A 288,358-nucleotide genomic window follows, 5' to 3' on the forward strand; every position below is an offset into this window, starting at 1 on the left:
CAGTGAGAGGCCCGCGTACCGCCAAAAAAAAAAAAAAAAAAAAGACACACCTTGGAATTTCAAGTTTCATAATAACACAGCCAAAAATTTTGAGGAATGGTACCAGAGAAGGTGAAACTGCTAAGAAGAGGATATCACAAGTCTGTGTATGGGTTCATCACAGATCCTTGGCTTCATGCTGGGCTGGGCACTCAAAGGGAAACTGCATGGGGCCACATCAAAAATCGCTGTTGTGTGGCTGGAAGATGAACAGAGCTCTCAGAATTCAACAGGTCTGGGAAGTGTTGGTGTTCTGGCTCAAAGAGAATGCAGAGACTTCCCTGAGCACTTCAGATATTCAAATGAGACCTGATAACAGCCACACTTTAGGTGAAAGAAGCATGATTAGGAAAAAATCCAAAATAGCCCTTATAAATAATAAACCAAGAAAAAGTATCAAAGCAATCTGCCAGTAATTTAGCTGCTTGCCAAAACAAAGGTTAACATAATTTTATAAAAGATAACATAATCCAGACTCCCTGTGAACTATCATCTACAATGTCTAGCATATTTTTAAAAAGCATTAGACTTACAGAGAAGCAAGAAGTGTGGGCTATAATAAAGAGAAAAATCTGTCATAGAGACCACTAAACTACGCTGATCTTGAGTTAGTAGGAAAAGACTAAAAATAGCTATTAAAAATATAATCAAGGACTTAATTGAAAAGATAGACATAATCAGTGAACAAAAGGGAGAGAGTAAAAAAAGTATATAAAATATGTGGAATAATAAAATTCATTTGATAAATGTATCAGCATATTTACTACTACAGAAAAGTCTTAGTATATTTAAAGACAAAATATAGATAGCAACTAATCTGAAGAACAAAGATGAAAAGTAAGAATATAGCCTCATCAACCTCTAAGACGATTTCAAGTAGTTAAACAGACATATGATTTGAGCCTCAGACAGAAAGGGGAGAGAATGAGACAGAAATAAAGTATTTGAAGAAATAATGGCTGACAATTGTCTCAGTTCATTGAACAACTGAAATCTACAAATCAAGCATTTAAGCAAACCCCAGGCAGGATAGATGAATGAAAACTACAGCTCCACACATGTGATCAAGCTAATGAAATGAGTCAATCAAGAAAAAAAAAAATGCATCACATACAAGCTAGTAGTAATGTGACTTGTTTCTCATCAGAAAAAATAGGGAATGAAAATTAACCTGAGAAAATGGAATGGCCCTATTAATATCAGGTAATGTAGCCTTCAATTCAGTAAATAGCATCATAAATGAAGAGGGGCATATTATAAAGATAAACAGGCAAATTCATTAAAAGATAGTAAATTCCTAAATGTATATATGTACACATGTATTAGATGATTCAATATGCTTAATATGTCATTTCTTCCCAAAATTAATCTTTAAATTGATGGCAAGTCAAATTGAATCTTCAGAAGGGTTTTTTTTCTTGTACTTTTTCTTCACCCATCTTCTAACACTTATATGGAAATGAAACAAATTTCATATATATGTATATATATATCTAAAGTTTTTGTTGAGAAGAAACATAGGATTTTTGAACATGGTTGTTTGCATGAGGTTGCCCATTTTACTACATAACCGTGTTAACAGTAAAAATTCTGACTATATATATATTTATATATATATATATATATATATATATATAAAAGGGAAGATGGAATAAGAAGAATGTATACCCAGGGTTAAATCTAGGTATCATCAATATGAATGGGGCTGAGGGACAAGAGAAGACCAAGACCTTGAGAGAAGGCTCTGTTAGGTACTGTTAGCATTAATTATTAGACCTTTATCTCAGCTTCTCTTCCACTGAATATTTGTGGTTACATTTGAAAGAGTACTCTTAGTATTGTAAATAATAACATTTAATATTCAATACCATAATTCTTATTTATGAATATGCTTTCCGATTCAGGATTGATACAACATAAGATGCTCAGTATTTGTTAAAATAGTGCAAATTATGTCTTTAATTTTTTTCTCTAAATTAAAAAAAACACAGTCATAAAACACCAACAATATGAAAGTAAATAGATCAGACATGTAGGGCAGCCAGGGCCAGCTTTATGGGCATGTGACCTGTGCAGTTACACAGGGCCCTGCCCTCAGAAGGGACCCTTGCTTGGTTTCATGCTCTTTGTCTTGAAATTCTTAATAATTTTTGAAAAAGAAGCTCTGCAAATTATTTAGCTGATCTTGTGGATATCAAAGTCCTCCAACTCAGAGAACTGGTCAGTTTTTACTATTAATACGGTTATGTAGCAAAATGGGAAGCCTCATGCAGACAACCATGTTCAAATATCCCATGTTCCTTCTCAACAAAAATTTGATTATAATTGAATGTTACATACCTAATTTTTACCTAAGAAAATATGATGACATTTCAATGTTAGTTGATAGTCTTATACTAAATAATTTTAGATAAGTATTTGCTATTTTATTATATAGATGTAGTAGTATCTATTTTAATGAGTATTCTATCATGCAACATATACTTTACAATGTTTTGCAATTAGAAACAACTCTGGAGGCGGAGACTCTCTTTTTCCTATAAATTGAATTGTTAGGTTAAATAGTAAAGAAAATTTATATATTATCAATATAACCTCCTTTTCCTGTAACTTTAATATTGTTAAATTTCTTTCAGTGATGAATGTTCAAAATATATGTGAAAAAGTTGTGTTTGTTGAAAAGGCATTTAACTGATAATTATTTCTTAAAAATAAGTATTTAGCTCATACAAAAGTAAAATTTGCAAAATAAAAAAAAGTGTGTGATTGTATGCATTTTGTTTCAGAAGGCGAAATAAATTTAATTAGTTTAATTAACCTTGGACTTAGCATCTTGAATTAACTGCTCCCAAAGGATCTGTTTTCCATTATGCTCGGTTTTTTTTGTTTTTTGTTTTTTTTTTTTGCGGTACGCGGGCCTCTCACTGTTGTGGCCTCTCCCGTTGCGGAGCACAGGCTCCGGACGCGCAGGCCCAGCAGCCATGGCCCAGGGGCCCAGCCGCTCCGCGGCATGTGGGATCCTCCCGGACCAGGGCACGAACCCGTGTCCCCTGCATCGGCAGGCAGACTCTCAACCACTGCGCCACCAGGGAAGCCCTATGCTCGTTTTTTTTTTCCTGTGCTTCATCTATAGGTAAACATTCACATCTCTTATTTGTAAGCACAGCTAGAAGAATTATGCTACTCTTTTATTCTTGAAAATTTAATTTTACCTATGGTTTATCTCTTATTGTTTCACTTTGTAAAGACTGGTAAGTGACTCTCTTGAACATTTCCTAGGAATATATTATTGAGAGTAAGAAATAGAGCTCATTAGATTAAACGTTCTGAATTTTTATGGTTCTTCAACTTTGTTGCTGCACAAAATTTTAAGTAAATTGAAACATTTGATGCACCAATGTTGTCTAAGTGTATCAACATCACTATAAGATATTTTCACTTTATTCTTTTCTAAATAACCATATGCAAAGCAACTACTCAAAGGTATTTTAATTTGCAAAACAGTTAAATTGAACTCTTTGCCAAAATGTTGTGATGCATTCTATCACTTTTATGAAATATTTATCATTTTCTATTTACCCACGTTTTGATAATTTTTGTAGTGATTTTCTTTAATGAGAAACAAAGAGATCCTGATCTAAGGCATTAAAAATTAACTTGGAGGGGATTGATGTCTATTAAAGAGGACTTTGGGCGGTTAAATCAATGCAATTTATTGACATGTTGAACGTGAGGTGGAGAAGAAGGAAAGGTCTTGTGTGTTGTATGTTTATATGACTGGATGAATGACCTCACATAAAAGAGCAATGACAATAAATACTTGTTTTGAGCATGTTAAATTGAACAAGCCTGGTGGATATTCATGTTACAAATACTCTAGAATATAAAAGACTACCACTCAATGAAAATGTCAAGAAAAAGAAATTTATATTTTTTGTGAGCCACCAGATTAACCATGGAATATGGTTGTACCTAGGGAAAAGCGTGTAGTATGAAAATATAAAAAAAGATGAAATAAACTACCCTAAAATGCACATAGATTGAACAGGAATTCCTTAACTTTTAATTTCACCATAGTTATAAATTCTTTTTTTCAAAACTCTTTTTCAAAGATTAGAGAATATTAAGCATAAGTTTAAAAATTCACCATGTTGGTCTTCCTAAAACTATATTTATCTATGACTTGGATTTAAAAAAAAATGTTGGCAACTGTAACATTGAATGTCTTCAAGTTGAAATTTCTCTTCTTTGCAAAAGACCCTATTAGCAATTTGTACCTTCAAATTTTCTGCTTTATGTTATGCCATATAAATTTACCAAAGTTTAAAACACCAGGCATATGATTTGTTCTTCAGAGTCATGCCAGGATGAATAGGTACACAGGGCAGTATTTGTCAAATGTTTTTGTTATGGGGATCATTTGGCACCTCTGGTTGGTTAAGCTACCCCTCCTTTTCTCATTGCTGCCATGTTTTCCCCTAATTATCTATGTGTTGAAAAATAGACTTCACCTAGATCAAGAGCACACAGATAAGAGTTGTTACCTTTCTGGAGTCTCAAGTCATCCTTTAAGTAGCTATTTCCATTCCAAAAAATTTGTCTTCTTGTATTTACAGTTCATAAAATAAATATTCTTCTGTAACCGTGTTAATTCTAACACTTTCAAAGAGACAGTTAAATGACTTGTGTAAACTAGGTTGTAAAACTGACTGGTGTCAGGATGAAATGTCTTGTCCATGAGCAAGAGAAAACTTAATACCTCCAAATTCAGGTTTCCCTTCTTTCACTTCTCTTGTTTCATAATATTTTGGAATCAATATTTGGTTTTAAAATATTTTAATAACAAAAAAATTATAAGATATCTAGGACCATTATAATTACAAGAGATGTCATGATTTCTAAACCATTCACTTGTTCAATTTTAATACAGTAGAATGACAAGCTCATGATAAAAGTAAATATTTTTTGACAGGAGAAGAAATATAACCTGAGGGTGTCCTTGGTGGAATAAATATCGTAAAGGACTTCCATCACGGCCATTAAATGTGAAATGGCATTTTTAGCTACAGTGCTCAATAAAGGTTTTGTAAACCCTATAGTTTAAAAGCAAACCAAGTATCACCTAGTTCCATTTTTTTTCATATGTTTGAAGCTGACGTTTTATTACTAAAACAGAAACTTGACAATCTTTTTTTAAGTTATAATCCCTAATGATAGGGAGAATTTTTTATTAAAATAGTATTATCATTGAACATTTTCTCAATAGAAATTATAGTACCTTCGGTTAAATTCAATTTTATGGTAATATGATCAAAGTTTTAGTGAGTGAAAATTATATTACTATCTCTCATTTTGTGTTTAATTTCAACACTTGACTTTTGGTTAAATTCTAAACATGCTTATATTTCTTTATTTATTAATTAATTTGATAAATATTTTGAGCAATCATTATTTATAGATTACTTTATAGCCACCAATTATTTGTGAATTATACATAACTATAGCACCACAATATTTGTGTTGTAGCATATGTACTTGTAATGAAAATATTTTCTTGTTTTTTGGGAAAGTGATAAGTAAAATTTTTAATTTCTGTAACAGCCTTGAAATTGAACTTAATAAAAAGATGGTGTTGTTCTTGTAAACTGACTTCTGACAAAAATATAGACTTTGCAAGTTGCAATTTAAAAATAAATAAAATATATGTAATTTAAGCTTCGTGCTTGTCTAAGATTCTCAGGAAAATATGTGGGTTTTTGAATTTAAACACCTCCACCCACATTTTTATTTTTGTTTTAAGTTTTGTTTTTTCCATACTCAGGGTTGAGTTTCCCCTACAGAATTGTTCTCTCTCTTTTCTTTGCTATTTTGCACCTTTCAAACAAATAAAATATATGTAATTTAAGCTTCGTGCTTGTCTAAGATTCTCAGGAAAATATGTGGGTTTTTGAATTTAAACACCTCCATCCACATTTTTATTTTTGTTTTAAGTTTTGTTTTTTCCATACTCAAGGTTGAGTTTCCCCTACAGAATTGTTCTCTCTTTTCTTTGCTACTTTGCACTTTTCCCCTTGACTGTGTTATTCAACTTCAATTCTATCTATGCGTGCATGAACCCTATATCCATAACTACAACTATAGCTTCTTATCCTCAAAGGAGTCATTTTACAGAGGCACCGTAGTCTCCCCTTACTGCATTCCAAATACCCCAGTGATCCCTGAAACCTTGGATAGTACCACATCCCATTTATACTATGGTTTTTCTTATACATACATACCTATGATAAAGTTTAATTTATAAATTGGGCAGGGTAAAAGAATATACAAATTGCCAGCATCACTACCCTTGTGCTTTGGGGCCATTAATAAGAAAATAAAGATTACTTATTTTAAAACAAGCACTGTGATAGGACAACTGTTGGTCTGATAACCCAGATGGCTACTAAGTGACTAATGGGCAGAATACAAAGGACAAAGGGATGAGTCACATCTGGGGGGGTCAGAGTGCAGAGGCATGAGATTTCATCATGCTACTTAGAATGGTATGCAATTTAAAATTTAGGAATTTTTTATTTCTGGAATTTTCCATTTAATATTTTCAGACCATAGTTGACCACAGGTAACTGAAAGGGTGGAAATTGAAACTGTGGATAAGAGGGGACTACTGTATACTCAAAGTTTCCACTTGGAGGCCTCAAATTCATACAAAATTGAACTCATTTTCTTTTCTGAAACTGCTCTTTCTGCTCGTTTCTTTTTTGATGGCGTTAATATCCTCCCAATCATCCAAGATTGAAGTTTTTAAAATAACTCCATTTCTTTTGTTCCCCATGCTTATCCCTAGTCTACCTCTCCAGTGGTATTCGGCCTATTCCTTCTTCTTGATTCTATATCTATTCAAATATAACAAGCACCCTCAGACTGTTGTGATATCACTTCACCGTTTTCCCAGCCTTCAAACTTTCCCAGTGACTCTAACACCCAGATGCAAAATAATCTCTATACAACACAGCTTGAATTCTGTTTTCTTTCCAATACGCATTTGATGACTTTTATTTTAAATAGTGTGAAAACTCTATCTAGGTGTTTCATACTCTCAACCAAATATCTTTCTAGCTTTATTCCTTACTTCATCCAATCAAAATAAACTTGTGTCCCTCACAGATGACTCAAGATTATGTGTGTGCTCTCACAGTAACCTTCAAAGCCTTCCCAAATCCTCTGCACAGTTCAAAGCATGGGTCAAATACTGACTCACCTAAAAAGCCTACCCTAAAAATATGAAAGTAACACTATTCTCTCCTGAGCCCTCATAACTCTTCTTCTGTTAACCCCTTATGACACATTACTTTTTCAACTCATAGTTACCCTATGAATTTCCCTTCAAAATGGTCTATTTGTTTTCATATGCTCTTCCTACCACAACTAATACAACACACATTAAATATACGTACAATAAATCTTTTTTGAATAAATTATAAATATTTACATTAAAAACTTAAATGATTAAATTACTTTATCAAAATTCACAAAGAACACTGTGCTTATTTAAAAAATAAAAATTAGGGCTTGCCTGGTGGAGCAGTGGTTGAGAGTCCGCCTGCCGATGCAGGGGACACGGGTTCGTGCCCCGGTCCGGGAAGATCCCACATGCCGCGGAGTGGCTGGGCCTGTGAGCCATGGCCGCTGAGCCTGCGCGTCCGGAGCCTGTGCTCCGCAATGGGAGAGGCCACAACAGTGAGAGGCCCGCGTACCGAAAAAAAAAAAAAAAATTAAAAAGGAAAATAGCATAATTATCAAGGGATATATTTTGGCCGTGCATTGACAAGTTGTAAATTTCATTTTTACAGATCAGAAAAAGTCAAGGGTAGGGAATATTTTCCAAAAGAGACCAATGCATCTATCCTCAAAAGAAGAGGAAAAAAGGAAATAATCACTCAATTTTTACTCACACTGAAGAAAAAAATGAGCTTAGCCAAAAAATATCTAATTTTTAAAACAAATCTGTATTATTGTTAGGAGCTTAACATTCTTTTTTTAACAAGAGCTTTATTTCTCTCTCTCTCTTTTTTTTTAATCTGCACAGGAAATGTTAGATCTTCCTCCACAGGATCACTGTTTCATTCTATACATACATGAAAACACTTTTTAAGAGCCCTGGATGTGATTAAAGCATGCTGCTCCTGGGACTCCTTGCAGCATTGTCTAACGTCAGTGTTCAGAAGTTAGTTAGATAATTTGGAAGTCACCTGTGGAAATTCTATCATTTTTGCAGTTTTTCAGTAGAGAGGTCTCAATCACACATGGAACCACTTCCAAAGAGTCAGGTTCCATGGGAACTTACCAATCTGATCTGTGAAAGTCACACAAACTACAGTTACACATCATGCAAGATATTAGCCCATTAATTAGATTTGGCTAATATCAATTGCTGTAATCAGTAGTGGCATGTAATCAATGAGAATTTATTTTTTAGATACTCTAATTATATCAAAGATAAATGGTAGTGAGTAAATATTAAAGGACCATTTTATTAGTGAACGCTGGTTCACAGAGATGAAATAGCTGTATCACATGGTTCAGCAACCATATTGATTGGTCTCATTTATGATTATAAAATGCAAAGGGATCCTTAATCCTGTCCAGGAATTATATTGTATTTCTCCAGTTAAATTACTCTCTTTTTTTCTGTGTAACAACTCAACAGCTCGTCACCCTTCCTAACTCTTAGCTGAGTCCTTTTTTCCTCATTTCAAGGAGAAAATAGAAACTTCTACAAGCTCTCACAACCACACTCACCCATCTTTCAGCATATGAATCCCTCTACTCTGCTTTCCTGCCTCTTACAAGACAAACAGTGCAGAGACTGTCTATACTTCTGCTAAGGCCAACCTTTTTCTCAAATTTAATATATCTCCTCTTCTATTTTTCTATGCAAGATAATACTCAGGTCAGCTTCTTTTCTCTTTTCTACATCATATTTCTAGTGGATATTTGCCATTAGTATACAAAGGTGTCTTTGTCCTCTGTTCCTCTGACCAGAATAATCCTGCCACCCTGTCCCTAAATCCAGTCTATTTTTCTCTTGCAGTTTAGTACTAGGTCCAGGAGTGCCTAATTTTCTGTTTTTTTTAAAAAAGATTCTGTAACTTCTTAATTATTGGGATACTGACAACTAATTCAAAAGTGTTTATTTTGAAATAGGCTTTGAGATTATTCTCACATGTCAACATTTTTGCTACATATATTGCAAGTGGGAGATTGCCTGGGTTTTGAGTAAAAAAAAAAATACCCATTTAAGAAAACTATTAGCTACAAATGTCAAGGATACATTCACTTGCTTCAAGTATTTGTGGAGATGGTTGTCCATAGATAGTGACTGACACAGAGCACAGTCACTACTGGTTAAAAAGATAAAGGATTAGTGGGGCAGAGAAGGACAGCATCTCTACATAAAGGGATATCATGCCATAATTGCCATGCATTTTGCTTTTCCGGTCTTGCCAGTTTGGAAAGAGCCAATAACCAATCTGGCTCTTATCTGTACTCTGATTGAAGAATTGAATTTGTTGTATACTGTTTAAATATTTTAAAGAGCAACTCTACCATATCTGGGAAAACCTAATTCCTAAATCAATAGTTGTCAGGAAATGCAATGATGGTTCAAATATGTCCCTATATGACAGAACCCCCATATTTCTAAAAACAAATGCACTTTTAAAGTAAATACTGCTTAAATATATTTAATACTAAGAACACTAGTGGCAAAGGAATAGTATCTAGTAAGGAGAGCATGTCAACTCGCATGTTAGCCATTGGAAAATTTGACTAATGCTAGTTATTTATGTTTCTTCTTCTTTCCCCTCCAGATGAATTATAACACAAAAGAGAGTTAACATGAACTTTTTGGCAGATGCCTTAAAATAGAAATCAGATACAAAAGTATATTGTGAGAAAGACCATTTTGCAAAAAGTAAATGGCCAAGGATCAGTTTTACACATTTAAATGCCTCACTCACATCGTGTCTAAAACAATGGGGAGTACAGATTGAGATGAGAAAACATTGAGTAGATTTCTTTGAAGAAAGCTGCTGTTGTGCTGTGACTCCGTGTAAAAATTTGAAGAGATCATGCATCAAAGTTCTACCAAAAAATGAATAACAAGCTGACAGTAGAAAAGCAGGCCAAGAAACTGACCACATTCCCCTTCAAGTAGTTCAGACATTTCTCTGGACCTCGTGGTAGCAGGGGAGAAGAAGATATATGTAACTTTGAAAGAAATTAGAAGCTTGGACATTACAAAACCTAGATATTCTAAGTGTAGATTAGTAATCATGTTTGCAATTTAAGAGACTATAAGATTATGGATTATTAGTTAACAGAGGATCATGGGGTTGATAGTTTCCATTCATTCAGAGGAAGAACAGTGGGAGACAAAATAGTTTACTTTTATTATAAAATGTTTGGCGTATTGTGAACATTAAGTATCAGTTGTTGTTGCTAAGTTTTATATGTTTTTCCTCATTTAATTTGTGTACAAACAGTATAAAGTTGGAGGAATTTTATCTCCCTTTTACTGATGAGAAAAAGGAGCTGCAAAAAATCCGAATATCCTAACTAAAATCCTATTTAGTTGCAGGATTCAAAACAGACAATCTGACTCCAAAGCCCTCATACACTATAGAACATAACATTCTACATACTAACCAACACAGGAATTTAAACAAAAAAGTTAAAGAAGAATTAAATTCCTACTTTTTTCATTGAATTAGACACATTTCTTTTAATAACTTATCACTAATTGACCATCTCCAGTTGTGCCTAATGTGTATGCTTTGTATACTTTTATTTCTACAGATTTTATTCTCCTAGTTTTCCATTTTCATTCTCTTCAAATATTGGTATCAAATGATGCTTCCTTATATAAAACACTGTTGTCATCAGGGCAAGGCTTGGCTTATAGCAAACGTCCATTGAAGGCAAATCATTTTCTTCTTAAATGAGAGCTATGCTGCCACATATTTTAATTGTTGCATCTTTTTGCTCTAACTAGATTATGTTTAGATAATTCTCCCCAATTTGATGTGACAGATTTCTAAATTGGTTTCCACTCAGACCTGAAACTCTGCCAAGAAATTATGAAGTGCAAAGAATAACTGACAACACATAGAGCCAAATACTACTGGTTTCAGCAAAACAGTATTTGCAAAAAAATTATCAGATATGTTTGTACTGCCGTTCTGTGATCCCCATTAATAATTTCCCTTAAACAATACATACATTGAATTTACAAAAAAACATTTCCTCCAAGGTGTCCTGTAGAAATGTGTTCCAAATGGCATTCAGTCCCAGGTGTCAAGAATGAATCCACACTGGGCTCTATGTGCAGACAGTAAATCATCTGCTAATGAGCTATCACATTTTTTACTACCTAAGTATTTCAGCAAATAGTACTTAACTAGCAAAAAACATGAAAGAAAAGCTAGTTTACTGTAAGATCAAAGGTTAAATATATGTATCATCACAGAAATTAACAGAGAATTAGTGTTTTCACTTTTGGAATCCACTTTATATGTTTGTGTTGTTTCTAGCCAAGAAGAAGGAATTTTTTTCTTTCATATATTGTTTTAAATGTATATCTATAATCACATGATCTTATTTATTCAAAGATGTCCATCTGGAAGGCACCAAACTGAGGAATCAAATACATATACTTATGCATGTGACTGGGTGTGTACTTATATACACGTGCATGTAAACAAACTTATGTTTGTAAAGAGGGATATATAATAGATTTATAGGATATATATGTGTATTTATATATGATGTTTGGCTAAATTTATATATAAATATCAAAAGACATTTATGTATATACATACAGGTATATCTGTGAGTATATGTGTCTGTGTGTGTCTCTGTGTGTATTATTTTAGTATTTGGATATTTTGAAATTTTTAGATAATTTTTAGATAATTGTTAAGTTAGATAGGCCCTTAATCCACATTCCATTAAGAGAATGAAAGGAACAAACTGATGTGCTATTTCAAATTTTATAGCACAAGGAGGAAGAGGTTATTTCTACTACTCCAAAAACAAGATACTATCTTTCAAGTTGCCACATTCAACAAATGAACTGCAAAATGCTTGAGGATTTAAATCTGTAAGTATCTTGCTGATTTTTCTTTCTCTATTAATAGTATTAAGATTAAATTAAAGGTAGACTAAAATATAGTATAATTAAGGTAAAATATTTAGCTTCTTTTTCTTTCATGCTATTCGTCTTTAATCTTTACCATTTAACTGAAGGATAATTATTTTTAGAGAGGGTCTGAATTGTAAAAAATGATGTCGCTCTAAAAAATCTGTGGAACAATTTTCAAAAAGTTTGTAAGTATTGGAACAATGGTTGTTACTATATGAAATGAATTGTCAACATTTTCTTTCTCCATGTAAGACAGAGTGAATTTAAATATAATTTTAAAGGGAAAGCAACACAATGAAGAAATCATGAAGAAATATTTACAAATGACAATGAAATTTAATGGCCTATCAGACTACTAGCTGATAGGATTGTTTTCTTTTTCTGAGAAACATGTAAAAATATTAACCAAAATACTTTGAATTTGGGGGAGTTCTAGTTCAAAACAGAGTTTGTGATGTTTTCTGATATAACTTAGAGTTTTGTATCTCCTTAATAAGGAATTGCACGATTGAGAGACCTTCAAGATGATGGAGCAGTAATCTTGATGGACCACCTTCCACCCCACAAATACATCAGAAATATATCTACATGTGGAACAACTCTTACAGAACACCTACTGAACACTGGGAGAAGACCTCAGACTTCCCAAAAGGCAAGAAACCCCCCACGTACCTGGGTAGGGCAAAAGAAAAAAGAAAAAACAGAGACAAAAGAATAGGGATGGGCACTGCACCTCTGGGAGGGAGCTGTGAAGGAGGAAAAGTCTCCACACACTAGGAAGGCCCTTCACTGGTAGAGATGGGGGGTGTGTGTGGGGGGAAGTTTTGGAGCCACCGAGGAGAGTGCAGGTACAGGGGTGTGGAGGGCAAAGCAGGGAGATTCCTGTACAGAGGATTGGTGGCAACCAGCACTCACCAGCCCGAGAGGCCTGTCTGCTCACCTGCTGGGGTGGGCAGGGGCTGGGAGCTGAGGCTCGGGCTTTGGAGGTCAGATCCCAGGGAGAGGATGGGGGTTGGTGGTGTGAACACAGCCTGAAGGGGTTAGTGCGCCACAGCTAGCCGGGAGGGGGTCTGGGAAAAAGTCTGGACCTGCCTAAGAGGCAAGAGACCATTGTTTCAGGGTGCGCAAGGGGAGGGAATCAGAGCACCACCTAAACAAGCTCCAGAGACGGGTGTGAGCCATGACTAGCGGGGTGGACCCTAGAGATGGGCATGAGACACTAAGGCTGCTGCTGCAGCCACCAAGAAGCCTGTGTGCAAGCACAGGTCACTCTCCACACCTCCCCTCCCAGGAGCCTGTGCAGCCTGCCACTGCCAGGGTCCCGTGATCCAGGGACAAATTCCCCCGGAGAACACACGGTGCACCTCAGGCTGTTGCAACGTCATGCCGGCCTCTGCCACCACAGGCTTGCCCCGCATTCCGTACCCCTCCCTCCCCCCAGCCTGAGTGAGTCAGAGCCCCCAAATCAGCTGCTACTTTAACCCCGGCCTGTCTGAGCCAAGAACAGATGCCCTCAGGCAACCTACATGAAGAGGCAGGGCTTAATCCAAAGCTGAACCCCAGGAGCTGTGTGAACAAAGAAGAGAGGAAATTTCTCCCAGCAGCCTCAGGAGCAGTGGATTAAATCCCCACAATCAACTGGATATACCCTGCACCTGTGGAATACCTGAATAGAGAGCAAATAATCCCAAAATTCAGGGGGTGGACGTTGCGAGCAACTGTAGACCTGGGGTTTGCTTTCTGTATCTAATTTATTCCTCATTTTATGTTTATCTTAGTTTAGTATTTAGAGCTTATTATCATTGGTAGATTTGTTTATTTGGTTGTGCTCTTCCTTTTTTTTAACATATATATATATATATATATATTTTTTTTTTCCTTTTTCTCTTTTTGTGAATCTGTATGTGTATGCTTCATTGTGTGATTTTGTCTGTATAGCTTTGCTTTTACCATTTGTTCTAGGGGTCTGTCTACCCAATTTTTTTTAGCGCTTGTTATCATTGGTAGATTTGCTTTTTAGTTTGGTTGCTCTCTTCTTTCTTTCTTTCTCTTTTCTTTTATTACTTTTTAATTTTTTAAATTTTTTTTTATTTTTTATTTTAATAATTTTATTTAATTTTATTTTTTTCTTTGTTTCTTTCTTTTTTTTTTCCTCATTTTTCCTCTGAGCCACGTGGCTGACAGGGTACTGGTGCTCTGGCCGGGTGTCAGGTATGAGCCTCTGAGGTGGGAGAGCCAAGTTCAGAACACTGGTCCACAAGAGACCTCCTGGTTTCAAGTAATAGCAAACAGCAGGAGCTTTGTCAGAGATATTCATTTCAATGCTAAGACCCAGCTCCACTCAATGACCAGCAAGCTAAAGTGCTGGACACCCTATCCAAACAACCAGCAAGACAGAAACACCACCCCACCCATTAGCAGAGAGACTGCCTAAAATCATAATAAGGTCACAGACACACCAAAACACACCACCGGACATGGTCTGGCCCACCAGAAAGACAAGATCCAGCCTCATCCACCAGAACACAGGCACCAGGCCCCTCCACCAGAAAGCCTACACAACCCACTGAACAAACCTTACCCACTGGGGGTAGACAGCAAAAACAATGGGAAACATGAACCTACAGTCTGCAAAAAGGAGACCCCAAACACAATAAGTTAAGCAAAATGAAAAGACAAAGGAATACACAGCAGATGAAAGAGCAAGGTAAAAACCCACCAGACCAAACAAATGAAGAGGAAATAGGCAGTCTACCTGAAAAAGAATTCAGAGTAATGATAATAAAGATGGTCCAAGATCTTGGAAATAGAATGGAGAAAATACAAGAAATGTTTAAAAAGGACCTAGAAGAACTAAAGAGCAAAGAAACAATGATGAACAACACAATAAATGAAATTAAAAATTCTCTAGACGGAATCAATAGCAGAATAACTGAGGCAGAAGAATGGATAAGTGACCTGGAGGATAAAATAGTGAAAATAACTACTGCAGAGCAGAATGAAGAAAAAAGAATGAAAAGAATTGAAGACAGTCTCAGAGAACTCTGGGACCACATTAAAGGCACCAACATTCGAATTATAAGGGTCCCAGAAGAAGAGAAAAAGAAAGGGACTGAGAAAATATTTGAAGAGATTATAGTGGAAAAATTTCCCTAATATGGGAAAGGATATAAGTCCAGCAAGCACAGAGAGTCCCATACAGGTTAAATCCAAAGAGAAACATTCCAAGACACATTTTAATCAAACTATCAAAAATTAAATACAGAGGAAAAATATTAAAAGCAGCAAGGGAAAAACAACAAACAACGTACAAGGGAATCCCCATAAGGTTAACGGCTGAACTTTCAGCAGAAACTCTGCAAGCCAGAAGGGAGTGGCAAGACATATTTAAAGTGATGGAAGGGAAAAACCTACAACCAACAAGACTACTCTACCCAGCAAGGATCTCATTCAGATTAGACAGAGAAATTAAAAACTTTACTAACAAGCAAAAACTAAGAGAATTCAGCACCACCAAAGGAGCATTACATCAAATGGCAAAAGAACTTCTCTAGGCAGGAAACAGAAGAGAAGCAAAAGACCTACAATAACAAACCCAAAACAATTAAGAAAATGGTAATAGGAACATATATTTCAATAACTACGTTAAATGTAAATGAATTAAATACTCCAACCAAAAGACATAGACTGTCTGGATGGATGCAAAAACAAGACCCGTATATATGCTGCTACAAGAGACCCACTTCAGACCTAGGGACACATACAGACTGAAAGTGAGGGGATGGAAAAAGATATTCCATGCAAATGGAAATCAAGAGAAAGCTGGAGTATCAATTCTCATATCAGACAAAATAGACTTTAAAATAAAGACTATTACAAGAGACAAAGAAGGACACTATAGAGCTTCCCTGGTGGCACAATGGTTAAGACTCCGCCTGCCAATGCAGGGGACATGGGTTCGAGCCCTGGTCCGGGAAGATCTCACATGCCACAGAGCAACTAAGCCCCCGCGCCACAACTTTTGAAGCCCGCATGTACCCTAGAGCCTGTGCCCCGCAACAAGAGAAGCCACCGCAATTAGAAGCCCGTGCACCGCAACGAAGAGCAGCCCCCGCTCGCCACAACTAGAGAAAGCCCACGCACAGCAATGAAGACCCAACACAGCCAAAAATAAATAAATAAATTAATTAAGAAAAAAAAGGACACTATATAATGAGCAAGAGATCAATCCAAGAAGAAGATATAACAATTGTAAATATTTATGCACCCAAAATAGGAGCACTTCAATACATAAGGCAAATGCTAATAGTCATAAAAGGGGAAATCAACAGTAACACAATCATAGTAGGGGATTTTAACACCCCACTTTCACCAATGGACAGATTGTCCAAAATGAAAATAAATAAAGAAACACAAGCTTTAAATGATACATTAAATAAGATGGACTTAATTGATATTTATTGGACACTCCATCCAAAAACAACAGAATACACTTTCTTCTCAAGTGCTCATGGAATATTCTCCAGGATAGATCATATCTTGGGTCACAAATCAAGCCTAGGTAAATTTAGAGAATATTGAAATCGTATCAAGTGTCTTTTCTGACCACAACGCTATGAGACTAGATATCAATTACTGGAAAAAAATCTGTAAAAAACACAAAGACATGGAGGCTAAACAATACACTACTAAATAACAAACAGATTACTGAAGAAATCAAAGGGGAAATCAAAAAATAATTAGAATCAAATGACAATGAAAACACGACGACCCAAATCTATGGGATGCAGACACAGCAGTTCTAATAGGGAAGTATATAGCAATACAATCCTACCTCAAGAAACAAGAAACATCTCAAATAAACAACCTAACCTTACACCTAAAGCAATTAGAGAAAGAAGAACAAAAAAACTCCAAAGTTAGCAGAAGGAAAGAAATCATAAAGATCAGATCAGAAAGATATGAAAAAGAAATGAAGGAAACGATAGCAAAGATCAATAAACTAAAAGCTGTTCTTTAAGAAGATAAAAAAAAATTGATAAACCATTAGCCAGATGCATCAAGAAAAAAAGGGAGAAGACTCAAATCAATAGAATTTGAAATGAAAAAGGAAAAGTAACAACTGACACTTCAGAAATACAAAGGATTATGAGAGATTACTCCAAGCAACTTTATGCCAATAAAATAGACAACCTGGAAGAAATGGACAAATTCTTAGAAAAGCACAATCATCCAAGACTGAACCAGGAAGAAATAGAAAAGATGAACAGACCAATTACAAGCACTGAAGTTGAGACTGTGATTAAAAATCTTCCAACAAACAAAAGCCCTGGACCAGATGGCTTCACAGGCGAATTCTATCAAACATTTAGAGAAGAGCTAACACCTATCCTTCTCAAGCTCTTCCAAAATACAGTAGAGGGAGGAACACTCCCAATCTCATTTTACGAGGCCACCATCACCCTGATACCAAAACCAGACAAAGATGTCCCAGAGAAGAAAACAAGAGGCCAGTATCACTGATGAACATAGATGCAAAAATCCTCAACAAAATACTAGCAAAGAGAATCCAACTGCACATTAAAAGGATCATACACCATGATCAAATGGGGTTTATCCCTGGAATGCAAGGATTCTTCAATATACACAAATCAATGTGATAAACCCTGTTAACAAATTGAAGGAGAAAAATCATAGGATCATCTCAGTAGATGCAGAAAATGCTTTGGACAAAATCTAACACCCATTTATGATAAAAAACCTACAGAAAGTAGGCATAGAGGGAACTTAGCTCAACATAATAGAGGACCTATATGACAAACCCACAGCCAACATTGTTCTCAATGGTGAAAAACTGGAACTGTTTCCACTAAGATCAGGAAAAACACAAGGTAGCCCACTCTTGCCACTCTTATTCAACATAGTTTTGGAAGTTTTAGCCACAGCCATCAAAGAAGAAAAAGAAATAAGAAGAATCCAAATTGGAAAAGAAGAAGTAAAACTGTCACTCTTTGCAGATGACAGGACACTATACATAGAGAATCCTAAAGATGCTACCAGAAAACTACTAGAGCTAATCAATGAATTTGGTAAAGTAGCAGGATACAAAATTAATACACAGAAATCTCTAGCATTACTATACACTAATGATGAAAAATCTGAAAGAGAAATTAAGGAAACACTCCCATTTACCATTGCAACAAAAAGAATAAAATACCTAGGAATAAAGCTACCTAAGGAGACAAAAGACCTGTATGCTTAAAACTATAAGACACTGATGAAAGAAATGAAAGATGATACAAATAGATGGAGAGATTTACCATGTTCTTGGATTGGAAGAATCAACATTGTGATAATGACTATACTACCCAAAGCAATCTGCAGATTCAGTGCAATCCCTATCAAACTACCAATGACATTTTTCACAGAACTAAAACAAAAATTTTCACAACTTGTATGGAAACACAAAAGACCCTGAATAGCCAAAGTAATCTTGAAACAGAAAAATGGAGCTGTAGGAGTCAGGCTGTCTGTCTTCAGACTATACTACAAACTTACAGTAATCAAGACAGTATGGTACTGGCATAAAAACAGAAATATAGATCAATGGAACAGGATAGAAAGCCCAGAAATAAACCCATGCACATATGGTCACCTTACTTTTGATAAAGGAGGCAAGAATATACAATGCAGAAAAGACAGCCTCTTCAATAAGTGGTGCTGGGAAAACTGGACAGCTACATGTAAAAGAATGAAATAAGAACACTCCTTAACACCATACACAAAAATAAACTCAAAATGGGTTAAAGACCTAAATGTAAGGCCAGACACTATAAAACTCTTAGAGGAAAACATAGGAAGAACACTCTTTGACGTAAATCACAGCAAGATCCTTTGTGACCCATCTCCTAGAGAAATGGAAATAAAAACAAAAATAAACAAATGGGACCTAATGAAACTTGAAAGCTCTTGCACAGCAATGGAAACCATAAACAAGATGAAAAGGCAACCATCAGAATGGAAGAAAATATTTGTAAACAAAGCAACTGACAAAGAAGTATTCTCCAAAATTTACAAGCAACTCATGTTGCTCAATACCAAAAAAACAAACAACCCAATCCAAAAATGGGCAGAAGAGCTACATAGACATTTCTCCAAAGAAGATATACAGATGGCCAACAAACACATGAAAGGCTGCTCAACATCATTAATCATTAGAGAAATGCAAATCAAAACTACAATGAGATATTATCTCACACCAGTCAGAATGGCCATCATCAAAAAATCTACAAACAATAAATGCTGAAGAGGGTGTGGAGAAAAGGTAACCCTCTTGCACTGTTGGTTGGAACGTAAACTGATACAGCCACTATGGAGAACAATATGGAGTTTCCTTAAAAAACTAAAACTAGATCTACCATATGACCAGGCAATCCCACTACTGGGCATATACCCTGAGAAAACCATAATTCAAAAAGAGTCATGTCCCACAGTGTTCATTGCAGCTCTCTTTACAATAGCCAGGACATGGAAGCAACCTAAGCGTCCAACAACAGATGAATGGATAAAGAAGGTGTGGCACATATATACAATTGAATATTACTCAGCCATAAAAGGAAACGAAATTGAGTTATTTGTAGTGAGCTGGATGGACTTAGAGACTGTCATACAGAGTGAAGTAAGTCAGAAAGAGAAAAACAAATACCGTATGCTAACATATATATATGGAATCTAAAAAAAAAAAATTGTCATGAAGAACCTAGGGGCAAGACGGGAACAGAGACACAGACCTACTAGAGAATGGACTTGAGGATATGGGGAGGGGGAAGGGTAAGCTGGGACAAAGTGAGAGAGTGGCATGGACTTATGTACACTACCAAATGTAAAATAAATACCTAGTGGGGAGCAGTAGCATAGCACAGGGAGATCAGCTTGGTGCTTTGTGTCCATCTTGAGGGGTGGAATAGGGAGGGTGGGAGGGAGATGCAAGAGGGAGGGGATATGGGGATATATGTATACATAAAGCTGATTCACTTTGTTATAAAGCAGAAGCTAACACACCATTGTAAAGCATTTATACTCCAATACAGATGTCAAAAAATAACCAATTACACAGTTTTAATTTTGGCTTTATTTGAGTATGCAAATTTTAATTATGAAGAACAAAAGCACAAATTACTTTTAAGATATTTTTCCAGTCGTCAACAACTTTTTGAAATTACAAAGCTGTTTAATTTGTAAGGTATTAATAAATCTATGTAAGAAGGAGAATAATTATTATTCAGTCATTAGTAACTCAGTTACTTGTATGAAAAAAATAATGGAAGTTGTAAGTATCAGCTATTAAATATTACTTAGCACTTCTAAATATTTAGCTGTTCCATATAGACTCATTAAGCAGTTTAACTGCAAATATACAACTCAAGCAACCATACCTACTCTATTATAGTAAATGATTTAAAATAAGAAGGATTTTTAAAAATAGGTATTAAGTCACAATTAGGTGACTGTATTTTGCTTCATTTTTGCTTGGTTAGTTGGTTGGTTGTCTCTGAGATGGTAAGAGAGTGTTACTGAACATATATATATACACATTATATTATATACATGTATTATTATATATATATTACATATCATATTTAATGTTAATGAAATGTTCTCGGTTATGAGAAGCATACTTCTTAACAAATTCCTCAATTAATTAGAAAATTTACTGAGAATTACTATATACTTTGATATTTAAAGTATATTACTAAAGCCTTCTAAATATCTGTAACATCATGAATAAGATATAACTTCTTCTTGTTAAACTAAGAATAAAATGAAGCTTTTTATATTGACTTTTTAAAAGTGGTTTAAAATATGACTAGGAAAGTAATTGGGGAATTTCATAGTAACACATCTTCTAGGAAAAAAAAGCAACAGAGGTTTAAAATAATTTGGTATGAGATGCAGTGGCTCAGATAGTAAGATCAGAAATGTAAAATCTTAAACTTTTCCAACAGGCTAAAATAAAGTACTATTGCAAATATGTCAACATTTTATTCAAGGACCTTTATATTCTTTTGAACAATTTAATCTTTTCATGTTTTTTGCAATCTGCCCAAGGTCATGTAACAAAGTGTAGAGAATATAACAAAAAACAACAAACTTCCTCTGAAGTTTGGGTTTAGCCAAATGGAGTAATCAGAAAAGGGTGAAATGGGACAATAATTATCCACTATTACTCTTTTCAAACCAATCTGCCTTTGGAAAGTCTGCATGTAATGAGAAAAATTAGGTTGAAGTAGGTGGAATTGACTGGTAGTGAAGATTTAAGAGTGCTATAATTAATTTTGAGGTAATTAATATTGAGAATTTGAAATATCCAATTTTTGAAATTTTGTGAAATGCAAAAACTATTTTAAAATATAATCTTAAAGTAAATATATATTTATGGTAGAAAATTATAAAATAAAGAATAAAAAATACTATCCAAAATCCAACCTCTTGTGCATACTGATTATTAAGATTTTGTGTAATTATATACTCTCAAAATATTTCTATACATCACCATGTACATTTCTAAATATTTCTAAATATTCTATTTTTTTTACCAAAACAAAATAATGTATAAGTTATTTAGTAATGTTATTGAATGGATATATAATAATGTGTTTGAAAGAGTTACATGTTGCCATTGCCATTATAAACATACCTGTTTATATGCCATACAAATATGAATTTAAATAGCTTTTGGTAATGAGGGTAGATTAAATTTTTTCAAAGTTTCTCCAATTTTTTAATATTTAGATTTAATTTTAGATCTCACTACTGATATTTTGTAGTAAGGGTTTTGTGAAGAGACTTTAGTAGCTGATAGATGGAAATACTAGTTACGACTTCAGCAAATTTTATACAAGTATAATTATAAAATATCAGCTAAAAATAGATGAGAAGGAAATAAAATTCAATAGACACTTATCCATTAAAACATGCTCTTTATAGGTTCTAAAATAGAGAGAAATTAATGCAAAACACATGGTTATTTGGTTATACTTGATACATGATTATTTGTTTACATTTTTAACAGATGGTTCCCAAAATTGGATATTTATTATAATCATGTTTGAAGCTTTAAAAATTACTGGTGCCTGAGTGTCAATCTAGAAATTCTATTTTAATTCATCTGGAATATAGCCTGGATATCTGGATTTCTTAAATGTTTCCTAGTGTTTTTAATGTAAAGCCAGAGTTAAGAACCACTGATTTGCATCTCTAGGAGCATAAAGAAAATGAATTTTGGGGTCTAACATAAATGTAAGGAAATACCCCTCATGCGTCAGGCATTAGAGTAAAAAGTATAGTTTCCTTATAAATTCTTCCCTGTTTTCACTAGAATTTTTCAATTGGTAGACATTTAAAATCTTATTTCTACTCTTCAGGTGAAATGTTTATTACAGGCTCTTTTCGGAACTCTCATATGTAATGGAGTGCAAGTGTCTAAATTCCAATTTAACTTAAAATAATTATGGCTTTAAACAGCAATTAGGATTTTAAATCCTAAATTTGGTTTCTCTTCAAAGGTGCAAAAGGTCAGTGGGGAAGTTAAAGATACTTTCAGGTTAGAAGAAGAAGCATCTGGCAACAGAAATTTCTCCATGTAACATACACAAGTTGATCTATATTGGATCTCTTTGACAGAGATGATTTCAGATTTTGATTTAGTAAATTTGGAACATTGTAACACCATCTAGCATATAGAAAATCTGTTATACATACCCAGACACATATGTATACATACTCACTCACATACAGGCATATGTGTGTAAAAGACATTAGCAGAAAATACACCTTCACATTAACTAGGCAAATGTATGTCTAGAATTATTTTATTTGTATCAGCAAGATAGTTTTTATTCAAATAATACATTAACACAAAACTGATACTTTTGTGCAGAATTTTTTTCAATTATGGAAGGAATGATTTTCTCATAAACACTGAATGAAATAATCATATTCAAGAGGACTGAATTTAAAATTATTGCACCATATGTATAACTACCTCTAAAACCAGATAATTTAAGTATCCAGTATTCAGATAAGCTAAAAATGATAGCTCAGTTGATAGCTCAGCTATCAAATTACTCTGTTTTAGTATTTCTAATAAAAATAAAATACATGTTTTCTGTGCATAAAAGTATAGTAAAGCCCAAAGGATTTTATTCTCACTCTAAAACATACACTACAAGAGGGCCTTAAATATCATAAATAATAATAAGTTCTGTTTGTTGGCATATGTTTGGCAAAGAACAGTAGTAAAAGACTTTGAAGTTAGAATGTACGTTTTCAGAGAGCCTCTTTCACAGGTGTTGAAGCTGTATGGGCCTCAGATGTTCTTAAAGATCTGAGACAACAGAATTTCTCTCCAAACCATTAAAGTTTGAAGAGGAACTGAACAGATGTTCATTCTTTCATTTAATATTTCAGACATCTGCATAACGGCACTGTGTTGTTTTTTCACTTCTTTTTTTAAAATAATATTTAAAAACTAAACTTGGTTTAAGGTCACTTCTGATGACAGTTTGAACTGGTCTGACAGCTGTTTAAATGTTTTTGACATCTGCTTGGGAGGATGGAATTTCTATCTTTCTTCTGCCTGAATTGATGCTACATTAAAAAAACCAAAAAAAAAAAAACCCCAAAAAACTTTGTTCTTTAACAAAATCAGTAAAAATGAAATAATTTATTGAAAGGTGGTACATCTGGGGTGTGCATACCTGTGTATATTCCTTGCCTCTATAATTTGTCACCCCTAAGCAAGAGATGCATAATTCTTCCAGAACTGGTATAGTATAAATGTCTCATGTGTGATTAAAATTAAAAGGGTTTATTTCATTCGTACTTTATGAGCTTAAAACATTATTGCTTATAAAACAGAATTCCCAAATGTTCAATGTCACTTCCCCAAGAGATATAGCAGATGGTGAACACAGGTATATTAAATGTAATCTGTGCAATAACCTTAAATACGCGTGCAATTATTACAGATTAGTCTGAATACCTGCATGGAAGACCTATGGGATGCCCATGTCTGGTCTGGCTGGACTCTGCTTTTCCTCATGGCTTATGGGTTTTATTTAGGGAACTGAAAGGTCTCTGGAAATGCTTTCAAGTCCTCTGCCTACCTGAGTTGGGAAATTGCCTCTGGGACACGTTTTACAGACAGGAAAGAAAACCTCTGAATGTTCGAGGTTTTAACCTGATCTCAGGGAGTATTGGCGTTTTGTTTTGTCTCAGAGTAAGCAAAAATGAACTGTGGAAAAGCTAAATATGACAAAATGTGGTGTAGCTAAGAAATGCTTCTAGGTGTTTCTCTGGAGAGCTTGAGCTACTTTCTGAAAGTTCTGTGCATGGTTTAAATACAGAGCTTGAAAGGAGGATGGCCATAAGCAGCCTAGTATTCACGCTGGTGAGGGCAAAAGTAAATCACCTGGCTCCTAGGAGGCCAAGAACTGTATGGATAAATCTTAAGAGAAACTGGGCATCATTAGATACTACCAGTGGGGAGCTATCATAGGTGGAAAGCATGGGCTTATGTCACATTAAAATAGTTACTGGGATCTATTCTCATGCACAATAAAATAATTGCACAAATTAGCAGGTAAGGATAATGTAGGAAAGCTAACACTGTTTTTTTTTGTTTGTTTTTTTTTTTGCGGTACGCGGGCCTCTCACTGTTGTGGCCTCTCCCGTTGCGGAGCACAGGCTCCGGACGCGCAGGCTCAGCAGTCATGGCTCACGGGCCCAGCCGCTCCGCGGCATGTAGGGATCTTCCCAGACCGGGGCATGAACCCGTGTCCCCTGTATCGGCAGGCGGACTCTTAACCACTGCGCCACCAGGGAAGCCCCACTAACACTGTTTTATTATAACTATAGGCAACACAGTTTATGTCTCATTGTCTCCATAATGGAGTATATAAATTCTCAAAATTCTTAATAAACTTATCTAAGATCTCATAGCTAGTAAGAAGCAAACAGGGGATTCAAGATCATATTTAGTTAATTCTAAAGATTATTTTCTTTCTACTGTATCATATTAATTTTGTCAATAACAATAACTCATTATTCAGCAGTCATTGCACTAATTGTTTTAATATTTAGGTCTTATAATAGGTTATTCATTGAATGAAATCTACTTGCCAGGTACTGTAAATAAAAAGTATCAAACCTTTTACATGCTTAGAATTGTAAAGAACCGTAAAAATAATTTAGTCCAAATCACTTATTTTGTGGATGAACAAACTGAGGCTAAAGTCACCTATATAATTAGTTATAACTGGAGGGAAAATGTTAGTGTTTAGGGATAATGACCTTTTCTTCAAAATGACAAACTGGTGGAATGTTCGAGAGCATAATAAAACTCCAAAATAAGTCACTCAGATAGCGACTTTAAAAGACTATGTTGAAGCTCTCAGTGTTTAGCAGGTTAGTGTTATTCCAGCAGCCTCCTACTGACAGGTGGTCACAGTGGTGACTGTATTAAGTTCTCTAGTTCTTATTTTAAATGGAATTTCTTTTAAATAACAGTGCCTTTTTGGTTTTATTTTTAAGGAAAATACACCATGATAGGATAATTAAAAATTTTTAAAGCTTTATTTTATTTATTCAACAATCATTTATTTAAGCACCTAAAATATGCCAGTTCCCATGCTTAGAGTCAGGGGTAAAAAAAGGAAGGAGAAAAAATAAGAAAAAAGTCCCATTCTTAAGGTACATTCACGAATGTCACATGGGACAAAATTTTAAGGAAACAAAATTAAGTGAGCTTGTTAACATTGGGTCAAATCAAAATTGATTTTTTCAAAACTCTGGTAATTTTTAGGTCGTTTTAACAAGCATCATCAATTTTCAATAAAAGGATAGATAATCAGGCTGGGCATGTGTGTGTTAAATATTGAGTCCAAACATAGTTTATCTTTTTTTTCCTGCTACGATTTTTAAACTTGACTTTTATATATGCATTATGAATCTCCAAGAAAGGGATAGTCCCTATAGCATTTATATGCAAGTTAGAAAGAAGTGCCCTGGCAGCTTGATCTTGCAGGAGGGACATTTCCGACCCCTGGTTGCAGAGGCTGTGGCTTTGCAAATGCTTGCACCCGAGCTCTAACCACTCCCACATGTCAGAAATTTGGTCTGTCATTTACGCCATTAGTAGTAGAAACAATCCAAATCTTCCCCACCCTAAATTGAAGGGAAATTATTGGATTTGATGTTAGCCAAGGATAAGAATCAAGAAGTAGATTGGAAAAGAAAATGACCTTGGGACATAGTACACCTGATGCATGGTCAGGATAGATGTATTTGTCTGTTCCATTGAAAAAGTGCTTTCATGTATTATTAGGTGAGTTCATGGCCTTGTGAGAACGTGTGCGTTTATGTGAAGGGGGAGTCTCTCCTCTGCTGCGCTAAGATCTCTCCAAGGAATCTCTCACCTGCCCCTGCCCTTTAATCTATCATTATGTATCTATGACGTGAATTGCTTCTTTTTTTTTTAACATCTTTATTGGAATATAATTGCTTTACAATGGTGTGTTAGTTTCTGCTGTATAACAAAGTGAATTACCTATACATCTGCATATCCCCATATCTCCTCCCTCTTGCGTCTCCCTCCCACCCCTCTAGGTGGTCTCAAAGCACCGAGCTGATCTCCCTGTGCTATGCGGCTGCTTCCCACTAGCTATCTATTTTACATTTAGTAGTGTATATATGAATTGTCACTTTTAAATGGGAACATTTTGCATTGGACAACCTGTCCTGTATACCTATACTATGCTGCTCTGAATATAGCAGAGTATTTCATAAATTTATTTGATGATAAAATTGTCCAATACATACAGAGAACAGATCGGTCATTTTCAGAGGAAGAGAATAAGGGGTGGGTGAAATGGGTGAAGATGGTCAAAAAGTACAAACTTCCAGTTATGAAATAAATGTCATAGGGATATAACATACAACAAGGTGACTATAGTTAATACTGTATTGTATATTTGAACGTTGCTAGGAGAGTAGGTCTTAAAAATTGTCATACAGAGAAAAAAAGTTGTAGCTATGTATGGTGATGGATGTTAACTAAACTTATTGCTGTAATCATTTTGCAATACATATAAATATCAAATCATTATGTTGTACACCTGAAAATAATATAACATTCCATGTCAATTATATCTCAATTAAAAAATATTGTCCTCCTTCCAGGAGTATTTTGGAAGACTTTTCTGTAGAGATCAGCAAATATTGGTAATATTTAATTATATTAAACAAGTATAACATTAAATTCAGTGAATTTTAAAAGCACTTGAATTAATCTTAAAATGCTAATTAAATTAGCACAAATTATATCTTTAAAAGCCCACTAAAAGATACAAACATAAGAAATAAACAAAATCATTACATAATACTCTGCAGACAACTGGAGTTACTATTAATATAATGTACAACTTACTATTGCAGAATTTAGTAGATATTTAGGTTAGAGAGAGAAGTGACAGTAGAATGATTTCTTTTCAGTTAGAACACAGTACACTTTTATATTACTTGGAGTACAAGAGAATTCTATATACACCAATAAAACTGACAACTTTCATATATCAGCAATGTATCTCTACATATTTCATGTTTCAATATTGACATATCTCATTCTGTTGGTAATTTTTGAAGTATTAATGTCATAAGAGATACTTGTAATTTTAGGAAAGAAAATTGTAACAAATATCATGGTATAAATGGATATAGTTCCTTTATTTCTTAATGAAAATGTTTTTAAAAAGAGAAGGCATAAATTACCAACATCAGGAAAAAAGAGGACATATCACCACTGCCTCCACAGATATTAAAGGGTGAGGAAGTACTACAAAGAGTTATATGCACATAATAGAAAAAAACAGATAAAATGAACTCATTTCTCAAAGACAGAAATTACCAAGCTCATACAGGAAAAATTATTTAACCTGAATAGCCATATATGTATTTTAAAATATTACATTTACAGTTAAAAAACTTCCAAAAAGAAAACACCACTTCTACAGGGCTGCACTGTTGAAATCTACCAAACACTTAAGGGAGAAGTAACACTCACTCTTCAAATATTCTTGCAGAAAATAGAAGAGCAAAACTTCTTTTAAGAAGCAAACTCATGTATTACAATAAATATATTAGGATAAAACAAAAGTATGGAACAATATTTATCCTGAATATAGACACAAAGTTCTTCAAAAAAAATTAGCAAAGTAAATCCAGCAATCTATACCTGGATCTACATCTATATCTGTCTCTGTCTCTGTATCTATATTTATATCTATATACATCATGAGCAAGCAATTTCTTTTTAAGTCAACATCCATTAATGATAAAAAGTAACCTAGGAAAACAAAAGAGCTTCCTTAATTTGATAAAGATTATGTCTAAAATGCAAAGAGCTAACAACATACTTAATGAGAATGACCCAATATTCTCTCTCTAAAATGGGAAATTAGCCAATAAATCTTTAACTATAGACAGTATTATGTGTTTAGTCTTGTTATATCTGTTATCATGGTGAATTACATTATTTTATTTTTTTATGTTGTTCAAATATTGCATTCCTGGAAAAACCTACTTGGTCATGGGTTGTGTGTGTGTGTGTGTGTGTGTGTGTGTGTGTGTGATGGATCTGATTTGCTAATACTTTATTGAGGATTTGTGCCTGTGTTCAGGAGGGGTATTGGTTTTGTTTGTAGTTTTATTCTCTCACCACTCCTGTTGAATATTTTCTTGGAAGTCTTAGCAATTTCACTAGGATAAGAAAATGAGATAAAATGTATTCAGATTAGAGAGGGAGAAATTAATCTATCTTCATTCACAGATGACATAATTGTGTACATAGAAAATCCCAAGGAATCTACAAAATAGCTCATAGAAATTATGTGACATTAGCAAGTTTAGAAGATATAAGATCAAATATATAAAACTTAAATTTCTAATATAATAGGAATAAACATCAGCTAAAATTTTAAGAAGCAATATCATCTACAATAGCTCCCACAAATGTGAAATGCTTAGGTATAAATCTTATACAAGATGTGCACAGTCTGTATGCTGAAAACTAACAAATTATGAAAGAGATCAAAGAAGACATGAGTAAATAGGACGACATGTTGTGTTCATATTTAGGAGACTCAGTATAGTTAAGGAATTTACTTTTCTTCAAATAGATTTATAATTTAATGCAATCCTCATGAAAAATCCCAACAGGATATTTTGTAAATATTGACAAGTTGATTCTAAAACTTTTATGGAAAGTTAAAGGAACTTGAATATCCGAACAATTTTGAAAAAAAAAAAAAAGTTGGTGAACTCGCTTTTTCAGGCTTTAAGAAATCATATAATTCTATAGCAGCCCAGACAGTATGATATTGATGAAAGGTAAGGCTGAACAAATAGAACAGAATAGAAGATCCAGAAATAAATAAACACATATATTTGTAATTGATTTATTGACCAATGTACGATGGTGATTCAATGGACAGAGTACTTGTCAACAAATGAACCTGTAAGAACTTGGCAGCCATAGGCAAGAAGAAAACAAAACAAAACAAACCTACAACTTACAACTTGTATAAAAATTAACTCAAAATACATTATTGGCCTTAAGATAAAACATACAGTTACAAATCTCTTAGAAGAAAGCATTGGAAAATATCTTTATAACTGTTGATTAGGCAGATTTCATAGATTTGACATCCAAAGCACAATCTATACAAGAAAAGTCAGTAAATAAGACTTAATCAAAATCAAAACCTCTCTCTGTGAAGGCCACTGTTAAGAGGATAAAAAGGCAGGCTATATAGACTGAGGTGAAATATTTGCAAAATAAATCTCAGTCAAATAACTCTCAAAACACAATAACAAGAAAACCAGCAACCAGTGTAAAAATGGGCAAAAGATTTGAACAGGCACTTCACCAAAGAAGATAAATAAGATGTAAATAAGCAAATGAAAAAAATGCTTATCATTATTAGCCATTTAATCATTAAGGAAATGCAAATTAATAAACACAAAACAATATACCATTATGCACCTATTAGAATGGCTAAATATTTTTAAAAAACAAGGATGCAGAACAAGAGAAGCACTCAGACATTGATGGTGACAGTGCAAACTGATAGGGCTTCCCTGAAATATAGTGTTGTAGTTTCTTTTAAACTTAAAAATACTTACTGGATCACCTGGGATTTGCATTTATTCTAGGTATTTATGCTAAGGAAATGAAAACTGTGTTCATATAAAAACCTAAACATAAATGTTTTAAAGCAGCATTATTGATAGTTACCAAAACCTGGAAATAATCTCAATGTCCATTAATAAATAAATGGATAAACAAACTGTGTTACAACACTCAGCGAAGTATTCCCCAACCACAACATGAAAAATTCTCAAAGGCGATATGCTAAGTGGAAGAATCCAGACTCAAAAGGTGACATCCTCTATGATTCTATTTATTTGACATTCTAGAAAAGGCAAAAATGTAGGTACAGCATACAGAATTCTTTGGGGTGTTTGAAATATGTGTTAATTGCCTGTGGTTGTGGTTATTAGAAACCTTGCATGTATAAAATGTAAATAACTGTATATCAAAAGGGTGATTTTCATAGTATATAAGTTAATAATAATAGTAACCAGTAATATTTTATAATACACTGAGATGAAGCTAAAATAATATCAGTGGAGATTATTTTTAATAATTACATATACTTCCTTGTTAAATACCTTTTATAAAACAAATTTTTCAGTATAGTTTATACAGTAATTATTCTGCTATAAGAGGATGTCAACCTAGATAAGTACTTAGTCTTTTTAAAATGTAACTACAAACTAAGAATACATTTCTCACCCTATCGTGTTCTGAAATTCTTTCTGTCAAGTTTTATGATTCTTCAGAGAATAAAATTATTTGCCTCTGATATTGTAGAAAATATTTTGAAAACTGATGGTAATGGGTGAGACAGCAGATAATAGAAATCTTCTTCATCTAATGGTGGCCAAATCAATACCAAGTTGAGGTCACCACAGTCAGTAATAAAAGCTGATTCAGAAAGACAGCTACTTACCACCATAGATAGAATTCAGACAGTTGTGTTATGATTCTAGAGAAGGCTGAGCCATTTATAGCAGTTATATTCACGCCTTTAAATGAGAAAAGTGAACTCCACAACCTGAGATTTAGAGCATTATGTGGGGGGTGGGGGAAATGGCAGCACAGCCACTCTTGATTTAAAACTAAAAGGAAAACAGGGAAAACAACAGCATATATTTTAAATACATCTTTCCAACTTACCTAAACCTGTTATAGGTAAGAAGAACAAATTTATGTTCAAATTAGTATGTTTATACTATATTTATTCACAGAAAGCTGCTTTAAATTAATTTACTACTACATTGAAAAGACATAATTAAACAATTGTTTCTTTTATATTCATACATTCAAGTTCCATGAATTTAAATAATGGTAACATTTTTAATAATGTAAATTGTTTAATTAAAAAATAGCACAATTTCCCAAACTGCTAAATTACCCTAGGAGGAGTTTGGGATTAACATACACACACTACTATATATAAAATAGGTAACTAATAAGGACCTACTGTATAGCAAAGGGAACTATACTCAAATTCTTGTAATAACCTATAATGGAAAAGAATCTGAAAAAGAATATATATACATATATATATATATACACACACACACACAACCGAATCACTTTGCTGTACACTTGAAACTAACAGAACATTCTAAATTAACACCTCAATTAACCCCTCCCCCCAAAAAACCTGAGATTAAAAAAATAGGAAGAAGTTTTCTAATTTTGCCCTTGAAAAGCTTTGGTTACAAGTAATTAATTTGCAATTAGCTATGATTTTTCAATAATTATCATTTATATTGGGAACATTTGTGACATGAGGAGAATCTAATCTACTTATTGTTTCCATATGTAATGACTTATTAATGAATACTAAGTTTGACAACATTAAACTTGGTAGTGATTTAAAAAAAAATGGCACAACTTTATTTTCTTCCCTTCCAGCTTGAGAGTCTTCTGGAGCTTTGGTTACTTTTAGGGCACTAGTGTTATCTCATCATCTTCTCCATTTGAATGATATCATTTTTCATCAAATTGTGACAGAATACTTTTTTTTTTTTTTTTGCGGTACACAGGCCTCTCACTTTTGTGGCCTCTCCCATTGCAGAGCACAGGCTCCGACACACGCTCCAGCACAGGCTCCGGACGTACAGGCTCCGGACGCGCAGGCTCAGCGACCATGGCTCACGGGCCCAGCCGCTCCGCGGCATGTGGGATCTTCCTGGACAGGGGCACGAACCCGCGTCCCCTGCATCAGCAGGCGGACTCTCAACCACTGCGCCACCAGGGAAGCCGCAGAATACTTTTTAAGAATTACTCCTCTCCATCCCCATCAAATTTGTATTAGATATGTAGTATTTGGATTTGAAAGTATTCTTCTGTATTTTATGAAATTCAAAATGCATAGGAGGATTGCTTAGGGGTTTTGTGTATCTAAATAATTTCCAAAGAAAGGATATTAAGATGTATTATCTATCATTTTGCGATCTGAGTCCAAAACCATTCACTAAAATCAGAAATGAAAAGAATTGGTTCTTAAACTCCTGATCTTTTTTTTTTTTTTTTTTTTTTTTTTTGTGGTACGCGGGCCTCTCACTGTTGTGGCCTCTCCCTTTGCAGAGCACAGGCTCCGGATGCGCAGGCTCAGCGGCCATGGCTCACGGGCCCAGCCGCTCCGCGGCATATGGGATCTTCCCGGACCGGGGCACGAACCCGTGTCCCCTGCATCGGCAGGCGGACCCCCAACCACTGCGCCAGCAAGGAAGCCCCTTCTCTTCTTCTTTTAATTCAATTTTAACCCTGGGATTTGCATATGGTCTACATATTTTTTAATTGTCTGCACTTTTAAAGTTTATAATTGATTTTATTTATTGAAGTATAGTTAGTGTACAATACTATACAAGTTACAGGTGTATAACATAGTGATCCACAATTTTCGAAGGTTATACCCCATTTGTATATTTTATAAAATATTGGCTATATTCCTTGTGTTGTACAATAATAGTTTGTACCTCTTAATCCCTTACCCCTATATGGCTTCTTCCCTCCTTACCTCTCCCCTCTAGTAACCACTAATTGTTCTCTATATCTGTGAGTCTTCTTCTTTTTTTGTTATGTTCACTAGTTTGTTGTATTTTTTAGATTCCACATATAAGTGATATCATACAGTATTTGTCTTTCTCCTCTGACTTATTTTATTAAGCGTAAGACCTTTCAAGTCCATCCATGTTGTTGCAAATGGCAAAATTTTATTCTTTTTATAGCTGAGTAGTATTCCATTTTACTTATATGTATCCCATAACATTCATCTGTTGATGGACATTTAGGTGGCTTCCATATCTTGGTTATCGTAAATAATGCTGCTATGAACACTGGGGTACATATATTTTTGTAACCTACCTTCACTGACCAAGGTCAAGCTTGAGTTAATTGTTCTTGCAAACTGCATACCAACCAAGCTTCATGTAGCTTAGACAATATATCACAAGATTCCTTCAATCGCCCCCCTATAAATATAACACTTCTGAGGTATGGGTTGCTGTAGTAATGGTTGCCTAAGTTGTTTTCAGGAACTTGGAGCTAGTTCTTGCCCAGCTGAAACTGGTCAAGACCACCAAACATTCCACTGGGCCTCCCTGAGTGCCGGGTGGATGGATGGATGGATGACATTTTGACATCAGACAGCCAAAAACTCCACCCTCGGATCATGCTAACACTGCCATTTTCTGAAGCTGAGTCCCATGAAGAAGCATGTGACTCAGATAAGCCTGAGAAGAGAAACGATCCCCCGGCCTTTTGCCTGCCTTCAATCACCTTCCCCTGCACCTCTGACCACCCTATATGCACCCATAAATATCCCAAGCTCCTAGTCTTTGGGGAGGTGGATTTGAGATTTGTTCTTCCATCTCTTCTCTTGGCTACCTCCTGAATAAACCCTTTCTCTGTTACAAACCTCGGCATCTCAGCGTTTGGCTTGCTGCCAAACAAACCTGCTTCAGTAATATTAGTAGGTGCTTATCATTTAACATTTAAAAAAATGATTATCTCTATTTCTTCTTGAGACAACTTCCTAGGAAGCGCCAGGACAATCAAAGGTGAGCTGTACTGTCTCTCCTCCTCTCCAAAACTCTTCAGTGATCGAGGAGCTGCTGTTTCTCCTGGACTCAGGAGGATCTCAAGAGAACTGGGGAAGTGGCAGGAACTCTAGCCACCTCTCTCTTCTCTTCAAAGGTAGTCTATGCCTCATTTCTCCAATGTGAATGGTCCATCCAAGCTCATTGATAGGGCAGACTCAGACAAGGGAGGAAGGGTAGAGCCTGTGTGCAGGTGCCTTTTGGAGAAATCAACTCCCTTCCCATTCCTCCAGTAACAGGAACCTAAGTGCCCTCTTGGAGATTTGACACACCTCTTTGCTCCCACTTCTTGTAGTGTTATAGATAGGAGTGTCAGACCCCACTCTCAATTACACTGTTCCTCTCCTTAGATTCCAAAAGGAGATCCCTAAAGGAAGGGCTGTGTTTGCCCCAGACATTTATTGCTGCATCCTAAGGTCCCAAGCCCAAGATAGTAAGTTCAAGCTAAGAAAGAGGCTCAAATGCTAGCCCTGCCCAGGGATGCTTCAGACCCCTGAAAGGGAAGAGGATTTGTGTGGGGGCGGAGGGGTATCTAAACATCCCTCAGGACAGCAGAGCTGACATCCAGCAGAGCCAGGATTGTTTCCTATGTAAATCCCTCCCATCAACACGAATATTTGTGTTCCCCTCGCCCAGCTCCCAAACATGGGCCCAAGCACTGTCGATTGGGTGGGCATTGCAGAGACCTTGCATTCTCCCTCTTCTGCACTGAAAGGAATTCAGAGTAGAAAATAAGATGTTTCCAGTTCTCCTAAATTTGTAGAGAAACAAGTGTCATGATACGAGGACATGCCTCGCTCTTGTTTGCTTTTGGAGCAACTGTCAGAAGTTTGCATAAATATCTATAGCTAATTCAGTTTTATTTAATGAAGTATGTAAATAGTTTAATACTTCTTTATTTAATGAGAACATATATATCAAAACCAAGAAATAATCTTTATTAGTTGTTACTGATCCAAAATTGGAACAGGAAAACTTTAGTAGGCTGCTACAGATAACTTTAGAAATTACTGAAAGTAGTAAAAATACAATTGTACAAAAAGTTCAATTTCACAAAATTATGTTAATATGTGTCACCAGGTGCAAAAGTGGCCTCAATTTCTTTTTTTAAATGTTAAAAGGTACTTAATTAGTAAAGCAAATGTCTGAATTCAGAATTATATAAGGAGGTGCTGAGGGTGAAATTCATGAATTGAAATGATAATCAACACTTTGGGTGAAAATGGTTATTTTTATTGTTCTAATCTGTAAAATCATTATACTTCTACATGATAGTGACTTTTTCAATATTCATAATCATTTTTCCCTAGAAGATAGTACTAAAATATTAAACAAGTGAATCGTTTCTGTAAACTTTTTGAATATCAATAGATGAAGAAATAGGAGATTCAAGTTTTCAAACTTCTAGAGCTGAATAAGAGATTCCATAAGAAGCAAACTAGTTTTACAGTGATTTTTTTTAATAAAATAAAATTGTGCTCTGGCTGGCATCTGATTTTTAAATGTTTAATAATAGTACTTATTCATTTAAAAAATAAATAATAATACAAATTAATATTAAAATGACCTATTATGCCTGATAATCACTCTGAATATTAAAAATAAGCATAGATTTAACGCATACCAAAGGTAAGAGTAATCAACCAATCCATTAAGGTATGAAATAAAAATGAATGTCACCCCATAGCTTTTTAACCTCACTAATATTGAATACTTCTCCCCAAATATATTATTGAAAGAATTTTCTTGCTTATCCTTCCAGAAAAATATTTTTAGCTACTGATATTATTTTTATAATATAGTTCCCATGCCTGCACTAAATTTGTACAACCTCATTATTTTTAACATTTCCAGAGCAGTTTGTTGTATGTAACAAAATTTAATAATCAGTCCTCTATTAATTAACATTTGTTGGTTTTAACCCACACCCCTACCTCAATACACATAGTATAAACAATAAATATTCTCTTACATATTTATTGATGTACTTTTTCAAGTATACTGGTGGCTTAGTGTTTAGCAGTGAAATTGTTGGGTAGAGGCTATGTGTATTTTCCCTAAAAATGTGAACAATTTGGATTTCCAGTGGGAGTTCCTATTTTCTCAGAATGTGATTGAAAATTCATGTTAACAGGTTTCTATACATCTGCTTCTTATATTATTAGAACTTATTTAGCCTTAACTTATTTATTAATAGATCAGTCTATTAATACACTGAGAAGACTAACAAATATAAAAGATTTTTAAAATACATAACATTAACTAACTGGTATTGGAAAATTAAAGCAACCTGAATATTTTGTGGAATCTATGTGATCAACTTCTTGGTAGCTAGAGTTTTTCACAGGAATAAAAACTATATACTGTTTGGTGTGATCTAGGTCCTGTAAAAAATGACATTGTTGATGAAATCCTATGTTAGAATATATGGAAATTTAATCCAAAATATGGAAAATACATTAACAGCATTGTATTGTATAATCATTTTGTAGTATAGCATTCTGAGTTTGCTGACTCACGTCTCCCTTTGAATTTTACTGATAGCTCCTTATTCTATCCTTATTTTTAGCCAAATGACTTAAATGCTTAGAGATGTTATATCCCTGAAATGTGGAATTTCATAAAAATATATTTTACTTACATTAAAGAATAAATTTTAAATATATATATACTACTGTTTACAAGGCTATATTTGTCTTGTATTTTTCTGTTCTTTTCGATATATTACATTGCCATTATTATATGCGTACTACTTACCTTGCATAGAAACAGCCTTCTCTTTTTAAGTATAAATGTACGAACACGATGGCATCTTAAAATCAACCACACTGGCCCTAGGTACTACATAACATATTACCCCAGTCATATATCATCAAAAGTTTCACAATTCTATTGCTTCAAAAGATAAAACAGTATTTGCTTTTAGAGCACTATTCTGATTTTTATAAACTCTGAGTATTTGTAATATTATAACAGGAATTTTAAACATCAAAATAGCATCCTAAATATTTAAATACGCATATGGACTTTATTGGATATTCTCTTTAAATGTGGGGTACCAGAAGGGCTGCTGTAACAGAGAGTTAGACACAAGAGCTTACTGATGGATCTGACTGTGCCGATTCTGCATAAGATTGGGCCCGCTGAGCAGCTCTTATGCCTCACAAACACAGCCCAGCCGAGCTTCTAAATGATCACATCACCGTGCATGTGGTGAGCTCTGTGGATGCTTGGATACATCTGAACACTGTTACTCTGCGCTTGAAGAAGTAATTTTAAATGGATATTTTTGCTAAATTCCCATCCCATGAACCATTAAATAAGTGTTTGAAACAGGCTGCACTTACTTCAAATGTATGTATAATAAAGTATTTAAATCTGCTTTAAAATTCCCAAGTGATAAGCAAGTAAAAATTATTTTTAAAAAGATGAATAACATGACTATATGAAATGGGATTGATAAAATTATGTGTGGCAGAAATGAATACCTTTGAAACATACTTATCAATGAAGATGTAATTAAATATATGGACTGTTTTGTTTGGGAATACATATGTGTGTGTGTGTACACATATGTACAGAGGCATATCCATTTATAAGCTGTTTTTAAAAATTATTTAATCTCTAAATTTTTAATCCCCATCTTTAGCTAACCTCGTCTTAGTCATCATTAGTTTCCCGCTGTTGCCGATAACAACAGGCAAAAAGACTCAGAGATTATAAACACTAAAAAGTCATATCATTAACATCAATTCCTCTAATGAGCAATTGAATCAAAAAATGAAATATAAGTGATATTGCTTTTAGGACTAAAAACTAGGCAGCTTCTAGTTTTGCTTTCACAGTAGCATAGTTTTAAGACTTTTTAAAAACAAGATCAACAGAGCTAACAGATTTGAATTACAGCGTTCCAGTACTCTGATCTTCTCTTCATAGGCTGCAAGCATTCACTTGGTTCATCACACAAACATGATCAGTTTAGATGTCCAGTCATGTGGTATGGTGAACATAAACTTGAACAACTTTCTAAGAAGTCAAAAGCTATTTATGAATATATATTAAATCATATTTTACATTTTATAAACAGCACAGAGCATTTTCTTTCACTTATTTTTTACAATAATTGTACTAAGTAAGCAAGGATTTAAGTGTATAGAAATTGAGACTAGGCAGAAGGGAACTAAAATTTACTGACAACTTTTTCTAAGTCGTTTTACTTATACTTTTCTAAGCGAACCTAAATTTGCTTATACCTTTTTTCACCTTTTTAGAATTGGTTAAGTGGTTTGCTCACAGACTTAGAGTTACAAAAAAAAAATAGAAAGATACTATTTCTAAATAAAAGGTGAAGTCACATGAAAACCAAACCCACCATCACCTTAATACTGGTGAGAAATTAGTCTCTTTACATAATTTAAAAACTAGAACTAATATTAGAGATTTGGTATAACAATAATAATTATAACAATAACAACATTTAAAAGCTTTAATTTATTGAGTCTTTTCTATATTCCAAACATTTACCTTCCAGTCTTTTGTTTCAGAAAATGTAAACATCTTAGAAGATTGTCCGAAGGGTAGTGAAACGTGGGGTATTTGGGGGTGTGGGATAGGAAGGTAGGGGCTGAGTTTTCAATGTAGATATGTTAGAAAGGTAAAGAAGGGAAAGTTTTCCTTACATGAGGAAGGAGACTGTTGGTTCTGTTTTGTGTACTAGCTTTCCTTCAATCATTCAGGTGAGGTGAGAAATGACTTTGTGGTACACTCTGGAAGTTTGGACTCCATACCATAACACTACTCTTTTCAAAAGGGTGCCTGGCTCTTCCATGATAATTCTTAACATAGAAACAATAGAACTGCAGTAACCACTATGGGTGGAAGATCAAAGGGGCTTTCTCTAACTGTGCCATGAAGACCTTTATACTAACCAGTGGGGTGGGAAAATCCAAGGAGCTCCCCAAATAGCAGATTAACTTCCTGTTAGGTAAATGGTATGGAAGATGGGGGACAGATTTATTCCGATATCAATTAACATAGCAGTGCTTCTCACTTTTTCAGAGTAATATTAATTACTGATACATATGTATAAAGCAATTTAAAAATAAGAAAGCTATATATTGTGTATTTTATCTCCTTCAATATCACAAAAATCAATATCTCTTGATGAAGGGAGGATATGACTTCCACTCCTCTGTTTACAACTAAATACACTGATACTTGGTGATGTGAAATAATACAAAGTCATCTTCTGCCTTTCTCTGATTTTATGGTGTGAAAAAGTGACAGAACCTCACTGATCCTTTGTACTGAAAGAATAAGAGTATTTTTGTTTGTGCATGTGGTTTATTTTCAATGAATTTTGGTACTGATGTCAGTGTCTTGCATCTCTTATGTACTATTTCTACACAATAAACACTGAGCACTTTTATATGATCTAGACTAAGCATTACAGACACAAAGATGAATAATTCGTTATCTTATCTTCACTGTGTATACTTTCAAACTTGACCTTTGTATTTCATTAAATTTCAGTTAGATTTGTAATTATAAGTAAGTTTGCTCTCATCAAAGTGGAAAGCACATATATTAACAGAAACATAGGGTAAGTAAAACACTAATTAATGGAATCATGTAAAGGTGGTAATAAGGATTAGAAGAACACTAGCTTCACCTCAAAGGAAGGCAATAACATGAATATAATAAAAAATCTTGGGCTTCCCTGGTGGCGCAGTGGTTGAGAGTCCGCCTGCCGAGGCAGGGGACACGGGTTCGTGCCCCGGTCCGGGAAGATCCCACATGCCGCAGAGCGGCTGGGCCCGTGAGCCATGGCCGCTGAGCCTGCGCGTCCGGAGCCTGTGCTCCGCAATGGGAGAGGCCACAACAGTTAAGAGGCCCGTGGACCGCAAAAAAAAAAAAAAAAAAAAAAAAAGTCTTGATGCTAGGCATAAGAACTTAGTATAACTTCAAAACTGCATCGTCTTTCAGAAAAAAAAAAAGTTTTTAAAGGAATGTAAAGCAAAGGAAGATAATATTGGGAATGTCTTTTCAATTGAATGAGGCGCATTTGATCCAAGTGTTTGAAAAATCCAAAATTTAAGTTAAATAAATAAAACCCCACAGTATTAAAGGAAAATAGATAAAAGTCAAGATTTATACATTTATAATTATATTTATAGTATCATTTTTGTTTTATATTTGAAAAGGAGACTATTACGATAGTCTATTTAGATAGTTAAGAGGGACCGCTACAGCTGATCAGGGCTTTCAGGAGGAAAAGAAGAGCAGATTAAATTAAGTAAAAATAAGACATGTAATCTATGTACCACAAAATAGTTTTAATTAATTCAGTATGAGAAGGGTTGGCTTTTGTGTTAATACCAGCAAGAAATTAGTCTTCTTACATATTTTAAATATTAAACCTAATATTGGAGATTTGCAATAACAACGATAATAACAATAACAACAATTTTAAAAAGCTTTTATTTATTGATCTTTTCTATATTCCAAACACTTACCTTCCTCTCTTTAGTTTCAGAAAACAAAACTTAAACATCTTAGAAGACTGTCCTAAGGGTAGCGAGAAGTTGGGTATTTCGTGTTGTGGAATATGAAGGTGTGGGCTGACTTTTCAATGCAGTGTGTTATAAAAATGAGCCTGGCTAAACTAAAAGCACATTCAGAAATATATAGGCTTGTCCTCCATATTTTGGATCCAAGTGTGAATACCAAAATAACATGCTTTACACAAGAGCCTGTTGAATTTACACTTCCAAACTCTCAAGTCTGATTTACTCAAAGCTGCAGTTGGGATTCTGATCTCTCGGTAGGTGGACCATATATTTATGCCAATTTCTCTGACTCATTCCTCTTTCTTAACCTGCTTTGACCAGGCTCATTTTTCACACAAGTGCCAGGCCGTCTCATATCTCATTAATCAAAACTATTTTCCAGTATATAGATTACACATCTTATTTTTGCTGTTATTTAATCTCTTACTTCTCTTAGTAGCAAGAAACTTTTTACCAACTATCACCTTTGTTCTAAGATTGTTTTTTCAGTACACACTGACAGCCTTAGCTGTTTAAGACATTCATTATCAACTCTGGCTGCAGTTAACAGCCAGGGGCAACTAGAACTCAAGATTATGATCCACTAGCCCTGTGGGGATGTTTGGGAATCTGCATTTCTTTTTTAATCTTCATTGCGATTCCAGTGCACAGTTAGGTTAAGGAAGTACTAGTTATTAATATTCCACAAGTAGCAACTTGGCAGCAATGTTCATTTGCAATTCAGTGGGATTTAACGTGTTCATTACTTTGTCACTTTCACAAGAGACAAGAATGCTGTACCAAAGTGAAGTTAATTAACTTATTAGAGGTTATAAAATGCTATACTAGGTTTTATCATTGGCCAATCTAGTCCAGGCCTCTGACAGTGCAGTGGGCAATACAAATCATCACTGAGGAATTTTTGTTTAACTTAAAGCAGTTAATGATTCTTTCCTTTTCCCCTCTGGCCCAGTAGTTTGTGCTTTTTTCACAAAGACTATGGGAAAGAGGGAGGACCTGCTGGGTCTATGACCACCGTTCTGGTGCTTCTCCTGGGTAGGGGTGGGGTCTTTCCCTGGGGAGGCCCTGCAGGGTCCTGCTTGGTTTCATTTCTAAACATAGGGTAGTGGTTACCTAATGGATGTTTTCGCTGAAAAAGATATAGTCAGATCAAAATATACCAAAAGGCAGTTGCAAGATATGTGTTACAGAGAATTCAGAGCCAGAACAAATAAACTATAATATATGAGCATGTGTACATTTTTAAGTGAAGTTCAAAATGTCTAACAAATATATAAAACTTGCCTCTGTATATAATTTCATTATTAAATTTTTACTTTTTAAAAATCATATTTAAAACTGTATTTGTCCTTAGAAGAAAAAAACTGTGTTCAATATGGTTGTTTATATAATAATGTTAGTTTGATTTTGAAAGCATCATCTTTTAGCTGGATTTAATGTGTTCTGTTGTAAAGAGAGTCTTGTTTGTTTCAATCTAACAGAATGCGAGTCACTGGCCTCCTCCTATAGCACTCAGTTTTCTGATGAATGATAAATCTTTGTTTTTTCTTATTGTCAAAATAAGACTCCTTCTTTCCCCCTTTCTCTTCTCCTTTCTATAACTAAATACTGAGCCAAAAGACAAATTCATCTTCACCACTGAGATTTCCTGCATTCTCAGAAGGTGTAGAATATGGATGGGACACACCCGGCAGCCAGCTTACCCACCTGCAAACACATATTAACTTCTTACTGTTGTTTTCAGTAAGTTAAATGAACAGTTCTGGGTACCATACAAATAAAATTTATGGAAGCTCAATCAACCTTATTGAAAGGTATGTCTCATAATATTAGGATCTATTTAATTTTGGAAAAATACTCTTAAAAAGATCAGAGTAGCTTTCTGTAAGAAGTGTGTGTGTTCTCTCTGGGGTGATGAACGATAGAGTTTTGGTCACCTGATCTGAAAGTTCTTATTGTAGATATGTTTTTGTCATAATCAAATTTGAAATGTTGAAACATTTTATGATTTAATTAAACTAACCTGCTTAAGGTTATGTTGAAAACAACAACACAGTGGTGTAGCTTTTAGATACGATACTACACTAAGAAAGAGTTTACAGCAGTGTTTAAAACTTTTTAATGGTTCTAGCCTGCATGAAATGCTCAATTCAATTAGATTTTTATACTCTCTGTTTTCCTTTGGAGCAATGATCTTCTCTATAGAAGTCCTTGATCTATACTACTTTATTCTTGAATGCCAGGAGAAATTCCCTGGGGACTCAAATGAGATGCTGTCCTTGCCCTGAAAGCCTACTCTGAGGTAAACAAGTAATTGGAATCAGGATGGTAGGTCTAATAATAGGACTATGAACAAGTCATTGAAGGGCAGCTGCTGGGGTTGCCATCTTTGGATCAACATATTAAGAAGCTGCTGGGAAGAACAAAATCCCAAATTAAGCTTAGTAGAGATACAGGAAAATTGGAAAATAGAGTCAAAGAAAATCTAGGTCTATTTACCAACATAGGGGTACCATGTATGTGCAAGAGGGGAGCCCCTTTCTGCCTCGTTTTACCCCTTTGTCTCTCTGGTCAGGCCTTCAAATTTCCGGTGTCCCTGAAAAGGTCCCAAAAAGCTAGTAAGAGGAAGGTGAAACATCTCTGTCTTCACTGTTTATTCTGCAGCTTTAGGAGAACAAGTAATGATTTAGTCTGTTGCAGAATAGAGATTCTGAGTCTTTTCAGTGCAATCTCCCACCCCTAACCCCATCTCCAATGCTTGCACCAACCTTTGGAAGAAGAGAAAGGCACAGATAAACTCTTGTTAATAGGCAAGGTCCAACTAGGGAGCATCCTGGCTTTAGTCCTTCCCCCCTCCTGATATCTAGACTCACCCCCTCAGAAGTGGGGACAGAATGGAAGATCCTGCACCAAACATTTATTTTAGAATGTTATAAGCAAAATTAATTTAATATAGGGCCTTTACATCATGGTAATAAATAATACTAAAAAAGAAGAGATACAAAGATGATTGACTAATGCACACAAAATATTTCATGTCCAATTTTGTCTTTATATTCTGAAATGATCATGGGACATTAATCATTTTAATAATATTCATTTTGATTGAGTACACTGCAAATTATAGCATTATTTTGCTAAGGATAAAAGTAAGCTTAGAATGAAAGAAAGCATTTAAATAATAAAATAGTAGATAGTAATTATAATGTTAAAGGAATTAGATTAATTTGTCAATGTTGATTGATTTTGCAAAAGGAAAAATATATTTTCTGTTCATTCATAACTTTTTATTTAAATAACAGGTTTTGTTTTCTACCCTGCTACTTTCTTTTCTTCTCTTTATTTTGCATGGTATTTATTGGGTCCTGCAAAACAATATATATTTTACAGTCATTTAATAAAATAACTGTTCATTCTCCTAATACCCTTTTTCAATTAGGTTAATTGTTAACATGTTAACAACTTCCTCCCTCAAAAAAATGTAATCAGTTGGATTCATGTGGACATGTGTTGAAAGCTGAAGTATGGGCTGATGGAATGGTAGAAGCTGACTGATTCCTATTTTAAAGATCATATTAAGGAATATATATTTTTTAATTACCTGTGATATTTACTCAAAGATTCAACCTTTTTGTTATAGTCTTCTTTTCCATGTCCAATGTGAATTCATGTACTAATTTTATGATTGGTGATGAAGATTATGGATGAGTTTACCACTTGAAGTATGAACTGGGGGTGAGGGGAGGGATAAATTGGGAGATTGGGACTGACATATACACACTACTATATATAAAATAGATAACTAATAAGAACCTGCTGTGTAGCACAGGGAATTCTACTCAATACTCTGTAATGGACCATATGGGAAAAAAATCTTAAAGAAAAAAGAGTGGATATATGTATATGTATAAGTGATTCACTTTGCTTTACAGCAGAAACCAACACAACATTGTAAATTAACTGTACTCCAATAAAAATTTAAAAACAAAAGAATAAACCAGGTGTTAAATGTCTAATGTTTTCTTGTTTGCTTTTATGAGTTTTTTTCAGGTAAGCATCCTGTAAATAGTTTGTCATAGTCTGTGGAACACTTACATGTTTTCTTATTAGTGTCTTTTTTACTTGAATTTTTGTCTGAGATAATTATAGAATTACATGCAGTTGAAAGAAATAATACAGAGAGATCCTATTGAAACCTTTACTAAGTTTACCCCAATGGTAAACTGTTGCAAATATAGTTCAATGTTACAACCACATTGATATAGTCATTACACAGAACATTTTCATCACTAAAAAGACCTCTCATTATATTGGAGTGATGTGTAAATTGTATTGTGTTTTCTTTTTTGTTTTTAACCCCCTTCATCTAACTCTTCTACTCCTCATCCCCACCTCTGGCAACCACCAATCTCTTCTCTGTAGCTACGAGTTTGTTTTTTGATTTTTTTAAGATCACACATATAAGAAAGATTCTCTGCCTGACTTATTTAACTTAGCATAATTAACAAGTTAAAGTTATGGACTTAGCCCTTGAAGTCCATCCACACTGTCAAAAATAGCAAGATTTCATTCTTTTATATGGCTGAGTAATATTCCACTTTATATATATTACAATTTCCTTATCCATTCATCCAGAGATGGACACAGGTTTATCCATATTTCCATATAATACCTAGAAGTAGTATTGGTGGACCATATGGTAGTTCTATTTTTATTTTTTAAGGAAACTCTACTGTTTTCCATAGTGGCTGCACCAATTTACATTCCCACCAGCAGACCACAAGTGTTTTCTTTGCTCTAAATTCTCACCAACATGTGATTTTTATTTATTTTTTATTTTTTTTTATAATAGCCATTCTAACAGGTGTGAGGTGATATGTCACTATGGTTTTGATCAGCATTTCCCTGATTATTAAAGATGTTGAATATCTTTCTCATACCTTTTGGCCATATGTATGCCTTCTTTGAAAAATGTTTATGCAGATGTTTTAAAAATCACATTTTTAGATCACAGTTTTGGGGATATTTTTGCTATTGAGTTGTATGAGTTCTTTATATATTTTGGATATTAGTACCTTATAATATATATGATATACAAATATTTTCTCCCATTCAGTAAGTTGCCTTTTCATTTTGTTGATGTTTTCCTTTGCTGTGCAGAAGCTTTTAAATTTGATGTAGTTTCACTTGCTTACTTTTGCTTTTGTTGCTTTCTCTTATGAAGTCAAATTAAAAAAATTATAACCAAGACCTATGTCAAGGAACTTACCACTTATGTTTTCTTCTAGAAGTTTCATGGTTTCAGGGGTTATGTTCAAGTCTCTATTTTGAGTAATTTTTGTGTACAGTGTAAGATAGTGGTCATGTTTCTTTCTTTTGTATGTGGCTGTTGAATTTTCCCCACACCATTTATTGAAGAGACTGTCATTTCACAATTGCATATTTTTGGCTCCTTTTTCATAAATTAATTGACAAAATATATGTTGTTTTTATTTGCATTTCCCTGATGATATATGATGTGGAGCATCTTTCTATATGTTTATTTGCCATCAGTATGTCTTTTTGGTGAGGTGTCTGCTATGGTTTCTAGCCCATTTTTTAATTGGTTTGTTTTCCTATTGTTGAATTTTAGAATTCCTTTTCTAAAGGAATTATATATATATATATAATTATATATATTAATTAATTATATATATAATTAATTAATATATATAATATATATATATAATTATATATATTATATATATTTTGGATAACAGTCCACTATTAGATATGTTTTTTGAAAATATTTTCTCCTGGGTTGTGGCTTTTCATTCTCTTGACAGCATCTTTCACAAAGCAAAATTTTTTATTTTAATGAAGTTCAGCTTATTAATTCTTCCTTTCATGAGTCATACCTTTAGTTTCAAATCTAAAAAGCCATCACCAAACCCAAAGTCATCTAAATTTTCTCCTACGTTATCTTCTAAAAGTCTTATATTTTTGGATTTTTCAATGAGATCTCAGAACCATTTTAAATTAATTTCAAATGTGAAGGGTGTAAAGTTTGTGTCTAGATTCACTATTTTTGCATGTGGTTGTCCATGCATTTTAACACTGTTTGTTGAGAAGACTATCTTTCATTCATTTTAGTGTCTTTGCTCCTTGGTCAAGATCAGCTGACTATATTTATGTGGGCATATTTTTGTGCTGTATGTTCTATTCCATTGATCTATTTGTCTTTTTTTTTTTTTTTTTTTTTTGCTAATACCACACTTTCTTGATTACTTTAGCTTTACACTATGTCTTGAAGTCAGGTACGGTCAGTGTTCCAACTTTGTTTTCGTTCAATATTGTGTTACTATTCTGAGTCTTTTGTCTCTCCATATCTTTGTCTGGTCTTCACATTATAGTAATGCTGATCCTATAGAATGAGTTAGGAAGTATTTACACTGTCTAGTTTTATATTGGAAGTCACGTTAATACTATGGAACATGCATTTTTGTTTACTCTATTTTGACCATTTAATGGAAGCAAAGTGATTGTGGATATATTTTATAATTTAGTACCAACAAAGACTTTACAATGTTGATGTATTATTAACACTTCAGATAATTGGAAAGAAAGTGGTGAGAATAAAAATATATTTTTGTTATTAAAATCTTAAGTACAGACGCAAAAATGTATAACGGAACAAGACTCATCTAAGCCAATATAACCTGTGAAAAGGTCATGAACAATGCTATGTAACATTTCTCTTTTTCTTGAATAACAAAAATCACTAAAGACCACGGATAAAAAGCAAAAAAATAAAATAAAATACAATGGAGAAAAGACAGTTTCTTTAAAAAGTGATACTGGGAAAATTGGACACCTTCATGTAAAAGAATGAAATTATAACATTTTCTTACACTATATACAAAAATAAACTCAAAGTGGAGTAAAGACCTAACTGTAAGACCAAAACCCATGAAGCTTCTGGAGGAAAACATAACAGAACACTCTTTGACATAAATTCTAGCAATTTTTTTGGATCTGTCTCAAGGCAAAGGAAACAAAAGCAAAAATAAACAAATGAGACCTAATGAACCTTAAAAGTTTTTGCACAGCAAAAGAAAGCATGGACAAAATGAAAAGACAACCTACTGAATGGGAGAAAAAATATATATATATTTTTTTCTGGTACGTGGTCCTGTCACTGTTGTGGCCTCTCCCGTTGCGGAGCACAGGCTCCGGACACGCAGGCTCAGCAGCCATGGCTCACGGGCCCAGCCGCTCCGCGGCACGTGGGATCTTCCCAGACCAGGGCAGGAACCCGTGTCCCCTGCATCGGCAGGCGGACTCTCAACCACTGCACCACCAGGGAAGCCCGGGAGAAAATATTTTAAATGATATAAACTACAAGGGGTTAGTATGCAAAATGTATAAACAGCTCATACAAGTCAATTAAAAAATAAAACCTGATTAAAAGATGGGCAGAAGACCTGAATAGATATTTATCCAAAGAAGACATACAGAGAGCCAACAGACACCTGAAAAGATGAGCAACACTGCTAATCATCAGAAAAATGCATATCAAAACTGTAATGAGATATTACCTCATTCTTGTCAGAATGGCTATCAACAAAAAGACCGCAATTAACAAATGTTGGTGAAGATGTGAAGCAAAGGGAACCCTAGTGTAGTGTCAGTGAGAATACAAATTGATGAACCCGCTATGGAAAACTGTATGGAATTTCCTCAGAAAAGGAAAAAATAGAACTAAGTACAATATGATCCAACAATTCCATTCCTGAGTATATATCTGAAGAAAACAAAAACACTAATTCGAAAAGACACATGCACCCCAGTGTTCATAGCAGCATTATTTACAATAGCCAAAATGTGGAAAAAAACTGTGTCCATCAACAGATGAATTAATTAAAGAAGATGTGATACACACACACACACAAACACACACACACACATACACAATGGAATATTACTCAGCCATAAAATAATGAAATTCTCCTGTTTGCAGCGACATGGTTGGACCTAGACAGTATTATGCCTAGTGAAATAAGTCAGACAGAGAAAGACTAATAGTGTATGTTATCACTTGTATGTGGAATATAAAAAATAAAACAAATAAATAAATATAAGAAAACAGAAGCAGAATCATAGGTATAGAGAAGAAACTAATGGTTACCAGGCTGGAGAGTGAAGGGGAGGAAGGAGCAACATAGGGGTAGGGGATTGAATGGTTCAAACAATTATGTATAAAATAGATAAGCTACATATATATCGTACAGCATAGGGAGATATAGCCATTACTTTAAAAAACTTTAAATGAAATATAATCTATAAAAATATTGAATCACTGTGTTGTTCACCTGAAGCTAGTATAATATTGTAAATCAACTATATGTCAATACAAATAAATAAAATCATAATTGTTTCATTTGAAAGTCTTTATTAAATAATATCATTTAATCATTAATGCTGATAAAATTACATATTTTTCTTTATTCACTTAGATATATATAACATATTTTAAATTGTAGCCTATACATATATGATATTGTATTTTTGAGGACTTAATTCATTTATAAATTAGACAAGATTTCAAATATGTTAAAATTAGTAATCTTTGATATTCTTTATCAATAAGATCATATATAAAATCTGCTTATATTATGTGTCCCCTCAAATTTCCCTATATGTGCATATACTATATAATGTTTATGATAACTGTACTATATATGTGATACTCAGGGTTTATTTGCATTTGAATCAAAATGGAACTTTTATAAAAGAATTATTAGGTGTAAGAATTAACTATACTAGAATGAGATTAAATCATACATTGATGTAAACACTAAAAAGAATAAGTAAAATTTATGCAGATGTTTCTAAACTCCTGTTTTTTGTGATTATACAAAATAACTTGAGTACTGTTTAAAATTAATGTAATTCCATACACTAGACTTAGACTGTTTTGAGCATATTGCTATCATTTTTCATGGTGTATAATTTGCAGATACACGTCAATAAAAATGATTTAATAGTTGTTAAATGCACATTATGCAATGTTCATTTAAAGACAAGCTTTTACTAAACTTGTCTTGATTTTCAAACAAAATTTTACTTCACAGTACATTAATTTCTATTATGTATTTTTGCACTTTGTCATTAACATACTTTCATTATTTTAATAAACAAAACTAAATATGGTATTAGATGTTTGGCTCTGTGCTTCAGTAACTTCACCAAATAGCTAGGAGACAAATGAATGTAGATGGCTATTGTTTTAATTATATTTATTTATTATAGTGTGTTTAAATTCTTATTTATTTTTGAATGATAGTGTATTTATATCTATAAATTGATTAATGAATTGTAATCGTAACCATGAAATAGTAGAATCTATAGCTGGCTAAATAATGTGTTTTCTTACAAATTACTTAAAAGTCCAGATTCCAGGAGAATTGGAGAATTGGTTTGCCAAGGAGTCTTTCTATCATTAGCTGTTCTCAGTACTGGTATAGATGTTGGAAATGTAGCTAGCTATTTCAAATTAGCTGCACCACAAAATACGATTTCCAAATATACAGAATGTCTGCAAAACTGTTCCAAGCTTGAGGTGATATATACACTCTGATATTACTTCGAAAAAGTTAACTTCCATTGATACTTAACTGTTTGCCTAATGTTCACTCTGTTTTTTTAATTTATTTATTTTATTTATTTATTTGTACTCTGTTTTTGACTAATAGAAATTTCCTACATTGGATAGCAATTAAAATACTATGTTAACTCTAGGATTTTAAAGTGTGAAGTTATGCAAGTTATAACATCATTTGATAATGGATATTGAAAAAATATATATAACTAAAAATCATCTGTTCTTTTCTATTGTCATTTCATACTGCATAAAATTTAAATATTACTTAAGAAATTATCTTTATGGTCTCATTTTTGTTAAAAATATAAACAGATATATTTAAGTTCTGATTTGCTTTGTTTTTATAATCCAGCAACTTATTTCTCTTGCAGTAAGTTATAGGAATGAATGGAAGATAAGTAGCTTTCATTCATATATGTATATACATATATATATATATATATATATATATATATATATATATATATACACGGTCTTATTCTGGCAGTGGGGGAAAGTAATACAGCTATTAATTGATTTATTAGTTAGAATGAAAATCTATTTATAATCTTATCATAATTTCTAATTGCTTTCTCATAGATTTCATAGAGTATTAGTAACATGTGAACTTTCTCATGTAGAAATTGAGATGTTAGTTGACTGTATACACAGATATAAAGAAGAGTGAGCCTTTCATCCTTAGAGATCAATTTGGAAAAAAAGAAAGTGAGTCTGATGCTACTCAAAATGTTTAAAAGTTATTCAAAAGGCAGTAAATGAGTCACCAATAAGTAGTAATTGGCAGTGAAAAAATAACTACGAAAGTTAGACTCTACTATTTTTTTTTCATTTCAAAGACAAGATGATTTTGATCATGTTACAATGAAGGGTCACATGATTAGAAGAGAGTCCTTAGAAGCATGCATTACTTAAGTAATCTTGGTGTCAGCCATGCTGGATTGCCTCAATACGTGTTCTGATAATGTTTAAATGACAATTTTACTCATAAAAAAGCACACATCATATCACTTAACTTATTCATCCATGCATTTTTAATGGAGATATAATGGACATATGACATTGTATTAGTGTAAGGTGTGCCACATAATGATTTGATATATGTATATATTATGAAATGATTACCACAATAAGTTTAGTTAACATCCATCACCTCACATAGTTACAATTTTTACTTGTGATGAGAACTTTCTAGATATACTGTCTTAACAACTTTCGAATATAAAATATAGTACAGTTAGTTATAGTAACCATGCTGTACATTATATCCCCAGGATTTATTTTATCTTATAACTGTAATTTTATACTCTTTGATAAGCTTCACCTATTTTTCTCATCTCTGATCCCTTGCCTCTGACAACCACCAATCTGTTCTCTATATTTATGATTTTTTTTTTAGATTTTACATATGAGATCATACACAATGGGTCTTTACCTTTTTGACTTATTTCATTTAGCATAATGCCCTCAAGATACATCCTTGTTGTAATGAACTATCATGCATTTATATATATATATATACACATATATATATGTTGATATTTGAACAAACTAAATTACAGCTAAATTTTTTAGTTTTTTGAAATATAGCCAATTAACAATACTTTGATACAAAAATCATGGTTGATCCCATGATCTATGTATAGATAACTTTAAAGATTTTTCTGTTATCTGCTAGTTTTGGAAACACCCTTGCTCCTGTAGTATCATCAGACTCTTTGTCAATGGGTTTCTTTGTTCCCCCCAGCTTTATTGAGATATAATGGACATAAAATCTTGTGTAAGTGTATGGTGTGCAAAGTGTTTGATTTGATACCTTTACATATTGTGTAATAATTACTACCATGGTGTTAGCTAATACCTGCATCCTCTCATATAATTTCCTTTCTTTTTCTGGTGTGGACATTTAAGATGTACTCTCCTAGCAGCATTTAAGTATATAATACAGTATTATTAGCTATAATCACCATGCTATACATTAGTTTCCCAGAACTTGCTTATCTTATAACTGGAAGCTTATACTCTTTGACTAAATCTCCCATTTCCCCTACCCACAAGCCCCTGGAAACCACTATTCTAGTCTCTGTTTCTATGAGTTTGGATTCTACACATATTCCTGATATCATATGGTATTTGTCTTTGTCTGATCTATTTCACTGAGCATAATGCCTTCAAGGACCATGTATACTGTCAGAAATAGCAAAATGACCTTATTTTTCATGGCCAAATAATATTCCATTGTGTGTGTGTGTGTGTGTGTGTGTGTGTGTGTGTGTGTGTGTACTTTGTCCATATATGGCACCTATATACCACTTATTGTTTATCCATTCATCCTTTGGAGGACAGAAGCTTAGGTGTTTTTATAATGCTACAGTGGACACAGAAATGCAGATATCTCTTCAAGATACTGTTTCCATTTCCTTTGGATTCATACCCAGAAGTAGGATTGCTGGACCATATGGTAGTTCTATTTTTATTTTTTGAGGAACTTCCATACTATTTTCCATAGTGGCTGCACTAATTTACATTCCCACTAACAGAGCACATCCTCACCAACACTTGTTATCTCTTGTCTTCTTGATGATAGCAATTCTAAAAGGTGTGAGGTGATATCTCGTTGTAGTTTTGATTTGCATTTCCCTGATGTTTAGTGATGTTGAGCATCTTTTCATGTACCTGTTGGCCATCTGTATATCTTCACTGGAAGAATGTCAATTCTGTTCCTCTATCCAATTTTAATTAGATGGGTTTTTTTTCTTATATTGAAGTATATGATTTCTTTATAAACTTTGGATATTAAACCCTTATTAGATAGATGATTTGCAAATATTTTCTACCATTTTGCAGGTTGCCTTATCATTATCTTGGTGGTTTCATTTGCTGCACAACCTTCACGAGTTTCTAATTCCCAGTCTTACCTTTGTTCTGTTCTCACGCCAGTTCTTACACTTTTTTTCTTTGAATAGAGTGCTAAATGACTTTGCTCTGAGTAATTCCTTCAATGTTTTTAATGTTCCTCCAGTTTCAGAACAACAATAAATTCACTACAATAATTGAATACTCACCAAGAAGAAGTTGGATCATAGGGAGAAAAAAGATTTAATTTAGATTTTAATTTAGATAAAATATTGATAATTTTCCCAGGCTCTGGGTTACATGAACATTATTTTGAGAGGAAAGAAATCCTTCATTAATTTCCAAAGAGATAAACAAACATCACAGATATTCAAACTGCTTTCAAAAAAAATTAGGTGCTCTTCTTTTCTAAAAATACTCCAGCTGAAAAATGCATTAACTCTGTACAATGTACAAAGCATAGAAATACAAGACCAGAACAAATGAAAATGTTTTTTGCAAATTTGCATACACCAGATTAGGTAATATAGAATACAATAAAGATCAAATATCAGATAATTTAATTGTATGGGAGGTAGTTGTAGCGATAAATAGGAAAAGAAAGAGACGCCCTTTAACTTAAAATCTTCAGTCAGGAAATCAAATAAGGAAGAGCATTCTTCCTCCTTTTCTTCCTTTCTACCTTTCCCTCTTCTCTCTCTCTCTCTCCCTGTCTTTCCACAGGACTGTAAATTTTCTTCCTTTTTCTCCCACCCAAATTTATGTTACAGATGAAAAGTCGATTTGAAAAAATTTGTAGACAGTTATAAAGATTAGCATCTACTGAGTTTCCAATCTTCTCAGGGCCTTCCCCTCCTTAGAATTATTTTAAGATATCCTCTATATTATTTTCATTTTCCTTCCCCATCATATCTCCCAAATTATAAACATATCAAAATCTAAGTCGATAATTAGAATAGAAATGTATTAAATGTAGGAAGCTTGATATTACACAATTTGATGAATGTCTTGAGGAAAAATATATTAAAGGAAAAATTAATGCCTATATATTAGTATTTCATAGAGTAATATTTCAATATGCATTTGTTTACTATTGTATTTTAGTGCACTTATATATGGATATTAGATTTAAGAATGGGGAAATTACAAGTTGTCCTAGATTTAATTGATCTAATAAATACACTTGAAGTTCAAAGGCAGTTACAAGAATTAAGTTATCCAGTATTTAATTAGAGGACAACTAGACAAACTGTGTGAACTGTTATAAATATTTATGGCTATTAAAATTACCACATTAATAAAACATTAATAAAATTTAACATACTATTTAGGGATACCACAAAAATAGTAATTATCTTTTTCATGTCAAAAAATGTTTCTAGAACAGCATTAATTCTGTGGGACACAAGGAGTTATACCAGAAATCTATGACAAAAGACCTATAATAGCAGATATATATAACAATGGATATAGCTGCTTAAACTAACACTATTGTACTCACTATAAAAGAGAAATTGGTGAGAATAAAGTTTATCTGAAAAAATGTTCATAGCAGACAATATTTTAAATATTTGATTGGAGTCATTGTAATATGTCTCATTAAGACTAACTGGTATCTCTAATTTGGTCACTATTTAGTTTCCCTGTATAGCCTCTGTGAATATTCCTTATCCAATACACCTAAACCTGGAAAACAGAAGCCTAACTAAAAAGGACTTAAATTATTAAAAAAGATAGTAGGAATTCATATGAGAAAACATTCAAATGAATAAGGAGCATCAAATAAGTTTCTTCCTGTCCCTTTCACTTTCAGTTTAGAAGAGAAATTAGCCATATGAAATAACATTTTCATAGGTTCTGGGGTTTAAGGCATGGACATATTTGTGGAGAGGCATTATTCTGACTACTGTGCATGGTATTCAGAATGTGTCACAATAACTTAGCGTAATTTCTGGACTTTGTTTTCCTCCTTTGTATAATTTACTTCGCTGTCTAAACTTCTCAACAGTCTGGGAATTCTCTCATGACTTCTAATATCCTCTATTCTCTGAATTGACTGAAAATTTTTGATAGTGCAACTCCCCTTTAAATCAAGGCCCAGTAGATGTCAGCTCTAAAACGACGTTAAATTATCTGTGGGCTCTACTTTAACTTGTGGCTTTAGTTCTAACCACCTACAAATTCCTAAAATTCCAGAGGAGATAGCTTAGAAAACAAACAATAATCATATGTAAAAGTTTTAAATGTATAAAAATTTCAATATGAAGTTTCAATACAACATTAGAGGGATAAAAGAAGTAAAACATGCCTTTGGCTCCAAATAAAAGTTAGAAAATGAATCGGAAGACTGATAGAACTTTGTTTATATTTTTTAGTTATTTTATAGTTTAATCTGACAAAAGAAAGCCAGGATTATTTCTATTTAACTTGCTCTTTTTGTCAAAATTCTTAGTATTATGCACAGGTATATGATCAAAAATATCTCATACCAAGAAAAGAAATAAAATTTTAAATGCAAAAAGGCTTCTACATTTGAAATTAAAATTAAGAGAATTATTACCTCTTCATTTTTCTTTCTAGTGACAACAAAAAGAAGGCAAAGGAGTTGATGATGTTCAAAGAAAAGTAAAATGAAATTCAATAGAATATAAATAATAGTAGTAAATCTCTCTTATATTAACAACCCTTTGACTTCTGCCCAAAGTACTCAGACTGTTTATTCATAGATGAAAATGTTTTATAACGTGTTTAGTGCGGAGATTGCTCTCATCTGACTAAAAACAAGAGCTGTAAACATCTCTTTCTTCTATGAACTGACTACTCTGCAGGAAGTAATGTTATGCACTTGTAAACTATTTTTTAAAACTGTTTGTTACTTCTAGGGTTTGAAAATAGGATTATTCTGTTTTTTTTTTTTTTTTTTTTTTTTTTTTTTTTGCTGTATGCGGGCCTCTCACTGCTGTGGCCTCTCCCGTTGCGGAGCACAGGCTCCGGACGCGCGGGCTCAGCGGCCATGGCTCACGGGCCCAGCCGCTCCGCGGCACGTGGGATCTTCCCAGACCGGGGCACGAACCCGTGTCCCCTGAATCGACAAGCGGACTCTCAACCTCTGCGCCACCAGGGAAGCCCTGAAAATAGGATTACTCTTGTCTTTCTTTTATATAATAGGGCTTCACATCTGCTTTTCCATCATATAAAATCTAGATTTCTGCGTACCAAGATACATTCTTACTTATACTCTTTCCTATGGTGTATTAAATACTGTGTTCCCACAATTGAGTTTAAGCTTTAAAATCCTGATTTCTCAATACCAACAGGATAGAGTCATTAAATTTAATCCCACTACCCCATCACAAGCACCAAACCCTATCTCCATTTTTATCACCCTTTCAAGTTTCTAAACTCAAACCATAAATAACTTTTCACCTCTCTCTGATCATTTGGAAATTTTCAGAATTGTGTGCCCTTCTCCATAATATTTATTCCGCCCTAAGTTACTTTTCTTCTAGCTTCCTATGTGAAATTTTTTTAATATAATATTCTTTTAACAGCCTTCCTAACCATGATTTCACATTATTCAAGGAAGTATGGAATAGTAGAAAAATGATGGGTTGGTTTCAGATTCAACTGAATTAGTTTGAGATCTAGTTTGAGCCTGCTGCTCTGTAGCTATACGACTTTGGGAAGGTTATAAAACATACCCTAGGAATCATATCTTTTCATTATTATTATAATAAATTATAAAGAGTTTTTATAAGTTTTTCTCAAGTAAGATATACAACACTTGGCTCTTTGTTTGACTTGATAACAAAGAAATATCTTCTTTTTGTACTTTGTAGGAGTGGTTTTGGGAATATAAAGAGATAAAACTTTGGACATCCTGGAACAGATAATGCTCGTAAAGGTTAGCTGCTTTTTTGCCTTAACATTACATAAATAGAAATCGGAGTTATTTTTTTCACAGCTCATTACAAATTTGTCTAGACTGCAATTTTCTATAATCAACATTCCTCTTCCCCTACTTAATGTCCTAGCAACAAGACCAACACCACCACCTGCTCTTCTGTTCACTCAGACACCCTTCTTCATATGATTTAACAAACATCACACTAAGCCATAGATACATATTCTATGTAAAATTGTAGGGAATAAAAAGGAGATGAAAATAAATTGTTAGAGGTGATGAAAGAGAAAAGGATAATAATTCCAATGATGATGACGTGCAAGAGAAACAGAACAGAGAGTGAGAGTACACTAGAGAGAGGATGTACTTGACAGAGAGATATCAAAATATAGAAAGCTACTTAAGACATAAATTGATCATGAATTCATGAGCGTTTACAATTTTCTTCTTCCATTTTTTCTGCACCCATTTAAATTCCCTCAAAACCTCAAATATTAGGTGTTATTTGTCTTTCTTGTGGGATAATCCAAAACTTTATCTTGAGTGGTCTGAACTTTGTTGGTCTTGTCTGTATAGGATTACAATCATTTGACCATTTTTGCTGTGTCCCAGAGTACTACCAGGGCTCCATATATACTCTTTACTTTCCCAATCTGGGCAACATTATTTCATCTTAATATTAATACTAAAACTAATAGTAAGCATCATGTATCATATATTATGTACCAGGTACTTTTCAAAAAGCTTGGCAAATTTAACTATCAATATCTCACCAATTTTACAGGCGAGAAAATTAAGACCCAGATGCTGAGTAACTTTGCCCATGGTTATTTATCTGAAATTTGAGCCAATGCAATTTGACTCCAGAATTCATGCTGTTAACTACATCGTTTTATTCTGCTTTGTCACCTGAGACTCGAACACAGTAGGCAACATTTTAACTCTTTGTTTTGCCTACTGGTTCACTCCTATGTCCAAAATGGACAGATCTATTGTATCACCTTTTAGAAATATTTCCCCCAGAGAATAGTAACACTTTTTAGAGAGAAGATCTCAAAGTCACTGGGATGAAGAACAAACTATTTTGTAAGAAAATCACTTTTACATACTTGTCCTTGGATCCTTAGATCTTGACTATGGAAGAAATAATACCTTATAAATGTCACTGCTTCAGAATATACTGCATCATAAAGGCCCATCTTCCAGTATCCCAAGGAGGTTGTCCCAGCCAACATGGAAAATGTCTTCAATAAACCATTTTGTCATTCTACTGGGCTAGCTGCTTAGAAGATGGACAGTAGATGTATCATTACTATTATGTACCAGGCACACGTGTCAATGTAATTGAAGCCTGTGAATAAGAAGCAAAATATATGGGATAGCTTTAGTGTTAATATAAAACTTGGTAAAAACTTTTCTGGGGGCTGATCAAAGTATGTTGTCTAAGGAAATGATACTAGTACCCCAAAATGGTGTTATTCCAGTGACGGCAAATTGCTATCCCTTGCCATGATGAACACAGTTTGGAAAAATCCACCTTTCTCCTGGTGACTGGTTTTTCTTGGGTACAGCACCATATTGGGAGCTCAGTGTTGGTTTCCACTGCTGGCAGATTGGGTAATTTTATGTATCAATTTATTTGTGTCTTTTGATTAAAAGGCATCCGTAGTTTTGAGATCATGATAACCTTCATCATTGCCATTATGGCCACATCGTTTCAGAGGTGGTTGACAAGCACTTGGATTGCTCATTGATATCCATTAAATAAGTCATATTGTTTACTTGATGATGGAGAGCCTTACCAGCAGTGGGTGTCCTCAGTAAACATGACACAGGACACAAACTGTCTCAGATTCTCGGTCCACTTTGAGAATCCATTCTTACACTTTCCCTGTAACCAGTATTGTTTCCTGATAAATTCATAACCTGAAAAAATGTTCAGCAAGGCTCTAACCTATTTCTTATCTTTATCAGGGAAAACAGCTATCCTGGTGAACATACTCAGAGTATTTACTAGTAGAAAGATAACAGGGAGTTCTTATCTACTGGATGCATTTGGCAGAATATGCTTAATCTGTCTAGGAAACTTATAAATAAACCTGAAATTTATGGATGTGGACAATATTACTTGCTGGAGACTATCAGGTAGGTTTTCTAACGGGGGATATGATTGAATTGTGCCACAACAGAAATTTTCTTTCTCTTTAAGCTATATTCCACATTCACTGCTTAAAGATTATATGTAAATCCAAACTAAAATACGTCCCAAGCAAGAGAGAAGATACATGCAGTTGAATTGATGTTTTTGGACCTCTTCAAAAGATGAATGTTTGGTTTATGTTCTGCTCTTGCCTGTATTCTTTGAATTACTAGTAATATATATATATATATATATATATATATATATATATATATATATATAAAATTTAAAAGAAAATATGTCCAGTTCTTTCCCTCTGTGAGTGTGAAGAAATAAGTGAAGATTTTTAACATGTCTTAGATAGAAAAAGAATGGAAAATATATATTTCACAGACACCAATAGCTAGAGTATCTGAGTTATTATCTAGTTCCACTTTGCTCTTTTCACAGATGATAAAACATAGTCTCGGGGCTTCCCTGGTGGCACAGTGGTTGGGAGTCTGCCTGCCAATGCAGGGGACACGGGTTTGAGCCCTGGTCTGGGAAGATCCCACATGCCGCGGAGCAACTAGTTGTGCCGTGAGGCACAACTACTGAGCCTGCGTGTCTGGAGCCTGTGCTCCGCAAAAAGAGAGGCCGCGATAGTGAGAGGCCCGCGCACCGCGATGAAGAGTGGTCCCCGCTTGCCGCAACTAGAGAAAGCCCTCGCACAGAAACGAAGATGCAACACAGCAAAAATTAATTAATTAATTAATAAACTCCTACCCCCCCAACATCTAATAATAATAATAATAATAAAGAAATAAAAAAAATAGTTGGGTGGGAAGATATCACTCTTCATTTAAAAAAAAAATACATAGTCTCAATAACTTATCTTGCCTCAAGTCACCCTACTAGTTAGTTGTTGATTTTAGATCAATACGCTGCTCAACTCTCAAGCCAGTGATCATTTTCCCATATGGCTTATTTTAATGTAATTTTTTCTGAAAGAGGTCATAATAAGTAGACATCAAATGGAATGACATCTGGGGTGTAAAACAATCAGTATAGTTTGGAATCCAGATGTTCTTTAGAAAACAAAGCAAGTAAAAGTTTGTGACTCCAGAGTGTATGTTGCCTTGCTGTATTGTCATATCTTGGAATTAGGCTATTTTATACTTTATAATTTTTTTCACACTCAAAAAAAATGTTATCAGACAAACTTTATGGAAAAGATGATCCAGTGAAAACAGATAGAATGACACTTGTTGCTTTTCCTCAAAGTAGACCAAAATCCCTGGAAAATAATAAAATATTGAAATGTAATCACTGATGTAGTGGAGACAAAATTATGTGTTTGTAAACAACATAAACTACAACATATTTTTGGATTGATTAGAACACATCTCAAGAGTTTCTGTGGGTGATTAAAAAGGGCATTGGAATCTCTATAAATATGCAGCCCCCAGTTGTGTGGAATTTATTTCTGTTTCTTTCAGTTTAGAAATAGTTTATTAAAATGTGTAATGCATAAATAGATTTTTTCCCCCTTAGTTCCACGTAAAAGGTTTTAGAGTTATCTGGTTCAGTTTATCTTTTACATACTTTTTTTCAAGATTAATTTCACATTAATTAAGATTATAATATATGTTTTTCAATCTGCATCTGCATCTCGATTGCATTTCTTAAGCAGAGTCTGGAATGACTGTGTTACTGAGTCCATTGAGATATGGAGGTTGGTGGTTCAATTTTAAATAACGTAAAAGCTCATTTCACATATATAGGATTATTATTTAATAAGAACAATTCATGTCAGTGTTCATTTTTCCCATTCATTACAAATAATTAACAGTTGGCTGTCTTGATTTATTATTACAATCCAAAATCATGCTTTCAAAATCCACATGGATAGACTAATGCATGCTTCAACACAGTAGATATTAATGTGCAATTCCTTCTCGTATATTTGCACCGTAAATATTTCATGAAAGCACTTAAAGGAAGATAGGAACAATCCTTCTGTGTCCAGGGCAAGATTACTCTTCTCAGATAATACTACTACATACAGTATTTATTGGCTTTTATACAGATCAGGAAGGTTGCTGACAAAATGTTGTTATTCTGACTGAATAACCTCAACTGCAACTGAATATATAATGACTGCTTGAGCACGTGTGACAACATTCTTTGGAAAACACAATGTTGAAAGCATTAGGAGAATTTCATTTTTAAGGGGAAATGCCTATCTCGTTTTGCTTATATTTTCAGGTAATATACAAATATTGAAAGTTAGTGTATGGCTTATATTAAAAGTGTACCTACCAGAATCTAAAGGATTCTATTTGTATAGATTTATATTGAAGTATTATATTTTTTACATAAGACTTTCTTTTCATCTGATTAACTTTATTTCATTCTTATACTATATTAAGTATATTTACACTAGATATTTTAATAGAATTTATTTTCAGAGCAGTTTTAGGTTCACAGAAAAACTGAGTGAAAGCAGGGACTTCTGCATGTAGCTCCTGCCCTCATATACGTAGAGCCTTCCCCACAATTAACATCCCCACCAGAGTGGTACATTTGTGGCAGGTAATGACTCTACATTGATAAACCATTATCACCCAAAGTGCATAGTTTAACATTAGGGTTTACACTTAGTATGATATATCCCATGGGTTTGGACAAATATTTATACAGTTTTCATCATAAGAATCAACACTGTGACTATATACGTATGCCTAAGTGAATGCCTTACACGTAGTAGCAATGCATGATGATTATAATCTTTAATAGAGTAGTATTTCACACTGGCAACGATTTGTTCAAATTTGCTAAGTGAAACATTTTGACTCTGTATTTTTATTAAACAATGTGGAAATAGAGATAAATCCAATGACCATATAAAAATTGCCTATATTTCTCATATAATATAAAGGGTAACTTTTAAATAATTGAGTTTATCGAGCTATTTCCATTTTTGTCATAATTAAGTTAACTAATCTTATTCTTTAACATTTTTCAAAGCACTTTTTTGTTTTGTCCAAGAAAATGGACTGAGTTCTGGAAAAATTACATGAAGTCTTATACATAAAGAAAAACTTAATGAAGATTTTGAAGGCAAAATAATCATACTCTTTTAGAGTATATTGCAACCATGAGTTGTAAAATGTTTTTTATTATCTCAATGGTGATAATTTTCCCCAGAGTCTCTCACATATACTAAAGATATTTCAAATTGAAGAAAATATCCCTGAATGTATATTGTTGTGATATAATAAACATAAGTTTAAAAATTATAGGTTAAATAATCCACTTTGTAAAAGCTGTGATAGAAATGCTTTTGAAATGTACAATAATCAAATTGTTTGGGTTTCACATATTATTGAAAGAAAATCTCTTATAAAAACTTAATTGCAGTTTTCTATAAAAACTTCAAAGATGAAATTTAGAAAAGAACTTTGGAAAGCAAAGTAACAGTACTATAATTAGCGATCCCGGTGCATTAAAAAAACACCATTTTAGTCCCTTTTAAATTAAAAATTAAAAGGAGATTTACATTAAGCATAATATTAGCAAAAAGTTATTCACCTTGATGAAGGAAAATGTAAAGAATATAATAGTCAAAAGAACATTGCCCTGCTGAATTAAATTTAGTGAGAATCAGGTGCCACCTCCCTCTCTGCAGGGCTTGCCTCTCCCAACTGGAATAAGAAGAGGCGTGGAAGGGGGAGGTGGCCTCTTGGCGAGTATTGTGTAGAGAAGCTCTCTCCTCACCTGCCCGTGTGTTGCGGGGTGTGGCTAGGAGGCATGTGTCTCTTTCCTGAATCCCAAGGAAGGGGTTCCAGGGTGCCTGAACTCTCTGCCCTACACTACATTTTGAGCTCAGGAACTTCTCTTCTGAGAGTTGCTGATGCTCTGAGATGTTGGAGAAAGGGGCAGGAGAACAAAGACAGCTCCAAGGAACACCAGGAAAGTCACCTGAATCTCCTTTACCTGGCGTGGCAAAGCTGTGTACTTTTTCTGTCTTTTAGGTGATGGGGACATTTCTTGGACAGTCTTATTTAAAGATTTGAATTGAAATTTGGTACATTCACTGTTGATCTTTCAGCTTTCATCATTGACATCATTGACAGAATTTTTTTTTATAATAGTGTAGCACATCCTGCATAGATATCCTAACTCTCACAATAAGATATCAAGGATATCATAATAGGATATCAAGTACTTGGCCCTATTTAATTGTTCTCAAACTTAGAAACATTCGCAAAATTCTAGCAAAAAGCTGATAACACACATGTAACATCTTATTACAAAGTTCTAAATGCAACTTTTCTCCAAAATTACTATGATGACAGCATCGATTAAAGGAATCACTGAAATGAATAGACTGCACTACATACGTGAAAAACCATATTTAATAAATGTGTCTAATAAAACATATATCTTCCATTTAGTTTACCTAACACTAAGAATTTTTAAATGTAAATTCTATTAATGTTTATGACCTGTAGTCAGGCTGCATTACTTAATCATTTTAAATTCCTTATGTAAATTTTTAACCTATATAAAATTTTCCATATGACATCAATCTAAGCAGTTTCCCTTTTTGAAATGTACTCTTCAAAATGATTTTTTAATTAATTTAAAGATATCACAACACTCTCATGACATCAGATTCAGTAACTGAATTTTAAAATATTTTCTTCCCTGAACAGCCCTATTTTTTGGAGAAAGTGATTGCTAAAAAGCCTGTAAAAACAATTCTAATTAACAAGTATAAGTATTTATTTTGAGAAAATGAGTGCCTAATATTAGCCATTTTAGAGGTAGTTATCATGTGGTCCCATCATTTTTATACTGTATAATTTTTGATGAATGAGCAGAAAATGACATTGTGGTAACACTTTTGTGAAAGTAGGCTTTTTAAAATAATGATTTGTGGGAACTGTGCTCTCCAAAGAATTTGAGGAATAATTCAAAGTAATCAAAAATATTCTATGTATAAATTTCTTTTAATTTTTAAAATTTTCTCAAATTTAAAAACTAGAAATTCAAAATAGTTCTGTAATTTCACTCATTCTTTAAAAATTAAACATCAAAATTTAGATAATGAAATATTTGGGCAATCAATGTAGCAAGAGTGTAAATCTAAACCCCAAGTAATGTAAAGAAGTAAACAGTTTATATAAGCCATTTTAAATTTTATTTCATATTCTGTCACATTTTTAACACAGAAAATTATATATATACACTTACTTGTATGTGTATATATATATAAACATATATTTATATTTTATGATTGCTAAAGCCTTATTAATAACCAAAGAAAAAATATATTTCTTTAAATATTTCATGAATTAATGAAATTATAAACATCAAATCTAATCAAGGTTTATTCACTTCACAGTCTGCTGCATTTCTACACTCCTTTTTGAAGAAAGATAAAAATAATGAGTTTCATAGTGAAATGGGTATTCAATGGGGGACTAACCTAGTCTGTCACTATTAGAAAAAGGGATTATATTTTGCAAATATATTGATTTTCACAACTGTTATCTCATGATAGGTATATGTAATCAGTCAACTCATGTTAACTGAGTCACTAGAGCATAAATTAAACATGAATTTAAACTTTGAGTTTAAAATAATAACTGGGAAATATTTAAAATACATATTATCGTATCTTATTTTCTTCAGTAATAAAATTATACAAAAAAACTAGTTTGGGTAAGAACACAAACAAAAATAATAATATAGACATAATCAATGATTTTAGTGAGGACATTCTATGCAAAGGTAAGGATTATGTTACAGTCATCTGGTTGATTATAAACCAGTCTTAACATTTAATATTAAATATTGATACGTCTAAAAATTGAGACTGATAACATTTCCTGAGAAGCAAATTATTGTCATAGCAGTTCTTAAAATTATATAAAAATCTTGTCACATAAAGTTTAGTATTGCTATTGATGCCACGTTCCAATGAATTTTATTCAACCACTGTTTTTACAGTGCCACTTTTTTCAGTTCACACTTGAGTTCTTTCAGTTTTGGTCATTTGTCCCTCAGGAGACAGAGTGTTAGAAGTTTAGAAGTTGGTCTTCATTTTATTCTTTCCCTAAAATATTTTGGCTCTAGAAAGATTTTCCCAGTGGTCTTTGTTGAATAAGATGTATTTTTAAAGTTCATTAACAGTCCTTAATGTTTACTGTGATAAACATTTCATAATTGACAACAGCATGGTTAAATTAATAGGTCTCATATATCTATTTATTGACCTCTTTCTATACTTCATTTTTAAATTTCTTTTCCCTATAACATATATTCCCAGTTTATTCTCTTAACCATTGTTTTCTATCTTCAAAGTGGATTTTTTTTCCTCTTCATAGTGATCTATGAATTAGACATACTTTTTTCTAGTAGATTCTGATAAATATATTTAGAACAAAGCTGAATATTTGCTGACCTCTGGTGATTTCTTTGATCCACAAGATGAACTAATTATTCAATGCCTTGCCCTTAGGCACAAAACTTAAAAAGTTAATTCATACTTTCAACAGATATTTAACAATGATATTCTCCATACCAGGTTTGTGGAGCTATAATGAAAAAAGTCTTATTTGTCTTCAAGGAATAAAAAAAATTGGAAGATGAATTTTAATATATATATATCTGAGGTTATCAAATTATATGTGTATGGTTTGCCCTTGTGATTAAATTTATTATTACTAGTAAGTTAATTAATAATTGAAATATATATATATATATTCAACAGGTTAATTCATTGGTCAATTAGTCTCCTCTTTTTTTTTTTTTTTGCGGTACGCGGGCCTCTCACTGTTGTGGCCTCTCCCATTGCGGAGCACAGGCTCCAGACGCACAGGCTCAGCGACCATGGCTCACGGGCCCAGCTGCTCCGTGGCTTGTGGGATCTTCCCGGATCGGGGCACGAACCCGTGTCCCCTGCATTGGCAGGTGGACTCTCAACCACTGCGCCACCAGGGAAGCCCTAGTCTCCTCTTTTTACTGTTGATAGTATTTCAAATTTTAAAATATTCATGCTTTGTTACTCAGAATCAGTTATTTATTTTTCTTTAAATGTAGTTAAGATTAAACCTTTTCAAATGTTTCTTCTAAAACTAAAGGCTTTAATTGTACAATTTTCTTATTCACTATTCCCTCACTTTTCCTGTGAAAAAAATAGAATAATTGGTGTAAAAAAAGTAGTATTCTGGGACTGTAAAATATACAAGTAAGTTTTCTGAATCCTTATGTTTAATCATAGGCAAAGCAATTACTTCTCACCCCATGAGTAACATCTTATGCTAATAGCTAATAACAGTTTATGCCTAATAGCTACCATACTCTTCATAGGTGGAAGAAAAGTCACTATGGCTCTCTACTGCAGAATTAAAGAAACAAGTAAAGAAATAAACTTATTTTTGCCAATTTATTAATGACTGATAGTTCTGATGTATTAGAAACACTAAAGAGCATTTTTTTACAAATTAAATTATTTGAAATTTTTAAAAATTATTGGAAAATCATAAAATCTTTGGATTTGATATATTTGGACAAGATATATATAGAAATAAAATAACTTCATTTTTCTTAAAAATATCTTCATAGATTCATGAAGTTGTGGAATTGGGGAAGACTAAATGGTTATCATCTCCTGGTTTCAAAAAAGTAAGTTTTGGAATACTCTCATACATAATGTTGTCCATGTTCTCTTCCTCCCCTTACCCCTGCTTCAATTCAGAAAAAAAAAAAAAGAAAATCCTCCCTTGGTAGACACATTAAACATTTATCACCTTGACAATAAAATTAAATAGTTTCTCTCTTTTTTTTTTGGTTTGTTCTTAAGTGGACAAGGGGAGAAAACTCAGTATTTTTCTTCAGTAATTTGCTGAGTAGAAAATATGTAAATAGTACCGATATATTTTACTTTTAAAATCCATGTACAGATATAAAATGGACAGAAATATATACATGTGCATAAATAATGTGCCTGCATCTGTTCCAAATAATGTATTTGGCATTTTAAGCTTTATTATTTCAATATATAAGAGCCCAGGTAAGATAAGTCAAGGTCATGGCTTGAGCTGTGAGCTAACAAAGTAGTTTCCCTTAGTTTATTAGCCAGGAACTACTCTGTAGATGTCACTGGGTTCACAACACAAATAAGAAGAATACTTATTTCAGCATCCAAATTCAAGGTGCATGTGTTTAATGTTAATGATAATAAACGAATAATCTTACAATCATGGATTAAAATGTCAAGAAATTCTGATATATAATGGTGCCCTGAATTAGTTAGTTCTTTCTTATTTTAAATAGGTATTGAGGCTAACTTTACTGTCTCACTGTCACCATTTTCTCACCTAAAGAATGAGATAGGCCCTTTGGCTGCTATCAAATGCAACTAAACAGAATTTGTTCTGCTTTGCATGAAACATAGTGATATTCCCTTAAATATTACAAAGGAGTACAGATGGTGAAACCTTAAAGGAGGCATCATGTTGAACTCTGGACACATCTTCAGAGCATTTTCCCCTAATTTACTTTCAGTTTATAGTAGGACAAACATGTATTTTGTGAATAAACATTTTTCTTATGGACTGAAAGAAAACCTATTTAATTAATAATATATTTAAATATTAATAGAAATTTAATATACACGATCCTCCTAGACTGCAGACTCCTTTCAGATATTCAGAGGCTCACAATAGTCTATTATAAAATAATTTGCTTAAATACACCTGTTATTGGAAAGATTTTGTTTAGTGTTTTAATTTTTAAATCACCCAGTAGAAGTGAATTGAGGTCATAACCCTGAAGCCTTTTCTTGAAGAACTTTTAAATATTATTACCGCGATATTAATTTGTCAGACTGAAAGATGGGTAAAATATTTTTGGGTGAGTACAATTCATGAACTTTCAGATTGCTTTCCTTAGGGTCAGACCTTAATTGAACAATTATACAACTTTACCAACTGGCTTTAAAACAATGAGTGATAGTATGATAACTCAGAGAGTCTGTGAGAAAGTAAAGCAGTTTATTCATCTATAATGCTAAAATTATAATAAAGTGATTTTCTTTTTTTTTTTGCGGTACGCGGGCCTCTCACTGTTGTGGCCTCTCCCGTTGCGGAGCACAGGCCCCGGACGCGCAGACTCAGCGGCCACGGCTCACGGGCCCAGCCGCTCCGCGGCACGTGGGATCCTCCAGGACCGGGGCACGAACCCGTGTCCCCTGCATCAAGCAGGCGGACTCTCAACCACTGCGCCACCAGGGAAGCCCTAAAGTGATTTTCTTAACCTGAATGAATTTCTTTGAAATGATTATAATTTTAAATATTTGGAAACCTCTGAATTTTGAGCCTTCCTTTTTAGTATTCTTCTAAATGTCAGGTCTTAATAAATCACTGTAACTGGGTATAGATAAACCTCTTGTTCTACAATTTTTCTTTAATTTTGTCTTATAATGAGGACACTTTTAAAAAATTTATAGTATGTGTAAGAATTTTTGAAGTTTATAGTCAAATAATAATCTCAGAAATATCTAAATAAACTAAATGTTTTATTCAAATATAGACTATATTAATTCTTACAAGAAGATAGCCTAATATTATATTGTTATGGAATGAGGTTCGTTTGCCAAACGCTGAGACACCAAGGTTTGCAGCAGAGAAAGGGTTTATTCAGGAGGCAGCCAAACTAGGAGACAAGGAAACAAGTCTCAAACCTGCCTCCTAAAGGCCCAGGGCTCGGGGTATTTATGGGATAAAGCTGACCTGTGGAGAGGTTGGGGAAAGGTGACTGGAGACAAGAAAAATGTGAGGTAATGTTCTGCACAGAGGCAAATAATCTACCCGTAAGTCTTCATCATGGGACTCATGCTCAGAAAATATCAGTGTTAGCATGATCTGAGGGTGGAGTCTGGGGCCCTCTGAGGTCAAAAAGTCACCAAGTGGACGCTTGCACTTGCCCAGATGGAGGGTCAATGGTCTTAACCAGTTTTAACTAGCTCGAGCTCACGCTAGATACAGCTGACTTCAAGTTCCCAAAAAGCAGCTCAAGCAAACATCTTATTCTTTAGGCTACATGATGCTTAGAAGACATGCAAGTCTTTTGTAGCAGCAAAGTTAGCTTGAGGTAATGGGTCTAGCTGATGATTACCTTTGGTTTCAATATCACAAAAATTTCCTTTGCACATTTAGCTAAATTTCAATAAGAGAACTAAGCACAGGGCTGGATGGACCCAAACTTGGTCCCTTTCAATTAGGAGTCATTTTCAACCCCACTAGATTCTCATCCTTTCTTAGTCTGTATCAAATATGTGCAGACTTTGAAGTGCAATGGTATGCAATCAATATTCTTGGGTGCCTAGGTTTTAAAGTATTTTTATTGGGTCATTGGCAGATGAACCAGTGCTTTCTGATATTTTGGTTAGGTGTTAACTTTCTGAACACATTTTTTTATATGAAAAAATAATCCTTGTGACAACAAACTTCCTCCTTCTTTTATGATAATACTTCCGATGCTGCTCTACTTACTTTGTCACCTTATGGTCTTTTCACAAATTATATGTAGGAAGAGCTTTTTGGTAACCTATTCAATTATCATGCTAGTCACCGGGGCTCTACTAGGACCTTACACTTTTGATCTCATTCACAAGAAAAGATCCTTTGAATTCATCCTTCTAGGGTCTACCACATGCAGTTTTACATAGGACATGATGTAGGGTCAATGTACTATTCTTGTTTGTTTTAAATAAAACAACAGAATAATATCAACACAATGAGAAAGTGAGTAATAAAGCAGAGGCAAGGAGAGAGAATCAGTGATAAAAAGGCCATAGCCAGACAGTAGCTGATGACTAAAAAATGGAAAAGAGATATCTGTTAAAAATGTCAAAGCCTGTGCTCTTGTAAATACATAAGTAATAATAAGATTACATAATCAGTAACTTCCCAGGAATACACTCATCAGCACTTACCTAAACCAAGTCCTACTTGCACTCCCTTACTTGGAAGAAATACAACAGGAAAATAAGTTAATTTTCTCTTGATCAATCTTGTCTGGCTCTGTTCAAAACTATTCATTTTATGCCACTTCTCAAATATTTTTTATTTTATTTTATTTTTTGACTGCGTTGGGTCTTCATTGCTGCGTGCGGGCTTTCTCTAGTTGCGGCCAGTGGGGCTACTCTTTGTTGCAGTGCATAGGCTTCTCATTGCGGTGGCTTCTCTTGTTGCTGAGCACCGGCTTTAGGTGCGTGGGCTTCAGTAGCTGCAGCACGCGGGCTCAGTAATTGTGGCTTGTGGGCTCTAGAGCGCAGGCTCAGTAGTTGTGGTGCACGGGCCCAGCTGCTCTGCAGCATGTGGGATCTTCCCAGACAAGGGATCAAACCCATGTCCCCTGCACTGGCAGGCGGATTCTTAACCACTGTGCCACCAGGGAAGTCCCTCAAATATTTTAACGAAAAATTTCCTTTAACTATTAATCCTTAAATAACATACAATAGTAACAATATTTAGTTTATAAAACTATATACTACCTAAAAATATTTTAAAATTATTATTTGTAGTTAATTTTTTCAAGGGATGTAAAAAAGAAAGTTTGTCACCGGCGGTTTGAGGTTCAATGAGAAGTTTTATCAGAAAATCCTATAAGGATATATTTCTCCCCATCTTAGTGGTGTCCAGATGAGAAGTTATGTCAATGACAGTCATTTGTTATGTGCTCATTCTGTGCTGAATAAGAATAAAGAGATGAGATAGCATGAAAGGGAAGTATATTAAATACATAGACTCTAACTTCAGAGCACTTATGATCTGTTTGGAACATTAAATGGACACACAGAATCCCTTAAACTTAAATATTTTGATGAAAAAATTAATGAAAACATTATTTGTCATAGAAAATCACTTTTTTCAAAGGAAAAGCCATTAAATATCAATTTTAAGGTTATAGTCTTTAGTTATAAAACAACTAAGGCCCTATGTATCAACATTAAAATCCTTATCAGGAGATTTATTTTTAAGTTTATTAGAGTACTATTCCAATAAAATGAATGGATCAAAACCATGTATATAAATCTTTAATATTTTCTCATCCATATTAGGAGACAATAAATTTTACAAATATTTGCACAAATATTAGGAATAACACATATGAATACAATATTATTTTTTTCCTTATGGAAAGTCAGTATGCTTGTCATGTGACCTAGGAGATATCTGCTCTACTAAGTGATGGCAATGTCAATGCACAATCCCCTCGATCCAGGAAGCTGTGCAAGAAAATGCATGTCATGTTCACCATAGAATTTCCAAGTTACTGGTGAAAGAGTTCAGAATGGGTCTCCCACAAATGTGCCACTTTTGAATGAGGATTATTTTGAACTAAAAGCATTTGATGTCCTGCAGCCTCAAAAGAAACTCTTGCCCCTCCTTCAACTATCTAGAAAAATTTAAATTGGGGGCTTTCCCAGAATGAGAGTTATTACCAGAGATAATTTTTATCTGAGTGGCACATGTATGACAGAGCAAATATCTAATAACAAAGCATCTGCTTTTCTTCTTACTTTTCTGGAAATAAGGCTCCTGTCCTTGGAAATCCTAGACACTTATTCTATTTTTTAGCTCAGGATGATGTATGTACCTCATTTTTACCCTTCTGTCTTTGAACCTTTCATGTATGTCGGGGGTTCCTGAATGTGTGAAATTAAATTTGATTTTCTGCCGTTAATCTGTGTCATGTCAATTTAATTCTTAGACCATCCAGAAGAACCTGGAAGGGTAGAGAAAAATTATTTTTCTCCCCAACACTGGATAGGGCACAAAATGTTTCTTTCCTTACAGATGACATCATTCTTAGCATATTAGCTTAACAAGTCACCGGGAATATATACTATGTTTCAAGTGTCAGGGAAGTTCTGCTTACATATGAAGAAAGCTCTAACATTATAAAGCAAGTCTATTAAATACTCATTTTTTGAACAAGTTCTTTTAAAACATTTTTCCCTTAATAAATTAAAATTTAATTTATTTCCCAAACATTTAAATAGCAGCTGCCTATATACCAGGTGTAGGCTAAGTACTGTAGATACACATACACAAAGCATAAATATATTATAACGTCAACTCCCTTCAAAGAGCAGTCTGTTGAGAGAAATAAGTATAAAGAGATGAGTAGAAAAAATTAAAATTTCAAAACACTTATAAACAGTGTTTTATAAGAGCACCTAAACCCAGACTTTTGCAAAATATAAAGGAGTATTGTTTGAAAGAGATCAGGAAATAGTTTTAGGAATCATGTTTTCCCTATCGTTAGGTGCAAACTTGTATGTGGATGAAATTACCATTCACAGAGACAGAGGATAGCAGACATGTAAAATCCTGGGCTTTGGTGAGAGGCAAGCATTGATTCAAATCTTCTCGTCAATCCATTCTGCTCATAGAAAGCCCTAAGGTTTTCTCTACCACATGGCTCTTTCACGTACTCACAGTGGCTTATCAGGAGTGACCTGCCAGGCGATCCATAGGGTGGCAAGTGACTTACTTGGTGCTGTGCTGTAAGATACTTGCCCAAGAAGGACAGTGGAAACTTAAATGAGAAGAAAGAGATCTGTCTGAGTCTCTTCCCAAGTGTCAACATGAAATTCAAAGGGAAAGTGAGTTGCTCTTGTTGTAGTTGCTGTTATGTTTTGATGTGGAGTGGGGCATGGAAATATAGAGAGAAAGTTTCATAAACATAAGGTCCCTAGTAGAAATCCATGAATTATTATTTGTTGTGACTGTTATAGTTTATTATGATTATTATTCTTAATACTTTTATGTTGAGTAGGGAAGTATGCAGTTAAAATAATAACCTACTCCATAAAGCTGCTTTGAATCATGAATAAATTTTCAGTTCCAATCTCCATGCGACCCAGTATATCCCAGTGCCTCCTCTTCCAGGTAGGTGTGTTTCGTGGCTATTTTTAACAGTTAGTGAAGTTTAGTCTTGTCAAAGAAATTCTTTTTTCCATTTTTCAATGTGTATCAGTAAAATAAATGTCCCCTCATCCTTCATTAGTTGAGCAACCAAAAATGCCTAGTGAACATAGGAAAGGGCTTGATGAATAGAATGAGGATTAGAAATGATTATTGAGACAATATAGAAGACATACATAAATTGAGGAGATACAAATAAATTATTAGATAGTGTTATTTTAGTCTATGAATTTCTAGAAGTTCTAGAAAATTTGTTCTTAGTTATTGAATGAAATTGTGATTTTGCTTATTTAATAGTAATTTGTATATATCTTTACAATCTCTAACAAAACTATAAATTTCATCAGAAGTGGAATCATGACTTGATCCCCTTCCTGTGTTAATGATATTCAATGTGAGGTCTTTCACAGTGTTTCAATGATTTTTTGGTGTTATTGTTTAAATTTAAGTCTCTGGAAAATTAAGTTATATGAAAATGAGTGAAGTCACTGCTTATTTACAGAATACAGAATCAAACTGAAATGTGATTCTCATTCAGGATATAACCAAAGCAAAATTTTCTGGATTTTTAAAACTAAAAGAGTAGGAACAAGAAACCTTTTATTAAGTATACATCACAAATGTAATGTCGAAGTGAGGTTAAGTCATATGAATTTAACATATATTTATGAAAAGTGTACAATATCTCAGACACCATTGTAGGCCATTACAATTGTAGTAACACTATTGTATTGTCCACTGGTTTGTCAGTCTTCAAATAACAAAAATAAAATTCATGCAATAAATGGAGGTTCTCCAGCTGCAGGTGCTGATGTGCTGATGCTCTAATAACATTCAGAATATTTAAATAATCTAGATTCATAGTTTTACATGAACATGTGGTTTTCATGTTTAAACACTAACCTTAAGTGATGGTTTTTCTTTGTTATGTTTATTCCCCTAAAAAAATAAAATAAAATCTGATTCTCTGAGTTTGCTTCATTGATTAGTTTTAGGAAAAAACACGTTTTCTGGTTTTAGGGCAAAGCAGAAGACTCATTTGTTAAATTAAGCATTTGCCTAATGGATATAGAAGGGTCAGCAAGATTAAGGTCGTGGATCTTTTCTTGTCGTCACATAATGTGTTAAATAAAATCACAGGGATGATAAACAAGGGTAATTGCAGAGAAAAGCATTCCCTTAGGGTTCAATCCAAAAATCTTCTAAAATGTAAATTTTCAGAGTAAACACTCAAAATATTCTTTAAGGTAGATAATAAGGGCAAATAAGAGAATTGTTTTCAGGGAATTAAAATATCCTATTTAGCATTTTTAAGAAAATGATAAATATTATTTATGTTAGATTTCTGATCAATGAATACATTTAGAGGTGATTAGGAAAGTTATTTGTGGCAAAAGCCAATGTATTTTTATGACAGAGAAAGTAATATCAGTCTTATTAAGACAAATCAAAATAGCATATTAGATGCAGATATAAAAAAAGCCCAAATTAAGAGAACTTAATAAATTTAGAAAGGTGGAAGAAGAATTAAATTACTTCAATCAGATGGAAAACAAATTTGAATTATTTTGTCTTTAAAAACACATAGCATAAGCATAGAAAGGAATCCTTAAAATCCTTGCATAAGAAACAGAAAAGATGATGAAGAGTAGGAACAAATAATGTTACAAAAAAATTGTTTTATTTAGAGAAAATGAAATCATTTTGATGGTAGCAGTAAATCAGAACATACAATGTTTTCTGGAAAACAATCATTTGACTAAGAAATTCTAGGTTCAAAATCTAAAATTAAAACCATAAACAATAAATGAAGATACACTAAGTTTGAAAAGAACAAATGAATATCTGAATTCTTATGCCTACTCATATTTGAATACTGATGATGAAGTAAACCATTATTGAGAACACAAACATTTCTTAATTTTATCAATTGAAAAAATTATATTAAAGTTGAATGGACATTTTATGAAGACTGGAGGAAAGGTATGCATCTGAGTTTTGTTATATAGTTTCTGTTTCTAATCCTGAGGGAAAAGAGGCAAATAGTTACTGAATTAAGCTATATACCTAAAGGAGAGAGAAGGATTCAGAAAGCATTTGGTATTTACCATTTTTCAGAATGGTAAAAAGTCCCACAATGGACAGTGATAGTGGCAGCAATATTAAGTATAGAAATTTTTACATTCTATGAAAATATATTGATGTAAAAACCAGAATTTTGCAACTAAAACTGGTGTAATAATTTCTTTTAGCATTCTTTAAGTTTTGTGTAGTGAATAAATATACATCATTCACAGAGTGTTAGTAACCAACTATGCAAAAGAGTTTATACAAGAAAAAGCAAAGCGGAAGCTTGTATGGTGACCTTACAAATTCTGAACTATTAAGCAAAGAATTTTTCAGAGCTGTTAAATACAAATATATAAGTCAATTGCTATGCTATGGTCACGGTATTTCTTTACAAACTTTTTTTTAATGAAGTTTTATTATTAATTACATTTTTTTTTTTAATGTGCCTCGAGGCTTACAATATCTTAGTTCCCTGACTAGGGACTGAACCCATGGTCCCTGCAGTGGAAACATGGAGTCCTAACCACTGGACCACCAGGGGAGTCCCAGAAACTTCTTTACAAAGAAGTGAACTTCTTTACAAAAAAGTAAACTTCCTTACAATTTTTTTAAAATTTAGAATTAAATTCTGTTCTTTCATTTCATCTTAAAATTTAAAAATCTCCATTGACTTCTAAGATTTAAGTAATTTTGTTGATTGAATACAAAAGTATATGTAAAATTTTAATATACATGTAATTTTTTTTACCACTTTAAAATTTATAGCTAAATCCAAAGGGCAACACTTTGTTAGTTTTCCTATGGAAACAAGTTTCTTCATCAGTTTATTTAGTTTTTAATAAAGGCTGATTTTTTAAATGCATATCTTGTCCACATTTGGAATACATAACTCTGTGTTAAAATAATGACATTTTTATACAATACAATAGATATTTTAAATTTAAATTTTAGTGAACTAAAGAGATTAAATATCTGGGCACAAGTGGATAAGATTTTCCTCATAAAACTTTATAAAAAGATACATTGTAAGAACATTTGCAGTATATCATCTGCCCTATATTTTGTTATGATTTTTAAAATACTCATTTTTAAGATAAAATATTGTTTAATATAAAAGTTATTTATTATATAACATTATTTTGTTTCTTAATGCTTATATATCATAGAATGAATTAGGGGAAAATATGAGGGGAAAACACACTTTTGTATGTTTTTTCCAAATTACCATTAGAGTGTGTTTTTTTCCCTAATCTATTTTTTTAAATTACATCTGAATGTCCTTGGGTTCTTGAAGATCTTTAGCAATCACAGTTCATCATGGTGACAGCTTTTATCTTGTATCGATCATCAGATAATCTTGGCTGTGATGGCATATTGGCCTTCAGTAATGTTTACCCAATCATTTTTATAAATATTTAAAAAACAGAAAATTCATATATTCTGGACTTGCATTGAAGAGGTTGACATTATTTCTTTAATATTCTTATTCTCTTAAAAACCCAAGACCATTACATTAAATGTGTTCGTATCCAAATATATCTTTTTCACTCTAAGTTTTTTCCTTCAAGTGAATGAATTAAATGTTAAACTAATCTTGGGTGTCAGAACTTTATTTAGTAATAAAGTGATCAGAAATCCCATTCACTTGTCAGTTTTCTTCATAACTAAATTAAGAACTTCCAAAATTGTAATTATCTACATTTTTAGTCCCTAAATTAGAGAAGTTTCTCTCCTAGAGCTACCAACTAATTTCTCATCCATTTACTTTCTCTGGCAGCTAAAGTGGTCTTATATTTGAAAAGTATTGCATTATAGGAAAAGAAGCTAAATAGTAATAATTTCCTACCACGTTAAAAAGATAAGAACATCAAGAGTTCTATGTAGATCCAGTTTCCAAATAATAAGCAAGTGAAATGAATGATTACAGAATCCTTGATTTCTTTTATAATTTAATTCTTATCAATGAAAAAATTGGTTTCTGGTGACTTTTATTTATCATGAAGTGAAATAAAAAATAAAATTCTGTCTTTTTTTGTAGTTTTAGGAGACCATAGAGAGTTAATTTCTTTTTCTTTTTCTTTTTTTTTTTTTGCATTACGCGGGCCTCTTACTGTTGTGGCTTCTCCCATTGTGGAGCACAGGCTCTGGATGCACAGGCTCGGCGGCCATGGCTCACAGGCCCAGCCGCTCCGCGGCATGTGGGATCTTCCCGGACTGGGGCACGAACCCATGTCGCCTGCATCGGCAGGCGGACTCTCAACCACTGCGCCACCAGGGAAGCCCTGGATAGTTAATTTCTTAATGTAAATTTTAAAAATGAGAAGAGGGTCTTGAAAAGTTAATTAGTATTGGATAGAGAAGGCTTTCTATGCATGTTGTTCAGTACTTGCTTAATGGATACGTTAGTACATAATTAGTACAATCATTGAGCTAATATGTATTTTTTTAGTTAATGCACCCAATAACAGTAATGGTCTATATTATAAACTCACCCTTTTTATTAAAAGAGTTTAAAGAACACAACTCGTAAATGGCACACCTGAGGTTTCTACAAGCATTTGTCTGATTTTAAAAATCACAAAATCACAGTGTTATCCCACTACACCATACTGCCTTTGGAAATGAATTTTCCACTTGAATACTGGTAGGCAACAAATTTGAATAGTCTCATTGGGTCGTTTTCTTTCTCTGGCAGCTGAGTAGAGAGTTGATTCAGAAGGTCCAAGTTAGCTAAACAGAAAAATAAGGTGACACCAGCCATTGGGCTCCAGAGGCTCCCCTTCTCCGGCAAATCACTCCACTACAAGGCGTTTTCATCATTACATGATCACAGAGGTATTTCTGTCCCCTAACCTTATAGATAAGATGTACAGAGCATTGCTGGGGGTGGGAAGGGGGATCTCTACCAAATTATTTACCATTTATGCCTAACCTAGAATAATAAGCCTGGCTCATTTTTGAGCTAGCTCAATTTATGCCTAGCTGGAAATAATGAGATAATGACTTGTCTCTACTATTTCTCTGCTTGTAAGTTTTTCCCCAATCAGATGCTTCATCTTGTGGCATTAGAGATATATGTTTTGGACTCATTTTACTATCAAAATTTTAGGCACATGTCTCAAATATGTTTCAAATACAATGTATGATAACGTTCAATAAGAATGATAAAACTATAGGAACATATTTGCTTATATAGGTATCATACTCATAATTTATTATCTCATTTATTTTCCACATTTTTATGGCAGACTTCCTATGGCAATATAACTGTAAAATGCATCATTTCTGTCTTCACAAGTTTTGCAATCTAGTAAACATATAATGTGCACAAATAAGTAAAATAAATTAATCAACATAGTGGAGATAGAAGAAAATAGAAGTTGGTATCATTGAAGGTTCATCTTGGGCAGGCTATTCTTCCTCCAAGATTTCTGGTTTTCAGATTGGCTAGGTAATAGAGAGTCCCTGAGATAAAGGATCGTGAGGGAGAGAGCAAGATTGGAATAGACTAGAGATGGGACGGGTGACAAATTAATATTTTACATAACTTGAAGTGACTCTGGGCCACTTGAAAATGACTGGCATGACTCAATTGTACAGTTGCATAGGTAATAGAGTTGTCTGGAGTTATTAGGGTATCAGTAGTATTTGAAGCCATGTTTATACAGGAAATTGTCCTGGTAGAGAAAAAGCACATGAATATTTCAGAGATAAACTAAGGAAAGTATTAAAAGAACTAACAAGTATGACCTGACTAGCTCCTGGCTATGAAAAGGGGAAAGTTTCAATAAGTAAAGAGTGGTTAGATATGTCAAGTTCCCCAAGGAGGTCAATCAAGAGACAAACTGAAAAATGCACATGTTTTTAATCATATGCTTTTTATATTCCACTTCTGTCATGTTTTTGGTGTTGTTTTTGTTTTTGCTTTTCATTAGGGTTTATAAGGCTATCAGACCTAGTCAGGTGGTATTCGATGGACTGGAGAAGTGTGGGGTACCTATCGCCTCTTCTCATAGCTCATGGAGAGAATGAGCATGTATCAGAAACCACGAGATGAGAGTAAACCAATATTAAGTCTGGGGAGAACAGCCAAATATGAGGGTGCCACGACAAGATTCTGATCTCCAAGTTAATATGATTCAGGCATATGTATGAAACCCTAGTAAGATTTTTTTAAAAAACTGATAAATCAACAAATAATAAGCATAAAAAGAAGCAAAGCCTCTTTTAAAATTCATGGGGTGACAGGAATCATAGCAGTTTTTTAATGAAATATTCACATCAGTTTGTGTCTGTGTATTGGGTGAATGGGTAAGAAGTGTGATTCACTGAAAGAGAAAGAGAGGGAGAGAGGGAGCGATAAGGCTGAGGATGGGGGTTGTGTAGAGAGAGAGATTGATTTTAACCAATTGGCTCATGCAGTATTGGGGGCTGGTAAGTATATAGGGCAGGCCAGGAAGCTGGACACTCAGGCATAATTTCTGTTACAGTCTTGAGGCAGAATTTCTTCTTCTTTGTGAAAACTCAGTTTTTGTTTTTAAGGCTGACTGAATGAAATCCAGCCACTTGTTTGATGGTAATCTCCTTTAATTAAGTCAACTGATTCCAAATATTAATCACATCTATGAAATACCTTCACAGTATCATCTAGTGTTTGACCAAACAATTGGGGACCGTAGCCCAGCCAAGCTGACACATGAGACTAACAATCACACTGGGTTTTTTGTTTTGCTGTTTCATAAATGAAGATCTTGGGAAAGATATGAGGATGTCTATGTGTTAATTATGTCATCAATAAAATAAATATGGAACGGTATCTTCCTCATGGGGGTACCTTAATTGTCTATATACATAAGGACTTAAATACTTAGGCCAGTGTAAACAATCAATGTTATCTATTATTCACCTTTTACTGTTATATGATACAAATGAAACCATGTTTCCTAAACTAGAACACTGCCCCAAGAGGTGTCATTGTACATACCTCATTGAAACTGGCTAGGGCCAGAGGGGTAACTAGTCGTAGTATAGTTTTTAAATACTTTTAATATTAATCAAGAAAAAAATAAGAATAACCATTTAATTCATGAAGTATGAAAATTTATAACAACACAAAACAAAGGAAAGCAGAAAAAACAAGTAAATATGAACAAAAGCAGGAATTAATGGGTTTGAAAAGAATAAATAAGAACTGATAAATCTAGGAGCTGCCTTTTCAAAAAACAAAGGAATAAAATTGTAATGCATTCATTGTTATTAATGATAAAAAAATGGAAAATAGGAATACACAAAAATAAAAATGAGAATGCTGTTGAAAATACAGAAGAGAGTGATAAAAACATTAACCGAAGTCATGCATAACTGTATGGTAATAAAATATTCTAATATAATGAAATGGATGTTTTTCAAACAATACCTAATTTATCATAATTGTCAAAAAAAGAGGAAGAAAACAGAAACTGTCCAATAACCATAAGAGAAACTAAAACACATTCAACATAAAATAAATTAGTATCAAAAATATGCTGAATTTATGGTACTATCTCTTTAAAAGACTACTCATAACTCCATTAAAATGTGATCCTTTATTTCCTTAATGATGAAAGAGATGTGTCTCACATGTAATCAATAAGTTAGCTGGCCCTGAGAACCAATGTGATTATGAATTTAAGTCAACAGAAAAAGGTTAAAGGTCTTGATGAGCAGAAGTGTTGTTTGATTTGTTTGCTTTACTTTCTATTGATTTGTGTCCCCAATATGCCATGTAGTTGAAAGTCATACGCATTTTTTTAGATGTTTACAGATATTACTCCATTTTGGTAATTGACAAGTGCTCTCAATAACTTTGTGGTTTGTTTAGTCATGAACTTCAATACACTGCTTTTTAGACCAAATTACTCTAATAGAGATTTTAGTAGCTCAACCATTACTTTTAATGCCCATTAAGGTTTGGAATTATGTCAACAAAGTTATCAAGTGTACTCAAGAATAATATATAGTCAATAAATTCAAGTAGATATCTGGTAAGCCTTTTCTTTATAAAGTATAAATTTTTATAACATTATATAGGAAGCATCTCTAAATTTCTCTAGTTAAAATATATCTAAATGTTTGAATTTCATTTATTATTAACAAATATAATTCAATAAATTTTTAAATTTCTATAAAATGTGGTCTTTAGAACTTTTACAGAAAGGATGCATAAGGCAGTTAAAAGCTACTTCCTGTAAGAAGTGGTGTTTGCCCACATATAGGAAATTATAGAAACTTTATAGATACTCATGTCAAACTCAGCCCACCTTATTATAATAAAAAATACATTTTATCAAGTGGATTTTAAATCAGCAAATCTAATAGAATCTACAAAAATGTTCTATATCTTGGAAATTTATTTTACAATGACTAGTCAACAATCTTCATTCTAACTGAAGCACATGTAAACAGCTTGTATTTTTACACTTTGGACTTTTGTTATACAATGCCCAAATTGAAACCACTTTTTTTTTTTTTTTTTTTTTTTTTTTTGCGGTACGCGGGCCTCGCACTCAATGTTGTGGCCTCTCCCATTGCGGAGCACAGGCTCCGGACGCGCAGGCTCAGCGGCCATGGCTCACGGGCCCAGCCGCTCCACGGCATGTGGGATCTTCCCGGACCGGGGCACGAACCCATGTCCCCTGCATCGGCAGGCAGACTCTCAACCACTGCGCCACCGGGGAAGCCCTGAAACCACTTTTTTAACCTTTGAATTTGCCTGTATCCATTGTATAAAGTTAAACAGGACATTGTAGTTGATCACTCAAGAGCCCTTAGAAGGAACCAGTCATGCTAATATTGATTTTAGACTTCAAACCTCCAAAACTGTGAGATAATAAATTTATCTTGTTTCTTAAGCCACCAGTTAGTGGTACTTTTATTACAACAGCCCTAAGAAACTAATAACAGTTACTAAAGATGCTAATTTTGATTGGTTCATGTGAAGAGATTATGGGGAGGTGTGGTATGCACCATCTTCTCAAGAATATCTCCTTTACACACTCTTAGGTTAAAATAATTTTCTTTAAGGGAAAATTTCCCCCACCACTTTTGGTCTCATATCCTTGAAAACTCAGAAGCCACCCTGAACTATATGTTAGTTGCTCAAATTTTTTTATTAGACGAATCCTTGTTTAAGAATACATCAAAACATATAATGTATATAAAAGTTAACTGAGATAACTCTTGGTTTCATAAGAACTTCTGGGAACCCTGATTAAATATAAATATGTGATGAACACATATGTATTTACACACATATGTCTAGTTTAAATCTTCTAAATTATTAAGAAATTATGTCAAAAGAATTACTAAAATTATTGGAGAATTCTAGAATTTAATAACCACAAATTCTCTGATTGAGCTGAAATAATGTGATTATGTTCTTTGAATCTATGTAATACAGTCATGCTTCAAAATAGAGTTCATTTAATCTGTTTAGTTCATATGTTTATAGGGTCCATGTGTTGTTTCCTTATATTTATCAATGACTGGAGAAGTTTCTCTTCATCAGATACTTATGCATAAATTATTCATGGATTTTATTACTTCCTTTCATTATTAATTTGTGCTTATATTTTTAGCTGAAACACTAAATTATGCAAATATTACCATTCCTGTGATTCAGCATATAAATTAATATGGAAAGTGATTCAATGGAACTTTCTGCTTGATTATTTTTCTATGTTTATTGAATCTACTATTCTAAGGACTGTATTTGTAATTCAGTTTTTTGTTTGGGTAGATACAAGATGTGACTATGTCTAGTCTCAATACTGGGATGTTTCTTTCTGTGACTTTGCAGAGATATGCAACAGCATGTCAATATCCTGCCATATCATGGAAAACTACAGCCAAGTCAGCAAAGTGCTGTATTAGTTCAAGATAAATCCAGAGTATTAGGGGCAATTCAGGTCAATGTGCCTCTCTGGCAACAACTGGAGTTTTCTGTCCAATGTGTCTATACTTGGGTATAGATATCCAAGCAACAGGGTGCGTTTTGAAATCTATGGCTCCATCACATTAAAAGCACTTCTAAATGAGGTAGTCCTGCCTTTCCAGTGTTCTAGCTTCTTCTTGACCCTCCAAATTAGGGAGTTGCAGTTTCTTGATTGTATTTCTGTATTAGTTCTTTAATATATCACAACTTCCTTCTCAATGTGTACATCTTCAGTATGTCTAACAGGAATTTTTCAGATTTTGTGGTACCATATTCAGGCTTCTTCTGATGGATATCCTCAATATTGTTTTTTATATCCCTTTGGTCATTTTTATTTATTTGTGTGTGTGTGTGAGTGTGTGTGTGTACTTTTGTTTTCGAGATAAGTGGTGTTAAACACCTGTGTACAGATCACTCTCTTTTCAAATTATTTAATTGGAATTTTCATCTCTGCATCTGAATAAACTCTTTGGGACTATGAAAAATACAGCCATGTCCAAGCATGGAGAAATATCTTTGACATAAATTAAAATTTGAAAGCCTATAAATTGTATTTACAAGTACAATAGCAGAGGGAAAAAATAGAAGCATATATTAACAGTGCTGCTAGAATAACAAAATATTTTTTCATTTCTTTCCAAACTTTCTGGATATTATTTGTTGATTTTTCCACAAAAACTGAAGAGTGTAAAAAGTAAAATATGTTGTTGCTACTGTCCAATAATATTTACTAAGTAATATATTAGGCATTTTATCTAAATTTTGAAAATTAAGCATATAAACAATTCATCAAGGTAGACGTGACCTACTTTTCTTTAGATGAGGTCACTGAGATTTAGGGATATTAAGTGATACCTGAAATTTATGTAGCTGTTAATTGACAAAACCAGTATTCAAATTCAGAATTCTAGGACTTTATGATTCTTTACCATTCCATAAAACAACAGTGCCACTCAAAAAGCCCAAGTCTCTACCTCCCATCAAGATATATGTGCAGATACAAGTGAAAAGAACTTGTTTTAAAGATACAACACAGTAATGTATTTTTGCTTGGTTTTTTAATGATATTACTTCTTGGTGACATGTGAAATTAGAAATATTTGGGATTTTTTAGTGACAAAACACACAGGAGCCAAAATATCAAGGTAATGCTGTTCTAATATTGATATTTACATAATATTGTTTTATTCTTATCCTTTTATCAAGTTGAAATTAATAAAATTGATGTAATGAAAATACATAACTGCTAATAGTTACTTGTATTTCAAGCACTTCAATAATAAATATTCTTTACCTAGAAAACAGAAACCAGAGAATACTTCCAAATTAAGTGAAAGTTACTAGCAATATGTGAAATAAATGTATTAAATATAATAATTATTAAAAAATAAAAGAATTGTATAATTCTAAACAAAGTTAAGAAAGCCAGTCTGAACACATACTTATAAAACATGCTTTTCATCTACTGAGCATTAAAGTAAAATCTAGGTAACTCTATAATAAGACCATGTACATTTGCTTTTGAATTACTATCTGATCAACTTGGTATTTTTGATGCTAATTAGTTTGCACCAACATTTACCCGATCCGGCCTTAAACAAAACAGAAGGCTCATGAGGATGAAATACAAATTTTGCAAATGTTAGAGGAATAAAGCATCTGCAAGACATTTTACATAAGCATCATAGAATATATCCCAAAAGGCATTGTTTTAAACTACAAAAAGGCTTGTTATTCATATCAAAATGAATAGCATACGGTACATTTGGGGGATCAAACCATATTGCATTCTAATTCCTCTCATATGTCCTAGATTTTCATATGAAATGGAAATATAGCTTTCATAGGTCAGTTGCTATTTTGGATCCCACATAATATTTCTATTTATAACATGATATATTTACTTCACATATCAAAGAGTTTAATTATTTTATGAAAGTTAATACCAGGACAAAGTCCCTTTCATTAAATTATACCTTCTCCTTTCTAAACAGAGGCTACTCCATATAGGTATAAAGATAACCGTCTCCCAAAACTGTTGTGAACTTGTAACTGGTTAACTGTAAATACACTAATTCCAAGCAAAAATTATTTTATTTCATTTTGTTATTTTATTAAAGTGTAGCTCAGGCTCTATAACTCTCAAACTAAAAAAAAAAAAAAGTCATTTTTATTAGCCAGAAAAAATCTTTTTGCTTGTATACACATAAGACACCTCAAGATAGGATGACTTCTGTTACTAATATTTTTATTATTTTAACACAATGATACAATACTAATATGGCATTTTAATATTTATTTCTAGTTAGAAAATAGAGCTCACAAGAGCTATCATTTAATGGGTACATCTACAATCATATAAATAGCTATTATATAACTATGTTAATAAAAATGGGGTTAAAGATATTTTAAACAGAAGAAATCTAAATGAGTTGGGATTCACCTTAATGTTTTTGATTCTGAAACCACTAGGAGTTACTGTCTTGATTCCCAGGCACCTGGCTGGGAAGCAACAGCCAAATACAACAGTGAAGTCCTGCCCTATACAACTGGTCCATACTCTCTTTGAAGATAAATGTCATTCTTCAAGGGCCCTGCTGCTATACGCTCAAAACTGAACCTTTCAAATTTCTCAATGCACTTTGATTTTACAGGTCACTATAGCAAGTCAGTCCTAAGATCATTGACTCCCTCACTCAGGGACCTAGTTATAAACTCCAGAAAGGGAACCCTACTTTTGTTAGGTTTCTATTCTCAACCCTATGTCTGTTCAAAGGAAGGGAAGGGTGAGGTCTTCTTTAATAAACATACCAGCTTAGGTTCCTCCTGAGAGCTCTAGGACTCTGATGTACCAGATTTTCTTAGAAGGGTCATGGGTGGAGCAAATTCTCTCAGAAGGGAGAAAAATCTTGTATCATAATTATATTTATGTACTCTGAAGTTTCACCAAAAATTTTTGCACAAACAAAAACATTTCACTGAGAAAGATATTTCAAGGCATAAAAAATATGGAGTGGGTAAAAGGGTGGGGGCCATATTTGTTCAGATTTAATAACCACTATGAGCAATGACTGAGGATTTCAGTGACAATTACATGGGCTATTAAGGCAAAAACTCCATTAACACTTGCATACATCTAAGGAGAGGAATAAGCATTAAGCCTCCACTTTAAATTAGCACTTTCTTTATTTACAATTTAGGTAATTGGGCATTGCTTCAACTTTATTATATTTATTCATAAAGCTAGAGGTCACAGATGTGTGAATTACTATATAGTTTAAAAAAAGATTGCCTTTAAGCACTTTATGAAAACTGCTGACTTTAAGAAAAACAAAACTAATTAACATGTTTCATTTGTGGATATGCTTTATACAGTGAATGATGAAACTTTGAACACTTGTTGGATTCATTGTATTTACCTCCAATATGTTTTTTGAAATCTGAATTCTAATGTATTAGTTATTTTCTTTCCCTCATACCTTAAGTTTCACTTTTTAAAATTTCATAGAGTGATGATCAAAATTGCCCATTTTTCATACCAAAATCTTCTGAACATGTTTTCCTTAGCATTCACTGATAGGCTAAATAGGGGTTTTTTAAATACTATAGAAGCAAAAATTGTTTACAGTTTGCAACAGCAAAAAATAATTAGCATGAGAATAATAAAGTAAGTAAATTGTTCATGATTAATCTCAATTGTTTGTAATTATGAAACCTATTACAGTTAAAAACAATGTTGTTGACTTGCAAAAATAATATCATGCTTAGAAATGTATAAGTTCACTTAGAGGTTTTACATTTATTTCTCAATTCTTTTTTTAAATTAATTTTTACTGAACTATAGTTGCTTTACAATTTTGTGTTAGTTTCTACTGTACAGCAAAGTGAATCAGCTATACGTACACATATATCCCCTCTTTTTTGGATTTCCTTCCTATTTAGGTCACCACACAGCATTGAGTAGATTTCTAATTAAAAAGGCAGTAACATGAATGTTATGTTCCTAATTTTTTGTTAATGAGTCATGTATTTCCTTCTATATAAATAGATTATTTTTATTCAAGAAGTAATAAAAACATATGGGAAATAATTTTCAAATAAATGCATTCTGAGCATTTAAAATATCCTTCCATTCAACAACTATTTAGTGAACACCATGTGTATGTGAGTACAGAAGTGAATAAAGCATATTTCTGACCTCATTCAGGTTACTTTATAAATACATAATATAAATAACTAGGCAAATACATAGTATGTAATTCAGATGGTAGATATGAATATGGATATGGATAAAACTATATCTATTTGCTACAGATAAAAACAAGACAATGAAAAGGGAAAGAAAGTGCCAAGAAATGAACTAAAACTTAAAAAGGATGTTAGCTAAAGAATCATTGAGAAGGTGACATTTAAGCAAAGACCTAATGGAGGGTATGAGAAATGCAACTAATTGAAGGAATACAGTTCTAGAAAGAGGAAAGGACCAAGAACTTTGGACAGTAGAATATCCAGTATGGTCAAGAAACAGTAAGGAATAGGCTAGAGAGGCATGGCTTGAGAAGATCTGGGTCACAATAAATGAAAATGGAGTCAGATAGATCATAGTGGTGTTATGATAAGATTTGTAAGCCTATTTTATAATTATTTATTAAACTTTATTTATTGAATAACATTATTATTGAATAAAATAATATTTATTGAATGAAATGGGAATCCATTGGAGGATTCTGAGCAGAAGAGTGAAAAGATCTATCTTATGCTTAGAGGGAATTATTCCAATTGTTATATTAGCAATTAGCTGTAGGGGAGCAAAGACAGAGAGAGGGATATTACTGTTTTAAAAAGGGTTCCCTTTTCTCATCATTCTTGCCAACATTTGTTATCCCTTGTCTTTTGATGATAACCACTATGACAGGCATAAGGTGATATCTCACAGAAGAGGAAAAAAAAGACAAAAGTAGTACAAACAACTTATGCCAGTTAGAGTCAGTATTAAGTGTTTAGTCAATGAAGATTAATATACTTACTCTAAGAATGATCTGACTCAAATTGAAAAAGAGGTGAGGTTAAAAGGTAACGGCAAGCAATTAGAGAAAGAAGAACAAAAATAAGCCAAAGTTAGCAGAAGGAAAGAAATCATAAACATCAGAACAGAAACAAATGGCAAAGAAATGAAGGAAAAGATAGCAAAGATTAATAAAACTAAAAGCTGGTTCTTTGAGAAGATAAAAAAAAATGATACACCATTAGCCAGACTCATCAAGAAAAAACGGGAGAAGACTCAAATCAATAGAATTAGAAATGAAAAAGGAGAAGTAACAACTGACACTGCAGAAATACAAAGGATCATGAGAGATTACTGCAAGCAATTATATGCCAATAAAATGGACAACCTGGAGGAAGTGGACAAATTCTTAGAAATGCACAACCTTCCGAGACTGAACCAGGAAGAAATAGAAAATATGAATAGACCAATCACAAGCACTGAAATTGAAAGTGTGATTAAAAATCTTCCAGCAAACAAAAGCCCAGGATCAGATGGCTTCACGGGCAAATTCTATCAAACATTTAGAGAAGAGATAACACCTATCCTTCTCAAACTCTTCCAAAATATAGCAGAAGAAGGAGCACTCCCAAACTCATTCTATGAGGCCACCATCACCCTGATACCAAAACCAGACAAAGATTTCACAAAGAAAGAAAACTACAGGCCAATATCACTGATAAAAATAGATGCAAAAATCCTCAACAAAATACTAACAAACAGAATCCAGAAGCACATTAAAAGGATCATATACCATGATCAAGTGAGGTTTATCCCAGGAATGCAAGGATTCTTCAATATATGCAAATCAATCAATGTGATACACCATATTAACAAATTGAAGGATAAAAACCATATGATCATCTCAATAGATGCAGAAAAAGCTTTCGACAAAATTCAACACCCATTTATGATAAAAAAAACCCTCCAGAAAGTAGGCATAGAGGGAAATTTCCTCAACATAATAAAGGCTATATATGACAAACCCACAGCCAACATCGTCCTCAATGGTGAAAAGTTGACACCATTTCCACTAAGAACAGGAACAAGACAAGGTTGCTCACTCTCACCACTATTATTCAACATAGTTTTGGAAGTTTTAGCCACAGCAATCAGAGAAGAAAAAGAAATAAAAGGAATCCATATCGCAAAAGAAGAAGTAAAGCTGTCACTGTTTGCAGATGACATGATATTATACATAGAGGATCCTAAACATGCTACCAGAAAACTACTGCACATAATCAATGAATTTGGTAAAGTAGCAGGATACAAAATTAATATACAGAAATCTCTTGCATTCCTATACACTAATGATGAAAAATCTGAAAGTGAAATCAAGAAAACACTCCCATTTACCATTGCAACAAAAAGAATAAAATATCTAGGAATAAACCTACCTAAGAAGACAAAAGACCTGTATGCAGAAAATTATAAGACATTGATGAAAGAAATTAAAGATGATACAAATAGATGGAGAGATATACCATGTTCTTGGATTGGAAGAATCAACATTGTGAAAATGACTCTACTACCCAAAGCAATCTACAGATTCAATGCAATCCCTATCAAACTACCACTGGCATTTTTCACAGAACTAGAACAAAAACTTCCACAATTTGTATGGAAACACAAAAGACCCCAAATAGCCAAAGCAATCTTGAGAATGAAAAATGGAGCTGGAGGAATCAGGCTCCCTGACTTCAGACTATACTACAAAGCTACAGTAATTAAGACAGTATGGTACTGGCACAAAAACAGAAATATAGATCCATGGAACAGGATAGAAAGCCTAGAGATAAACCCACACACATATGGTCACCTTATCTTCGATAAAGGAGGCAAGAATATACAATGCAAAAAAGACAGCCTCTTCAATAAATGGTGCTGGGAATACTGGACAGCTACATGTAAAAGAATGAAATTAGAACACTCCTTAACACCATACACAAAAATAAACTCAAAATGGATTAAAGACCTAAATGTAAGGCCAGACACCATCAAACTCTTAGAGGAAAACATAGGCAGAACGCTCTATGACATAAATCACAGCAAGATCTTTTTTGACCCATCTCCTAGAGAAATGGAAGTAAAAACAAAAATAAACAAATGGGACTAATGAAACCTAAAAGCTTTTGCACAGCAAAGGAAACCATAAACAAGACGAAAAGACAACCCTCAGAATGGAAGAATATATTTGCAAATGAAGCAACTGACAAAGGACTAATCTCCAAAATTTGCAAACAGCTCATGAAACTCAATATCAAAAAAACAAACAACCCAATCCAAAAATGGGCAGAAGACCTAAACTGACATTTCTCCAAAGAAGATGTACAGTTTGCCAACAAACACGTGAAAGAATGTTCAACATCATTAATCATTAGAGAAATGCAAATCAAAACTACAATGAGATATCATGTCATACCGGTCAGAATGGCCATCATCAAAAAATCTAGAAACAATAAATGCTGGAGAGAGTGTGGAGAAAAGGGAACCCTCTTGCAATGTTGGTGAGAATGTTAATTGATACAGCCAGTATGGAGAACAGTATGGAGGTTCCTTAAAAAACTAAAAATAGAACTACCATATGACCCAGCAACGCTACTACTGGGCATATACCCTGAGAAAACCATAATTCAAAAAGAGTCGTACCACAATATTCATTGCAGCTCTATTTACAGTAGCCAGGACATGGAAGCAACCTAAGTGTCTATCAACACATGAATGGATAAAGAAGATATGGCACATTTATACAATGGAATATTACTCAACCATAAAAAGAAACAAAATTGAGTTATTTGTAGTGAGGTGGGTGGACATAGAGTGTGTCATACAGAGTGAAGTAAGTCAGAAAGAGAAAAACAAATACCGTATGTTAACATATACATATGTGGAATCTAAAAAAAAAAAGGTCATGAAGAAGCTAGGGGCAAGACGGGAATAAAGACACAGACCTACTAGAGAATGGACTTGAGGATACGGGGAGGAGGAAGTGTAAGCTGGGACAAGGTGAGAGAATGGCATGGACATATATACACTACGAAACATAAAATAGATAGCTAGTGGGAAGCAGCCGCATAGCACAGGGAGATCAGCTCAGTGCTTTGTGACCACCTAGCTGGGTGGGATAGGGAGGGTGGGAGGGAGGGAGATGCAAGCAGGAAGAGATATGGGGACATATATATATGTATAACTGATGCACTTTGTTATAAAGCAGAAACTAACACACCATTGTAAACAATTATACTCCAATAAAGATGTTTATTTAAAAAAAGTTAGCTGCAAGAAAGAAAAGGAGCTGAGAGGGAAAGAAAGTGAGAAGGATCTTGTTTTGTTAAGAGCAGAATTTCCCACAGTGAAATACCATCTTGGAGAAAGCTGGAGCAGAGAGCAATGCAAAATTCTTTACAATTTTCCTGTCCTATTAATAGAAGAGATAAGACAAATAGCTAGAAATGATACCTCTCAATCTCTGACAGTGCAGTAATGGGTACAGAAAGAAATTGAAAAACCCCTTTTATGCTCTTTTTTAAAACGTGTTGCATGTTCCTGTTCAATTCTTGTGTTGATGAAAGAAGTAAAAATCTGTGTGTGTATTTACCAAAGAGGAGAGTGCTAAGTAAGTGATCAGAGTGTGTTGGGTTGAACAGTGGCCCTTTAAAAAAGGCACATTCACACCCTAATCCCCGGAATCTGTGACTGTTACTTTATTTGGAAAAACAGTCTTTGCAGATATAGTTAAATTAAGAGTCTTGAGATGAAGAGAGCATCCTGGATTACCCAGGTGGGCCCTATATTCAATGACAAGTTTCTTGTAACAGACCCACAGAAAAAGACAGAAGAGCAAGAGGCAGAGATTGGAGCAATGTAAACACAAGAGAAGGAATGCTGGCAGCCACCAGAAGCTGTAAGAGGTAAAAAACAGATTCTCCCTAGACCATCTGGAGAGAACGCAGCCCTGCCAAAACCTTGGTTTCAGGCTTCTGGCTCAAGAACTATGAAAGAATAAAATTCTGTGTTTTAAGAACCAAGCTTTTGGTAATTCGTTATGACAGCCCTGGGAAACTAACTTACAGGACCAAAGGTAGGATTTATTAACACTGACCTGAATGAGTTTAGCCTATATTCTGGGCAAGATGACACTGGCTGTGGAGGCAAGGGTGCATGTGGCCTCAAAAATGGGCTCTGTAAAACCAGTAAGGATTGTATGGAAGAAATGGGAACATTTAAAATGTGATATTTTCACCATTAATAAGCCGTCTCATGCCTACTGTGTGTTAAATTGTTTTCTGTTTATTAAACTGATTTCATTCAAAAACCATGTATTGATTTGCTGTTAATGGTTCTAATGGTACTAGTGGTACTAACAGGTAAAGGAAAAAATAGAAGACCAAGTAGTTTCCCTACAGATTTGTTGAAAGGGATGGATTCAAGCAAAGCAATATTACTAATAAATTGAGTGGTATAAAAAAGTTATTCAGAGATGATGTCATACCACAGAGAAAATTTATATTTTGGGAAAACAAAGAATGAAATAGATTGAAGGATGTACAGGAGATGACCAGATATATAAAATGAGAAAAAAGGAGTGTTGATTGTTCAAAAGAAAGGTTGCTGTTCAACATACTATTAACAACATCTGTATTTAACACTTCCTAAGTCAAAGATATACCAAATGAAATTTTTAAAAATTGTGCAGCTCTAATGTGATAAGTAGGGTCATAAACCATTTACATCAACTGTAAGGTAGGTATTTTTGATTACCTATATTTTGTTAATCACTATAAATTATGGAGGATTTAGCAGAAGAAATGACAAAGTAAGCACAGGAGTTAAAATATTATGAGTGCCTCAAGATTTTGTAATTTTGTAATTAAGTTAAGGTAAAACTACTATGAAAAACTATAGTGAGAATACTTAAAGGTATACCCACACCACTCCACATAGAGGTACATACACATATCAAACCTCACATACTAATTTTAAATGCTATTAATGTTAAGAGGAACATTAATGCTATTAATGTTTAAGGAAACTAAGGCAGGCTGCACATTCCTGGTGTGATTTCAAGTAGCAAATGGGATCTGAGCTAGACATTAGACATCTCAAGGGCATTGAAAGAAAATGGGGAGAAGAAAAATAGCAGGAATATAATAGTAAAAAATATCCCACAGCTGAATGGCATAGGAATTAAAATAGAAAAGTTTATAATGTCTAAACAGAATCAATGAAAAATTGTTCACCTTTAAAGAAATATTTTAAATATGTCAAAATATATATTGGTATGCCATTTAAAAAGATGCAAATCTAAATATTCCAAAGACTTAAAAAGAAAGAGAACAAAAATACATAATATTTGAATCTAACGGAATGAGAATCACACTGTTAAAAAATTTCTTCAGCTAGTTATTAAAAGATGATGGGGAAACTGCTTCAGAATTTAAGGGAAATGACTTTGAACTGATAATTCTATTTCCACTTACCTCCTTTTGATTTTAACTTCAGATTCTGCACACCCAGTGGGACTAAGGAAGAAAACAAGGACAAATACCTAAGGAAAAGGCAGTCCAACTTAAGACAGTAATAAATGGGAGTCCCATGAAATTATATAAGTTGCAAATCTAGAGAAGTATGCATTATAATGAAGTAACTGAATGGAATTCACCAGGAAGGAGATCTCAAAGGAAAAAAATAAAATCCCTAACTAAGTTCTGGGAACATTCCTTGCGTGGCACTGGGATTGTGACATTAGACCCATGCACGAGAGAAATCCAATGTTAACACAGTATTTTTCTCAAAAGTGGTGTACTCACATAGCCATAGAATTCTAAAATTTAATAATTACTTCCAATGTGGAGAATCAATTTAAATCCTATAATTGAAATCGCAAAAGATTGAACTAGTGCTACAAAGAGAATAAAAAGTGCTATCATCATGGAAGACATAAAAGACACAACTGGTAAGTCTGGGAACTGAAATTTGAGAAGAAAGGTAAATGGAAGGTAGGGAAGTCTAATATCTTTAACGTATGAAATAGGAATAGAAATATTGTTGTGGGTAATGGAATATGAAATAGAAATACAAATGTACTTTTTGAAATGTAGAGTTAACCCTTAAAGTGGTAGGAAGGGATGAAAAATTATGTCAATTGTGTCCTTATCTATTAAAGGAGGAAGTGAAGAGAATATAGCTCAAGTTGATAAAAAAAGAAAAAAAAATCTGTTTAAGCATAATACTTCGAGGAGCATCTATGTATTAGTAAGAATACATGCCAAGATGCCATAAACATTTATAGTGGTTCAGATGAAATAGAGATTAATTTTTCTCTTATAAGGTGAAAGGTAAGAAGTTCAAAACTAGGTAAGACATTTTATTCCGCAAAGTCTCCCAAGGACCCAGGTTCCTGGTCTTTTTTCTCATTCATCATGGGATGATATCCAATCTATTTGATTAGAGCTGACTGGACAACATCACCCCTTCACACACTAACACATGGGTGGAGAAAGAGAGACTGTGGAAGGCAGGCAACTTCCTTTTTAAATAACATGACCTGAGAATTTAACTCACTCCGGTAGATGGAAAATTAATCTCACCGTCGTACCTGGCTGTGGGAGAGACTGCACAATCTAGTTTCCATCTGGGTGGCTGTATACCTGCTAAAATATGAGTGTTTCTATTACCATAAAAGCAAAGGAAAATGGATATTGGGAACAATTAGTGTTATCCTCCACAATTCACCCTCCTGCCACTGACTGTCTAAATGCAGTCTCACATTTTACTTTAACTGCACCATACTCACCCCTTCAACAGGAGAAACTACAAGAGTTTTCTCTACTTACTTCATTTATCTCAAAGTTCAGGATCTCTTGCTTAGGTCATCACACAGGCAACATTTACCAAATGTTTTGCTACAGTTCACTACCTGGCTGTTTAACCAATTCAGGTTCATTTTTTTTTTTTTTTTTTTTTTTAACAGCAATATCCCTCTTGTGATGCCAGCTGCCACAGTGTAAGACCAGGAAGCTGGAGAAAGGTAGGAAAAGCCACAGCTCTAAATACTTCCCTTAGTTTTATGCAGATTTAATCAGCAAGTTTATAATTTGAAAACAATACAACCCTTAGTCTCTCTGTATTTAAGGTGTCTGAGAAGTTTTGAGATCTTTAATTATTTCTAAGTCTTTAATGGTTTTCTCCTATGACAGACTTCTAAATTTTCCCCATTACCTATTCTTCCCTAATTCCACTTAGGGATAGGACTCTATGCAAAGCTAGAAACCTTCCTTCCCAGGCTGTCTTACTGCCAGATGTGGCCATGTGACTAAATTCAAGCCAATGATATAGGAACAGCTTCTGGTCACAAATTTTAAAAATTAAAATGACGGTCTTCTATTTGCTTTCTTTCTTCATTCTCAAAGGAAATAAGTGTGGTGCTAGTGAACCAGCTTCTGTCAAGCAGGTGAGTAAGACACCCTGGAGGAAAGCAGAGAAATAAGAATGAAGACACCTGGGTGCCTGGGTAAATTCATGGAGTATAACCAGTTATGTTACCTGACTGTCCAACTACAGTTGGCCGTTCTGGGGGAGAGAAATAAAACTTCTTAAGTACAATTTAAGTGTCTGAAATGTGAGGTTTACATATAATTTTAAAAAATTAACCTATATCATTTTTAATGCAGAAAATGGCATTTCAGTTTTTTAATTTTTTTTTTTTTTTTGCGGTATGCGGGCCTCTCACTGTTGTGGCCTCTCCCGTTGCGGAGCACAGACTCCGGACGCGCAGGCTCAGCGGCCATGGCTCACGGGCCCAGCCGCTCCACAGTATGCAGGATCTTCCGGGACCGGGGCACGAACCCGTGTCCCCTGCATCGGCAGGCGGACTCTCAACCACTGCGCCACCAGGGAAGCCCCATTTTTTAAAATTTTAAGGCATTTTATTTAGGTAGAGATATAAGATCGTTAAAAAACTATTATATAGTATATAAAAAACAAAACTAACCTAACATTGTTTTACTCTGACAGCCAAGGATCAATGGTTTTAGCCATTAATTAATTCAGAGTTTTTACTAGAAGCAATAAAATATTAGGGAGAGGATGGATGACGGCAGGAACTCTTGATTTTCATGATTGAACTGTACTGTAATTATTAGACATTTTTAAAGAATTATGTTGCATGTAGTACTTTGATTATATTGTAAAAATTAATCCACAAAACAATATATAACATTGAGAATGGTGAGGGAAAAATCGAAGGAGAGTGAGCAAAGACATAGCATCGGGATAAAAAAATGTAGTTCAGAAATAGTGTGGTAGGTGTTCCTGACACAAAAATTAACATTGAAAACTTTGGATGGTGTTTATAAGAAGAAATGTAGAGATTCCTAACCTTCCTGAGGTTAGTAAAACAGAAGTGCTCCCTTTTCTCCAGCACCCACAGCATGGCTCCTTAACATTGTAAAATCTTGAAGAACTATAAGAGAAAGAACAAGAAGAAATGGAAGCAAAATAAATCAAAGGAAAATAACTTCCGGCTTTTATGCTTTAGAGTTCTTAGTCACAAAGGAAAATTGACAGCACACTATAGGCTGAGAACTGTGTGTTACATGGAGGCACACGTTTATGTGCCTGGGGGTGTGTGATGTGTGTGTGTGCACACATGGTCGGAGAAGGAGGGGCATGGAAGCTTTTTCAAATGATATAAGCCCATGTTTGTTGGTTTTTTTCAGATAAGTTACTATTAACTAAATTCCTCTTATTTGTGTTAGACACAGTGTCTAGTTCTAGTCTTTAAGTAGTAACACAAAATTTCAAAATAGAATGACACACTAGGCAAAATATATATGTTTTTGGCCTCATATTTCTCAGTTCTAATACAGCATGACATTCACAGACACAAATAATTACAGAAGTACAGAACTAGGAGAGTATGCAGGGTCTGTCTACTTCATATATTCCTACGCCATTGATTTAAGGATGAGAAAACTGAAACTCAAACTACATATCTTACTCAAGATCATTGGACTAATTTTTGTTGGATCTGTAAGTAATACCCACAAGTCTAACTACTGGCAAGAATCATGAGAAGCAGGTGATGGAATTTTGATCACATACGGATAGGCCATCCAACCGTCACACAAATGCAGACTCAATGAAAAGAGCTTTAAAAACTTACTCATGAAAAACATTAGTTTAAAAATGATGACTGGGACTTCCCTGGTGGCGCAGTGGTTAAGAATCTGCCTCACAATGCAGGGGACACGGGTTCGAGCCCTGGTCTAGGGAGATCCCACAAGCCGCAGAGCAACTAAGCCCGTGAGCCACAACTACTGAGCCCATGCACCACAACTATGGAAGCCCTCGTGCTTAGAGCCCGTGCTCCGCAACAAGAGAAGCCACCATGATGGGAAGCCCACGCACGGCAACAAAGAGTAGCCCCCGCTTGCCGCAGCTAGAGAAAGCCCGCGCGCAGCAACGAAGACCCAACACAGCCAAAAATAAATAAATAAATAAATTTATAAAAAAAAAAAAGATGACTATGTCATTCAAAATAGAAAGACATCTCAAGAAATGTCATATTCTTACTCCAACATGTGTGTTTACATTATGTAATTACTTTAAATGTACACTCCAAATTTAATATCTATTTTTATTGCTGAAATAAATCTCTTCAAAAATCTGTCATGGTGGCACTTACATTGAAATAAAGCAGTTTCTTGAGGCTGTAATGTTAACAGTTATAAATATTTTAATATATAATGTGAGCATGATATTGTATTTAATAACTTTTTTTAAAGTTAAGACATAAGTAGCATGTAAGAACTGTTTTTTTAACCACAGAAGTATGTTATGTATGGTGAAAATAAATTCACAAATACATTTAAAATGATATACATACACTTGATTAAATTTTATTCCTATTATTAAAATGATTTATCATTTTATCTTCTATACAATACTCTCCTTCATTTTGAAGATGTCTCTGGAAATGTATTCCTCATGTATCTTCTGTAATACCATGATATTGCTTAATTTACTCATTAGAAAGACCTGAAACCTGAATTTCAAACATATTTCTAGAAGTATGCATGATCACTTACGTTTCATCGTTAACCATGAAGATAGTAACCATTAGTTCTTCACTCTCCTAAAACGATCATTAAAGTCATCATTATGCAGCTTCTCTGTTGTCTCCTGATTATAAAACTGGCCATGCACCAAAGAGAACTGTGCCCTGGAATTAGTGATAAAGGCCATGTGCACCCAGCAATGCTTCTACTTATGCAGCTGTTGCTGCTCTGCCACCCAGCAAAAACCTTATGAAATTCTATGTTAGCTGCTTCACTGCCTTTTGATATCTGAGAAGCCATTCTTCCTTTAAGCCTATTATAAACAAGTGGGATAAAGAAAAAAACTATATATGAAATGCTGGTGGAGTGAAAGAAAAATTTTATTCCCCACTGTGCCATATAATCACTGTGCATAGTTTTCTGGATGTGGAGGGAATTGTTATTAAAAGTAAGGAAATGTGGAATTCTTACAAATTAGAATGAATTCCCCTCAGCAAAGCTTAACATCTTGACTAACTTTTATTTTATTTTTTAGGAATGAGAAGTGTGTCAGATAAATTTTTATTAATACAAAAGACTTTATATAATATAGCTGAAAATGTGAAATGAAACTTGATTCCATGGATTTTAAAATACATAAATTTTAAAACGTCAGTTTGTTTTTATTATCTGCTTCGAGAAGGAAACCTAACTGTTCACCTCTGGCAGCATGATAAATCATAGTTTTTGAAAACACTAAGCTAAAGTATTTTGACATTTTAGGACATGGCAAATATTTTATGAACCAAAAAGGACCAATTCAATTTATTGTATGGGCTAATCCTAAGCAATTATTTTTTTTCAGTGGAAATAAAGTACTCTGAAAAGAAAACTAAAAGAATATTGAAAGACATGATTAAAGTATATACACAGTGACCGTGACATTTAGGACACTTACTTGGCCTATGTAAATGTCCTTAGACATTTACAAGATTTAGTGTTTGTAAAAGTAGCTGTGAAATTCTTACTACTGACTCAGCTAGATGTAATTGATAGAAAAGGAGGAGTTTTACTGCATCCTTGTGAGGAAATTACTTGATGGTGTTAATAAGTCAATAATGAACTGCATCATTCTCTTTATACCTGACAAATGTCAGACTTCATACTAACAGAATCTAGAAAAGACATAACTGCATTCCATGAAAAAGTTAAATTATAAAAACAGCAATTTAAAAATACCACTTCCTATTCCTCTTGAAGACCACTTCTCAGAGAATCAGTGACAATGGCCTGACCCTCTATCATAATTACATAATAGAAACTACATGTAATTTACTGTAATACTGCCTCTATACTCATATAAGAGATCTAATTATAAGCACTTTATGTTCACAGTAAGTAAACAGATACATTTAAAAATAATTATTCATTATATTTTGAGCTATTGGCACAATTTTATCAACTTTTGTTTTCTTATAGAAATGGATGAAATGATTAGGAAGTGAATTCAATTAAGAACGCATACATTTGGAGAAGACACCGTTTGATGGGTACCCCCATCAGGGACTGTACTTTGACTCAATCCTCCTCTCATATCAGATTCTAAACCATACAAGTTAGAAAATAAAATGAGCCCCTCTATATTAACTTATTCACATAATTTTTCATTCCTAAACACATGCCTTAGACAGTCAATGCCCTACATATATGTTTATCAGGAAATGGGGCATGCAAGTCTAGAGTTGCCCATACTGATGTCTCTGTAGAACATCATGGAAAAAAAAATGTGAGAACTTGTGCCATTTTCTCAACTTTGTCTATTTTCTACATAAAAGTGCTTGCATGTTCAACCCCTCATTGAATTGATCTGAGTGCGTTTTTATTCCTTCAGTATTGCTATATATTTATGTAAAAATGGTTTCAGACAAAATAGTATACAAAAGAAAGCTAATTTTATTATCTTCATTTAATATTTATTCCATCCCCAGTGTACTTAATTCCTTGCTATAAATTCTTTTTTTTCTGGTATCATATTCTTTTAGTCTGAATTTTTTCTTTAATATTTCTTCATTGTCATTCTGCTGGTGGCGAATTCTCCCATTTTTGGTTTATCTGAGAAACCCGAGGACAGAATTCTGGATGGACATCATTTTGTTTCTGTTTTTCCTGCAGCACTTTAAAGACGTTGCTTGCATGGTTTCTTGCTGGCAAGAACGTGTACTCCTATAATTCTTATCTTTTTATCCCCTGCATCTGTCTTTTATTTCTTTTGTCACCTTTAGGATTTTTCTCTTTATTTTGTGTTCACCAGTCTGAATATAATATGTCTGAGTGTTTGCTGTTCTGGTTTGTATGTATTCTGTTCGATGTTCTTGAGCTTCCTGATTTTTTTTTTTTTTTTCGGTACGCGGGCCTCTCGCTGTTGTGGCCTCTCCCGTTGCGGAGCACAGGCTCCGGACGCGCAGGCTCAGCGGCCATGGTTCACGGGCCCAGCCGCTCCGTGGCATGTGGAATCCTCCCGAACCGGGGCACGAACCCGCGTCCCCTGCATCGGCAGGCAGACTCTCAATCACTGCGCCACCAGGGAAGCCCCCGAGCTTCCTGATTTTTAAGTTTAATGTCTGTGATTAATTTTGGGAAATTCTCAAACATTATTTCTTCACATATTTTCTTCTGCCCCGTTCTCTCTTCTGATATTCCAAATACACAAGATATATATCTACCATATACCATTTGATACTGTCCCACAGGTCTTAGATGCCTTTTTTTGTTTGTTTTTTAGTCTTCTTTTTTCTTGGCTGTTTAGTATGTGTAATTGCTATAGACGTATCTTCAAGGTCGCTGTTTCTTCAGCTGTCAGGTCTACCAGTGAGCTCGTTGAAGGCATTATTCATCTCTGTTACAGTGTTTTACATTTGGAGCGTTTCCATTTTATTCTTTCTCACATTTTCTATCTCTGTTGAAATAACCAACCTGCTATTGCACATTGTTCACCTTCTCTAGTTGAGCCTTTAACATATTACTCACAGTTACTCAAATCCCATGCCAGAGAGTTCCAACCTCTCTGTCACTTTGGTTGGGATTTTTTTTCCCCTTTTTTAGAAAACACTCTGTAATATTTTGCTGAAACAAGGTATCTTGTGTAGAACGGTAGAGACTGATATAATTTTTTTTCCTGTTTGAAGATGGTCATGCCTTTCTGCCTGTTTGTCACGAGGTTGGGCTTTATGTTAATCTAGTCGAGTCAGGCTGGTTTTAAAATATGTTGTGCAATGGTTACCCACAATTTACCACAAGCTTCCAACTGCTCTAACTACCTCATGATTAGTGTGAAGGTTGGTTATGAGAGGTTACTCGATGACTGCCCCCTCACCATCCTTGTTTTGGGTTGTACTGTGCCTCAGAAGGATTCTGTGTGATGATTAATTTTATGTACCAACTTAGAAGTTAAGGGATGCCCAGATAGCTGGGAAAACATTATTTCTGGGTATGTCTGGGAGGGGGTTTCCAGAAGTGATTAGCATTTCAATCAGTAGACTGATCAAAGAAGATCACCCTCACCAACAGAGTGGGCCTCATGCCATCCATTGAGGGCCTGAATAGAACTAAAAAATAGAGAAAGGGTGAATTTGCTGTTTTTGCTTGAGCTAGGACATCCCCGTTCCCTTGTCCTTGGACATCGGCACTCCCGGTTCTTGGGTCTTCAGACTTCCAACAGGACTTACCCCGTCCGCACCCCTCCCCAGCCCCCAAGCCCCAATTCTCAGGCCTTTGGAGTTGGACTGAATTATATCATTCCCGGTTCTCAGTTTTGCAGATGGCCTATCATGGGACTTTTCAGCCTCCATAACTGTGTGAACCAATTTCTGTAATAAATCTCTTATTATAGCTCTCTGTATATCCTATTTGTTCTGTTTCTCCAGAGAGCCCTGAGTAATACAGTTTGTCTACCAAATCTCACAGCAGCATCCCATGTTACTATTATCCTGTACTTGGTAGCCTAGGGTTGAGGGACAGGGGAGTGATAGTCTCAGCTGCTCTGATTAACCCTCTCTTAAATCACTGTGTCCCTAGATGTCGGGGGTGTCTTCTGAGTTTGTTCTGTTCCCCTACCAGCTGTAGTTCAGCTCCCAGAAGGTATTCTTGAGCCTCCCTCAGGGGTAGAAGGCCCCTCCTTTTCCCATATACAATGGTTGTTCCCAGTGCCTCACTGATGGCGGTTTGTGTTACTCTTCTCACAGATTAAAGCTGTTTTTTTTTCCCCTCCACGTAGTTGATGCTGGAAAATGAGTCTTATGCAGTGTTTTGCTCTTCCCACAACAGCTTCTGCCCTTTACCCCAGGCCATTTTTAGAAGGCAAATTTTCTCAGGACTCACCCCCCTTTTCTGTGCACTTCTGTTGGGGTTCATGGAAAAAAGGCCATCAAGAAGCTGGAATTCCAGCAAGAGCTAGGGACATCAGCCCTTGGGCACTGGGAGCTGGTGGGTAGTGCAGGGTGGGACGGGGGAGCACGGTCATGGCTAAGATGCTTCTTCACCAGTGCTGGGTTATCCCCAAGGCACCTATGCCAGCACAAGTATCAGTGGTGCCACTGGCCTCAGCGTCTCTGCTTCGTGCTCAGGCCCCCGGACTCCTTCCTGGAGGGAGTGGCAAGAACAGGACGGTACATGCTTACAGAAGCCTCCAATTTAAAAACAAGAAAGAAAAAAAGAAAAAGAAAGAAAAAAAGAAGGTGCAATTCCTCCCTATACCTGTGGTCATTCAGGGCTTCATGCTCTTCTGCCAATCTGTTCTTGGCCATCGCCAATTCATCAACTATTCTAGCTGATTCTTCTTACCCAGCATCCTGTATCCTTTGCCCTTCTAATATAGTGTTTGCTTCCTATACCTCCTGACAGGAGTCTATGTCTCTTTAGATTTTGGATTATTTGGTTGCTCTGAAATGTCAGGTTCTGATGGGTTCAAGTAAAGTCATGGACCTGACTGGAATTTTGTCTGGATTTTTTTCTTTTTGTGAGTGTGGAGTGATGCCCTTTCCAACTCTGTGTATTCCTGAGATGAAGCCAAAGTGAACGCAAACCGTTTAAGGTCATTCTGCCTTTTAAAATATTTACAATTGTTCAAACATTTAAAATTGTTCTATTTTCACAAAAGCACTCTATGAATGCATATCTACATACTAAAAATAAGTATCAGCACTAAAGAAAAAAATTTCAAAAATGAGACATTGGGAGTTGTAATATTGCATCAGGTTCTTTAATGCCTTGGTCAGATATGAAATAATTATATTCCATCATACTTAAAGAAAGTAAAGGACTTCCCTGGTGGCACAGTGGTTGAGAGTCCTCCTGCCGATGCAGGGGACACGGGTTCATGCCCCGGTCCAGGAGGATCCCACATGCTGCGGAGCGGCTGGGCCCATGAGCCATGGCTGCTGAGCCTGCGCGTCTGGAGCCTGTGCTCTGCAACGCGAGAGGCCATAGCAGTGAGAGGCCTGCGTACCGCAAAACAGAAAAAAAAAAAAAAAAAGAAAGTAAAAACTTTCCAACTTTAAGAAGTTGACCTATTTGGCATAGTGCCAAGAGCACAACCTTTACATAGTATGTGAGGCTGGATATGCCGTGAAGAAATAGATCTTATGATATAGGTATACATACTAATATAGCCCAGAGATGATTGTTGTTAATACTCTGCATAAATCTCTGAAAGCCCCTTAAGATAGTGTAGATTATCCTATTAAATTTTAATAATGGGGTACAGAGAGGAATCTGGATAAGTAGGATCAAAAGAAATAAGAGAAAAATCATAAGCAGTGCACCCTATATTCGAATACAGCATTCTAAATATCCAAACAAATATGGGAAAGGAAATAGTTAATCAAGTCCAGGAAGCACAGAGAGTCCCATACAGGATAAATCCAAGGAGAAATACGCCAAGACACATATTAATCAAACTGTCAAAAATTAAATACAAAGAAAACATGTTAAAAGCAGCAAGGGAAAAACAACAAATAACACACAAGGGAATCCCCATAAGGTTAACAGCTGATCTTTCAGCAGAAACTCTGCAAGCCAGAAGGGAGTGGCAGGACATATTGAAAGTGTTGAAGGAGAAAAACCTGCAACCAAGATTACTCTACCCAGCAAGGATCTCATTCAGATTTGATGGAGAAATTAAAACCTTTACAGACAAGCAAAAGCTGAGAGAGTTCAGCACCACCAAACCAGCTCTACAACAAATGCTAAAGGAACTTCTCTAGGCAAGAAACACAAGAGAAGGAAAAGACCTACAATAACGAACCCAAAACAATTAAGAAAATGGGAATAGGAACCCACATATCGATAATTACCTTAAATGTAAATGGACTAAATGCTCCCACCAAAAGACACAGATTGCCTGAATGGATACAAAAACAAGACCCATATATTTGCTGTCTACAAGAGACCCACTTCAGACCTAGAGACACATACAGACTGAAAGTAAGGGGATGGAAAAAGGTATTTCATGCAAATGGAAACCAAAAGAAAGCTGGAGTAGCAATTCTCATATCAGACAAAATAGACTTTAAAACAAAGACTATTAGAAGAGACAAAGAAGGACACTACATAATGATCAAGGGATCGATCCAAGAGGAAGATATAACAATTGTAAATATTTATGCACCCAACATAGGTGCACCTCAATACATAAGGCAAATACTGACAACCATAAAAGGGGAAATCGACAGTAACACATTCATAGTAGGGGACTTTAACACCCCACTTTCACCAATGGACAGATCATCCAAAATGAAAATAAATAGGGAAACACAAGCTTTAAATGATACATTAAACGAGATGGAGCTAATTGATATTTATAGGACATTCCATCCAAAAACAACAGAATACACATTTTTCTCAAGTGCTCATGGAACATTCTCCAGGATAGATCATATCTTGGGTCACAAATCAAGCCTTGGTAAAGTTAAGAAAATTGAAATTGTATCAAGTATCTTTTCTGACCACAATGCCATGAGACTAGATATCAATTACAGGAAAAGATCTGTAAAAAATACAAACACATGGAGGCTAAACAATACACTACTTAATAATGAAGTGATCACTGAAGAAATCAAAGAGGAAATCAAAAAATACCTAGAAACAAATGACAATGGAGACACAACGACCCAAAACCTATGGGATGCAGCAAAAGCAGTTCTAAGGGGGAAGTTTATAGCAATACAAGCCCACCTTAAGAAGCAGGAAACATCTCGAATAAACAACCTAACCTTGCACCTCAAGCAATTAGAGAAAGAAGAACAAAAAAACCCCAAAGCTAGCAGAAGGAAAGAAATCATAAAAATCAGATCAGAAATAAATGAAAAAGAAATGAAGGAAACAATAGCAAAGATCAATAAAACTAAAAGCTGGTTCTTTGAGAAGATAAACAAAATAGATAAACCACTAGCCAGACTCATCAAGAAAAAAAGGGAGAAGACTCAAATCAATAGAATTAGAAATGAAAAAGGAGAGGTAACAACTGACACTGCAGAAATAAAAGAGATCATAAGAGATTACTACAAGCAACTCTATGCCAATAAAATGGACAATCTGGAAGAAATGGACAAATTCTTAGAAATGCACAACCTGCCAAGACTGAATCAGGAAGAAATAGAAAATATGAACAGACCAATCACAAGCACTGAAATTGAAACTGTGATTAAAAATCTTCCAACAAAGAAAAGCCCAGGACCAGATGGCTTCACAGGCGAATTCTATCAAACATTTAGAGAAGAGCTAACACCTGTCCTTCTCAAACTCTTCCAAAATATAGCAGAGGGAGGAACACTCCCAAACTCCTTCTACGAGGCCACCATCACCTTGATACCAAAACCAGACAAGGATTTCACAAAGAAAGAAAACTACAGGCCAATATCACTGATGAACATAGATGCAAAAATCCTCAACAAAATACTAGCAAACAGAATCCAACAGCACATTAAAAGGATCATACACCATGATCAAGTGGGGTTTATTCCAGGAATGCAAGGATTCTTCAATATACGCAAATCTATCAATGTGATAAACCATATTAACAAATTGAAGGAGAAAAACCATATGATCATCTCAATAGATGCAGAGAAAGCTTTTGACAAAATTCAACACCCATTTATGATAAAAACCCTGCAGAAAGTAGGCATAGAGGGAACTTTCCTCAACATAATAAAGGCCATATATGACAAGCCCACAGCAAACATCATCCTCAATGGTGAAAAACTGAAAGCATTTCCACTAAGATCAGGAACAAGACAAGGTTGCCCACTCTCACCACTCTTATTCAACATAGTTTTGGAAGTTTTAGCCACAGCAATCAGAGAAGAAAAGGAAATAAAAGGAATCCAAATCGGAAAAGAAGAAGTAAAGCTGTCCCTGTTTGCAGATGACATGATCCTATACATAGAGAACCCTAAAGATGCTACCAGAAAACTACCAGAGCTAATCAATGAATTTGGTAAAGTGGCAGGATACAAAATTAATGCACAGAAATCTCTGGCATTCCTATATACTAATGATGAAAAATCTGAAAGTGAAATTAAGAAAACACTCCCATTTACCATTGCAACAAAAAGAATAAAATATCTAGGAATAAACCTACCTAAGGAGACAAAAGATCTGTATGCAGAAAATTATAAGACATTGATGAAAGAAATTAAAGATGATACAAATAGATGGAGAGATATACCATGTTCTTGGATTGGAAGAATTAACATTGTGAAAATGACTCTACTACCCAAAGCAATCTATAGATTCAATGCAATCCCTATCAAACTACCACTGGCATTTTTCACAGAACTAGAACAAAAAATTTTGCAATTTGTATGGAAACACAAAAGACCCCGAATAGCCAAAGCAATCTTGAGAACGAAAGAAGGAACTGGAGGAATCAGGCTCCCAGACTTCAGACTATACTACAAAGCTACAGTTATCAAGACGGTATGGTACTGGCACAAAAACAGAAAGATAGATCAATGGAACAGGATAGAAAGCCCAGAGATAAACCCACGCACATATGGTCACCTTATCTTTGACAAAGGAGGCAGAAATGTACAGTGGAGAAAGGACAGCCTATTCAATAAGTGGTGCTGGGAAAACTGGACAGCTACATGTAAAAGTATGAGATTAGATCACTCCCTAACACCATACACAAAAATAAGCTCAAAATGGATTAAAGACCTAAATGTAAGGCCAGAAACTATCAAACTCTTAGAGGAAAACATAGGCAGAACACTCTACGACATAAATCACAGCAAGGTCCTTTTTGACCCACCTCCTAGAGAAATGGAAATAAAAACAAGAGTAAACAAATGGGACCTAATGAAACTTAAAAGCTTTTGCGCAGCAAAGGAAACCATAAACAAGACCAAAAGACAACCCTCAGAATGGGAGAAAATATTTGCAAATGAAGCAACCGACAAAGGATTAATCTCCAAAATTTATAAGCAGCTCATGCAGCTTAATAACAAAAAAACAAACAACCCAATCCAAAAATGGGCAGAAGACCTAAATAGACATTTCTCCAAAGAAGATATACAGAGTGCCAACAAACACATGAAAGAATGCTCAACATCACTAATCATGAGAGAAATGCAAATCAAAACTACAATGAGATATCATCTCACACCAGTCAGAATGGCCATCATCAAAAAATCTAGAAACAATAAATGCTGGAGAGGGTGTGGAGAAAAGGGAACCCTCTTACACTGTTGGTGGGAATGTAAATTGATACAGCCACTGTGGAGAACAGTATGGAGGTTCCTTAAAAAGCTACAAATAGAACCACCATATGACCCAGCAATCCCACTACTGGGCATATACCCTGAGAAAACCATAATCCAAAAAGAGTCATGTACCAAAATGTTCATTGCAGCTCTATTTACAATAGCCCAGAGATGGAAACAACCTAAGTGTCCATCATCGGATGAATGGATAAAGAAGATGTGGCACATATATACAATGGAATATTACTCAGCCATAAAAAGAGATGAAATTGAGCTATTTGTAATGAGGTGGATAGACCTAGAGTCTGTCATACAGAGTGAAGTAAGTCAGAAAGAGAGAGACAAATACCGTATGCTAACACATATATATGGAATTAAAAAAAAAAAATGTCATGAAAAACCTAGGGGTGAAACAGGAATAAAGACACAGACTTACTAGAGAATGGACTTGAGGCTATGGGGAGGGGGAAGGGTAAACGGTGACAAAGCGATAAAGAGGCATGGACATATATACACTACCAAACGTAAGGTAGATAGCTAGTGGGAAGCAGCCGCATAGCACAGGGAGATCAGCTCGGGGCTTTGTGACCGCCTGGAGGGGTGGGATAGGGAGGGTGGGAGGGAGGGAGACGCAAGCGGGAAGAGATATGGGAATATATGTATATATATAACTGATTCATTTTGTTGTGAAGCTGAAACTAACATACCATTGTAAAGCAATTATACTCCAATAAAGATGTTAAAATAAATAAATAAATAAATAAATAAATAAATAAATATCCAAACAGTATTTTCTCTACAGAATATTGATTTCCCTTTCCATCTACCCTTTGGGGGGGGTATCTTGTGCATAGAGGCAATTATCATTTAGATTGTTTTTAGTCTTTTGAGACCCAGGAGAAATATCTTAATGCAGAAATTTACACTTTATTTGCTCATAAATTGGTTTGCTTTACAGCCTTATCTTTCATTTTGACTCATTATATACATAAGTTTAAGTACATACTTCAATATTTTCCCCAGATCCTTTAATTCAAATTCCTAGAGGTGGTATATATTTCAAAGACTGACCTATTCTCAAGAAAAATACCTTTCTTTTAGAAAAATTTGCTAATTTGTTGATTAGAGTGCCATGTTTTCTTTAAATGTTATATCTTTAGGTTTTAGCACAGGTAAGCACATCTATATATTTTGATTTGATAAGCTTATTATTTTTAAAATTTATAATTATATAATTTTAACAAATGGAAAAATATATAAGAATTTAACTAACATACTAAATAAATGTAAGTGCATACTAAATAAATTTACAATTAGATATGATATAAAAATCCAATGCTTATATACAGGTTTTAATGTCTTAGTTAACATATTACATATTTATATGCATACTATATTATTTAATTTTTAAAATAATCCAATAAGATTAGTCAGTTAATGTCATCCCCATTTTACAGATGATGAAATTAAGGCATAGAAGATTCAAGGCCACCTAATTAACAAATGTTAGGGTCATGATTTGATTCCAGTCCATTTATCTCCACTGTCTATCTCGTTAATGACAAAGCTGTAAGGATTTTATGGCTTTTTGTTAAAAAAAAAAAAGGAAAGAAAAAAAGAAAAAACTAGAATAATGCATATTAATGCATGTAGAATTTACACACACACACAGAGAAGTTCACAAATAAGAGTCACACTAAAAATCAATTCTTAGTGAAGTTAGAGGAAACTTCAAGTTTAATACCTCAGTTTAAATGTTCTTAACAATATCCCTTTTGAAGTCTCCACTTGCCACGTACACTCTCAGCTTTATTATTTAAATCAGTGTTGGGGTGTGATAAAGATGTACTGTATTGATTAATGTCTTTTAAAAGTTAGTCTTCAGTAAAATTCATCTATCTTCAAGGACTCTTGAATCCTGTAGAGATCCAGGTATTTAGCCATTGACACCTCATTTAGTTTGCCTTTAGATAAATAAATAGACATATACATTTCTACACAATAGCATTCAATTTTGACTTCACTAGATTTTATTTTAGAAGTAAAAATTTAAATTTCTTATTATCACTTGAAACACGTTCACTCAAAATAATAATTAACCATCATCTAAGTGAAGATTTCTAGGCTCAGTGAAGAACCTCATAACGCATAAGTCATTCATAGTCATTAGATATGATATAAAAATCCGATGCTTATATACAGGTATATAGTATATATATATATACTTCAAGAATATTAAGTATAAAAGGAACAGATCATTGCATTAGCAAATAAAATAGAATATAAAACAATGGTAGAAGAAATACAATAGGAGCATATATCTGAAGTATCTAACATATTTTTGAAAGGAAGGAATGTCCATCATTCTAGAAGAACGCTTGATGCAGCACCAAATCGTAAAAACATAGTACAAAATACATAAATAAAAAACAAATATGAAAATGACAATTATATATACATATGTTAAAATTAAAATTAGGGAGTGATTAAATACATAAGGATTCTCCAGTGATTTAGGTCAACTGAACACATTTATTATCTAAAAAGTTTCCTTTACCTCTTTCTAACCATTTCCCCTTTCACTCCAGACCTTAGAACCTACAACCTGATATCTGTCCCTGTAGTTTAAAAAATCATATGCCTGTAATCAGAGTATGTAGTCTTTACTTAGCATAATGTTTGGAATCATCTGTATCATCGCAGGTATAAGTAGTATGTTCCTTTTTGTTACTGTATTGTATGTTAAACATATGTACCCCATTTGTTTATCCATTCTCGCGATGTGGATATTTGGGTCATTTCTAGTTTTGCTGTTATGAATAAAGCTCTTTTACAAATATACAGATCTGGGTATGTTTTACCCAGATCTCTCTTAGGTGAAGCACTTAGGCTGGAATAACTGGGTCATATGGTACTTAATTTTATAAAAAACTGCTTAATTATTTTCCTCAGTGATGGTATCATTTAAAATTCTCATCAGCAGTGTAGGAGAGTTCTACTTTCTTTCCTTCCATAATTTGGTACTTTGAGCATTTTTGATCGTTTTAAGTTCAGTCACTCTAATATGTCTATAGTGGTACCCCATTGTGATTTAGATTTTAATTTTCCAAGTGACTTATGATGTTAAGAATCTTTTCATCAGCTTATTTGCTGCCTTTATATCGTTTAAGGTAAATTGTCTCTTTAACTTTTTTGTTGTATGTTTTCTAATTATGTACTGCATTTTGAGAGTCCTTTATATTCTCTAGATACTAGACATTTATCATTTATGTGTTTTACAAATATTCCTTCCAGCCTGTTGCTTGTCTTTTCCTTGTTTTAATAGGCTGTTTTTCATACAGCACATTTTTAATTTCAATGAAGTCTAATGTGTCAATCATTTTATCTAATGGATTACACATTTGATGTCTTATCTATGAAACCTTTGTATCTTTGTCACAAAAATTTTCTCCTGTTCTCTCTCATAGAAAATGTTACAGTTTCACTTTTACATTTTGGTCTCTAATTCATTTTGAGTTATTTTTTATATATTTTGAGAGGTTGGGTTGAAGGTTATTGTTTTATATATTGATACCCAATTTTTTCTCCACCCTATTTATTGCAAAGAGTCTGCTTTTAACATTGAATGGCCTTGGCAACTATGTAAAAAAAACGACCATTTATGTGTGCATCTATATTTGAACTCTCTATTCTGTTTCATTGATCTATATGTCTATCTTTATGCCAACACCACAGCAATGTGTTTACTGCAGCATTTAGATGGACTGTGGCTTTGTTCAGCAATCCTAAATCAGGTAGTGCAAGCCTTCCAAATATGTTCTTTTTCAAAATTGTTTGGCTACTCAAGGTCCTTTGCCCTTATGTAAATTTTAGAACCACTTTGTTAATTTCTATCACCACAAATAACAAAAGAAGCGCATTCTGATTTTATTATGCTGTATGTCTAGATGAATTTGGGAAAAATGACACCTTACAAATTGATTTTTTAAGTCCACTAACGTTGAATATGACTCAAAGTTAGCATCTACGCTGGTTAGCATTCTCTGAGTTAATCTATGGTTTGATTTTTTTAAAAAAACTAATTTTGGAATATTTCGATCTTCAAGTATTTTCTCAGTATTATTCTTTCTTCTTCTTTTGGATTTGAAATCCATGTGTTTTACACAGCTTTTGGATGCTGTGTTCTATTTTTTTTATTTTTCACTCTCTCTTCTCATTTTTAAAAATCTGAATACTTTATACTGGCCTATCTTGAAGTTCCTTCTTCAGCTGTGCCATTGATCCTTTCTTATATTTTCCATGTCTCTGCAGAATTATGTACCTCTTTATGTATGCCACCCCCTACGTTCACTATGTCCTTTAACATGTTAATTATTTTAAAGACACTTTCTGATAGTTCCAACATCTACATTATTTCCATGTCTTGTTTGCGTAACTGCTTTATCCTTTGACAAAGTTTATTTTCTTGTTTTCTTGGTGTATTTGATACTTTTTTGCTTAAATGATGAACATCATTTGTAGGACAGTAGTAATTGAGACAAGCCGCTATTTAATCCTAGACATGCTTCCTCTGTTTAGCACAGACTTCAAATTTTCATAGCGGTGAGCTAAAGCTGCCGCATACTGAGGGTTTGGGATAAGGTCACAAAAGGTGTTTTCCTCAGTGACTACTCCACACTCTCAGTTTTCAACCAACATCACATCACTGCATTCCAGTTGGGGCAATCACCACGCTCTTCACACTCCCTCCCTGTGGCCAACTTCTCTATATTACTACTGGCCAACTACTCTATATTACTACTCCCTCTAGGCTTGTGTTAAGCATGCGTGATATGGTCTCAGGTGATGTGGTCTTAGCTGGCCAGTTTCTGCCGAAATGTTAGGCATCCCTCTGCTTCTGAACCTCAGGGGAGTGCAGTTTCTCAGTGCTCTAAACATTATCTTGTGTCTGAGATTGCATTTGGAGGGGTGTTTTCTGCCTCTCTCCCATCAGTAGCTGAACTCAGGTTGGTATTAATATAGGATCCAATGCCAATGAAGTTTCCTGGCTCTCTCCCAGTGATAGTTTCTTCTTCTATCCTTCCTCAACAAGCTTTTGCCTATGGTTTAGAATATTCTCTGTCTTCCCTCAGGAGCTTAAGGATTTGATTTGAAGGAGAGGAAGAGAGCTAGCAAACTAAGACTTACCAGTTTGCCTGGTGACGGGTTCCTCTTCCTCCTATGCTCTTTAATAAGGAAAATAGTTTGTATGTTCTGTTTCTTCTTCTTCATGGGACTTGTTTTTCTTTGGAATTCATGTTACTTGGTTTTCTTGTCCTCTTCTGGTTTCAGAAATTCAGGTTACTTGGTTGTTCTCTGGTCTCTAATGGACACATGTGAAGTTATAATTTTGTAATTTACTCAGTTTATTCCTAAGATTTGAGTGATCTTTGTGGCATTCTGCATCCATAGTGAAAGCAAGAAACTAGAGATCATTCTTGACATTTTTTTTTTGATTCTAGATTTTTTTTTTTTTTTTTTTTTTTTGCGGTACACAGGCCTCTCACTGTTGTGGCCTCTCCCGTTGCGGAGCACAGGCTCCGGACGTGCAGGCTCAGCGGCCATGGCTCACGGGCCCAGCCGCTCCGCAGCATGTGGGATCTTCCCGGACCGGGGCATGAACCCGTGTCCCCTGCATCGGCAGGCGGACTCTCAACCACTGCGCCACCAGGGAAGCCCTGATTCTAGTTTTTGATTCCTTTGCCAAGTCTTTTGAATGGGTGATGCCACTGGGAATGTTGTAGATCTCAAAATCCCAGGATCTTCTGGACAATTATGCAGAATTCTTTTTCCCAGTACTGTAGGTAATGTTCTATAACGATTCTATATTAGCACTTGGTCATAATCTGTTAACACACCCTCATTTTTCAATGGATTTTTTTTTCTAGAAAAAGAGCAACTGGGGACCATCTGTAATATGAGCACATTATAGAAGTTTTAATCTTGGCAAACATGAGTTCAGTATATTAGTAAATTTAATGTTAATTTAATAGTATTCAATTTGTCTTCTAGATAATCAAGCTTCACTCATGAAGATAATCTCATAGCAAAACAGCATAAACCCAAAAATGTTTCTAGAAAAGGAAGACAGAAGTACTTTAAACACAGTTGTACTCTTGCATGCTTCTAAATCTTTAAAACATGTTCAAAATTGTTTTGTATACATTAATTTAAAGGTATGGAGTATTTCCTTAAATGATTAAAATAGGATAGCCTAAATTGCTATAGAATAGTATATTCTCTCAAACATTTTTGGTAATGTATGCATTAAAACTGACAGCTTTATAAAAAATGATTACTTCATTTTAATTTATCCTAAGCTGCATTGTTTCGTAAATATATCCTGAAAGAATATGTATCTCACTTTTCTAAGAGTATTTTTGACCTTACTGTCCACTCAGAGCATATCTGGAAAATAGCCTGATAGCCCAGGGTCTATAATTCCTGTAAACCCTTCTAAATGGATTCAGGAGAGCTTGCTTGCTTTGACATGGGAATTTAGCAACAATCTTAACACTGGGACATCTTGACGTATTTGGGATACAGAAGAAAAAGAAATACTCAAGTTTATGCATCCTTTTTTTGAAAAGTGTGACTTCTTTGCCTCTTTGAGACAATGCTCAATTCAATTAAACAAAATTATTTTATTTCTAATTAAATATTTTTAATCATAAAGGGCAGTCAGTGATGTTGATTTAATCATTTCTGTATTCTATGTAGAAAATGTGCATATCTTGTTTTATCTACTGCTTAATAAAGTACAACTGTAGTTTATTTGCCTCATTACTTTACAGAGGTAGAAAGCAAATTTCTTAAAATCTACATTTTCTTTTGCATAAATTGGTCAGAACTAGGACTCTGATAGTAAAATTACTTTGTGTTCCATTTATGAAATCTGGAGAAACTTGTTCACAGAAAGTTAAAATATGAATCAAAATTTACTTTGACTAAAAAACACATTCAATACAGTTATTTGCTTTCTTTATGTTGTTCCTCTCTGCATCATTTTTACATGTTTATAAATCAAACTTTTTTCTCTTTTATTTTTATACCAAATCAAAATCTCAAGAAAGGCTATTTTTATGTTTACGGGGCCATATTATTAAATCACTTTTAAATTTTATAAATCTAAAGCATTGAAGACTTATGTTGTTTTTTGTTGTATTCGAACATTTACTAAATCTCTTGAGTTAAAAAGAATTGGAATTTATACTTAGTGAGAATAATGAGTCCTTTCTCATGATGAAATATAATTTTAACAACTCTAAACCTCATTTAGTCTAGATGTTATAAAAATAGAGCAATTATAGAGGAAATCCCAAGGCAAAAAATAGTAAAATAATAAAATATACATTGGACTACAGCAACATTAACATCTTGTTCAAAACCTTCTTGTTATCCCAAGACTAGTAATCAAATTCTTCACCATGTTCTACTTCTCTAATGTAATTGCCCTCCTTTGTCTTATTCACTTTTGCCCTCTTACTCTTCCTTGAATAGTTCAAGCTCCTTCACGACTATCACCCTTACTCATTCTGTTCCCTCTTCCTGAAATTTTACTACCCCAGATTCTAATTGATTCATCTCCTAAAGTACATTCTCATTCCCATCTCAATGTCTACCTTCTTACCTGCGTTTTTAATTCATTCATTGCAATTGACATAATCTTAGATTGTAATAAAACATTATTGATTGTTTCCTTCACTAGTTTGTAACTCCACAAGTGTAAGGACATTACTTCTTTAGTTCTATGCCTAGAATAGAGCCCATTACAGAGTAAGTGCTCAATAAATACTTTATTTATCACCTTATCATCCTCTTATAACTATACTGAGGTGGGTAGAAAATACCTACCTTTCCCGCTTTCCCACACTCCGCCAAAGATGTCCATGTCTTAATCTCTAGAACGCGACAGTATTTTATATTACATTGCAAAAGGGACTTTCAGATTTTCCAAAATTTTCTTGAATTATCAGGGTGGGCTCAATATAATCTCATGGGTCCTTAAAAATGGAAGAGAGAGGCAGAAGTATCAGGCAGAGAGATACACAGAAGAAGACCAGGAGATATTTTAAAGGTGAGAGGGGCTTGCTCCCTATTGCTTACATTGAAAATGAAGACAGCCAAGAGCCAGGAATGCACACTGTCTCTAGAAACTGAGACTAACCCTCAGCCAAAAGCCCTCGAGCAAACGAAGACCTCAGTGCTCCCAACTGAATTCCACCAACAGCTTGAATGAGTCTGGAAGTGAATTGCAACACTGCTGATAATTTCATTTCAAACTCATGAAACCTGAAGCAGAGATACCAGCCAAACCCACCAAATTTCTGACCTACAGAACTCTAAGATAATAAATTTGTGTTATATTAAGCCACTAACTTTGTGGCAAATTGTTATGGTCGCAGTAAACAACAAATACATCTGTGAAAATCATTACCATTCCCTTGTTCTTGGCTATTGTCATTATCATTTTTAAATTGTTACTATCTTATTTCTATTTAATATTTTAAAGTACATATTAAAATTCCTTACATCTTTTCCTTACAGAAAATTCCTTACATCTTTCCATTTTATTTATTAACATTTTTAACTAAACTTTTAACACATGTATAACACTTTTCCTGTCTGTTGTAAATTACTTCTATCTTTGGTAAAGTTAATATAGTAACTATTTGTTTAAGATCTTATAATTTTGATCTACCTTCCTAAATATTATAAGAACATATTTTGAAAGAGATCAGATGTAAGGATGAATATTAAATGAATGAAGGGGTGGAAGATTGTCAGTTGGTAAGTGGGAGATAACAGTATATTCCATTTTGGATATAGACAGATAGGAGGAATACATAATAAGTGATAAAAACAGGAAGCCTACCCTAAAATTTTATTGGCTTCAGTAACAGAAACCATGGAAAAGAGAACATTTATTGAAAGGCATATCAAATTAAATCCTTTTTTTTTTTTTAAATTTGCTCTTTTAATTTTAGTAGTAGAGAGAATTTTGAAATGGGAGTTCAGAGCCAGGATTTCAATGCCACGTTATTCAGGTGTAAGTTTTAGGTCATTTTGTTTCATAGGAAAAAGGCTATTCATACCTTTAACAAATCTGTTATTATTTTTTGCCTGAGGGTCTTCACATGTTAAAGCACGTTGTGTGCCAAATTAACACTTACTCTTAGCAAGGAAATTTTTATGTAGTAACTGAGAATAAGAAAATAGAAGTGTTGCTCTATTCATGCATATGTCTCATTGGGAAAACAATGTGTGATCAAGGAAAAGTTTCTGTTCTTGTTTTGTTTTGTTTTGTTTACTTGCTTGTTTTTGCCTTTATATGAGATAACTGGTATGTCTAAAACTTAGTCCAACCAGGATAATTACTCTTGTTTCATTATGTGATGGTATTTTGACATTACTTTTATATTGTGGGATTATGAATATATTCAGGAATTGTAATTCTTTTTCCATACAAATATTCTGGGTTATCAAGTATGCTTTCTAATGCCAATTTAAGTAATATCAATAATAACTATAATAATTAAAGTAAACATAATAATGATTTATAAAAAATAAACTCTATATACCACACATTATTCTAAATATTGTAATATGTATTGATCTGTTAATTCTCTCCCCAGCTGAGAAATATCATTATAATTCTTATCTTAATGATAAAGAAAATGAGATTTAGTGAGGTTGGGTAGCTTATTTAAACTCAAAGTTAAGTAGGAATAGAGTCTGAATTGGAAACCAAGCACTCTACTTATTGGGTAAGTTATTACACAGTGAGCAAACTAGTCTTGAGTGCTACACATTAAACCCTTTTCTTACATTTTCTTTTAGTTCAAGCTATCTGGCCATTTATCCACTCCAGTGGGCTAGAATAAAGGCTATTACCCAGAGGGGAAAAATCTGATATTCTGAACAAACACCAGGGAATTTCTTTTACTATTTCAAAGAGTGGTTCTTCAACTTGATTGATCATCAGATTTAGCAAGGATCAAGAAGCTTGCTAAAAATAAGAGGCTAAATTAATTAATTAATTTTAAAATAAGAAGTTCTGGCACTACTATGAAGTTCCAGAAGCAAATTTCAACCCTGCAGAAACAAGCTATCCATATTTTTAACAGATATTTTAGGAGTAAATAGCAGAGATAAAATCTGCCAGTAGATGTCTTTATAATTCCCATGAAGACTCTATCCTAAATGAACATCTGTTGTGCAATCTCATGAAATTAGCATAGAAATTAGAATTTTCCTCAATGAAATTATATCATTTCCATACTGATTTAAATGTTGCACCACTGGACGTTTTACCAATATTTCTTCGTATGATTATGTAGGGAATTATCTTGTAGATCTAAAGTATCATGTTCCATTATTCTAACAAATAAAATTACAGTATTTGGCCTTGAAACTGAAGCTTACTAAATGCTAGTGGAAGATATATCATCAATATAAGAAAGAAATATATCTATATTTCTTGCATCTACAGAAAAAACAGATAAAATTGTAGATATAATTCTACATAATTTAAACATCCTTGCAGATGCTATTTCTAATAAAAGAGTTTTGTAGGATACAGGACTTTCAATATCATAAAATGGTATTTAATCTCTAAAATCTCTGATTTTTTAAATGATTTATTTTAAATTATGTATGACCTGTAATAATACATAAACTAATAGCTCTGCTTTCTCTAGTATGTGTATATTTTAGTGTTTTAGTATTGAATCATAAGAACTTTATTGTCATTCTTTCTTTTATGACATGCGTGAAGATAATAAGCCTATTCTAGATTTCTTATTTAAACAAAATCTTGAAGGTGTTAGCTCTTATAAACAAACATTCTCAATAACTTTATATTAGAGATTATACTTTTGAAATGTCCATTGACATACCGTAATGGAAGAATTTCTTATTTAACCTATCTTAGTAAACTAATAAATTATCCTGGCTACATCTTTTAAAACCTGCAAATTATCTGTATTTCAGGACCTGCTCTTGAAAAAATAAAACAGAACAAAACACAAAAACAAAAAGGATGGGCTTACTTGTGTGTCTATAGTAGTTTTATCAAACATTTCATGTCTGCACAATTTTTGACATTAAAAAGGCAAGAATAACTGGGGTTTGCACCTTTGTGAATGTGAGACCATGAAATGATTATTTCTGACAGGAGCTCCAGCTAGGGAAAGACAGTTTGACAGATACATAGAGATTTAACTATAGCACTGAGCAAGTTCCAACAAATAACTGATACCATTTTTGGTTCTGTGTTAAAAAGGGGTACTACGGAAACTGAATTACCTATAATGAGCTAAATTCTATTAAGCAAAATGTTAAACAACCTTTTAAAATTAGTATATGTTTTAAATATTTTTTTCAGTATGGATTTTACAAGGCTATGAAATTGCTGTTTCTTAACCATATGTTTTAAAATTAATCAAAACACAGGATCTCTACCTGTCCTAACCTTTACTTAATTTATATTTCTAATAATAATGTTAGATGAAACATCCCAGCTCACCCCAGGCTAAAGAAATTAGAAATTAACATAGGGTAGGTCAATATAAAAGTATGAATACGTATGTTATTGTCATTCCTGATAATATACTCTTCATTTTGTACTGAATTTTGCTCATAGCTTTGAAAATGACAAGTGACAGAAAAAAATCTGTCATAATAAATATTTTATTGAAAAATATGTTTTATAAGTAAATATATCTTTACTGATTTTCCACAAGGTATCGACTACTGGCTTCTGTGTGTGTGCATGTAACAATAATTCTTGAACTTATTCTTCAATAAGTCGGTCTTATCTAAACAAGGTGAGAGAGTTCTCCAAACCACATCACATTTCTTAGCAAACATACACATCTCCACAAACATGAAACCAGAAGAAACCAATCTGGAGAAGCCAAATATTTTACAGAGAAAGAAAAAGTGTAAAAGCCTGGTCAGTTTATTAGTTTTGACATTGGAAAGTTTAGACAGAAAACAAAGAGTTACTCTTTAAAGGCTTCATTAATGAGAAAATGTCCTCTTTAATCACATCACTACCAGTAACTCACCAGCCAGAAACTTCAGCACCATAGTTGGTTCCTTTTATCTCTCCAGTTCTGCCAATAAACCAAGAAATTCTATCAATTTAACATATTAAACCCTATGAAATCATTGATATTCAACTCTACTTTACCTAGCACACAGCAACTTCAAGGGTTCAAATCTCTCCAATCTTCATCCCATTTCTGATGTACTGGTGATTTGTATCAAAATCCATTCTCCCTTGTATTATTGAAATAGCATCCATCCTGATGGTCTCAATACAACTTCTCTGGTATTACAATACAGATTAGTATAATACATTCTCTCTTGGTTATGATCTGTATTGCACTCAGGTAGTCCCTTCAAGGGTAAAGATCAAACTCGCTGTCATGACCTACAAGATTATTAAAACAACCTAGTCCCTGATTGTTTCAGCCTCATGTCCCTTGCTCTTTCCCTCCACGTTAACTTCATCCACCAGAACCTTAGCTAATTACTATTCAGCAGTGACCCTTAGCTAATTACTATTCATTTTCCAAGTCTTAGTTTAGAAGAGATTTCCTCTAGGAAATCCCTTAACTCTGGCTTAGGTACACTATCCACCTTGTGATCTCTAGTTCTTATTGCAGCAGGTACCACATTTGTGCTTAATGACTGTTAAGTTTATCAGTATCTCCCCAGTGATTATAATTTTATGAGGTGGCTAAGAAAAAAAGCATTCACTGTTACAACACATCACACATTGTTGACACATAATAGGCAGTCAGTAAACAGTAATCTTGTAATTATGCTTTCATTTCCAAGACAATCTTTTAAGAAAAGTCTAAAAATGTCTACACAAAGTAAATCCAAATATTTTGAAAGCCCCCAAGGAATCCAATATATATTGCTATATGTACTGTAATTTCATCTTTAAGCAAACTTTTATTTATCAGTTTCTATGTTACAGGCTCTTTTCTCTACACTTGGGAGACAGAGTTGAATCTGACTGTGTTCTTCCCTCAAAGAATTTATATTTCAGTGGGGTGGAATGGGGAGAGGGAGTCGAAGAAACATTTTGGATCTGGGCTCTACAGTATCTTTATGCTAGTACATACGTTTATATGATATTAAGTTTGACAATACTGATTCTATATTCACACTCCTACCTAGTTATAGAGACTTTCCATTGAAAGACAGAGTGGAGGAAGGGATTGGGAAGGTATACAGTGAGAGAAGAGACAGATAAAATTATCGTAGTTCCCTGGCTTATGTTTCTAGGATGTTCTAGGGTTTTCTTGTAGTGAACTTCTAATAATTTGAATCTCTAATCTTAGTTTTTCCTGATCTGATGTTACCTATAGACAAAGAGCTTGGTCCTTCACTTACATAAATCACATGCCAAGAATTTTGTGATCCCAAGTCAGTCCTACTGTTCATTACACAATCACTAAGAAGATCAGAGATTCTATTAGAATTTCAATTTTCTCCTCTGAATACAAAAGTGTCTGCTTGTAAATGATTTGGGGAGTAAAAATATGGGTACATATTCATTAAAATGTTACTCCTCAAAGGAAAAATATAGTTGGTATGCTCTTTTTTTTTAATCTATAAAGGTTGGAAAATAAGCAATGTAAATAAATTTCAGGATACAATTAACGTTTTACCCATCACATGGAAATGGTAAGAGGTAAAGTGTCACAAATTGTCAGCCTGCTATATAAAGGCAGCTCACAAATTGATGTGTTTGTTGTCCATGTTGATGCCCATCAGTGTGTAAAAAAAGTGATTGCCTAGATTTAAAAGGTAAGAGACTTTAAATTTAGAAATGTCTATTTTCATCATCCTTTGAAAAATAAGATCTGGCAACCCTAAGATCAATGTCTTATTGGCAACCATCAGCTGGCAACGCATTATTCTCTGTTGACGGAGCATTTTCTCTCACCAGTTTTCCCCAATCTCCACAAATGCCCAGTTTTATTATATTCAGTCTATTTAACTTATATAATCACTCTATGTTTAATAAGCAGTTATAATTGGCCCCATGTTCTACCCTTTAATGGCATTTACTACAATTATTCTTTTTCAAAGAACAAACTGCAAAAAATCACGCTAACAATCATTTTTAAGGGAATTAACCTGAAATTTATATTTGACTCAAAATCCCTGGGGTATTTAATGTGCAGATTTTCTGGTATATTCTCAGAAAGAGAGATTAACTTGGTATGATTACATCCCAGGAAATTGGTAATTTTTCAGCTTCACTCATATAAGTCCCTTTAAGCTAATACATTTGGTCAGATTTCTAGACTTAGTAAAATAATGATAATATCAAGGAGTTTTTCAAAATAATCTAAAATATTGAAATATAGAAAATACTAAAAATGAGACAATTTCTTCTTTCATATACTTAAAATTACTATATGGGAGTAAATTTAACTTATGACAAATTAGTGCTGAAGCATTCATTGATTATTAATATTGTGAGAAATTGTTGCAGGATAATTCCTTATTTGTAGTAAGTTTATATATTCATGGACTGAGCTTGATTTGTAACTAAAGCAAGAAAACATAAACAAGATTAAAATGCAGCTGATTTTTAGTCACTTGAGAAAGGCATCAATTTCATTAATCAGATGTGATGCCTTAAATACTTTGGGGAGTCAGTTTTTACAGTGAAATATATAATTTCTTTCCTTAGTAAATATGGCTTTCCTTAAGTTGGATTTAAATTAGTGGGAAATTAGAGAAGATGCTTTAGTGATGAGAATCTTTAACATAACTATCTTATAAGTTCCACTGTTTTAACTTGTGATTGTTGTCCTACATTTGTGTATACCTGGGACCTCACTTCATCATCATACTGGTAAATCCTTCACATCTTTGTTTTTGTAGGATCTCCTGTTTTCTGGCTCACATATTTTTTGTTGTTCCTGGCCTCCTCTCTCCTTTTGGTGGCTATATCCCCTATTAGTTTATTTTAAATGTTTCATATGAGATAATTTTTTGTCATTGTTAACCATTTCTATAACTTATGTACAAATTCTGCCCTCGTATTTTGTTGATAGGTATAGAAGTTTAGTTTAGAAACTATTTCTCTTCAGAACTGTGATGATATGTTTTGAGTTTCTGATGTTTCTTTTGTGAATTTCAATGCTGGTGTTATTAATCCTCTGCGTACCACTTGTATTTTCTCTGAAATTTTGCAGTGGCTTTGTTTCCACAGTTACAACATTTCACAGCAATGAAACTTGGGCATATTTTTTGTAGGTTGTGCTGGGTATTAACTGAACTCTTTCAGCTTGTAAAGTCAATATCCTTCAGTTTTAAAAAGTTTTCTTCAATTATTTCAATGATGATATCTTTTTTTTGAACATCTTTATTGGAGTATAATTGGTTTACAACGATGTGTTAGTTTCTGCTTTATAACAAAGTGAATCAGTTATACATATACATATGTTCCCATATCTCTTCCCTCTTGCGTCTCCCTCCCTCCCACCCTCCCTATCCCACCCCTCTAGGTGGTCACAAAGCACCGAGTTGATCTCCTTGTGCTATGTGGCTGCTTCCCACTAGCTATCTATTTTACGTTTGGTAGTGTATATTTTAATCAAGACTCTTTTTTTTCTAGAACTCATAGCTAGCTGCACGCTGTATCTTCTAGAAAATATTTCTGACTGTTGTTTTTTCCCACTGTTCTCCAGTTATTGTCTTTTAATTGAATGTTTGATGAGACATTTATCTTTATTTTCCACTTCTTTTGATTTTTTTGTCATTTCTGTTACATATTTGTGTTTTCTGAGAATACTCATTTGTTAATTTGATCCTCCTTTTTGTAGTATTCTGTTATTTCCTCATGGATGCATTGCCTTCTCTCTGGAAATATTATCCCTCAGAAAATATCATCATCATTTTCTACAAGATTCCAGTAGACACTTTCAATGTTTTATATGTTTAAAAGATTAATTTCAAATATAAGAATAAAGGGATAGTAAACAATGATAAGTTTTTTTAAAAGGATAAAATAAAAGGATAATCAGGAAGGGATAGTAAATTTTTAAAGAAATTTTAATAATAACTTAAACATTTAAATCTTTTCATGTCAATAAATTTTGGTATGCAAACATTATAAAAGATAAAAAAAACTACTGTTAACATTCTTTCAGAAAACTAGCTTAGACTAAGCTTTTGGCCCAAAACATTGTATCATCAAGTTCTTCCTTTTGAATTACTAACTGCATGAGAATACATTTTTCTTTTTTGTCTTTAGAAATATATTGTTCTCTTATTAATTTGTGAGGTTGGGAAAATGAAGTAAGATATCAAGTGACTAAGAGTCTGAGATTTCACTTTTATGATCTGTTTTATCATCATAATCAAAGTCTATTTAGTCTCATTGAATTCATCTTCTGATTTATCTAATAATTGTGAAATATAATCCTCTGTCAATTTTCTTCTCTTTTCTATCATAGGCCAAACATGAAAAATCTTACTTCTCTGTTTTATTTAAAGAAATCTAAAAGCACACTGCAGAGATGGATTCCCTACTTTTCTCTTATACTTTGTGAGAAATGATGCAATACCTTGTACAATGCCAAAACAAAACAAAACAAACAAACAAACAAAAAACACTAAAGGAGAATAATTTATTTCACTGTTGCATCTTTGTTCTATGTGATTCCAACATTCTTTTCTTTTTTAAAAAAATAATTTGAACCCTTATTTGGGTGTAATAGATGACTAATGAATAATTCACAGATTAATGAAATAGTGAAATATTTTGTTATAAGAAAATGATTACTAAGGTTCTGTAATGTATCTTAGATTTATAAAAGTGTCAAATGGACCTATATGGTAATTGAAAGATAGAATGAGTTTTAAAAAATAATTTATTTGTCTCCCTTTCTTGGAAGACCACTAAGAGAGAATTAAAAGTTCTAATATATTAATTGTTCCATATAATAAGAAATACTGGGCTTCCCTGGTGACGCAGCAGTTGAGAATCTGCCTGCCAATGCAGGGGACACGGGTTCGAGCCCTGGTCTGGGAAGATCCCACATGCTGCAGAGCAACTAGGCAGGTGAGCCACAACTACTGAGCCTGCGCGTCTGGAGCCTGTGCTCTGCAACAACAGAGGCTGTGGACAGTGAGATGTCCGTACACTGCAATGAAGAGTGGCCCCTGCTCACCGCAAGCCCTTGCACAGAAACGAAGACCCAACACAGCCAAAAATAAATAAATAAATTTATTTTTTTAAAAAAAGAAATACTCAAAGCATTAATTTTTCCAAATAGAACTGCCCAAACATAAAATTAAATTAAATTGATCCAAATTGTATGCAAAGGTATTTGATATTTCCTTTGCCACAAATAGTCACTGTATCCTCCAAGTTAAAATTTTCTCTTTATTACTTTTTTTCTCTTTCAAATTAGAGGGTTTTCATAGATAATCTTTGGTTGACTGATCATAATTAAGAGTTACTGAATAAAAAGCTGCTTGGAAGCTCCATTAGAAGGTATGGCTTACCAAATGTAGGATATGTTCCATATTATCTAGATGGGTAGTTTCTTTGGAGAATATGTGTTGATAACATCTCTTTTCCAATCTTATGAGAATGGTTGGATTTTCCAAGAAAATACTCCCCCCATTTTACCTGGAAGTCAACGTCCTATAATCCAGAATGCTGGGATCTGAATAGTAGAAGAGGGCTGCCGTGGTCAGCATGTAGGTCATTAAGTATGTTTTAAGCTCCAAAAATAAACTTTACCTTTGCAATTTTGTGCTGCAATGGGAGATGATTTTTTTTTTTTTTGCCTATAGAATATTAGAAAGCACACCTAGAGAATCTCTTTGCTTTAAAAAATAAATCTTATTTTAGTGACACTCCATTGATCCCTTACTTCTAGAGGTAATTCAACTCAAAATTGTTAAGAGTTGAAGGATTCTAAGAGGTAAGTTTCATGAGACTATTGTCTGATTAGAATTCATCATTCTCTTGTCTGCTACTCAGTTGCCATTTATCAATTTACTTTAAGCCCTCCAAAATTTAGTTGCTGGGTTTTTGTTTTTTTTTCTATCTCTTTTGTTTGCCTCACCTTTATGGGCTTGTGATCTAAAAATTTAGTCAATGCTCTTTATTGTTTCAGAAGGAAGCAAAAATATATGTTTAATATGTCCTTTTTACCCAGATTTTCCCATTTTATTTTTGATATTGTCTAAGCTGAAAAATTAAAAATATATACATTTGAGGGTGCATGTATTATAGGGTTTGTAATTGCCTATAAACTATCATTTAAGAAAAGGTGAACATGCACCTTTCCAATACTTCTCTAATTTTTGTAAACTTATGGTTATAATAGGAATATAATACCACAAATACATGAATATTGATTATAGTTATATTGAAGTGACACTAAGAGGGAATTCAGGTTCATTTCCACTTCATTTATATTCTTCAAGGCCTAAAGAATGTGATCAATAATTTAAAAATATATGTTATGAGAATTGACATGACATTTTGATTTTAAACTTCTGCTGCCATTATTTTATGTAAAGTCAACATACAAAACTATATTTCAAGACAGTATAAAATCATAGAATTAATGTTTCTTTATAGCTCCAAAAGTCACACTTCTCTGAATTTTGCATTAATTTGCCTTTATTAAAATATAAAATTATTTTACTACCTAATTCAAGATTTTCTAGAAAAGTAGGTAAAAAATAGAAGTGTCCCAACCCAATCAACATACTTTTCCTCTAGAAAGTAATGTCTCCTCTGGTTTGTATACGTGTTCTACTTCAATGGCTATTCAAACACTAAAGTGGTTGAATTTGAGTTTTAAGACAAGGGGATTAATCTCCAAGTATTTAAAGTTTGAGAGTTTTTTTACTTTTTAATTTTTTTAAGTTGAATGGATTTTAGTATTGTAAAGGAATTAAATGGTTTTGAGAGTGATTTTTATATCAACATGCTTCAAAGCTTTTGTAGGTTTTAGGCAACAATTTTAAACATATTTTGTTCAAATAATGGATTTGTTTTATTCTCAGATAAGTCACCAGTAATCCCTTGCTTTGCAGCTTATAGCTGCTGTAGCCAAAGTTAATTAATTAGAAATATTAAAGCTTGGATTAACACTTGGACCTGATTCACAAATCATTTGCTTGAAAATATTTAAGTTGCCCAGTAATTTTTTTTTTAAACTTAAAGCCACGCTAGAGAAAAGCAAAATTTTTAAAGTTTTTGTAGTGTACTAGGTAAGCTATAAAAAAAAAAAAAAAGAGTTTTCTATCTGGCTTCCCACCAACCAAACTGTCTTAAGCCGTACTCACTTGCAACTATTTCTGGAAATTATTATCAAGGCGTTTTTCTACATATGCCTTTTTTTTTTTAGAATATAAAAAAATCAAATCATTTTCTAAATAACTGAAGAGCAAATGTACATGTTCAAATAGATGTGGCATTTTATACTGAAAAGTGACATATAGAACTCCTAAAGTATTTTAAAAGAGTTGTTATATAACCATGGAGAGTGAGATAAATACAGGCTAAGACTCTAAGAGATTCAATGAGCTGAAGTTGGCATGTTAACACAATTTTTGAAGATAACTTTTCCTACAAATTAGAAACTCTGGATTTTTTAAAGGTGAGCCATAAGGGATGCTATATACACAATGGGAATATCCAAAACCTCATTGCCTATGTATAACCAAAGACAATCAAAATGCAGATATACCTTCTAAGTTTATGCAGGTAGGAAAAAATCAATATGAGTGCTTCTTCAGAAAACTTTGTAAAATAAAGTTTTTATTTTTTTATGCTAAAAAGGAAAATCAAGTTTCAAAATGTAATCCATCTTGTTTTGGGACAAAAAATAAAATCAAGAGTCCAGTAAAGTATTAGTCAACATTTTCTGTGTGGACCAGAGAGTAAATCTTTTAGGCTTTCAGGTCATACTCAATTCTGACATTGTAGTGTAAAAGAAGCCACAGAAAAGTGTGTGAACAAATGTGTGGCTCCATTCCAATAAGACTTTTTTATGGTTACTGAAATTTGAATTTTATGCAATATTCACATGTCAAGATTCTTCTTGTTATGTTCTCAAACATATAAAAATGTTGAAAGAAGGCTTAGCTCACATCCAATTAATGCAAGAGTTGGCAGACTAACTGTGGTTCAAGTGGGCAGACTATCTGTCCACGTCTCCTCTAGTAGTATGTAGTAGTCTGCTTAATTCTGAATTAAAGAAGCACAGGGCTAATGAACGTTGCACAAAGTTTAGCTCAATGCACTTGCCCAATAAATATTTGCTAAAAGAATTCATGATTTAAATAGCACATTTCTGAAGGCCTATTTCTTCAATAGGCATTATTTACAGAGAAAAGAAATGATATTAAAATATATAGCTGCCTAATATCTAATCTATTTTATGACATTTATGCTGGAAAGTATAAATATAAAAATTTTTACAATTCTAGAGTTGAAGCTTTTATGTTTAGAAGAATGCACTTACATTTCATTTTCCAGGGATGGAAAGATATTTTAGCTAATTAACCTTCAAAGAAGAAATAAAAAGTTAATCTCTCTCTTCCTCCCCCTCTCTAATGATACAGACGTCAATAAATTTATTTACTGAAATTGAAAAGTTACCAAGGTACCAATATCTTGAGGAAACAAAATCCTAAAAAAAAGAGGAGGCAGGAAAGTTTGTATGACATTCAGTACTACTTTCTCTTTAAATCATGTACTGATTCAAAAAAAAAAAAAAGACAGGAAGGAAGGAGGAAACTTCTTCTGAGAGATTGAGGGTTGAACAGAATTTATGTCAGTATTTTAGGCTTGAGTGTGTAAATATTGGAGTTCTAAACTCACCAAGGGGTGGGGACACTGATACATACTAGATATCTACTTAGGACACCAGAGAAGTTGCTAGTATGGAAATAAGGGTGAACCGGGAAAATATAGCTGTCATTAAATTCAATGCCTGGTTTTGAATATGTTAACAGTCTAATGTGATCTCTCCTCCCTCTAGCTCTCTTCCCAGAAGCAAATCAAAATCCTATCTGAGAAAAAAATAACATTACTAATAGCCCCAAATTCTCTCTAATTTTTTCTATACACAGTAGCTTGTATTTTAGTACAAAACTGAACAAAATAATCAGACATACTGATTGATGAATTGACATGACTGGAAACCAAGAAAAAAGAGTAAGTAATAGAAACAGCTGAAGATAGATTATGCTAGAACCACACATTAGAGTTTTCAGAGTAAAGATTTTTAAATAATTGTTATAAGTAATATATTAAAATGAGATGAGATAAAGATTTTCAGAAGATAAATGAAGAATTTTTTAAAAAATCAAATAAAATTTTCTTATCTGACAAATAGAACTGAAATTATGAGCTCAAAATATTTGTTTAACAATAGATCAACAAAACTGAAAAGAGGTGTAAAAATATTCTACAAGTAAGTATAGAGATGGAAACACATAGAAACCACATAGAAGAGAATTATACACATGACATATGACAGCTCACAATTCTGAGGACAGACATCCTAAATCAGTATCACTGACTGAAATGAAGGTGTTAGCAGGGCAGGGAGGTATTACAGCCTCCCTCCAGAGGCCCTAGGAGATCATCTGTGTCTTGCTTTCTCCAGCTTCTGGTAACTGCCAGCATTTGTTCATTTGTGGCCCCATCACTCTGCCTCTGTGGTCACATTGAAAGTGAATGTGCAATCTTATAAAGTATTATTTCAGTATATGTTAAAATAGGACATCCCTAATGAATTAACTGTACTTAGGTATTTACTGACAAATTGTGAAACATTCTATTATCCAGAGATCTCAGCCAGGTTAACAACTCAGATGGAATTTATGTGAATAATATAGGAAGAAATAAACTATGACATTATGTGCATAACATCTATGCATTCAAAGTTTCATCAGGTCAACTTCAAGACATTTCCTTTGACTCAAAACTTCCCATGAAATTTAGATAATATACAGAAAACTAGGTAGAAAATAAGAGAAACAACACAGCTTCAAGAATAACCAGCCCAGAGATAAACCCACGAACCTATTGTCACCTAATCTATGACAAAGGAAGCAAGAATATACAATGGAAAATAGAGTCTCTTCAATAAGTGGTGCTGGGAAAACAGGACAGTTACATGTAAAAGGATGAAATTAGAACACTCCCTAACACCATACACAAAAATAAACTCAAAATGGATTAAAGACCTAAATGTAAGGCTGAACACTATAAAGCTCTTAGAGGAAAACACAGGCAGGACACTCTTTGTCAGATCTTTTTGATCCACCTCCTAGAGTAATGGAAATAAAAACAAAAATAAACAAATGGGACCTAATTAACTTAAAAGCTTTTGCACAGCAAAAGAAATCATAAACAAAACAAAAAGACAACCCTCAGTATGGGAGAAAATATTTGCAAATGAAGCAACTGAAAATAAATTAATTTCCAAAATATACAAACAGCTCATGCAGCTCAATATCAAAAAAACCCAATCAAAAACTGTGCAGAAGATCTAAATAGACATTTCTCCAAAGACATGCAGATGGCCAAAAAGCATATGAAAAAATGCTCAACATCACTAATTGTTAGAGGAATGCAAATCAAAACTACAATGAGGTATCACCTCACACCAGTCAGAATGGCCATCATCAAAAATTCTACAAACAATAAATGCTGGAGAGGGTGTGGAGAAAAGGGAACCCTCCTACACTGTTGGTGGGAATGTAAATTGGTGCAGCCACTATGGAGAACAGTACAGAGGTTCCTGAAAAAACTAAAAATAAAACTACCATTTAACCCAACAATCCCACTTCTGGGCATATACCTGGAGAAAACCATAATTTGAAAGGATACATGCATCCCAATGTTTATTGCAACGCTATTTACAATAGCTAGGACATGGAAGCAACCTAAATGTCCATCAACAGAGGAATGGATAAAGAAGATGTGGTACAAATATACAAAGGAATATTACTCAGCCATAAAAAAGAACAAAATAATGCCATTTGCAGCAACATGGATGGACCTAGAGATTGTCATATTGAGTGAAGTAAGTCAGAGAAAAACTAATATCATATGATATCGCTTATATGTGGAATCTAAAAAATGGGTACAAATGAACTTATTTACAAAACAGAAGTAGTGTCATGGATGTTGGAAGACAGGCTTATGGTTACCAGGGGATAAGGCGGGGGGAGGGATAAATTGGGAGATTGGGATTGACATATACACACTACTATATATAAAATAGATAACAAATAAAAACCTACTGTATAGCACAGGGAACTCTACTCAATACTCTGTAATGGCCTATATGGGAAAAGAATCTAAAAAAAAAAAGTGTGGATATATGTATATGTATAACTGATTCACTTTGCTGTACACCTGAGGCTACAACAACACTGTAAATCAACTATACGCCAATAAATTTAAAAAAATTGATAGCTGGCATTATCAAACATTAATTCATAGCTGGATGACACTAAAGTAGGAAAGAAGAAATTCAAAAAGTGAAATCTGTTTATATATTGATAGTAGAGAGAGAATACCAAATATTTCAATAGTTTCTGACATTATCACTACACCAGTATTATAATGGTGATTATTGCTTGATAGAGTGTAGTTGTGATGAGTCCAGAGTCCAAACTCAAATTTGCTTCTAAGGCACATTTTCTTTTTACTTCCAAAAAGGTACTACTACCTCTGATTCCTTATCTGTAAAGCGAGGATTATGTTGGTACGTACCTCAAACGGTTGCCTAAATTATATAAAATGTTAAATGTGAGTGCTCCTAAAGTGATCTCTGTGCACATGACAAAAGTTACAATTTTTATTACTGTAGTAATATCTCAAAGAGTGATGCTGTGTATCACATAAGAATCAGCATAATATACTTCCCTTTCAATAAAGTGAATAATATAGTAGGAAATATCTATATATGTAATAGAAATTTAGATATTTTTATCTTTTAAGAGTTAAATTTCGGGCTTCCCTGGTGGCGCAGTGGTTGAGAGTCCGCCTGCCGATGCAGGGGACACGGGTTCGTGACCCGGTCTGGGAAGATCCCACATGTCGCGGAGCGGCTGGGCCCATGAGCCATGGCCGCTGAGCCTGCGCGTCCGGAGCCTGTGCTCCGCAACGGGAGAGGCCACAACAGTGAGAGGCCCGCGTACGGCAAAAAAAAAAAAAAAAAAAGAGTTAAATTTCAATTATTCACAGATATCCCATGTCCAGAAAGCTTCATGCCTCAATAGATGTCAATAAAATATGTGTCTTAAAAATATTTTTTGCACTATAGTTACCAAAGAGCTTTGATTCAAGAGCCACCTTCCTTTCCTTAAACAGAAGAAAAAGTATCATTCAATAATGTAAAACCAGTTATATGAATTGCATGCAGAACCAACATGGATTTTAAATTTGAAATACTACAATATACCTTGATCTTCAAGAAGGAAGTTTACATTTTCAATAATAAATAGATATTTCCATCTCATTTAGGTACAATTTGGATTTGAGCTCAACCAATTTGGAACTCATGGGCTATCATCTTAATCTTTAAATAAAAATATTATGATTCAGCTGACTATAGAACTGATAATTACAAATTTTTAGTGGAGTAAAAATTTCAACATATAAAGTATTTTTTAAAATAAAATATAAAACAACATAAAACATGCTTTCTACTTTGTTTTACTTTTTTATTTTTTATGCTAAAAATGTATAAATAACATCTTTTAAATTACAAATGTTATCAATCTAATAAATCTAATCTAATATTTAATCCAATCACCTAGTATATGAATCTAATATTTACATGTTCATATATCAGGCCTTGAGGTAAAATGCACGAATTAATGTAAGAAAACGCCTTACTTTGGGATTATACTCTAGACAAACAGCGTAAAATTAAAAGTGTTCATTTCTTAGTATTACAATAACCATGAAATTATCAATTTTGCCTTATTTTATGTGTTAGGTTTATATCTCCTCATAGCATAAATATTTTGGAGGTTTTTACCTCCCTTGAGCTTTCACTTGCTTTATCTGTAATTCCAGCCAGAATGCTGCTGCCTTCTCTTTTGTACTGAAGATCAGATTAAATGAATCAAAACTTAGAAGAAGTAAAAGAGGGACTCATTGTTTCTGAATAAATGCTTGTTCACAACGTGAGGGATGGAAAAGAGTAAGAGTTTTTTAGAGTTGCTGTGGTGTTGGAGCTCATCAAGAGCGGTGAAAAGACTAACTGATTTGTCATGATCTATTCTGAGAGATGGCAGTAGTTTGTAATAAAGTTGATAAACACATTATCAGTTGAGGAAGTCCCAGAATTGCAAAGGTTCCAAAAGCAACAAAAAGGATCCAGTAGTGTTTTGAATCATAGACTGTGCAAATAAAAGCAAAAGCAATGGCAAGATTTCACTGAATCCTCTTTGATCAATGCAAGAATCTTTTGTCAATAGGTATGTTTAGACAGTGACTCAATTGTAGATTTGGTTATCAACTATAATTTTTAAACTATGAATAGAAAAATAAAACATACAACTATACATGTACATATATATACATACATGTGCATGTATATATATATATATAGATAGATAGATAGATAGATAGATAGATACTTCTTATGGTTAAAACCAGGCTATGCAGCTTCCCTTCTTTTATATGGAGAAAGAGACTATTTTCTCTGTATCCCAGAGATAGGTATTAAAAGATTTGTGGAATAGTAAAAGATGCAGAAAATGGAATGGTGATTTAGTTAACACTTTCTATAACTTTCAGTGGTATTCTTATGATTAGGGCCTGTATTGAGCTACTTAAATAGTCCCTAATAGAAATGCCCACATAGTTAGAAACATAGGAAAAAGGGAAACCATCATCAAACCTAAAAGTGTGAACTAGCTTTCCTCCTAATAAGAAGTATAATCTTTATCTAGCAGATATAACTTCTGCTACTAATAATTAACAGACTATAAACATAGTCTTCAATAGTTTTCATAAAATTTCTCTGTAAAGAGTGTGTACCTCACTATGTCTCATTATCATACAACTGAGCATTGCAGGTTGCAGCTTTGCTTATCAGAAATAATATATTTTCTCTTTTGTATGCCATGGTAAAAATAGACAATTTTAATTAAAATATTTGGATATATGATAAAATCCATATTCCTTTTTCCTGTCATTAGTAATTCTTAATTTAATAGATTAATCTTTATAATTTTTTGCATCTTTTCATAAAGAAGAACAATTGTTCTGGTTTTAAATTGTCAGGAACAGAGAATAAAATTACTCATATAACCCTTACTCAACACTGGTTGAGAGTCAAGGGTGGACGTGGAAAGAATAAAATTCATAAGCATCCCTCGTGAGCCGTTCACTCTTGAGACTCTTCAGGGATGGAATCATTAATTCAGGATTGCCTCTTTCAATTTCTGTTTCCATCAGGAGGACATAAGGTTATATTCTCTCATAAAGCGATTTACATAATCATTCAAACTAAAGTTTCCAGGCTAAATTTTGGGGCACCCAGATAATCAGAAAAAAGTTCTAAAGAGATTAAGCAGGTGTCTGAATAGCTAAGTTGCTGATGACATCAGGAAATTAAAAATTATAATAAGGAAACAACTTCTTACCCTGTCTATCCTCCCACTTCCATTCAAATTTTAAAATCCACACTTACTCCAAGAAGAAAATTAACTTTTTAATGCTGCATCCTGTTAAAAGTGATGTGAAGTTTCAAAAGCCATTTACCTAAATTAGTAAGTGTAAGAATGAACTGTTCATTTAGAACTTAGTTAAATTCTAACAACACAGTAGGTTTCCAATATATTTGTTCAATGAATAAACTATTTCACATTGGATATCAGCCAATATAAAACAAAATTTACTTTGATTGTAGTACTAGAAGCATCATGTCAGACTCTTCAAAATATTAAGTGCATTCACTAATGTCAAGTTTGAATGTATTCAACATTTATTTTAAGTAATAGCATGTTTCACTTGATTGTTCGTATTATGGTTGTTAACTTTTGGTAACTACCAACTGTTCAGAATTTAAGTACATACCCTATGGTTTTCAGTTCTTGACCATGTTGTCTTAATCTTTGTTTATATTTCCTAAACCTGTTCAAGACATTGTTTTAAAGTCCATGTCTGAAAACTCCATTAATGGGATCACTTTGGGGTCTCTTTCTGTTATCTAGTGAGCATATCTAGTTCTCAGACTTTGGTTTCTAATACCATTCCCCAGGAAAAAGAATGAAGACCTCTTGGAGAAATGATTGCTTCTGGAACTGGAGCAAGACATATACAAGTTGAGGCTGGAGTATCTTGTAGTGCCAGAAAGCAAAGAAGTACTTGAAACCAACCAGCCAATGAAAAAATTTACATGAGAGTATGTCAACGTGGCAGAGGAGCCAAAGGCCAAAGGTGAAACAATTTAAGTACGAAAATACATAAATAACTATTGGATTGTAACCCAAAGTATAAAGTATTGTATTGGCCAAAAAGTTCGTTCAAGCTTTCTGTAAGATGGTACAGACAAACCCGAACGAACTTTTTGGCCAACCCAATAAATATTCTTAGTGCATGCTGACATAAATAAATCATTGAATGAATCAATAAATAAGGAAGAGGTGACAAATATCTTTTACAGAAGAATTTCAAACTATGTAGACCCCATCCTAAATGCAGGAGAGGATAATATCTCACTTCTATAGTGTGCCTTGAACACAGTGACTTAACTTCCAAGGAATACAGTCCAGAAAAGGGAAAAATAATATATACTAACCAGAAGGGCCAATATCATTCCATTTGGATGTATTATTATACAAACTAAGTTCAAAGCAAGAAATACACTATTTTACTGGAGATACAGGATAGGACGTGCAATCATGAATTTGAAAATCTCAGTGGCAGAATGTTTTTTTGACAGTTTTTGCTTTATACACTGTGACTGGCATAATCTTTACTGACTTAAATTTGTTTGTATTAAAAAATCAAATGATAATTATTTGAAGTAAGTCATAAAAACTCATGTCTTATTTCAGAACATGCCAGAAGCTAAAATAATTCAAAATTCACAAAGCCTCTCCACAATCATAAAAGGGCACTAATAACTTGGAAGAAGAATTGAGAAATAGGAAAAGGCCCTGCAAGAATTAGATTTTTTGCATCTTAAATAAAAGTTGAAAGTCTCAATAATTAAAATTCTGATTGGAAACCATGTGTCGTTGACATGATGCCTTCCTCAAGCAAACTTTGGTCATGTTCCCCTGAGGGACCTTCTCAACTAAGCCTCTACGTTTGAACTTCTGTGTTCATCCTTGCATCCCCCAATTTTAATAAAAATCCTGCTAAGTCAACTTAGCAAGAATCCCCACTCTCGATATCTGATCATATTTATCATTCTCTAGCATTGGTATCAGCTCACCTTGTTCTGCCTTCAGCATAAATCCTGTCAAGTCAGTGGGAACAGAATCCCCTCTTACCCCAGATGCTTCCTCTTAGTAATTTTCCATTCACTGACCCCTACCCTGCTCCTTGGTTATAAATCCCATTTGGCCTTGCTGTATTTGAAAATGGCTGCAGTTCTAGGCGGATGTCTCTTTTCCCTGTAGCAATAGTCCTGAATAAATAGTACCATTTTTACTGTTTTAATTACTGTCTGGATATGTATTTTTCTTTGATACTACCAACAAAGAGAAAATTGATGTATGTGTGACTAAAAAAAATAATAATACAAATCCAATAATTATACCTGGAATAGATAACCCAAAGCTACAGACAATCTGAGAACGCAAAGAAACATCATATGGCTTGTCTTTTTTTTGTTGTTGTATTTTCAAACATATATACAGACCGAAGAACTCGCTTCACGGAAGCAAAATATGAGTCTTGAAAATAAAATCTAGGTAAAAGCAGTTATATACCAAACTTGAAGACACACCTTGTAAGAGGTCACTGAAGCCAAAGAAAAAGCAAGTAATTCTTCTAGAAGAGTTTCTCAATGAATGGACATAGACATCTGAATCTCCTGTTTCAGTCACTTAAAAGAAGCATTTCTGAACTACATGCTAGTCAACTGATTCAGAATTACTGAGGGCATTTCATTTGTACCTGGGTTAAGAACTACTTTTCAAGGGCCACCAAATTGTTAAGTTAAAAAAAAATACTCCACTAATGCAGTAACTGCTATTATAACACAGAGGTGGCCTTGAAATAGAGATTTTTGTAAAGAATAATAGCATGTTTGACTGAATATATTGATTAAATTCAGACACCAATTATTCATCTTTTTATTAGAAATTTTCTGTATAAGTACAAAATTTAAGTGGAAATTTCCTGCAAGTCTGATAGAATGATCTATCCTTTATTTTAATACTTCATTTCTCTTTTTGTATCCTTTTTTCCCCCCATATTAACTATCTAGTCATACTTCCATGCACTAATAATAGCAATTGAAGGCATTTAGGTTTTGAAGCCATAGCTGTAATTATATTACTTTTCCCATAAATAACATAGGGATTGATGGTTTTATGATGAAAATGAACCCAAGTGATTGAATATTTATGAATTGGAATCTTCTTGGAAGAGAATATGACAGCATTGAAAACATGCAATTACCAGAAATACCTACAGTGATTAAAATGTTAATTAATGACAGTTTCTTTTATTAGCATAAACAAAATCATACCACATATAGGAAAAATGAAATTCTCTTATAGTTTTTAAAACTCAAATTTATTCAATCATTGAATAAAATTTACGTTCAAATCAAATATGTCAAGGGAGTGAAAAAATCTTTTTAATTTACTTCCAGACATCAAGTACATAAAACTCATATCTAATACTCATATATCAGATCTACCTAAATACACACAAATTAATATAAAACATTTTAAATTTCCTGAAAACTTGACTCTTGCTACTCCTCAATATAAAAGCCAAAATACTTTGGAATAATTCAACAGCAACGTGTGACACCAACACTAAATTTATTCTAAGAATTTGCATGAAAATCAATCTTCTAGACTAGAAAATATTTTTGTTCCAATTAATTCAATATACTAACTCAATACAATTTCCTATTTATTTTCATTGTTCCTTGAGTAATGTTTTTCTTTCTCTTTCTGTTTATTCAATCACAACTGAAGGCTTTAATCTATCAACGACTCAAATGTTTCTTTAATGTATCTCAAAAATTAGGGGTTTTTATAGTTGAGAGTATAGGTTCCATTATTCTAATATTTTATTATATGGTTGTTTCTCTTTAGGTGAAAATATCTCTGATATAGTGAGACATTATTTTAACATTATAAACCCAAACTGTTATGGGCACGTCTGGTACAAAACATTTATTATTTCACCCCAATGTTCATAACAGCACTATTTACAATTACCAAGATATGGAAACAACCTAAGTGTCCATCAACAGATTAATGGATAAAGGAGATGTGGTATATATATACAATGAAATACTAGTCAGCCATAAAAAATAACAAAATTTTGCCATTTGCAGCAACAAAAATGGATGTGGAGGGCATTATGCTAAGTGAAACAAGTCAGACAGAGAAAGACAAATACTGTATGATATCACTAGATGTGGAATCTAAAAAATAAAAGAAACTAGTGGATATAACAGAAAAGAAGCAGACTCACAGATATAGAGAACAAACTAGTGGTCCCCAGTGGGGAGGGGGGAAGGGCAATAAAGGGCTTGGAGAATGGGAGGTACAAACTATTGGTTATAAGATAGGCTCAAGGATGTATTGTACAACATGGGGAATATAGCCAATATTTTGTAATAACTGTAAATAGAAAGTAACCTTTCAAAATTGTATAAAACATTTTTTAAAATTCATGGTTCAATACTGACATATATTTAATGATACTAAATTTCTACTATTTGCTTTGTAGAAGAGATTTTTTGATACTTTCCCTCTGGAATCTCTTCTTATTACAATGTAGTCATTTCATGGATTGAGGATCATTATATGTATGTCTACATATCATTATAGTTCATACTGAATTGTCATATTCTGATATATAATTAGTCTATTTCAAAATCTAACATGCCCTTACTTTTCTTTTTTTTTCCAGTTTATATACCAGGGTCCATCAGGTATGTTAATTCCTGACACACATCCTCAAACTCTTCACTTTCCCCTAAAGCCCTACCAGAATTTTTACCTATAGTTCTCAAACTCTCTCTTCTCTTCTTTTTTCACTTCACTGCAGCAATAATAGTCTCATTGCTGTAACTTAAATAAGCCAAAGACCTTTACAAATAATGTGTTTGTCCTTGATCTTCCTACTGCCTGGAAACCTGTTTCCTGGTTTGTTCACCCATTTCCTTCAGATCTCTGATCACATGTCACTTTTAAAAGTGAGGTCTTCTGTGGTGATATTATTTAAAAATAATAACCCCATTCAAGCATTCTCTGTCTCCCCTATCCACCTTATTTTTCTCCAGAGAAAAATTTACCATCTGGCTTACTATTTATTCTTAATGTTATATGTTTATTATTTGTCCTCTTCTATGTGAATGTAAGTAGCTAGAAGCAAAGTAGGTTGTAGATTTACTTATTTTTGCTACTTGAACTATAACATATTGTTTGCACTCAAGAAAAAAAAATTTGTCCAATGGATTAACCAAGATTTCCATTCCATTCATTAGCAGTTTTCTCTCACAGGGAGCAGGAATACAAGATTACTAAAATGTTGTTTTAGGCCAAAAAATAGTTTATTGAATTCCTCTGGTTTTCAATGACTACACTACCCTTGTATTTCAATAATAAAAATATTTGAAATGTTATCTGAAACCACAGATGTATTATTTAGCTTCTTTGAGTCTGAGTCTTCTTATTCATACAATAAAAGATAGAACTAGACATTCTTTCAATTTACATCCATCTTAAATATTGCTAAACAGTATTATATTTTAAAATCTGGTACATTCCTTTGTAGAGCATATTTTATGAGTGACATGGATGAAAATCTTAATATTGAATAATATTAGCTTAGATTCCCCTTCTTCCAATGATTATTCCTTAATTTTCACAGCTTTGTTTTCTGTGACAATATTACATATCCTCTAAACCATTTTCTATTTACTTATTTCATTTTAGAATATCAGTATTTTTTAGAGCAATAGACATCAATTGTGTTAGTTGTTTTATCACTAGTACCTTTCACAGAGCACAAAACATAGCAGAAAATCAATAAGTATGTATTAGTAACAGCTAACATTTATTAAGCCTTTTCTGTAATTCAGGTACTGTTCTGTTTCATATATATGAATTCATTTAATATTCATAAAATCCTGCAGGTTTATTGCTGAATTAATGACAAAAAAAGGTTTGACAAGGGGTTTGATAAACTTTTCAATTTACAAAATTCACTGTTAAAACAAGGAATCTAACCTAAAGAAAAAAATAAGAATATAGGATAAGAAGATTTTGTTTGTTTCAGTTTGTATGAGGATATAGAAGTGGCTAAGGAAAAAAGCAGTTTCCTCATGGAAGAGAACTGTAATAGAGAACTTTAGGACAGTTGTAATGGTTCAGACAATTAAATACACATATAGAAAGTCTTAATTATTGCTCTAGAGTTAAATAAATCAAATTTGAGCTATTTAACAATTGTTATACATTATCACAAGAGTAAAACTCCTGGTAATTTAGTACAGTAAGTTCCCTATATATGAACTTTCAAGTTGCAAACTTCCAAAGGTGTGAACGTGCCCAGAGAAAGGACGAAGAGAGACAAGAGGAAGAAGAAATAACTGAAGGACCGAAGAGATTCACGATGCAGGAAATGGCAAGGGGATATTCTTTATTTGAAAACCGTTAGTTTTTGAGGCACAGGACCTGAACGTAGAACGGTAACACAAAGGTTGCAGCAGCCGTTCAGAATGCAATCCAGAGTTACCGTATCACCTATGACGAGAAAAAAGGAGCTACTACCCAGACACCACTGGATCATTGTTTCAAGAGGGTAGATAGAATTGAATCCAGCAAGGAACCAGAACCTGTGCCATCCACGTCAGGCATGACTGAAATTACAGCTTGCCCTCCGTCTCCTATAGCTGAAGATTCTTCAGCTCTGCCATCTCCCACCTCCTCTCCCTCCTCCAATCAGTAACTCTTCTTGCCTGTTCACTCGATGCCAGCCCCTGTATGCCACCTGTTGTACTTTACCACTGTATTTTCCAAGGTCCTGTACTATAAGATTAAAAATGTTTTCTTTATTTTTGTTATGTTTTTATGTATTATTTGTGTGAAAAGTATTATAAACCTATTACGGTACAGTACTATATAGACGATTGTGTGAGCTGGGTACCTAAGCTAACTTTATTGGACTTACGAACGCGATCTCAGAACGGAACTCGTTTGTATGCAGGAGGCTTACTGTAATCATTTGGATGTCATCATGAGCAGTAAGAACTTGTAACTAAAATCTGTTGCAAAAGTGGCGGGTATCTTGCTAACCGTTTGTATAATCTTCATAGCAGCTGCCCGGAGAGGTAACATTTACTTACTGAGGTCGCATGATTTTACCCAGATGGGATTTGAAATCTTACCCATGTGATTTCAAATTCTGTACTCTATTAACTATGTTTGTTCTTTTCAATTTTTAAGCAACAAATCACTTATTTATTTTGTTTGCACAAAATCTTGAAGGGAAACAAACAAGTAAAAGAGATAAACCTCATTTGCTCCTTTTGGAGCACCTCAATAGCACCTCTGTTCCATGGAGACTGCTTAATAACTACTCTCTTAGCTATACTTCTTTTTAAAAGAACTCATCTTCCTAGGGCTTCCCTGTTGGCAAATGGTTAAGAATCTGCCTGCCAATGCATGGGACACAGGTTCGAGCCCTCGTCCAGGAAGATCCCACATGCCGACGAGCAACTAAGCCCGTGTGCCACAACTACTGAGCCCACGAGCCACAACTACTGAGCCCGCGCCTGGACGCTGTGCTCCGCAACAAGAGAAGCCACCGCAGTGAGAAACCTGCAGACCCCAATGAAGAGGAGCCCCATTCACTGCAACTAGGGATAGCCCACGCCCAGCAACGAAAACACAACGCAGCCAAAAATAAATAATAATAAAATTTTAAAAAAGACTTCCTAAAAGACTCAAAAACATCCTCTTAGAAACTGAAAAGTTTTATGTGAACATAAGTAAAAATGATTACTTTAAAGGATAAAAGGAGATACAATATTAAGTAAACAAAGACTTGATATGCATTAAGCTAAATATATTACATGTACAGCATAGACAGAGTCAACTACACAATTGCTTCACTACTCCTGGCCCTGAATTCTGATCCTTTCCAGAAAGGCATTCTCTGAAAATCAGTCTAATGAATGTGCCTTGAGCTGGCTCCTGACCACTGCTCACAAGAAGCACTGTGCACATTTCTTTTGGTCCTCCATTCAGTGGCATCACATTGGTAGAAAGAAATCAGTCACCCTGGGAGAAAGTACATTATGAAATTAGCAAATCCTACAAACCAGTGCTGTTTTTCCCAGAGAGCCAGTTAACATTTGCCAATGCACTCTGGTATGTTCTAAAAAAGAAAAAAAAAAGAAAAAAAAGAGGTTGAGAGACAGTGGCATAAAATGGTTGAAAGTGTTATATTTCTTCATCTTGCTTTATTTCTTTTATAGATTTCTTTATTTATTTTTGGCTGCATTGGGTCTTTCTTGCTGTGCGCAGTCTTTCTCTAGTTGCGGCGAGCAGGTGCTACTCTTCATTGCAGGCTTCTCATTGTGGTGGCTTCTCTTGTTGAGGAGCACGGGCTCTAGGTGAACGGGCTTCAGTAGTTGTGGCTCGCAGGCTCAGTATTTGTGGCTCTCGGGATTTGGAGTGCAGGCTCGGTAGTTGTGGTGCATGTGGGATCTTCCCGGACCAGGGCTCAAACCCGCGTCCCTGCATTGGCAGAGGATTCTTAACCACTGCACCAACAGGGAAGTCCCTCTTCATCTTGTTTTAGAATATCTCTCTTTAGAAACACCTCCTCATTGACATGTGAAAGGAACCCTGATGTTAGAAATTATCATTGCATAGATTTGTGAAAATGGACTAACTGGATTCGGTTTATTTATATAAATCCAAAAGTTTTTGGTTGTAAGAGCATACTGTACTTTATAAACTGAAATGAAATGAGTGTTATATTTCATTTTCACTAACTTTTCAATATGATTGATGTAGACCCAATGTTGTTAATTTTACAGAATGAATTCATATCTAAATAGATATGCTTGTTAAGAAAGTGAAACAGTATCAAGGCAACTTAAATGAATGCCTGAAATAACACTGGACAGCCTGAGTTATTGGTCTGCATAATGTTTGATTCTTTTATAGATTTGTTTAAAAGTTCAAATATTCAAGAGAAAAAATAGCCAACTACAATTTAAAGAGCAACTGATAAAAATAGGTATATGTGTGTGAGTATGAGTCATGGAATATGAACCTGTATATTTAAACTTCACTTTCTTTTATTTCAGTCAGCACCATTCAAATTTGAAGCTATTAAACTTTCAGCAATACAATAAATTAATTCCTTATATTTAAATCTTGAATTCAGTAAATCTTGCAGATATGTCAGCCTTCTATTCATACTTTGAGGCTAAGATTTAGGTGGCAGGGTTAGAATTTAATATAATTATTATCTCATTGTCTCCACTCAACTCAGTAAAGTATCAATAAATTTTTACTTTCAATAAAAGCTAACAGAGTTTTTAGTACATGCCAAGTAGTCTTTTAAGTGTTGTTCATATACCATGACATTTAATACAAAAACCAAGTAAAGCAAAATAGTTTCTCAGTTTTAAAGACAGAGAGTTAACATAACACGTCCCTTTACATTTCTAGTAGCTGAGAGAACTAAGGTTTGAACCAAAGTAATAAGATTATAATGCACTTTGTTTTAACACTACTCTATACTGCTATCAATGGAAATAATCAATACATATCAATAATTGAAATAGAAGAGAGTTTTATTCGAGCCAAACTGAGGACTATAGCTGGGGAGACAGATTCAAGAAACACCTGAATTGTGTTCAGTCAAACTACAAAATGGGAGAGGTTTGTATAGTCAAAAACCGCAAGGTTACAGTTAGTTATATGCGTTATTTTCCAAGAATTATAATTGGAGCTGGCAAGAAATAAGGGTGCTTGTTAAGCAAGGATTGGTTGAGGTCCAAAATGATTACACAGTTATAAGGGGAGAACTTGAGACTGTAAGGTTGCACTTGGCAGCTGCTAGCAGATACTGTTTTGAGAAAAGCTGGTCGTATCCTTGAGTTTGATACAGTTCAGAAAATTCAAGTTCTCAGTGATGCAGGAACTTACCTGAAATCATATCCACATTGGCCACCCAGCTCCGTTTTGGATGCCTGAACCACAGTTACTTCATTTTTATTTTTAAATGCAAATTTTTCTTTAATGGTTAAAGCAGATGTACAATGCATGTTTAGCAGGCCATAAGAAAGTCTGTTCTAGTTAGCATAAAGTTCAAGCCAAGTCATGTATAAGCCAGAATGACTTCCCCATACCTCAAAATGTGAAAATTTCTTCCATCACTGCTTATTAAATCATGTGGTAATTCAGATATTTAAAAGAAGATATGACAATTTAATAGCATATAGATAGATGATGTAAAGCTATTCATTTACTATTAAATTAAATAAGAATAAATAAAAACTCTGATAGTTAACATTAAATAATTTATTAGGAATAAATTTAAATTTGGCCATTAACATTAAATAATATATTTTTATGTGATTTTGAATTTTCTTTCTTATTTGCAATTTTTTTTAAATTTGGCTTTTTGGAACAGAACGTACACATGGGGATCCCAAAATGTATGAAAAATTTCTTACTCTGAAGAACACTGTTTAGACTTGGGAAAGAGAATAGCATATTACTCAGAAGTATTATACCTGGAGCTGCTTACAGTACTGCCTGGATGGGACTTTAGATTTTTCACATGTTGGGCAGTATGTAAGTGAGCTTCATATAGAACTAGATGTATTGAAACTTCTTATTTGAAAGGGAGAATGTAAATCAATGGCTTATTGCCCAAAGGATTTAAGGTAGCATCATTGTTTCTACAGCATCCATTGTATCCTTCCTTTTTTGTTTGGAGGTATGTGTGTGACTGGTATGTTGTTATCACAATTCAGAATGTTTATGTTTTTGCCCACATTCAACCAGGTCTTGTAGCTTGGAATTTTCCTCTCTGATTGCTTCTGTATGCCATGCATACAGTCTTCCAGACATCCAGGGAAGGATGTAATTTTATTTTTAAACGTGGTTTCTTAGAAGTTGCCTCTGGATCAGTATAGCTTATTGTTCAGCTGGTGTTTGGTCAGATGTTTTGCTTAAGACCCTAGCGCCAGTGAGGTCTGTTTGTTGCTTTATGGTGCTAGATATGTGTGCAGCTTGGGGAATGCTTTCAACCGGCCCCTGTCTTTCTCTAGCTGTTCTTGAGCAGGTTCAGTCTAGTGCATACAGAGAATTCCCCAACTCAAGGTTGAATGTAATCCCTGGAGTGTGCTCCACGGCTGTGTCTTCCCTGGTTGTCTCTGTCAGACTTCCAGTTGCTCTGTTATCCTGCTTGTTGCTCTCAGTTTCATGGAGCCTCCAGTACCCTCTTAACTGCTCTCCACTAATGTCTTCATTCTTTTCAATAATGCTCTTAGGTGTGACATTCTTCAAGCTGTGTTCCATGTCAAGTCAATCTCCTCAAGTAGAGCAGTGGAACTTCTCGTCCTTATGGCCTACTCTTCCCCATTGGGTAGATTCTCTGCACTATGGACAGACTAGGACTTCTCCCAGAATGACACATATCCATGGTCTACCAGCAAGCTCTGGGCCAGGTGATAGCTCCAGGTCTCCTCAGCTTGCCCCTCTTTGTATTGAAGCTCTGCTCCATGACTGGGCTGGAGTTGGAACAGGGGCAGGAGAAATCACTGCCCAGTACCTCAGCCTGCTGCAGGGCTTCTTCTCTAGGTGTGCAGGTTTGGGTTGCGAAAGGGAGCCAGGTCTTTTCAGCTGTACATGTGTGGAATAGAGCTTCTCCAACATGGGCCTTGTTTGTGATGAGAAAACTTCCACCTGCTCTTACTGAAGTAAAACTGTAGCCTTAGACTGAGGTTTGGGGAGGAGGGGAAAGGAAGTCTTGGTCTTCTTGATCAGACTCACCTGGAGTAGAACACAGGAGTGGTTTCCAAAACATGGAACTGTATGTGTGGGGGAAGGGAGCATTTAATCTTTGGCTTCACACTTACATGGGGATCGAGAAACACTAGATTTAAACTTTGATGACCTAAGTCTCTGGTCTCACTGTGATCAGGACATATAATTTAATCTCTCCAGGCTTCAATTTTTTGATTGGGAAAAAGAGAAAATTGGATATGATTAATTTCTAATGTCACAGATATAACTGTAAGTTCTTTTATTTTTAGTTACTAATTAAATATAATTCATAATCTTAAAAAATAGTTTTGTTTTATTTCAGATTTACTCATTCATTTATTTATGCATTTATTTAGCAAACAGATTTTGATTGAGTTTTTGCTGTGGTCATAGCACAGGCTACAAACACATTTCAACAACTATTATAGGAAATTATCTTTGGTTTCTGGATTATAATTTTAGATGTATACACTTAAACTGAAATTATACTACTTAAATTGGTCAAATAGACCTTCAAAATAAAGAACAACAGCAGAATGATTTGGAATTGTCGGGGAGAAAGAATCAAACAGTTTGAATACTAAGAGTTATAGACATTTCACTGGAACCCTGAAAACTGAACATGTTAATTTATCAATTATTTATTCATTTGATTGAACTGCTAAATTATGTTAAACTATAATTTACATACTTAAAGTCTTTTCACAGTAAGAAATACTTGGGGATTTAGAAAGCCATTATTATGCATAAATGCATATTGAGAAGATTTCAATTACACTGAAACTGACCCTCAATTCAAAGTATTGTAATGATATTTTGCAAATTGAATCCCCATATAAAACTCAGTAGTTTGTTGATATCTGAGTTTGAACATACAGCTTTAGACACATCATATGTTCATTCTACTCTCCCATTGTATTTTGTTGCTGAATACTAAAAATACTTTTAACTAAAGGGGCAGATCTTACATACCTGCCTTTATTTTCAAAGGTTCAAAAGAATATTTTTTAAGATTAATTCATATTTACATTTTATTTTAGAAAAACATTTCATACTTTAAATATCTTATTTACCTATGGTTAGAAGAGTAAATGGTTCATGATTAAAGAATAAACTGAAAAATTATAAACTTCTACAATAGAGTCAACTAATACATATTCTAGATACTATAGACATTAAATTAAGATACTATAGACATTAAATTAAGATACTGTCTGCTTCCATATGATGCTTTCAATGTAGAAGTCAGTAATATAAACATAAATATATAAGTGCCCAACTGGAAATTTAAATTTTAAAAAGTTTTGAAAAAAATAATTCTGTCTGGTCATTAGTTATTTATTCATCAACAAATAGATACCAAGAGCCCATTTCATGCCAGTCACATTACCCAGGAGTCGAAGATGCCCTTAAAATCGCGAACTTTTGTGAAAGAGAAAAAAAATTTAAACTATATTAAACAGTAATGTTTGATGATGCAGTGATATAAAAGGTGCTCACGCAACTTAGAAGATGTAACATTTGAACTCTATTTTAAAGGGTGACTTGGAAGATTCACCAACAGTAGACAAATTGAGATGTGTATTCAAAGCAAAGGAACAGTGTTAACATTAGCAAAGGGCTGCATAAGCTATTTGGATGCTATTAAAAGAAAATTTGGCTTTATTCTGTAGAAAATTATGGATAATTTTCAGTAATTATCAAATGAATCATTTAAATTGGATAATAAAAACTTCAGACAAGTTTTTTTTCTTTAATAGCAAGCAAAAAAGGATTGTAAATTTTAGTCATTGACATAGCAATCTGTTGTATGCAATTTGCTTTGCTTTATTTGGCAAAGTCAACATGCAATGTCACTTTAATAACTCTTTAGAATAATAAAAAATGGTCTGTTTTATTATCCATTTATTAACAGAATAAAGAAAAACACATGTTATACTCTCAATTAATGTACAAAAAGTGTTTGACAAAATTCAACTCCCTTTCATGGTAAAAATACTCAATAAACTAGGAATAGAAGGAAATTACTTCAATATAATAAAGGTCATATATGAAAAACCACATATATTCAATGGTGAAAGCTAAATAGTTTTCTCTAAGGTCAGGAATAAGACAAGTATTTTCACTTTCACCACCTCTATTTAACATAGTACTAGAAGTCCTAAACAGAGCAATTAGGTAAGCAAAAGAAATAAAAGCCATCAAAATTGGAAAGGAAGCAATCTGTTCACAGACAACATGGTCTTATATGTAGAAAATCTAAAAGAGTCCACACAAGTGCATGAATGCACACACACACATACCCGTTAGAATTAATAAATTCAGCAAAGTTGCAGGATACAAAATTAGCACTCAAAAAATATTTGTGTTTCTATACACTAACATTGAATAATCCAAAAAGAAAATTAAACAATTCCACTTATAATAACATCAAATGTAAGGTAAAATACTTAGGAATACACACACACACACACACACACACACACACACACACACACACACACATAGAGAGAGAGAGAGAATAGAATGGATGGACAGATAGGCAAAATGTGGTGCGTAAATACAATGGAATATCATTCGGTGTTAAAAAAAAGACGGAAATTCTGACACTTGCTACAACATGGATGAAACTTGAAGATATTATGCTAAGTGAAATAAGCCAGTCACAAAAGGACAAATACTGCATGATTCCACTTATGTGAGGTACCTAGATTAGTCAAATTTGTATGGTCAAAAACTAGAATGGTGGTTGTTAGCAACTGGGGGAAGGAAGGTATGGGGAATTAGTGTTTTATGAGTACAGAGTTTCAGTTTAGGACAAAGAAAAAGTTCTGGAGATGGATGGTGGTGATGTTTGCCAGACAATGTGAATATGCTTATTTCCACAGTACTGCACAATTAAAAAGTATTAATATGGCAACTTTTATGTAATATTTTATAAATATTATTACTACACTATAAAAAAATTAACCATTAGTCTATGTACTTCTCTATATGTTCCAACAGATATATACATCTAGTTTACCAGCCAATCTCCATGACTACGTTCAATTTACAAAGGTCACATTTTATAGTACCCAATTTCTAAGTAATAAAGAGCTCTTGGATTTAATTGAATTTGTAGCAAACAGATGAAAATAAAACCTCAATATTTTGTTCAAGATTCTATTCCAGGTAGTATTACCTCTAAGCTGGAACTTGACTAGTTATGAGTGTTCATCTTTATACAACTGTTACCTGGAAGCAAATCACACAGGCCAGAAAAGGAACTGTATTTATCATTAATCCCTCTTTCCCAATACAAAAATATCATATTATGAAAACTTAAAGGCTCCTAAATATTTTGAGATTATATAAATATTCCCCTTGTCTGAATTCTAAGTAGAAATATATTATCCTAGGTTTTGTGTTGAGGAGTTCATTTAGGTGCAAATAAATAAAACTAATAAAGAGTGGCTATTCTTTTACCACTCAAATATGGAACACATTGTGCCAGAAAAGTATCCCAAAGGAGTGATTATAATATGATAACCGTATCCTCTCTTCTGTCTTACTGTTAATTAAATTAATTAATTAAGTGGCCTTTCCCCACGTGGACTTGATTTAACACGCCGCATGTAATTAGGAACTCAGGAAATGGAGATGAGATGATTTCGTTCATGGTTACACAAAGCCATGATCCAATGAACTTTGTAATAATGTAAATGGAGAGAGAGATTTTGATTTTTTTAAAATATAAAAATGTTCTTTGTTGGAAAAAGATAACACAGGAAGAGAATATTTTTGGCTGAAGCCTACTAAACAGATATAATTCGTATTTGTATTAAAGCTGTTTAAAGCAATAGAAGCTATCTGTGAATATAAAATGGCATTCATACATTAATATTAATGGAATACATTTTACCCATTGATTGGTAATATAACTTGATGGCTGAGAGTACGAACTCTGGGACCATGCCACACGTCCTCGATTTCAGCTCTGCCACATACTGGTTGGATGAACTTTGGAAACGTACATTGTTTACACAAGACTAAGTTTCTGCAAATGTGGATAATAATGCCTACATAATGGGGCTGTTGTGAAAGATTAGATTAGTTAAGATATGTAAAGCAGTAAGAACAGTACCTGGCACATACTAGCTATTAATGATTTTTATTATAATTAGTTATGATATTATCCTATTTATACCATTCTAGTTATTTACTGAATTGCACATATGCATGTAGAAAATAAGTCATGGCATTTACATCAAACTGTTGATTCATAACAAAAAAGGTGCACAGGGAAACAGCAGAAAATAGAAAAAAAAAATCACCATGTGGTATCTCTCATTTTCTAGAGAAAAATAAACAGTACTTATCTAGTTTCTATTAGACATCTTAAAAATTATTCCTTCTTTAAAATGGTCAGCATATGCCTAAAAGCAAATGTGATTTTTCTCATTATGCACATTAACTAAATTTGAACATGTGCAAACAAAACAAGAACAAATCAATATTGCAAATAAAGTAAAACTAATATTAGTATTACTCTCTAATAAACTCATTTAACTTTATAACATAACCGTTTGTTTTAGAAAACCCTTAAAGTTAATTTAGATTAAATGTTTCAATTTATTTTCCTCTCTTTGCTCATAGATGGGTTTTCTTAACACAGATACATAATAATCTCAATGTATTCTCAAATGCAACTCTATTTCTGCCTTTTGCACATCCCTCTTAATATTTTAAGTGAAATTGTTCACTAATATCTTCTTACAGATTTCATCTTATCTGCACTATCCCTCTTTATTTCTAGCATTAGCACACTCTACCATCTCCATTTCTTATCAGATTACCTTCGCATATGTTCCTTTGTCATTCTTGTTTCTTCTTCACCTTTTCTAACTCCACTTCTAGATTGTGGAAATTCTATCTGCTAGTCATCCTATTAACTCATCTATACCCATTCTCATCTATCCTAATGTTATCCTTGCTTCACATATCTGGAAATTTTATTTATTGCTGCATTGTTTATTGTATTGTACTTTGTATTTATGAATTATTGTGTTTTGCCTATTGTGTATATTTTCTTCAATGGCCTGAATTTATTTTATGCTTGTTTTTTAACTTTCTATATGTTTAAATGTTTTACTTGCCTAAACGGTAAAATCACTAAATGCATAAACAAGTAGAAAATTTAGAAAAGTGTAAGAAGATGAGAAGATGAGGCTAACACCTATTTCCAGCATCTCATCCAAAGATAATTTTTATTCATGTTGGTGTATGTAAATATACACACATATATGTGTGTGCGTATGTGTGTATATATATATACACACACACACACACACTCAATGTTATAAATATAAAAACACACAGTAACATTATATATATGTCAATGTTACTCTGTGTGTTTTATGTATATACAATGTATATATTCAAGTTACCCAGGTTTTGAGTATTCATAATGGTAAAATCTTCTTAAAGTGTTGCCTGACTTTCTTCCCTTCGGTCATTACATGGGCTAAAAGATCTTGGTACTAGTAGGTGTTATGATCGGGGAGAGAGGCTGGGAATTTAAAAGGTGTGAAGGGATATATGGTCTCAACCACAACCGCCTTCCATTTCTCTGCGCAGAGTGAACAAAGTTTGTCTTCACAATGTTTGTGTAGAAAAGCAAGGCTGTTTGGCATGCAGTTTTATCCTTTACTAAGCCAAAACCTTATTTAATGTAAAATTATTTCATCTTCTTATTTGAGTCTGCTTCTACATTATTTTCACGCCCTTCAGCCAGTAAAGCATGTCTACTTATAGTGTATACATAAAAAGGTATCATATTGTATATGTCATTAGTTAACAATATATAGTTCTACAGTATACAGATACACAGCAATGATATATCATTAAGGTTACTGCTCAACCCTCTTCTACTACAGGTGTACTGTGGAACTTGGTCTGAAGGGTTTTCTGAGTCTACTATTAACTCTCCCCATACCATCCCATAATAGAGAATATAGATGTGTCATTTTCTTGTACCCCCAAAATCACTTTGTCAAAAAGTGGTTTCTGAGTCATTATCGTATCACATATCTGTTACCTGCACTATATCTGACAAAGTTTATGACAACAAATGACAGTCTTCTCTAATCCGTCATAATCAATGCAACATTCATCCCAGTTTATATTTCTTTCTGTTGCTGAGAGCTGGTTAGATGGTGTCTTCAAAGCAAAATCCTCAAAAGTTCTGGTTCCCTCAAATTCATGATAAAAATTTGCAAGCCCATTTCTGGAACAATTGATGTGAAGCAGCATTATTGATGGTTTTCCTGCAAGAGGTTGAAGTCTTATTTTGTACCATTTGACATAACATTTAGTATTACTAATTTTACTTTTGAAGTCTTTTTCTGTTTAAAGACCAGAATTACATCAAAGGGCAGATGACATATTTTCTTCACTCATGCTACTGACGGGATATTTCTTCTTTCCTGGAGGATTTTAAATAAATCTGTTTTTAATTCACTTCTGTGCTGTTTGTGTTACATGGCTGGACTTCTCACCCAGATTTATTTCTAGAATTATACTATTTTATCTAAATGATCATCAATGACTTTTGCAATTTTGATTACCCAGGGGTTTACCTGTCTCACAACCAAATCACCTGCCTGGAAGGAAATTATACCGCAGCTGCACCAATTATCAAGATTTATTTTCTTAGGGCCTTACTATGGTAAAATGTGTCCTTTATAATCTTAACCACTATATTAGTAAAATATATGTGGAAGGATTGGAATACCTGTTTATATAATATCTTAATCCCTACACCATATCCTTATGTCAACTCTACATTAAATCCTATAAGCAGATATTGAATATAGGCATACATTTCTACCAGAACCTAAATCTATGCATATCTTGAGTATTGAAACAGAAAGAGTATAGTTAAAATCCTTATTAAAATGAAGAGTTTTTAACAAAATTATAGCCAACATACCATCTCAACCACATAACAGTTATCTTCTTTCAGAAAAATTGTAAGAAATATGTTCTTTCTGATATCAAGAAAGCAAATTTCAGTAGAGAATTTTTTTCTACTCAACAACATAAAAACCCTAATAAAAACTAACATAAAATTTCACACTCTATAATCGATAATTGTAAGATTTAGGTAAACTTTTTAGAATTTAAAATATTTTAAGGCAATTCATAGAAATAACCTTTCCTCTTTTTTTCTCTAATATTAATTTATTCCATTCCTTTTAAGGAATATATATATATATTTCCTTAATGAATATAATGAAACATATGTATATGTTAATTATTGATGCTATATATAAAAATATATAGGTAGATTTATATTGTTATATTCCTTTAGGAAATATAAATATATACATTATTATTATTATCCCTTAAAGGAGCATAATAAAACACTAGCTCTCTCTATTACTTTACACCTTCCAAAGAGATTAACATGTAACAACTCACTAATACTAACAGTCAAAGTATGATAAATACATGCATCAGTTGGAAGTTAAAAAAAAAAGATCCTGTTGATAGAAATGTAAGTACAAATGAAATTATATCTCCCACCCCATGAGAACTTCGAAATAAGTACAGAGGTTTAATGACATCACCAGGAAACCAGGCACTTTTTACTGTCTACTTTGGAATATGCCTATTGCCCTCACTGTCCTGATCAGATGGAAGTTTCTGGAAGTGGGACCCAAACCCTGCAACTTATAGCATGTGTACATCTTCATTTGCAGTTTGATTTTCCTCATTTAACTATATATCTTGGAGTTTTCAATAAGTATTCATAGATCAGTCTCACTCTTTAAATGGCTGCAAGGCATCCTCTGATATGAATGTGCATTATTTAACGTTTTCTATTATTCAATGTTCATAGTTTCTAATCTTTAGCTAATACAAATAATTATTTAATGATTACACTGCACTTCTGTTTTTCTGCATATATATAGAGATATCTGAGGGAAATTTTCCTAGAATCTGTATTGCTTTGAAAACTAATGTGTACATTTTAAATTGTCAGTAAACATTTAAATTGTCATTCATGGTGTTTAAAAGTTGACATTTTCACCAATGGTATATTAAAGTCTCAGCTTACCAACACTAGGAGATTCTATTTACAGCACATTTTGATTTTTATCAATCTGATAAATAAACAGTGTACTGTGTATGGCTTTGTTATTTGCCCCAGAAATAGGTTCCTGTTTTTTCTTGAACAAATCCTGAGTACCTAGATATAGGGCTCTTTATAATTTCTCTTTAACTATCTAAGCTTCCCCTTAATGACCCTCTTTTATCTCAGTGTCTGTTCTGTTGCCAAATGTTCGACCTCCACAGCCTAGCGCCTGGGTTTGCCTTGATGGCTCATCTCATTGCTGTGTGTCATTCTGAATCTCTAGAGCAGGTTGCTGCTAACTTTGGCAGTGAGAAAGTTATATCAGCATTGCTTCTTATTTCGTTCATTGAAACCGTTATTTTTTTTTCAACTCTTGAAACTCAGTACATCACTTAGCAATTATAAAATCTCTCAAACCGCAGGATGGGTTTAAATCAAACGTCCTATCAAACAAAATGTTATCAGCTCCAGCTGCAAGTGCACATGGTGCTACACTCCTATTCTGCTCTCGAATGTTCATCATCAGGAGTCCTTTCTCCAGCCACTACTACTCATCGACAAGAATATAACAAATTCGGGGCTTCCCTGGTGGCGCAGTGGTTGAGAGTCTGCCTGCCGATACAAGGGACGCGGGTTCGTGACCCGCTCCGAGAAGATCCCACGTGCCGCGGAGCGGCTGGGCCCGTGAGTAACGGCCGCTGAGCCTGCGCGTCCAGAGCCTGTGCTCTGCAACGGGAGAGGCCGCAGTAGTGAGAGGCCCGCGTACCGCAAAAAAAAAAAAAAAGAATATAACAAATTTATCCACTCTGAGACAGACATGGTGAAAGGACCTCTGTTAACAATCAATAAGTGGGCAATTTGAGATGATTTTTGAGCTATGTTTTAGAATTTTTGCAACTAATGTTTCCTTCTTTCAGGCATGCCAATTTTTAATTATCTGTTTCTTGACAGTCTGGTGCAGAAATTCCATCACGCAGCCGAATAATCATACTGAAGTATCCGAAAAAATGAATTTTTGTCTTTTATCTGTTTATCTATCAAGAGTGCTTGCTTAAATTTTCATTTTGCCTTTGGTCAGATAATCGACCAACGTCACCTTCTCTGCCTCCTTAGTTTCACATTTAATATAATCCTACAACATCTATTTTCTAATATTTTCTAGATGCTGTCATTTTAATGAAGAAAGAAGCTAATAAAAATCTGGACGTGTTACGAAGTGTAAGGATGTGACCATAACTTCTTTAAGCTAAAAACATGCATAGCTCTGAAACTACTTGTCCAAGTTTATTTCTCACAGTACAACAAGAGCACAGCTCTATGGCAACAGGCAAAACGACTAATTGATTGAAAATAAACAAGACGTTGCTACTTCCCCTGAAATGGAAGTCTGAATCGCAAGAGAAAACCAGACTAGTGGCACCTTTCTTTGATCCAAATGATTCTGGAAGCAGACATATAAAAGAAGACACCTTTTACAGCATCATGCCAGGAAGGTTAACTACTTTTTATGCTTCAAAGTCACTCTCACTGTCTAGAGAACATCATGCCTAAATTGGAAAGAGCACATCTTTTTGCTTTAGCTGTTGTTGTCTGATTAACAGAGAATGTCAAGCTAGTTGTTTTTATAGTTACTTTTAACCATTTATGGTTTATCACTCCACATTGTGTATTGACAGAGAAGCAGCCACACCCACTTGGTTCATATAGGTCCCATAAATGAAAGTCAGAATAAAAACTACTAGACTTTATAACATAGTAGACACTCATTTGATGTTAAATGTAAATAGGATTTACATGCTTCTCTATTCCCCCTCTTTGGGGGGAGAGGAGAGAGAGATTGCCAGTCTTTTAATCTGGATTATGCTACAGTCAAGGAAAATATGAGATAATTATTGGTATTTATAGATAGGGTTCCTTATGTGGGTGGTTGGAAGTTGAGACCCTTTTACTCCTGTCTCTCCCGTTGCGGAGCACAGGCTCTGGATGCGCAGGCTCAGCGGCCATGGCTCAAGGGCCCAGCAGCTCCGCGGCATGTGGGATCCTCCCGGACCGGGGCTCGAACGCATGTCCCCTGCATCGGCAGGCAGACTCTCAACCACTGCGCCACCAGGGAAGCCCCAAACCATGTTCTTTGGACGGAGTGGAACTGGGAGCTAGTAGGTAGGTCTGTTGAAGGTACTGTTGGTAACTTCTTTAGTGATGCTGCTGCTGACACTATCAGATGAGCTTAAAAAGGAGACGTCCTGCTTCATTCAAAGCCTAGCCCTCAAATCCTGGACATCTGTACTCATTCTGTATTAATTTTCCTATTGCCAATATTCAGCCAAGGTCCTGATGGCATTTTACCATAGTCATTGTTCAAAAAGATCAAAGAAAAAACAAATGCTTTTGATGGCTACCTCACAATAGAAATTGTCTAGTTCCTAGATGTCCAGTGAGAGAGATTCCATGATCTCCAATAGGTCCTGCATGCGTTTATGAAAGTGTATTAATTTGTCATCGCAGCATAAAATTGACCACAGACTTTGCACCTTAAAACAATATCCATTTACTAGCTTACAGTTCTTAAGTCAGAAGTCTGAGAGAGTTTGACTGGGTTCTCCACTTACGATCACACATGGCCTAAATCAAACCATCTGCCAGTCTGGGCTGTTATCTGGAAGCTCTGAGAAAGAAGACCCTTCAAGCTCATTCAGGTTGTTGGTGAAATTCAGTCCCTTAAGGTTGTGGATTGAGATCCCCGTGTCCTTGTTAGTTGTCAGCCCGCAGTCCACTTTCAATTTCTAAAGGCTACCCATGTTTCTTGGCACATGGCTTGCTCTAACTTCAGAGCCAGAGATGGCATCACAAATATTGATACTTCAAACCTTGTGCTTTGAATCTGACCTCTCCTTAACCTCTCTTCTTTAATACCAGAATATGTTATAGTTACCTCAATTCTTCCTTCTATGTCAAGAAGAATTCTAGAAATGGAGTCTGTTTTATATTAAACTAGGGAGTATATGCACCTCAATTAATATCTCTTTTGACAATTAAAACATGACAATTTTCACTGCCCACTTATTATATGGAAAGCTCTATAGCAGCATTCTTCCTAAAGCACCTTCAAGAACCTAATGATCCCTAAATGATTCTGAGAGATCCTTAAGGTTCTAAGGTTATTGCCAACAAATGTCCTGCAATATTCTGGGTGAATCTCACCTCTGACATCCACAGAAGAGATCTTCCTGGGCTGTTACACTAATTGAAGACCTAGAGATTAAAAAAAAATGTAAGTGGATTTCACATGAACCCCTAGAAACAAATAAGTTGACCTCTGGGCTAGGAGTGCAGATATTTGCACTTTTTCCAAATATTCAGTATTAGTAGCATTATCAGAAATTAAATTTTGAGGGCCATTGTCCCAAATAATATAACAACTGTTGATCTTTATTAAGGGGAATTTCTCTATGATTCTAATTTACAGATAATTATTAGGGTTGTTATTTCATAATTACAATGTTTGACTAAACTCTGTATTACCATTTCACACTGAAAAATGTGTCCTACTTCTAAAATGGTGATGTTTTCCAAAAACTTACAGGAAAAAAGAACAAAATATATGTTTTCACAAATTGTACATCATAGCAAATCATCTCATGGACTTGATTTCAGATTACAAAATACCATTTGCCCTAGTGGCCGCTGTTCTATTACATGCTTGTCCTGTCCTGGTGTGGGGATGCCTCCTCCAAGGGAAGTATGAAAAGTATCACTCAGTTTTTCTCTTTAAGAAAATTTGTGATTCTGTAATCTCATTTTAAATGTCTCTCTCAAATTGAATCAGGTTCTATGAGGGCAGATAACTGGCATCGGCAAGAAAAATACATAGTTAACCACAAACTATATTCCTCACATAAGGTTAAATATATTTTCTAGTACATTCAGGTGAAAATAGATGTTTCTTCTCTATGAGACTTCATTTTTTATGTATTTTAGGCATACGGCCGAGAGTAAAAATACTTCCTTCTTACCTTAGCAAGGGAAGAGATTAAATTTGAAATGGTGGTTTCATGCAAACGCTTAAGTATGGTAATATATTTGAAAGTGACAGCCCTAAAGAAAACCTTTCTCTCTTGTTCTTTAAAAACAAACTTATAGTTACCTAAGGGGAAACATGGGGAGAGGGATAAATTAGGAGATTGAGATTAACATACACACACTACTATATATAAGACAGGTAACCAACAAGGACCTGCTGTATAGCATAGGGAACTCTATTCAATATTCTGTAATAACCTATATGGGTAAAGAATCTGAAAAGAATGAATATATGTATATGTATAACTGAATCACTTTGCTGTACAACTGAAACTAACACAACATTGTAAATCAACTATACTACAATAAAATAAAAATAAAAACACATGCAGTTATGCATTCTTTGCCAATCCTATTATATTTGTTTAATGAAAATAATATATAGTATATGTCATATTATTAATATATAATGTGTAATTTATGTATATTATATATTATTTATATCTATAGTATACATAAACAGCATATAACAGAATGTTACCTATACTGGGGGAATTACAAAGTAAATAAAGAGTGAGAGAAAATAGTTCTCATTCTTATGAAACTCATATCTAAAGTAGGACAAAAGTAAATACACATTGCATTTAAAGCAACAAAACTGAAACAACTGCACAAGAAAAGAGAAAATTGTAATCGGCTATTTACTTAAGTAGTAAATAATTCTGAGCTGAAGAATAAAAGAGTGTGAGTAAACATAGCCATAGAAGGGTTTTATCCAGTGTATTCTGAGCTGCTTAGAATAGAAATGTGTTAAAATCAGCTAATATCAGAAAACAAGGAGTAAAATTAGATTTCATGTGCACTGGAATACAATCATACAACCACTGTCTCTGTTACCATTTTTCTTAGGACTTATGTGATTCATCTCCCAATATCCCTGCTCCATCTGTTGAAGGCTGTTGTTTGGGAGTGCACATCAACCAGTAAGACCCCATACTCAGTTTCTGTAATATCAAAGCTTAAGTCCCCAGTGTTTTTTACTGGACTCAGTTTCCCATATCCAAAGCAAATTTATAAGAGAAATGATGCATTTGGTATCTGACCCTTTTTTTTGGTTCACTTCTGGAACAATCATTTGTGGTTAGAAAGGATAGGATAATGTAGAAAAATAATGTCCTACTTGGCTAACTCCTTCAATAGACAGTATAGTTACTTTCTCTCAAAAGAGGCTGTGACTAAGGAAGCAATATCTGACTTTACTACTACAGATAGTCACTTGGAAGAAATACGGAATGAGTTTATTTAAATGAGTCTTGAGGTGAGCTATAATGGAGAGGTACTTGTTTTCTTGGGTAGGGAGAATATCCATTGTTTGATGATTTGTAAGTTGGTATATTTAAAAAAGCATGTGTGTGGTACTGAATTGGTTAAGCTAACTGAATTCATAAGAATAAAATATGGTGCTGTAAAAAAAAGTGAAAGTGTCTTGGACGTAAAGCTTCTGTGTCTCAGGAATTTGAGTTAAATTGGGACTTTGGAAGCCAATGATTAAAAAATAATATATAGATAATGCATTGATGCAGGGTGGGTTTTGATTTATTTTGTTTTTGATTGTTTTTTGCAATGGTTTCAGGAAAAGATAAAGGAGAAGGGAGAAAAAATAAAAGACAATTTCTAATAAGTGAATGGGTCAAGGTAAATATATCTTATCACATTTCTCCTTTTATAGCACAATTTCACATTTTAGTACCTGGATCATCTAATTATTTTAGAAGGATTCCATTTGTACAGATAAAATAACCCCAATCACGCCATTATATTTCATTATAGTGCTTAAGTAGTTGTATTATTATTTTTGTTTCATGATCTCAATGAACTGAAGTAGTTCTGGCCATGAGTAGATCACACTTGAAATAAACACGGCTGGACCACTCCAAGCATCAGCTCTAAAAATATAATAGTTACTTCTAAGAAGATTACATCCCAGAATAACTACCCTCACCTGTCAACAACCTCCTGCCCTCATCCATCAGTTTATTTATGCAATAGACATTTGTCACAACCCGAAACGCTCTACATTCACAGAGCAGAATCTCAAAGAATTTCATGTCAATCTGTTGTAATCACCAAAAGGAACGCTTGACAACTACATGTTTGTTCAAATGAACTTTTACCCTTATGCCTTTGCTAATATCTTGCAGATCAAAAGAAGCTTTGATTTATCAGAGATCTGTGATTAATTCACCATGTATGGAAGGGCAAGAGAACATCCAAGTTTGCTTTAATACAACACTTCTTCAGATAAGTATGCCCGGAGTTCATTCTCATCCCTCATTCTTGAAAAGATCCAAATAGTAAAATGTGACTATTTTGATAATATATTTTTTAATTCCATACTCTCAAAGCTTCACATATTATGATACAACAGATGTTTTGATATTTAGAGAGGAAAAAAATAAAAGCGAAAACTGGAGACAAGGCAAGACAGTGGAGGGAAAATTAAAAACAAAACTAGCAATATTTCAGATCTGTTTCCTGGGCTCCTTTAAAAGATTTGATTTTAGAACATATCATTTTGAAGGGAGAAGCAAATAAAGAGATGATAACTTTGCTCACTCTTGAAATATGTAATTGTAACCTCTAAAAGAATTTAGCAATGTGTGCATGATTCAGTCTTTTATATCTTACCACTCAAGGTCCAATGAAAAATATATAAACAGGAAAACATTTTTTAGTACAAAACTATTAATAATACCGGCCCATCTGTAATCATAACCATGGAGTCAATTTTCAAATTATAAACAACACCAAAGTACTCAGCCACCTCAAATTAAACAAATCTTGGACTAAGTGTTCAATATGGTATTCTATTTGAATTAAGGTCCCATTGGCTGCCCCCTATCTCACACAGGACAGAAAGCCAGATTGTATAACACCCCAGTCATATGTAGATACATTCATTTATAATAGCAGCCCATGAAACTCTTAAAAGTCCTCTGTATCTTATACCCATCTGGGAAAAATGTTTTAGTGCATATTGGAGTGAGTTTAACTTTTGAGTTTATCTTGAATAAAGAACAAGAAATGAGCAGATAAAGTAGAAAAATGTCTAAAGTTGAATGATTGCTAGAATTTGAGAATTTGACTATTAGCTAAAATTAAGAATAGCAAAGTCACACTTTTGACCTTTTGGCCTTTTGACCATGATGGAACATGAATCTATTTACTGGTCTAAAAACAAAGATAGTGGTGAGGTTAAGTCCTGGAGAGCATCAGCAGTACCTTGCAAGGCAATTATTTCAGGAGAGTCCTTTACAAGTTCCTCAGGCAAAGGAAGACTAAACTCCTCAGGCACGGGTGAGAGGGCAAAGAATACTCATCAGAATATAGGGGACTGATGTCTCCAATGTCATCAGGATTGCCCCATGTATCACTAGTCCAATTCTCAGGATCTTATTTCTTCCCAATCACACCCTCAGAAATTTGTGTTGTAATTCAGCTACTCAAAGAATGAGACTCTGAGTTTGATTTTCAGAAATATTGGCCCAAAGCTACAGGAGATAAAGGGTTTTTCCAGGGCAGATAAAGAAAGCTTCAGGTAATGTATGTGGAGTTTGAGATTGAAATTTGGAGCCCTGCACATTTTTTTTCTTTCCCCACTTTCTCAGTGCAGTAAGAAGCAGCCACTCTAATTAAGCTCCTTACTTTCGCTAAAACATTCTGCAAATACATGGTGACCCAAAATCTTTCTGTCTATGGGTATCTGATTAGGATTATCCAATGGCAATATTTTGTGCATTTCTATTGCCACAACATACCATGGATTATAAATTACCCTTTTACTACTGGAAATAGGCTGTGTGTTATGGAAACGCATGTCCAGATTAGCTAAAATAATCTTCCTTACTTCAAGTTGACTTTCTTACAATCAACTGATTATGGACTTTAATCACATCTGGAAAATACTCTCACAGCAACACCTTGATTAGAGTTTGATTAAATAACTGGAGACTGTAGCCTAGCTATGTTTACACATTTAACAGGCTATCACAATATCTATGAAGAAAGAGATTGATGGCACATTTCTAAAAACTTCAGAAAAATCAGAATGTTTAAATAAGTGTGTTAGTGTGTGTTCTGCATAATTGCTTTTTTTCATCAGTTGAGAACCTCAACTCTTTGTATTCAAATTCAATGCTTATTTTCTACATTTTGAATTTTTAACCAAGGAGCACAATAGAAAATAATACCAAGTTTTGTTTATATTGTATTTTCATGTGATACAAAATGTCAGTAAAATATAGTGAGGTTTATGGGAGTAAGCATCTTAACTTCAATATGATTTGGGGTAAATCTCTTTACCTCTTTGTTTCATTATTTGTATTTTACTTCCTTATCTAGATCCATGGACTACATTGTCTCACTACCTCATTGCGTCCTTTGTTTACTCAATCAATAGGCTCATGGTTACATGTCATTATCATACTCATTCTTGGGTTTGCACTGTTTTTGGTTGCTTCTCTTTTTTGATATAACTTTCTTTCTCTTATTATTCTACCTATCCTCTACCCACATTAATTTCAGAGTGTTCTTCTGTGTTCTCTAACACTTCTAAAATATAGTAATCTCTCTCATCAGAGTAAATCTTGATTTACAGGTTAATACTCTCTTGCATTCTAGGTACCTCCTATAAACAATTTTCATCCATTGAAAAAGTTTTGTTTTCCTCTTCCAGATCTAATAATAGAGTATTTCAAAATATTATTCAATCTCGTAGATATAGCGCAATGCCCAAGACTAAAGCCATAAGAGGTTCTAGTGAAGGCAAATTAAGTAAAACCATATTACTTTCATATGACTAGTGTGTCTACCTTCTAACTCCTGAAAATTAGTAACTGAAATTCTCCCCCAGAGGTTTTGCCCATTTTTGTTAAAGCCTGTAGCTACCACTTCTATGAGGCTGAAAATTCATCTATCTGCTAAATTTGGCCTGTAGAGCAGTTTTCAAATGGACTAGTTTATCTACTCACTGTGTTGAAGAATTATAAACTATTAACATTGCATGATCGTAAAATGTGGCAATTTATAAAATAAAATTTCTTTCCTTTTATTAAAATTTGCTTAATATTTTTGTCACTAAATTTTTCTTTTATGAATAGAAGTAATAGGAGTTTCATATTAGAAATTATTCTCAAGTTAAGTCAATGATTTAAAAATTCCTGGAGTAATTATTCCTATTGTATATAACAGATGTTCCTTTTATAATAATGTTGTATAGATGAGAATGAATATTCTAACAGAATTTTAGTTATATATTATCAACAGTGAGTGATAAATATTTTACTTCTCCACAAATCAATTTATTTTACAATAAAAAAGATCTAAGGAAAATACTTAAAATACAGAAATTCATCCTAATTATCATGATCTTGTTGACTTCTTTTTCTGCCAATATTTTTTACCCTTCTCTGTTTTGATAAAACTCTTTGGGTAATAAGCAAAATTAATTTGAAAATATTAAACAGCTGTTTTGAAAATTTTCAAGTTTTCTCAGCTGTCAGTTACACTTTAATGTGCTTTTGGATTATATTGTCTTGTTCTTAATATATGTAATCCATGTCTGTATTAAAAGGATACTTGACCAAAGTTAGTATCAATAGTATTACCATCAAGTTACAGGAAAACAAATCCCTAATCAGCTTACAATTAATGTTTTTTACTTTCATCTGAGAAATTGGCATGAATCCAGAGAGTGTTAAGGATCATAATACCAGTGTTTTAATTAACATATCGATTCTGTCAAAGTTAGCGCTTGAATTTTGATTTATAGTCATTAAAGAAAAATATACTGAATAACACAAGCATTTAATCTAGCTTTTACTGATGTTATAAATTTAAAAAAAAGAAACAACGATACAGAATGCAGCCCTCTTGAAACAAATATCTGAATTCCAATGGCTAAGGAATAGAATCTATTTAACAAGTCCCCAAATCTTTTTAAGTGAAGTGCCCAAATGAATGCCAACTCATTAGCATTTACTATCATAGAAAATTAATAAATCTCTTTTTTTCCAGTATTTATTCCATAATTTTCTATGCAGTTCTATGCTTAACATTATCAACTACATTTTCAGATAGCATCTTGCTATACTCTCTCTCTAAATATAAATACCTATGTATATAATATATAAACACATACATATGTGTATATAATATATTTACAATTTACATATATATGTGTATGTGTACACACATTTTCTTTCCATTCAACCTTTCTCCTCAGGCTTTAGCACCACCAGTCTGCTGCACTGATAGAGTCATGAGTAAATGCACAATTTAATAATTATTATTATTTTCAGACTTCTAATAGAGCTCATTTAATTAATTTGATGTTGATCACAAGGGGCACAGGGAGCTTCTGGTGTGTTCACTGATGTTTATTTTTTAACGTGGGTAATGATTACAGGAGTGTGTTCAATCCATGCTAATGAATTGCGCTGTAACTTGATCTTTGGACGTATTTGATAGGTTCCAGTTTAGTAAATAAATGCATTCTCACATATAAATTGTATATTTTAACAGTTTTTTCAGGAACTACCCCTTACGTGCTCCCCTCCCCAAGAAAAATAGGAAGTTTTCTTTTACAAAAGGTACAGCCAGCTCCTCCCAGATCTCCAGTCATCATTTTCTTCTTATAGCCTTCCAGGAGGTAGTTAATCCTCTTCCGTTTTATAACCACTGTCATGTTTGAAAATAGCTGACATGGGCCTTTGAGACCCCTCTTAAAATGGAAATTTGTGGTGTCTTTCAGTAACCATTGCACATGAAATATTTAATTTCCTCACAGTTTGGTAGCTCTGCTCTGAATATATTTTATCCTTTTTCCATACATTTTTGTTAAATGATGTTGTCAAATTTTGAAGCCAGATGTGAAGCCAAATTCAAATTTTGAAACCGCAGTTAAGCATATATTTAAGGTGACCAGAAAGAAAAATAAATGACTTAATCAATTCTATATTACAGGCTATCAATGATACAATGTATTAGGACTTTTTGTTCATATTTTTAAATACTCTCTATATTTACTTAGTAACAATGAAAAAATTAATTTGCTTTTGTGTGTGTGAAGCATTCTGTTTCTCAGCTGCATCTACAAAATGCTACATATGTAAAGTACAGTTTAAATCATGATAAATGACATTGTTTTGCATGTTAATATTAGGTATTGTGCTCAGCTACTGGATGAATACACAGGATGAGCAGTGCCTTAAATAAATTATGGGCATATTTTCTCTTTCACGGATTGATAAATCCAGAGTTTGGTAATGGAGATCTGATGGTGACAGCTCCACAGTGGTATCCAAGTTTTGGGCTGCTTTTAGCTCCTGCAACTTTTTTTTAACATCTTTTGGAGGCTCCATCCTCAAGTTCACCCCATGGTAAAAAGATAACTGCGGAAGCTACTGTGATCATAACCCTGTCCTAAGTAGGATTAAGAAATTAGCAAATATATACGGACTGAATTCAGCTGAGTCAGCACCCCTTTTACTGTGTTCTCTGTGAAGTATCTTCCAAATCTAATTGTTCAGATGTTCATACCATTGCTGGCCCTCTCTTTGAGATGAAATAGAAAATACTCTCATTCTTACTCCAACAAAATAGTTTATTTATAAAGGAAGAAAGGGAAAGTAGAGATTGGTTAGGCAGTTAGTAATCTCTTATGCTGGATTCAGAGTTTGGCATCCAAAATCTTTGCTTATTCCTCCCACTCACAAGTCTGGGAACCCATTTTCTGTTTTAAGTATCAGTCATTTGTAAAAATGTTCAACAAGAATAGGTTAAGAAAAACTCCTTATTAGATAACACTAAAAGCATATAATCTTGTTTGCTCCAATTCACTAATCAGCACACTTTATATATAGCCTTCAATCAATTAATGTTTACTCAATTTACACAGCATCCCACTAACATTTGTTGTTGTTTTTTTCCCAAGGCCAGGGTCTAGGGTGGGCATAGTTTATGGTTTAGTGATTCCGGAAGGCTGTAAACACGCAATAAAATATTGGATGTGACATTGGAAAAGAACACTTTGCATTGGAATTGCCAGTGAAATGGATGCACAGAGAGAAGCATATGCAGACAACCATGATCTTGGGCTAAAAATGCTTTTTAAAATGTCATTTTTTGTGTGATGCTAAATATATTTTCTGTGAAATATTCTGTGCTGAACACCTGCTCTTCTCCGAACAGCATTTTCAAACTAAGTGCTTTGTCGGGTTAGTGTTAATGAGGGATTTGCCATCATACAACACATTAAAGGACATCATTAATTCATTAGCTGTTTTAAAAGACCATCCTAATTTGACCTGATTTTGCGTAACATTATTTCCTTAAAACCCTCTTAATGTAAAATTAATTCCCCAAACTCTCTTTATAGCTCTGCTTGACTGTTTCACCAATGTGTTCCCTTACAAGTAAGGGCAGCTCCTATTAGGGTAACTTGTAGTCTCCGACTCTGCAGACTTTGATAAACTAGTGCATTCGATATGCCCCACAGCTAATGAAATTCCACACCTCCGTTGGGATGACATCAAAAGTGCCCCATATTGTTTATTTTCCTGAGCATAATTACTAAGAGAAAGAATCCTCATTTATGATTATAAAGATATAATCAATGAATGAAATAATCCATATCTTCATTGATATTTAATAGATAACTTACTTAACACCACACTGTTGGAGCCTATCTTTTTGATGCAACGGATGCTGAGTTTACACAAAACAGAAATAAAACCAAAATTCTATACTTAGAATACCCGTCTAATTTTAAGGGTAAGGATTTCCAGGAACAGCTGGCATTCCACACAGTCCTATGACATAGAAAAAGAGAAAAATGATTGCCTTGACACTGTAAATTAACAGATTGTACATATGGATTAATACCTTTGAATCTATTTTTTATAAAGGTAGAAAATTCCCAAGCATGGCCATATGATAATTATTAGGCATATCATTCTAATCCTTAAATTGAAAAGCCAATATAAATTCACGTGTCGCTAAACACGGATTTATATACTTGGATTTAGTTGGCTTAATTAACAATAAATCTGACCTTTCTAGGGAAACGTTTATCATTTGGCAATATGCCAATTTTTCAGCTGATCCTGATAAGAACATGTTTGGTGTCATACTGTGAATTTCTTTTACCACAATACAGAAGAACTACAGAAAGAATGTCTTTTAACCATAGAATTACGTTGAGTTTATAAATCAACTCCTCCCACATTTTTGTAGCAGTTTTGAGATGTGCAGAACTCTGAAGCCAATGTCCCTTCTTTCTGTTATATTATCACACTTCATTTTCCCATTAGAAAAGATTTTGCTTTAAATAAGAGAAAGTATAGAATTTTATTTCCATTGTGTTATCACCATCTAAAGGGTTTAGCCTGTAATATTTCAACGGTCTATTGTATTTCCTTAAATTATCAAAACCATATTATAAAAATATACATCTCAAGAGGAAAAGTAGGCAATTATCTAAAAAGGTTTACACCCCTCAAAAGAAAGTCATCTTTCCTTAAATTGAAAGCGTATTATCATTACTAAGAAGATTTTGTTTTGTGTAATCATATATATTACTGAACTTAAACCTCAACATATAAGGGTTGGGTCCATCTAACATGTACTCATAAGCTATGGCTGTTTTTTATACTCACTTGCAATAACTTTAATATGTAGCATTTTATACCTCCTTATCATTCTTAATTCCATTTATGAAGACTTAAAGCCATTCAAATATATTATCTCTTTGTTATCTTCCCAATAATTTCAGATTATCTCAAAAAGTGATTGTACTATAAATAATATCACTTTATATAAAATAAATGTTTCTGAATTGTTAGATTCATTTTGCATTATGAACATTCATACTGGTTTCACAAAGAATAATAGTATCTACTCAGTTAGAGACTTTGATCCAAGTTGACAAGACAAATGTTAGGTGGATTTAAAGGTAGAGGAAGGAACTAAGTCGTAGAGTTGACACCCAGTTCGGGAAGCCAAACCAAATGGATGCAATAGATCTGGACTTGATTCCCCTTTAGGGTTAACTGATATATTGAGAAAGCATTATTCAGAGGATATAATCAAAGTACCCCTCAAATTTCTCTCTCCTCTTCCCTTTACATTTAACAGTAGAATGCTTTCCTCTACCCAAGATGAAAAATGGGGCAAATATATGACTTTTCTAATTACACTTATTTAATAAACTGTACCATACTTTCTTCTTCCTGTCCCAAACATAGACTTAGTGGCCTGACTCATTTTACTGAGAGGAAGTTTCATCGTCTTTCTCACTCACTTTTAACATTTGCCAAATACACCTCCTAAACCACCTTTGTTAGAGTACAGAGACTGGGAAGAAAAAAAAAAAGAAAGGGAAATAAATAAAATCTAATTTTAATTACTAAACAAAGCAGAAGAACCAGCTCACCTCTCCTGCCCTCTCGATTTGGGAGTTTAGTTAGACACAAGTCCACTAACTGCCCAATGCAGACAGACTTAACATATATGGAGAAAAATACCATGGAGGCCTCCATCCCTAGACTTAGGGTCAAGTCATGGCTCTTCAGAAAAGGGCAAGAGCTCTCACCTGAGAACTCTCTTTATAGGCTCTCTTTCATTTACTTTCTCAACTTTTATAATTTTTATTCTTATCAAGTGTACCTAGATTTAAGCCCCAAACATTGTGAAACCAATTAAAGTACCTATTCTGAAATTTATGTTTTGTTTTGCAACTTCTCTTTATACTATCTTAATGCATAGGACATCACTCAAATTGGCATTTATACAATTTTCATTATCTGATTCTATTTTTCCTTTCCATTAATTACTAGCCAATTTCAGAATCCTAGATTCATCATTAGGTCCTGAATACATATTCCCCATCTTCTTTATTCATTCATCTGTTGATGGGTACTTTGGTTGCTTTCATATTTTGGCTACTGTAAATAATGCTGTTATGAACATTGGGGTGCATGTATCTTTTCAATTTAGTGTTTTTATTTTCTTCAGATGTATACCCAGCAGTGGAATTTCTGGATCATATGGTAGTTCTATTTTTAATTTTTTAAGGAAACTCCATACTGTTTTCCATAGTGGCTGCACCAATTTACAATCCCACCAACAGTGTACTAGGGTTCCTTTTTCTCCACATCACCTACAATTATTATTTGTGGACTTTTTAATGATAAACATTCTGACAAGTGTGAGGTGATATCTCATTATTGTTTTGATGTGCATTTCCCTGATGAATAGTGATGTTCATCATCTTTTCATGTACCTGTTGACCATCTGTATGTTTTCTTTGGATAAAGATCTATTCAGGTCTTCTGTCCATTTTTTAATTGGGTTCTTTGTCTTTTTGTTATTGAGTGGTATGAGCTGCTTATATATTTTGGATAATTAACCCCTTATTAGTCATATCATTTGCAAATCTTTTCTCTAATTCAGTAGCTTGTCTTTTCTTTTTGTCAATGGTTTCCTGTGCTGTGCAAAAGTCTTTAAGTTTAATTAGGTCCCATTTGTTTATTTTCTGCTTTTATGTCTTTTGTCTTAGGAGACAGAGCAAACAAATATTGCTACAATTCATGTCAAAGAGTACTCTGACTATTTGGAAGATAGTTTGGTGGTTTCTTGCAAAACTAAACATAATTTTACATGATTCAGCAATTGTTCTCCTTGATATTTACCCAAAGGAGTTGAAACTTTTGTCCACACCAAAACTTGCACATGGATGTTTATAGCAGCTTTATACATAATTGCCAAAACTTGGAAGCAACCAAGACGTCCCTCAATAGGTGAATGGGTAAATAAACTGTGGTATATTCAGACAATGCACACTAAAAATAAATTGGCTACAAAGCCATGAAAAGACATGGAGCGAAACTTAAATGCATATTGCTAAGCAAAAGAAGCTAATCTGAAAAGGCTGTATATGGTATGATTCCAAGTATATGACATACATGAAAAGACAAAACTATGGAGACAGCAAGAATATCAGTGGTTTCTGCCAGGGGGTGAGCTCAAAGGAGAGGAATGAATAGGAGGGACACAGAGAACTCTTAGGGCAATGAGAACACTGTGTATTATACTATAATGTTGAATCTATAGCATACATATTTATCCAAATCCACAGAATGTACACCACCACGAGTTACTCATAATGTAAACTATGGACTTTAGATGATTATTATGTGTCGATGTAGATTTATCAATTATCAAAAATTTGACTGATAGGGGTTTTGATAATGGAGGAGTTTCTGTATTTGTGGAGGCATGGTGTGTATGGGTTATATCTGTACCTTCCACTTAATTTTGCTCTGAACCCAAAACTGCTCCAAAAAATGTATATAACGTCTTTTAAAAAGGTATAATAGCTTTTATTTTTTGACAGTTATTATCTGTAAACTGTACCTAAATAAACTGTGGTACATTCAGACAATGTATACTAAAAATAAATTGGCTATCAAGAAAAGGGACATCTATAATTGTGAGTACCTTGACTGAATAGATTTGGAGTGGAAATATCAATAATTAAGCAATAGGAATTTTTGTCATTTGGTCTTCTCTGAAAAGCAATTTCTCTACCTTTCTTAGTTCAGTACCACAAAAGTTATATTTGAAAAACAAACAGTACAAATATCCACTTTTTCTTTTGTCATGTGTATTTTCCTTAAATAAATAATGCAAAATAAAAACCAAGTAGTAAAGTATAAGTATTTTCCAGTGATGCCTATATATTATTATATTTTATAGAATATTAACAGTGTCCTTGCTACTTTCGATGATGTTAAGGAATAACAACCACCATCTGATGCTTTATATCAGCATAGATATAAAGAGATACCATATAGAGATGCTTATATGGTATAAACATTTTGTCAAAGAAAATAAGATTATGTGGAAATTCAAAGGGCACCACATAGTGGTTCTGCCTTTCTCATCCAAATAAGATGTTCATAGAGATCTATAACTAGAAACAGGAATTCATCTCAGCTTCTAATACACAGTTATGTAATATCAATCCAAGTTAACTTCATTTATTTTATTTGTTTATAGACATTCCTGTAAATCATGTGGAATCGGGTAAAAGATTAAATGGCTTCAATCTATTCAATGTGGAATCACTCAGACCCCAGGACACAAATTACCAAAAGAGGAGGTACTTACATAATCTTTCCAAGGTATTTGAATAAATTTTGCCTTAATAAATTAGAAAATTATAAGGCAGGCTCAATTTCTATCAAATGGAAAAATGAATTGCCAGTAATTGGGTTTTTTTTATCATATTTATTTTTCTGTCAATAAACTTTAACTCAGCCTATCCAGACTGATTATGGGATGTGGAAAAAAAGAAACTGAAAATTGAAGCTTGGTGAGTAAAAGAGTCACATTGCACACATTCTGAAGAATCATCACAGAAGGGAGTTTCAGTCAATGCCAGGCACACAGGCATTGACAATGAAGTAGAGAACATCTCAGGAAAACGTTGCCCGACAACAACAGAAATATTAAGCTGAGTAACTTAGTAATTGTCCTGGCTCATTTCAATCACATTTCTTTTGTTTTAAATTCCCCCCTTTCCACCATGTCAATGTATTTACCACCAACTTGAGTGAAAAGTGACAAACAGAAAAACTTCAAATTTTTCTGAATGTTTCATGCGCCAGATTCTAATGTATAATGTCATTTTCATTTACGACCTCTCTCACCTCAAACAAATGGTTTGCTCACTGCCTTTTATTCTTTCAAGACATGGCAATGTTTTTAATGGAAAGTCAACTAACATCTTTTACAGCTTAGATTAAAATAGAGACAGGAGGACTGTACAGCTCCCTTTGCATGTTTTTCTAATCCAAAGAGAAAAAATATTTTCAAAAAAAGCATTGAAGTTTGTATTGCTACAATTAGGCAAATTATCAAGGATTAGGGATGATAGCTCTCCAGCTTGATATTGCTTGAGTCAGGAGAAAGCCCCTGGAGAGGGCTTTTCTAGCCCCACTCAATCACAGATGGAAGGCGTGTTGACATTGAAATTTGAGCTGGTCGTAGGAGGTGATGAAGATGTTGGGGCCTGACACATGCTCTTCTCCATGCAGACGTTGAAAGTATTTTTTCAGAACACTCCACCAGCTGTTAGTTGCCTCAAAAATTTATTCAAATTTGGAAAAAAAAAATACGTTGTGTATGAAATGGAAAAGAAATTAGTCTTTACCTCCTTAGTAAGCACTCAACACATGATCAGCGTTATTATTTTAACCTGCAACTACTAATAAAAATATTAAATAATAAAATATTTCAAAGTAAAAATACAATCTACTAATATTAGTTAATTTTAAGAGTAAAGAATTTGAATAGCATACTTATATTTTTCAATGCATAGAATTCAGAGCATAATTAATATGTCATAAGACCCTTGATTTTATAAATATTAGTTGAACCTGTGTTTTCAATTAAAAAAACTAACCTGCATTTTCTAACTTTGTAAAGACACAAAACAGAATAAACAGCAGTATCAGGAGAAGGTCTTACAATCACCTTTAGGTGAATGACAGTTCATCCCTTTAGAATTTGGAGCAAAACTTTTCATCTTCTCCAGGTAAGTATTTTCCTTTTGAGTAAAAATTATGGGTTGCTCTAGGTTCCTAGTAGACACTGAATTATTGTCCTTGAACACAAAATGTTATTAGCACCTAATCTTGTCTCTCAGTATTTCATTAAGGGGGGATGAAGGGGGAGTGTGCCTCAACTGGAAAAGACATGAACAAGACCCAAAGATGGATAAAGTGACATATCCTTTTTTAGGGGGAAGGTTAGCATGTTTTTGGATGTATGAGGGATAGTTATATTAGGGGAAAGCATTATATTACTAATTTCTTATTTCAAAGTTAATTATATTTAAAAGAGATGTCTGAGAGTGCCAGATACAGTTAAAATATTGTGAATGAGAAATATGATTTTAAAAAGATCCGTATAAATGCTAAGTCAACAAGGAGTAGCTCTACCTCTTTAGTGAAAGCACAAACTACACTTCACAGAATACCCTGCCCTGTCTTTTCCTAAGCAGTGTTGGTCAAAATAGAAACATATGCAAGATTTGGAGGTCATTTGTCAGACAAATAATGTGACAGATAGAAAGAACAGTGCCTAGTTTATTCAGGCTTCTTCTCTTCTCCTGCACGTGTTCAGATCTTCCAGGAAACTGAAACTGCAGCAACCAACACGGGTCTCAGGCTCACAAACTTGGAACCAAAATGGCAGGAGTTAAACAGAGGAAACCATTCCCCATGCGCCTCTCCACAAGCTTCATGCAAATAATCTTACCACCTCCTCCTCAACTTCCTCCTCCTCCTTCTAACTTTTTCTTTCTATTTTATAATGTAGGATGATGTTTAACTAAACTGGAGAATCTCCCCAGAATTACTCAGGTGCCATTTCTTTTAAGGGTGAATTTCAAGCATTCTAGAAAGAGACAACCCTAAGATATGCAGAAAGAAATGATAAATACTTTGATATCACGGGAGCTTTGAGTCTGATATCTGTACAAAGGCCCTAGCACCACTAAATTTTGTAGATTTAAAGTGAAAAAGCCTAGGTTGCTCTCTATGTTCAAATAATTCTGAACCATTTAAGTGGGCAACAGGTAGATTTTATAAATTAAGAAATAAGAAAGAGACATAGAAATTCCTGGGGAATATGAAGGCTCTTCTGAACTACTGAATATGTATAGTGATTAAAACTATCAAGGCTTGAGGGGAGAGGAGCTTAGATTAGAGGGCAGATTTTAATTTCTTACTTCCCCACTTCAGTACCTTTCACTTACCAAGTGTGCTGCAATAACTTATGTCTGTTATTTTGGATGTGATGATACTTATCACCAAGGTGTTAGAGTGTGTTGATTTGATGTAAACAGATGAAAGATGATTAGCCATCCTCTGGCATTCGCATACTCACATGCTCTCTCTCGAAAACCAAGGGGCTTTGCAACTAAGATGACTATCTCCTTCCGATGCAATTCTTCTTAGAAATTTAAAGGAAAAACCCTGGGAATTCGCTAGCGGTCCTGTGGGTAGGAATCTGTGCTTTCACTGTCAAGGATGCGGGTTCAATCCCTGTTCAAGGAACTAAGATCTTGCAAGCTGTGTGGCCAAAAACAAACCAACAAAATAAATCAGAGTTGAATTTTGATTTGGGGACAACAAAATGGAGAGTATGGGACTGTTTGACTTCAAAATTATCTGTTCCTTTCTCAAAATTTATCTAGATAATTTTATCTAGATAATTATATCTAGATAATTCCTTTCTCAAAATTTATCTAGATATATAAGACTAAGGAAAGGTTTGTATTATTCAGATTCCATGAAATAGTTCAAGCCATCTGAATGAAACGAACCTTTCCAGCAAACAGAACAACACATAATAACTAAAGTGAATGAGACATTCATATAGTTAAAAATGAGCATGACACATATAAAGCGTCCAGCTCCTGAAAAAAAAACCTAGGTGTGACTTTCCAGGCCCAGTCATAGAAATTACAAAGACTTTAACTGGCAGGCCTCATAGGGAAACTCTGCTCTCCCCATACCAGACTTGGAGCACAATCAGTGCTTTGCAGTCTCTGAAGGGAGCTGCAGTCAAGGACTCGGGCCTCTCTGCCTGGTCCTGCTCTTAAACACCTTTGCATTCCCAGGCACTCTTCAGCCAAGGCCTTCCTAGGTGCCTCTGTGAGAGCCTCCTTTTGTGCATGTGTTTGAGAAGGGAGGGAAAAAGGGGAAAACTTGAGGATATTTTCTCAGTACTTTTTCATTCTATCCCTCTCCCTCACCAAGATTTGAATATCTATCTGGTATTTAACTACAAAACCCACAATAAGAAAAACAAATACAAAAATCATTGTCAAGACATCAAGTATTCAATAGAACAAGAATCACAAAATAGCAAGATGTTGAATCTATCAGACAGGAATTTCAATGTAGCTATGATTAATATGATACAATATGTAGTAGAAAAGGGGAATGTGTGTAGATGGGCATGTCCAGTAGAGATATGGAAAATATATAAAAAGCAAACAGAATGCTTAAAATAAAAATACATGATATCAGAGAGGAAGAATTTGTTCACAGTGTTCAACACATAGCACAGCCAAAAAAGAATCACTGATCTTGAATATAGTTCAATATAAATGTTCTATGCTGAAATAAAGAATTAAGAAAAAAGAAATTTAAAAGAAAATAGTATCAAATAGCTATTGTAAAAATCAGATAACCTAATGTATGTATTTGAAGTCACAGAAAAAGAAGAGAATGACTCTGAACATATATTTGGAGAGATATTGGATGAAATTTTCAAAAAATAATGAGAAAAAACAAATAACTGATCCCAAAAGGCAGAAAACTCCAAACACTCTCATTCGATGCAGAAAAAAAATGATGAACTTTATCCATTCATGATAAACAAAACAAAACATAAACTCTCAGCAAACTAGGAGTAGAAGAAACATCCCTGAAGTGATAAAAACATCTACAAAAACCTACCCACAGTACTATATTTAACAGTGGTCTGCTCTCACCAGTTATACTCAACACAATTTGGATGTCTTAGCCATTGCAACAAGGCAACAAGAAGAAATAAAGGACATATAGTTTTGAAAGGGAGAATTAAATGTCTTTATTTGAAGATGATGTGATTGTGTATCTAGAGATTCTACCGAAAAAAAGAGAAAAATCTTAGAGAATCTACAAAATAAGCTGCTAAAACCAATGAATGACTTAGGCAAGTCTGAAACATGCAAATTAAAATACTAAAATTAATTTTATTTATATATATTATGACCACAAAATTGAAAGTGAATAAAAAATAACACTTACAAAGTCATTAAACCTACAAAATACTTAAGGATAAATCTTGCAAAAAATGTGCAAGATTTGTTTGCTCAAAACTATAAAATATTGCTGAAATAAATCCAATAAACCTATACAAATGGAGAGATACATTGTGTGTATGGATCAGAAGTCAATACCTTTAAGATGTCAGCTCTTTCTGGATTAATTTATTGCAATTCATATCAAAATCATATTGCTTCACTTTTTTTGTTAACATCTTTATTGGAGTATAATTGCTTTACAATGGTGTGTTAGTTTCTACTGTAAAACAAAGGGAATAAGCTATATGAATACATATATCCCCATACTCCCTCTCTCTTGCATCCCTGCCACCTTCCCTATCCCACCCCTCTAGGTGGTCACAAAGAACCAAGCTGATCTCCCTGTGCTATGCAGCTGTTTCCCACTAGCTATTTTACATTTTGTAGTGTATATATGTCAACGCTACTCTCTCACTTCGTCCCAGCTTACCCTTCCCCTTTCCTGTGTGCTCAAATCCATTCTCTACATCTGAGTCCTTACTCCTGTCTGGCCCCAAAGTTCATCAGAACGGTTTTTCTTTTTTAGATTCTATATATATGTGTTAACATATGGTATTTGTTTTTCTCTGTATAACAGACTCTAGGTCCATCCACCTCACTACAAATAACTCAATTTCATTTCTTTTTATGGCTGAGTAATATTCCATTGTATATATGTGCCACATCTTCTTTATCCATTCATCTGTCAATGGACACTTAGGTTGCTTCCATGTTCTGGCTACTGTAAATAGAGCTGCAGTGAACATTGTGGTACATGAGTCTTTCTGAATTATGGTTTTCTCAGGGTATATGTCCAGTAGTGGGATTGCTGGGTCATATGGTAGTTCTATTTTTAGTTTTTTAAGGAACCTCCATACTGTTCTCCATAGTGGCTGTATCAATTGACATTCTCACCAACAGTGCAAAAGGGTTCCCTTTTCTCCACACCCTCTCCAGCATTTATTGTTTGTAGATTTTTTGATGATGGTCATTCTGACCGGTGTGAGGTGATACCTCATTGTAGTTTTGATTTGCATTTCTCTAATGATTAGTGATGTTGAGCATCCTTTCATGTGTTTATTGGCAATCTGTATATCTTCATTGGAGAAATGTCTATTTAGGTCTTCTGCCCATTTTTGGATTGGGTTGTTTGTTTTTTTGATATTGAGCTGCATGAGCTGCTTGCAAGTTTTGGAGATTAATTCTTTATCAGTTTTTTCATTTGCAAATATTTTCTCCCATTCTGAGAGTTGTCTTTTCATCTTGTTTATGGTTTCCTTTGCTGTGCAAAAGTTTTAAGTTTCATTAGGTCCCATTTGTTTGTTTTTATTTCCATTTCTCTAGGAGGTGGGTCAAAAAGGATCTTGCTGTGATTTATGTCATAGAGTGTTCTGCCTGTGTTTTCCTCTAAGAGTCTGATAGTGTCTGGCCTTACATTTAGGTCTTTAATCCATTTTGAGTTTATTTTTGTGTATGGTGTTAGGAAGTGTTCTAATTTCATTCTATTACATGTAGCTGTCCAGTTTTCCCAGCACCACTTATTGAAGAGGCTGTTTTTTTCTCCATTGTATATTCTTGCCTCCTTTATCAAAGATAAGGTGACCATATTTGCATGGGTTTATCTCTGGGTTTTCTATCCTGTTCCTTTGATCTATATTTCTGTTTTTGTGCCAGTACCATACTGTCTTGATTACTGTAGCTTTATAGTATAGTCTGAAGTCAGGAAGCCTGATTTTGTCAATGAAGTTTATAGATACCTCTTTTCTACTCATCTTGGTTTGATCTAATCCAATGTATCCTCTAAATTTCTGCTTAAGTAATCTTTTGTAAGCATCAAATCCACTACAGTAACTCCATATAAAACACTTCAGCAGTTTCTCATTGTTCTTATGGCAGGGACAAAGTTTTGAAAATGTCTTAGACATGTACCCAAATCATGCAATATCACTGTATTCTCTTCCTTGACTTCTTGAATGTGGAATTTTCTCTTATGCCATAGAGACATTTGTCTATTTAGTCCTTAAAATAAATTTACTTTATATTGATGTGTATAGATAACAAAAGTTAAAATTATGTAAAATTTATGTATAAAGTTTACATTTGTAAGTTATATACATACATATATTTACATTTAAAGTGTTTTTTGCTAAATAATTTTCTTTTATAAGATATCAGAGGATTTGATAGGTTGCTTTATATGATTATAACAGCAGAACATAGAGAAAGAGAGAGGTCTACGTACATATTGCATACTGTATGCTTTTATAGACTGAATGTTTGTGTCCCCGGAAAACTCATATGTTGAAACCCTAATCCCAATGTGATGGTATGTGGAAGTGGAGCCTTTGGGAGGGAATTATGTCATAAGGTTGGAGCTCTCATGAATAGGATGGTGACCTTATAAGAAGAGCTCAAAAACTTAGCTGGTTCTCTTACTTCACACAGCAAGAAGCTGACCATCTGTGAATTTGGAAAGGAGTCCTTACCAAGAACTCAACCATATAATTACCCCTATCTTGGACTTCCAGCCTCCAGAACTGTAAGAAATAAATATTTATTGTTTAAGTCATGCAGCTTATGGTACTTTGTTATAGCAGCCTGATCTAAGACATGTGCAAATAGCTTGATTTTGATCATACACATACAAGCATGGAACTTAAATACATATGTATGTGTGTCTGTGTGTGTATATAGATACATGTATATGGTGTTTATTCATTAATTTCTAGTAACTCTTCCTTTCTAAGATCAAATCTTACTAGCTTCTTCATCATATAACTTTTTTCTATAACAATCAATTACTAGTTACTCTACTGAGTTGTAATTTTACATTTATAATGTGATCATTTAAAGGCTTGTCTCACTACACTGTATATATTCCATAATGGCGATCAATATTTGTTTGTGTTTCCCAATGCAGCCCCAATGTCTGACAACTTATAAATAGTCAATAAATATTTGGACAGATAAATGATTGAGTACAGAATGAATGACGTATCTTTCAGTGGATTAAAGAGTACATATTTGCCAAATGACAGACAGTAATTGATCTCTGCATTTGGAGTATAGGGAAAAATTATCATCATAGATTTATTATCAATGTACTCTAATCAATCAAGCTCTTATAAAACACCATTTTTCTATTATTAACTGTATAATATTATATTAAAAATATATCTTCTAATTAATTTCACAATAGACCTTTAGTGCTTATTTTATGTTTTTCTTTTTAGATATTTCCTATGTATTGTTACCATAGAAAAGTTATATTATGTTAGTATACAAATACCACCACACAAATAAGAGAATATTGTCAAGAATATTCTTGTTAAATTTATTTCAAGATCTTGTAATGACATTTGAGTGCAAAGAACTGCATACAAATCTGATAAAATTAACTTTATTTCACATTTGCAATGTTATTTGCAACTCCTTTTACTAAAGAAAAAAGTTATTTGTATAATTAATCATTAGAATCTTCCCACAGGATTTATTTTTTTATAGAGAGAAAACTTTTGTGGTTTGTAAGTAATGAAATCGTTTCATCAAGACTCTGTGGTGATCAATTACCTTAGTTGAGGAAATTTTCTTTATTCCTTATCTAAACAATTCATTGATTTCTTTCATTCACTTTTGTAATATCTCAAGAATAGCTTTTCATTATTTATTGGTGACATGTTTCCTCTGTAGCATACTATTGTTTTCATATTATTAAAAAAATATATTTATACACACATGCACAAAAATATCAGCATTTAATATTTTATTTTCAGGCTCTAAAGAGTAATAATATAAAGCAATTTACAGCCTAAAGAAACATTTGCTGAGTAGCTCTTTCACAGAGATATCAAAATGTTGAAAGTTACCCTTTATGTTTATAAAGGCAGAACATAGAGAGAGGTATATATTTAATATGTTTAATAAATATTTTGCATTGTGCCCAGATTGCACTGTTTTGTCATTTCTTAACATAGTTTTCAGAAGTCAATTTGAGGGAAAATGAATATTCTTTAGTATCAAGAAAATCCAGCTATTATACATATCCAGCTTTTTCCAAAAAGGGAAATAAAATTCAGGTTTTTACATGAAAAAGAAATAATTATAAGAAAATGTTACCAGGAAGAAATATGCAGTTCTTACTTGATACATACATGTCTACACAAGCATTGCACATAATTAGTATATAAATAGTAGGTAGCTAAGTGCACCATAAACTCTGAAAAGATATTCTAGATAACAGCAAAATTAAGAAAACATTTACATCATTGTAATAATATTATATATTTACTTAGAAAGCTTTCATAATACTACAGAAGGAAAGAAAACAATCTTATACTCTACCTAAATTATCTAAAATTTCAAATTAGTTAAAAATTAAGAAAATGGATAAGGTAACTATTTTTTCATAGATCATTTATCTGGCAACATTAACCATATGACATGTGCCACAAACTTTGAAGGTAAACATACTATTTGCTGTCTTGTTTACTGCCACATCAGTGCAAAACAGTACCATGACTCATAGATGCCCAGGAGGTATTTGTTAAATGAAAAATAAATTGAAGCATAAATATGTGGTGGTCATTCTTTACTCTGATGGTCAGCAACCTCAGTGGGAAATTGGGTTGTGAATAGATACTAGTTATCACAATGAGCATCCCTGAGAATCTATCAACACAAAGTAATTCTTATATTCTGTGGTTTTAGGTTCCTAGATTTAATAAGCGGTAGCTACCGTAATGCAAAAAGTACATTACCAAGTGCATTACCAAGTACTGGATAGCATTTCCTGGCAATAGTCTCATAATAAGAGAAAATCATTTCCCTGAGTGTGAGCTGGGATTGGATCCATTTTTCAGGTTGATTCTGAGCAGGAATCCTTCATAAAAATGGGCAGATCAACCAGGTTCAGGCCATCTTGCCCAATAAGAGAAGCCATCTTATAAGATTGCCACCTTCAGGTAAAGATGGGTTTGTGAGTTATTTTCCAGTTATAAACTTTATCATCAAAGTCTTTGGGTTCCCTCTATAATCAATCTCCTGGGATATTATTAAACATAGTAGAAGAGCAATTATCTCACTCTTACACCTAATATCACACTGTAAATGCCTTTAAGGATTCTAATTCTATGTCTCCCATATACTCCCTACTAATCATGATAGGTAAGTATCTCTACTATCAATATTTCTAATAATCTAATATCCATCTTAAATTAATCTCAGGGGGGTATAAAGATATTTTTATGCCTATGACAATGGTAACATCAAAATTCCACCATTTGCTAAACAGCAATAAACCATAGAGTGTCCAAAATATAATACTAGCCATGAGTTCACTGCTAGCTTGTAGAAAAAGTCCCATCTAGCTGTGTTCAGTCCCACTTCAGTTAGGAGTGGGTATTTCTCTTTGTTCTCCTTAAAGCATAAAACTCATCCAGACTCCCTGCTCCTGGCAAGAAAGTTGTTAAAATGTATCAAGAGCGCTGTTGAATGACAGTGTTTTCAGAGATGATAGTTTAGAAGGAGGTGAGGGTGTTCACACATTCAAAGGCAATTCATCCTCTGAAGCTCTTCCATTTTGCTATCTGGTCCTTATCACCTTGAGGACTCCATCAGTGCCTGTCTCCATTCAAGTCTCTACTCCCAATCCTTTCTTATTTTTCCTTTACTTCTCTTCCTTCTCCCAGCACAACTGTTAGCTATCTAATAAAAAATATGATATTATTTTCTTTCTAGAAATTATAATCATTTCTGTTCCATAGCATCTTCTTTTCTTCTATATATATCATAGATTCAAAATCAATATGCGGAGGAAGAGAGAGTATTCCAAAAATAATGTCTGAGTCTCTGATGACATCACTAAGTCACTGAACAAACCCTGGGGCCACTAACTCCAGGTTTCTATTATGTAATCATTAAAAGTTATTTTTACCTACAAAGGAAAGTGAAATTAACTGAACTATATACTAAATGTCTCTTTTTCTGACTTACAAGATGGAAGGTCAATTGCACATGACACCTTTAAATACCACCCAGAAAAAAATCTCTACCTGAGATTTCCCTGTCATTTTTACTAGTAGTTGCAACTTTTAGTCTATGGATGATAAAAGAAAGGATATAAAAAATACCTATTTCAGGCCTAATCGTTGAGTTTTTGCATGGGGATTTGGAATTGTGTTGCAATTAAGGTTTGAGTAATTCCCAGTCCTTGACAGAATGGATGAATAAGAGTGGGTGGACCCTAGAAGTGGGTAATGTTTCCCTTTGGGTATAAGCAATGTTTGGAAAATAAGTGACCATTCAAAAGCTGCCATGCCTTGAAAGAGAAATTCATTGTGTTTGTGTGTGAGGTGAGGAATTAGGCGTTGCAGGGGGTCTCAATTCTTATTCAGAAAGCAGTATTCAAGTGAATACCAAGTTTGTAGGAGATCTAGGGCATTCATTCATATGTAACATAAATGTCACCATAAGCTATGGAAGTGGATAGCACCGAACTGAATGCTGGAGTTTCAGGGATAAATTCAAATATACTCTTTGTTGGTGATGTACTACCATTGGAATGAAGGAGATTCATGAATGTTTCAGGTGAAAAGTCCAGTACAAAATAAGGTAATCAGTCAGAACAAGAGAAGAAAAACTTAGGATGAGATCAACTTTTCTGTGCTGGGCCATACTGGAGCAGATGAGAAAGGCAGTATATGATATTGTGACTAATGGGTTATAGTAGTATTGAGACCCATTCTTGGACATTTTCATTATAGATAGAAGAGACCTCATAATCCATAAACCCAGGAAGAATGTCTGAACCAGTGACTTCTGATAGAGACTTACCTACAAACTGCAGTGGCTAGAAAACAATCTGAGCAGCCTCTTTCCGAGTTGGCTTAGGAACATTTTGTGTATAACTCTGCATTAGTCTATGACTGGATACTTCTATATATGTGACCGGGAGGAGAAATGCAGCATACATCAACCACTTTTTTTAACTCAAATTCACATGTACTCTTATACTATTTTTTTCTCAAAGTATTCCTTCATAAGAATATATATTCTTTCATAATATGATCACTATTTCTGTTAGGTGATTTGGTGATCTTTTATTAAAACCTGCATTTAAAACAGTTCAAAATAAACAATTAAACATTTCAAACATAGAAAACTAGGAGTAGTTATGAAAGAAAAATTGGACTTAAAAGGAAAACATATAAATTATAATCTAAATGAATCCAAAAATAGACCAGAATGCATTTATACTGTATACCTAATGTTGAGAAAAAAATACACGTATGATTTTTCTTCCAGTTCAAATAGACTTCCATGTGGAATTTCAAAATTCTTTTTGTATTCCTGTACTGAATGGTAAATGCTTTGTGTGAGAGAACTCTTTTATTCAGAAAGTATTGTATTATTTGATATATCTAAAATTTCCCTTATGCTTTTAGACAGATACCAGACATACTAAAACACTTGAGTTTTAAAATAACTGGTATTATAAGGAATAGGTACAAATAGTATCTATAATGCTTCATCATTATTTTTACTGTGAATAGAATCAGCTTTATAAACTCAGAGCCAGTTTCTTTGGGGCAATTATCATGAATACGCATGAATTGTATTCATTTTCCATTTATGCTGCAAATAGTCAATACTAGAACTGCAGTATAACAACTTAATCTTAATGCTCTTCATTCTCTATGCCTAGATTTTCCTAGGCCAAAATGATTTATATGCTTTAAGTCAAAATTAAATGTGCAATAATGCAAAACTCTTTCTGATGTTTTCTTTTATTGTAAGTACAAAACTAAATATTGGAATCCTCTAACTAACAAACAGGTCATGTTCCAAACAGCCATTTTGAAGTCAGGTGGGAGGAAATAAGAATGCATTTTCCTACAAAAATAGCAGTTAAGCATCATAGCTGATTTGAGGGGAATAAAGTGAAATTTCTAGCACACCAGGATTTATGACCAGATATGTATACTGTCTCAGTAAAAAAATGTATACTGGTTTTCTCTGTCTGTCCCCTTTTTTTTTCTACTACTCAGCAATGTGCTTCTGCTTCTTCTAATCATCAAGGTGGTTGAACACAGTTGGGAGGCTGATGGGAATTCTGTCTCCTTCAAGTAGATTCAGGACATAGATTCTTTCAACTGATTATGTTGAATCGGACAATGGGTCCAGCCATTAATATTGACAGGTACAATTACTTCTTATAGAGATCAAATTCTACTTAATTGAGATAGACAATAAATAAAAATATAATACATTAGCAGATCATGATAGAAATATATCAGGGTGACAGAGCACAGAGCTATTAGGCGAGTTTTTCTAATTGTGTGGTGAGGAAAGACCTTCTCAAGGGATGACGTTTAACCTTGATCCAGGAGGACAAAGACTTGACTAAATAGAGATGAAATAAGTGTATCTTAAAGGTTAGGGGCTTAAACCGAGTGACACATGGTAAAGTGGTGACAGCAGGATGAAGCACATTCTGTATAAATTTGCAAGCCAGGATGTAGGGTTTGGATTTTATCTTAAGTGCCCTAGGAAGCAAGTGAAGGTTTGAAGGTAACTAATGTTATATTAACATTTGAAAAGATCACACTGAAGTTAGCCCCAATAAAGAAGCCCTATTCTCTTTTCTATTTTTTCCTTTGTGTTTTCTCTCATTTATCCTTCTCTCCTCCTTTCCTATGTTTCTCTTTTCTTTATATTTCTAAACACAGCAGATTTTAGAATTAAATTTGATAATGTGACTTATGAACAAGAATTATAATTGCATTTCTCAAACTTAAAATATTCCCTAATGCATGTAATCATCCATTTATTTAACAATATATATTGAATGTGTTCTTTATGTGAAGACTAACCTAGATACCATATAGGTATAGAGCAGCCCTCAGAAGAAGGAAATAGACAATAGACAAGGAGTATTTAAAAATAACTAAATAACTAAAATACATAGTGAATAAGGAAGTGAAAAATGTGAGGAAGAAAAATAAGGCAGAGAAGATAGATTTGGAATGTTGGGGGATGGGGAGAAGCTTTCAATTTCTTACAGGATTGTCAAAAAGGCCTTACTGAGAAGATGATGTTTAAATAAGGACTGAAGCATGAGGAAGTGTACCTTGTATAAACTTGGGACAAGAGACATTCAGGCAGGCAAAAGTCCACATGCCCTGAGCTATAAGCATGATTTCTGGGTTTAAGAGAGCAAGAAGGCAATATACATACAAGATACAAATCCTGCAAAGCCTTGAAGAGCCTTGCAAGCATTTTGCTTTTACATTGAGAAAATGGAAAACTTTTTGAAAGTTTTGATCAGAATAATGATAGGATCTGTCCTAATTATAAAAAGATTACCCTGACTGCTTTGTGAATATAAATTTAAGAGAAGGGCAAAAGCAACATTAAAGAGATCAGATTCAATTTTTTTAATGCTTACTAAAAAAATAAAGTAAAACAAGATTATAAACATAGAAAAAGAGAGAGATCAATTAAGAGATATTAAATAATAAAGGCAAGAGTTAAAGGTTGCTTGGACAAAGCAATAGCTTAAAAGAAAGAAGTAGCAGATTCTAGACGTATTTTAGAGGAAGTTCTTATAGAATTTGTACAGGAATTGGATGTTGGATGTGACGAAAAGAAAATCAAGGATGATTCCAATTTTCAGCCTAAGCAATAGAAGGAAAGTCGGCTTTAATGAAGAGATGAAAGAGAGGCAGACAGAGGCAGTTTCATTTCAGAGTAAGGTGTGGATGTAGACTAAGGACTTTGGTTTTGAACATGTTAAGTTTGAATGTCTATTAGATTTCTTAAGTGGAGATGAAATTCAGGCAGTAAATTAGATGAATGACCAAAAGAGAAGTTGTTATATAGATGATATTTGAAGTCATGACAGAAGTCGAGGTCAATAAGAAAGGAAATGTACAGTAAAAAAAAATTAGGAATAGATCCTTCAGACACTAAGATTTCAAGGTCTAGAGAAAAGCAATAAGTTTTGTAAGGGACACAGAAAATGAACGATCCAAAGAAAGTACAAATGCTGTATTTTAGAACAAAAGCCAGAAGGACATGATTAACTGTGTCATTTACTATAATAGGTCAAGGCTAATTTAGACTAATAATCGAAAGTTGGATATTGTGACACAGAAAAGGACATGTTAAGGGATGATTAGAATTAAAAGAATGTTTGGATATGATCCAACAGCAAATCAGAAGAGAACAACTGGAGACATTGACCATAGACATCTCTTTGGAGATATTTTGCTCTACCTAAAAGAAAGGAAAAGAATCTGTGAAAGGTTAACGGAGTTTAAGAGCTAGCCTTTTTGATTTTAGGTTTTAGCGGAAAATAGAAATATTTTTGTAATCATAGAAATAATCTGTGAGATAAAGAATCATAGAGAATGGAGTAACAGAGGAGAAAAGCTAAAATAAGGTCCATGACCTAGCAAGTGAGGATGAAAGCTGTTCTATACAGGAGCATAGAAAATTCTTTCATAGTAACAGGAGAGAACCCAGAACCAGGTGGGTGTGGGAGCTGTGATGCTGGGAGGTTGTGGGAATTCTCTTTTGATGGATTGAATGCATTTTTTTCTCAGTTCAATATGAAACAAGGCCATTCACCTGAGAGTGAGAATGGGCAAGAGAACTGCAGAAAGAAGTATAGAATTAATATCTAGGAGAGTGGGAGGGTAATTGGGTTAGGGAAATAGAGAATGACTCCTGATGGCTACTTAAAGTTAGTGACCATTAATTTTAAAAAGTGCTTTTCTCAGTCATCTTCACCTTTATAAATGAAGTTTGGATACTTTTGTATTGCATGTTTTTTATTTCTCCACTAACCAAGAAGATATTGTACTTTCTTTGCTGCATCTGGACTTTCTCTTATACAATGTATATTTAATATTTTGTTTAACAACACTCATTTCTTAACCTTTAAACGTGTTCTACATCCCATTGGTTGCTTGCTGAAAAAAACACTGTTACACCGTTTTTAGTCATAGAGAGGGACTATAATTTGGCTCACCACATTTAAATAAAACTAAAGCCCACCTGAAAAATGCCCTTATTCATAGGCCCAACTAAAAGATCAATAGAAGAAATTAATATTTTAGGATGAATGACTTCTTTATTGCAAAACAATGACTAAATGAACATGTATTTAAAATTCATAGAGAAATGATGAACATGTATTTAGTGAATTTTAATAACATATTTTCAAAATATTATACAATGAATATTACATTGCCTAGCATATAGTCAGAAATCAATGTTGCTAATATTATTAGCAGTACTGGTGTTATTACTATTATTATTGATAATATATTAATCCCCAAATCTATTTACTTACGATTCCTACAATTATACCAAATTGGTCTGGGCGTTATCCTCGTCAACTCCTTCATTTCCTCACTAAAAGTTTATCACATTAATTACCTCCTTCTTACTCTATTTCCAGCATGTTGATTTTGGACCTGCAACTACAATATAGCCCCTTAGTTATTATTACCATCCTAGTTTCAACTTCTTCAACTATGCTAGCACTGATTGACCAGAGTTATATTGGTAAACCGTAAATCTAAACCAAATTTACTTACTGAACGTTCTGAGATGGCTGCCTATAACCTCCAAAATGTCCTATAGTGTCCTGTGTGTCTTTTTGGTATCAGCTCTCAAAATAATCTCGTTTGTATCCCATACCCAGCAATGCCAAACTATACAAAATGATCAAAATATGCTATAGTTTACTCTAAGTCCAACTAATTCTAAATCATCCCTGCAGGTTCAGATCAAGAATTACCTCTTTAAGGCAATCTTCCTTAATCACAGGCAGTTAATACTCTTTTAAAATCACAACATAACTCTTGTTTACCTTTATTTAGCACTTAGCTGATTCTGAGCTCTTGGAGAGAAGAAATCATATGGTGTTTACTTCTGATTCTCTGTACTAAAATCAACACCAGCACTATTGGAGAGGTACAATAAATAATTGTGAAATGAGTAAATTAACGAATGAACTAGTTAATGGACAATGTAATCTTCTTCTGGATATTAAAATCAGCAAATACTGAAGCAATGACAAGAAAGACTACTCTCAAAAAATAATACAAATAGAGTTGTTTTTAAAAAGGCTAAAGAAAATTTAAAATCAAATCTATAAATAGCTTAATTATATTCAACTTTTAGAAAACACTTTAATTTTATTAATTGGAAAACTTTCTGTTAAAGAAGTAGAAACAATAGAGCAGCACATTTTTATAGACATGTTAATTAGGATACTACAGACAACTAGCAAGTTGAAAAACTATCTGATGTAGCTAATGACTTCAGTAGCATTTAATTCAACATGTGAATAAGGTAAATAGTCCCCAAAGTATAAATATGATGGATTATAAAATAGCCTGATTAGGCTTAGCAAATACTGTAATCTTGACCTACCACTGAACTTCCAAATTTAGTCAACACATCCTTAATTATCAGTTTAAATGTTTCTAAAATTATGCAGAGTTAATTGCTATTTTAATAAGTATTTTCAGACGAACAGGTCATTGCACACATTTGGGCTGATTAGGTTAGGAAATAACACCTTTGAGAATAACAACATAGTGATTTTATAAATGTTACATTTTGTAAATGTTACTCAGAACCATGATGAGAAATAGATTCTTAAAATATTTTCTTCAAAGTTAGATTAATTTTAAAGAAAAGATAGGTAATATGATACTACTACCCTTTAATGGTTTGTTGTTGTTATTTCAGAATCAGCCTTCTAATACTATTGTTTATGACAATTTAATGCAGCCTGGTCTCCTGCTTCTTTGCCCAGGGCACCATGTTTAGAAAACCCTCCAACAGAGTTTCAAGACGAAAATACCTTTTTTTTTCCTTTTCCATGATGTAACCAAAATGATCGTAGTTTTTTCAGCTGTGATTAAAAACATAAGTGATGTTTTCTGCAATAAACAACGGACTTTAAAGACTTTAGATCATTCCAGAAATACTGTACAGGATCTTAGATGAAAGCTCTGTCTCTTGTCTCTTCATTTCTATGAGTTGAATTCCACTCAACTCCTCAAGAAGAAATAGACTTCACCAAGTATGATTGATTTTATTTTTCTTCTCTCCTTTCTGTCTCTCCAAGAGGGAAAGTATGATTTATCTGATTTAAAATACTTTTTACATTTCTATTGTTTGTAATTTATTGAAATCCATTGAAGTATCTCTTTTAAGTGCATTTATTTGAGAAAATAAAGATGTATAATTAATGTTAATTAGCTGTTGATAATTTCTTTATATTTTATATTATAATACTTAATGCATCTTACAAAAATTGTATGTATAGGTCCTGTATTAGTTTCCTAGTGTTGTTGTAATAAAGTACCACAAACCGGGTGGTTAAAAAACAACAGAAATTTATTTTCCCACAGTTCTGGAGATTAGAAGTGCAAAATGTTGTCCATAGAGCTATGTTTCCTCTGAAAACTGTAGGGGACAGCCTTCCTTTTTTCTACCTAACTTGATGGTAATCGTCAAGCCTTGGCTTTCCTTGGTTTGCAGGTATAGCACTTTAATCTTTGCTTCTATCAACACATGGCACTCTCTCTGGTGTTTCTGGGTCTTCATATGCCATTTTTCTGTTATAAGGCACAACCATACTGGATTAAGTCTCATGTTATCTCAGGATGACCTCCTCCTTACTAATTATATCTGAATGATCCTATTTCCAAATAAGGTCACATTTGGAGATCCTAGAGTTTAGGACTTGAACATATATCTATTCAGGGAACACAACTGAAACCATAATAGGCACCATGCTGTTCCTTTGTGGTTATTGTAATTTTAGCATTGAGGTCAGCTATTTGATGAATAAAATAGCTGACCACAATGCAAAAATTACATTCATAAAGAACTTCTTGTGGTAGGGGTAAACAGGATTTACAAAATTAGGGATTTTTTTATGTTTTAGTTTTAGCTTTAGCTTTCGACTTTAATCTTGAGCACACATTAGACAAAACTACATGTTTTATGTGCCTTGGAAGGACTTGTCTCCCCTTCACTTTCAACAGCATTCAAAATGATGTGATGGCTAAAAGCAAGCCCATTCAGTGGTTAGTGCTTTATGCTGACACTTCTTCCTGCTTCGCCCCACTTCTCATCTAATAGTTTACCTTAGGTAGGAGGTTGGGTGGTAGATAATAAAATAGCAGCTAACCTCCCTGCCACTTCACCTTGTTGAATATTATCTCTGCAACAGTATTCTTGTTTTCATCCATGGTTTTATTCCTTCTGGATATCTTCACTCTAATCAAAAGATCATTTGGAAAGGCTTTTCAGTATTATAAAAAGGTAGATTTAGAAAAATCTCTGTTGGATTTTGAAGAACCAGATACCAATTTTCATCAGCTACTTTTACTTCATTCTATATTTTACAATATTTGGCAATTATGACTCAGAGTTTGCCAGGATTGGTGATGTCAGTGAAAATGGAGCTTATTTTCTCTCTTTATTTTTTGGGAGATTTACTTTTGAGTGAGTAGATTAAATATGTGCATCTTTACTTGGGTCTTTGTATCAAGGAGTTCTTTATAAATTTGATTAATTAATAATGTTTTTCTGAAATGGATCTGCTATGAAAATAATATTGAAAAACAACACCATTCATGATTTATGTAGCCATTGTAAAATAGAGTACATAGTGATATATTATTGGGTGTTGTTAATGACAAATAAACATTACTTAGAAGTCACATTTGATTAATTCAAATGCTATTAATGGTAATATGGAATTAATAGTAAAGAAATGTGAGACCTATGATATTTCTCAAAATTAAAAATAGACTAGGTGCATATTACTGAAGCATGACTCTATTATAATTGATCATAAAAACAACCTGTATAATGAGCATATTTGCCTAAGAGAACAATGTACTTAAGTATTTAAACTGCTTCTTCAATTTTATGGTAATCACTCTTACTATAAATATAACGACATATGTATTCACAGAAGACATACACTAGTTCATTTTCACATTGTGTAAAACCGTAAGGCATTTTAATCAGGTTAAATGTCCATCAGGAAATTTTAATACATCAATATAATTGTAAAAACTATGTAATGATAAAGTTTGTATTTTATTAGAATATTTAATAACATGGAAATTTAAAAATTATATAGTAAATGTAAAAATCAATTGAAATAAAAAATGCCAATGGTGATTATTTCTGGGGGGTAGGGATTATGGGTAACTCATTTTTAATTTATGCTTTTTATGTATTTCTAGTTGTCAACAGGGAATATGTATTGCTTATAAAATTAGGAAGAAAACAATAATCGTCATTAAGATTTTTTTAAAAAACAATTAAAAATATTATTTATGATAGTCCCTAAATTTAAAATTGATAAACCTTAATAAATCTGTTATATAAGCACATTGCTTATAAGAAAATACAAAAAAGTTTTAAATAAATGATTATTTGATTTTTTAATTTATATTTTTATAATTAATTTTTATTGGAGTATAGTTGCTTTACAGTGTTGTGTTAGTTTCTACTGTACAGCAAAGTGAATCAGCTATATGCATACATATATCCCCTCTTTTTTGGATTTCCTTCCCATTTAGGTCACCACAGAGTATTGAGTAGAGTTCCCTGTGCTCTACAGTAGGTTCTCATTAGTTATCTATTTTATACATAGTATCAGTAGTGTATATATGTCAATCTCAGTCTCCCAGTTCTTCCCCCTACCCTGTCCCCCTTGGTATCCATACGTTCATTCTCTATATCTGCTTTGCAAATAAGTCCTCTATACCATTATTCTAGATTCCACATAAATGTGTTAATATACAATATTTGTTTTTCTCTTTTTGACTTACTTCACTCTGTATGACAGTCTCTATGTCCATCCATGTCCCTACAATGATCTTTTTAACTAGGCTTTATTTTTTGGATGAGTTGTAGGTTCAGAGAAAACTTGAGTGGAAGGCACAGAGATTTCCCATATACTCCTTTTCTCCAGTCATGCATAGCCTCCTCCATTATCAACATCTCCCATCAGAGCGGCACATTTGTTACAATCGAGGAACTGACATTAACCCACCCAGACTCAGTGCTTTTTTCTTTTTGTGGAAAGAAATATATATAACAGAAATGCTATTAGTTGGATTTTTATTTAATTTGGGGAATATGTTTGGGCTACATGCTTTATAAATTAGGTAGCCTTCTTTGTGCTCTGACAACTGATTGAATCTTAAAATTAAACCTCCCTTGCTTAATAGAGGAAAAGTTTATTTCTCACTCATTCCACGTAGTTCCTCCTGGTTGATGGATGGAATTGCAGGAGGTGGCACTCTACTCTGCGTAGTCTCTCAGAGATTCGGGGTGCTGTATAAATTCTCTGACATCTTAAAAGATGATCTGTGGTCACTGTTGCAGAGAACAGAGATCTGTAGGAATCACACCTGTTGTTCAAGTTTGATTTTTATCCCATTTGCCAGATTAGTCATGTGGAACACTAGAAAATGTCACCTTGCTCTATGCCCAGGAAGAGGAAAATGTGGTGAATAGATAGTGTTGTCTCTGTGACACATAGACTCTTTGAAATTTACATCAGTGCTGCATTCAAAGGGACAGAAGATATTTTGAACAGAGTAACAATCCAAGGCATGAGAGTCTTTTGTGACTGCTGACCTCATGAGGCAAGCTATATATTTTAAGATAACATAAAAATAAACAAATAACTGTTAATAATATGACCACTATATTTAAAAGTATATGAACAATTACTTTTAATTGTAGACTTTTATTTTTAATCTAGTTGCTTCTTACATGAACAACATTATTTAGTCATTATTTACTGAACTTACAGTTCAGTAGCAACAGAAATTCACCTAAGCATTGCTACATAGATTTTAAAATTTCTCTCACATATGCATGTTTTGTTCCCTTCTGTCTCTATTTCTTCCTCTAATGTTGCCATGTATCTATACATTTAAGACTAAAAAATGGAGGCACTGAACCATTAATAGTGAACTCAGGATAACGAAGTAGTCGAAAAAGAATCTTGATGCTTTTCTGTACTTTACAAATATAACACAAATTAATTGTATTCTTTTTAATTCAGAGAAAAATCACTAAAATAAAATATAGATGTGATTATTTAACTTATATCATATTACAACCATAAATAGTTTTCAGAAGATCAATTACAACTTATCAGCAATAGTGAAAGTGTATAAGTATTACCTGTGTTAAATTAATTAAACAAGGGAACCATTAGACTGAGGTGGCTGTAGTGCAGTGGCAGCCTACTTAAGCAAACTAAAATCTGAGACTGTAAATGTCTCAAGGTTACAAAATTGAAACCTCAGGACAACCAGTCACAAACAGCCAACTAGACTTTACGCCATAGCCAATCAATTTCCTTACTTTGCTTCTGCCTTTTCTCTATAAAAGTTCTTTCCCCCAGCTCCTACAGATGGAGCACTCCTAAACACTGGGACTGCCTTATTCCAATTGCTTTTTGCTGAAATAGATTCTTAAAAAATTTTATTTGCCTCAGTTAATCTTTTAACACCTGCCTCTTGGAGTGCATCACCAATGTGAATTTCATATACACCAAGTGTGGCAGAGACAAAAATAATACACTCAGACATTTCCTCTACCTTCCCCAGCCTTCCGTGTGCCTGACCTGGCAAATGGGAAAATTTTTAAAGTGAAGTTTTTTGTTTTTGTTTTTAACCTAAAGCAATGTTGGAGTATTGTAGGAATCAAGATGATATCCTCAAAATTTGGTTCTGAGACTTGGATAAAAACATGAATGAGGGCTTCCCTGGTGATGCAGTGGTTAAGAATCTGCCTGCCAATGCAGGGGACACGGGTTCGAGCCCTGGTCCGGGAAGATCCCACATGACAGGGAGCAACTAATCCCGAGCACCACAACTACTGAGCCTGTGCTCTAGAGCCCGCGAGCCACAACTACTGAGCCCGTGTGCCACAACTACTGAAGCCCACGCGCCTAGAGCCTGTGCTCTGCAACAAGAGAAGCCACCACAATAAGAAGCCCACACACTGCAATGAAGACCCAACACAGCCAAAAATAAATAAATAAAATAAATAAATTTTTTAAAAAACCACAAATGAACTGAATTATATAAGCTTTTGGCCTACAAATATAAATATATCTGGCATCATAAAATAGACAAGATAAAGTAAACAAAATGTTTCTTAAAACAGACATTGTGTGGAAGCAAACTGGCTATTAGTGTGACAGAATTGTCAATGATACACACTCTTTCTACTTAAAATTGTTATGAATATTATCTTATTCTATTTTTTGTTAATTGAATTTAATCCAATCATTAGATGTATTGATTATTTAAGCAGAGCTATGAAAAGGTACTTTGACCTTTATTTGAGAAGAATAGAAGCATGGGAAGAAGTATAAAGACATTTAAAGTATAAAAATTAGCAAAAAGAGCAAAGCTCACCTTCTCTTACCTAATATATTTTGTTGCCAAAGTAGTAAAAACAAAAGTCTTTAAACATAAGTACAGTGCATTCTATTCTCATACATTCTCTTAAGATGTCCTGGGGAGCATTAGAATATCTTTGAGCCCATTAAAGCTAGTTACTTTCTGGCAAAATGTTTCTGGTTTGCTGTGCAAATAAAACTAAATTTACATTTAAAATATGAATAGTAAAATAATTTTTATGAGCTCAAAAATTATAAATCCTGACAAATTTTAGCCATCTTTTGAAGTAATTCACATACACTCACAGTCGTTTTTTGTTTTTTCTTTTTTTTTACTTTTCTCATAAATCAGGAAATCCTACTACTATTTGTGCTATATACAATGACTGTGCTCAAGTTCCTGTAAGGAAATTGGTATTAATACAATCTGAAGTGTATTCTATTTTTGAACTCTTCTCCTGTTTGAATTTAACTTCTACTACCTGGGAAATTCCAGCCTTCCAATAAATGAAATATAACATATAGCAATCCCATAATATATAGTAATTAACTCTTCAGATTCTAGGACCAAAACTTTTAGGAGTGACTCTCCTCCTCAAAGGGAAGATTGAATTGGGAGTGGTGAGGGGTGTGTAGAACAGGGAGAAGAACCGGGAAGTTCCATCAGGTAACCAAGAGAAAAACAGAATCCTCAATGCCCCAGAATATACACAGACTACAATTTTCACACCTTAGAAAACAAACTGTCTAATTTTATGACCCATGAGTCTTTTGCTATTTTGCCTTTTAACTTGAAAATGTCTGCTAAATATTCTTAAAAATAAAATATTCAATCTTAGCTGTACTGTGGCTATTTAAGTCAAAGCAACAATATTTGCATAGCTTTATGTATTTTTAAAAAGTTATAATCGTTTAAAAGTGGCTATTTTTATCCATGGAAGAAACTTAGAAACTTGAATTATAAATTTAGAAATTATTTAAGTGAAATCTATTGAGAAAATTATAGAAGAATACAGTTGATTCATATTAGAAATAGTGATGCATTAAAGAAGAAAACAGTAATCAAAATTGTTTGTTGTTTGTTCATCACTTTAGTACTTTACAGCTACTTGAGAAAATACTTGAATCCCCTGTATAAACAATATATGCCATTTAGTAAAAGACTAAAAAAACTTTTTTAAGAATATAATTTTAAAGCCAAGCAACACTTCAGAGGCTCTAGAATTATTCTGTATATGGACATTTAAATCTTCTTGCTGTGACAGTAATAACTGAAACGTTTCAACACACACACAAACTTCTCTCATCAAAAACATATGAAAACAAGGTACAAAGAAAAGCCCTTGTCCTAGGAAAAAGAATTGCAATAATCTTCTAGAGGATGACACGCACCCTCCATTCTTCACTTTGGTACTAATACCTTTCAGAGGGCAGACTCAGTTACATCTTATTGTTCTAAACCATTCAGCCTAATGGAAAAGAAATACATGTCATCTAAAGCACTGAAAATTTTTCACTGAAAAATTCAGTGAAAACATAATCTGTCATTCTCTTTTCTAATGTCATTTTAAAGAGTTATTGAAGCCAATGTGGGAAACACATGGTTTCTCTTGTGGTGTCATTTTTCCCCCCTCAGTGAAACCCATAACCACCAAATGTCAATTTTGATCTTATACCAAGAAAAAACAAAGCCCACTTTTGTAACTCTTTGAAGAATAATTTTCCCATCGTAAATTAATCTCATTTGGAAATGATTTTTAAAATTTGATTTATGCAAAACAAACCCCAGTGCCCAAAATAACCTGCATTTGTGGTTGTTATGCCACAGCTAGAAGTGAAATTACTGAGCAGTGAACTGTTTCAGAATGGCAGCGTGAACTGCAGCCCAGATTAAGGAATCTGATGAAGCATAACCTACCATGAAAGAAATAAAAATATTTAATAGGATTCATGGGCATTATTGACAGGTTTCTACTGCTTTTTCAATATGATTCTATTCAGCAGGACACCTCATTTGTAAAGAACCCTTTTATTTAAACATAGTAAAATGTCCCATTAAATTAGGGGAAACCCCAAATGTTTTCCCATTAACACAGTTTTGTGTAGGGAATTGTTGCTATGAAATCTTTTGAAACACTTTTCGGCTTGTTACATTAAACTTGAAATAAAGAAAAAGATAGATATGTTTTTAAACTAAGTAGAGTTTATTTACATTTGAAATTCAGTAAGCATTTACACCAACCTAGCTTTAGGAGGACACATTTCTTCAATTAAGAAAAAAAATAGTACTTCTTCTGTTAAATCTATATCACTCTAGCAAAGCTACTATTTCGATAAATAAATACTGTCTTAAGAACCCAATTCTTAAAATAAAAATAAAATGCTTCATTTATTTAAAATAAAATTTACTCTATAATCTTGTAATGGCAGCATCGTCAAGCCACACATATTTTCCAAAGTGATTTAATAAGTCTCTTTATAAATGAGGAAAGGACACATAAGGAAAAATGGAAGCCTTGATTTCAAGTATGAATTTGAAAGAAAGTACTCTTTTCTTTTAAGAATTACTGCATGTCACTTCTTTTTGTCTGCAGTTTTCTATCTCTACCACACATCAAAATCATCCAAAGAGATAGTAGACACCAACAGAAGAGTTCTTAGATTCCATATCCAGAGATTCTGTTTCTGGTTATTTGGGGTGGAGCTTGGATATTGATACATTTAAAGAGTGTCCCAGGGGATTTTAATGCAATTGAGTGTTGATGCAACTGCTCTAAACAAAGGGAGAAAACCAAGTGAATACATGAATATAAGCAGAGATCCTGTGTATAATTATAATTCTATAATTATATGCTTTAAATTCAGAATTTTTCTTTTCAGGTGAAGTTAAGATTTTATTAATGGTCTAGCAATAAGCTATCTTGATATTAACAATTTTCACATAATGTAAAAATTGCCAAATGAAATCATAATTTTAACATCAATTATAAGTTTAGGGGATATCTTTAACTCTTTACTAATATGTTAAGTTCAACATTTAAAAGGCATTTTCAGTTAATACAAGAGATAACATTTCTACTACAAAGTGACAAAAGAATCACTCATGCAAGCTGACTTGAAAATTACCTTGGTTGCTCTTTTAAGAAAATGTTCTAAACACCTACATCTCTCAGTCACAGTTCTGATACATTTCACAGCTGCTATATGAAGAAGCAGTTCACAAAACCCAAAGTCTATATTAACGAATGAATACACAATAATTTATTGCATCTGGTATATCTCATACAAAATCTTACTGTAAAATTCTAAAAATAATGAATTGGTTTATAAAATATTTATGCAATATCCAATTTCAAACCCTAGCAAATTAAACAATTTAAGATGCTAAATAATTAATATTTGTGCCTAGGCCTTTGCACTGCCGATTATCCTTTACACTATATACAGCCAAGAGTCACTGCTGCTTACATTCTGCCAGATATCGGCATTGTGAATCATGTTCTTCTGCTATGTCATCCTCTTCTACACCTATTTCTTCCACTTTGTCATCATTGTTATCTTATGTGATGCCTTCTTTTCATGAAATAGAATATAACTCATGAAACTAAATTTTCATTTAAAAATTATTCCGATAGCTAATTATCAACTATTTTAACACTTGAAGGAAACATATATTAGCATTCCATCTTCAAGAGTTACAGGAACACAAAAGCAGTTTGAAAGAGTGCTCTTTCTGCTCTTTTTACTGCTTAATGATTTTCATAATCTGTTTCTTTGCTGTCAGTTTACCTGCCTGTCCTGCCATGATGTCTATTATTTCTAGCCCATGGGACAAGAAGGTATTAGAATTATCTGAATTGGCCTCTTTTCTATGTTTTCATTAGCATCTCATTTGGGAAATAACTCAATAAGTTCAAAAAGAAATTCTATTGTAAAACACATACGCTTGACAACATCTGAGAAGTTGGACATCTTTCAAGAGTTTGGGAATAGGTTAATCAAATTTGAAGAGGAATATTCAGATATCCCAAGTCATATATTTGTGCATATTAACATTCTAAAAATAGTCAACAAAAAATAAGGAACACATTGTGGGCAGTCTTTTCCTTCATGTGTTTTACTTTCCTCAAACTTGCATTTCTCAGAAATTACCTTCCAACCATTTTGGGGGTTTTTTTTACATTCATATTTTCTAGACCCATTCATTTAATTGATCATATAATATTTTTTTTTGCAAAAAAAGCTGGAAAGAGCCCAGTGTTCCCTATTAAGATTATGAATTTTTTTAGAGTGTTTGACTTCTGTTTGTACAATTTCTACTTAAAGTTTATTAGGGCAATAATTTATCACTTAACAACTTTCAGCAAGTGTCCAATGTAGCCTGAAGATGCTCCAGTGTGTTGGCACATCTTTCTAAAGGGGTTATAAAAAACTGAAAGAATTGTCTCTGTTTTAACAGTTGCTTCTTTCTCGATTTCTCAACTTCCTCCAAAACAAATCAGCCTCCTCATTTTCTGCAGCATTTTCCCTCTGTGTCGCTGGCACAGTACACAGGCTCCTGGTCTAGAGATTTGTTTGCATTTTGCAGCATCATGATTATCTTCCTCTTCATTGCCTTTGAAGCTAAACTAAAATGGTATCCTGTAACTACAGGTCTGTGAGTAGTTTAGAGCAAGATGTATCAGCCTGTCAGCATTGTTTTGTAATTGTTTTGTAAGTGGATTTATGTTTGCACCTGAATTTGGATGAGCCTGGGGGTTGGGCAGAGAATTTTAAGATTAAGGAGGTCCCTATAGCTAGAATATATCTGTGCATGAGCTCCTTGTGAGAGCTCTACCTCAAGGGGACTCTGAGCTTCCTCATGGAGAGGAATTTGTCCTAATGCTGGCAGTGTCTACAGACTTGGAGACAGTGGCAGTGGTGGAAACACAAAGAAGATTATTCCTAAATTCTCAGGTTCCCTTTCAACACATATCTTTGTTCCATTGTTGAAGTCTACACTTTGATTGTAATAATTCTATTCCAGGTGTAAAATCTGGTGGTGTCCCAGAGTCTATTAGCATCTGATTACCTAAGTTGATCCAAGTTTAATTAACAATAAATGCACTTTCTCATAGAAGACTATTTGTACACTAAGACCAATAATTTTCTTCTGAAAGTATTGCTATAACACCATAATTTCTCTTTATTAGCACTTTGCACAGATACAATTTGAAAATTTTAATTAATTTTTACTGTTGATTTTTCCTACTACATAGATTCCATGAGGACAAGAACCATCTCTGAGGAACTTGACAAAGAGCTCAAGAAATATTTGCTGACTGGCTCAAGAATCAGGAGGTTGAAACAGAATCTTAAAGGTATAAGGAAAACTGAATAAATTAAGTCACTGTGGAGTAACCAGTAAGGAAAGGCAAGGTTATGATGAGATATAGTTAAACTGCAGAATACAATTCCGTATGCTGGAATACATGGAAGAAATGTTATGATAATGGAATAATGGAAGAAATGTTTTCAATAGTATAAAAAAAGCAGAATTTTACCCATTGAAGACAACTCTAACAACAAGAGAAAATGAATGGGGAATAGTTTAGGAGAAGATATAGATATGCCAGGACTCATATTTAACAAATTTATTTCCATTCTGAAAAAAGAAGTGAGATTTTCTTACTGAGTGAGGAAAGAGGTGTGAAAGTTAGAAGTGGGAAATTGCTAGAGAAAACCTGAAATAAAAGCCGCAAAGAACAGGAACAGAGCTGAGCAAACGGCCCCATTTACTAATGTTGCCTAGGCCTTTGCATGAGGAATTGTTATAGGAAGTGTAGTGCTTATGATACAGAGCAAGACCCTGTGGGGCTCTTGGGCAAAAATCATTTCAGTGTCCCCTGTTTCCTGATTACAGGAAATAGGCTTCATTCAACCTCCATGACCTTCCCTGAGTTCCAGTGGGCAGGTTCAAACAGATACTAATTAAGGAAGAGAGGGAATGTGGAGATAAGGGAAGAACAGTCCATAGTGATACCTTGGGGAAGGGTCCTGGTTCCCCCTCCAGGGATATACATAACAATATCTTTGAGCTGTTTTGCAGATACTAAAACCCCCATCAGGTGGGAGAAGTTAACAGTTAACAGGTATGCTGCCCACAAGCAGGACCCCAGACCATTTGGAACCAGAAGGTTGAAGATGCTGACTCCCACTTACCTCACCACCAACCAATCAGAAGAATGTCCGTGAGCTGATCACGCCCTCTTGGAACCATTACCATAAAACTCTTAGCAACCCCATCCAGATCAGGACACACAGTTGTGAGAGCATTAGCCCACTGTGGCCCCCTTTGCCTGGAAAAGCAATAAAGCTCTTCTTTTCTACTTCACCCAAAATGCTGTCTCCATCATTTAATTCGGTGTTGGGGTACACACGCAGGATTCGGCTTCACTTAGACTAATAAGGTCGTGAGGCATTGTGTTTAAAAAATTAGAAAAGATTTGTTGCAAACTGTAGTTTTCATCATATTAATACAATGAAGCACAATGTGAATTTCCCATAAGTAAATATTATGTCTAACATTTACTGTGTTTACTTAAGGCCATATTTCCTAAAGTTTATGTGCATGTAAACATTTTTAGTTAAATTAAAATAAAAAGAAAAGAAAATCCATAAATCCATATAAAAACAATAAAGCTTTACTTAAAAAAGAAAATCAGAGAATGATGAACACAGGATTCAGGAAAATGTTAACTTCATTAAAAGGAAGCCAGGTAGATGGGATGACAACAACGATATGTTTATATAAATAATTATTGGTCTCAGATTTGTTTGTGTGGTGGGTTCATGGGTGCTTTTTACATTTAGATAAATATGAGTTTTTTTAAAAAAAAAAACTAACTAAAAATCTAATACATAAAAGAAGTCCAGGCATGGATCAACGACTGTAGTGTGTCATGAAACAGAGATTAAGAATTATTCAAATATGGGCATATACAGTGAAAGTAATAATAAAATTAAAGTAAGAAAATAATTTTGCTTCCAGAAATAATTTTGTGTATGTGCACTATGATCAAATCATCTTAAGTGATTTTAAAGATTTTGTAAAATGTGTCATCTATTTCTTCCAACGATTCTAACTTACTCATTGATGTATTTATTTGTCCTACATCTTTCTACCTAAGGAGTCTCTTTATATGTGTCTTCATTATTATTATTATTTTTTTAATAATTCACTGAGGGTTAGTATTGGCAGTTGGTCTACATTATGTGCTACAAATCTGGTAATTAACTGAGGGCAAATATTTTGACTGTGGTGGATTGTTGATGTAGTAGCAATGAAGCTAAACGTTACCTTGCCAATGGACCACAATGAAAACTTCCTGTTCCCTGGTTTCTTACACTCTCCTTTCTTCGGACTTTTGTAGACATATGAATCCTTTAGCTCCTTCTCAGACATTTGAAGCAAAAGAAAGTCAAGAACTCTCCCATAGGTCTGATGTCAACTTTACAAACGGGAGTTTACAGATTTCTGCTTATCAAACTCTTCCTGGGATTGGCATATTCCATGACCCTGACACTTTCATGTGCTGGTCTCCAAGCTCTTGCATATCCCACAGGGAAGAAAAGCACTCACAACTCTCCCCACTAAAGCTCACCAAGAGTTTTATTTCAACCCAACTGCCCTCTAAGCACAAAGCCACAAAGGTAGATAGAAGATTTGGTGAATGATGGGTGTATCACTCATGGAAATGCTGATATCTCCTGCCTCAGGGAACATAGCTGATGACAGCTCCAAATATTGCCCTCTGCATCCAAGACTAACTTCCTGCAGGCCACACTTCCCCTTTTGACCCCACCTTCCAGTCTGCTCCTACAAAATGAATTGGCATGACTGGGGGAACTGGTGCAGGCTCGCTCCTTCAGAGACAGGTTTTCTCTAATGAGCAAAATATGTGTATACACAGAGGCTCTTCCTATGTATTCACAAGTTTCAGACCTGCCTGGTGGTCTGAGGGTTTTCCTGCCTCCTTCTGCACCGTCCTCTTTACTCTTCACAAGGCATTTCTCTCAATAAGTCTTGTGCATATATAAGCCTGTCTTGGCAACTGCTTCTCAGACGTCTCCAACTGACACAATGCGGATGCAAGATTTATATATAATACTATTTTCTCAGCATCTTTGCCACTGCTATAATATTACAATGTATCAAAATGAAAATATATTATGACAAATTAGGGTTTATTCCAAGAATGTAAGAAAGTAAAAGAGGTATCATATGTTCACATCAATAGATGCTGAGATACAGTTGATAAAATTTTGAAGCCATTTTTAATAAAGGCACAGTTACATAAATATACAATCTATTTCCTGAAAGACAACAGCAAATATTATTCTAAACAGCAAATCACTGAAAGGAATCCAATTAGAAATATAAACTTGCATTGAATGCCTATTGTGACTATTAACGTTCATGGGTGCCTCAGAAGTGACTGACAGAAGGTGTTTACAGGGATAGTTAAGTGATATAATGTAGCCTAGGGACTTGTGGTATGACACGGTAGTTGTGTAGATTATTACCTTTCTCCTCTTCTTCTAGAAATCATGTAACATACTTTTTAAAAATAAAAATAAATTACATTCTCTATGGTTACAGGAACTTGGGAGTCAGGTGTGATATACAGATTCTAGAGTGTAAAGGTTACTAAAATCAATTGAATCTGTGCATATGCCTTGCAAAAATAAGTGTGAAGTTTATTTAATTGGCCCAGGGGTGGCAGATCCCAGGATACACTGCAAAAATATACTTCCCACAGATAAAGGAATCATCCTGAGGGGTGAACAGTGTATCTCTTATTTTTACTAACCAGGTAAGTAACTTTAATACATTAGGACCAGGTTGACTATATTCCCAGAAGGATGGAGAGAAGAGGCAGGAGAGTGGAAAGGGTCAAGAGACTCAGCAGAAAAGGGTTTTTAGCATCAGAAAAGTGCATGTCCTAAACTTAATGTGCTTACCAGGAGTTGAAGAATTTTATTTTGCAGTGGCTTTTGATAAAACCGAGAAGTTTAGGGTTGGCAGCAAAAGTCCTCTAGGTTCAACTTTGTACAAAGGAACACGGGAGACGGATTTTCAAAGAGCACACCGGATTTTCAAAGAGCACACCGAAAGGGATGATTTGTAAGAAGCTATCTGTCTCTAGGTCTGAAGAATAATTAAGAGCTTTGACCTCTTCATGCCAAATGGGAAATCTCTGCAAACAAATAGTCAATAAAAACTAATATGTTCAGTAACAACATAGGAAATGATAGTCTATTGTTATAATATTGTTATTAGAATAATCTGGAGAAGGGAAACAAAACTTTCATATTGCCAAATAATTATATAAATAGAAAAGCCTTTTCAGAGCAAGTGGGAAGCAAATATTCTGCCATGAATTAATGAACACACACACACTGAAGTTTGCTATCAGTCTTATGAAGAGTGATCACAAAGCAGAGTGTAAAGAGTTAGAGAAGATATAATGAGAAAATATGAAGGCATGAAACATGAATTTGTAGGACCTAGGTAAAAGCTGAAGGAAAAAAATAAAACCATCAGACAAATGAAGACAGAATTAGAAGTGATACCAGGGAGAATCTATCAAAGAAAATATAGAAGTGACTTGGAAAACAGAAATGAGAAAACTGACTCAAACACAGTCAAAATTAACTTGAAAAAAAATTTTAAATGGGAATCCATTTTTAAGAGGCTTGGGGGAAAGCATGTTCTATATTGTGCTTGGTAGGAATACAAATTGATACAACACCTATGGAGAGCAATATCATATACACTTGACCCTTGAACAATTTGGGTTTGAACCATGCGGGACCACTTATACGTGGATTACTTTCAATAGAAAGACTACAGCACCACTCTGTCTGTGGTTGGTTGAATCCATGGATTGGAACCCCAGGGATAGAGGAACCCATGCTGTGTATTGGGGGGTTGACTCTAAGTTATATGCAGATTTTCAGATGTGTGGAAGTTGGGTGCCCCCTTATCCCCACTAAGTTCAAGGGTCCCTGTATATGTAATATCTAAGTTACAAAAGTTATAACCTTTAACCAAAAATTTTTGCTTCAGAGAATTTTTCATACAGGTATACTTTCAGGAATGCTATTCATTGCAACCTTGTTTGTAATACCAGAGTAGTGAAATCTAAACAATTAAATGAATTAATTAAATTTTTATATATCCAAACATTGGAAAATGTTATAGCTCTAAAAAGGAATGATTAATGTCTCTATGCCCTGAAATAGAAATGCTTTTTACATATTTTGGAAGGGAAAGGAAAAGTAAGGTGATGCACTGTATATGTAATTATTATCTTTTTTAAAATATACAGAAGGAGTCAGAATCTCTACACTTGTTTACTTGTATATACATAAAGCAACTGTGGACAGATTGATATAATTCAGGAGGGCATGGGAACAGGCAACTGGGTAGAAATGTGATAAGAATAAATATTGATTATTTAGCATTTTTAACATTTAATTTTGACCTACATTATTGCCTTGTGTGTCTTAAGCTAACAAAATACAAAGCTAATAAATAAAACACGTGGTGGTTTAAGCAGTGGCATGACATAATCTGTATTATGAATACAAATGGACTTTATGGAGGCAATGAATCTGAAATAAAGTTGATGAATTTCGGATAAATCTTGAGGGCAAAGCTATAGGAATTTTGGATTTATCCCTTTAACAAATATTTACTGAGTACTTGATACATGTCAAGACTGTTTAAAGGCACTGATCATTAGATGTTAGCAGTGTTGTGAAAAGGAAAAAATCAAGGGTGACGTGAAGGGCGTTAGTGCAAACTATTGAAAACAATGGAAGTGTCATATACTGATGAGAAAATTTGGTACAGGAAGAGTTCTAATGTGAATATTTACTTTGAAGATATCTTCTTGGCATTTATGTGGCGATGTTAAAGTAGATATATTAGTAAATGATTTTTTTCATATTTTTTAATCTGACTTAGATGCTTGTCTTCAAAAATATGGTGAGACATACTATGTTTCTCTATGGGGAAACTCAATATTTTAAAAATGATAGCTCTACCCCCAATTGAATTATAAATATAATTCAGCCCTAATTAAAATCCTAGAGGGTTTTTTAATGGAACTTTAAATTTGTATTCTAAATTTAATCTAGGAAGAAAAATATGTAAAAATGGCCAATTCTAGAAAGAAAAATGGAATTTTTTATCACAACAGATATCAAATGTTACAAAACCACTTTTTACAGCACTCTGGGTTTGGTACAGAAATGACCAAAAAGTGATTTTATTGGTAATGTTATATCACAGTCCTTGGTCAAACAGTATGAATTTTGAGGAAATTGGGTAGGCTGTGAGCAGTGTAAGCAATTAATCTTTTCTGTGAAATATTTTTCTTCCTCTTTGTTAAAACTGCCTTTGCTGGGAAAATCCTCAAGTTATCCCTTTTTTTGGCAGCATACAATCTCATTTTGGCTGATGCTATGTGCTACATTAAGGGCATAACTCTAATATCGTGTCAGGTTTCTCTTTGCTGTAGCTCCTGGCATTGGACATGAATTGTGTAATCTCCCAGTGCTGCTGTTTCCAAATACCAGGGATCAACACACACAAAATTGATTCCAAATGATGTGTGACGTATCTGCTTCATGGTTCACCTTTTGCCTCCAGATTCTATCTTCTTGCTTAAGGGATATTAGTAATCATTCCAGCTTGTCTTATTCATTCTGTCTATTCCTTTCAGCAGTACATTTTCCACAAATTCCTAAAGAATTGTGGTATGTATATGAAATTCTTAAGCAAACTAAACAGATTGAAGCAGTACACTATTTTTAGTATTACATTAACTAGTTTTAAATTTTTTTGAGAAGGCGATGACATCTCTGTTTACACTATCATGTCAATGGTATTTTCCCCTTACATCTTTATCAATAAAAAACTAAAATAAAAAAATGAGGTAAAACAATAAGCCCACACAAACACACAAATATTTTTTTCTCTGACTTTTATTATGATACTTCAATTTCTTTGAAATAAGGTATATAACTTAAATAGATAAATCGATAAATTGTCTTTGATGTACTGTTTTTGTAAATAAAGGACTTTTAAGGCACTTAAAAAGTAAAACGTTTATTTAATTATGAATCATAATGTGTACACTAGTGACACTTTTCTCTCCAATCTACTGTCAGCTTTCTATGCCCAGGGATGTTTCTCACAACTATGTTTCCTTGCTCAGGCTTGGTTGAGGAGCTCTGCAGAATAAGTGAAGGCTTTGTTTGTCTACATAGTATAGAATATACATAAATTTAAGGTACATATTAATGAATTATTATAAATTAGATACCCACTTCACAATTTGCAGTCTAGAAATAGCATTGATATGACTCCAGGATCCCCAAGTTCTCTTGTTCCCTTTCCATATCATGATTGCCTCACATTTTCCTGGTTTTTATTATAGTCACTTTCTGCATATATTTATAGATATATCATCTCCCCATCTATCTCTAATTATGACTTTTTTGACCAATTAAAAAAATTTATATTAATGGAAGTGCACATTACATTTCTTGTAATATGGATCTGCTGAAGATAAATCCTCTCAATTCTTGCTTATCTGGAAAATATATTTAATTCCTCTTTATTTTTGAGGGATATTCTTCCACGTTTCACAATTCTAGACATATTTTTCTTTTATCCTTTTGAAGGTGTGATTCCATTGCCACTAGCTTCCAGTGTTTCGGATCAGATATCAGCAATTTTTTTTTTTTATTGTTGTTCTCTGAATTAAATATGTCCTCCTCTCATCTGTTTTTAAGATTCTCTTTTTGTCTTTGGTTTTCAAAACGTTTTCTTTGATATGTCTAGGTCTGATTTTCTTTATTTTTATCTTACTAGAGGTGTGTTGAACTCCTTGGAACTGTGAATAAATGTCCATCAATTTAGAATGGTCTCTGTCATTATTTCATCAAATATTTCTTCTGTGTCACTTTCCTGTCCTTCTTGAAATGCAGTAAGTACGTTAAGATATTTGATATTATCCCACAAGTCTTGTTTAATTTTGAAATTATTTTTTTCATTGTCTTTCTTTTTGGATGATACTTATTATACTGTTTTCAAGATCATTTACTCTTTCTCCAGCTATATCCCGATCACCAAATGATTTCTTCATTTCCAAAATGTATTTTATAATATATATGCAATTTTTGTGTGATTCTTCCTTGGAGTTTCTAGATTTCTGCTAAAAGTATCTATCTACTGATGAATTAGTTTTCTCTGTTCCACTAAATTATTTAATCATTTTGTTAGCTTATATTACTTATTTTAAGATCCTTATCTGTTGATTTGAACCTATGGTCATCAAAATATATTCTTTAAAAAATTTTTTTTAATTCATTTTTATTGGAGTAGAGTTGCTTTGCAATGTTGTGTTAGTTTCTGCTGTACAGCAAAGTGCATCAGCTATACATATACATTTATTCCCTTTCTTTTGGATTTCCTTCCCATTTAGGATGCCACAGAGCATTGAGTAGAGTTCACTGTGCTATACAGTATGTTCTCATTTGTTATCTATTTTATACATAGTATCAATAGTGTATATATGTCAATCCCAGTCTCCCAATTCATCCCACCACCACCACTTACCCCTTGGTAACCATGCATTTTTTCTCTATGTCTGTGTCTCTATTTCTGCTTTACAAATAAGATCCTCTATCCATTTTTCTAGATTCCACATATATGTGTTAATATACAATATTTGTTTTCCTCTTCCTGACTTACTTCACTCTGTATGACAGTCTCTAGGTCCATCCACCTCTTTGCAAATAACCATATTTTGTTCCTTTTTATGGCTGAGTAATATTCCATTGTATATATGTACCACATCTTTATCCATTCCTCTGTTGATGGACATTTAGGTTGCTTTCATGTCCTGGCAATCGTAAATAGTGCTGCAATGAATATTGGAGTGCATGTGTCTTTTTGAATTATGGTTTTCTCACGGTATATGCCCAGTAGTGGGATTGCTGGGTCATATGGTAGTTATATTTTTAGTTATTTAAGGAACCTCCATGATGTTCTCTAAGTGGCTGTACCAATTTACATTCCCACCAATAGTGTGAGAGGGATCCCTTTTCTCCACACCCTCTCCAGCATTTATTGTTTGTAGATATTTTGATGATGACCATTCTGACCTGTGTGAGGTATTATCTCATTGTAGTTTTGATTTGCATTTCTCTAATAATTAATGATGTTGAGCATCTTTTCATGTGTTTGTTGGCCATCTGTATGTCGTTTTTGGAGAAATGTCTATTTAGGTCTTCAACCCATTTTTTGATTGGATTATTCATTTATTTTGATATTGAGCTGCATAAGCTCTTTGTATATTTTGGAGATTAATTCTTTGTTGGTTACTTCATTTGCAAATATTTTCTCCCATTCTGAGGGTTGTCTTTTCATTTTGTTTATGGTTTCCTTTGCTGTGCAAAAGATTTTAAGTTTAATTAGGTCCCATTTGTTTTTTTTCTTTTTTCTTTTCATTACTCTGAGAGGTCAGTCAATAAGAACTTGCTGCAATTTATGTCAAAGAGTGTTCTGCCTATGTTTTCCTCTAAGAGTTTTATACTGTCTGGCCTTACATTTAGGTATTTAATCCATTTTGAGTTTATTTTTGTGTATGGTGTTAGGGAGTGTTCTAATTTCCTTCTTTTATATGTAGCTGTCCAGTTTTCCCAGAACCACTTATTAAAGAGACTGTCTTTTCTCCATTGTATATCCTTGCCTCCTTTGGCATAGACTAGGTGACCATAGGTGCATGGGTTTATCTCTGGGTTTTTTATCCTGTTCCATTGATCTATATTTCTGTTTACCATACTATCTTGATTACTGTCGTTTTGTAGTATAGTCTGAAGTTAAGGAGCCTGATTCCTCCAGCTCTGTTTTTCTTTCTAAGATTGCTTTGGCTATTCAGGGTCTTTTGTGTTTCCATACAAATTGTAAAATTTTTGTTATAATTCTGTGAAAAATGCCATTGATAATTTAATAGGGATTACACTGAACCTGTAGATTGCTTTGGGTAGTGTAGTCATTTTCACAATATTGATTCTTCCAATTCAAGAACATGGTATATCTCTCCATCTATTTGTGTCATCATTGATGTTTTTCATCAGTATCTTACAGTTTTTTGCATACAGGTCTTTTCCCTCCTTAGGTAGGTTAATTCCTAGGTATTTGATTCTTTTTCTTACAATAGTAAATGGGATTGTTTCCTTAATATCTTTTCCTGATCTTTCATTGCTAGTGTATAGGAATTCAATAGATTTTTGTGTATTAATTTTGTATCCTGTAACTTTACTATATTCATTGATTAACTGTAGTAGTTTTCTAGTGGCATCTTTAGGATTTTCTATGTATAGTATCATGCTATCTGCAAACAGGGACAGTTTTACCTCTTATTTTATAATTTGAATTCATTTTATTTCTTTTTCTTCTCTGATTGCCGTGGATAGGGCTTCAAAAACTATGTTGAATAATAGTAGCTAGAGTGTACACCTTTTTCTTGTTCCTGATCTTAGAGGAAACGCTTTCAGTTTTTCACCACTGAGAATTATGTTTGCTATGCATTTGTCATATATGGCCTTTATCATGTGGAGGTAAGTTCCCTCTATGCCCACTTTCTGGAGAGTTTTTATCATAAATGGGTGTTGAATTTTGCCAAAAGCTTTTTCGGCATCTATTGAGATGCTCCAATGGTTTTTATTCTTCAGTTTGTAAAGATGGTCTATCACATTGATTGATTTACATATATTGAAGAATCTTTGCATCCCTGGGGTAAATCCTATTTGCTTATGGTGTATGATCCTTTTAATGTGTTGGATTCAATTCACTAGTATTTTGTTGAGGATTTTTGTGTCTATGTTCATCATTGATATTGGCTTGTAATATTCTTTTTTGTGATCTCTTTGTCTGGTTTTGATATAAAGGTGATGGTGACCTCATAGAATGAGTTTGTGAGTGGTCCTCGCTCTGAAATTTTTTGGAAGAGTCTGAAAGGATAGGTGTTAGCTCTTCTCTAAATGTTTGATAGAATTTGCCTGTGAAGCCACTTGATCCTGGACTTTTGTTTGTTGGAAGATTTTTAATCACAGTTTCAATTTCATTACTTGTGATTGGCCTGTTCATATTTTCTACTTCTTCCTTCTAGTTCACTTCTACTTCTTTCTCCTATTTCTTTTTTCTAGTTCACTCTTGGAAGGTTGTACTTTTCTAAGAATTTGTCTATTTCTTTCACGTTGTCCATTTTATTGGCATATCGTTGTTTGTAGTGGTCTCTTATGATCCTTTATGTTTCTGCTGTGTCCATTGTAACTCCTTGTCCATTTTTAATTTTATTGATTTGAGTCCTCTCATTTTTTTTCTTGATGAGACTGGCTAAAGTTTTATCAGTTTTGTTCTTTTTTCTTCTCATAGAACCAGCTTTTAGTTTCATTGATTTTTGCTATTGTTTTCTTTGTTTCTATTTAATTTATTTCTGCTCTGATCTTTATGATTTCTTTCCTTCTACTAAATTTGGATTTTTTTGTTGTTCTTCTTCTTTCTCTAGTTGCTTTTGGTGTAATATTACGTCGTCTATTTGAGGTTTTTCTTGTTTCTTGAGGTAGGATTGTATTGCTATAAACTTCCCTCTTAGAACTGCTTTTGCTGCATCCCATAGGTTTTGGGTCATCATGTTTTCATTGTCATCCGTTTCTAGATATTTTTTGATTTCCTCTTTGATTTCTTAGTGATCCATTGGTTATTTAGTAGCATATTGTTTAGCCTCCCTGTGTTTGTGTTTTTTACAGTTTTCTTCCTGTAATTTATCTCTAGTCTCATAGCATTGTGGTTGGAAAAGATGCTTGATATGATTTCAATTTTCTTAATTTTACTGAGGCTTGATATGTGACCCAAGATCTGGTGTCTCCTGGAGTATGTTTCATGTGCATTTGAGAAGAAGGTGTATTCTGCTGCTTTTGGATGGAAAATCCTGTAAATATCAGTTAAGTCTATCTGGTCTAATGTGTCATTGAAGGCTTCTGTTTCCTTATTAATTTTCTGTCAGATTGATCTATCCATTGATGTAAGTGGAGTGTTAGAGTCCCCCACTATTATTGTGTTACTGTCAATTTCCCCTTTTATGGCTGTTAACCTTTGCCTTAGGTATTGAGGTGCTCCTCTGTTGTGTGCATAAATATTTACAATTGTCATATTTTCTTCTTGGATTGATCCCTTGATCATTATGTAGTGTCCTTCCTTGTCTCTTATAATAGTCTTTATTTTAAAATATATTTTGACTGATGTGAGTATTCCTACTCCAGTTTTCTTTTGATTTCCATTTGCATGGAATACCTCTTTCCATCCCCTCACATTCCCCTGTATGTTTCCCTAGGTCTGAAGTGGGTCTCCCGTAGACAGCATATATATGGGTCTTGTTTTTGTATCCATTCAGCCAGTCTGTGCCTTTTGGTTGGAACATTTAGTCCATTTACATTTAAGGTGATTATCAACATGTATGCTCCTATTACCATTTTCTTAATTGTTTGGTGTTTCTTTTTGTAGGTCTTTTTCTTCTGTTGTATTTCCTGCCTAAAGAAGTTCTTTTAGCATTTGTTGTAAAGCTGATTTGGTGGTGCTGAATTCTCTTAACATTTGCTTGTCTCTAAAGCTTTTGATTTCTACATTGAACCTGAATGAGATCCTTGCTGGGTAGAGTAATCTTGGTTGTAGTTCTTTCCCTTTCATCACCTTAAATATATCCTGCCACTCCCTTCTGGCCTGCAGAGTTTCTGCTGAAAAATCAGCTAATACCCTTATGGGGATTCCCTTGTATGTTATTTGTTGCTTTTCCCTTGTTTCTTTTAATATTTTTTCTTTGTATTTAATTTTTGATAGTTTGATTAATATGTGTCTTAGTGTGTTTTTCCTTGGGTTTATCCTGTATGAGACTCTCTGTGCTTCCTTGACTTGGGTGACTATTTCGTTTCCCATGTTTGGGAAATTTTCAACTATAATCTCTTCAAATATTTTCTGACACTTTCTCTTTCTCTTCTTCTTCTGAGACCCCTATAATTTGAACGTTGGGGCATTTAATGTTGTCCCAGAGGTCTCTGAGACTGTCCTCATTTCTTTTAATTTCTTTTTCTTTATTCTGCTCTGCAGGAGTTATTTCCACCATTCTATCTTCCAGCTCATTTATGCATTTTTCTGCCTCAGTTATTCTGCTATTGATTCCTTCTTGTGCATTTTTCATTTCAGTTATTCTGCTATTCATCACTGTTTGTTTGTTCTTTAGTTCTTCTAGGTCCTTGTTAATCATTTCTTGTATCTTCTTGATTCATGCTTCCATTCTATTTCTGAGATCTTGGATCATCTTTACTGTCATTACTCTAAATTTTTTTTCAGGTAGATTGCCTATTTCATCTTCATTCATTTGGTCTTGTGGGTTTTTACCTTGCTCCTTCATCTGCAACATATTTCCCTGTCTTCTCATTTTGTCTAACTTACTGTGCTTATTGTCTCTTTTCTGCAGGCTCCAGGGTCATAGTTCCTCTTGCTTCTGCTGTCTGCCCCCTGGTGGGTGAGGTTGGTCCTAGGGCTTGTGTAGGCTTCCTGGTGGGAGGGACCTGTCCCTTCCCTCTGGTGGGTGGAGCTGAGTCTTTTCCCTCTGATGGGCAAGACCGTGTCATGTGGTGTGTTTTGGGGTGCCTGTGAGCTTAGTATGACTTTAGGCAGCCTGTCTGCTCTTGGGTGGCACTGTGTTCGTGTCTTGCTGGTTGTTTGGGGTTAGGTGTCCAGCACTGGAGCCTGCAAGCACTTAGGTAAAGCCCAGTCTTGGTGTTGAGATAGATACCTCTAGGAGAGCAACCACAATTAATATTCCTTGGGCCTGGGAATTCTCTGGTGGTCCAGCATCTTGGGCTCAGGGCTCCCATCTGGAGTCCCAGGCCTGAACCCTGGCTAGGGAACTAAGAACCTGCAAGCTGTGCAGCATGGCCAGAGAAAAAAGAAAGAAAAGAAAAGAAAAAGAAAATTTTAAAAAAGTAAAAGAAAAGAAAAAAAACCAAAACCCAAGAGAAGTAGCAAAAACAAAAACAGACAGCAACAACAGCACAACACACACACACACACACACACACACACACACAAAAGAAAGAACACAAACAGATATACCAAATCCAAGACAAATGATAAGGATAAAGCCAAGCTAACAGAAACAAAGAAGCAGACAGAGAAGAAAAGAAAACCAAACCAAACAAAAAACCAAGCACAAACAAACAGTGAAATGATCTCAAAAATCAGAGCAATCAATAAGGACTAAGCTAACAAAAACAAAAAATGAAAAATAAAACAAAAACAGAAAGTAAACTAAAAAAAAGCAAAGAAAACATAAAACAAACACATTAAAATGATAAAAAGTAGATAAATATAAAATTTTTATATGTATATATAAACAAAGGACAATACAAAACAACAAAAATAAAATAAAAATAGAAAAATTAAAAAGATATATTAAAAAAATAGAAAAATAAAAAATAATAAAAACACCACCGCCAACTGAACAAACCGAAACAAACAAAAAAAGAATAATAGTAATAAGAATATTTTACTAAGGCTTCCTCTGTCCATGTTCTGGCTCCCACAGTGAGACACAGCCAACCCCCATCCCCTCAGCAAGCTCTGCAATATATATAGTTAGTCTCTGGGTCTGCTGTTGACACTGTGAGGCCAGCTCAAACTCTGACCTGGCCCAACTCCCATGTGTACTTGTCCCCACAGTACACTGCAGCAAAAGCTAGACTGGTCTCAGTTGTGGGAACGCTCGTCTATTCAGATATTCCACAGATTTATTCCACAGGATTTATTAAGCAGACTGCAGGGATCTAATCCACGGCTTGTTCAGCTGCAAGGAGAGATTTCTGCACTCAGCTTTGGGTTTGCCCCCACCTCTGTGTGTGCACCACCCTCAGGCATCTCTTCCCCACCCAGGCAAGAGGGAGGTAGGGGTTGGCTGGGTTCGTCGAGGGAGCTAAAACAGTGGCTGATTGGGGCACACTTACTCAGGCCTGGGAGGGGTATGGCAGTCACAACCAGGGTGTGTGTGAATTGCCTGCAGTGGTACAGACTGGCAGGCAGTTGCAACAGACGGGCATGCTCACTCTAGTGGGAGTCCCTCCCAGTGCCCGTACAGGCAGGGAACAGCATGTAGAAGGAATAGCAGCCCGCCCCTTGTGTGCCACTCAACAATGGAGCCTCATTTCCTAGGTAGACCACGCTTCCTCTAGGGGCATTCCCAGTCACAGAGCCACTCACTCCTGACCCCTCTGTTGTATCTGCGCAGCCAACAGCATTCCTCTCTCCAGATCTTCTCTCTTAACCCTACACGTTAGCACTCAGCCCCTCTCAGCATTGGTGATTCCCATCTCAGGCAGGGCTGCCCAGGCTGATTCCCAAGGAGTGTTTGGGATGGACGGCCCTTAGGACCCCGGAGCCTATGCAGGAGGCCTTGGCTTGAGGGGCAGGTGAACCTGCTCAGATGAATGTCCCTCCCAGTGCTCCTGGAGACCAAAGAGTTGATAGGTGGAGAAAGGGGTTGCCATGGGAACCTACCACTTGTGTACCACTCAAAAATGACAACTTGCTTCTATGGTGTCCTGGGCTTTGTCTGAAAATTTTCCTGGTTGTGGAGCTCCTTACTCCTGTCCCTTCAGGCTGTCTTTACAGGTGGTCCCCCCTGGGCTCACACTCCAACCCCCACTTTCCAGCACCCAGACCCCTCTGCAACAGGAGAAACAAGACTCAGGCTGTGGTGCACGGGGCTGCAGCACAGACCATGTGCGCAATTCTTACTCTGTCCTGCCTTCCAAGACCATCTGCTGTGGTCTCCTTTTATTCCTCAGAAGATCCCTTTCTGTCCCAGCTGACTTCCCCTCCATGAGGGGGCTTTTCTGAGTGCAGGGCCTCTCCTCACCTTCCCCTTCCTGCCAAGGTTGCTGGGCCCTTTTTGATTCCCAAAATATCTTCTTCTTCTTCTTCTTCTTCTTCTTTTTAAAATATTTATTTATTTTTGGCTGTATTGGGTCTCAGCTGTGGCATGCGGGATCTTTCACTGAGGTGTGAGGGCTATTCGTGTGGCGCGTGGGCTCAGTAGTTGCGGTGCATGGGGTCTCTGGTTGTGGCGTGTAGGCTCCCTAGTTGTGGCACGTGGGTTCCAGAGTGCATGGGCTCTGTCGTTGCGGCATGTGGGCTTAGTTGTCCCACGCTGTGTGGGATATTAGTTCCAAGACCAGGGATTGAAACTGCATCCCCTGCACTGGAAGGAGGACTCAACCACTGGACCACCAGGGAAGTCAAAACTATATTCTTCTATTAACTGTTTTTATTTTAACTATGGTTCATACATTTCTACTTATTTCCAATCATATTTTTTATTATATGGCAGAGCTTTTGTACAAAAGAACATAGAAATTGAAATTAACAATATTTAACCCAAACACATGTGTGGCCCTATATTTGTTATGCCATTAGGGTGAAAGAGTACTGAGTCAGTCTACTCTAGAGTTGAGTTGGTTTTGAGCTCTGTTTCAGTTTTAGTTAGATTCAGTTTCCCACTGATTTTAAATGTTTTTAAGTCAAGATCAACAAAGTCTCTTCATCAAAGTGAGCACAGTGCTGCCCAGTAACTAGATGCTAGTGAGTTATTTCTCTTAAGGTTTACCCTCAGTTTTCTATGCCTAGAGATATCTCTTACTGCTAGGGTTGTTTCTCACTCTCACAGCTGATTCCTCACTTACCCTTTGTTGAGGAGCTATTCCACACTCAGTGAATGGCTGTATTCCCTCTATGGTTTCTCTCCTTAGCACTCCAGCCCTGTCCCAAACTTTCAGCACACTGCTGTTATAATCTTGGAGAAGACCACGTTAGAAAGAAGTGGCAGATGGGTGCAGACTCACTCTATAACTAGGGACCCTAGGTTATTAAATTTATCATATCACCCACACATAGCCATCAAAATTTGTTGAAAGTTTCTCCCTAACCTCAGCTAGGGAAGGTTCTTTATATATATACATATATATATGTGTGTATATATATATATATATATATATATATATATATATATTCTAGATATAAAAGCACTAAAGGCTCTCTTTAAGAAAAGGGTTGTCACACCCCCCACCCCCCAAAATAAAAGAGTTTTCTCTATGGAATTTTGTGAATCTAGAGTCTCTTCAAGTCCCTCAGGTCTCACAGAAGTCTTTCGTGACACCCCAACCTAAAGTGGACCCTTCCCTCCTGTTCCTCCCTGTCACATGAACTCATATTATAAATAGTATAGCATTTATCACCACTGCGTATTTTCCAATTTTCTTTTGAGTTACAAAAGCTCCAGGACAGTATAAAAACTTTTTTCAAAACAATCACATTGGGCTTCCCTGGTGGCGCAGTGGTTGAGAGTCCGCCTGCCGAAGCAGGGGACACGGGTTCGTGCCCCAGTCCAGGAAGACCCCACGTGCCGTGGAGTGGCTGGGCCCGTGAGCCATGGCTGCTGAGCCTGTGCGTCCGGAGCCTGTGCTCCGCAACGGGAGAGACCACAACAGTGAGAGGCCCGCGTACCGCAAAAAAAAAAAAAAAAACAATCACATCATCAAGGATGTTATCTGCATGTATATACATACACTATATATGTAATAAAAATATATAAAATATATGCAATGAAGATTTTAGAATAAATGCATAAGAAAATAGCATATAGATGAGAACTGGTTAACTTATCTGCATGTATATACATACACAATATATGTAATAAAAATATATAAAATATATGCAATGAAGACTTTAGAATAAATGCATAAGAAAATAGCATATAGATGAGAACTGGTTAACGTAAGAATGAGAAATAACAGAAATTTAGAATCAACTTTCGCAAAAAATTAAATTGTTTGCAAAACTATCAGTTTTAAATTAAATATTGGTTCAAAATGCCAGATAAAGGAATTAAGATTTAAATCAAGGAAATACAGGATATTTTAGAAAGGAGATTTACATATTATGGTAGGCAGAATAATGGCTCTCCAGAGATGTCCGCGTTCCAATACCCAGAATATGTGAATATGTTACCTTATATGGCAAAAAAGACTTTGCAAATGTGATTAAATTAAGAACTTTAAAATAAGGAGATCATGCTTGATCTTCTCTGCATTTCTAGTGTAATCATGAGGGTCATTGAAAGATGAAAAAGAGGCAGAAGAGACAGAGAAGGGAACATAATGATAGAAACAAAGGTCACAGTGATTTGATAGCTGAGGGAACGTGGGGCTCCAAGCCGAGGAATGCTGGTCACATCTAGAAAATGGAAAAGACAAGCAAGTTGATTCCTTCCCTGGAGTCTCCACAAGGAATGCAGCCCTGCTCTCACCTTGATTTTATCTCAGTGAGACTCATTTCGAACTCATGAACTCTAGAAATGTGAGATAATAACTTTTTATTATAAACCACCAACTTTGTGAAGTTTGTCACAGCTGCAATAAGAAACTAATGCACATGTTAATGTCCATTTGAGTTATTATTCTTATATTTTAATCAATATATGTTGCAATCATAGGTAGTCATGCATTGCATTACTTGTCCCCATCTTTGAGGGGAAAAGAAAAACAAAAAACAAACGAGAGCATAAATTTGCAACATGCAGGTTTAAAAAATAATCCATAGATTAGAATGATAAAATGTGGGGATTATACTTTCTTCCATAAATAATGTGCAGTTTTTGATTGATTCTTTTTTTATAAATAAATCCATGGGTAAGCAACAATCTATTGCATAAGTATTTTCCCTGTGTTGTTGTTATTATTATTATTATTAGTGGTAGTAGTAACATGTGTTTTAAAAAAAGTGTTTTGCAGGAAAGGATTAACTCAGCACACCTGAGTAGCTCAAAACCTGCACACTGCCTGCACAGACTGTCTTCAGAACTGCCTATTGTCTGGCTCCTGGGAGATGAGGTCTAAGCCCTTCAATCTTGTGCCTGACGTGATCATTGTTGTATGCCTGTTGCTAAATTGTGATTTAGAGTGGACACTTATTTTTGCTCTGTAGTGTCGACATGTGAGAAGCCAACCTCAGTCGCGCAGTGCTGCATGCCTACATGACTGACCCCAATAAATACCCTGGAGCTTAGGTGAGCTTTTCTGTTTGGCAATACTCCATACATATCATATATAGTTGTTGCGAGAAGTAAATGCTTCCATGTGACTCTACTGGGATAAGACACCTGGATGCTTGCTTGTTGGAATTTTCATCATGCATCTTTCACTTTGCAGACTTTAAGCTGTATCTTTGCACTGTAGTTAGCCATAACCATGAATATAATCACGGTTTTTTTTAGAAGCTTCTTGAAAATCGTGGTAACTGTGAATGGTTTTGAGATCTCTCAACCCAATGTAAAATTTTTTCTTGCCTTATTTACTAAACTATATAATTCTAATGTATATGAGATTAGGATTACAAAGGCTGTTTTAAAAATCAGTTATTACTAACTTGATAATGATTTCAATAAATTGGAAATATAACAAAACATAGCTAACATCTGAGTGAGTTCTGTTTTCTAAGCACCATGACAAGAGCTTTACATGATAAAGGGCTCTTTATTCTATGAAGTTAAAATCCATAATGTGATTGTTCTATTATATAAATTGAGAAAATCTGATCATTCCCTAAAAATCAGTGTTATTAGGCAAAACTGCCTCTGGAGTCTTTGCTTCCAGTAATTATTCTTGTATTTGGTATAATGTACCTCAGAATATTGATTATAATGATGTCAGTGAATTTGAATTGTGAAGTATACTTTTCAATGATAGTCAGTATTTACTTCTGTCGTACGATACCTAACTATTAAACTTTAATTTTGTTCATGTACTTTATAAGTAATATGTTTGTATTATGGATCATTCAGTGGCCATGACTTCAGCAAAGATGTGGAGAGAGTGATTAGCAGTAAAAGGTATGGTACTATAAGTGAATGCAAAAAATAACAGGTAGTGGCCCATTTTTAAAGTAAATTTATTAGTGGAATTCATATCTTATTATAAACTAGATATACATCCACACAGTTAAATGATGACAATCTGATTTATGTATATTTTAAATTAAACCTTTTATTTATTTATGCAGTACTAAAAATGCTGCATACTCTGTCTTGTTTGGTATTTATTCATTAGAATAACAATTTTGTTTATACCTTCATAGAAGATAGTGTTAGAAAAAGATTTTAAGCCCCAAGCAATTACTTCCTTGCCCCTGGAATACTATGACTCAGATAAGCTTTACAAAGAACATAAGTACTAGTTCAGCTTTTCTTTGGTAACTCTTACCTTGCTTTTGTTTCAAAAGCTGATTCAGACCATTTCTAGAGGGAATTCTGGAAGAGAGAGCTTATTGAGGCAAAATACCTCTAAGAAAATCAAGCTTCATACAAGAGGGGTATGTTTTTTGTTTGTGTGTGTATATTTGTGTGAGAGAAAGCATACCCTCAAAATCTCTAAAGCCAAAGGAACATTAAAAAATAATGTTTTCTATTTCATCATGTTACATTGATCTTCTCCTGTGTTACATAAAACTGATAGTTGAAATTTCCTGGTATCTTTAATAAGCTAAACTGAAACTGGTTGCAATTTAGCTTCTCGTGATGCTAAATAGAACTATTTTTAAAAAGTAGAGACGGGGCTTCCCTGGTGGCGCAGTGGTTGAGAGTCCGTCTGCCGATGCAGGGGACGCAGGATCGTGCCCCGGTTCGGGAAGATCCCACGTGCCGCGGAGCAGCTGGGCCCGTGAGCCATGGGAAAAGGCCACAATAGTGAGAAGCCCGCGTACCACAAAAAAAAAAAAAAAAAAAAAAAAGTAGAGATGAGAATAAGGTTATTTTCTTTCCCTGTGCTTGAAACTCTACTGCCACTACTTAATTTTCAATTTCCTACTCCTAGCAAGTTGCCAAAAAGCAAAATTACCTTGAACGAAAAAGCTGTGAAGCCATGTTAATATTCTATTAAAAAAAATTACCAAAAAACTACCTTTTCAGGTGCCCATATGCAAGCTATCCCAAATCTGTGAATGAATATTTTAAATTATCATTATATTTTTATACAATACTAAACAAAAAATATGTCTCATCATTCTTTTTTTAATGCAAAAAGAGTTCTCAAAGATATATAGCCCAACAACAACAAAAAGATATATAGCCCATCTAGTGGTAATTAAGTAAATCCTTACCAGTACAATTTAATGTTTTCTATAGTGTATTAATATAAACAATCAGACATTGAAAAAAATTTAAATTGAGAGAATGTTTGCTGCATAAATGTAAGAATTAATTAGATTTTTTAAAATATTATTTATTTTAATTGATTTAATGAAAATCCAAATAATACACCATGTTCCAAAATGACATTGAACCATTCTTCTCAAATGAGCTGGTATGAATTAAAATTTGGGGAAAGTAAATCTAATACTGTGATCATCTGACCATTATTACAGCATAAATTTAAATAAGTAAATTAGATAGATATAAATTAAAAATTATAAAGAAACAACAAGACAGCCAATTTTAAAGCATTTTCCACTATTGAAAAAGGACAGTGATATTGATAATTTTTATAATAGCCTTTCAACTTAATAACTGTATGTTAAAGTCTATGTAGAAGGTAATGGTGGTCCTAAAGATGTCCATGGATCTCTATGGACAAAGGGTCTTTACATGCAAATTGATTAAGGTAGACTAGAACAGTGCCCTCAAATGTTAATGTGTAAACATATAACCTAGCTGTCTTGTTAAAATGCGTTTTCTGATTTAGTGGGTCTGGGATGGAGTTTGCGAGTCTGCATTTCTAACAGACCTCGAGGTAACGTCAATGGTCTTGGTCTAAAGACCTCAGTTTGAACAGCAAGAGTTAGATGGCCCTGCTGTTTATTGACTTTTTGATTCTTCAGATCTAGTTCCAGATCTGCAGGAAAGAATGAAATAATAGAGCTATTATATGACAGTACATTATTTTAATAGCAGAAGAAAAAATAAATTGCTTTCTTGTCTAAGAAGAGATTTGAATTAATTTTGAATGTGGGTATGGGAAAGCTGTGCATGGAAAAAATTATTTTGTTGTTAGTGTTGAAAGATGGGTGAAAGTTCAGGATGCAGAGACTAGAAAGAAGAGTTTTGTGTGAAGAGGAAACAGCAATCAGAGTGAGTAAGGATCTATGGGGAAATTTGGGGAGATTGTCACATGGTCATCTGAGCTTAGAATGTCTGGTGGAATGTAGGGAAAACATGGATACAAAGTTCTCCGTGCCATGTTTTAAGCCAGTCTTGCAGGCCAAACTAAGAAATTAAAAACAGCAATTTGGTGCATTTTGTATAGTAACTGCTTATTTATGTATTTTTAAAATCAAAGGACAGAAAGTTCAACATAGTAGCATTTATTTGCTCTGTATACTATTTCCCAGAAAAGAGCTTGTGCTAGTTCCATATTGCATGAAAACAACTTTTAAATCGCTTCTCAATCCTATCAGACCCAATGTCTCTTCCTTACAACAAATATATTTAGAATTCCTTTTACTACACTGAACTGAGATGCATAGAAATGATCACCTAAGATCATTCAAGCGTTTTAAATCAGAATGATGCACTAATTTTAACTGAAAAGGGAAATAAAAGGGAGATAAGTTATATTTCAGTGGATGAATGCCTACAGTGAACTACATAAATAATATAATAAAGTAGTCAGGTGCTTGCACCCATATGTGGATTAACCCTAAATGTAAAAGCTACAAATGCAGACCAATAAAGATTTATTTTCCTGGTAATTCAAACACCATAAATAGTGTGATCTGGGATCATCTGCTAAATGACGAACAATTTTGGTAACACTGCCAATAAAATTAAGTATAATCTTTCTTAAATTTATATAGGATTGAATTCCTGGATAATTCTGTTTATATTAAAATTATGCACACAATAGTTTATGCATGATACTGTGTTTACATATAAATCAGAATAATGTCCTAGGTGAAGATAATTAATAGCTGATTTTCATATACATGAATGACTTATAGGATATACAGACCTTGTGCAGGGTGGGGAGCAAATCTTCATTGGTGACTCACTGCATTGGAGGATATCAAGAATCTCTGGAGACTGTGGTGCCAACTCAGTGACTGTGAATATCAAAAAGACCCTATGAATTTCAATCTGCCTGAATAGTGTCTCAACTGATGAAATCACAAATGATCTTCTCAAGCTTATTATCTCGCAAACTGTTCAAATAAATTGTGAATCATTTTGTTAATACAAGTTCACAATTGAGCAATATTTATTGTGTCAGAAGCACAAACCTGAGAATGAGGAGCCTTTATTTCATTTAAAAGTGGCTTTAAAAATTCAACATAAAAGCTTTATCAAAGTTTTCTTTCCTGGTGAGATTTTTAAAAAATGTAACTATACTGTTGGATAGCATTTTTGGGGGGATTTCTAATAGTATATATGCAATCATTTATTATGTATTATAAAACATTTGTTGTTAAATGCAGAAATTTAATCTGTCTTAACTAGAATTTTGTTTAATGGCCTTTTAGATCCTTTTGTCATGTTATATAATTAAGTCAAAATCTCACTATAAACTTAATGACATTAACATTCATTAATGGTGCTTATTAGTAACTTGTGCATTATTAATGGATTAACATAGTAGATTAACACTGTAGGAGCTCTTTCTTAAGCTGAAAAATCAGTTTCTCCTGTGGATTTAAAAAGAAAATATTGAAATAGATTCATAAGATGTATTAGTAAGTATCTGCAATTTCTTCTAAATATAGAAAATGTTAGATGACATAAAAAGTCTTTTATAACACCAGAAGCTTTATCAACAACTTCTGATGGGAATGTACTATTGGCAATATATTGTCACTTTTTAAGAAACAAAATTAAAGGCAGCTGTGAGGTTTTATATAATTATACAATGTAAAATAATAAAATCCAAAATTTCTTCAAGTTGACTCATCTTCCAAATACATCAATTAAAAATATCTAACTCCATTCATCCCTCAGTGCTCACTTAGGTCGTTTCCATGTCTTGGCTATTGTAAATAATGCTGCTATGATATGCAGGTGTTGGCATCTCTTTATGGCATAGTGTTTTGTTTCCTTCAGATATATTCCCAGAAGTGGAATTGCTGGATCATATGGTAGTTCTATTTTTATAATTCTTTGAGAAACCTCCATATTATTTTCCATAGTGACATTTTCTTCACATCCTCACCAGTATTTGTTCTTTCGTTTTTTGATGATAGCCATTTTAACAGGTGTGAGGTGAAATCTCATTGTGAAATATATATATATATATATATATATGAATATATGAATATTATTCAGTAATAAAAAAGAAGGAAATTTGCAACAATCTGGGTAGACCTTGAGGGCATTATGATAAATGAAATAAGTCAGAAAAAGACAACTACCGTATAATGTCACTTATATGTGGAAGCTAAAAAAAAAGGCAAAAACCAACCAGCCAAATCAGCAAAAAAAACACACGAAAAATAAAACCCAAAACACCCCCAAACTCATAAAAAAAAGAGATCAGATTTGTGATTACCAGAGGTGAGGGATGGGGGGCATTTGACAGAAGTGGACAAAAGGTACAAACTTACAGTTATAAGATAAATAAGGACTGGGGTTGTAATGTACGTGATGACTATAGGAAACACTGCTGTATGGCACACTTGAAAGTTGTTAAGAGAATAAATCCTGAGAGTTCTCAGCATAAGGAAAAAAAACATTTCTTCTCTCTCTCTCTCTTTTTATTTTTAAGTATCTTTATGACATGATGGATGTTAACTAAACTTACCGTGGTAATCATTCATTTCACAGTATATGCAAATCGAGTCATTACGTTGTACACCTTAAATTTACACAGTGCTGTGTGTCAATCACATCTCAATAAAAATAGGAAAAAACCCTGAAGATTTTGTACTAAAGAAACAGAGATATTTCTTGACATTTGAGAGAATGGAACCATGTGAATAGCAAACAAGGTAAAAAAATACGCACTTATATGACATTTTGTACTTGACGTTGTGGTAGCGAGACTCCAAGATGGTGCCCAATGATTTTTGCCTCTTGATACTCATAGACTTGTGTAGTTTTCTCCTGTTCTGTATCAAGATGGGTCTGTGTGACCAATAGATTCTGTTAGAAATGATGCTATGTCATTTCCAAGATCAGGTCGTAAAAGGCATTTCTGTTTCCTCCTTGCTCTCTCTCTCTCGGATCACTTGCCATGGGGGAAGTCAACTGCCACGTCATAAAAACATTCAGGTAACCTTGTGGAGAGGACAGTATGGCAAGGAATAAGGTCTTCTTGCCAACACCCTTGGTGATAAAGCGGCCTTTTATTTTTATCAAATGACAATATGTGTGACATAATCTGAATACAAATTACTCTATGGAGTTCCTTAGTCATCTTCTCTCTTTTGAAATTGATCTATAGATTTTAATAGAATTATTTTTAGGTCAGTTTAAAGTTCACAGAATAACTGAGTGTAAATTACAGAGCGTTCTCATAGGCCCTCTGCCCACACACATGCAAAACCTCCCCCCATTATCAATATCCCCCACGTCTGTTACAACTGATGAACCTACATTAACACATCATAACCACCCAAAGTCATAGTTTACATTATAGTTCACTCTTGGTGTTGTACATTCTGTGAGTTTGGACTGATGTATAACTACATGTATCCATCATCATAGTATTATTGTACAGAGAAGTTCCACTGCTCTAAAAATCCTCTGTGCTCTACCTAATCATCCCTCTCTCCTTCTTAACCCATGACAACCACTGATCTTTTTATCATCCCCATAGTTTTACCTTTGCCAGAATGTCATGGAGTTGAAATCCAACAGTATATATGATTAGTTTCTTTCACTTAGTAGTATGCATTTGTTTCTTGATGTTTTTTCACATCTTGATGGTTCATTTCTTTTTAGTACTGAATAATATTCCACTGTCTGGGTGTACCACACTTATTTATCCATTCACTTATTGAAAAATATCTTGATCGCTCCCAGGTTTTAGCAATTATGACTAAGTCAACTTCTTTATGCTAACTAAATAATAAAAATGATCAATTTATGTAACTTCAAACAAAGAATTGTGTTTTCATAATATGTAATTAATTTCAGAATGTTTGCTATTATATAATGCAAATTTTATAAGTGTCAGAACTTAAAAGTTGTCATTTTCAAGTGTCAAGATTTCTATGCTGTTAGAAATTAGCATTAAAAGTTTTTAGCCACATGAAAGTAAAAAAATCCCGTTCATTTTCAGACTATAAAAAAAGATACTTGGGGCTTCCCTGGTGGCGCAGTGGTTGAGAGTCCACCTGCCGATGCAGGGGGCACGGCTTCGTGCCCGGGTCTGGGAAGATCCCACATGCCGTGGAGCGGCTGGGCCCGTGAGCCATGGCCGCTGAGCCTGCGCGTCCGGAGCCTGTGCTCTGCAATGGGAGGGGCCACAGCAGTGAGATGCCCGCTACCGCAAAAACAAAAACAAAAACAAAAGATACTCGAAATGATTCTATCAAGTGATATAATATCGATAATGTATAAAATCTAAATAACCCTGGATATCTGTGCTAGTTTATTGGAAATTTTTTTTCAAAAATCTTTATATTCTTTTCCTAGAGCCTGGATCATGTCCTGAAATAATCCCTAATTCTCTGCCTATTTTCTTTTTTATCTTGGTAATTCACCCTAGTACAGACAGACTGATTTTCTTTATCACTTTTGTCACTGGAACCCAAATATGTGTTTTGAAAGATCTTTCACATAAAATGAACAGAAAAAGAATGGTAACTGAATGGTGTTGTGGGGAGGATGGCAGATAAGGGCTAATGCTTCAAAGTTAGGAGAGAAAATGATAAAACATAGATATGGGTTTCATGCCAATTGAGATTATATGGTAGAAATCTGAGGATATTTCATATAATAATTTGAACTTTCTCCATGATAATGTTTTACTCGGTTGCCTTATGACTTCAGCTCTCTGATGGATTCAAGAAAATATATAATTTTGAATTTTATCTGGCTTTTTTTTCACTGTTAGATTGAGAGCAAAAGTCTTTGTAGACTTCTATGTCCTAAGTAGGAAGAGGTCCTCTTTGTTACTTTGGATATTTTAATGGTTAAATTAGAACTTTCCCTTTACCAGGCCAGGGAACTGAGCACTGAGGGGATTCCAGATATCTATTTAAATGTAGCCAAACCAGCAGTCTGCAGAATAGTAGGCGATTTCTCCATATTTTTCAGAACACTTGCTAGGGTTTGTGTCACTGGGGTAGGCTCTTTGTGGTCTAGCGCCTCCACCTATTCGGTATATTTTTCAGCCTTCAGATCCTTTGGAGTTCTGAGGGCAGAAGTTAGTGAACTCCTAGAATGCCTTCTCTTGGCACTCCTGCCTCAATCTCTGCTTTTTTGTTTTTTTTAAATGAAAGTCTGGAGTTTCTCTGATCTATTTTTCTCAGCTCTCCTGTTCTGCTCAGTTGCATTCTGAGACTAGCTCCCTTGCACCTGATGGATAGAGTGTCCATAACACGTGGGGACACTCAACTCCCCTTTTCTGCTGCAGCTTTTGGCGTGCTTCTGCTGAACATTTAGTGAGTAACTATGTAAGAGGTAGCCGGTGGGTGCAGACTCACTTTGTGCCTGGACTCTGGGATTTTAATCTCTCTTGCCAGCCCAGGAGCAGATAACTAAAGTCTCTTGAGTTCTGCTGCTTTCACAGACCTTCATCATAGTGGCCTTGGGTTATCTACTCACAGTTCCACAATTATTAATGAAGCTCTCAACTGAAAAACTTTTCACTTTCTGGAATTTATTTTATTTAGGTTTCTTTGAGTCTTCAAATTTTCCTCATTTTAAAGAAAACTTAGATTGTAATGTTTGTTAGTGGGAACCTGCAGTCTTGCAAATTTCCGTATCCAAACTGGAAGCAGAACATGTTCTCAGTTATTTTAAATTTAATTTTTGTTGTTGTTACGTTTGCATCTGTAAAATCTTTTTGAAATTCACTAGACAAAGTCAACTATAAGTGAACTACACATATTCATAATATTTTTCAATGTGAGTGCCTAAATTGAAATGCTGTTTTGAACACTGACTTCTTAGGGGATTGGTTTTTGCAAACATATTAGCAAAGCAATGATGAGGAAAAATCATGCTCCTATCAAAATACCAGTAAGCTGTCTTCACTATCAAACAGTTTCATCACATTGGTCTTTTCCAACCACACACACAAAAAAAGACATCTGGGAAGAGAGAAATTATCTCTTCAGATTGAGCCCCAAGGAGGCATTTGCTTTCATATTTGGGGATCAAACAAAAGAGGAAGTGGTTACATTCCACAGCTTTCTCTCTGCAGGCTATTTTTAGGCCACTTAATCTTTTATCATCCCATTTTAATCTCTTATGCTCCACACCTACACTATGTTATTAACCCCTAACCTAGTCTCTCTTGTTCTAGTGTGTCCTTTATTGGATATCCTTCAACAACCATATTGAACAACCAAAAATACTACTTTCATCATATTAATTTTCTTTTAAAAAATCAGTGTCCATTATACGTGACATAAAGATGCCAAAGCAAGAGTGGAAACACAGAAGCATTTTAACTAATTAAACTGGCATTTTATATTAGAAAATATTATAACACTAAGATCATATTAGTTTATAATATTTATTGCTCATTTCATGTCAGGTACAATTCTAAGTTCATTATGATAGATTGACTCAATTAATTCCCACTAAAACTGTGTGATGTGAGTAATATTATCATCATCAGCTCTGCTTTACAGATAAGGAAATAGCACAGAGAGATTAAAGACGTTGCCCAACGTCCAAAACACATACAGTTCCAAGTTGGTTATTTGACTTCTCTAGAACCTAAAAATGTACCCAATACACTATTACCTCAGTTGATAAAATATATATAAATATTAATAGAATGTAAACTGTGTGTCTAATATAATCATTTAAAAGAGGTGGTAAAAAATGCTGTTCCTCCATTTTGCTTCATTATAAAATCATAAATTTTAGAAAGTTTAGATTAATTTTGGTTTGGTAGTTTAATTGGAGAACTTGAATTTTACTTGCTGTGAAGTATCTTTAGAAGTCAAGGAGAAAGATCAATTCAATATATGCTCTATATGCTCATGGAAACCTGGCCCAGTGTTAAAGCAACTGGAACAGATATGGGTTGTTATTCCACCTGGAAAGTAGTTTGGGAGCAGGGGGGTAGAGGTAACTTTAGTAGCCAAAATTTAATTCAATAAGCACTCATTCAATTCCTGGCCTAGGAAGTTTTTTCTTTGTTTGTTTGTTTGTTTTTTGCGGTACGCGGGCCTCTCACTGTTTTGGCCACTCCCGTTGCAGGCTCCGGACGCGCAGGCTCAGCGGCCATGGCTCACGGGCCCAGCCGCTCCGTGGCACGTGGGATCTTCCCGGACCAGGACACGAACCCGTGTCCCCTGCGTCGGCAGGCGGACTCTCAACCACTGCGCCACCAGGAAAGCCCAGGGAGTTTTGATAATAACAATAATAATGAACATGTAAGCCACACTTCTTAAGTTGTACGTGTTATCCTATTTGCTGATTGCTACCATGTCTTCAACATCGGAGAGGCTCTCTTAGAACATAATTATGGAAAGACATTTTTCTATTCAAACTTCCAGTTATAAAGGGATAAATCTATGAATAATGAGTATTCTAAAAATCAGTACTAGCTAGTGAATACCTAGATTTATGCTACAATAGAAAAACCAAATACATGCATTGACCTTTCCAAAGATTTGGATCTGTGGAGACCACATGCATGGGTAACTTACTGAACACAAGGAACTCTTCCTTTGAGGGGGACAAGGTAAATTTGGAGAACAATCCCATCTTGAGTTGCAAGATCCTTCCTCCATCATTACGGATAGATTCTCACAATACTTAGCACAATACCCTGTATCTAATAGCCATTCAATCAAAATATATTGAATTGATAAATAAAATTAGTTCTAGGGTACATGATAAAATTTAATTGCTAATATCATAATGAAAACTACAGTATTTTAACTATACCTTTTTAGAGTAAAAATGTATAGCTTTATAGTTTGAAGTTATAAGATTGGTTTGTTATCCCCAGTCCTATAACTAACTCTCAAATTACACTTGTGTAAGTAATTAATCTCTGGGTGACCAAGTTCTCTCATCTGTAAAGCAGATACAATAATTATTATTGCCTACCCTGTGGGCATAGTGTGAGGATTAATGAGGTAATTTCTAAAAGCTAGTTGCTTGAAAGGTATTTATATTTATAACATCTTTCTGTCCCAGGCTATTTGTTTTATTTTCATCATATAAAATCAACGTCTAAATGTTTTACAAAATAATTTTAAGTTTTAAGGTTTAAGTCTTTTAATTTTAAGTTGACCAATTACCACTAACAGAGACCTGATGGCTCAACGAGAGTTGAAATGTAGCAATAATAATTGAAATCTTAACTAATATTTCTGTAGTGGTTTTTTTTATTGGCTATATATTTGTGATGTACAATATATCCCTGTAGTTGTTGTTTTTTTTTTCTTTTTTGGCTGCACTGTGCGGCATGCAGGATCTTAGTTCCCTGACCAAGGGTCTAACCTGTGCCCCATGCAGTGGATGTGTGGATCCCTAACCATTGGAGATCCAGGGAATTCCCTCTGTAGTGTTTTATATGTATTTTATTTTATTTTATTGGAGTATAATTGCTTTACAATGTTGTGTTAGTTTCTGCTATACAGTGATGCGAATCAGCTATATGTATACATATACCCCCTCCCTTTTTGACCTCCCTCCCCCACAATCCCACCCATCTAGGTCATCACAGAGCACCTAGCTGAGCTTCCTGTGCTATACAGCAGGTTCCCACTAGCTATCTATTTTACACATGGTAGCATATTTGTGTTAAACCTAATCTCCCAATTCATCCCACCCTCCCTTCCCCCCCCCACCCTGTGTCCACATGTCCATTCTCTACATCTGCGTTTCTATTCCTGCCCTGCAAATAGGTTCATCTGTATCATTTTTCTAGATTCCACATATATACGTTAATATACGACATTTGTTTTTCTCTTTCTGACTTACTTTACTCTGTATGACAGACTCTAGGTCCATTCACATCTCTACAAATGACCCAGTTGCATTTCTTTTTATGGCTAATATTCCATAGTATATATGTACCACATCTTCTTTATCCATTCAACTGTCAATGGACATTTAGGTTGTTTCCATGTCCTGGCTATTGTAAATAGTGCTGCAATGAACATTGGGATACATGTGTCTTTTTGAATTATGGCATTCTCAGGGTATATGTCCAGTAGTGGGATTACTCGGTTGTTTGGTAGTTCTATTTTTAGTTTTTTAAGGAACCTCCATACTGTTCTCTACAGTGGCTATATCAATTGACATTCCCACCAACAGTGCAAGAGGGCTGCCTTTTCTCCGCACCCTCTCCAGCATTTATTGTTTGTAGATTTTTTGATGATGGCCATTCTGACTGGTGTGAGGTGATACCTCTTTGTAGTTTTGATTTGCATTTCTCTAATGATTAGTGATGTTGAGTATCCTTTCATGCGTTTGTTGGCAATCTGTATATCTTCTTTGGAGAAATGTCTATTTAGGTCTTCCACCCCTTTTTTGATTGGGTTTTTTTGTTTTTTGATACTGAGCTGCATGAGCTGTTTGTATATTTTGGAGATAAATCCTTTGTCCACTGCTTCATTTGCAAATATTTTCTCCCATTCTGAGGGTTGTCTTTTCATCTTGTTTATGGTTTCCTTTGCTGTGCAAAAGCTTTTAAGTTTCATTAGGTCCCATTTCCTTATTTCTGTTTTTATTTTTATTATTCTAGGAGGTGTGTCATAAAAGATCTTGCTGTGATTTATGTCAAAGGGTGTTTTTCCTAGGTTTTCCTCTAAAAGTTTTATAGTGTCTGGCCTTACATTTAGGTCTTCAATCCATTTTGAGTTTATTTTTGTATATGGTGTTAGATAGTGTTCTAATTTCATTCTTTTACATGTAGTTTTCCCAGCACCATTTATTGAAGAGACTGTCTTTTCTCCACTGTATATTCTTGCCTTCTTTGTCATAGACTAGGTGACCATAGGTGCATGGGTTTATCTCTGGGCTTCCTATCCTGTACCATGGATCTATATTTCTGTTTTTGTGCCAGTACCATACTGTCTTGATTATGGTAGCTTTGTAGTATAGTCTGAAGTCAGGGAACCTGATTCTTCCAGCTCTGTTTTTCTTTCTCAGGATTGCTTTGCCTATTCAGGGTCTTTTGTGTTTCCATACAAATTGTAAATTTTTTTGTTTTAATTCTGTGAAAAATTCCATTGGTAATTTGATAGGGATTGTACTGAACCTGTAGATTGCTTTGGGTAGTATAGTCATTTTCACAATATTGATTCTTCCAATCCAGGAGCATGGTATATCTCTCCATCTGTTTGTGTCCCTAGGTATTTTATTCTTTTTGTTGGGATGGTAAATGGGACTGTTTCCTTGCTTTCTCTTTCTGATCTTTTGTTGTTAGTGTATAGGAATGCAGGAGAGAATACGTGTATTTTAAATTGAACATTCTTTTGGGTAAGTGATCTTGTTTTCTAGAAGTTCAAACTTTCAAAATTTTCTTTTTACTTTTTTAATCCAATAGTTAGATACCAAAAGCTGCTGCGATCTATCTAGAGAAGGGTTCTTCCACTTCAGCACTACTGGCATACTGAATCTAGACTAATTTGTTTTGGGATGACTTTCCTGTGCATTATAGGATGTTTAGCAGCATCCTTGGCCTTTACTCACTAGATGCCAGTAACAACCCCCCATGGCTGATGTTCAAAAATGTCTCCAGTTTTGACGTTACCAATTGTCCCCTGCAGGACAAAATTACATTCAGTCGAGAACCACTGCCCTAGAAGAATTAAATAGGGTGAATGGCCTATCCAAGCTCTGCAGTAAAATCAATTTAAACAATATTAACACTCAGGAAATGCACAGATAGACATACACACACACACACACACACACACACACACACACACACATACCCCTAAGGGGACCATATAGCTTAGTTTGCCTGGCATAGGTCTGATTCACACTTGATATCCTAGCATCTGGTCTCATTACCATTTGTACTATATTTTCAATTTTGTAATGGAGTATCATTATTAATCCATGTGAAAAATAAACAGGTGAGGATTTCATTGACTTACAATTTGTACTTCCAGTTTCTTCCATTTTTTGCCTTATTGTGTATAGGATCTGTTCTGGGTGATGAACAGAGTTTTCACTTTAAGACCTTGTTAATATGAAAGATGTACCCATTTCTTGTTTACTCTGCCCTTTCCTGAGACAATGAAACTGAAGCTTCCTTCTGGAGCCAGTATGCTGAGCGGTGTGGAGAGGAGGAGCTAGAGCTCCCCCCAGATATGACACAGAGGTAGGATCATGCTTTCCGCCCCTGCCAGTCACTGGATGCACCAGCTAGTCATGCTTTGGCTCATGCATGGAGCTTCAAGGTGGGTAGTCAGTGGGGATCAGTGGGAAAGGTAAGAACTTCTAGGTTGACTGTACAGGAAATTTATGTAGAAAGTAGAGACTAAGGAATACCATTTCAGAACATATATCTTGCTGTGGTTGTTTTTAAATTTATTATATAGTGGAAATTTACAAATATTTATTTATTTTAAAGTTTGATTTTTAAAAATTTACAATAAATTATTTTAATGCAAATAAATGTATAAAAATAAAGTTGATATTTAAGGGAAATTTAAGTATTTCATTGATGTGCATGCACTGTACCAAAATGTTTGTTGACTTTTATGATACCACTGATCCTCACTGACTGTGAGCCCATCTTGGTCTGGTGTTTTCATTTTTTGGTTAATGATTTATTAGCTGTTTGGGAAAAAATAGATTTATTTTTCACATGAAATACTACTTTCAATGTTTGAATAATAGGTTTTCATAATCTAAAAATACATTTTTTTATGTTTTTAATACAATGTAGTCTGTCATCAGTAAATTAATATCCAGAGAAAAAATTTATTAAGGCTTACAATTTCTAGTTGTACTTTCTTCATTTGAAGGAAGTATATCTTTAAATTGGTTTTCTCCCACATCAAAGAATGCAAAATCCACAGATCTTGTCTTCAGCAGATAGTGTTTAAATGAGAATTATTCAATAGGCATAAGTGAATTGAAAAAAAAAATAAACAATGCTAATACCTAGAAATGCCCACATAAAATATAACTGCTACTCTTAAAATATTATAAATTATTTCAACAGTACACATGTATTCTAAAGAATGTATTATTTCACCAAGAGAAATTGTTTTGTATACGTCTTAGGCTAGATAGTGATGCTTGAAGCTGAATCCGGCCTCTGTACCCCGACACCGAATTAAATCTCAGAGACAGTTTTGGGTGAAGTAGAAAAGAATAGCTTTATTGCTTTTCCAGGCAAAGGGGGCCACAGAGGGCTAATGCCCTCAAAACTGTGTCCCAACCTGGGGGGCTTTGTGAGGAGTCTTATAGTCCAGGGTTGGGTTGATGAGGGGAATCAGGGTGAGTGCATGGCCTGCATTCCTTCAATCCACAGATCATCTGGCGTCAGGTGCTGATGGGCGATCCGTGACCTTCTCTGGAATGAAGAGTGCTTCATCTACTAGTTAGCATCTTCCATTTCTTGGGGGTTTTAGCTCTGCAGGAGACCTCAAAGATATTGTTATGACTATCCCTTGAGGCGGAACCAGGACCCTGCCCGCAAGGCTGTACTCTTGTTTCTTGACTGCTCTTCCCTGGTCTCCACATCCTCTCTCTTCCCTGATTAACAACTGTTTGAACCTGCTCTTTGGGACTCAGAGAAGGGGACACAGAAAGGCTTTTGTGCCCAGGAGTCCCATAGAGTCCTGCTCAGTTTCAGTGCTATCAGCTAGAGATGATTGGGGGAGGGAACTCCCCTGGACTCATACTATTCGTGGGAAACCCCCAGAGACCTTCCATCAGAGCCCAAGTTGTGGTCTGACTGGTTCTTCTTGTGATTGCAAGATGCACCATAGCAACTGCCGTTGGAGAACTTTGAAAAATAGAGGTTTATTGCTAACAGGTCATGGACTTGCATGCCCAAGGGTCACACAGGGAGGTCTTGGGTAAAGAGAAAGAGAAAGCCTGGACCAGGTCTCTGCCTTTGTTAGGGTCAAGGTTGGGGTACTTGAAGTTTCAGGGGTTCACTGTTTACTGGTTAATTTAATACATAAGAAAAAGAATTAACGTGCAGGAAGGGAAAAACAAATGATCAATTATCTAGGTCATGCATGGGTTTCTAAAAGGGGAACTTCATGGGTGGGGCAGCCTGTCTCTTTATCTAGTTGACTAGCTGGCAATGTGTTTATTCAAGATGGGTGCCTCTGAATGGGTGCCTGGGCAAACAAAAGCTTAAGGTTAGGCACTTGCCTTACAATCAAAAAAGCTAATTGTCAGGCAATTTACACTACAGACATTTAAAATATTTTATCTAAATTACAATTTTGGGGCTTCCCTGGTGGTGCAGTGGTTGAGAGTCCTCCTGCCGATGCAGGGGATGTGGGTTCGTGCCCCGGGCCAGAAAGATCCACATGCTATGGAGCGGCTGGGCCCGTGGGCCATGGCCGCTGAGCCTGCATGTCCGGAGCCTATGCTCCACAACGGGAGAGGCCACAACAGTGAGAGGCCCGCATACCGCAAAACAAAATAAATTACATTTTTTTTAAAACAATTGAAGTTGTTACTGAAAATTTTCTCATTTTGTATGGTATTTTATTCTTTCCATTAAAGTGACACTTTTTTAAATCTTTTTTATTCTCCAATTTCTAACCACCACTTTTATTTTTAGGTTTTCCCATTGTCTTAGTTCAGGCTGCTATAACAAAGTACCATAGACTGGATAGCTTATAAACAACAGAAATTTATTTCTCACAGGTCTGGAGACTGGAAGGCCAAGATCAGGATGCCAGTATGGTTGGGTTCTGGTGAGAGCCTTGTTCTGGGTAGCAGACTGCTGTCTTTTTGTTGTGTCTTCGCATGGCAGAAAGAGAGTGAAAGATCTCTCTCGGGTCCCATTTATAAGGGAACTAATCCTTCTCATGAGGACTCCACCCTGTCACAACCTGGGCTAGAAATTCAACATAATGAATTGGAGGGGGGGAGGCATAAACATTCCATCCATAACACTCATGTTCTCCTATATTTTCAAATCTAACACATTTAGCCTTTACAGAATATTTTCACTCAACTGAGAGAAAAATTCATGAATAAAACAATGTAGGATATGCAATAATTTTCATGTTTAAGTAGCTTGTTCTGCAGATGTGGTATGCAAAGGTGACATTTTAGCTAGTCATATTTTTCAAAGTGGTTGTGTGTTACTATAATAGTCATTTTACATGTAACAACTGCTGCGAAGTAATCCTTTTCTGCATTTTAATTTGGAAATTTTAGGCTGTAGTATTATGTATTCATTTTCCTCCAAATTTGGGATAATGCCAAGGTAACCTGATATAAAGGTTGGCAATATTAAGATTCTATTTTACTTGGTTATGATAAAACTGAGAAAAGTGGCAGAGAATAATTATTGATACACTAGGCAAAAATCCCCTTGACTTGTATACCGAGCAAGGATAAGTGTAAAGAAAATTCCAATCAGGGGCTAGAGGATGTGTAAATACCTCTTGTTGAGTGATGCATGTCAGGTAAAAGAAATTGGAGCAAATTAGAGCAAAGAGGAAAATGAGTGTGACATGATGTTAAAGAGGGAAGAAGGGGAGTGGTGGTAAAGAGTTGTGTTTTTTTCCCCTAAGGCTATTGTGAAGCAATTGCAGCAGTTTAAACTTGGAGATTGATATATTTATGTAATAAAAACATTCACGTGTGACATAAACAGGCTTCATTCTTATAAACATCACTCTGATTTGTGTGGAGAATGAATCTGAATAAGGCAAGAATGAATCTCTGTACATCAATTAGGCTTTTATGGGGTCACAGCTATGACAGCTATGATAGCTATGATACCATCACAGCAAGACGGTAATTTGGTTTAGGATTGTGATGACTGAAATGGAGAATAGAGGAACTGAAAAAACATTTAGAGGATTCAGATGGCAGGACGTCATGGTGAAGACTTGAATATGTGAAAGAAGAGATGCGATGGTCCAGAGAACGAATGCTAGGATTCTGACTTAAATGACTCAATTCAATCAGAATGGAGTAGAGGGCAGCCAGGTTTGGGGAAGTCCATCAGAGATTTTAAGGTCTTGTGAAATATGTAGGAAGATTTTTCACATAAGAAGTTGGATATAGGGATTTAGAGCTTGGAGGAGAAGTTTGGATCGAAGATAATTCATGTATGTAGGTGGTCATCAGAGTCATGGACACAAGAAACATCATCTACAAGGAGAAGACAGAATGACAAGAGGAAGACTGCTATTAAACCTTTAGGGATACAAACACTTATCTGACAGATGAAATAAGCCTACTAAGGAAATTGAGGAGGATGGATCAGCAAGAAGGTGGGAGGAAAATCAGCTGAATGCAAAGTCATAAAAACAAGAAAAGAGAATGGTTCAAGAAATAAAGGAGTGGCTACGAGTGTTGAATAATGTTGAGAGATATAACAAGAATCAAACAGAAAATCTTACAGGATTTTTCAGTTTGAACATAATCGCAAACTGTAGAGAGCTGTTTTATGAGAATTATTGAGGTTAAATCCAGATTGCCATGGGCAGATTCACAAGAATGAGGTTAAATACGAAGAGGAAGAGATTGGAGAGGATGGAGGGTAATAGCATCATTAAGAAATTTTTTTTTCATGAACTACCCTAAGCATTAGTCTATTAAAATTATCTTATAAAGTTCAGTTTAATCTTTATCATATTAGGAAATTTTGCAGTTGCCTCAGGTCAGTGAAATTATTTTCATTTGATGTCATTATAACTTGATGTTAAAATGTGCTGTATTTGAAACCAGATATACCACTGTATATTTATTAGAAAATTTATAGAGTTCTATGAACTATATCCACTATAACGTATAGATAATTTTGTAACTATATTATATATAATGTCAATAACTTGATATCAGACTATATATGAGATATTTATCTTATATACAGTATATGTTATATTGGGTGAGATCATACATGTGTACATATAATGTAACAAAATATTGATTAAATATGAAATTAACAAATGTCATTTCAAATAAAAGAAAGTACTTGTATCAGAGCTCTAGAAGAATAAATATATTACTTATGCATTTAAACTCTTTAAAATGAATTAGCCATTGAATTTAATGTTTATGAGATTATGATACATTGTAAGCAGAAATGAAAGCTGCATTTACATGAGTTGATTATTATTCAACTTCACTCTGATATTAGCAAATGCCCAAGGAAGACTATCTGTATCAAACCATTAACCAGTATAACATTGTGGCCCAGGCATTTATATATATACTTACGTTTCCCTTTCCTAAGTGCACAGTGTTGTTATTACCAGAGTTGTCCTTAAAAAAATAATTACACAGGTGTATTTTTTTTTTTCGGTACGCGGGCCTCTCACTGTTGTGGCCCCTCCCGTTGCAGAGCACAGGCTCTGGATGCGCAGGCTCAGCAGCCATGGCTCACGGGCCCAGCTGCTCCACGGTATGTGGGATCCTCCCGGGCTGGGGCACGAACCCGTGTCCCCTGCATCGGCAGGCAGACTCTCAACCACTGCGCCACCAGGGAAGCCCACAGGTGTATTTTTTTAAAAGGCCAAAATCATAGACTGAGAATAGGACTTTCACAGAAAGAGAGGAAAATTTAGGACATTTATAAAAATTTTAAATGCTAGAAGGTAAATAGATTTCTTCTAATAAAATTAGTACGAATGATCTACTTTTATACTTACCAGGAAAAAAATGTTTCTTAGAGAAAAACAAAGAACAATTAAGAAAATAAGGCTTTATTCAATTGTCAGCTAAATCTTAGGATTGAGTGGCGGTATTGGAAAGGACAAGGGCACAGAGGACCACAGGGTCAGAACACAAGGAGTCAGTTTAGTTCCTCAGCTCTGCGGGTGTCCAATAAATGCCAGTGCCTCAGGCCTATGACTCTTTAGATTCTGGCAAAATAAAAACTGGGATTAAGGCAATGGACAGCTGCTTATAGCTAGTGGCGATAGATTTGCTTCAACACCTCAGAGTTTCCTGCCTCTATTCAAATCCAGTAAAATGGATTTCAAAAAATATATATATAGCATATATAAAGTAAGCATAGACGGGCCATTTCACCCTCCTCTGACAGCCGCAGAACCTAAATTTCCATCAGCAGAGGAATGGATAAAGAAGATGTGGTACATATATACAATGGAATATTACTCAGCCATAAAAAGAACGAATTTGGATAATTTGTAGAGACATGGATGGACCTAGAGACTGTCATACAGAGTGAAGTAAGTCAGAAAGAGAAAAGCAAATACCACATATTAACGCACATATATGGAATTTAGAAAAATGGTATAGATGATCTTATTGCAGGGCAGGAATAGAGACACACGTAGAGAACGAATGTATGGATACCAAGGGGGAAAGGGGTGGGGTGGGAGGAATTGGGAGATTGGGATTGACACATATACACTATTGATACTATGTATAAAAGAGATAACTAATGAGAACCTACTGTAGAGCACAGGGGACTCTACTCAATGCTCTGTGGTGACCTAAATGGGAAGGAAATCCAGAAAAGAGGGGATATATGTATGCATATAGCTGATTCACTTCACTGTACAGCAGAAACTAACACAATATTGTAAAGCAACTCTACTCCAATAAAAATTTTAAAAAAAGCATAGAAAAATTCTATCATATGACTGCATTCAGGTGCGCTCACTTTCTTCTTAACCTTCCTTGTGTTTTCTTTTTTTCCTTAGCAGTATCACCTGCCTTTTGATCATCTGATTTGTCAGAAATTTGTACCACTTTACTCTTATTGTAATGACTGATGTCTAACCATTTAATTGGGGATAGTAGGAGTAGCAATGCCAACAGGGTCCAATTTCCAAAGTCAAAACTTGTAAATACTGAGTCATTAAGGCCCTGAAAGTAAAAAATTTCAAAAAGAAAGGAAGAAAAGAAAAGAAACAAATACAAAATAAAACAAAAAAGAACTCCTTCCTCCCTTTATGTTCTGGTTCTGTCTAGAAGTACTACACTGTGAAAATGTTGACTATATCAACAAGTGCGACTTTAAGTCACTCTGAAGTCTCCAAAAGTGGTTAGTTGCATCTGGCAAATATTTACTCACACCTTCATATCCATGGCACGTTGAAACAGAAAGTTGAAACTTCCCAAGAAAGTGGATGATGTATATTGCATACTCAGATACCTTTAGTGGCAGCCACAAATTTTTAGATCATTTCAAGATGATATAGTTAAGATCTTCTTTAGCTTAGACAGCTGTATGACTTAGAACAAGAATGAAGAGCAAACCCATTATAGACTCCTGTAGCTGTGAAATCCTCGAGGGACTCTCAGTATCTATACCTGGAGAATTGGGTATAGGAAATTACAGAAAGCAGAAGTGTGTGTGCCTGGATGCTGTGGCCGTGACTACTAGTTGCCTAGGAAGTATCCATTCTCCCCTTCTTTAAAAATGGAGCTCCAATTTTATTCCAGGGAACCAAGTGCCAAAATTAAGGGCTTTGTTTTGCAGCCTCCATTGCAGCCAGGATGAGTCTTACTGTAACATTATTAAGTATGCTCTGACTCAGCTGAAAGGGCACTATCTTCATGATCTCTTTTTACTTCTTTTCTGCCAAGTCTGTGGACAATTATGAAGCAACCTTGAGTTTGAGTCTCATGCCATTCTCAGTAGTGTACAATTAAAAGACTTGGTTTCTCATGTGCATAGAGCTACCACACTGACCTTGTATTCCTCTCTCTGATTTGTGTGTGTGAAAGAAGAGCAAACTTCTTCTTGGTTTAAAGATTCTTTTTATTATTTCTCACTTTTATACAGCCAAGTCAAGCCTGATTGATTCAATTTCTATTTGGACATATGCAGATGGAAGCAAAGTCATTCCAGCAAGAAAAAAGGCACAGTCCAGGGATAGCATACAGAGTTCAAAGTGTAGGAAAAAAGTATGGACAGGTGTTTCTCACTGGCAGCTACCGACCTGTATTATTAAAGCCAGTATAACAACTTTTAAAAAAAACATTTTATGCATTCAGGTGGAACATATACTCTCTAGTCACCTTTGCAACGTCTAACATTTATTTTGCTCACCTAAGCTCTAAACGCATTTTAGCGTCAGACATTTAAGAGCATAATAAGTAGTCAATTAAATCTGAATGAAGTCTGCATAAGGGAAAAAGTTATCAAAATAGTTACAACAGAATAACAGTGGAAAATTGAATCTTTAATGGTAGATCCTCTCCATGCCGTCACACGAAGACGTACAGACACCAAATTCTGACAGAGAGACAAAGCTAAGCAGGTCCACATGAGGTCTTCCTCATGTTTGGAGTGCGATGATGACCTTATTGAATGACACTTAAGAGATAAAATGAAAGAATTGTAGGCTGTGGTCAGAGACTGAAATTCTCAAGTTTAAGTTTTTAAAAGTGATGAGAATGAGTAATGCATATGCATATGAAGGTTTGAGAAACAGCTGTTTACAGATTGGGTGTAGAGAGCTCAGGTGTGGCTAGTTTCTAATACTGAATGGCTGTTGAGAGCCACTGCCACTCTTGCCAAAGTGATTTCTAATTAGATGGTTGCAGACTTACTGGGTAGACTGCCATCTGAGAACAAAGAAATAGCGTGTTAAGGGTATTAAATATGCAGTGGGATAAGTCTATTAATGTTTTTCCCCCTAAGAGCTGAAGGGACACGGGAGAAGCAGAGGCTAATAGAGAGATGATGGTAAAGGAACACTATGTTGTCAATGGAAAGTCCATTTCAGGTCCTGGAGGAAACTGGAAAAATACAATTCTCACTGTCTGTGGATAAATTCACTTTATTTTTATTTTTTTAATTTTTATTTTGCAGTACGCGGGCCTCTCACTGCTGTGGCCCCTCCCGTTGCAGAGCACAGACTCCAGACACGCAGGCTCAGCGGCCATGGCTCACGGGCCCAGCCGCTCCACGGCATGAGGGATCTTCCCAGACTGGGGCACGAACCCGTGTCCCCTGCACCGGCAGGCAGACTCCCAACCACTGCACCACCAGGGAAGCCCTAAATTCACTTTATTAATTCTAAATATCAAAATATCTTTTTCTGGTGAACTTATTATTCCCAATAGTAAAAGTAATAAAATGAAAATTCACATTGGGACATTCCCCAAAGACACACTTCAAATTGATTGTTCAAACTAGCTCAAAAATACAAAATTGGTCAAGGATTCTATTTCATTCTTAACATCAAAACCTGTACTTCACTCAAATATAGTTTACCGAAGCCTCTTTCTATGGGATTCAGAGAATTCATTCATGCATCCTCCCATTAGGTTAAGCTTATCATAGTAGATGAATTTCAAATGAAATCAAAGCTTGCTCTTTAAGTGTATTGAAACTAAGACATGATTTTCTAATTTTCAAGGATAGCTAGTGTCTTTTATTTATGAGGATTTTAAGAGGCATTTATTAATTATAATACTTAATTCATAAAATATAGAATGTATTTTACAATTTTAATTATATTACACTGATAATTAAATTTTACCTTCATTTTCCATCACATATTCAATCTGTGTTTTTCTACACATCTAGGCTCTTACTTTCTAACACTATTTGTTTCTTTGTTAATTAAATAGATGATTTCAGGTACATTTTAATGCTTTTACTAATTAATAAAATTCTGGCATGTCAGTATCAAACAATTCTAATTTAAAATACACATGCATTGTTAAAATATAGTGCTCAAATATGAAATTACACTTTAATGAAAGCTTTCCATTTTAGTTGCTTATATTCTAGGAAACTTAAACTAACAATGTTGTGGTGATAATTAATGGTGAAGGAAATTAAAGATGTGTATTAAATAATAAAGTGTATTATAATATTAAGTTAGTAAAATGATGTTCCTACAAAATATAGTTTATACAAAAACTAATAAATATTTGCATATGAATTTCCCTCAATTAACTTAATGCTCAAATTCACTTACTATCATGATTAACTCTAATATTAGTGTTAATAATTACTTCTAAGTGCAAATAAATGGTAGGTTTTAACAAATATTGGTGAAAATATTACTTTAAATATGATCAAGATTTTGGAGAGCTACATAAAGAGAAATGAGCTATTTTTCTTGGATACACATTGCAACTTCTTCAGATACAATCTGTGCATTTTGTGAATGTTGCTTCTGTCCTTTTAAATTGACAAAATGGAGAAGTTGGAAAGAGAAATTGTGGGCAGAAAATAGTAGACTTCTATAAATTTAGATTAGATAAACTATGTGGCCTCATGAGAATTGTTTTAGGTCTGTCGTATTCTAATTATTAGAATCAAATCTTCTTGTGATGTGCTACAGTGCAAGGACACAATTTTTCAGCAGTTATCAGCACTTTTTTTTTCTGGAAGCGAAGTCTCTAACATATTATTCCCACACTGGCTGTTTAGGCCTCCTTCTCAGGTCTGCAGCAGGCTCTTCTAACCTAGGAAGAGATCCAGGTTCGTAGGTTCTCTTCAACTACCATTAATTCATATTAAAAATTTCAACCCCTGTTACCTGTTTCCTCTCATTAAAACCAACAAAACGGAAGAAGAGCAATTTCCCTACGAGGGAGAGAAACAGAGCAAAAGAAAAAGTAGGGCTTCCCTGGTGGCACAGTGGTTGAGAGTCCACCTGCCGATGCAGGGGACACGGGTTCGTGCCCCGGTCCGGGAAGATCCCACATGCCGCGGAGCGGCTGGGCCCGTGAGCCATGGCCGCTGAGCCTGCGCATCTGGAGCCTGTGCTCTGTAACGGGAGAGGCCACAACAGTGAGAGGCCCGCGTACAACAACAACAACAACAACAAAAGTAAATATAGGAAACAAGAAGAAAAATTATTTGTCATATATCAGGTATGAAATCACATATAACTCTAAAATTGAAGACAGTAAAGTATTTGTGCTAATTAAGCAAATTGCAACAGGGGGGAAAAAAAGAGGCTAAAATAGCCTCAAGAATATGTGAAAATCCCATTTATAAGAGAGAAGGTAGTGATCAACTTTGGGGAGATAATGAACACCACTGGGGAAAAGGATGATGTATATGTAATAAATACTACTGATGCTGTTTGTAGACTTCCTGATTTCTACACATTGTGCATAGACATGATATCGAGTGTGAATGGAGCTGGAATTGAGCTGGAAACACGCTGCTATAGTAGAGAATCTCCACTAGTTTCTCTTCATAAGCCTCCCACCAAAAGCTTTTTCTTTCTGTGGGTGACTATGAGAGTGACCCGGTATCAAACAGACTGCTTGCATGCTAGGCAACCTGAGCTTAGTGATCCCGTTTTACCAATAGCTAGGTGACATCAATTGCTGAAAAACAAGTGTGTCTGTGGAGAGTTGCAACGCCCTCTATTGGCAGAGGAGCCTTCAGTCTGATACTGGGTTGAGTGCAGACTCTCCTGCTGGGCTGAAGGTAGGGTCCTCCATTTTCAACCAGCTCTTTACCAGGTAATCCAAGATATGTTACCCTAGAGCTGTTTTCTGGATAATGCTTATGATCATATTCAGAAAGAAAGAGGGGGAAAGGGCAGAAACTGGAAGAAGAAATTGAATATAATTTTGTTTTGTTTTTGTTTTTGTTTTTGCGGTAGGCGGGGCTCTCACTGGTGTGGCCTCTCCTGTTGTGGAGCACAGGCTCCGGACGCACAGGCTCAGTGGCCATGGCTCACGGGCCCAGCCACTCAGCGGCATGTGGGATCTTCCCAGATGGGGGCACGAACCCGTGTCCCCTGCATCGGCAGGCGAACTCTCAACCACTGCGCCACCAGGGAAGCCCGAAAATGAATATAATTAACCTAAGTATAATATTAATATCTGGAATACATAAAAATTTAATAAAGACAAATAATCTTGTAGAAATAGATAAAAAAGATTTGGCAAAAATGAAGCTATATTATCTGGAATACATAAAAATTTAATAAAGGTAAATAATCTTGTAGAAATAGATAAAAAAGATTTGGCAAAAATGAAGCTATATTAGCAATCTTGATGCAAAATTAAAACCATTAGGTCAACAACAATTAAAAGTCTGATAACGTGTTAGACAGGAAACAAACTGTGATAAACTGCTAACACGTACAAAAACCTTTACAACTACCTTCAGAAATAATTTGTTGTTATCTCACAAAATTGATGATATACCTATCTTATGACTTGAAAATTTGCAATATGTGCACCAAGGGACGCATATAAGGATGTTCATAGTAACCTTGTTTGTATTAACCAAGAAACTAGAAACAATGCAAGTGTCCATCAAAAGTAAAATGGATAAATATTCACACAGTTTTCTACATTAACATAAAGGAAAGAACTGTGGCAACATATACCAGAAACTCAAGAACTCGATATTGAGAAAAAAAGAAGGCATAGGGGCTTCCCTGGTGGCGCAGTGGTTGAGAGTCTGCCTGCCGATGCAGGGGACACGGGTTCGTGCCCCAGTCCGGGAAGATCCCACATGCCGCGGAGTGGCTGGGCCCGTGAGCCGTGGCCGCTGAACCTGCGTGTCTGGAACCTGTGCTCTGCAACAGGAGAGGCCACAGCAGTGAGAGGCCCGAGTACCGCAAAACAAACAAACAAACAAAAAAAGAAGGCATAAAAGATTCTTTACACTAAAATAAATGAACGATATGAAAAACTAAGCAATATGTTGTTTAGGGATAGAAATTTGTGGGAAAATTTAAGGAAATTTATAGGAATAAAAGCATAAAATCATGGAAATTGTTGTCTCTGGAGTACAGGAAGATAGGGTAATGTGGTCAGACACCTCAATTTTTTAAAGAATGTAATTTATTAAAATGTAACTGAGGGACTTCCCTGGTGGCCCAGTGAATAAGACTGCACGCTCCCAATGCAGAGGGCCTGGGTTCAATCCCTGGTCAGGGAACTAGATCCTGCATGCATACTGCAACTAGAAGATCCCGCATGCCACAACCAAGACCCTGCGTGCTGCAACTAAGACCTGGTGCAACCAAAATAAATAAATAAAAATTTTAAAATGCAACTGATTTGTATTGTGTTCATGAATAATGAAATATGTTGATGTTTTCAATAGAATTTTGTTTCATTCAATATGATTTAGAATAGACTTTCAGAAATTTTTGTGCCTGCCTTGTGGATATATAAGAAAATAAACTCCATTGTGTTATTGGGCTAAAATATTATATCACTGTTTTACACGTGATAATAAAAATTTAGCAAAATTCTACTGCGTTGGAATTTGGAAGAAAAAAAGCTGCTAAATGACATGTTTACTTTTTTATTTGAAAGAGTCGGCCACCACACTGCACATTAGAAAAAGGAAGAAAGGAAAGTTAATTTATTATTTTCACCTACACTTTACAGGAATTGTCAAATAGCATGAATCATTTATAAGCCTCTTTTACATACACTTTTTTGAGTTATTTTAGGCAGACTATAAATGAAAAAGTATTATGATGCCTGTGAAAAACCGCCACCTGGTGGAAGTCACCAGGAACTACAAGAACAAATGATTTTTTTTTTTTTTTTTTTCCCTTCTGGATGTTTCTTTATCTCCCCAAAAGGCGAAAGTGGGAGATGGAAGGAGAGGGCGCTTTTTTGTTTGTTTATGTCACAAACACTTAAACATTATTTTGGACAAATTATACTATCTCCTAAGTGAGTAATGTGAATAATATAGTACAATTTCTTAAACAAAAAAGTACAGTCAATAGTCAAGTGCTATGAAAATAGTGTAGTGCATTTTATGAGAAAAATAGTTTTTGATAACAGAGGCCAAAAATAAATCTGCTAAGTTTCTATTATCATTATTATCATTAACAGACTGTAATAGTCTTAAGTATAAAACAAATGTAACTACCAAACAATCACAATTGGAGTACATTTCAGCTACCACTTAGTTATCAAACACAGAAAAAGAGAGAAGCATTTCCTAATATACCATTGTACCTATAATAGTATCCCACATCTCATGATATTTATCTTAGCCTTCATCTTTTAAGTTTTATTTGCACTGATAAAAGAACATCCAGACTACTGATTTAGCTGTGGTATTTCTCAACTTTTCATAATACTGAAAATCATTTACACACTTTTGGTCATTTATATTCTGTTCCTCTTATTTAGTTCAAAAATGGGGAAAAAAAGTCATATAATGCATTTCTTAAACTAAAAATATATTTGTTCACTGCCTAGTGCTGTATAGATAGAAAAAAGCACCATCTATTACATCCAACATTATTACTTATATGGAGGAAATAGCTGAAGTAACAATGGTTTAATGCTTACCACAATAATTCAAACCCTTTTGTAAGATTAACTATACAAATTCATATGTAAAATAAAGAGAAGTGTTCTCTATATTTTTCAACCCCAAATAAAATTTCACAGCTTGTGAAATACCTTAACTTTGATGTCTGGTGTGGGTGTCTTGGCCCTAGAAAAGTTCACTGATCCGAAGTAATGTTATGTTTACTTAAAGATCCATAGTATTCCTGAATCGAGAGAATTGACATGTAGAACCTAGAGGACAGAAAAAGAGAGGATAACATTCTACGGCAAATGGACATAAGAGAAGAAGACATAGATCTATATTCTGGGACACCTGGGAAGTCTAACCTCTTTTTCAATGAAATCTCTTTATTTGGATTGCTGAGCACTTGGGTGAAGAGAATTCTCCTAAGAACTTGGGATTCATCTATAAAGAAGAAAAGGTTTAAAGACATTAACAATCAACTTTGGGAAGGAATAAAAATAATAATACATGATAATGAAAAATAACAGGTTAAGATGAAAAGATAAGATAAATGACAGTGATGTTGTCCCATTAATAATTTGGTTAGGAGAGACTGGGATTTATTTTAATGTAAAAGTCAAAATAAGAGATAAGGGGTGTAAGCTTCCAAATCATCAGTTGATGGACTTATCAAACAGTAAGGTTAAGATAGCTGCAACAAAAAATTTACAAATAGACAAGAAATCAGAAGTGAAACTGGAATGTCTTCTTTGGATGTGAGTAGATATCTCTATGCCCTGCAACTGCAGAGAAAAAGGCAACTGTAGTTAAAAAAAAAAAAAAAAGACACACACACAAAAAACACACAAAAGTTAGAGTACTGGCTATTAGAAGTAATATCTTTAAGCAGAGAATGAATCTTTGAATAAAAACCTCAGTACAGAAGACTAGAAAACGTTACTGTAAGTTTCCCAGGCAGTATTTATGTCACACTGATGCCATTAACCTATTCAAAGCTGTACAGAAAAAGAGGAAAATTATGGGCTATCCGAGTCTAGACAATCAGAATTGTATGCTGTTGCAGCTGTGTGCTATACTCTTGCTGGTTGTCCGCCAATGCACACTCACTAGATCCATTCTTGATGAGACATATTAACTTGTTGCTACAGATTTAGGAATTTCTCATTGACACACACTCATTGAGCTTACTACCTATAGTAAATTTGGTTAAATTAATCTCTTTTTATGAGTTTCTGATTTGAAAACAAAACCCAATATTTTTTTACTCTTTTTATGACATCATTCTCACCATAGTTCTTAACACATTTTCATTTTACATTTTAATAATTTAACTGAATACAAACCTGTACTAACTTCTAAATCCAATTTTCTTCAAAATTCAAGTGAGCTTTCAGTCTTTGAGATGGATTTGTGTGTATTTGTGTGTGCAAACATGTTTGCTTTCTGAATGTAGAAATAGGAAAGTACTTTTCCATGTAACTACTAACAGCGTCACTTCTAACATGGAAATTGATGACCCTCGTGATTCATTGATCTCAGAGCTCTGCAATTTCCGAAATACAGGAGAACTTCATCCAAATCGTATTCTTTTTTGTCCAATTGTTATTTTTATTTTATTATTATTATTTTATTTTTTGGCCATGCCATGCAGCATGAGGGATATTAGTTCTCTGACCAGGAATTGAACCCATGCGCCCTGCAGTGGAAGCCCAGAGTCATAAGCACTGGACCGCCAGGGAAGTCCCAAAATCATATTCTTTTATCTTTGTTGATAGCTATATCACAGATATCATCATCTCCTAGAACTGCTAGAATAAAGATTTTAATTTTAGAGTGTATGATCTTCCCAACTCTCCCACATCTTTATACTTAGTGATTTGTCTCTGTCTCCTTATTGTAAAATTCAGATCCTTACCAATGTACCGTTTTCAAAGACAATTAACTTTACATCATTAATTCTTGACATACCAAAAGTGGATTCCTATTAGTCATTTGAACAATGCCCATGAAAATAGTCCAGGATTTTCATATCTTTTATTTACTACTGTATCTACTAAGTCAATCTTGAGAATGGCCCCATGAAGGCAGTTGTTTAAGTTGTCACAACTTTTCATGCTTCAGACATGAACTGTGCATTGGAGACAACATAGTAAGGCATTAAACTCCACGATGCTCTTTTGCTCAAAATGTCTCACAAATGAAGATAATGTGCACAAAAAGCTATCCTCATCAAGCTTACATTTCTTCCTAAGTGAACAAACATATAAGCTCTGTTCCATCACTATTCCTTTCATATCCTCTTTTCCCCAGACCAATCAGTCTTGCCCCAAGTATTGTAAGTCATCATTAGTCAGCAGTTTCATTATTACACGTCCCATTATTTGCAGGATTGCTTTATTATTATTATTTTATAATCAATGTTAATTATATTAATACTATGAGCAATGATCAGAGCAGAGTATATTTGTATAATGCCTCTATTGAAGGAACACTTCAATTACTTGTAGATCAAGTTAGGCCTGGGGTCTTTGGAACTTTTCTCTAATTCAGTGAAGAAATAAACCCCTTCTGGCTCTCTCGGCTTAGTAAATTTCTTTATTTGAAAACTTTATCCTCTGAAAGAATCATCACAACCAACTCTGTGCTTAATTATAAACATGAATCAAACTCTGAAAGCTTTTGTACAATCTGCACTTTCTTAATCTATGTAATACATCAAATTTTTAAAATGTGCATTATAAATTATACCTTCACTTATAATGTGGTCGTTCAGCTTGCGTTTTTTTGTATAATTCTGATTTCCCTATTCATGTTTTCTTCCAGTTTTACTGAAGTATAATTGACATACAGCACTGTATAAATTTATGATTTGATCTACATATATCATGAAGTGATTATCACAATAAGTTTAGTGAACGTCCATCATCTAATATAGATACAAAATTGTTTAAAAAAAACCATTTTGCCTTGTGATGAGAATTCTTAGGATTTACTCTCTTAATTTTCATATATAACATAACAGTATTATTCAATATTTATCATGTTGTGCCTTACATCCCTAGTATTGATACTTATGTGTCTTATAACTGGAAGTTTTTATCTTTTGACTACCTTCATTGAACTCCCCCTCTCCCCACCCCCTGACTGATCTCTTTTTCTATGAGTTTTCTTGTTTGTTTATTTTTGAAGTATAAGTAACCTTCAACGCTATGTTAGTTCCTGTTACATAACATAATGATTTGATATTTCTATACATTTTAAAATGATCACCAGGATAAGTCCAGCTACAATATGTCACCATACAAATATGTTACATAGTTATTGACAATATTCCCCATGCAGTACGTTGCATAACGATGATTCATTTATTTTGCAACTGGAAGCTTGTACCTCAATCTCCCTCACCTACTTCTTTCCTCCCCCAACTCCTTTCCCTTTGAAAACCACCTGTTTAGTTTTTTTAATTTTTAGCTTGGTTACTTATGGCTCACTCATGGGTAATTATGCGTTCTTTATTGGTCAAAAGTTATACTTAAACTTCCTTAACCAGTTAGATCTTTACCATTTACCACTGGATATGTATATGCCTTGGATGCTACTATTATAGTTCAAGGAGCTGTGTTTGCCCCATTTTCAGACAAGGCCCAGTAGTTTGTATATCTCCTCTCCAATCACTCTAGAGAGGACACAGCCTTGGACATTCCCTGAGTCTTCCAGATTGCCAGGGGTGAGTATGATTTTATTTATAAGAGTTTATAGGAATTGGCTTTAGAGGAGTTGCCACTGGGTCAGAGTAGCTTATTACTTAGTATACGCTCTGAGATTGTGTTTAAGCCCCCATACAGGGGAGGCTTCTGCCTTATATTGATGAGTCTGTGTGTGATTTGTTGAATGCTTTATTTGCAACTTAACTAGAACTAACACATTAACCACTTTCTCCTGCTTTAGACCTTTCAAAACAAATTAAAAAACAAAATTAAGTCAGAATATCATTGATTTAAATTGATCAATACAGCCAACAGTATATGGAAAAAGTCTTTAAGGACATGTGGGTTGAAACTAACTTCTCTTTTGTATGGTTTCTTAAATCTTTAATCAAAATGTGTTTTTTTATTGTTTTCCTCAGCATCTTCACCTCTGCATAAATAAGTTAATACTGTTCTTGTTTTTGCACAAATAAGTTAATATTGTCTTTGCCTGTATTCGTTTCCTGAGGCTGTTCTTAACAAAGTACCACAAACCAGGTGGCTTAAAGCAACAGAATTATATTCTCTCACAGCTCTGGAAACATTAAGTCCAAAATCAAGGTATCAACAGGGCCATGCTTCCTCTGAGATGCTTGCATCTTCCTAGCTTCCGATCACCGCTAAACCTTGTTACTCCTTGACTTGCATCTGCACTGTTCTAATCTCTGCCTCTCTGGCCACAGGGTTTTCTCCCTGTGTGTCTCCGTATACACATGGAATTTTCTTCTTCCTACAAGGACACCAGTCATATTGGATTAGATCCCATCCTACTCCAGTGTAACTTTATCCTAACTAATTACATTTGCAATGATTCCATTCCCAAATAAATTCATATTCAGAGGTACTGGGCGTTAGGAATTCAAAGTATTTTCTTAGGTACACGATTGGACCTATAACATTGTTTTTACACAAAATGCTACAAGTAGTACTTAGAAGCCCTTTCTTTCCCTCTTTGAGACTTAACCAACCCCCTTAGAGTGGGACAGATGAAAGGGAAGACTTAAAATAACTTCTGCCCAAACACAGCCCTCACTTTAGTCTTTCCTACCAAAGCTCCAATTTAAGAACTTCTGACCTAATCTAAATATTCAGTTAAAAGATAATGAAATGTAGGCCAAAAAAGGTCATATGACTTATCCAGAGTCATATTAATCATCAACAGAGCTGGGATTCTAGTTTAGGAATTTTGAATTTTCAAGTTTAAATCATTATCCAAAATGAAGTGATGAACTCAAAGTTTCATCTGTATTTGTTTTGGTGTCCAAGAATCAGGGACATGGGATGAGCCAGCATCATAAATCTGCATCATTTTTCTAATTCATGCATGGATCCAGTCGTGTGCTGAATGTAATTACAGTAAAGTTAAACTGCATTTTGAAGTTTACATCAGAATTCTAGAAATAAAGAAACCAAGAGTAAAAACCAGATTAAGTCAGAGTGACAGCTATTTAAATTAGGAAGCACAGGACTTCCCTGGTGTCGCAGTGGTTAAGAATCCACCTGCCAATGCAGGGGACACGGGTTCCAGCCCTGGTTCGGGAAGATCCCACATGCTGTGGAGCAACTAATCCCATGTGCCACAACTACTGAGCCCGCATGCCACAACTACTGAAGCCCGCGTGCCTAGAGCCCGTGCTCCACAACAAGAGAAGCCACCACAATGAGAAGCCCGCGCACCGCAAGAGAAGCCACTGCAATGAGAAGCAGCGCACTGCCCAAGCCCTCACTCGCCACAACTAGAGAAAGCCCACGCACAACAACGAAGACCCAATGCAGCCAAATAAATAAATAAATGAATTTATAAATTAGGAGGCACAGCCAAGGTTATGGGGAAAGTCTGTACTCAAACAAATCTACTATAAACCCATTTCCTTGTTTGCAGTTGTCACTGTATCTGCAAGAGACACTGAGCTCCATTTATTCCATTTGAGAACAACCAGAAGACATAAGCACTATTAGGTAAAACTGCCCATCTTTCCAGATTTCTGATCTAAAACTTCATCATTGGTTTCTGACGGCTAGCATCCTCTCTCCATGCAGAAGTTCTTAAATCTATAATCAAAGGGTTAGAGATTAACTCCTAACCCTTGTTTCCTTCAATATTTAACATCTTTAAAAATTCAAACTATATACTCTATGTTAGATAATCATCCCCAAGAATAGGTCTGGAATCCTTTAACATTAAGAAGCAGAGATTTTAGTCCCAAGCCCAAACCAAGAGGTTAAAGACTCACAGATCAATGCAAGAACTGTCAGAAGAGATGTTCCACCTGACTACATTTCTGAAGCCTTGTTATTCTTTGTTTTATAGTCTGATGCATGGCTCTTTCTCAGCGTGTCATATTTTAGCCTTCCTTTTCCAGTTTCACACAGTGCTCTTTGGTTTTGACTAATGGCTTGACTTGGCTTTCGGGAGTAACTTTCCTCTTGACTCTTACATAATCCCGGTCACATAAACCACTCTTCTAATTGTTGACCACAACTTGCCACCGCGGTAACTCCTGTTTTGAAGACTTTGTGAGGGGTACCAGCTGCTCTGTTACGCTTTGCTTCCCTCCTCTGGCAATAACTAGTCATTGCAGTTAACCTCTCAAATTCTTACATATCAGTTGTAGTTCCTGACTCAGTTTATTAATTTATTCATTTGTCCATTTCTTCAAGAAATATTTATAGATTACCAATCAATTGCCAGACACAGACAGGTTATGAGGACAAAAAGTTGTATAAAATCATATTTTTTTCTTAGCCCTATTGATCTGACAGTATGGGGAAGATAATCATTAATCAGGGCTTCCCTGGTGGTGCAGCGGTTAAGAATCCGCCTGCCAATGCAGGGACATGGGTTCAAGCCCTGGTCCGGGAAGATCCCACATGCTGCAGAGCAACTAATCCCGTGTGCCACAACTACTGAGCCTGTGCTCTAGAGCCCGTGAGCCACAACTACTGAGCCTGTGTGCCACAACTACTGAAGCCCACGTGCCTGCAGCCCGTGCTCCGCAACAAGAGAAGCCATCGCAATGAGAAGCGCGCACACCGCAATGAAGAGTTGCCCCGCTCACTGCAACTAGAGAAAGCCCGCGCACAGCAACAAAGACCCAAAGCAGCCAAAAATAAATAAATAAATTTATTTAAAAAAAATCATTAATCAAATAATGACTTGCTTATCATTGACATTGCCTTGTTGGGGTTATCTGTGTTTCCTTAATTGCCAGGCTTGCTTCTTTTGGATCTCATGATATTAGAATGATTACTTTTTAATAAATTATCTTATTTATTCTTTTCATCTGTTCATTCAACATGAATCTATTAAATAACTATGTATCAGGCTCAAAACACTGATGATACAACATGAACATGAGAGATCTCTAGCATGAAATCTAACACAAAATCTATCAGAAAGATAACTATTAAGATAAGTGAATAAAATAAATTTATCTAGAATAAATGTAGAGTACAAGAGAAGAAACACTTGAAGTATGTAAGAAGTATTTATTTTCAAATACATACTTTCCATATAATGAGAGAATTAGGCCAAGTTTTCCTCTAGTGTTTGCACATGGTAATATTATCACCTTTATCTTTGTGTGTTTGTATATGTATGCTTTTTGGGGGGTGAGTGCTATACTCTGCATAATTTGTATAATCTTATTAGATGTATATATTTTTACAGAAAAGGAAAATGATTCTCAAACAAATTTAAGGGATTTGCTTAAGACTAAGTATCTAAAAAGTGGCAGAGGTAATTTTTCAATTCAGAGTTTCTGCTGTGATTGCTCTCTCTTCCTCATATACCAGAAAATGAATATAATGCTAATATTCATTTAATGTACCATCAGGGTTTTGTCTACAAAGAATTCTTTAAATCACATTTAAAATCATGCAACATTTCAATAATGTAAGATCCCCTTTTTTTCCCATTTTTACTTTAATTTTATAGAGCCTAAACATTTAGCCTGTCATTAATCTGTATTGGATTCTGTGATGTGCCACTGAGATCTACCTTCAATGAAATGTTTGTTGATCTAGCTGCTTGGAGCTCTGGTGGCCAAAAGCCTTCAACTTCCCTGTAGAGATTGTCTCAGCTGAAGAGAGTCGCTTCTTTCAGATCATTCTCCTTCCTGGGGCGCCCCCCACTCAACCACATATCAATTCCTGACCATTTCAATTCAAATGAACAATTTGAAGGACCATTCTAGTTCCATAACTCCAGTGCATTTGGTGATACAGCCATTGGACCTGCATTACAGTGTGACATCTCCCTTTGCCCAATCTGTTTCTTTCCTCTCTCTTCCACAGTTATTGATTTCAAGGAAGGGCATGCCTTAGTAAATATCTTGTACATTAAACTTCATCTCAGTTTAGTCTGCTCTCTGGGGAATAACCCCAGTGATAGTTGTACCAGATGTGGGCTAAGAAAGTAGCTGCATAAGCTGGGTCCCTTATGATCCACCATTGTTGTACCAGCTCCCCTCCCCCAGCTAACACTTATGGCAGTATGCAGGGACTTTTATGATGACCTGATGGAGGAGGAAAAAAAGCAAACTCTGTATGTGGATGTAAGCCAAAAATAGATGGAATTCTCTACAGATTCACCCAGTGGTGACCTTGAAAGACAGTGGCAAGAGAAAATTCCCTTAATGAGCAGAACACCTGGTGTCTACTTTGTGTGGAAAGAGATGTGGCCCAAGGTTAGAATTTATACTTACTTGTGGACACTAGCAAATGGTAGGGGAAAAAAATGAAAGATCATGGACAGGAAGGTGTAGATTAGAGAAAAAAGTATTATATATGAAAGTGGGCATAAACTATGAAGATTTTCATATCACATGTTAATGCCAACCAGAGAGCTTCTACCATGAAACAGGCAATAAACAAGTAGAAAAAGTGACTCAACCTGTTAACATCTGCTGGCCTCTCTCATTGGCCATCACAGTGCTGGCAGAAATGGAGGCTATGCATGGACCCAGAAGGATGGGCTTTTGCTCACCAAGGCTCATGTAGCTCCTGATGCTGTCAAATGTCCAACCTGGCAGCAAGAAAAACCAACATCCAGTCCCCATTGTGGCACCATTCCTTGATCATACTAATTGGCCACTTAGGGATAACTTTACTACATGGATCTTCTCTCATGGGTTTGGGAACCAGAGAGTTGAAATAGGAGGGGCCCCACTTACCTTCACTCCCAATAACCCACTTAGGACATTTGTGCTTCTTGTATCTTGAACTTTAGGTTCTGTAGGTTTAGAGGTCTTGGTTCTCAAAAGGGGAACATGTCCACTGGATCCAGGAAACCCAGGGAGAATCCCATCTAACTAGAAGGTAAGACTGTCACTTTTCATTATGGGCTACTTGTGGGAAATGACAATCAGCAAGAAGATGTGAGATATGTGATATCCTTGAAGAGATAATTGACCTTGTTTACCAAGAGGAGTTAGGACTGCTGTTATACCTGGGTTCAAGGAGGAATTTGTTTTGCACACAGGTGATTCATTTAGGTATTTGTTCTTATGTCCTTGCTATAGTTTGATTGTAAATGGGAAAGTGTAGCAATTCTGGCTTGAGTAGGGCATGTATGAGCTCAGAACCTAGAAATGATCATTCAAGTCACACCAGAGGTAATCCATTGAGATCAGCAAAGGTGATAGCTGAGGAGGAGGGGAAACTATAGGGGATAATGAAGGAGAGAAACAATGAATGTCAGTTTTGGCCAACTGCAGAAGCAGTGAACAAAGTGCTAATCTTCCTCTCAAAGGATTCCTCCAGGAGGAGAGTCCACTGGAATCCCACTGAAGTTTCAGAGCATATTTGAAGTTGTGGATTCAAAAGCTGCAAATGGGGGATGTTGTGATGCACCACCCTTTAACCATCAGCTGTCATCCCCTCCAGGAACTGCAACAGTTGCAGAGCTGCCTTGCCCCAAATCACATCCCTTTCCTGGGGTGGATCTAGTCTAACAAGTGATCTGTGTACTAGTCTAAAGACCAAGCCATCTCTTTCTAACCTTAAGGTCAACTCTGAAGGGCCCATTCTAGCTTCACAGTTCATAATGGGTTGTCCAAGGCTGCTGGGCTTGCATGACCCCTCAACTCTTCCTTTGTCCAAACCTGCTCCCTCCCTCTCCCATCCATAGGTATTGATCTCAAGGGTGATCCTGAATATTTATCCTACACACTAAACTACATCTCAGAATCGGCATCTCAGAGAATGTAACCTGCAATGAACATTCTTTGACTCAATTTCAGTTTTCCTCCTCTCCTAATTTTGCTGGGATTTCCATATTTAATTAGACTAAGCTGAGATATAATAATTTAGCCTGTTGATGTTCTCTAGTTTATAACGAACTCTTTCCTCAGCATTTGATATATTTAGTTACATAAAATTATTTATGACCACTTTATATATTCCATATGTTTCATTACCTTTAGCAATTATGCAAGACCTATAGTTTTAGTTAAATTAAAAAAAAATTTTCTGTAACATAATTCTCTCACATAGAAGTATGTGTATGTGTTTAGGTGGAAATGCAAATAAGAGTGAGGAAAGGTATTACAAGTAGAAGGATGTATTTAGGACAAAAATTTCATAGATAACATTATCTATATGATTTTTAAATTTTTATATTTGATCCATTAGTTTAAATGATCACGATAATACAGCTCTAATTGACAGTGACACATTTGAAACTGACTCATAAATAAGTATTTACATGGAAATGACTCCTATGCAAGTACTTTTCTGACAAGTTTGAGTCATATATATTTCTAATTAACTCAAATTATTTGTATTCGCTAATGCAAATTATTGTAATAGCAATTTCATGAAGCTTTATATATATACCTCTAATAAGTTTTTGTAATTATACTTTCTCTAATATCTATTTAACTTTGTTTCCTCCCTTGAGAGAGAGAGAGAGAGAGAGAGAGTGTGCCTATCACAGGGATAATTTTTCAGATTTTATCTGAATATAGGTAAGTCAAAGAAATTATTTTTTTATATTTGATTTGAATTTTTTATAAATACAGAACAATAAAAAATAATAAACAATGCATCAATATATCCACCAAGCAGACTAACCTATTACTAATATTTTGCTACTTTTGATGTATACTCAGTCCTCACTTTGCAGTCAGATGGTAACAGGAATTTTATCTCAACCACCACTAAAACTTGGAAATCATGGACTGCATTCTGATCTGCATGTCTCAATTAATGTGGTACTGTACAAAACAAGGACTGCCTCTGTGTGTGTGTGTGTGTGTGTGTGTGTGTGTGTGTGTGTGTTTCTATTTATATGTACCAATGGAAAGCAAACTATGGACATCATGACTCTTCACTCAAATGCTTCAGTTCACATCTTTTAAGAAATTCAGCATCCTGTTACATAAATACAGTACAGTCATAACCCCTAAAATATAACACCTAAATTATAATTCAATAATCTCACAGAATAATGAACCTGTATTTTAATTTCCCCAATAATTATCCCTCCTCTCAGTCTAAGGTCCTATCCAACTTTACACATTGTATTTGGTTGTGATTTTACTTTTGCCTTTTTAAATATACAGTGTATATATATATATATATATATATATATATATATATACAATACATATATATACATATATAGAGAGAGACAGAGAGAAGAGAGAAACGTTTTTTCATGACCTTTTCTTGAAGCATCCAGGCCAGTAATCTTTGATAATCTGATGTCTGAATTTTGTCTTCCAAATGATTTTTGCCCTTTAAAATAGTTTTAGTGTTAGAAACACACATGCACACAAGCATTTCCACTTCTATTGTCATTAATGAAAGATGTCATGCATTCAAGTCAGTTTTTTCATTGGACCCATTCAAATTCTCCCTCCTACGTGCTTTGACACACATGGCACTTTTTCTGACAGCAGTCTTCTATTTCTACATACTACATATAAAGCCCTTTTATTGAGTAGGAACTGAAATTAATTTTTCTGCTGTTGCCCTAGCAAATGGGAACTCAGGTATTATTAAGATTTTTTGTTCCAAAGGGTAGAGATCAGCAGAGGTATTTTTTTCTTCCATTTAAACACTGCTCTTTCCTTTCATTATGTTATCTCAAAGAAGAGAGAAAAATATAGGACAGTATTAGCAACTCAGGCACCAAAATAATATTCTGGGGTCTGGCATACTATGTCCAAAGATTATTTTTTTGTTTGAATATCTCTAATGTTCTCTCATATTTGCTGATATTTCTAAGGTAACTTCACACACACGCAGTCAGCACCTGGATATGTAGGACAGTTTGGGGGGACAGTTATAACCGCTCTCATCTGCCTACCCTACAGTGCACATGTCCTTGGTCACATGTATAATTTCAGTGAATTTTCCAGAATATATTTAGGGTCTATATGTATATATATGCCATATGAAAAAAATGTACAGAATATAGATATATAGAGGTGTTTTTTTTTCCCCGCATAAGTAAATGTCAGATATCTAGAGATGTACAATAGGCAGATAACTTTCACATATATTTGTTCTCATGGACAGGAATTTGTATTTTTTTTAATATACAACTGTTGGCATTTTTCCCCTATGCTAAATTTCTGTTTGGTTAATTTCATAGATCTGGATTTCCTGATTTGTAGCATCCAACTTGAAAATATTTAAGGCACAAACCAAAGCATAGAGGAACACCCTGGGTTTTTGTTTGGAGCACTTATCCATGGTAGTTTCTGTAAATTAGTTAATATCCAATAACACTTTGCAGTTTCTGTGTTTTGTGATAATTGTATAAGCATATCTATGATTGGTTCCAGCTATTTTTGTCTTTTGCATGTGGAATATGTAAAATCTAAATTTGCAGTAATGTATTTTCTATGGTCATTTAGCAAGATTTTATTTTTCTGTATGCCTTTCTGTTCAGTTCTCCTGTTTAACCATGTAGAAACTGCTGTTTAAAGACGTGGTGTCAAAAGGCAAGCTTAATAAAAGCATAAATATAAAAGGACATAAATATGACTAAATAAAATTACACTTCATGCTTTTCCAGGAGTAAAGATTTATTCACCATTTCACTGCATCATCTAACTGAAAGGAAATTTATAACATACAAACCTCATTTTTGTCTTTGTCTTGATAGTATTGAATGAGACACTTTAAACAATTATTATAGTCTTTCCTTCTCAATTTGATCAGGAAAGGGACCCATTTGATAGAGGTGTTTTCCATCATGTATGAATGTGACACCATGTCAAGATGAAGCAGAACATAGAAAGTTGCTATAATGTAACTTTCAGTTGACACAGTGACTCTCTACTGCGTACAAAGTGTTATTAAAATCTGGCTTAAATATAAGCAAAGAAAGGGGAAAGTACTGTGTATTTTTATAGTGACAATAAAGTGTTTGGGGTTGGGAATAATTAGTTGTTTGTTTTTACAAAACAGCAGGAGTTCACTTAGACAAATAACCAGCATTTACAAGTACTTGTAAAAAGAAAAAAAGTAAGATAAATTTACCAGCAACTACTAATCTGAGAACAAAGACTATAATAGTAGCTGTAAACAGTTTTTATGTTCAGACATGCTATTACTAAAATATTTACTTCTCTGCAAATAGAAGTAAAGCGGCTTTTGGTTAAATGTTAACTTCTGTGAAAGCAGGTACAAAAAGTACGTTACAATAGCAAATGTGCTTTACTATACTTCCCAATATACAACATAGCCATATACAATATACAAAAATTTTGAAAATACTATTTCTCTGACTAATATATTACTATAATATACATAAAATATGCTATAAACATCTACATTTGAGTAAATCTTTCTGCACACAGAAGCATTTCTGTGTTTCTCTATTAAATTGGCAAATAGATCAGTGATATATTAGGATTTGGTTTTACTACATCTCAACTAAGGCACTTCAGTATAATTTAAATATATTTATGTAATAGGCCAGGACTTAAATAGAACATTAGTTGAAAAGGAATTTAGAAAACTTATTCATATTCTGGCCTGTTCCAATTTAGAAATGTATATATACTTTCAGGAAAGACTCAAATCGGCACACATTTATCCAGTGGCAGTGCAATCAAAAGAAAATATTTGGATTTAACTTGGTTTCAATTTTTTCAAGTTAATGTTCATCTCCTATAATTTCATGTTCTTGATAATAACCCAAATATATGTCATTCTTCAGTGATGTCTTAAGCAATTAGGGATGTACTTTAACTTTTGTGATCTAACAATGTAAAATTAGATTGCTCTTGTATTTCAGTTCATAAGAAGAATTTTGTGTGCCTTAGTATTTGTACCTAGAAGTTTTATTCTAAGGCATACATGCAATAAAATGTCATGTGGACTGGATAAGTAGCAGTTACAGTAAGTCCCCTAGATACAAACGAGTTCCGTTCTGAGAGCACTTTTGTTAAGTCCAATTTGTTCGTTAAGTCCAACAAAGTTAGCCTAGGTACCCAACTAACACAGTCGGCTATATACCACTGCTTTCACGCTTGCTTCCGGACATCCTGGGCTTGAAATAAAGATACTGTACTACTGTCCTCTATACAGTACTGTACAGTAAAGTACACAAAATCACAACCACTTGTAGAGGATCCACGCCTGTGTCAACGTACACCAGACTCGTGAACTAACTTACGTGATTGGACATGCAAACGCATGTTCACATCTTTGAAAGTTTGCAACTTGAAGGTTTGTGTGTAGGGGACTTAATGATTATGATAAAATTTTTCCACTGTAGAATGTTGGTAGAAAAGATTCTGGGAATCTTACCCATGTTTAGTTGATGAAAAATATTTTAACCAGGCAAAGGGAGAATAGCTCTTATAAATTTTAGAGGACATGGCAAGGTTGGCTCCTATTGTTGGAAGAATCTAGAAACTGGAGAGGTCCCAGTGAGGGGGGGTTACTGTGATATTTTCCAATCTGGAACCCGGAAGAAACCACAGGAATTCAAAATTAGTCCCTTTGCAGTTTTCTGCTTGGCCCTGATTACATAACGGGATTTTAAACTACTGAGCCAGCACTTCCCACCCAGCCTTGGCAATAACAACTTAAAGCTAGATCCCATCCTCTGTAGCATGCAAGGAAGTCAGCTGCCTTGTAGTTAGATTGCAAGCATATTGCTATGTCCCCAAGGACTGAAAAGTCCCATGTATAGAACGTTTATATTTCCTATAATCACAATATTTCTCAGCTATACCTGCTGGGAAAAGCTGAAACTGTATTCCAAGGCTCCCACGTACTTGGTGAGGCCCTTGCTGTCCAAATACATATATCATATATAGTTCAAGTCATGCTTAAGCAGCCAGAACCCTTTGGATCATCTCCTCCTGCTAAAGTCTTATGCTTTTGCTGAGACAGAGGTGGCTGAAAATTGTAGACAGTGTCTGCCAAGGTCATCCTTATAGCCGGCAAAATTTTCAAAGGTTCAATCTCTCCTGAGCTTCAAGATGTTACTAAGCCTGAGAATCTTTCCTGAGCCCTAACATTGCTATGGCCTATCGACCCTTGTTTTAGGTCATCATAGCTCATGTATCATTCACTTGTAGGCACTGTAGTCCTCGCTCTCTAGGAGGAGCTTTTCAAGCGAGAGCTAGGCCACTCGGTGTGTAATCACCCTCTCAACCATGCTGAGTCCACAGACATTGAAAGTCTACCGTACATCTGTAGAACTGCAGTGCTTCAAATGTTAGTTTCTACCAGATACCCAGGCAAAAACATCTTGCCACACATGGAATTTCAAACCTAAAAGCCACATGCCCTGGACTCACTCAAAGCTTCTCCATGCATTTAATGTGCTTTCCTAAGGTCCACTCATATCTAAATATGTCAAGAATATGTACTAAATATTGGGGTCCCTGAGGGCCCTCAATAACAGCATACCACTTTGCTGCCTAAATTCTGAAAAAGAAAATGAGAATTGAGACTGGCATATAGAAGCCAAACTGTCACTTTTGTTACTAATAAAGGCTAAACCAGTGGAAGAGCTGCTTCCCAGAAAGGCAGATTTATCCATCTAGAGATGACACTAAACTTGGGTAGAGCTCACCTTGGATAGAGGACTTGTCCACAGAAGGCCAATGATGTGGATTTGGCAAGAGCTCCTTTTCTATGTGCACACACTGGGTTCTAGGAAAGGAAAAAGAAAGCGCGTTGGCTAAATACTCCCAGTTTATTTTTCCAAATTCATCAATTAAATGGATAGTCTCACTTCCCCAGGTAGTTGTCATTATTATTATTATCATCATTATTATCCTTCTCATGACTATTATATAACACTAGTGCAGAAAGGAAAATGATGAAAACCATAGTTTTTCATGTATTTTCTAATATTATAAAAATGTGTGTTTCTTATGAAAACTCCCATATCTTTGAGCCAAAAATGATAAATTCTCAACTTCCACGATTATCTACCAACATAAGAGGTTTTGGAATTGACTCAAACCCCAAGTGGTCCTGGCCTTCTGAGATCTGGTGATCACATCAGGAGGCAGGGGTCACCTGTGGCAAAGTCCTAGAAATGCATTGGCTGTGTGACATTCACCAAGTGTGAGTCAGCCAACGCCCTAATCTGAGCCAGACTTAATGAACACTTCTCAGATTGTATAGACCTCAAGTGTATTGTAAATACTCTCCCCAATTCCACCTTCTCCTAATACTATAATAACAAGTTGCACTGGAGGTTTCCAGTGTCTGTTTTGTCCTGGTGCCTCATCTCTTTGATATCTCTTGATATCTCATTCACAGAATGTCATAATTTCCTATCAGGTAGTGGAAAAACACAAACAAATATTTCTGCCTTTCTCATTCTCTACTCTTGCCTCCAAATATTCCTCTAGATTGCAGAGGAATTGAAAAATTCCAAAATACCAAAATCATCAACTGTGATTGAAAGGACTAACAGGGGAGCCTTTATTCAAATATATTGACTATATTGCATGTATCATTCAAATATATTGTTTTGAAGAGCTAATATCAGAGATTTTTCAAGAAATGTGAGATGAGTTAAACTAAATATATTTGTTCTATTTTCTTTAAATATAGATCACAGTTTGATAAATAATACGTTTCTGTTGTGTTAGGCATTTTCAGTCTTAATTTTTTGCTAAGACCCTTTAGAATACTGTAGTGTTTTTATCACATATTTAATGAAAATTGTGATAATATGCATAACATATTTCTACTAAAAATCTGTGTGGCCTATGAATCATACCAGTTACTAATAAAAACATCAACTCAAGCATAATTCTGAGTAAATATCAGCAAGTTAAAATCAAGCTAAGGATGCATTAGAACCCTCATTTTCCAAGGTGTGTTTTGAATAACAGGTGATTACATCTAGCTGTCTGCTTCCCGACTGGAAGTTTTCAGGATAATCTAGATTTACATAACAGTTCCCTTTGCTCATTATTCCCTCTTGGCTAATTGACTCCTTTCCTTCATTTGTACTAATTAGTCTACATTTTCTGTGGCACATTAGCTTGAATTGTGTCACTAAGGGAAAACAGCTTTACTAAAGCCTAACTGTGCAAGATTGCTACGAAGATTGTTATTGATTACAAATATACCATCAAAAATGAATTTAAATGAAAAGTAATTAAATTATATAGAAAGATGTATATTTCAATTTGTTTTAGGAATAAAAATTCCATTTTTATATACCTTTCCTTTATCTCTTTAGACATTTACTATGAACTCTGTGATGAAATAGGCAATCTACAATTTCGGATGTGTAAAATTTCTTGTGTTTGGTGGCCAGATTGCTTCAAAAATAACCAAAGACTAATGTAAAATAAGTTCACTTGTTCTACAATTGTGCAAGCTGACTGTGCTGATGGATTTGTGACCACTTGTAGAGACTCTACTGGATAAGCAAAGAGGGAGTTTTGCCTCTAGCAAGGAAGATGAAACTAAGTGTGCCTCCTCTGCCTGAAAGACTTTTTTTTAAACATCTTTATTGGAGTATAATAGCTTTACAATGGTGTGTTAGTTTCTGCTGTATAACAAAGTGAATCAGCTATTGATATACATATATCTCCATATCTCCTCTCTCTTGCATCTCCCTCCCACCCTCCTTATCCCACCCCTCTAGGTGGACACAAAGCACCAAACTGATCTCCCTGTGCTATGCGGCTGCTTCCCACTAGTTATCCGTTTTAAATTTGGTAGTGTATATATGTCCATGCCACTCTCTCACTTCATCCCAGCTTACCCTTCCTCCTCCCCGTGTCCTCAAGTCCATTCGCTATATCTGTGTCTTTATTCCTGTCCTGACTCTAGGTTCATCAGAACCATTTTTTTTTTAGATTCCATATATATATTTTAGCATATGGTATTTGTTTTTCTCTTTCTGACTTACTTCACTCTGTATGACAGTCTCTAGGTCCATCCACCTCACTACAAATAACTCAATTTTGTTTCTTTTTTGTCTGAGTAACATTCCATTGTATATATGCGCCACATCTTCTTTATCCATTCATCTGTCAATGGACACTTAGGTTACTTCCATGTCCTGGCTATTGTAAATAGAGCTGCGATGAACACTGTGGTACATGACTCTTTTTGAACTATGGTTTTCTCAGGGTAAATGTCCAGTAGTGGGATTGCTGGGTCGTATGGTAGTTCTATTTTTAGTTTTCTAAGGAACCTCCATATTGTTCTCCATAGTGGCTGTAGCAATTGATATTCCCACCAACAGCACAAGAGGGTTCCCTTTTCTCCACACCCTCTCCAGCATTTATTGTTTATAGATTTTTTGATGATGGCCATTCTGATTGGCATGAGGTGATACGTCTTGGTAGTTTTGATTTGCATTTCTCTAGTGATTAGTGATGTTGAGCATCCTTTCATCTGTTTGTGGCAATCTGTATATCTTCACTGGAGAAATGTCTATTTAGGTCTTCTGCCCATTTTTGGATTGGGTTGCTTTTTTTTTGATATTGAGCTGCATGAGCTGCTTGTAAAATTTGGAGATTAATCCTCTGTAAATTGCTTCATTGGAAAATATTTTCTCCCATTCTGAGCGTTGTCTTTTTGTTTTAATTATGGTTTCCTTTGCTGTGCAAAAGCTTTTAAGTTTCATTAGGTCCCATTTGTTTATTTTTGTTTTTATTTCCATTTCTCTAGTAGGTGGGTCAAAAAGGATTTTGCTGTGATTTATGTCAAAGAGTGTCCTTCCTATGTTTTCCTCTAAGAGTTTTATAGTGTCCAGTCTTACATTTAGGTCTTTAATCCATTTTGAGTTCATTTTTGTGTATGGTGTTAGGAAGTGTTCTAATTTCATTCTTTTATAGGTAGCTGCCCAGTTTTCCCAGCACCACTTATTGAAGAGGATATCTTTTCTCCATTGTATATTCTTGCCTCCTTTATCAAAAATAAGGTGACCATATGTGGTTGGGTTTATCTCTGGGCTTTCTATCCTGTTCCATTGATCTACATTTCTGTTTTTGAACCAGTATCATACTCTCTTGATTACTGTAGGTTTGTAGTATAGTCTGAAGTACTGGAGCCTGATTCATCCAGCTCCGTTTTTCTTTCTCAAGATTGCTTTGGCTATTTGGGGTCTTTTGTGTTTCCATACAAATTGTGAAATGTTTTGTTCTAGTTCTGTGAAAAATGCCATTGGTAGTTCGATATGGATTGCATTGAATCTGTAGATTGCTTTGGGTAGTAGAGTCATTTTCACAATGTTGATTCTTCCAGTTCAAGAACATGGTGTATCTCTCCATCTGTTTGTAACATTTTAAATTTCTTTCATCAGTGTCTTATAGTTTTCTGCATACAGGTCTTTTGTCTCCTTAGGTAGGTTTATCCCTAGGTATTTCATTCTTTTTGTTGCAGTGGTAAATGGGAGTGTTCCCTTAATTTCTCCTTCAGATTTTTCATCATTAGTGTATAGGAATGCAAGTGATTTCTGTGCATTAATTTTGTATCCTGCTATTTTACCAAGTTAATTGATTAGCTTTAGCAGTTTTCTGGTAGCATCTTTAGGATTCTCCATGTACTGTATCATGTCATCTGCAAACAGTGACAGTTTAATTCTTTTCGAGTTTGGATTCCTTTTATTTCTTTTTCTTCTCTGATTGCTGTGGCTAAAACTTCCAAAACTATGTTGAATAATAGTGATGAGAGTGGGCAACCTTGTCTTGTTCCTGATCTTAGTGGAAATGTTTTCAGTTTTTCACCATTGAGAACGATGTTGGCTGTGGGTTTATCACATATGGCCTTTATTATGTTGAGGTAAGTTCCCTCTATGCCTAGTTTCTGGAGGGGTTTTATCATAAATGGGTGTTGAATTTAGTCAAAAGCTTTTTCTGCATCTACGGAGATGATCATATGGTTTTTCTCTCTCAGTTTGTTAATATGGTGTATCACATAGATTGATTTGCATATATTGAAGAATCCTTGCATTCCTGGGATAAACCCCACTTGATCATGGTGTATGATCCTTTTAATGTGCTGTTGGATTCTATTTGCTAGTATTTTGTTGAGGATTTTTGCATCTATGTTTATCAGTGATATTGGCCTGTAGTTTTCTTTTTTTTGCCACATCTTTGTCTGGCTTTGGTATCAGGGTGATCGTAGCCTCTTAGAATGAGTTTGGGAGTGTTCCTCCCTCTGCTATATTTTGGAAGAGTTTGAGAAAGATAGGTGTTAGCTCTTCTCTAAAGTTTGATAGAATTTGCCTGTGAAGCCATCTGTTCCTGGGCTTTTGTTCTTTGGAAGATTTTTAATCACACTCTCAATTTCAGTGATTGTGTTTGGTCTGTCTATATTTTCTATTTCTTCCTGGTTCAGTCTCATAAGGTTGAGCTTAAGAATTTGTCCATTTCTTCCAGGTTGTCCATTTTATTGGCATATAGTTGCTTGTAGTCATCTCTCATGATCCTTTGTATTTCTGAAGGGTCAGTTGTTACTTCTCTTTTTTCATTTTGAATTCTATTGATTTGAGTCTTCTCTCTTTTATCTTGATTAGTCTGGCTAATGGTGTATCCATTTTGTTTATCTTCTCAAAGAACCAGCTTTTAGTTTTCTTGATCTTTGCTATCATCTCCTTCATTTCTTTTTCATTTATTTCTCCTCTGATCTTTATGATTTCTTTCCCTCTGCTAACTTTGGGGTTTTTTGTTCTTCTTTCTCTAATTGCTTTAGGTGTAAGGTTAGGTTGTTTATTTGAGATGTTTCTTGCTTCTTGAGGTAGGATTGTATTGCTATAAACTTCCCTCTTAGAACTGCTTTTGCTGCATCCCATAGGTTTTGGGTCATCGTGTTTTCATTGTCACTTCTTTCTAGGTATTTTTTGATTTACTCTTTGATTTCTTCAGTGATCTCTTAGTTTTAAGTAGTGTATTGTTTAGCCTCCATGTGTTTATATTTTTTACAGATTTTTTCCTGTAACTGATATCTAGTCTCATAGCGTTGTGGTCAGAAAAGATACTTGATATGATTTCAACTTTCTTAAATTTACCAAGGTTAGATTTGTGACTCAAGATATGATCTATCCTAGTGTATGTTCCATGAGCACTTGAGAAGAAAGTGTATTCTGTTGTTTTTGGATGGAATGTCCTATAAATATCAATTAAGTCCATCTTGTTTAATGTATCATTTAATGCTTGTGTTTTCTTATTTATTTTCATTTTGGATGATCTGTCCATTGGTGAAAGTGGGGTGTTAAAGTCCCCTACTATGATTGTGTTACTGTCGATTTCTCCTTTTATGGCTGTTAGCATTTGCCTTATGTATTGAGGTGCTCCTATGTTGGGTGTATAAATATTTACAATTATTGTATCTTCTTCTTGGATTGATCCCTTGATGATTATGTAGTGTCCCTCTTTGTCTCTTGTAATAGTCTTTATTTTAAAGTCTATTTTGTCTGATATGAGAATTGTTACTCCAGCTTTCTTTTGATTTCCATTTGCATGGAATATTTTTTTCCAACCCTCACTTTCAGTCTGTATGTGTCCCTAGGTCTGAAGTGGGTCTCTTGTAGACAGCATATATATGGGTCTTGTTTTTGTATATATTCAGCCAGTCTATATCTTTTGGTTGGAGCATTTTATCCATTTACATTTAAGGTAATTATCAATATGTTATGTTCCAATTACCATTCTCCTAATTGTTTTGGGTTTGTTATTGTAGATCTTTTCCTTTTCTTCTGTTTCCTGCCTAGAGAAGTTCCTTTAGCATTTGTTGTAAAGCTGGTTTGGTGGTGCTGAATTCTCTTAGCTTTTGCTTGTCTGTAAAGGTTTTAAATTCTCCATCAAAACTGGATGAGAACCTTGCTGGGTAGAGTAATCTTGGTTGTAACTTTTTCCCTTTCATCACTTTAAATATGTCCTGCCACTCCCTTCTGGCTTGCAGACTTCCTTCTGAAAGATCAGCTGTTAAGCTTATGGGGATTCCCTTGTATGTTATTTGCTGCTTTTCCCTTGCTGTTTTTAATATTTTTTCTTTGTATTTAATTTTTGATAGTTTGATTAATATGTGTCTTGGCATGTTTCTCCTTGGATTTATCCTCTATGGGACTCTCTGTGCTTCCTAGACTTGATTGACTATCTCCTTTCCCATATTAGGGAAGTTTTCAACATAGTCTGTTCAAATATTTTCTCAGCCCCTTTCTTTTTCCCTTCTTCTTCTGGGACCCCTATAATTCTAATGTTGGTACATTTAATGTTGTCCCAGAGTTCTCTGAGACTGTCCTCAATTCTTTTCATTCTTTTTTCTTTATTCTGCTCTGTGGTAGCTATTTCCACTACTTGATCTTCCAGGTCACTTATCTGTTCTTCTGCCTCAGTTTTTCTGCAATTGATTCCTGCTAGAGAATTTTTTATTTCATTTATTGTGTTCTTCATCATTGTTTGTTTGCTCTTTAGTTCTTCTAGGTCTTTGTTAAATGTTTCTTGTATTTTCTCCATTCTATTTCCAAGATTTTGGATCATCTTTACTATCATTACTCTGAATTCTTTTTCAGGTAGACTGCCTATTTCCTCTTCATTTGTTTGGTCTGCTGGTTTTTTACCTTGCTCCTTCATCTGTTGTGTATTTCTTTGTCTTCTCATTTTGCTTAACTTACTGTGTTGGGGCTCTCCTTTTCACAGGCTGCAAGTTCGTAGTTCCTGTTGTTTTTGGTGTCTGCCCCCAGTGGGTAAGCTTGGTTCAGAGGGTTGTATAGGCTTCCTTGTGGAGGGGACTGGTCCCTGTGCTCTGGCAGATGAGGCTGGATCTTGTCTTTCTGGTAGGCAGGACCATGTCTGGTGGCGTGTTTTGGGTTGTCTGTGAATTTATTACGATTTTAGGCAAACACTCTGTTAATTGGTCGGGTTGTGTTACTGCCTTGCTAGTTGTTTGGCATAGAGTGTCTAGCACTGTAGCTTGCTGGTCGTTGAGTGAAGCTGGGTCTTAACATTGGGATGGAGATCTCTGGGAGAGCTTTGGCTGTTTGATAGTACATGGGGCTGGAAGGTCTCTGGTGGACCAATGGCCTGAACTCGGCTCTCTCACCTTAGAGGCCCAGGCCTGACACTGAGCCAGAGCATCAAGACACTGTTAGCCACATGGCTCAGAAAAAAGGGGAGAAAGAAAAAGAAAGAAAGAAAGAAAAATATATAAATAAATAAATAAACATAAAATAAAGTCATTAAAATAAATGATAAAAATTATTAAAAATAAAAAGTAATAAAAAAGAAAGAAAGAAGAGACCATCCAAACCAAATCCACCAATGATAACAAGTGCTGAAAACTACTAAAAAAAAAAAAAAACCCTGACAGAAACAACCCTAAGACAAATGCTAAATGCAAAGTTTTTCAGACAAAATCACACAAAGAAGCACACACATACACACGCCCCAAAAGAGAAAAAGGAAAAAAATATATCTATATGTATAAAAATAAAAAAGGAAGAGAACAACAAAATCAATAAACGAACCTACCAATGACAATAAGCTCTAAATACTAAACTAAGATAAACATAAAACCAGAAACAAATTAGATGCAGAAAGTAAACCCCAAAGTCTACAGTTGCTCCCAAAGTCCACTGCCTCAGTTTTGTGTTGATTTGTTGTCTATTCAGGTATTCCACAAATAGATACATCACTCTGATTGTGGAGTTTTAATCCGCTGCTCCTGAAGCTTCTGGGAGAAATTTCCCTTTCTCTTTTTTGTTCGCACAGCCCCTGGGGTTCAGCTGTGGATTTGGCCCCACCTCTGCATGTAGGTTGCTTAAGGGCATCTGTTCCCTGCCCAGACAGGACAGAGTTAAAGTAGCAGCTGATTAGGGGGCTCTGGCTCACTCTGGCTGTGGGGAGGGAGAGTTATGGAATACAGGGCAAGCCTGCGGTGGCATAGGCCAGCGTGACATTGCAACAGCTTGAGGCATGCTATGTGTTCTCCTGGATAAGTTGTCCCTGGATCATGGGACCCTGGCAGTGGTGGGCTGCACAGGCTCCCGGTAGGGGAGGTGTGGATAGTGACCTGCGCTTGCACACAGGTTTCTTGGTGGCTGCAGCAGCAGCCTTAGAGTTCTATGCCCGTCTCTGGTGTCCATGCTGATAGCTGCAGCTCGCGCCTGTCTCTGGAGCTTGCTTAAGTGGTGCTCTGAATCCCTTCTCCTCGCGCACCCCGAAACAATGGTCTCTTGCCTCTTAGTCAGTTTCAGACTTTTTCCCGGACTCTCTTCCTGCTAGCTGTGGTGCAGTAGCCCCCTTCTGGCTGTGTTCACACAGCCAACCCCAATCTTCTCCCTGGTATCTGACCTCCAAATCCCAAGCCTCAGCTCCCAGCCCCCACCCGCCCCAGCAGCTGAGCAGACAACCTCTCAGGCTGGTGAGTGCTGGTCAGCACCAATCCTCCACGCGGGCATCTCTCCACTTTGCCCTCTGCACCCCTGTTGCTGTGCTCTCCTCCGCAGCTCCGAAGCTCCCTGCCTTCCACCACCCGCAGTCTCCACCCGCGAAGTGGCTTCCTAGTGTGTGGAAACTTTCCCTCCTTCACAGCTCCCTCCCAGAGGTGCAGATCCCATCTCTATTCTTTTGTCTCTGTTTTTTCTTTTTTCTTTTGCCCTACCCAGGTACGTGGGGAGTTTCTTGCCTTTGGGGAAGTCTGAGGTCTTCTGCCAGCATTCAGTAGGTGTTCTGTAGGAGTTGTTCCACATGTAGAAGTATTTTTGATGTATTTGTGGGGAGGAAGATGATCTCCCTGTCTTACTTCTTCGCCATCTTGAAGGTCCCTCAAGAGTTGTTTTTAGTAATTCCAGAAGGTAAGAGAAGATTACAATTCCATTATCTGTTCCTATCGAGATGTTACCCGTGTCTTGAGAGACTGCTATCAAACTATTGTTGGAAAGTGGCCATTAAGTAAGAACAGAAGGTGACAACAGGCACAAGAGAACATGGGCAACTTCCAGATACATAGAATCACGAGTTTAGCTTTTAAAAGAACTTAAGGGAACAATTACTTGACAAGGGAGGTAAGGCATATCGGTGGATCCATGAACAAAGAAAAGACAATGGTGCAGTTATGGGTTTATTGTCATCTCCTAACAGGAAAGCCCTCAGGGTTAAGGAGTTGCTACAAGAAAAGCTCAATGACAAATTTTAATTTGGAAGCATGTAAAGTGGCTTTGTGGATTAAAAAAATGTAGTAAATTAAGAAAATCATGGCAGCACCACTACAGTGGACAAATTATTTTTAAAAGTGCACAGTTTAGTAACATTGAAGAGTGTTTTATTAAATGAAAATATATTAAAAATATATTAATATTTTTATATTAATATTAATAACTCACATTCTTAAATGAAAAACAAGCAAGTACATTTTAAAGAAGTTACATAAAGGAAGAAATCCAAGAAAATGTGCTTAAAAATAGCATTCTGTACAGAATTTAGATATCTAAATAAGAATATGGTTTCTACCAATTTATAAGTCATTTCAGTTTTATGATAACAAGTAAAGATTTCACACTTAGATTCTCTAAATGCCACTAATCAAAGAGAAATAGGTGATTCTTTTATGTTTGTTTAAAATTATTAACTAATATAGAAAGTTAACATGCATTGATGAGTGAAATAAACAACAAATGTATGACTTTTACACAAGATCAGATAATGACATCAGAATGATGTCTTGCTAACCTCAGTCTCACAGTGGATGCATCAGACAACTCAGGAAACTTGAAAGCTGACAGGTCATGCCTCATTGTTGCCTTCTGGATACCATACCTAGTGGCATGGATTTCATAATTTTCTATTCTTTCTCTCACTATATATATAGGCATTTAAGAAGTCTTGACTTTATCTTAGACTCTCTTATAATACCAGTTGTACAGACTGCAATAAGGTCAATCAGATTACTTATATTTTCCTTCCCCTTTTTTTCATTTCCTGTTACAGCACAGTCACAGAAAAGTCTTGTGGTTAAATTTATCCTTCAGTGGATTGCCAGTCATGACTTCTCAGCTATCTCTCCCTTAACTCTTTCCTCTGTCACTCACATACAGACCTCGGAAAGCCTTGTAATTTCTGCTTCCACAATATACCCCAGATTTATTCATTTTACTGCGTCTTCAATGCTGTCACCCTTATCTCAACAACTTTCGTCTCCTAGTCTACCAATTTGTTATTTGACATTCTTGGCTTTCTACAATCCATTCTCTACAAAGCAATGTGCTCTAACTTATAATTCAATTCATAGTATGCCCCAGCTTGAAATTCTCTAACAGCTTTCTAATTCGCTTGAAGAAAACCTGAATTCCTAATCATAGCTTACAAGGTGCTGTATGATTGGATTCTTCTGACCTTTTCTCATAACTGACTCCTTAACTAAGTTCCATTCACAAACTTATGTCTGATTTTTCCATAAAGACACTAAGCCAACTTTCATCTCAGGGCTTGCTCTTCTTTCTATTAGTAACTCTTTGCTAGTAACTTCACTTGGCTGGCATCCTTCAAATTTCATCACCTCAGGAAACCTTCACCAAAAATGCTATTTTAATTAGGTATCTTCTCCAACATACAGACAAATACCTGTTATTTTATGCAGATCTTTCCCTTTATGGCACTAACCACTATTTGGAATTATCTTATTTATATAAATATTTTGCATTTATGTCTTCCTCAGCTAGAACGTTAGCTCAACAAGAGATTCCTTGACTCTTTTATTTACTCTGGTATTTGCTGGGATTGGAACAGTACATACTCAGAGTAAGTTCCCAATAATAACTGTCAAATAAATGAATGAATGAATGAAAATAACTGTATTTTCACAAAACATCTGTATATCTGAGTTAAGTAATGAATGAATAATAATTTTATTATCAGAATTATAATGTGTTCCAAAATTCATTTAGTCTTTTATTTTAAATCATAATATGATTTTAAAAAATATCCTAGCTAGTGGACATCTAACCAATTTTAAATCGAATGATAAGAATTTCTTCACATCTTAATCACAGTTCTTTTACAAAGATAATTTGTGAGAGAAGTGTTAAGTATATTCATTATGTTAGTTCCTTCCCTTAGAATTCAATAATTATTGCTACCAATTGTGTCCCAGAGATGCGATTGCAATACTGCCGTAACTCTGAAAATTGCTATAGATAAGCGTTCTAAGTGTTTTTATTCTAGATCCTATCTTATGTTAATACTAGAATAAATTAAATATTTAATATCTATAATTTATTATTTTTCTTCCTTCCTTCCCTCCCTTCCTTCCTTCCCTTCTTCTCCTTTCCCTTCCCCTCCTTCTCCTTCTTCTTTTTTTGATTATAGACTAGACTGGAGCTTAAAGTTTCTAAATCACTTCTCAGTCTAGCTAAATTTCATCTTATATGGCCCATTATGTCACCCCAATATGACAAAATCTTTTGGGGATTCGAAATCACTCATCTAAGATCTCTATTATTCCATGTCTCTTCCTCTATCCCCCAAATTGGTGTCAATATTATCCAAGATACTAACTTCATTTGTAACTAGAATTATAGAGGTGAAAGAGCTAATATTATGATAAATTTTTTCTCTAGTTTGAAATCAACACATAATTTCATACATATTTTCAGGAACACATTATGTATGACACAAGAATTATGCAAATAGACATAACGCATTAGGTTCCAATTGCATAAAATAAAATATTGCAAACATTTACTGACCTCATTCAGACTCAGTTCACTCTGTTAGTGATGAACACCTTTACTCTTGCTTCTAATAGCTTGTGATAAAAGCCAACAAACAGCAGCTCCTACAGCCGTCCACCGGTTACCCTGGCATCACAGAAAGTACATCTATGTAATTCAGCTTCTCTTGAGCTCAAAGCCTCTTCTCTGTTACATAGAAAATCCAAGGCTCATGGTCAGGTAGTTCCCAACTCTAACCTCTGCTTTGAGGAGCTAAGGGCCTGGAATGAAGCAGAAAAGTGTAACTTTTTCCTCCACGTTGCCATCCAAGGTCCAGACAAGCTGGTCCTTGACCAGCTGTCCCAAATCTGTAACTGACATTTGTGAGGTGTTAATCCTGTTCACAGCCTGCTACCTTGATTCATCCTATCACAATCCACTCGTCTTCCTCACACAGGAATGAACGAGAGGAAAACTGATAGTTAGCAGAAACAGAGAAGAGAACGAGAGGATTTTTTTATAAAATAGCAACTGCATGTGACAGAAGAACTTGTAAGCCCTGGCTGGCAAGAAGACACCAAAATGTTGTAAGGAGGTAGGGTGAGAAGGTTTTTGCAAATTTCTCAGTTTCTACAATGTTCATACACACCTTTTTCTGGTTGTTATTTTTTATATATGGTCTTCTTTTTGATGGCTTGGTTTTTTTATGATTTCACCACCAACTTGAAGTCTGCAGCATTATAAAGATGTTTGAAATAATCATTTATTAGCTGATATTTAAAGGGATCTGTCACACACACACATAATATTCAATCTCTGATCATATTTTATCTCCTCTAATAGTCTTACAGTTTCTGAAATAGTGAACAATAACTAGACATTTTAGCAGGAGTTGGATGTGGCAGTGATTGACATATGTGATAATAATGCACCATTATAATCACAGTCTCATGCTAACAGATTTTGATGTCAAAAATCTATAAGAACATCCGTTAAAAACCCCAGATTTCATATACTTTCATCCATTTCCTTGCACTCACCATTGACTATAAAGACCATTTATTTATATGTTCTTAAGAAATGAAGACAATAAACAAAAGCTGAGATCCAGATTTTTAGATCTCTACCATTCATATTATCTGCAGTACTTGATACACTTATTTAAACAACGAGTAATTAAGAGATAAAGCTATGGTCTCAAGTAGGTATTATTCTGATGGGCAACAAAATTGCACAAATAACAGCTTGAAAAGCATTCTATATCAAGAGGGGTATGTACAAGGAACTACAGAAGTAGTCTGATGAGGTAATTAATGACATCTGGGGCATGGGGAGGAAAATGAGCATCCTTTTGCAGAAGGTGCTATCTAGAATATAGTGTAAACGTTGATTAGGACACAGCTTTTGGAGGCTGAGGCGATTCATATGTAATTCATGTTCTTCTTTAATATGATATCCTTACATAGTCAAACCAGTTCTTTTCTATAGCTATTTTCTATAAATAAATGTTCTATAAGCATTTTTGAAAGCATTTAAAAAAGTTTTGAAGAATATTTATATGTTATGCAAACTGAGTCCTTCTTTTAATTAGAAAATAAATTTAGGCAAATTAAATCTGTACTCCGGAAACATGAATCCAAAAAAGAATGAGATGAGTTCCCAGGAATCCTCTGCTTTTATTATTTCCATTTTGTGAAACTCCCTCCTTCCACTTCTGCTCTTAGAAGAGTGGAATTTAGCCAGATATGGTAAGCAGAATTTTAATGTTATCCCCTCAAATTTCTGTCTCTCTTTTTTTTTTTTTTTTTTTTTTTTGCGGTACGCGGGCCTCTCACTGTTGTGGCCTCTCCTGCTGCGGAGCACAGGCTCTGGACGCGCAGGTTCAGCGGCCATGGCTCATGGGCCCAGCCGCTCCACGGCATGTGGGATCTTCCTGGACCGGGGCACGAACCCGTTTCCCCTGCATCGCCAGGCGGACTCTCAACCACTGCACCACTAGGGAAGCCCGAATTTCTGTCTCTTGATCTAGGTACTACGACAAAGGAACTTTGGTGTAATTCATGTTACTAATTAGCTGACTTAAAAATTGCGATATTATCTTGGATTATCTGAGTAAGTACAAAACAATCACATTAGCCCCTAAAAACAGAATAGGAAGGCAGAAGAGATGAGTCAGAAGTCAGAGAAGTTTAAAACAGGACAAGGAATCAACCTGCTATTGTCGACTTTGAAGATGGAGAAAGGGAGTCATGACCAAGGAAGGCAGTCTATCTCCAGAAGCTGGAATGATCCCCTGGTTGATAGTAAGAAAGGGATACAGGAAATTCAGTCTGACAACCCCATTGTAGTAAATTCTGCCAACCTCTGCAGTAACCTTGAGAGCAGGTTCTTCCCTTCAGTTTCCAGAAAGGAATGCAGCCCTGCCGGCACCCTGATGTCTGCCTTGGGACACGCTCTCAGAACTAACTGAGCTACTCTGTGCTCAGATTTCTAACCCATGCAACTGTGAGATGACAGGGGGTGCTGCTTTACACTGCTAAGGCTGTGTAACTTGTTACAGTGGGACCTAGAGATTGTCATACTGAGTGAAATAAGTCAGGCAGCGAAAGACAAATATCATATGATATTGCTTATATGTAGAATCTAAAAGAATGGTACAAATGAACTTATTTACAAAACAGAACTAGAGTCACAGATGTAAAAAACAAACTTATGGTTACCGGGGGGAAATGGGGAGGGGGGAGGGATACATTGGGAGACTGGGATTGACATGTACACACTACTATATATATAATAGATGACTATTGGGTTGGCCAAAAAGTTCCTTTTGTTTTTAAGTAAAAATAAAAGACACATTTTCATTTTCACCAAGAACTTTATTGAACGATGTATTCACTGTTTTGTTCCACTACTTTCTGCCATTTTTCAGGCAACTTCATAGTTCCATCTTCCCAAAACGTTTTATCTTTTTGAGCAAAGAACTGTTCCAGGCACCTTTTACAGTCTTCCAGGGAATTGAAATTTTTCCATTGAGAGAATTTTGTAAAGACCGAAATAAATGGAAATCTGAAGGTGCGATGTCTGGTGAATCAGAACTTCCCAGACAAGCTGTAACAGTTTTTGCCTGGTAATCAATGTTCATCAACAGAGGAATGGATAAATATTACTCAGCCATAAAAAGGAACAAAATTGGGTCATTTGTAGAGATGTGGATGGACCTAGAGACTGTTATACAGAGTGACGTAAGTCAGAAAGAGAAAAACAAATATCACATATTAACGCATATATGTGGAATCTGAAAAAATTGGTATAGACAATCTTATTTACAAAGCAGAAATAGAGACACAGATGTAGAGAACAAGCGTATGGATACCAAAGGGGAAAGGGGGGTGGTGGGATGAATTGGAAGATTGGGATTGACATATATACACCATTGATACTATGTATAAAATAGATAACTAATGAGAACATAGTGTATAGCACAGGGAACTCTACTCAGTGCTCTGTGGTGACCTAAATGGGAAGGAAATCCAAAAAAGAGGAGATATATGTATACGTATAGCTGATTCACTTTGCTGTACAGTAGAAACTAATACAACATTGTAAAGCAACTATTGTCCAATTAAAAAAAAAAAAAAAAGAAGCATGCGGTCTTGCGTTATCCTGATGGAAGATTATGCGTTTTCTGTTGACTAATTCCAGACACTTTTCGTCGAGTGCTGCTTTCAGTTGGTCTAATTGGGAGCAGTACTTCTTAGAATTAATCATTTGGTTTTCGGGACAGAGCTCATAATAGAGGACTCCCTTCCAATCCCACCATATATACATCACCTTCTTTGGATGAAGACCGGCCTTTGGTGTGGTTGGCAGTGGTTCATTCCGCTTGCCCCATGAGGTCTTCCATTCCATGTTATTGTACAGTATCCACTTTTCATTGTCCGTCACAATTTGTTTTAAAAACTGAATATTTTCATTATGTTTCAACAGAGAATCACATGCGGAAGTACTGTTAAGAAGGGTTTTTTTGCTTAACTTATGTGGAACTCAAACATCAAAGCGATGAACATAACCAAGTTGGTGCAAATGATTTTCAAACTTGATTTGGATATTTTAAGTATGTCGGCTACCTCCCTCGTGGTATAACGTTGATTGTTCTCAATTAATGTCTCGATTTGATCACTATCAACTTCAACTGGTCTACCCGACCATGGAGCATCGTCCAGCGAGAAATCTCCAGCATAAAACTTCACAAGCCACTTTTGACATGTTCGATCCATCACAGCACCTTCTCCATACACTGCACAAATCTTTTTTTGCTTTTCAGTTGTGTTTTACCTTTCTTGAAATAATAAAACATAATATGCCGAAAATGTTACTCTTTTTCTTCCATCTTAAATATTAAAATGGCTACACAAAAATTCACCAATTTTGATAAGTTTTTAAAAAAATGCACACTGATATGACAGCTGTCACAATACAATCTAACAAAATTGTTTCGAATGAATTAAAGACAACTAAGCGCTACTAGAGCCATCTTACAGAAAAAAACGAATGAATCTTTTTGCCAATCCAATAATAACAACCTATGGTAGAGCACAGGGAACTCTACTCAACACTCTGTAATGACTTATATAGGAAACGGATCTAAAAAAGAGTGGATATATGTATATGTATAACTGAGTCACTTTGCTGTACCCCTGAACCTGACACAACATTGTAAATCAACTGTACTCCAATAAAAATTTTTAAAAAAAGAGAAAACAAAACGAATACACCAAACATAGCAAACTCTTCCCCAGCTCTGTATTCTCCCATACTCTTTGATTTTCATTTTTTGTTAATCCACAGAACAAGGTTCTGATGAAAGCAAAGTGCCACTCTCCTACACATGCAGGAGTAGGAGAAACATCAACCATGTTGAGCCATATTACTTTGAAATTTCTTCTTTCTACCATCTCCTGGAGTAAGACAATTACTTTTTGTTTGAGAGGAAATAAAGTTCAAGTTGCCAGTAAAATTCTGTTGCGATAATGTGTTCCAATTTATTTTACTCTGATGAATAAATAATAAACGATCATTGATAAAGAGAACATTAATACCTGAGCCAGGGTATTAAAGGCTTTAAAGCAAGGGTCCTAAATTTTTATATTTGTCTTTGAGATGGGAAAAAATGACCACAAACTTGGAAATGGATTTAAAGAAGACAGACTTAAAAAATTACTTTAGAGCAGTTTATTAACAGAGTCTGGACAAGAAATAAGCTTTTGAAACATGAAAAACTATTACCAAAGCAACCAGGAGCATAATACTGTTTCAAAAAACCAAAAATAAAACATTTCAAAAAGATGTGATAAAGAGACTTAAAATTGGCAAAGAGATTAATTAAAATAAGGAATTTTAAATGCCCCATTGGATTCTGAAAAACAGGAGAACATTAGTGATCTTCTTAGAACTAAATTTAGCAGGTAAAAATCAGATCTAAGTGTATTGACAAGTAAGTGAGAAAAAAGAACTAGTGACAAGAAGTTTACATGAGAAATGGAAAAGTGATAGAAAGTAGATTAAGAGGATTAATCGATAATGGAAGAGCTTCTTTAGAATGAAAAACAGTTTAACCTATTCATAAACTGAAGAGAAATTTCCAGTACAAAAAAAAAGTTTTAAAATATACATACAGGAAGAGGAATAAAAGTTAATATAATAACAGTAAGTGATTCCTACGAATGTAATTAATTCTCTGGAATTCAAAAGGGTAGCTGCCAGTCAGCAACTGGTGTGGGCCACAGAGGCTTTGGAAAGCCTGGGGGTCAGCAGGGGAGCTCATAGGGATACAGAGGGAGCAGAGGCTGGAGATCAGCTGGGTGCACAGGCAAGCTGCCCGAGGGCCTGCAGAGGGGAGCAGGGCCCTGTTACGGGTATCAAGGGATCCCTTAGAAGAGCGCCCATTTCCTCAATCTGGGCATTGAATTCTCTTCCTTAAGCCTAAGAGGCCAGAATATGAAACTGAAGGAAGATTTAGGCCCTACTCCTAATTAATATCAGCACATGCCCTCAGGGCATTCGTCAAGTTCTCGCATGTATATAAAACTTATCTCTGGTTACAAGTGTTCACGAGGAAATTAGTTTTCCAATCTTCAATGCTTTTAAGATTCTTTAAAAGCTATTTTACTGATCGTTCTTCCTTGTTTGCAGTAGGAAAGTTGAACCAGTTCAACCTGCAACTGCTATTACTGGGAAACAGAATAGGTTGAAATTTGACTATTTCATTTACCTAAGACTTATATATTTAAATTTTCAGAAAATCCCTTTATGCCTTTGATGACAGTCTCTCACCACTTTAGTCAGAGCACTCCATGAACCGTGGAATGACACCTCTCTCATTAGGATAAACTTTATCGCACCAAGCCTTATAAAAGTCTACATACAGTGGGCCCTCCACATCCACAGGTTTCACTTCTGCGGGTTCTGCATCCTCAAATTCAACCAACCAAGGATTGAAAATACTAGGAAGAAAAAATTCTAGAAAGTTCCAAAAGTCAAACTTGAATTTGCCGTGCACCACCAACTACTTACATAGCATTTACACTGTATTAGGTATTATAAGTAATCTAGAGATGACTTAAAGTATATGGGAGGATGTGCTTAGGTTCTATGCGAGTACTATGCCACTTTACATAAGGGACTTGAGCATCTGTGGATTTTGGTATCTGCACCAGGTGTGTGTGGAGGTGGTGAATCCTGGAACCAATCTTCTGAGGATATTGAGGGAGGATTGTATCTGGTCTGCCCAGATCTCTCTCTGGCCATTAGAAATTCTAAAATGACAGATGGTTTTTGTCTAGTCCCCAACAGCTCTTCTTGGTCAACAATTCTCTTTGTTTACGAACATAGTGAACCCCACAATTATTTCTCCTTTCTGCTGGGTGAAATAGTCAGTAAGGAAAATTAAGACCTTATTTGTTAAAAATAAAAATAAGTACTGGAAACCTGGCAATGCTCTGTAATATGATTTACCTTTTCATCTCAGCTTTTTCAGAGTATGGAATTGAGATCTAAATCTTGATCATGGATTTGAAATTTAATTGTATTCTGTCTCTCTAAATTTACAGATTGTTGAGTATTCCTGCTGCAACCCAGATGTCAGCCCTCATATTTCCTACTTTGTGTTAACTTTACGAACAGGCTGAATTGACCCTTTCTGGACCCAAGGACGTATCTGATTGACCAGTCTAGTCATAAAATGTCAACAAGTATTTTTAAATTTTCCATGTCATCCAGACTGCTCACTTTAATCAATTAATTTAAATTTTATTTAATTTGAAATTAGTTTATGTATATTTTTCAGTGTCATCATCATTTTTAATATTCAGCACCCATCGTCACATGGTTAAGAGGCTCTGTACTGGAGAAAAACTGCCTCATTTCAGCTCCTACTTCCAATATTTAATAGGTTGGCTCCAGCAAGTTACTTAGCATTTGTTGTGTCTCTATTTCTTCATTTGTAAGAGAATGACATTAATATCTATCTCATAACGCTATTTCAGAATAAAATAGTTAATCTTTACAAACTGAAGGGAACACAGTAAGCCTTGAGATGTTAGCTCTTATTGTGATTTTAGTGTAAAATTATGGTATTTTATTTTTATTATATATTGAACAATTATGCAAAAGATTATGCTCTCATGAATTTGTGCTCCTCACCTATTATATTACAAATTACATTCATGTTATAATTTAAAATACATGTTCCACATTTTCTTCAAGATAACTTAATAAACAATAGTATCTCTTATTTAATATTATGTTATTAACTATGAATGAATAATTTCGGTCGAGTCTAGTAAAGATTGTGCACTACTAGATTTCTCTTATCTTAGAACATTTATCAATTTATTTTATTTATTTATTTATAGTGGGTAACAATAACACAAATTTATTATTTTATAATTCTGAAGGTCACAAATCTAAAATAGGTCTCATTGGGCTAAAATAAATCTTGATCTGGGACTTCCCACTCTCCAGATTGTGAGAGAAGAAATTCTGTTGTTTAAGCCACTCAGTCTATGGTTTGTTATGGCATCCTGAACTTACTAATCCAGATTTGTTCCTTCTAGAGGTTCTAGGGGAGAATTTGTTTCCTTGCCTTGTTCAATTTTTTTTTTTTTCCCTTTGGCCATGCTCCATGGCATGATGTCGGGGAACCTCCCTGACCAGGGGTCAAACCCGTGCCCTCCTATATTGGGAGCACGGAGTCTTAACCACTGGACCACCAGGGAAGTCCCACCTTATTCAATTTCTAAAGGATCAATTTATTAATTACCTTGTATATTTTTCTACATCTTAATCTTGACAAAAATCTTTAAAAATCGAGATTCATTTTACCGAATGGGCATTTTTTGCCAATGTTAGTAAGGTGGGATTCCATTTTAAAGCCATTCATTTCCGGTATCTTAGTTAAGTGCCTTCCATATTTAATCTTGATATGTTGAAATAATACAACTTTCAGGATAATAAAAAATAAGGATGTAGACGGAGACAAACTTAAGTGCATTTTGGATATGGACAGAGGCTCAGACCCAGATAGGAAGCATACACGAGTGCCGTCAGTTTCACGAAGAGTCTATTTAGTGAAAATAGAGTCCTTGGCAGAGTCAGCTGTGGTGACCAGGTGGACAAAGCTCATGCCACAAAAACAATATGGGCATACATATGTTTTAATTTTGTAAGCAGAAAACCATCTTTTTTTTTTTTTTTTTTGCAGTACGCGGGCCTCTTACTGCTGCGGCCTTTCCCGTTGCGGAGGACAGGCTCCGTACGCGCAGGACAGGCTCCGTACGCGCAGGCTCAGCAGCCATGGCTCATGGGCCCAGCCGCTCCGCGGCATGTAGGATCTTCCCGGACCGCGGCACGAACCCGTGTCCCCTGCACCAGCAGGTGGACCCTCAACCACTGCGCCACCAGGGAAGCCCACAAAATCATCTTGAAAGCTCTATTTTTTGCCAAACAAAAGCATTCTTAAAAATGGCTTTAAAATAAAAACATATTCAGGATGTTTTTCAAAAGCAATCACTGTCTGAAAAAAAAAATCACTGCTTATTAAACATCTAAAAATCATTTAAAACATTATCATAGGATTTTTACCGTGCTATTTTAGAGGAAGCTTTAGAAATGTAATAAACGGAATGTGAAACAACAAAAACAAATCATCATTTATAGATAGTACTATGCTTTTAAGCTGTACAACAAACTGAAGACTTACTGATAGTTTTGGAATTTAATACTTGCTGTAAAAAACAACATAAAAGAAATTCATCATTGATCAATGTCCATCCTTGGAGTTTACAAGTACATAAAATCACTAGTAACTGGTGCCGTCTTGATATAATGAAAATAAATGCTTATGAATAAATTTTGGTACGGTCAATTTTCAAAGGTCAGAATAATCAATCATTTAAAATTATTAAATTCAAATTATATCTGTTCTAAAATTGTCCGTAGGGTTAAAATTTGAGGTGCAATACAGATAATTCACATTAAAGCAGATTACTAACGTTAAACATTTTGAAATGGGGAACACAGGCTGCATTAATTAAAGGATGTATATCCAGCAGCACAACCATAAAAATATCCAGACCAGAAATCGTGGAAAAACTTGCACTTATTAAAAACAATACAACTACAGAGTATTGGAACACATTTTTGAAATATCAATCAAACAATTTAAAAGTGTTAAAAGCAATTTTAACTATTTCCAAGATAACTCAGAGTTATGTTAGGGAATTCAGAGAAGTATTTTAATGACTCAAACAGAAAAGGTATCACTTGCTGTTTAAAAGTAACTGAAACAATTTTACAACACTGTGAAGAACTGAGAATTTTTTATAGAGTTATTTTCTAAAGAAAAGCAACTTACTATAGAAAGTTACTTAACAACAGAAATAAATTTCAAAAGAAATTCTACATCAATAGAATTTCATACCATCCTATCATTTACTTTTGTGGCCAAAAAAATCAGAGCTTATTAATCATGGCACTTAATTTTCACATCACCTTGTTTAAATAGGAAGGAAGTAATAGATTTCTATCTATAGACATAAATAGAAAAAATCAATATAAAAACTAAACTGTTCACATTCTTTTGTATCATCGCTTTTCTTGGTGGCCTCACTGAGTCAAAAATAGTAAAATTTTATCAATTATTATAGTAACAACTACCTGTCTTTCATTCAATAGCTAGATGCATATAATGCAACTTTCTTATTCATTTATAATAATGTCAAAGTTATATATAAACATATGTTCTCTTCAAATCTTATCCAAGGCCACCCATATTTAATTGTGTAAATGATGCAAAAGCTAAACTAAACCATCTGAAGTACATGAACTCACTATTAGGTCACTGGATAATTTAAAATAAATGTACTTTATAGTAAACTTTATCATATGCGTTTTCCCATTCAAAACTGCACTACTTTGTTTGAACTGTATACATGTAGTATTGTAATCTAGATCAAAACTAATAATCAGAATAGTCTGTAGTTTTTGGTTAATTTAGTATGGATAAAGTAATTTAATGGCTTATTAATGGAGGTCATCCACATTTGACAGCACCATATTTCTGTATGTGTTTGTGCACGTGTGTGTTTGTATATATGCATTGTAGCTTAGAAAACACAACTCAAATGAGAAATGAGGTTATAATAACACTTCTTATTAAAATTCAAATGACAGGAATACAGATATGACATATGAATATTTATTGAGGAAAAGTAGAGGAAATTGTTTATCTTGATATTTTTATATTATATTTTTGGAGTACCTATATAAAATATACAATTAAATAATTCACAAAGGTGCCTGAAAATTGAAATAATCTTTTTCTTCTTTGATTAATTGAAAAAATTTAACTAAAAATAAAATCAGATTTCTGAGTGTCTAATCTATTCCTGTATTTTTATTTCATAAACTATTCAAGGAAATAAAATAAAAAAGTACTTTGGCAAAATTATTATCCTTCTCTCTCAGGTTAAAAAAAATAATGCATACCCAGTGAATTTAATTACTTTAGCCCAAGCCTGTTTCCCAGTTTCCCCACTGCTGATACACCTTATTTTGTACTACTTAGTGTATTCCTGCATTTTTATGATTTGTTTTCCTTTGTGAAGAAGCAGTTTGGTCAGCACTGTTGTCAACAGCATTCTCTGAGATATGCAAAGAATCAAACTGTGTAATTTTAAAAAAATTGATTAGAAAAAAGAAAAAGGAAGAAAAATGTTGTATCTACTCTACCCAAAACTTCTCTCCTAAATCCCTCTTCTCGCTTGTCTCTTCATTACTGCCTGGGAAGGCCAGAGCCACAGTTTACCTTCATTCTATAGAAAAAATATAATCTGTAAGAATTCCAACAGTCATAGAAAAATACTACTTAGGAACAAAAGTTGATTCTATTTTTAAATTGAATATGCTTTACTTACAAAGAAAGTACATTACTGCTTGCAATTACTATCAATTAAAAACGAAAATGTGAGTACTAATGAATCACATATATGTACAAATCTATTTGTATTAATTAACAAAAATTACCAAATAGAAAAATAAAATAAATAATTATAGTCACAGTATTTCTCAAAATATTTGAGTAATTTCCAAAATACTCAGTTTTTCGAGTTACAATTAAAAAAGCTCTAAGCAGCTGTGGTACTGGATGAGGAAAAGTGTGATACAATACACTACCATGTGTAAAATAGATAGCTAGTGGGAACGTGCTGTATAGCACAGGGAGCTCAGCTTGGTGCTCTGTGATGACCTAGATGGGTGGCATGGGGAGAGGGAGGTCCAAGAGGGAGGGGATATATGTATACATATAGCTGATTCACTTTATTGTACAGCAGAAACTAACACAACATTGTAAAGCAATTATACTCCAATTAAAACAAAAAAAGAATGAGTAGTGAATAAAGAAGGATTTATAGATAGTAAACTACATTCTTCTGACCAAATATAGAAAGGCAAACTGAACTAATTAAACATATTTTTTGTTGTTGCAGAAATTTCTATAGAGTATGTTAATGGTGGTTAAATTCCTAGTTTTGTCTACAGATTATAAAATACCAAGACATGATTTGTAAAAAAATAGACAAATAAATTAAAATCACCCTAAACCATTATACTGAGAGACAGATAACAAGATATGAATAAATTCAGAAATACATCATGTTCTTGAATCACATTACTTCATTTCATAAAAATGTCTAGTTTCCTCAAATTAACATAAGTGTGTCTGCACAAAATTTTGAGAAAATATGACAAAAAAGTGCCAAATAGTTTATAGTTCATATGAAGGAACATGCTTATTTCTAAGAAAAATATTTAAATAGAGTGAAAAATGAAAAGCATGACCTAATTCATTAAACTATATCATGAAATAACTCAATAAATATTAA

Source organism: Orcinus orca, chromosome 4 (genome assembly GCF_937001465.1).
Source record: "Orcinus orca chromosome 4, mOrcOrc1.1, whole genome shotgun sequence".
In the NCBI taxonomy this organism is placed as follows: domain Eukaryota; kingdom Metazoa; phylum Chordata; class Mammalia; order Artiodactyla; family Delphinidae; genus Orcinus; species Orcinus orca.